This window comes from Pseudophryne corroboree, chromosome 6, assembly GCF_028390025.1.
Source record: "Pseudophryne corroboree isolate aPseCor3 chromosome 6, aPseCor3.hap2, whole genome shotgun sequence".
Taxonomy (NCBI): domain Eukaryota; kingdom Metazoa; phylum Chordata; class Amphibia; order Anura; family Myobatrachidae; genus Pseudophryne; species Pseudophryne corroboree.
The window spans coordinates 683,927,643-684,216,000 of NC_086449.1; the positions used below are offsets into that span (position 1 = coordinate 683,927,643).

The 288,358-nt window shown below is 45.8% G+C and overlaps 1 protein-coding gene and 1 long non-coding RNA gene across 2 annotated transcripts; both read right to left on the reverse strand.

Moving 5' to 3' along the window:
* Positions 1-29,320: 29,320 nt before the first annotated feature.
* Positions 29,321-228,408, reverse strand: LOC134935575 (uncharacterized). Its single transcript, XR_010180262.1, has 3 exons — positions 228,307-228,408; positions 36,908-37,630; positions 29,321-29,481 (listed from the first exon to the last, which is right to left on the reverse strand). It is a non-coding gene; the product is annotated as an uncharacterized LOC134935575 (long non-coding RNA).
* Positions 37,694-40,405, reverse strand: LOC134933903 (putative nuclease HARBI1). Its single transcript, XM_063929459.1, has 3 exons — positions 39,628-40,405; positions 39,173-39,545; positions 37,694-37,703 (listed from the first exon to the last, which is right to left on the reverse strand). The coding sequence occupies exons 1-3, from the start codon at positions 40,370-40,372 to the stop codon at positions 37,694-37,696; spliced, it is 1,128 nt and encodes a 375-aa protein (XP_063785529.1). The 5' UTR covers positions 40,373-40,405.
* Positions 228,409-288,358: the final 59,950 nt, after the last annotated feature.

Here is a 288,358-nt window from a genome sequence, read left to right on the forward strand (position 1 = left end):
CGTGCTGAAGCTGCTGCCACTAGTCATGGCCGAGACGATGAAATGCCATCAACGTCGTCTGCCAAGGCCGATGCCCAATGTCATAGTAGAGAGCATGTAAAATCCAAAACACAAAAGTTCAGTAAAATGACCCAAAAATCAAAATTAAAAGCGTCTGAGGAGAAGCGTAAACTTGCCAATATGCCATTTACGACACGGAGTGGCAAGGAACGGCTGAGGCCCTGGCCTATGTTCATGGCTAGTGGTTCAGCTTCACATGAGGATGGAAGCACTCCTCCTCTCGCTAGAAAAAAGAAAAGACTTAAGCTGGCAAAAGCACAGCAAAGAACTGTGCGTTCTTCGAAATCACAAATCCCCAAGGAGAGTCCAATTGTGTCGGTTGCGATGCCTGACCTTCCCAACACTGGACGGGAAGAGCTTGCGCCTTCCACCATTTGCATGCCCCCTGCAAGTGCTGGAAGGAGCACCCGCAGTCCAGTTCCTGATAGTCAAATTGAAGATGTCAGTGTTGAAGTACACCAGGATGAGGATAGGGGTGTTGCTGGCGCTGGGGAGGAAAGTGACAAGGAGGATTCTGATGGTGAGGTGGTTTGTTTAAGTCAGGCACCCGGGAAGACACCTGTTGTCTGTGGGAGGAATATGGCCATTGACATGCCTGGTCAAAATACAAAAAAAAATCAGCTCTTCGGTGTGGAATTATTTCAACACAAATGCGGACAACAGGTGTCAAGCCGTGTGTTGCCTTTGCAGAGCTGTAATAAGTAGGGGTAAGGACGTTAACCACCTCGGAACATCCTCCCTTATACGTCACCTGCAGCGCATTCATCATAAGTCAGTGACAAGTTCAAAAACTTTGGGTGACAGCGGAAGCAGTCCACTGACCACTAAATCCCTTCCTCTTGTAACCAAGCTCCTGCAAACCACACCACCAACTCCCTCAGTGTCAATTTCCTCCTTACCCAGGAAAGCCAATAGTCCTGCAGGCCATGTCACTGGCAAGTCTGACGAGTCCTCTACTGCCTGGGATTCCTCCGATGCATCCTTGAGTGTAACGCCTACTGCTGCTGGCGCTGCTGTTGTTGCTGCTGGGAGTTGATCGTCATCCCAGAGGGGAAGTCGGAAGACCACTTGTACTACTTCCAGTAAGCAATTGACTGTACAACAGTCCTTTGCGAGGAAGATGAAATATCACAGCAGTCATCCTGCTGCAAAGCAGATAACTCAGGCCTTGGCAGCCTGGGCGGTGAGAAACGTGGTTCCGGTATCCATCGTTAATTCAGAGCCAACTATAGACTTGATTGAGGTACTGTGTCCCCGGTACCTAATACCATCTAGGTTCCATTTCTCTAGGCAGGCGTTACCGAAAATGTACACAGACCTCAGAAAAAGACTCACCAGTGTCCTAAAAAATGCAGTTGTACCCAATGTCCACTTAACCACGGACATGTGGACAAGTGGAGCAGGGCAGACTCAGGACTATATGACTGTGACAGCCCACTGGGTAGATGTATTGCCTCCCGCTGCAAGAACAGCAGCGGCGGCACCAGTAGCAGCATCTCGCAAACGCCAACTCGTTCCTAGGCAGGCTACGCTTTGTATCACCGCTTTCCAGAATAGGCACACAGCTGAAAACCCTCTTACGGCAACTGAGGAAGATCATCGCAGAATGGCTTACCCCAATTGGACTCTCCTGGGGATTTGTGACATCGGACAACGCCAGCAATATTGTGCGTGCATTACATCTGGGCAAATTCCAGCACGTCCCATGTTTTGCACATACCTTGAATTTGGTGGTGCAGAATTATTTAAAAAACGACAGGGGCGTGCAAGAGATGCTGTCGGTGGCCCGAAGAATTGCGGCCCACTTTCGGCGTTCAGGCACTGCGTACAGAAGACTGGAGCACCACCAAAAATACCTGAACCTGCCCTGCCATCATCTGAAGCAAGAGGTGGTAACGAGGTGGAATTCAACCCTCTATATGCTTCAGAGGATGGAGGAGCAGCAAAAGGCCATTCAAGCCTATACATCTGGCCACGATATAGGCAAAGGAGGTGGAATGCACCTGTCTCAAGCGCAGTGGAGAATGATTTCAACGTTGTGCAAGGTTCTGCAACCCTTTGAACTTGCCACACGTGAAGTCAGTTCAGACACTGCCAGCCTGAGTCAGGTCATTCCCCTCATCAGGCTTTTGCAGAAGAAGCTGGAGAAATTGAAGGAGGAGCTAAAACAGAGCGATTCCGCTAGGCATGTGGGACTTGTGGATGGAGCCCTTAATTCGCTTAACCAGGATTCCCGGGTGGTCAATCTGTTGAAATCAGAGCACTACATTTTTCCGGCAGACACAAGTCTGCAGAGGTTCAAAGACCTGCTAGTGAGAAAATTGTCAAGTCAAGTGGAACGTGACCCGTCAACAGCTCCTCCTTCACATTCTCCAGCAACTGGGGGTGCGAGGAAAAGGCTAAGAATTCCGAGCCCACCCGCTGGCGGTGATGCAGGGCAGTCTGGAGCGAGTGCTGACATCTGGTCCGGACTGAAGGACCTGCCAACGATTACTGACATGTCGTCTACTGTCACTGCATATGATTCTGTCACCATTGAAAGAATGGTGGAGGATTATATGAGTGACTGCATCCAAGTAGGCACGTCAGACAGTCCGTACGTATACTGGCAGGAAAAAGAGGCAATTTGGAGGCCCTTGCACAAACTGGCTTTATTCTATCTAAGTTGCCCTCCCTGTGTGTACTCCGAAAGAGTGTTTAGTGCAGCCGCTCACCTTGTCAGCAATCGGCGTACAAGGTTACTTCCAGAAAATGTGGAGAAGATGATGTTCATTAAAATGAATTAATCAATTCCTCCGTGGAGACATTCACCAGCAGCAATTGCCTCCAGAAAGTACACGGGGACCTGAGATGGTGGATTCCAGTGGGGACGAATTAAAAATCTGTGAGGAGGGGGATGTACACAGTGAAAGGGGTGATGAATCGGACGATGAGGAGGAGGTGGACATCTTGCCTATGTAGAGCCAGTTTGTGCTAGGAGAGATTGATTGCTTCTTTTTTGGTGGGGGCCCAAACCAACCAGTCATTTCAGTCACAGTCGTGTGGCAGACCCTGTCACTGAAATGATGGGTTCGTTAAAGTGTGCATGTCCTGTTTATACAACATAAGGGTGGGTGGGAGGACCCAAGGACAATTCCATCTTGCACCTCTTTTTTCTTTCATTTTTCTTTGCATCATGTGCTGTTTGGGGACTATTTTTTTGAAGTGCCATCCTGCCTGACACTGCAGTGCCACTCCTAGATGGGCCAGGTGTTTGTGTCGGCCACTTGGGTCGCTTAGCTTAGTCACACAGCTACCTCATTGCGCCTCTTTTTTTCTTTGCATCATGTGCTGTTTGGGGACTATTTTTTTGAAGTGCCATCCTGCCTGACACTGCAGTGCCACTCCTAGATGGGCCAGGTGTTTGTGTCGGCCACTTGGGTCGCTTAGCTTAGTCACACAGCTACCTCATTGCGCCTCTTTTTTTCTTTGCATCATGTGCTGTTTGGGGACTATTTTTTTGAAGTGCCATCCTGCCTGACACTGCAGTGCCACTCCTAGATGGGCCAGGTGTTTGTGTCGGCCACTTGTGTCGCTTAGCTTAGTCACACAGCGACCTTGGTGCGCCTCTTTTTTTCTTTGCATCATGTGCTGTTTGGGGACTATTTTTTTGAAGTGCCATCCTGTCTGACACTGCAGTGCCACTCCTAGATAGGCCAGGTGTTTGTGTCGGCCACTTGTGTCGCTTAGCTTAGCCATCCAGCGACCTCGGTGCAAATTTTAGGACTAAAAATAATATTGTGAGGTGTGAGGTGTTCAGAATAGACTGGAAATGAGTGGAAATTATGGTTATTGAGGTTAATAATACTATGGGATCAAAATGACCCCCAGATTCTATGATTTAAGCTGTTTTTGAGGGTTTTTTGTAAAAAAAACACCCGAATCCAAAACACACCCGAATCCGACAAAACATTTTCAGGGAGGTTTTGCCAAAACGCGCCCGAATCCAAAACACGGCCGCGGAACCGAACCCAAAACCAAAACACAAAACCCGAAAAATATCCGGTGCACATCACTATATAAGCACACTGAATGAGCTGAAATTCACATTATAGCACACTGAATGAGCCGAAATTCACGTTGTAACACTGAATGAGCCGAAATTCACCTTGTAACACACTAAATGAGCCGAAATTCACCTTGTAGCACACTGAATGAGCCGAAATTCACCTTGTAGCACACTGAATGAGCCGAAATTCACCTTGTAGCACACTGAATGAGCCGAAATTCACCTTGTAGCACACTGAATGAACCGAAATTCACCTTGTAGCACAATGAATGAGCCGAAATTCACCTTGTAGCACAATGAATGAGCCGAAATTCACCTTGTAGCACACTGAATGAGCCGAAATTCACCTTGTAACACACTGAATGAGCCGAAATTCACCTTGTAGCCTACTGAATTAGCCGAAATTCACCTTGTAGCACACTGAATGAGCCGAAATTCACCTTGTAGCACACTGAATAATCCGAAATTCACCTTGTAGCACACTGAATGAGCCAAAATTCACATTGTAGCACACTGAATGAGCTAAAATTCACCTTGTAGCACACTGAATGAGCCAAAACTCATATTGTAGCACACTGAATGAGCTGAAATTGTGACAGCAGGGACAGCCAGAGTGACGACAGGGAGAGAGAGACAGTGACGACAGGCAGAGAGAGACAGTGACGACAGGGAGAGAGAAACAGTGACGACAGGGAGAGAGACAGGGAGAGAGAGCGACGACAGGGAGAGAGTGACGACAGGGAGAGAGTGACGACAGGGACGACAGGGAGAGTGACGACAGGGGGGAGAGAGTGACGACAGTGAGAGTGACGACAGTGAGTGACGAGAGGGAGAGTGACGACAGGGAGAGAGTGACGACAGAGAGAGACAGTGATGACAAAGAGAGAGAGACGGGGGGAGAGAGAGAGAGAGAGACGGGGAGAGAGAGAGAGAGACGGGGAGAGAGAGACGACAGTGACGACAGGGAGAGAGTGACGACAGGGAGAGAGTGACGACAGGGAGAGAGAGACGACAGGGAGAGAGAGACGACAGGGAGAGAGAGACGACAGTAACGTCAGGGAGAGAGAGATGACAGTGATGACAGGGAGAGAGAGACGACAGGGAGAGAGACGACAGGGAGAGACGACAGGGAGAGAGTGGCGACAGTGACGACAGGGAGAGAGAGACGATAGTGACGACAGGGAGAGAGAGACGACAATGACGACAGGGAGAGAGTGACGACAGGGATAGAGTGACGACAGGGATAGAGTGACGACAGAGAGTGACAACAGAGAGAGACAGTGACGACAGGGAGAGACAGTGATGACAGGGAGAGACAGTGACAACAGGGAGAGAGACAGGGGGAGAGAGAGTGACAACAGGGAGAGTGACGACAGAGGGAGAGTGACGACAGGCAGAGTGACAACAGTGACGACAGGGAGAGTGACGAGAGTGACGACAGGGAGAGTGACGACAGGGAGAGAGTGATGACATTGACGACAGGGAGAGAGTGACGACAGTGACGACAGGGAGAGTGACGACAGGGAGAGTGACGACAGGGATAGACAGTGACGACAGAGAGACAGTGACGACAGAGAGAGAGAGATGGGGGAGAGAGTGACGACAGGGAGAGTGACGACAGGGAGAGAGTGACGACAGAGAGAGAGTGACGACAGAGGGAGAGTGATGACAGGGAGAGTGACGACAGAGAGAGAGTGACGACAGTGACGATGGAAAGAGTGATGACATTGACGACAGGGAGAGAGTCACGACAGGGAGAGAGTGACGACAGTGAGAGTGACGACAGAGAGAGACAGTGATGACAGAGAGAGAGAGAGACGGGAGAGAGAGTGACGACAGGGAGAGAGTGACGACGGTGACGACAGGGAGAGAGTGACGACAGAGAGAGAGTGACGACAGAGAGAGAGTGAGGACAGAGGGAGAGTGACAACAGGGAGAGTGACGACAGTGACGACAGTAACGACAGGGAGAGTGACGACAGGTAGTGACGACAGTGACGACAGGGAGAGAGTGACGACAGAGAGAGAGTGACGACAGAAAGAGAGTGACGACAGGGAGAGTGATGACAGGGAGAGAGTGACGACAGTGACGATGGAGAGAGTGATGACATTGACGACAGGGAGAGAGTGACGACAGTGAGAGTGATGACAGGGAGAGTGACGACAGGGAGAGACAGTATCGACAGAGAGAGAGATGGGGGAGAGAGTGACGACAGGGAGAGAGTGACGACAGGGAGAGAGTGACGACAGAGGGAGAGTGACGACAGAGGGAGAGTGACAACAGTGATGACAGTGACGACAGTAACGACGGAGAGTGACGACAGGGAGAGTGACGACAGTGAGAGTGACGACTGTGATGACAGGGAGAGTGACGACAGGGAGGGTGACGACAGGGACAGTGACGACAGGAACAGCAGGGAGAGAGGTGACAGCAGGGGAACATTACCTTATTTGTTGCTGGCAGCAGTGAGTTGGCGCCGGCAGGGCCGGTGCTAGGGTGTTCGACGCCCTCCTGCAAACTATCAATTTTGCGCCTTTTTACAAATACAAATGTGAACGATCTCATCCTCAGAGCTGTAACTACACATTTTAGTGCCCCCCTCAAGATCCGTAAACATACGGTCATAAAAAAATTACCTAAAATATAGGGGCGTAAAATAATTATGTTGCACAGTAGTCTCCATTATTCAAAATTACACCACACAATAGTATCACTTACATACATTACGCCAGGTAGTGCCCCTTATATTCATTACGCCAGATGCAGCCCCCTTTTACATATTGCACCAGGTAGAGCCAGTCACACATTATTCCAGATAGAGCACCCTTTTACACACTGAGCCAGGTAGAGTTCCCTCTTACACTTTGCGCCAGGTAGAGCACCCTTTTACACATGCCACTTCCCCCAAAAGGAGGAAGAGCCAAAAATATAGGGGCTGCAGAATAGTACCAATTCACATTACACTGCACAGTAGTGTTCGCTAGTCACATTACACCGCACAGAAGTGTCCGTTAGTCACATTACACCGCACAGTAGTGTCCGTTAGTCACATTACACTGCACAGTAGTGTCCGTTAGTCACATTACACTGCACGGTAGTGTACGTTAGTCACATTACAACGCACAGTAGTGTCCGTTAGTCACATTACACTGCACAGTAGTGTCCGTTAGTCACATTACACTGCACAGTAGTGTCCGTTAGTCACATTACACTGCACAGTAGTGTCCGTTAGTCACATTACACCGCACAGTAGTGTCCGTTAGTCACATTACACTGCACAGTAGTGTCCGTTAGTCACATTACACCGCACAGTAGTGTCCGTTAGTCACATTACACTGCACAGTAGTGTCCGTTAGTCACATTACACCGCACAGTAGTGTCTGTTAGTCACATTACACAGCACAGTAGCGTCCGTTAGTCACATGACACCGCACAGTAGCGTCCGTTAGTCACATGACACCGCATAGTAGCGTCCGTTAGTCACATTACACTGCACAGTAGTGTCCGTTAGTTACATTAGAAAGCACAGTAGTGTCCGTTAGTCACATTACACTGCACAGTAGTGTCCGTTAGTTACATTAGACTGCACAGTAGTGTCCGGCTGGTCGTCCTTGAGCATGTGCAGAGGTGAACGCAGATCCGGCTGCGCATGCAGTGATCTGCTTTCATCTCTGGATTACCCCCTATGCCAGGTACAGCCTTCATTCCCTCCACAGTGTGGCCCCGGTACCTGCAGGAGGTCCCGACTCGGGCGCTGCTCATCCGCTCCCTTCTTCTCCGGTTTCTCACAGGCTCCGTTACTCCAGTGGCTCTGTAGGATGTTGTCAGTAACCCCGAGAGGGGGCGGAAGCGGGAACTAATTACCCGGGCCTGGGACTGATGGAGGGGCCCTGTTCCCCTGCACTCCCAACCCCCTCCCACCTTACTGGGCAGCAGCAGCTCTCAACTTGGCAGCACTGCACATGCTGCAGTGTGCTGTTCTGCAGTGGGGCAGAGAGGCTGCTGCTATTGTAATAGTTCATGTATGGGTGGGTGGGGGGAGTGTGATCACAGTGATCACACTCCCCCCTCGAATTGACCCTGGCTGAGGGGCTCAGGGGCTGAGTGCTGGGGGCTCAGGGATCAGGGACTACACCTACCCTGCTCTGTACAGCCTAGACTTTTTTTTTACAACAATTTTCCCCATAAAGGGGCGTGGCCACGGCTCCCGCGATTAGGCCACCCCCCAACCCTCTAGGTCTCTCGTGAATGGCAGCGGCAGCGGCGCTGTGTGTAGGCTGAGGCCACACAGGCACACACTGTGTGCACACTTTCTGGGGAGGAGGGGGAGCCGCCGCGCTGCAATCTGCTAGGGCCGCTACCTGTCATCCAGGGTGACAGGCGCAGCGGCAGCTGGCAGCAGCAGGGATGCAGAGCAGGGAGAGGCTGAGCGCCTCTTCAGTTTGGCGCCTCCCTGCACTGCATCCCTTTGCTGAGCGGCTAGCGCCGGCTCTGGGCGCCGGGCGGCTGGAGAGCGGGGCCGGCGGCCGGCTGGTGAGCGGGAGCAGCGGGCGTATGGTGAGCGGCGTGTACGGGTGGCTGGCAGCGGTGAGCGGCTGTGAGCTAATTCAGTGCTCTACATAGCCGCCGGCCGTCGCGCAGGGACGGGGAGCACCATGTGCAGCAGGATGGCCACTTCCCTTGCCTCCTGCTGCACTTTCTGGGCTCATTTTCGGGTCAGTGGAAGTGGCGGTATACCATACCGCCGTATACCGCCCAACTTCGACCACTGCCTCCAGCAGTTTGTATGGGTTCACTACGATATGCCGGCGGTCGGGCTCCCGGCGACCAGCATACCGGCGCCGGGAGCCCGACCGCCGGCTTACTGACAGTGTGGCGAGCGCAAATGAGCCCCTTGCGGGCTCGCTGCGCTCGCCGCGCTACGCGCGCCACACTATTTTGTTCTCCCTCCAGGGGGGTCGTGGAACTCCACGAGGGAGAATAAGTGTCGGTATGCCGGCTGTCGGGATCCCGGCGCCAGTATACTGTGCGCCGGGATCCCGTCAGTCGGCATACGGAAGACCACCCGTTTGTATGTTCAGGGACATACTGTATACCTGCACTACATATAAACTTCCTGCTTTTGTAGTACTTGCCCTGATTCATTGTAGATAACATTTCTAGACTTAACTAGCTTTTGGATATTTGGATTTCATTATCTGTAGCCTTTTCTCACGTTACAACAGCCAGGCATGTTGCACTTTACAGATTTTTAATCCAGATTTTATATTTTCTCATTTGGTATATGCACATAGGCAGTACTTCCAGAAGTTCTGAGATGTCTTACACTTGTTTTTTTTTGTCCTTTAGGGCATCTGTAGGAGGACGGTTCTTGAGATAGATTGCTGTGGCCATGGCTAAGTTCTGCCCAAAACTGTGTATCTGCATCTTGCTCTCTCCACTAGTGTGCAGGTCTTTCATTTACTGACACCATTTTGCTCAGGAGTATAGGCAATGGTCAATTGATGCGCTGTGGGTGGGATTCAAATGATATTTCACGCCCAAACTCCTTTCTAAAGTGATCCCCGTTATCGTGCACATTTCATCCATAGTAATCAGGTTTAGCTGGGGAAAGGGTTGGGCCCCCTTGCTACCCTGGTGGTAGCGAGCTGAAATGATTATACCATACCCATCAGCAGAAACAGAATGAGTGTGGAAGGGGTGAAAGGAATTGAATTCCGCACTATGAGTCTATTCCATATTTTCTTACGAATTGTTCCACCTCTTTGTTGAGATATTCTCGACCATTATAAGATCTTATGGCCTTGAGTCTGTGAACTGTTTGATTTTCTACAAGTCTCTTAAAATCTGCAATCTTTTTCACCACTTCAGATTTCTCTCTCATTAACTATATGTGTCATCCTTGTGAAGTCATCTATGGATGTCCTAAATTATGTGTATCCACTTACTGACTTTTATTGGGCCACACACATCTGAATGTACTAACTCAAGTGCAGGGACGTGCGGTAAGGTAAATGGCTCAGGAGGAACTGGCTAGTACACACAATGTATGATCCAAAGGGTTCTTGTGGGCATTATACACAGGTGCAGTAGTATATACTCTTGGAAATTTGCTGAGTTTTGGTCAGAGATGTGTGCAAAAGATAGGCGCTCACCTGCCATAGACTTTTTTTACTCTAGAGTTTTGACTATAAAAATGATTAGAATAATACAAAGAAGGTATTTTTAATCTGTTCTTTGTATTTTTCATATACTTTATATAGTCATACTCTGGCTTTATACGTTAGTATAACAGGAAAAGCTCTGCCTCACCTGCAATACCACTGCTCAAGTGGTTCAGTAGCTCTACTTGCTGATCTGGGAAATGGCTGATGACTTTGTTTCCATAATATGCAACTCTTACGTACAGGTTTCTCTGTGTTAGTTATGACATTTCTGTATTAAAAATATAGTGAACCTCTCCTGGGTAACTGGCACCAGCCGTGGATGACTTCCTAATAAGGGTTGTTTCCTAACCTCACACCAAACATATAAAACATATGCTAGATGCATCATCGCTTGGCGAGTGATAAAATGGAAAGTGATAAATTACCAGACAACCAGCTCCTAACTGTCACTTTTCAAACAGGGCCTGTGACATGTCAGTTAGGAGCTGATTGGCTGGTACTTTCTCTCTCTCCATTTTACCAATTTCCAAGCGATGATGCATCTAGCCCACTACTGTATGAAGAAAAAAATGAAAATAATCCACTGGCGCTATCCTGTGTATGTATGCACAGTATGTACATACAAAGGATAATTCATTTAAGTCTAATGCTAGCCATACATCAGACCAACTTTAGACCAACTTTTCTCTAACTCTCCAAACTTCCAAACATCCAACTTTTCTGTTCAACTAAAACAGTGCTCCACACATCTAACCAACTTTTCATCAGACCAACCAACCTGCCAACTTCTGTCCAACTTGTGATATCACAGAAGTAGGTGGACAGTGTCTGCCTGTTTTGAATATATTTTACACATTACAGCATGCAGAGTCCCCTTTTGTCATATTACAGCAGCAGAGTCCCCCTTCTTACACATTACAGCAGGCAGAGTCCCCTTTTAACACATTACGACAGGCAGAGTCCCCCCTTTTGACACATGACTGTCATATAATATATCAAACGCAAATGATAGAGAAATTATGGTGATCGCAGGGAGGGGGGTGCCTGTGAGTGGTTGCTGTTGGAGTGTGTGCGGATAGGGGACCCTGCGGCAGCCGGGTACTGACTGCAGGGAGGGGGGTGGTGGGTGATCGGGAGTGGAGTGTAGGCAATGGACTGGTCTTTTCCTCCTGCTCAGACCTGTGTAATGCCACTGGGGACCCTGGTGACACCGGGGCAGCAGTAAAGTACTGCTGCCGCTGCCCCTGGTTCTCCTCCTGCTCTGCCGCCGCTGCCAGGGATCCCGGTGTCACAGGTGCAGCCGGGCAGCAGTGAAGGGGGTTAGGGACTATAGGGGGCTTGCGTTCTCTGGTGGGGCAGTGGCTTGCATTCTCTGGTGGCGCAGTGACTTGCGTTCTCTGGCGGCGCAGTGACTTGCATTCTCTGGCGGTGCAGTGGTTTGCGTTCTCTGGTGGCGCAGACACTTTGATGTTGTTTGCAGTTCCCTAATATCTGTTTTTTTAAATGTACATATCCATTATGTGACATTTTCCAGGTATACATAGGGGATGCGGTCAAGATCCTGCCGGACGGAATCCCGGCGGTCGGAATACCGACACGGGAATCCCGACCGGCACAATCCCAACATATTCTCCCTCCATGGGTGTCCACGACACCCATAGAGGGAGAATAAATTAGTGTGCCGAGCGTAGCAAGGCACCGTGCCCGCAGCGTGGCGAGCGCAGCGAGCCCTCAAGGGGCTGCGTTGCGCTCGCCCCCCTGTCGGATTGTGGCGGTCGGGATTCCGGTGTCGGTATACCGACCGCCGAGATCCCGTCCAGCGGGATTTCGTACTGATCCCATACATAGACCTAATTAATGACTGTATTACAGGCCGTAACAGTGAGTCAGTCAGTAAATAAATGGCGTGACGCTGGATGGAGCAACCAGACTTGTAATAAATCATGTAAGTTTGGTCGATCCTCCTGCTCTGCCACCACTGCCAGGGGTCCCGGTGTCACAGGGGTAGCCGGGCAGCAGTGAAGTACTGCCGCCACTGCCCCTAGTTCTCCTCCTGCTCTGCCGCCGCTGCCAGAAGTCCCGATGTCACAGGGGCAGCCGGCCAGCAGTGGAATACTGCCGCCACCGCCCCTGCTTCTCCTTCTGCCGCCGCTGCCAGGGGTCCCGATGTCACAGGGGCAGCCGGGCAGCAGTGGAGTACTGCCGCCACTGCCCCTGCTTCTCCTTCTGCCGCCGCTGCCAGGGGTCCCGATGTCACAGGGGCAGCCGGGCAGCAGTGGAGTACTGCCGCCACTGCCCCTGCTTCTCCTTCTGCCGCCGCTGCCAGGGGTCCCAATGTCACAGGGGCAGCCGGGCAGCAGTGGACTACTGCCGCCGCTGCCCCTGCTTCTCCTTCTGCCGCCACTGGTCCTGATGCTGGACATATTATACTATATACCAGCGAAACGTGTTGAGATCGATTGAAATCCACAATTTACATTCATCCTGAGAACCAGGACCTGATATCAGACCCACTTTTCACCATTTTAGCAATCGGGGTAATTTATTCAGCATATAAAGGACATGAATTCACCAGGAGAGTGCTATCTCCCAAAGATGTAGATATCTCCAGGAGTTGGATATTTTCTCAGCAATAAAAGGACATCCCAACTGATTGCAGTTTTGTTAATCCATTCAGCATATAAAGGAAAACCCAGCTGAGTTCATCAGGAGAGTGTTATCTCCCAAAGCTTTTGACATCTCCAGGAGTTGGACGCATTCTCAGCAATATAAGGACATCCCAGCTGATGAAAACAAGGGACTACTGTTTCCCACCAACTATCCTGGTAAAAAGAATCTGTATGTATTTCTGCTAGATTGTGGGTCTCATTTCAAATCAAAGTGGACATATTAATATCACTGGCATTTATATACAATATATGGGATGTTACTGTTTTTAATGTTTTATATTAAATGTTATGTAATATTTATACAAGCCTAATTGTCATTATTAGCAAACAGTCAGCGCTGGTAAATCCTTTTTTATTATATTTGCATATTTCTATCTGGGAATTTTCTGACCACCCCAATACCAGCAGCTGTTGATAGCGCACCTGTACACATATTTTTTTTTTTTTGTCCCGATGCTAATGCTAGCCATACAGTGGAGTACTGCCACTGTCACTGCCGGGACTACAGGGGCAGCCCAGCAGCAGTGATGGATTGCCGCAGCTGCCCCTGAACCTCTTCCCATCTCCGCCGCTACCAGGGTAACAGGGGCAGCCCAGCCGGCAGTGATGGGGAAGAAGTAGGTGGACACTGCTGGCCAGTGTCCGCCTACTTATCGTTCAGTTGAGGGAAAAGTTTCCCCTACACCTGAACGATTAGTTGGGAAAATCAAACAGGTTTGATCTTCCCAACTAGTTGGACAGACCGTTTCTGGACGTTTTTTAGCGTGAGGAAGCAAACGGCGGATAATGGTTTGCTCCCACACACTGCCAGATTATCTTTCCAACCAGCCAACTAGTTGGCTGGTTGGAAAGAAATCGTTCTGATGTATGGCTAGCATAAGTATAATCACATTCCTCAAACTAATAGAGTCCAGTTTTCCCACAATGACAATGCAGCAAGTCTCTACAAATACAATCCTCCTCAAAGTCCTGCAACACATAATCCAGTAAACTCGCTCCCTTCTGTTATGTTGACAGCAATGCTTCTCAGTATAGGATTCTAGCAACACAGACAATATCTCAGCATAAGTATGTGCATATACTAGAAATGAGCGGGTTCAGTTCCCTGAAAACCGAAACCCCCCGAATTTCTCGCTCTGAGTCGGGATCCGAGTTCGGCTTGGGTTTTCCCACCAGACTCGGAAACCAAAATGAGGTAAAACATCATTATCCCGCTGTTCGATTCTCGCAGGTTTTGGATCCCATATAAACAGCCGCGCATTGCCGCCGTCTTCACTCCAGTCCTGGAGAGTGTAGCGAGAGGACGTGTCTCCTCAGTGTCTGTGCGGGAAAGTGGCGTGGCGCGTGGGGTGGCGACCAGCTCTTTTGTATCATTCCAGTGGTTCTGTCTTGTGCTGAATCAGTCCAGTGGTGGTTTCTTGTGCTGAATCAGTCCAGTCACTCCAGTGGTGGTCTCCTGTGCTGCCATAAATCCAGTAGTGGTGTCCTGTGCTACATAAGTCCAGTGCTGACATATAAGTCCAGTCCAGTGGTGCTGTCTTGTGCTGCATCAGTCCAGTGGTAGTGTTCTGTGTTGCCATAAGTCCAGTGTTGGTGTCCTGTGCTGCCATAAGTCCTGTGGTGATGCTGTATAAGTCCAGTCCAGTGGTGCTGCCATATAAGTCCAGTTCAGTGGTGCTGCCGTGTAAGTCCAGTCCAGTGGTGCTGCCATATAAGTCCAGCGGTACTGCCATATAAGTCCAGCGGTACAGCCATATAAGTCCAGGGGTACTGCCGTATAAGTCCTGCGGTATTGCCATATGAGCCATATAAGTCCAGGGGTACTGCCGTACAGGTCCAGTGGTACTGCCGTATAAGTCCAGTGGTGCTGTCCTGTGCTGTATTTTATTTACTCCAAATAAAGGGGTTATTAATATTTAATCCAAATTATTTATACAGGGTTTGCCCTGTGTGATGTAGGGGTACGCTCTCCTGTGCTGCATATTATTATAATAACTCCAAATAAAAGGGTTATTATCCAAATAATTTTTACAGGCTTTGCCGTGTGTGTGGTTTAGGGGTACATGTTCCTGTGCTGCATATTATTATAATAACTCCAAATAAAAGGGTTATTATTATCCAAATAATTTTTACAGGCTTTGCCGTGTGTGTGTGCGGTTTAGGGGTACACTCTCCTGTGCTGCATATTATTATAATCACTCCAAATAAAAGTATTATTATTATACAAATCATTTTTACAGGGTTTGCCCTGGTGGTGTATGGGTACGCTCTCCTGTGCTGCATATTATTATAATAACTCCAAATAAAAATGTTATTATTATCCAAATAATTTTTACAGGGTTTGCCCTGTGTGGTGTAGGGGTACGCTCTCCTGTGCTTCATATTATTATAACTCCAAATAAAAGGGTTATTATTATCCAAATAATTTTTACAGGGTGTGCCCTGTGTGGTGTAGGGGTACGCTCTCCTGTGCCGCATATTGTGTTATATAACTCCAGAAAAATAATGGAGAATAAAATAGGGAAAGATCAAGAACCACTTCCTCCTAGTGCTGAAGCTGCTGCCACTAGTCATGATATAGACGATGAAATGCCATCAACGTCGTCTGCCAAAGCCGATGCCCAATGTCATAGTAGTGGGCATGTCAAATCCAAAAAGCAAAAGTTCAGTAAAATGACCCCAAAAAATAAATTTAAATGGTCTGAGGAGAAATGTAAACCTGCCAATATAGCATTTACGACATGGAATGGCAATGAACGGCTAAGGCCCTGGCCTATGTTCATGACTAGTGGTTCAGCTTCACATGATGATGGAAGCCCTCATCCTCCCGCTAGAAAAATGAAAAGAGTTAAGCTGACAAAAGCACAGTAAAGAACTGTGCGTTCTAAGATGGTATCACAAATCCCCATGGAGAGTTCAAGTGTGTTGGCGGTTGCGATGCCTGACCTTCCCAACACTGGACAAGAAGAGGTGGCTCCTTCCACAATTTGCATGACCTCTGCAAGTGCTGGAAGGAGAACCCACAGTCCAGTTTCTGATATTCAAATTGAAGATGTCACTGTTGAAGTACACCAGGATGAGGAAATGGGTGTTGCTGGTGCTGAGCAGGAAGTTGACAATGAGGATTCTGATGGTGATGTGGTTTGTTTAAATCAGGCACCGGGGGAGACAGTTGTTGTCTATGGGATGAATAAGCCCATTGTCATGCCTGGGCAAAATACCAAAAAAGCCACCTCTTCGGTGTGGAATTATTTCTCCACAAATCCGCACAACAGGTGTCAAGCCGTGTGTTGCCTGTGTCAAACTGTAATAAGTAGGGGTAAGGATGTTAACCACCTAGGAACATCCTCCCTTATACATCACCTGCAGTGCATTCATCATAAGTAATTGTCAAGTTCAGAAACTTTGGGTAAGGGCATAAGAAGTCCACTGACACCTAAATCCCTTCTTCCTCTTGTACAAGCTCCTTCAAGCCACACCACCAACTCCCTCAATATCAATTTCCTCCTCAGTCAGGAACATCAGTAGTCCTGCAAGCCATGTCACTGGCATGACTGACGAGTCTTCTCCTAACCGGGATTCCTCCATAGGATCCTTGAGTGGTACGCCTACTGCTGCTGCTGCCACTGCTGTTGTTGCTGCTGGGAGTCGATCGTCATCCCAGAGGGGAAGTCGAAAGACCACTGGTACTACTTCAACTAAGCAATTGACTGTCCAACAGTCCTTTGCAAGTAAGATAAAATATGAAAGCAGTCATCCTGTTGCAAAGCGGATAACTGAGGCCTTGACAGCTATGTTGGTGTTAGACGTGCATCTGGTATCCGCCATTGGTGCAGTGGGATTTCAGCAATTGATGGAGGTAGTGTGTCCCCGGTACAAAATCCCATCTAGATTGCACTTCACTAGGAAAGCAATTCCCGGACTGTACAGGGACATTAAGAAAAATGTTTTCAGTGTCCTGAAAAATGCAGTTGTACCCAATGTCCACTTAACCACGGACATGTGGACACGTGAAGAAGGGCAAACTAAGGACTACGTGACTGTGACAGCCCACTGGGTAGATGTATTGCCGCCCCCAGCAACAACAGCAGCGGCACCAGTAGCAGCAACATCTCACAAAAGTCAGCTTGTTCCTAGGCAGGCTACACTGTGTATCACCGATTTCCATAAGAGGCACACCGCTGACAACCTCTTACGGAAACTGAGGGACATCATCGCAGAATGGCTTACTCCACTTAGACTCTCCTGGGGGTTTGTGATATCGGACAATGCCACCAATTTTGTGCGTGCATTACATCTGGGCAAATTCCAGCACGTCCCATGTTTTGCACATACAATTAATTTGGTGGCGCAGATGTTTTTGAAAACTGACAGGGGTGTGCAGGAGATGCTGTCGATGGCCCGAAAAATTGTGGGCCACTTTCGACATTCAGCCACTGCCTGCCGAAGACTGGGGCGCCAGCAAACACTCCTGAACCTGCCCTGCCATCACCTGAAGCAAGAGGTGGTAACGAGGTAGAATTCATCCCTCTATATGCTTCAGAGGATGGAGGGCCAGCAAAAGGCCATTCAAGCCTATACATTGACCTACGATATAGGCAAAGGAGGGGGAATGCACCTGACTCAAGCGCAGTGGAGAATGATTGCCATGTTGTGCAAGGTTCTCCAACCCTTTGAACTTGCCACATGTGAAGTCAGTTCAGACACTGCCAGCTTGAGTGAGGTCATTCCCCTCATCAGGCTTTTGCAGAAGCAGCTAGAGAAATTGAAGGAGGAGCTAAGACAGAGCGATTCCGCTATGTGAGACTTGTGGATGGAGCACTTCATTTGATTTGCCAGGATCCAATGGTGGTCAATCTGTTGAAATCAGAGCACTACATTTTGGCCACCGTGCTCAATCCTAGGTTTAAAGCCTATGTTGTATCTCTCTTTCCAGTAAACACAAGTCTCCAGAGGTGCAAAGACCTGCTGGTGAGAAAATTGTCAACTCAAGCGGAACGTGACCCATCAACAGCTCCGGAGTCGGACTGGCCCACAGGGGTACAGGGGAAACCACTGGTGGGCCCCACTGCCTGGTGGCCCACTCCTTCCTCTAGGGATCAAATTCTAGACTGTGCACTTGTATTATACATAGTAGATATGTTGCATTACACTGCACAAGTCTATTGTGTATTTTAAGCCTCTGTGGAGGCTGGTCACACCCCCTTTGTAGATTGGCCACACCCCTAAGTATGGGCCCCTATCACTGCATTCCCCCGGTGGGCCCTTCATGCCCCAGTCCGACACTGAACAGCTCCTCCTTCATTTTCTCCCCCAACTGGGGCTGCAAGGAAAAGGATAAAATTTCCTAGGCCACCTGCAAGGCAGTCAGGAGCAAGTGTTGACATCTGGTCCGGACTGAAGGACCTACCAACGATTACTGACATGTCTACTGTCATTGCATATGATGCTGTCACCATTGAAAGAATGGTGGAGGATTATATTCGTGATAGCATCCAAGTAGGCATGTCAGACAGTCCGTATGTATACTGGCAGGAAAAAGAAGCAATTTGGAGGACCTTGCACAAACTGGCTTTATTTTACCTAAGTTGCGCACCCTCTAGTGTGTCCTCCGAAAGAGTGTTTAGTGCAGCCGGTAATCTTGTCAGCGATCAGTGTAGGAGGTTAATGCCAGAAAATGTGAGAAGATGATGTTCATCAAAATTAATTATAAATTCCTCCAGGAAGACATTTACCAGCAATTGCCTCCAGAAAGTACACAGGGACCTGTGATGGTGGATTCCAATGGGGACGAAATAATACTCTGTGAGGAGGAGGATGTACACACTGAAAGGGGTGAGGAATTGGAGGATGAGGATGAGGATGACATCTTGCCTCTGTAGAGCCAGTTTGTACAAGATTAATTACTTCTTTTTTGGTGGAGGGATAAATTGCTTCTTTTTTGTGGGGGCCCAAACAAACCAATCATTTCAGCCACAGTCGTGTGGCAGACCCTTTCGCTGAAATAATTGGTTTGTTAAAGTGTGCATGTCCTGTTTATATAAAATAAGGGTGGGTGGGAGGGCCCAAGGACAACTCAATCTTGCACCTCTTATTTTTTTCTTTTCATTATGTGCTCTTTGGGGCCTACTTTTTAAAAGTGCCATCCTGTCTGACACTGCAGTACCACTCCAAGATGGGCCAGGTGTTTGTGCCGCCCACTTGTGTCGCTTAGCTTAGTCATCCAGCGACCTCATTGCACCTCTTTTTTTTCTTTGCATTATGTGCTCTTTGGGGGGGCCTAGTTTTTAAAAGTGCCATCCTGTCTGCCACTGCAGTGCCACTCCTAGATGGGCCAGGTGTTTGTGCCGCCCACTTAGGTCGCTTAGCTTAGTCATCCAGTGACCTCAGTGCAACCTTTTGGCCTAAAAACAATATTGTGAGGTGTGAGGTGTTCAGAATAGACTGGAAATAAGAGTGGAAATGAATGATATTGAGGTTAATAATACCGTAGGATCAAAATTACCCCCAAATTCTGTGATTTTACCTGTTTTTGTGTTTTTTTTCTCCAAAAATCATCCAGATCCAAAACCAAAAAAAACCCCAAAAAAACCAAGTGGCGCTTAACAATCATATAGTATAAATTATTAATAAGAATGCACATAAAATACAATGCAACAACCTCCCGGGGGTGTAATACAATTATTAAAACATCACAATAATGTTGTATAACCGTATGATAAATACGAGCACCTGGTGTTTAATTAAAGTGCAGGTTGGAAACGTAAAATTAGCCACTGTTAACACAAAAGTCTCAGGATTATACAAGAAACAATATGTACACACTTAAATGTGCGGCTATGGAATAATTTCCAGATATGTAGCTCACAGTGGCATGCCCACAGGATAATACCCGTGACCCGGGTTGAAGTGTGTTTGTTCAACAAATATGAGCAGTGTAAACGGATGTTGAAAAAAGTACAAATAAAAATAAAAATAAGGTAAATGAACCTGTTACCGCTGGGCAGGAGCTTTCAATTCCTGCTCCCTGGTGCTGTCCCGTTAGCCAGGGAAATGATGTACACCAGAGCCTCAGCGGGGTGGAGCGGTATAGAAATGCACAGGAGACTTGCCCCTGGCGTCTTCACCGAGACGTTACTGCATGCGGGAGCTCCGTATCCCCTTTCACATAGGTCGTTTGCCGATGGAGCCGAGGTGGCAGGTGTCCGGCCAGAAGCACCAAGCACCAAGAAGTCCAACGCTCGTGCCACTGGTTAGTGTGTCGGCGGCTAGAGCTGAAAGCCGTGCGAGATGGAAGCTGCGGGCTGGGGTGCTTATGCTGCAGCCGTCGATCTGGTTTCCCGTACACGACTCAGATGGAAGATAGAAGTACACAGCGGTACCGGTCCTCATGAGATGTCCTGTAATCCTTAACGCGTTTCAACGCCAGCAGGGCGTCTTCCTCAAAAGGCAGGTAGATCCAAAACCAAAACCTGAAAGGGTGGTTTTGGCAAAACCAATCCAGATCCAAAACACGAGTGAAGATCCAGATCCAAAACCAAAACATGAAAAGTGCCCGCCGCACATCTCTAGCATATACCCAGGGAAACAAAGAGGAAGATGGAGGAGAATATATAGTGTAGTAGGTTTAATAACAAACACAGAAATAAAATAACATTTGCAAAATAACATTGACGCAGGGAGGAGATGATGGTGTGCTGAGGGACAACGCAATGTGGAGATGATAGTGTGCTGAGAGACGACGCAGTCGGGAGATGATGGTGTGGCTGAGAGATGACAAGGGGGGGTGGAGGTGATTGTTTGCTGAGAGATGATGCAGAGGGGAGATGATGGTGTGCTGAGAGATGATGTAGAGGGAAAGGTGATGGTGTGCTGAGAGATGATGCTGTGGGGAGGTGATGGTTTGCTGAGAGATGCAGGGGGGAGATGATGGTGTGGCTGACAGACACAGGGGGGGAGATGGTGTGGCTGAGAGATGTAGGGTTCAGGAAGTGACACGGGGTGCACATGCCTGTATTTGTGTTTTTTTTTGGGGGGGCGACACTCTTCATCTTGCCCTGAACATTGAAGACCCTAGTTATGCCTCTGGCTTCAAGACAAATCTGTGCTTCCCAGCCCAGTGGAGAAGTTTTCCCTATCAACCAATCCGATTTGAAGCAGTGTTTATTAATTAGTTGTTCTGGGTAACTTCTCCGCTGCTTGGTACAGTACCCCCTTAGACTTCAGCTGAACTGTTAATATGCACTGTCTGTCAGATAGCAGGAACTATTATATCAGTCATACTGTAGTTCATAGTCATAGATGAACACATCTTATTTCATATGATAGTTTACAATATTGGTTCATTAATTCTATTTCCAGCTACTCATAGGTACTGTATATTAGTTGAGTCATACTGCAAACTCTTCTTACTTTGACTAATACTTTGGACATCCCAAAAACAGATCTAATTTCAAATAAAAAAATAAATATATTAGGGTAAAGACTATTTTTGTTGTTGTTCTATATTCTTTATAAGAAAGAAAGAAAAAAAAAACTGTTTTGTCCACTATCCATCCTTTGGAACCAGGATGTACATCTAGGTGAGAGATGGGGTCGAAAATATCAATCTCTTACCACTTTAGTACCATTTCATTAAATTAAATAAACTTTTTAATCTTTAACTCAAATACTTCTTGTTTTGACCTTATTTCTTGCTTATATAATCATGAGATCAGGGCCGGCTCCAGGCATGTTCGAATAGAGCGGCCGCGCAGGGCGCCACCCTTAATGGGCGCTGCACGCTGGCGCCACCATATTCGTACCTGGAGCCGACCCACAGCACACCGACCACCGCCTGCAGACAGCCACACTCCCCCTCCCCGCAGATCACACCACCATTGGAAGAGTCCTCCGGTCCCGGCCCGCGCCCTCTGACAGCAGCAGTGCCTCCCTCCCGCGCCGCAGGTATTGTGGGGGGCATTTATTTATCTGGCACTGTGGGGGGCATTTATTTATCTGGCACTGTGGGGGGCATTTATTTATCTGGCACTGTGGGGGGCATTTATTTATCTGGCACTGTGGGGGCATATCTGGCACTGGGGGCATTTAATGTATCTGGCACTGTGGTGGAATATCTGGCACTGGGGGCATTAATGTATCTGGCACTGTGGAGGCATATCTGGCACTGGGGGCATTTAATGTATCTGGCACTGTGGAGGCATATCTGGCACTGGGGGCATTAATGTATCTGGCACTGTTGGAGCATATCTGGCACTGTGGGGGCATTTATGGATCTGTAACTGTGGGGGCATTTACGGATCTGTCACTGTGGGGGCATATCTGGCACTGTCGGGTCAGCTGCACTGTGGGGGGCATTTATGTATCTGGCACTGTGGGGGCATATCTGGCACTGTGGGGGCATATCTGCGCTGTGGGGGCATTTATGTATCTGGCACTGTGGGGGCATTTCTGTATCTGGCACTGTGGGGGCATATCGGCACTGTGGGGGCATTTATGTATCTGGCACTGTGGGGGTATATCTGCACTGTGGGGGCACTTATTTATCTGGCACTGTGGGGGGCATTTATTTATCTGGCACTGTGGGGGCATATCTGGCACTGGGGGCATTTAATGTATCTGGCACTGTGGGGGCATATCTGGCACTGGGGGCATTAAGGTATCTCTCACTGTGGGGGCATATCTGGCACTGGGGGCATTAATGTATCTATCACTGTGGGGGCATATCTGGCACTGGGGGCATTAATGTATCTGGCACTGTGGGGGAATATCTGGCACTGGGGGCATTAATGTATCTGGCACTGTGGGGGAATATCTGGCACTGGAGGCATTAATGTATCTGGCACTGTGGGGGCATATCTGGCACTGGGGGCATTAATGTATCTGGCACTGTGGGGGCATATCTGGCACTGGGGGCATTAATGTATCTATCACTGTGGAGGCATATCTGGCACTGGGGGCATTAATGTATCTGGCACTGTGGGGGCATATCTGGCACTGGGGGCATTAATGTATCTGACACTGGGGGGGGGGCAATAATGTATCTGGCACTGTGTGGGCACTTATGCATCTGGCACTGGGGGCATTTATGCATCTGGCACTGGGGGCATTTATGTATCTGAACTGTGGGTGCATATCTGGCACTGTGTGGCCATTTATGTAGCTGGCACTGCTGGGGGGCATGTCACGTGTAGCTGGCACTGCTGGGGGGGCATGTCACGTGTAGCTGGCACTGCTGGGGGGCATGTCACGTGTAGCTGGCACTGCTGGGGGGCATGTCACGTGTAGCTGGCACTGCTGGGGGGCATGTCACGTGTAGCTGGCACTGCTGGGGGGCATGTCACGTGTAGCTGGCACTGCTGGGGAGCATGTCACATGCACTGCTGGGGGGCATGTCACGTGTAGCTGGCACTGCTGGGGGGCATGTCACGTGTAGCTGGCACTGCTGGGGAGGATGTCACGTGTAGCTGGCACTGCTGGGGGGCACTGTCCATGCTTTGGCATATAGGTATGGAAACAACAAGCAGTATGTACATCATTTTGCCCTCCTAACTTAAAAATGTGCCCTCCCTGTGATCAGCACCATGCCCTAAAAAGTGAACACTATCATGTGTAGCTGGCACTGCTGGGGGGCATGTCATGTGTAGCTGGCACTGCTGCGGGACATGTCATGTGTAGCTGGCACTGCTGAGGGGCATGTCATGTGTAGCTGGCTCTGCTGCAGGGCATGTCATGTGTAGCTGGCACTGCTGCGGGGCATGTCATGTGTAGCTGGCACTGCTGCGGGCATGTCATGTGTAGCTGGCACTGCTGGGGGGCATGTCATGTCTATCTGGCACTGCCCATTATGTGTATCTGGCACTATACTGGAGACATTGTGTGTAAGGAACACTACTGTGGCTATGTGTAAGGCTGCTAATTGTGTGAAAATATATTTATAGTTTGATATGAAGTTACGAAGCCACGCCCACTTTTCCAGAGGCCACGCCCACTTTTTCGGCGTGCGCATGGGGGGGGGGGCGCTTTTACATTTTCTCGCTCAGGGTGCTAGTAGGCCTGGAGCCGGCCCTGCATGAGATGTTATAGCCACAGTTAGAGGATCCTTCTGATCCTGGAGATTGACCTATTATTGTTTCTAGCCTATCAAGAAGTGGGTTGTAAATCATCCATCTGGAAAGATACATCTGTAGTCTGCTTGGGTTCCAGTAAACTTCCTATAGACTTTTTTTTTGGAGTCACTATAGTTGCTCTGAAGAAAAGCTTTTTATCCCATGCGCTAAATTGAGCAAATCTTACCTTTTTGAATACTTATATATACAATATATATATAGAACAATGGAGGGTTCCTTCAGCTATAACAGCATGTCCCCTAGCTGCATGAAAGGAACCAGGCGGCACTCCAGGAGTTTGATTAAAGCCAAAAAAACTGTATTAGATAAAGGTGCAAAATATTTCAAACAGACATAGTGCAAGCCACCAACGTTTCAACGCCCGACCGGCGTTTTTGTCAAGGTGCTATGCTATAAAGTGCAACGTGGGAAAAAGCATAAACAAACATATATATATATATATATATATATAGTCATGTCCTTTTTATCCATTCAAAGTTCACCACTCGTGAAGATAAGTTAATTTCATTGCACATATCATCTACACCTGAAGAAGTCCTTTTGGACAAAACGTGTAGGGACATTGGTATGCAGTACCTATACAGCCAGTAGAATGTCATCCACCTAGTGAGCTCATACCCTATGGGTATAGGCGTGATTCATAACATCTATTTCTCTAACAGTTGTGGAATATTTGCTACCAACCACATTGCTTGAAGCTATTTTAATATTTATATATGGTATTATTTTTTATGGAACATAAAACATTTTCTATGGTTCAGTTAGGCCATTAAGCCATTTGTGTTGGGTGAATTCTCTTGTGAGAGGGTAAGTGTTGTTCTAAAAACATACCAGTGCACAGCAAGCACACATTATGACTTTACAATGTAACGTTGGTGTTGTGCTTGTAATAAAAGGAGGACAAGTACTTACTTCTGAATATTTTCTTAATGCTGACAAGTTTAAACTTGTCCTTTCTTTTGAGGTCTAACCATATTTTTTGGGATTTGGACCTTCTGGCATCTGTTGTCCATATTTTGATTGTAGTAGATGCGGCATGATTTTACTTTTATGTAGAATCAGTTTTTTGTAGTATGTTTGGACGCAATCTTAGTAACAGCTATCAAAGAATCGGACCAGGGTTTCTATTTCTGATGCTGTCATTATTTTGGCCCTGGTTCCAGCATTTTCTCTGGAATCTTCTTTGGCATCTTGCCCAAACCTGTCCTGCTCTGCTATGATGAGTGCAGCTGTGAATCTCTTTTGGCCATAATCATCTTTTTTGGCACCTTGCCCAGTCATGTGTCTTTCCTCTGCCATGATGAGGTGCTGCTGCAGAGCTGTTTTGGCACCAGTTATCGGGGGTGTAGTGTGGTGGACCTTCTCTCTTAAAACATTGTAACTAATGAACAATCATTTGTGGAGGATGGTGAGAGAGAGACACCAACCACTGTGGGGTACGCTCGTGTCAACATTCTGGTGTATCTTCAACCGACTGCCTCAGAGTTCTGATGACTATGTGTGTCAACATTCTGATGTATCTTCAGCTGACTGCCTCTGAGGATTCTGACGACTGCTTGTGTCGACAATCTTGAAATAATGCATCCCCTCCCACAGGTTCTTACACTTATGACGTGACATGACTTTCAAAACAAAGTTGCTGAAAACTCGCAGATACTTGCTGAAAGTTGGAACATACAAGAAATGTGCAGTCTATTACATTGCCCCCATAGTGTTACTTTACAGCAAGATAAAATTGTTTGACAATGTCGTTCTGTTAAAGCTTCCCAGGTTTTCACACAGCATTGTTCTATAAGTCTGTAACCTTGCTATTCTGCAGACAAAGATACATGACTCTTTAATTGTAATTATTGATCTTTCTTTTAAGGCAGAACCCTCCACAGAATGGTAGACCTCCAGCTGTATATGGAATTAAATATCACTGACAGATGCTCAATGACTTTTAGAAATGCAGTGAGCTCTAAATAAGGGAGCTGTCATTAAGCAGGAGAGACTGTCCAAACACGAGACCAAGATATACAAACATGATAACTGTGAACATACACTTATATACAAATGTAGAATATTAACCAACATTTGTGATTTCCCATTATTTTGTACATTAGTAAATGTGCAAAGGACTAAACAACAGCTATTTCATTACATATTTTGAGTTGCTTTACAGGGTAGAATATTTTGTACAATCACTGAGGCATTCATACTCTGTGCAGATTAATATTTTCAGCTAAATTACTTGCTACTTGCCAACAGCAGAAGTGACATTACAATGGCAGCTTTACATCATAATACACTGGTAAATGTAAATATAAGGGCCAGTATAATATATCAACTGCTCAATATAGTAACCGTCACTGCCATACAGTACATCTTACCATTGTCTATAAACTCCCCATCAACTGATAAATGCCCCCTCCTGACAGTACCAGGGCGAAACAATACAACCTTACCCAATAATAAATAAAGAAACAGAGACCTGTATAAGGGGAAAGTAAGGTACGCTTTATTTATTTAAAACTAAACTATTTAAGGATGTATCTGATTAGCATATCTATATAACTATAATACTAAAATGAAAGAGGAAGAAAGGAAAACAAGGAAAAGTATGGTGGCACAGAAAGAATGGCACCACGGTGTAAAAATCGGCAACTACATACACACGTCAATTTTCCACATGGGGGCGACAAGCCAGAACCATAACCCTGCCCGAGGTATCAACCTCCCACCCCAATGACACAACAACATGAGGCCCACCTAAACTGGTGGTGGCGCTGACCCCAGTAGGGTATAATCAGCCAAAGACATGTATTGGAGGAGAGAGCACCTCAAGCTCAAAAAACAGATGGCAACTGCAACCGCTCTTTACCGCCAACTACGGGGCCTCCAGCCAAGGGCCTCGCTGCCACCATACACTAAATCCTCAATAAACAGGAAACAACCCTCGTCATTCAAATGCACTCCATCTGGCCTAAACAGGTGTGCGTCCCAAAACCTGATCAAAGGAAGCTGGATTACGCGTCCTCCAAATTCTCGCACCCAGCGACCAACCACTGCATTAATCTGCCTCCTCACCACATCCAAAGCCGCTGGAAACATCCCACCATGCCAGACCCTTTGTGGAATGATCTCCAACCACAAAATCACACAGAAAGGCCACATATCTTTAATCCTTTCCAAATCAGCTGAAATGGTGCACCACAAATCTAGTGATGTACGAGATGTCAAATCGTTACCTCTGAAATGCACAACGAGGACTATTGGGAAACCAAACAATCTCACTGAACTGAATAACAAGTCAAAAAAGGGCTTTTCAATGCAACCTGCGAACTCCCAGCCATCTAACTTGCCCCAACACAGAAAACAATTGCTGACTCCTCGCAAAAGGGGACTGGCCAGCCCAAAAAACAAACGAGTGCCCCACAATCCAGATAGGATACACATCAACTCAAGCACCTGTAAAAGGAATAAAAAACACAGAAGGCGTGACCCCAAAAGAATAAAAAGAAAATCTGAGAAGTGAAAGATTGCCTAGGATGGCAAATACCCTAGCAAAGGAGGGGGTGGAATCCCAACAAAAAACTTCCAGCAGACGGCAGAAGCTGTAATTAAAACTGGTGAAAAAAAATCCTCTAAGGAGGTGGCGAGATGGACCTCCAACGGCCCAATGCCTTGAAGTCCAGCACTGGACTTCCAACAGCCCAATGCCTTGATCTGCTCTACTGGGGAACCCATTGCCACGGCCGACGTGGTAGCACCTATTCGGAGAGAATGAGTCCCAAACTTCCTCAAGGGCAACCCGACCGCCTCTATGCACCGCTTGAATACTCCCGGCCAAATTGAAAAAGGGTCATGGGGATCTGTCGGCATGCATTAACCATGCCGCTGTTCCCGAGGTGTGATGGTTCAAGGATCGACTGGCTCATACCACTGGACACATTTCCGCCCTCGCGCAGGCTGGCATGGATACCCAACAACTGCTCCCAACTGGTCCGATTTGGACCAACGAATGTGGACTGCCGAGTCCTCAACGAAAATGTGCAAAGAAATGATAATGCCGATTGATTACCTTATAACATTCACTATAAATGGGTAAGAGACTCATTACGCAATTGGCGTATGGGGTACCGTAAGGGTACGCACTTAGCGTAGCAGACGCTTATCCGTGGTTGAGACGCACATGCGACACGCTCGCTCACAGCTTAACGCTTGGTGACGAGCATGCTATAGGCGGTCGACTACTGTAATGCTACGCTACCAGGGTAGCGGACGCTCGTGACCACGAGGGGAACACGAGCGGCGCAGACGCTCACGGGATGACACTCAGTAAACCTTGTATGCAACACACTGAATGATTGAGTTTGTACTGTAAACCTTACTACTGAAATACTGTAGCGATATAACGCTGCTTAACCTTGTTAATACTAAAGCTGCTTGAGCGATTGAGACGCTCCGATTACCCTCTGCAATGTAATAAACACACAATACCTTGCTAAGGTTCCAACACCTTTACTAACAATGGGGGTCATTCCGAGTTGGTCGCTAAGTTTTTCGTTCGCACAACATATTCGCAAAGTTGCGATAATGTTGTAAAATTGCGAACATCCGCCCCCAACGTATTTTTGCAATTTCGTACGCAGTATTACACAAGGTAGGCGTATGCCATATTCCAACGCAGTAATGCGAATCCAACGTATACGCACAAACTTCATAGCAAAAATACGATGTCATCTTAGATTTACACATTTCTCTTAAATGTGCTAAGGCTTTAGCAAACAAACGCATAGCAATGGTATTTATCTACTAATTTACATGATAGCTTGCAATTCTAACTCAGCAAGCGTCCCTCAATTACAATTACAATTAGTGTAATTGATTGTGTGCATGACCCATTAAGTCTGCAAAGAATACCTCAAGAACACTTTGTATGCATAATTGTACATTACCATGTTTATTTTTAAAGAAGTGCAAGAGATGTGTAAGCCGTGCCTTGCCGAAATGAAAAGAGTTTAATTTGTTGTGGATGTTTAGTGTGTGAATGTATGTGCTTACATGTTTTTATAATAAATTAGCTACTAACTAACCTAATTTGTATGTTTTAAATATGGCTTTTTTTGTGTTTTTTATTTTTATTTTATTTGTTTGTTAACCAATTTCTGTTTTGTAATATCCTTTAATTTTTGGGCAATCAAAACATCACAAGCGCATAACGGTTTAAAATGTGTATTTATTTGTTACACAATTTTTTTTTTTTTAAACAAAAATCTTTTAAGAATAATTTTTAACAAAAAAACAGTTTTATTTCTTGAGAACAAATTCTTTTAAATTATTCAGTTCAGCCAACATGGCCTCCAAATTCGACTGCATTCTTGCAATTATGCCTGCCAGGCTTGAGGGATCTCTAATGGCAACATCTGAAATGCAGAGTAAAATTTTTTTATAATAAAAAAAAATATTACCTATTACATTACAATTCCACAAAGCACACTTTAAGATAAAATGAGATACATCATGGAAGTATAAATTTCCAAACAGTAGCATAGCACCACACAAGCATACTCAGCAATGTTTTTTCAAAAAAATTGCCTATGTGTAAAAGTTTAACACACCATGATGTACATTTCCTAAGATGGGAGTTATATTTAAGATGTGATGTTGCCCATAGCAACCAATCTCATTAAACTTATCTTGTAGAAGGTGGTAAATTTCAGAGAAGTTGTTATTGTTTGTTTGCTATGGTAAATCTCCAAGCTACTGTCACGAACCGGTCTCTTACCTTTGCGGGTTCTGGGGTTCATCCGTTGCCAGTGCGGTTGCTCGCGGTGCTGTGCGCCCGTGTGGGGACGCGGCGTGATCGGTGGCACAGGTAATGCAGAATCTGGGAACTGTGAGTGCGGGGACCAAATGGCCTAAGGCACTGCGGCGTGTCTGCTGTATAGGAGGTGGCCATGTTGGAGACCAAATAGGTAATACAGAGCACTTGTGAAAACACCTGTGGGCAGGTGTAAGCCAATCCCGTGCTTGTGCTGCCTTTAAGTAGGCTGGGATTATGTTACTCTGTGCCAGTGCTTTGTTGTATCAACGCTGTGCTCTAGCTCTGAGCTCTCTCCGTGCATTCCTGTGTGATTCCCGTGGTCCAGATATCGCTTCCGTTCCCAGAGGTCTGTCTGCAGCCTTCACTGCTAAAAGATCCACCAGCTCCCCGCTGTGCTGTCAGTTAATTGCACACCTACTGGAAGCAGTTGGATTCCCAGAGTCTTGCATGAGGTTACCTTGTCTGCCTACCATACAAAGTTTGGAGGATTCCATTACCCTCAGCTGTTCGTTTGTTCTACTCTGCATTTAACCCATTCTTCACCTTGTCATCTGCTACAGTTTCACAGTGATCTCCGGAATCTGCAAGTAACCCAATTCAGTACTTTATATTTGCTATGTTGCCATAACAAGGATAATTCTTCACAGTCTCTCAGTTAACTCTCAAAACTCCATTGCAAATCCTTACAGTTATTTCTTCATGTCTGCATTATCCAGTTAATCACATTCTACAGTTCAGCATCAAAGCTTGTTTATATTTGGACAATTCAACATTTATTCATCAGCTTGTTTTGCATACGTTTCCATGAACATTTCTTTTATTTGTCTTTGAGTTTTATCCTGCATATTATTTCTGCCATTCCTGCAATACTTCAGTATAAATATGATGATTAACAACTTGTCATTCAACTCTCTACTGAATTGTTATTTTTAATAAACATATGAAACGGAACTTTCTTCGTCCTCCCTGCTTCCATTTCCCACCAGCACCTACACCTGTGGTTGGTCCCGGGTTAACGGATTCACAAAAACACCCGGACCTGACAGTAAGCACTGGCCACATGGATCCGTCAAGTGACCAATTCGCAGGAGGCGGTGCTACGTCAGATATCCTTTCCAGTCTGGAAAACCAGGAGTCTATACAGACACAAATAGTGCAGTTTATGCAAACTATGGCAGACCGTTTAGAGACTCTTCATACGGCTATTAAAACGTCTCAAGTCCAGATTCCAACTCCGGTTGTCCCAGTAACCACTACAGCTTCTCCTGTGACGCTGCCTACGTCCCGCTTGCAGTTACCCTCTCCGAGTAAGTTTGACGGAACTCCAAAACTTTGCAGAGGATTCCTGAATCAATGCGAGATCCAGTTCGAACTGTTGTCCGCCAGTTTTCCATCAGCTCGTTCTAAGGTTGCATATATTATTGCCCTCCTCTCCGGTCAGGCTCTGGAGTGGGCATCACCATTATGGGAAAGAGGTGATCCTATCCTCCCTAATTACAAAGAGTTCGTATCATCCTTCCGGAGAATCTTTGACGAACCAGGCAGGACCACCTCAGCATCTTTGGAGATTCTCCGTCTACGTCAAGGTTTACGTCCTGTCAGTCAATATATTATTCAGTTTCGCACGTTGTCTTCAGAGTTAAACTGGAATGAGGAGGCCCTGATCGCCGCGTTTTGGAATGGACTTTCAGAGAGAATCAAGGATGATTTAACTATCCGGGATGTGCCAACTAAAACTGGATGAATTGATTTCTCTCTGTAACAAACTTGACCTACGCTACAGAGAGCGATGTTTAGAGAAATCCAGGACAGAGCGATCCAGTCCACGTTATCATCCTAGGCCTCGACAAGATTCTTCATCACAGTCGCCGGTAACAACAGAAGAACCTATGCAGATTGGGCGCTCTCGCCTCTCAGAGGAAGAACGACTTCGTCGTCGACAGGGTAACCTCTGCATGTACTGTGGGTCCTCCGAACATTTGGTTAAATCCTGCAAACTCCGGCCTGGAAAACTCTCGCTCCTAGCTTATTCAAGGGAGGTTAAGCTAGGAGTTACTTTAGAATCACGTTCTGGGGAAGAGCCGACCTTGTCTATTCAATTAGAAGTTCCAAGTTCTACAGTGAAAGTTTCAGCCCTCCTAGATTCCGGGGCAGCCGAGAACTTCATCTCCTCAGCCTTTGTCATACGGTCTAAAGTTCAAACCATGCCTCTGGAAGCAGCAGTTGCTGTTACAGCAGTGGATGGAAGTCGAATTCCAGATGGTATAATTACTCATCGAACCGTATGTCTCAAGATGAAAGTTGGTGTGCTCCATTCCGAATACATCTCCTTCTACGTGATTCCCAAAGCCTCTCAAGATGTGATACTTGGTTTACCTTGGCTGCAGAAACATAATCCTCAACTTAATTGGCATACCATGGAAGTCCTTTCGTGGAGTAAATCTTGTACCAAGGACTGTTTAGCCTCAATTGTACCTCTCCGGTCAATTAGCCTTCCCGACCTACCTCCGGTGTATCAATCCTTTGCGGATGTTTTCAGTAAACAAGCAGCAGACTCTCTACCTCCTCATCGCGAATGGGACTGCCCAATCGTCCTGGTTCCAGGCAAAACCCCTCCTAGGGGACGAATTTATCCGCTATCCATCCCTGAGACGCAAGCTATGTCTGATTATATACAGGAAAATCTAACCAAAGGATTTATCAGACCATCTTCTTCACCTGCAGGAGCCGGATTCTTCTTCGTTAAGAAGAAGGACGGTGGGTTACGACCATGCATAGATTACCGTGGACTCAATGAGATCACTGTGAAAAACAAGTACCCATTACCCTTAATTCCAGAATTATTTGACCGGGTAAAGGGAGCTACTGTGTTTACAAAATTGGATCTCCGAGGGGCCTACAATTTAATCCGCATCCGGGCAGGGGACGAGTGGAAGACTGCTTTTAATACCCGGGATGGGCATTACGAATACCTTGTAATGCCTTTTGGTCTTTGTAATGCACCTGCAGTTTTTCAAAGCTATGTGAATTAACTTTTTCGTGATCTTCTCTACAAGTGTCTAGTAGTGTACTTGGATGATATCCTAATATTCTCTAAGGATCTAAAGGCTCACCGTCACCAAGTTAAAGAGGTACTGACACGTCTGAGGAAAAATCAACTTTATTGTAAGCTAGAGAAGTGCACTTTTGAAGTATCTTCCATACCGTTCCTTGGTTACATCATTTCTGGATCAGAGCTATGTATGGATCCCGGTAAGGTACAAGCTATCCGAGATTGGTCCACTCCTACAACTCTCAAGGGGATTCAGCGATTTCTTGGTTTTGCTAATTTCTATAGGAGATTCATTAAGAATTATTCTTCGTTAGCTGCTCCCATCACAGCCCTAACTCGCAAGGGAGCAAATCCTACGAACTGGTCTTCTGAAGCAATCAAAGCCTTCTCTGATTTAAAGCAAGCCTTTGGGTCAGCTCCCATTCTTCGACAGCCTGATTTGAATCGTCCCTTTCTACTAGAGGTGGATGCATCTACAGAAGCAGTAGGAGCTGTGTTATCACAAGTCTTTGAAGATAAAAAAGTCCATCCCTGCGGATATTTCTCCCGTAAGTTCCTCCCGGCAGAACGTAATTATGCAATCGGTGAGCAAGAATTACTTGCCATCAAGTTGGCATTTGAGGAGTGGAGATACCTTCTAGAAGGAGCACAACATCGCATTACAGTTTATACTGATCATAAGAATCTTCTGTATCTGCAGTCAGCTCAGTGTTTGAATCCACGACAAGCTCGATGGGCGCTTTTCTTCACACGATTTGATTTCAAGCTCACCTATCGTCCAGGGTCTCAGAACAAAAAGGCAGATGCCCTTTCCCGGTCCTTTGCTTCTTCTGAATTAAATGATGCTACCACGAATCAAGCCATTGTGAATCCTACGTCCTTTTTAATGACTCGAACCTCTCCAGTTCCTCCGCCTGGCAAGACCTTTGTCGCCACAAGTCTTCGAAAACGGCTGCTTAACTGGGCTCATTCCTCTTCCTTCATGGGTCATCCTGGGGTTCTAAAGACTCTCAAATTTATTCAACAGTCTTATTGGTGGCCACGTCTCAAAGCCGATGTCCAAGAGTTTATAGCAGCATGTCCTAAATGTGCCCAACATAAGAGTCCAAGAAGTTCTCCACCAGGTTTATTACATCCATTATCCATACCCAAACAACCATGGACTCATATCTCAATGGATTTCGTGACCGATCTACCTCCATCAAAAGGGCGAAATACCATTTGGGTGATAGTGGATCGATTTTCGAAAATGGCACATTTCATTCCATTAACTGGGTTACCATCAGCCCCTTTACTAGCCAGATTGTTCATCTCTGAAATCTTCAAGTTGCATGGCCTTCCTCGAGAGATTATCTCTGATCGGGGAACACAGTTTGTGGCCAAGTTTTGGAGGTCGCTTTGTTCATCTTTAAATGTCAAGTTGAATTTTTCTTCTGCATATCATCCTCAGACAGATGGACAAACTAAGAGAGTCAACCAAGACCTTGAAACATTTCTCCGGCTATATATATCGTCCTCACAGGATGACTGGGTTGACTACCTTCCATTGGCAGAATTTGCTCATAATAATCTCTTCCATTCATCTTCAGAATCTACGCCCTTTTATATTAACTTCGACTTTCATCCTCGTGTGCCAGAGTTCCATCCATTGCCAGCCCTAGAGGTTCCAGCGGCAGATCAAGAGCTTCAACGTCTATCTAGAATCTGGAGTTGTGTACGTAAGTCCTTGGTCAAAACTTCCGCTCGTTATAAATCTTTTGCAGATAGAAAACGTAAAGCTGTACCGAATTACAAAGTGGGAGACCAAGTTTGGATTTCTACGCGCAATCTCAGGTTCAAAGTTCCTTCTAAGAAATTTGCTCCCAAGTTTATTGGTCCATTTCCCATTGTAAAGGTACTCAACCCTGTGTCATACAAAGTCAAGTTGCCACCGTCTTTGAGAATTCCTAACGCCTTTCATACATCTTTACTGAAGCCTTTGATTCTCAATAAGTTCCGTACTACCCAGTCCAAATCTCCTAAAGTTCACTCTTTGCAGAATGAGGAATTTGAAGTTAAAGAGATTGTGGACTCACGTTCCCGATATGGACGTTTACAGTTTTTGGTCGACTGGAAGGGTTACGGTCCAGAGGAGAGATCCTGGGTTTTCTCTGAAGATGTTCATGCTCCAAGACTGGTACAGAAATACTTCTCCAAAAATCCTGACAAGGTTCAAAGGTGTTCGGAGACCACCCATAGAAGAGGGGGTACTGTCACGAACTGGTCTCTTACCTTTGCGGGTTCTGGGGTTCATCCGTTGCCAGTGCGGTTGCTCGCGGTGCTGTGCGCCCGTGTGGGGACGTGGCGTGATCGGTGGCACAGGTAATGCAGAATCTGGGAACTGTGAGTGCGGGGACCAAATGGCCTAAGGCACTGCGGTGTGTCTGCTGTATAGGAGGTGGCCATGTTGGAGACCAAATAGGTAATACAGAGTACTTGTGAAAACACCTGTGGGCAGGTGTAAGCCAATCCCGTGCTTGTGCTGCCTTTAAGTAGGCTGGGATTATGTTACTCTGTGCCAGTGCTTTGTTGTATCAACGCTGTGCTCTAGCTCTGAGCTCTCTCCGTGCATTCCTGTGTGATTCCCGTGGTCCAGATATCGCCTCCGTTCCCAGAGGTCTGTCTGCAGCCTTCACTGCTAAAAGATCCACCAGCTCCCCGCTGTGCTGTCAGTTAATTGCACACCTACTGGAAGCAGTTGGATTCCCAGAGTCTTGCATGAGGTTACCTTGTCTGCCTACCATACAAAGTTTGGAGGATTCCATTACCCTCAGCTGTTCTCGTTTGTTCTACTCTGCATTTAACCCATTCTTCACCTTGTCATCTGCTACAGTTTCACAGTGATCTCCGGAATCTGCAAGTAACCCAATTCAGTACTTTATATTTGCTATGTTGCCATAACAAGGATAATTCTTCACAGTCTCTCAGTTAACTCTCAAAACTCCATTGCAAATCCTTACAGTTATTTCTTCATGTCTGCATTATCCAGTTAATCACATTCTACAGTTCAGCATCAAAGCTTGTTTATATTTGGACAATTCAACATTTATTCATCAGCTTGTTTTGCATACGTTTCCATGAACATTTCTTTTATTTGTCTTTGAGTTTTATCCTGCATATTATTTCTGCCATTCCTGCAATACTTCAGTATAATATGATGATTAACAACTTGTCATTCAACTCTCTACTGAATTGTTATTTTTAATAAACATATGAAACGGAACTTTCTTCGTCCTCCCTGCTTCCATTTCCCACCAGCACCTACACCTGTGGTTGGTCCCGGGTTAACGGATTCACAAAAACACCCGGACCTGACAGCTACAATCACACCCCAAAATTAGTACATGTAACCCCATACTGGTCAGCAGTCACATCTGTAGTGAAGCAGACATTTTTTGTGTGATGTTTTCACCTGCATCATCATACTGCATATTATCATCTTCAGAAGGACAACATATCCTAGCATCCCCACACTCCCTGTAAGGTTGCCTTACATCAAATATCACGTCAAACATGTGTTTCAAAAGCAATTTTTTTTTTTGGCGTGTAACTTTCATAACACATATCATTGTGTCGTTAGTCTGGCTAACAAAGTGACTCCTGCGACTTTTGTTTGTAAATTTTGCAATAGCCAAGCTCAATTGTAAAAGTAAAAAAACACCCAAAAAATAACTGGGGTCTAAATGTGTATCATAAAATGTTTCACATACAAACCTTGTTGTGCAGGCAAACCTGTCAACATAGTGATTAACAACCAGATGTACACACTGTACATATAATGTCACGCACACAAATGTGAATGCATCATCCATACCATGATGAAGAAGACAAGCATTTAACCTAGACAAAAGATTGGCCACAGTACAAAACTGCATTTTTTAGAATGTTTATATTTTTACATTTAAAAAAAAATAATTAATGTGTGGGAACTTACTCTCCTCTGCCACTTGGACACTTCCCTGTAGTGGCTCCGGGGCCTCTGCTGCCCATTCTGTCTGCGACGTCGGCTGGCTGGGTGATGGAGGCTGGATGGGTGGTGGTTGCTGGCTGGGTGATGGAGGCTGGATGGGTGGTGGTTGCTGGCTGGGGGATTGAGGCTGGAGGGGTGAGGTTGGCTGGATGGGGGATGGGTGCTGGATGGGGGAAGGAGGCAGGATGGGGGAAGGAGGGTCAAATTGTGTGAGTGGATGGAAGGGGGATGTAGTTAGAGAGTGGGATTTTGAATTATAGGGTGAGGGTGTGGGTGAGTTATTTAGGGACACAGCGGATGAGGGGGGCAGAGAGGGGAATTTGTCCAAACTGTGGGCTTGGGCTGGAGAGGGGGTGTGGTCTGCAGAGGGGGTTTGTGCAGGTGAGGCATAGGTGGCAGGAGAGGGAGAGGTGGCAGGAGAGGGGGATTGGGCTGGAGAGGGTGATTGGGCCGGAGAGGGGGATTGGGCAGGAGAGGGTGATTGGGCCGGAGAGGGGGATTGGGCAGGAGAGGGTGATTGGGCCGGAGAGGGGGATTGGGCAGGAGAGGGGGATTGGGCAGGAGAGGGTGATTGGGCAGGAGAGGGTGATTGGGCCGGAGAGGGGGAGGGTGATGGTGAAGGGGATGGGGATGGTGAAAGTTGCTGGTGTTGCCTTCCAGCACCAGCCCCTTGCCGTTGTGCTCGCCCTATAATGACATATGTTAAATTTGTATTAAAACATAATTATTTTGTCCCACAGCATATTCCTATTACTCGGTTCTGTACCATGTTAAAGAGACAGGGTTAACATTACTAAGTTAGTGAAATATATATTAGGCTGATGTTGGCCTTAGCAAACAAACCTATTATCTGTAAAAAAAAAAAAAATACCTTCTATCCAAAAAAAAAAAATATTCACATTTTAAAATCTAAACAACATCCCCAGTGTAATAAAACGCACACATTTTTAACATTTGGTGAACCACTGAGCAGGTTATTTTGTTCAGTTTTCTTCCTGTGTAGTAATTATGCACAACATACAGTCAGTACCATACCTCCCAACAGGAGTCTCTCCAGGAGGGACATAATGTTCTGCTCCGTCACTTCCCTCTTAATGTATGATTGCCATCACTTGTGCTGAGAAAACTTGAGACTAACAATTAAGTGACAAATCCCTAAGCAGAGTATTCTGTTCCTCTTGCAAAAGGTCATATTGGGAGGTATGCATCACTGCATAACCTACCTACACACACTCATGCTAATTTTTTTATAAAACATTTTAGCACTCACACTTAACTAAAGTTTGCAAAGGTTATGCGTAAAACCCGTCACAGCACGAAATGTTACTAACTGCGGACACGTAGGGTCCTGATCTGTTGGCGGAGCTCCGCCAGGAGGTCTGGCGTGCGCCTCCGCAGGTCGCTCCAGCGCCTCTCTAATTGGATTATGCTCCTGCGGCAGCGGAGGCGGCTCCGTAGCAGGCGGCGGACCTCCGCGTAGGCCTCGCGTTTAACCTTATTTGGGATAAAACGCCCTACGCGGCCTACGCATCGGTCCATCACCGCCACTAGCAAGCGGAGTTCCCGCCGTGTGAATGGTGCTGCACGCATCATGGCAATGGCGTTTTCCTTTTTTGGGCATATATTTATAGTGTGTGTTAGCATGTGATTGGTCTAAAATCTATGCTGTCATTAAAATAAACTTTATTGATGTCTGCAATGCTGTGAAGAGCAGAGTGGTAAGTTCTCTAGAGCGGAAATACGCAGTAGCGGAAGCGAAAAAAAAAAAAAAATATATATTTTCACACAACCCCCAACACAAACACACACACACACACACACACACACACACACACACACACACACACACACACACACACACTTAGAATTAAATTAACACAAAACTCTGTGTACTCACCACATTTTGTGTGATAAATCAGCTGCACAGTCACAAAGTGGCCAACATTTAGTTTCATTTGTTGGTGTTTATTTTTGTAAAAAATAGGATTAGATGAAAAAAATCAAATAAGGACACTATTTAGGCACGTCACATTATTAGATTCAATGAAAAAACATTGTAAGCTTAACATGTTTAATGTTATTTTTAAAAAACATAATCAGATATTCCCACACACCCTAACAATTACACAATGACCTTACAATAGCTACCGAAATGACATCTGACCAAAATGAGCATAAGCATACAGTGTTTTTTATTAATTTCTAAAAGTAAAACCAAAAACACTATACCTGAAATATTCTTCCACAATGCTTGCCCTTACTTGTCTTCCCCTCCGTGAAACACTCCCCCCACCGAATCTACGGACAACCCCTGGCTCCTCATCTGGCAATTCCTCTGTGTGAGGAAGCTCTACGCGACTCCTTACCGCGATGTTATGTAGTATAGCGCACAGGACCACTATTTTACTTGCCATCTCCGGCGAATACATGATGTCGCCACCAGTGCGGTGGAGCACACGAAAACGTCCTTTAAGGACCCCAATTGTGCGCTCCACCAGCTGTCTAGTGGCAGTAAGCGCGGAGTTAAATGCCGTCTGTGGTCCTGGCCTGGGATTACGGTAAGGAGTCATGAGCCAGGGGGTGCAAGGATATCCACGGTCTCCTGTTTGATGAGAAGATAAAATTAGAATGAGAATATTCTTTATTTTTTAAAAATTTGCAGGAAATTATGTTGGCCAACTCACCCAATAACCACATGTCTGCTCGTTGACTTGATCTTAATCTCTGCCATATCCCTGATTGTCTAATGACATAAGCATCATGTGAGTTTCCGGGAAACATGGCATTCAGGGAAAGGATCTGGAGGGATGGGCCACAAACAACCATTACATTCAGAGAATGAAACAGTTTCCTGTTTCTATAAATTTCTTCATTATGTCTTGGTGGCACAATAGCTACATGTGTACCATCCACAACCCCAATAACATGTGGGAAGCGACTACCACCTTCCTCAAATTGCCGCTTCACCACATCTAGGGCACCATCATCCAAAGGCATAGCAATAAATTGCTTCACACGCTTTATGAAAGCCTGGCTGACACGCCGCAGGACCTTACTGAACTGGCCCTGCGACATGCCAACCAGGTCTCCCACAACATGTTGGAATGACCCTGTGGCCACAAAATGTAACACAGCAAGGAATTGTGTCAATGGTGGTATTGCTGTAGGATACCGAATTGAAGACTCCAGATCACTCTCTTTTATGGAGAGAGTGTCTAGGATTAGATGTGGTGGCAGCCTGTATCTTCGCACAACCACATCATCTGGCATCCCAAAAAGGAGGACACGGGTGGGGAAAATTGGTGGCCTAGCACGCCTCCGTTGCCTTGGTTGATGAGGAGCCGGTTGTGGTTGGCGGGCTGGCGGTTGGGGTGGGAGTGCTTCCGTGGGTTGGGGTGGGAGGGCTTCAGCAGCCACAAATACAGACATCACCAACTTAAAATAAAGGTAATAATATTGAGAATAAGACAATTTCAAATTTCAAATTTACAACCTTAATCAAAGTAACATTGTCTGGGTGTAAACTTACTGCAGGAGCATACGACATTTATTCTGGATTCAATTACGGACCAAGTATAAATTGTGTAAAAAAAGGGAAAGCACAAATTAAATTGTAAGAGCAAACATAGGTTAACCAAACAAAAACTCAATGTGTAAACAAACCAAACATGCACATATAATAAGAGCATCACAAATATTTCAAACAGCTAAATATAACTAATGAAAAATATGTAAAAAAGTAAAACTACATTCTAAACAAAATGGGGCCCTTTAGTAGCTATTACAGGCAAGAACAGCACTACTTTGCGGATCAATCCGGTAAAATAAAATAAAAATCAAAAAAATTAGTGATGACAAACATAAGCTAAACACTTTGAACACACACAGACTCCACAACACACAGGCCTAGGGGACTTACCTGCTCCAGAAAACAAAAGAGATGAGTTTGTGCTTAAACTGGGCCAAAGAAAAAAGGCTAACTTGCCAACAAAATAAATGTGGATTAATTCTCCAGCCAAAAATACCTACAAGAGACACAAAATGAGGGTAAGAGCACATATAGACCATTAGCACAAACAGACACACACACACACAGGCCTAGGGGACTTACCTGCTCCAGAAAACAACAGAGATGATTTTGTGCTTAAACTGGGCCAAAGAAAAAAGGCTAACTTGCCAACAAAATAAATGCGGATTAATTCTCCAGCCAAAAATACCTACAAGAGACACAAAATGAGGGTAAGAGCACATATAGACCATTAGCACAAACAGACACACACACACAGGCCTAGGGGACTTACCTGCTCCAGAAAACAACAGAGATGATTTTGTGCTTAAACTGGGCCAAAGAAAAAAGGCTAACTTGCCAACAAAATAAATGCGGATTAATTCTCCAGCCAAAAATACCTACAAGAGACACAAAATGAGGGTAAGAGCAACATTTAAAAATTTTAAAACAAAACAGAAACACTAAAGTACAGGTTAGGCCAAAAATTAAAAAAAAAACCCGAAAAACATCTAAAAACAGATATTCTTACAAATTCAGAAAAACACCTGCATTGCACCAACAAACATACTTGCATTTAACAAAAAGACGATTGCAGGAATACTCACAAACGGAAAATCGCAAAAAAAAATGCAATACGGTGTATATGCTATAAGCTAATCAACGGAAAACTGTATGCTTGACAATGCTAAAATTACTCACTCTGCAAAGTACAAAAGAGCACCTTATCGCACGACACAGAAACTCCATTCATCACCAACACACTCACAGCGTGCAAACCAGGCACTTAAATAAGCAGTACAATCAGTAGCACTATTAGCATACTGTACACCTGTGTGAATGAACGCGCCGCACGTAGGTATAAATAGCCACACACCTGGCCATACAGACATCTCCAACATGGCTACTCGTGAGGATTTAGCAGCAGAGATGGACCGCATTATGCAGCAGCAGATGGCATTGGCAAAAAAATGCATAGATTGCCAGAGACGAATGATGGAATCCGCCTCTACGGATGTGGAAGACGCAGGACCCAGTACTCTGGAAATTTAAGCTTCTGAGCCCCAACAATTAAGTGGGGATACCCTGCCAGACACACATACTGGCCAAACTGAGGGAGAATCATCATTAGCCACACAAGCACAACAGACAGAAGCTGCTAGTGACGAGGAAGATGGTGAGGAGCAACAGGAGCAAAGCTCACAGGCTACCTCCAGACAAAAAAAAAGACAGCCAGCATTCACTAAGAGGGAGTTGCGTGTTTTGGTCACGCAGGCCATGTCCAAAATACATAGAGGACCAAAAAACATGGGTGCTGCTACGAAAGATCGCATCTGGAGGGACATCACACATTCTGTGAATGAAGTCGGCTCTATCGTCAGAACATCACAGGAAGTTAGACGACGGTAAGTGCATCTTGCCAGTCCATTCTCTGTGCTAAGTAGTCTTAAAAATGTAGTTACATGTGATGTTGTGTATAGCAAACAAAAGCAGAACATGTGTCCTATATATTTATGTCCAAAATTAATAATACTCTACCTTGCCCCTATTTCCCCAAACATATGTAGTTGGGCCGACTTCAAATCCCGCCTGAAGGCAAAGAGGTCTGCGGAGTGGAATGCCTCAAGGGCTACAGGTGGAGGATCAGCTGTCGCTGTGGAGTTTACAGACTTGGAGGAGATGGCGATGGCCTGTGTCAGTAATGAGGAGGCCCAAGGGGTGTCTAATATGGACACGGACCTGCCTGAGATCCTGACGGAACATGACTTGCCAGGTAAGTTTACACACTTATTTGTGTGGTCTTTAAACTGTATTTCTAAAACAATACCTAATTCTTTTTTGTACTCTTTTCCAACACATTCTTCTATTTGCTTGCAACATAACACAGCACAGGGGGGTGAGCAGTTGGAGTCACAGGAGGGTTATGTGGCTGAGGCTGAGGTGGAGGGACCTAGTGGGTCTGGCAGTGTGGGACGACAAATCTCACCTCTCCAGGTTCCAACTGGCCCCCCCACCCAACCCTCTGCTATCCCGGAGATCCTGCTTGAAATAGCTAGGTATGGTGAGAGCCTAAATGCTTTTCAAGACGGGGTCATCCGGGAGGTAAGCCAGATAGCTGTCCGGCTCAGTGAGCACCGAACCAGTGTTGAGCAAGGTGTTGCTCAACTCTGCCAAGGTCTGGCAGAGATCAGGCAGGGACAAGAACAACTTGCCTCCTCATTCCAAAGCCTTGCAACTAACATCTTGCAAGGCCTCCAGGCCATCGCTGTCTCCCTTGCCCACAGTGGCAGAGAGCCACCCACATCGGCTCCCTCCCCTGCCCCTGCCCAGGAAGAACAGCCCACTGGGCAGGGCCAACGAAGGTCGCTCCGCAGACCAAGCCAAGAAGATCAGCCTCAGGCGGGGAGAAAAAAAAGAAAGTGATGTCTCTCCAGATGTGCAGCACCCATGTTTTTCATGTTGTCTCTATGCTATTTTGGAGTTGGCTTGTGTGGCCAGAATGGCTCACTCCCTCTTAGTGAAATGTATTCATAATATTTGGAGGTATTGTAGCCTGTGAGCTTTTTTTCAGAAACACCAGAGCCATCTTCTTCTTACTAGTGTGCTATGTATTGCTGTGTTTGTGTGGTGGATCCTAATTCTTTCTCAGTTGGCCCAATATTGTTGTCTGGCAGGGTTTTTTTTTAAATTTACTTTACTTCAAATTTTCATTTGGTCAGAAGCTGGAGTTTTCCGAGTACTGAGTTCTGCTATATCATTTTTGTCAGTGCCATCTGCTTGCTGCTTGGTCCATCTCTGCCTGTGAGACTCACCTGTAGCCATGTTGTTTTGATGTAAAAATATATTACTACAGTAATAAAAAAACAAAAAAACAAAACAAACAAACTGTGTACTTTATTCAAGGTAATGCATTAGGTAAATCTTAGTGCCAGGAAGATTAGGTAAGCATATAGACACTTGGGAAACAAGGGAACAATCTGCAAATTCCTAAAACTATTGCATCTTTTAAATTCCTACAGGTATGCCTTGCACCACACTTTAAGGTCCATATTAATAAAAATGACACAACTCGTTTTATTATTTACTATGGGCAACAGGACATCATTTAAAACATTGACAGATATTAAAAACAAAGATTAAAGTATCATTTATGCAGACATGTAAGCGTATGCTGCATTATGGTGGTGTCTGTTTATTTATGTAAAATGTTGCAGCTTTTAAATTACATTTTGGATAATTTTACTTGTTTGGATTTGGTAGTCTTACACACATTAAAACCTGCCCTTTAAAAAAATGTTTACACACCAACTTGAGCACAAATTACAACCTTATTAGGCAGTGTGACAGATTTATATGTGATTAGAATAAACATGTAATGTGGGTTCAGACAATTGCTGTTTGCTGACTTTCATCTGAGCAGTATTTAACAAGTAATTGGCCAACAGATGAATGTGCTCTCCAATTAACTGCTAATTAGTGCATACACACTTGTAACAGTACTTCGCAAATGCAGAGTAACTTCAGACCTACTCGGCTGCTGCTTGAAGATTGCAACGGATTCCTATGTTAGTTTTAACAGCGACAATGTTTTTATGCGAAAAACACGCCTATTGCCAGTTGCATACTCCCACACTGTACGCCCACTTTCACGCCCATGTCGGACCATTGCGAAGTCTCGCCTCCGCCACGCCTCCGCCACTCCCCGTTTTCGTTTGTGAGTAACGTGTGTTTTTTTAAAAAAGTATTTTTGCACATTTGTCGTATCGTTGTGCTCGCGCATGCGTATTTACGCTTTTGCGCATGCGCGGTTAGTTAGGTTTTGTACATTTGCGATGCGATGAATCTCTGCGAACAACTCGGAATGAGGGCCAATATCTAGCTATGTAAAAAAGGGAAAACAGTTAACAGTTCATACACTACAGGCTAACATCAATATCTAAGCAGAATAACTAAACATAAATATACAATAGCGGCACAATCGCAAACAATAACATACAATGAGAGAGAGAGAGAGAGAACGTGGCAAAATCCAGTCAGAGTTTTAGAATGGTCACAGAGAATAACTTACACACACTGGGGAATGATTCGCTGCGCAGTCCTGGTACCAGCTCCGAGTTAGTCAAGATGAAAACCGTTTGTGGAGAGAAGACTGAGCTGGCCAGGCTGGCTGTCCTTATATACACTGCGTACAGTACGCTACAAAGGGACCTATAATCTCATTGTTCATTGGACACAGGAATGTCTCCTCGCATCATAACAAAAGGTCATAGGTTAGTTTGAACAGGTGGGCTGTGACTATATCAAACTGCTCAGGTGGGAGGGAATCTCAGAATTCCCGCCGCATGGATAATGAACCGCAAATATAGTAAATGTCCAGAAACTACTAATAGACATAACTATACGCAGGAGCGATTAATCTTTACCTAACCAGCACCGGATTGTTTCTAATAAAATGTTCTTTAGTTAGGTACCAAACACCACTGCTCAAACCCTGTCTGACCCTTCGTATCATACAAAGAGGAATTCCTCTGTCCAGCGACCAGTTACACTAAACAGACACAGTTATTATTAAGGGGAACATTACCTATAAAACATACTATTTGGTTTTACTATGTAACGATTGAGTCGCCGACTAGACGCACACAAACTCTACCGTAAATGCACATACCACGCGCTCGAGCGCATGGCCGAGGAAGTGCCATCACGCAGCTGCGAGTATCTGCACGCACGGGAGAGAATGTGCAGGTGCAGCGGGCAAGCGCATGGGGTGAATATATGGCAACGTGCAGCGTGATATTTTTCGACTTTGACAGTCCACCCTTTGGCAGTCATCAATAACTGCCACTTCCTTTAACAGTTCAAAAAAAGAAAAATATATGTCATCATGTAAATACCATTTTATGATTGGGTAAAGGGAGGAGAGGAGAAGGTGGGAAAAGTATGACCTAGTGAAATAGTAGAAGCATGTGTGTATGAATCCATGTTTGAGGGGTCATGTATCATCGTGCCGTACATGTTTTAAATCAAGCTTCGAGGTATTGCGAAGTATACATTTGAATCCTTCTTATCCCGTATTAAGGGTCTGTGGATGGGCTGTCAAACTTTACCGAGCTCTTTTCGGCATTTGGTTGCAACAAATGGGGGAGCACATTTAGTTGATGATACATGAATGGGGGGAACATGTGAATGCTGATATATGTGTCTATATTCCCTGTCGACTATGTGTGTAATTACCTGAAGGTTGTAGAGGTGAAGATAAGGAACAATCGTTATAAATGCAGTCGTAAACTATGTGAGTTTAAATAAACAGTCGCCGATTGAGGTCTTGTCTGATGTCTTGTCTTGATGTACATGTTGTCTGATGTCTCTCGGTGCTTTTGCTATAAATAGCGAGCAAAAGTTGTTCCATTGTCCATAAAATTACAGTCTCTAAAGTATTGGGTTATCGTAAAAGTTAAAGTCACTAGGGATATTGGGGGTCTGTGGCATAGTCCATCAATGGTCTGTATAAAAGAGGTTGTCAAATTCTTCTTCCAAGCGGATGTCTTTGTACCTTGGAGGAAAACAAAGGAGAAACGGGTGAAAGAAACGGACCGTGGAATCACATTTTCATCACAACATTGTCTCTATCGTTGGGTCATAAATCAAATTAATTGTTGTTATTACAGTGTCTTCGCTCCTCAGACTCATCACTCTAGTACTACCTTTACACTTCGTTAAAGCCCGAACGCATCTAAATATCAGTCCAACCAATATGACGACTCCCAGAATACACAAAAGAAATTTCCCTACATCCATAATAATACCTTGGGCCCATTCTCCTTAGCCCGAGAACCAATTTCGTGGGTTCAACCATGACACCCAACTGGTCAGCTCATTGCCCACAGCGGCGAGAGTGAGATTATGTCTCCTTCGGAACTCCCACTTTAATTGTAAAATGTCATCCATCTTTTGATCTATGACCTCGGCCGGGTCCTCAGTGCTGTTTGTGATAATACGTGCAGCATTTTATTCTATATTGAGTTGCTAGGGTAACACAATACCCGCCTGTCACAGCTGTGAGGTAATTGAGGATCATCCTATGCTGAACCAGTTCTGTTTTGTAGGCTTGTAACTCTTTCCCAGTGTACCTGAATGTGTCGTCATACATTTCGGTGATATTGTCTAATAAATTTGCAAGCGCAGATATATATCTATAATTTATCACTCCTCTGGCGGTACGAGTGATATCTAACGCGAGTAGGAATTGAATCCCGGTGGATTCATGGATCAGATCAGAGGCCGAATGCTCTGTCCTCTCTATCAGGTGCCGTTTAACAATGTGCTCGTAATGAGTGTGAGTATAAGGAGCTTGGGCACCGCGGTGAATGTCTTTCATTTTGATATGAGATACAGTCATTACTTCAGGCAGAACTTTCCCAATATAACACAATCCCTCTGAGTTTGGGGCAAGCCACTCATACGCCTTTCTCCTGCATATGAAACATGCATCATCGGGGAGAACATATGGGACGGAGTATGACATTACCATGTTACAAATTTTCCATGTGAAATCTCCTAACCCTAATTCTCCCATCTGTTTAGTACACGTATCTGTTTGTACGATATGTGCACAGTATCCTGGTGATACTTCTCCAACTCGCATGGTCCTACTTCCTAAAGTGTACCTATACCGGAAAAATCTTCCATGGTCGGCTATCTGGCGTATAAGTTCTGTGTCTATGGGCATTCTGTCGGCTCTGTATGAAAAGGTCATGGTTTGATTACTCCATGACACTTCCCAATTTCCCGGCTTTCGGGGATTGGAAATGTTAAAGCATACTAAAGACCTATCCACATGATATTGTTGGAGCTTCAAACTAGGAGGACTAGAGATATTAAACCTCTTGTCCACCGGCCTCCCACCACTTAACTCAAGTACCTCTCCTACAGTTAAAGGGAGTGGTACTAGTCCTGATTTGCTATGACCTTGAGGTACTTGAGAGCATACCCAACAGTCTGTCTGATTTAACACTTTACCCACTAAGGAGTGATAGTCACTCAATGGATGCCAGTCCATGTGGATATTAAAACTGGACTGACATTTCTTGATGCACCCATCCTCAACTATATTGTCACAGTGCCTACAGATGCAGTTTTCTTCAGCTAACAATCCTTTACAATGTCTATAAATAACATGGCTGCTAGATCGTTTTCCGGTACTCGCCTTTGCTCGGTGATTGTGTTGCTATTGGAAATTTACGCCTCCATCCTGGTCATCAGAACCCATTCCAGATCCTTCCTCGACCTCCATGGTACTCTCACCGAAACAGACTGCTCTGGTCAACAACAGGGTCAACAGGAAAATCCGGATCACAGTCTCTTGGGGCAAGTCCATCTTACAGGAGGAAAAGAGAAATTTGTAATGGGGATACAAAAAAATACTTTGAGGGGAAAGAAAAATGTTACGATGTCTTATGTCCTCTAGTCTTGTTGTTCCTTTTGCTCTGCTGTCATCTCAAAGGTGCTGTCTCTCAGTCTTCCAAACGAACACTCTGGTGATACAAATATTCCTTCCAAATCTGCGATCTTTCTGTAAGGAGCAAAAATCTTGCATTACCATTGTCTAACTGATGTGTGACATACCATCTTTAAAGCATGAGAACATGAGAGAGAAGAGAAAAAAAAACAAAAGAGAGAGAGAACAATTCATATATATGTTACATAAAACAACAAACAAAAAAAACATTGTCAGATCTTCCGTTCACCATCAGGCTGTCACACCAACACACCCACTGGTATCTCTGCGCAGTCCCCTCCCCACCAGTATTTCCACACTCCACCCTTTTGTGCCTGGCCAGGACACACCGATGTCGGTAGGTCACACTGGGGTTAGGTAGACTTCTGCAAAGATCAAGTAGCTATGTGATGTTTGAGTTCTGCCGATGAACGTCAGAGATGGAGAAAAATAAACATTTACAGATAAATTACAACGTTTTACCCGGCCGTTCCTGTGTCTACAAGGAACTGACCTCCTAATATCATTAACTGTAACCTCAGATTTACTATCAGTCCTAATGATCACCTTTCCTGATTGCATATTACAGGTGCGGCCCAAACTTCTTCCTATAAGATCCCTGATTACAATTTCGTGTGTCATAACTCTGCTCGTGTTCTTGTCTAGGGGGTTTATATAACCTTTGTCTATTTCTTGATCTACAATCTCTTGCATAATGACCTTCCTTCTGGCAATTATAACACCTTATCACCTTTGACTTACCCACAGGGATCTGAGGCTTCTTACTTCTCTGTGTTTCCCTGTGCTTGCTGATGTTTTGCTCATGCCCAACAGCGGACTTTCTTAATGCAGCCACCGAGATATTTCTCCAGTTTGGATTGGTGGTCTGTACCCTTGCTCTCAACACTTCCTTTAAACCATCCATTAACACAAATACTGCTACTTCTCTATGCAGTGCACTTGTTTCGATGTTTTCTATACCTGTATACCTAGTCATGTCCTGCAATGCCCGATGGAAATAATTAGAAGTACTTTCCCCTTCGTTTTGTCTTATGGAGAAGATTTTGTTCCACTCGACAATGGCTGGGAAATATACTCCTAACTGTCGGTTGATCTGCTTAATATATTCCTGATTGTTTTCCTCCGTTTGAGGTACTTCTGGGTCTAATTTACAATCAGTAATAAATTTCGCAGGGTCAACACTGGAGGGCAAACATGCCCTCAGCACTGTCCGCCAATCTTTGTTGGTGGGTTCGGCAGAGTTTCCTAGTTCTTTAATAAATCTCTGACATGCAACTAGATCTTTCCTAGGATCAGGGAATTCAGACATAATTGCTCTCAATTCCATCCGGGACCAGGGACGGCGCATTGCACTGTTCCTGACGGGAATGGTTCCCTGAGCGTCAGTCTTCCCATTGGGGACTGTGATCACCCTGACAGGATTAAATTCAATTACATCATCATGTGTTGGTTCTACAATATGAGGTACATTTGTTTGTGCGTGATATATAACACCGTACGTACCTGTGGACACGACCTCACCTGACCCTCCGTTAGGGGGTTTGATTACTGCCTTTACCGATTTGGTCGCGTCCACCTGGATGTCTTGTGTGATGGCTGCTGGAAAAGGTGCCGACATCGTGCTGGGCTCACTTTCTTGCTTGTAATCCTGAGGGAAGTTTAACATGGAGTGCAACTTGCACGGGTTAACAGTTGTACATTTAACAGTTTTACTTTTATCATTGTTACATTTGTTACTTTTATTCTTATCATTAATACAGTTGCTAAGTGCATTTTTATCATACTCCAGTGTGCCACACTCTGTAACCACCTTCTCTCTTGTTGCCATATTTTTCTTACCAGTGAGAGTCAGCTGTGTAAGCTAATCCTCCTTGTCTCTCACCTTCCCGTTGCCATAACTGTAAACAATCATAATGTTTGATCCGTCTCTTTGCAGATTTAATGAGACATATCATTCTCCTTAGATTTTGTAACACCTCGGGGCTAAAACTGCCTACCCGTGGGAACTTTTCCCCATCATGCACAGTCATTCTTTCCCATTCATTGAATATTTCCTTTGCGTGTGATCCATTTCGGACTTCCCGGTCTGTATCACACGTTATCCTTGCCGACTCTATTGGCGGGCTTACTAAGTCAACCCGAACCGAGGTTGATCGCCCCCTACCTGAACAACTGGCCCCCATCTTTGCAGGTGTTGCTTTCACTACCTCTGACCTTCAAATCAGGGTCTTCAGCGAACCCTTACAAAAACCAAGATGTCCGGGGTAGGCCGGCGGCGGAAGTTTACCGAGTACCTCCACTCACTCGCCCACGTCGACCAATACGCCCACACACTGCCTTAGCGCTGGCGTACTCAACCTAGGGCCCCTGCGACCTGAACCTCTATTTACTGGAACATGTGGGTGTGATCCGAAGAGCACTTAACCCTTCCCAGTAACTATTGGTTGTTAGAGAATTCCCGAGTGACCAGTGAACCTCCCTTAAAATAAAAAATTACACAAATCACGTTAGAATGTACAAATAGCGTTTATGACCCCTCTAGCGTACACAAATGGTACTGGGTCAAGTTACTAACTAATGCACACAATTACATGCGGTACAATCGTTCTGCACATAAGCAACTAATCTTATGTGCGGAGCGACCAGTGGAATCGAAAATTGTGGCTGCGAATTCCTTCAGCCGGAGCTTAATGGCCTATATGGGTTCCGCACCAACCGTTCCTGGTGTTGTGCTTCTTGACTCTTATATAGCGGACTTCCTAGTCTGCTGTACCTGGACCTCCTGGTCCGTGACCTCCTGGTCTGTACTACAGTAGACCTCTTGGTCTGCTATACTCTAATGCTCTTCTTTTAATATGTTTAACAAGGGATGCCTCCCAAGCCACCGTGCCGTCACTTACACGTATGTACCTCACGAGAACTCGATGATTTCCTGTGGTTCCACCCAAAAATTAGAAACATATATATGTATACACACACTTTCACCTCATATACTCTTTACTTTAGTTTCTGCGCAGAAATCCCTTTCATTCAGTATCGCAGGCTAATCCCGAGGAGTTGCAACTAGAGAAGGATCTATTAGCTTAAAATTTATGACACTGAGATTTGACTTGCGCTATTATCGCGTTGCCTCCTTATCGCCTAACTAAAACAATACTATTGTGTGATTTGTATCACGTGGGCGTACCCAGACGCTCCGTTGCGTAATATACGCTTCGTGCGTCGGCCCTTGCGTCGCGTACGCTAGTCCCACCCTTTGTTAGAGACACGTGTACGCAAGCCAGATATATCCACAGAAATACAACTAACACGTTTATATCAATGTAGATGATCTTTAATGTATTATTTTTTTTAACTACCAATAGCAACAAATCATTCTCAGCACGTTATCAATTATAAATGGCAAACAGGAAGGTGAGATGTGAAATTACACAGATGGAAAAAGAAATACAGGTGTGTGCGTGCGTGCGTGTGTGCGTGCGTGCGTGTGTGCGTACGCAAAACAGAAATAAACAGTTTTAAAAGACAATAGCGTACTGTTCTTACCTTCCGGTTCCGGATTCCACCAGCACTCCTACAGCGTAGCGAAACAGACGCTTATCTAGCCAGCACTACTGTATCCCTCACCACTAATACGGATACGAAGGGATACTACTTTCCCGCCCTTTGCTGATAGATAAAGTCTGTGTTCGCTAGTGCGGATATGTGGAGGACGGACGAGCCGCCAATTGATAATGCCGATTGATTACCTTATAACATTCACTATAAATGGGTAAGAGACTCAGTACGCAATTGGCGTATGGGGTACCGTAAGGGTACGCACTTAGCGTAGCAGACGCTTATCCGTGGTCAAGACGCACATGCGACACGCTCGCTCACAGCTTAACGCTTGGTGACGAGCACGCTATAGGCGGTCGACTACTGTAATGCTACGCTACCAGCGTAGCGGACGCTCGTGACCACGAGGGGAACACGAGCGGTGCAGACGCTCACGGGATGACACTCAGTAAACCTTGTATGCAACACACTGAATGATTGAGTTTGTACTGTAAACCTTACTACTGAAATACTGTAGCGATATAACGCTGCTTAACCTTGTTAATACTAAAGCTGCTTGAGCGATTGAGACGCTCCGATTACCCTCTGCAATGTAATAAACACACAATACCTTGCTAAGGTTCCAACACCTTTACTAACAATATCTAACTATGTAAAAAGGGGAAAACAGTTAACAGTTCATACACTACAGGCTAACATCAATATCTAAGCAGAATAACTACACATAAATATACAATAGCGGCACAATTGCAAACAATAACATACAATGAGAGAGAGAGAGAGAGAACGTGGCAAAATACAGTCAGAGTTTTAGAATGGTCACAGAGAATAACTTACACACACTGGGGAATGATTCGCTGCGCAGTCCTGGTACCAGCTCCGAGTTAGTCAAGATGAAAACCATTTGTGGAGAGAAGACTGAGCTGGCCAGGCTGGCTGTCCCTATATACACTGCGTACAGTACGCTACAAAGGGACCTATAATCTCATTGTTCATTGGACACAGGAATGTCTCCTCGCATCATAACAAAAGGTCATAGGTTAGTTTGAACAGGTGGGCTGTGACTATATCAAACTGTTCAGGTGGGAGGGAATCTCTGAATTCCCGCCGCATGGATAATGAACCGCAAATATAGTAAATGTCCAGAAACTACTAATAGACATAACTATACGCAGGAGCGATTAATCTTTACCTAACCAGCACCGGATTGTTTCTAATAAAATGTTCTTTAGTTAGGTACCAAACACCACTGCTCAAACCCTGTCTGACCCTTCGTATCATACAAAGAGGAATTCCTCTGTCCAGCGACCAGTTACACTAAACAGACTTACAGTTATTATTAAAGGGAACATTACCTATAAAACATACTATTTGGTTTTACTATGTAACAGTTGAGTCACCGACTAGACGCACACAAACTCTACCGTAAACGCACATACCACACGCTCGAGCACATGGCCGAGGAAGTGCCATCACGCAGCTGCGAGTATCTGCACGCACGGGAGAGAATGTGCACGTGCAGCGGGCAAGCGCATGGGGTGAATATATGGCAACGTGTAGCGTGATATTTTTCGACTTTGACAGAAAGCAGCTACGTGGGGCCCTACTTAGAAGGTGCTCCTAACTCAGACACCTGAAAAGCCATCACGAATGCCACACTAAACAGTAGAACCTCAAACTCAGAGGAATAAACCCCCAGTAAAGCAATCGGGTCTGGGACTCAGGGTCGACAACAAAAAGGTCGACACACCTTAGGTCGATGCTAATTGGTCAACACACATTAGGTCGACATGGACAAAAGGTCGACATGGACAAAAGGTCGACGGGAACAAGGTCGACATGGAAAACGGTCGACATGAGTTTTTATGTTTTTTTGGTGTCGTTTTCTTCGTAGAGTGACCGGGAACCACAATTAGTGCACCGCGTCCCCTCGCATGGCTCGCTTCGCTCGCCATGCTTCGGGCATGGTGCCTTTGCTCCGCTACCGCTTCGCTCGGCACAGATTACCGTTCCAATCGTAGTCCACGTGGATCGTTAAGTATGAAAAGGTTCCTAAAAAGAAAAAAATCGTGAAAAACTCATGTAGACCCTTTTCCATGTCGACCTTGTTCCTGTCGACCTTTTGTCCCTGTCGATCTTTTGTCCATGCCGACCCAATGTGTGTCGACCAATTGGCGTCAACCTAAGGTGTGTCGACCTTTCTGCTGTCGACCTGGAGTCCGGATACCAAAGCAATCAGCAACCGTGCCAGCAATGTCAAATCAATAGGCCGCAGAGGATCCAGAGGCACAGGGGCCAGCCGGCCCAACTCTTTAAAGCCTTCTGCACCAGAAAGCTCTTGGAAAGGGCCTCCTCACTCTTCACCCTGAAAAAATGGGACAGCGTTTTCACTACCATTGTCCTGGTCCTACACGATGCATACAAACCCCAAACAAACTCAAGACTAAATTTTCTGCAGGCCTTACCTTGGTTCTCGCTGTGAGCAGCGAATCAACGCCATTCAGCCCAGGCAGCCTGACAACTGTGCAAGGTCCCCAGGGCTATAGACTGAGCTAACCCCTCCAAGCCGACTCACCGATCTGGCAAGCAGATGGGGAAAGCATGCGTAAACGCGGCCAATCAAAACACGATAACGCATCTGCGATGTCATTTTTATCCCCCGGAACATGCAGCGCTTTGAACAGTATATTAAACTGCAGACAATGAAGCACAAACTGGGACAGCAAACGAATCACCAGCAGAGACGCCGCGTGCTGATGGTTGACCATGTGAACCACGCCCAGGTTATCACACCAAAAAACAATTCTGCGAGTTTGAGGGAAACCATAATGGGGAAGAGCTTGAGAAGGAGGAGATCCCTCGTCAAGCCCATGACAACCCACTCATCGGGCCAGGGAGCAGCGCACCACCGACCCTCAATGTACGCTCCAAAGCCTGAAGATCCCGCAGCATCCGTGAACAGCTGGAGAACACAGTTGGGCTGTACTGATGACACCCAAGTGCGTGTTCCATTAAACACAGACACAAATTCCAACCAAACCCAGAGGTCCCTTTTCAATTCCGCAGACAGCCAAATAAAATGGTGCAGCTTCCGAGCCCATTCCAATTTGCAAGTAAATCGGAAGCCATCGGAATTACCTGACATGCGAAGTTAAGAAGTCCCAATATTGATTGAGCCTGACGTAAGTAACTTTTTCAACCGCCAAAGCCCTTGCCAGCGCGTCATGCAGCTTGCTCACCTTCTCCTGTGAAAGATGGCTAACCCCTTTCAAGGTATCAATTTTGATCCCCAGAAAAGAGATAACCAGCAAGTACCTTTCAGTTTTCTCATGGGCGACAGGCACGCCAAACTCTGCAACAACTAATAGATCAGCACAACCAGTGCCGTAACTAGACATTTTAGCGCTGTGTGCAAGAAACAGCATCGGCGCCCCCCCCTACATATATAAAACAGGGCCAGTGCGCCAAAAATATAGGGGTGTGGCTTCATGGGGAAGGGGCATGGCCACAAAATAATACCAATTCATATTACGCTGTAAAAAAGTCTCCATTATTCAAATTACGCCGCACAGTAGCACAACTTACACACATTACGCCAGGTAGAGACCCTTTTACACAGTACAGCAGGTAGAGTCCCTATCACACATTATGGCAGGCAATGTCCCCTTTTTTTACATATTACAGCAGGAAAGTCCCCCTTTTTTACACATTACAGCAGGAGAGTCCCCCTTTTTTATATATTACGGCATGCAGAGTCCCCCTTTTTTGCACATTACAGCAGGAGAGTCCCCATTTTTTACACATTACAGCAGGAGAGTCACCCTTTTTACACATTACAGCAGGAAAGTCCCCCTTTTTACACATTAGATAGGCAAAGTCCCCCTTTCTACACATTAGGCAGCAGAGACCCCTTTTTATGCAGTGACCCCACTGACTGGAATGCAGCAGCTGCAGCCGTCCTTTACACGGACGGACTAGGCTGCTCTCCACTGACTGCACTGGGTTAGTGTCCCACATGCGGAGTGGGGGCTGTTTTGCAGATCATGCAGAGTGCATATTTATTATTTAATAACATGCTAACCAGGTCACCACTTGCTGTCTTCCCCAGGCAGCCTAGTTACGGCCCTGGGGAAATCAGCGAGTGGTGACCTGGCCAGCATGTTATTAAATATGCACTCTGCATGATCTGCAAAACACCCCCCACCCCGTATGTGGGACACTAACCCAGTGCAGTCAGTGGAGAGCAGCCTATCCCCTCCATGTAAAAAAACCCCCAAAAACTGTCATCTGGGGGTTTTATGTGCGTGCACGTATGTAGCCAGCCCGCTCCTCACCTGCCGGCTCCTGTCTTTGCTACTCCGCTCATCTCCTCCCCATCCCCGCTTGTCTCCTCACCTGTCCCCACTCCTGGCCACCTTCCACCGAATCCTCCTGTCAGCTCCTCCGTCTTCAGGCTCCTCCGCTGCCCGCTGCCAGCATGAGAGAGGGCTGAGGCCGAGAACACTGTGGGAGTCAGCTGGGGCTGGCCGAGTCCCTGGAGTCGCTACATAGGGGGCGGAGCATCTGATCCAGGGACTGGGAGAAGGTAAAGCTGGCGGCGGCCTAGCTGCGGTATATGTATAGTGGGTGCGCTCAGCAGCAGGAGCTGAGCGAACACTACATACAGGGCAGCGCTGCAGTGGCAGTCTCCGGGGACCGATCATGAGTGGTTAGAGAGAGAGCGGACGTTCGGGTGCCGGGTGGTGCTGCCAGATGGTGCGCTCACAGTGCAGTTGCGCTGTGGGCAATGCACCACTGGCACACAGGTAGTTACGGCACTGAGCACAACATGAGGAACTTAGGGGGCCCACCTAAAGGATATCATCCAAGTAATGGACCACACCTCAACCTCCCGAGAGGCGCAGGATGCACCAGTGAAGGAATGTGCTGAACTTCTCAAAATATGAGCAAGAAATAGAGCACCCTATAGGCAGGCATCTATCCAAATAAAAACTGTCATCCAGTCGAAAACCCATGAACCGGAAAAAATCCGTATGCAAAGGCAACAACCAAAAGGTGGACTCCACATCTATCTTGGCCATAAGGGCCCGATCCCAAATGACCTGATCAAAGCCAATACCTCATTGAAGGACTGATAAGTCATCAAACACTGATCCGCAGGGATTGCAACATTGACAAACGACCCCCCCAGATCAAGACAGATGCTGGATCAAACGAAACTTACTCGGGACCCTCTTTGAAACCACCCCCACCAGGGACAAAACCAAATCTGGCAGGGGGACTCCAAAAAGGGGCCGATCATCCTTCCCAGCCTAACTTACTTCATGACTTTCTCCCATAATACCAATGGATACTACCTAGCAGAACGTAAATTCCGAGGCAAACCCGTGCGCACTATGCCCCTAATGGGGCATAGCACTTTTTCCTGACAACTGCCTTTGCTTAACGCCAGACAGTTCAGCGCCATCCAACTGAGCATTCATCGCATCTAGCCAAACATCTACATCCTTGCTGCTGAACCGCATAACTGACCGTCCATGCTGCTTATGGCGAAACTGCTCGTCATACGTGTGCCAAACATGACCCTTCTTTGACCGATACAGGCCGTATATCAGGTGCAAGTAGAGAACCATGTTCATATGCTCGTCCGGGTGCGAACGCAGGTAACACACCATGAATACGCAGAATACGCTCAAACAATTCATATAAGATTTTTACGAATCAACCAATTTGTCCTTCTTCACAGCCTCTAACACCTTGATAGCGTCCGATGTCAGTGAAAACATGTCGACGTAGTGACCGACCCGAATCCACTCCCTAACCCTAGGACGGGTCCGTCACATGACCGCCGTGCCCTGCCTCATCCGGGTTCTCCAACCCAGTAGAGCTAAAGCTGCTGGACCGATGCGAATGCCGTTGTCGTTTGGTAGCCCACCTCTCATCACTGGATGACTCAGACACAGTCGATTCAGTAGACGAAGTGGCGGACTCCCCCTGACGCTTCTTTCTGTAGCGTTGTTGGCGCTTGCCTTACCCTTTAGCGGACCGCCGCTGGGAATCACCCGACTCTGATAACATCCACAAGGAATACTTTCCTAAAATGGATGCCTACAGCAATTTGAAATGGACCTTAAACCCCACCCCCTAACCTCAACTCCATGGGCTAACCAACCTCATCCCACCTCCCACAAAGCCTCATACAAAAACATTAACCCTTCCCTGCCCAGAGATAGGTTTCCCCAGGCTCGGTTATTTAATCATCTACATGTATATAAAATGCATTCCCTCCTAAGTCTTCTAGAACCTATTAAATAAAAGTCAAAAATAAAAGTGAAGAAAGTTTCTCAATTACAAAATGAAATAAACTGGCCTAGAATTTCACCTGTGGGGTCCTTGTGCAGGAACTGAAAAGTTTGTCCTAAGGCCTGCGAGTTGCAGGCAGTGGCATGACTTTGGTCATTTAGCCTTGTGATTTAAACTGTCAAAGATGAAAAGCAAAAACAACCTGGTTTATCTTTTAAATTATTGCTGCTTTAAATTTGAAAGTTAAATTGACAAAATTGCTCAAGTGTCTGCAATTCCCAGCCTAATGCATTTAGGCCTCTGTGTTCCAACACATGGCTTGGTTAGTGGTCGCTAATGCAATCACAACCAGTAGCGGTTCTTGCCACGGGCAAGCAGGCTTTTTGCCCAGGGCGCCGCCGCAGCCGTGGCAAGAGCCGCTACCGATCCCCGCTCCCCTCTCCCCGACTGCAGCAGGCGCCATGGGCTGTGTGGGCGCCCGCTGCAGCCAGCTCCACTGACAGACACTAGAGGTCATAATTGACCTCTAGTGTCAGTGCAGCGCTGCTATGGGAGAGACATCATGACGTCTCTCCCATAGAGAGGAGCCGGCGGCCGGAGACGGAGGGCAGCGCAGCTGCGCTCCGGAACCAGGAGCGGGGCTGGTAAGTATTGTGTAGTTGTTGTTTTTTTATTGTGTGTGTTTGTAAGCGGCGCTACTGGGCCACAGCTATTGGGGGCAGAGCTACAGGGGGCACAGCTACAGGGGGGCACAGCTACAGGGGGGCAGAACTACCGGGGGCACTACTATTGCGGGCACAACTACAGGGGGCACAGCTACAGGGGGCACAACTACTGGGGGCAAAACTACAGGGGGCACAACTAGTGGGGGTACAGCTAGGGGGCACTGCTACAGGGGGCACTTCTACAGAGGGCACAGCTACTGGGGGCACAGCTACAAAGGGCAAATCTACTGGGGGCACAGCTACAGGGGCCACAGCTACAGGGGGGCACAACTACTGGGGGCACAGCTACAGGGGTCACAACTACAGGGGTCACAGCTACAGGGGTCACAGCTACTGGGGGCACAGCTACTGGGGGCACAGCTACAGTGGGGCACGAGTACAGGGGATAAATGTGGCCAAACCCCTATTTTTGTGCGCGCGCCTTCGGGGGAAAGGGGGCGCACAGGAAACTTTTGCCCTGGGCGCCACAAGGTCTAGAACTGGCACTGCTCATAACTGTCATTTTTTACCCAGCTGGTATACAATGGTGGTCATAGATTCTTCAATAATTGACCATTTGAGTAACCCTATGCTCATGCAGAAGGCCACAAGAATTGTAATGCTTGCGCCATGTTTTCTGCGTATGGGATCACTGATTGTGTTTTGGTTATAAAATTATTATCATGTTTTTGTTTTGGCAAAACCACCCTCAATTTTATGGTTTTGCATTTAATTAAAAACTGATAAAAAAGCTAAAATCATTTGGACCTTTTTTGTTCTTACAGTATTATTATCATCAATAATAATAATTTCCTGTCAGTTTCAGTAAATGCTGACCACCTCACCAGGGCCGGTTCCGGGGCTTCTGCCACCCCAGGAGGCATTAGAGGGCATGGCTTCGTCCAGGGGGCGTGGTCTAGTTCCCTTCGCGTAGCGTCTAGTTCCCTTCGTGGAGAGGACCTTTGCTGTGCGGTGCGCGATGACGCCATCGCACACCGCACAGTAAAGGACCTCTCCACGAAGGGAAACTAGACGTGTATGCGTCTAGTTTCCCTTCCCAGCAGCATCGGGGGGGCAGCGGCCAGCGGCAGCAGGGGGGCAGCGGGGGGCACACAGCAGCAGCGGATCTTGTCCTGGTGCGGAGCCCTCTGGATGGCGCCCTGCGCCCTCCTGAAGGCGGCGCCCCGGGCAAAAGTCCTGCTTGCCCGTGGCAAGATCCGCTACTGCACCTCACAGCTCACAGTATTGCTTTCACCAATATTCACCAAAGGTTGCAGCATGCTGTCTGGCTAAACTAAGCAAAAGAGCAAAGGCACAAATATATGCAGTTTAAAATAATATAGCACATGAAACATAGTGGCACAGTACAAAAAGGATATCCTGGAGCTTGAAAAGGTACAGAGGAGGGCGACCAAACTAATTAAGGGCATGGAGACGATGGAATACAAGGAAAGGCTTAAAAGACTAGGCATGTTTACATTGGAAAAGCGGAGACTAAGAGGGGATATGATCAACATCTACAAATATATAAGGGGACAATACACAGAGCTTGCGCGGGACCTGTTTTTGGTTAGATCAACACAGAGGACTCGTGGACACTCGCTCATGTTAGAGGAGAGGAGATTCCGCACAATACGGCGTAAAGGCTTTTTCACGGTAAGGACAATACGTGTTTGGAATTCCCTGCCCGAGGGAGTTGTAATGGCGGAATCTGTCAACACCTTTAAGAATGGGTTAGATAAATTCCTAATGGATAAGGATATCCAGGGGTATGGTGCATAGTCATGCATTATAGTTACTATAAATAGGGATAAAATGCAACGGCTGACAGCAGCATCAGTCAGAAATTTTAGTCAAATCATCATGCATAGGAGACCACAAATAGGTTGAACTCGATGGACAATTGTCTTTTTTCAACCTCAGATACTATGTTACTATGTATGTTACTATGTAGTAGTAGCAGCCAGGATGGCATTAAGCTACATAAACCTATAGAATGTTTTCATTAATCAATAACTAATAGCCTAAAATTAAAAGCCTAGTAGAAAATATAATATATTACCAAACACTTATAAAGCTGCATATTACAGGCCTAAAGCCAGAACAGGATTGGAGGTGTAGTATTTAGTGTAAAAAAAGCCTTTATTACTATAGGGAAAAGTAAATCTGAAACATTGAATAAATTACAGGTTGAGTATCCCATATCCAAATATTCCAAAATACGGAATATTCCGAAATACAGACTTTTTTTGAGTGAGACTGAGATAGTGAAACCTTGGTTTTCTGATGGCTCAATGTACACAAACTTTGTTTAATACACAAAGTTATTAAAAATATTGTATTAAATGACCTTCAGGCTGTGTGTATAAGGTGTATATGAAACATAAATGTTTTGTGTGAATGTACACACACTTTGTTTAATGCACAAAGGAGGTAATTCCGAGTTGATCGCAGCAGGAAATCTTTTAGCAGTTGGGCAAAACCATGTGCACTGCAGGGGAGGCAGATATAACATGTGCAGAGAGAGTTAGATTTGGGTGGGTTATTTTGTTTCTGTGCAGGGTAAATACTGGCTGCTTTATTTTTACACTGCAATTTAGATTGCAGATTGAACACACCCCACCCAAATCTAACTCTCTCTGCACATGTTATATCTGCCTCCCCTGCAGTGCACATGGTTTTGCCCAACTGCTAAAAAATTTCCTGCTGCGATCAACTTGGAATTGCCCCCAAAGTTATTAAAAATATTGGCTAAAATGACCTTCAGGCTGTGTGTATAAGGTGTATATGAAACATAAATGCCTTCTGTGCTTATATTTAGGTCCCATCGCCATGATATGTGATTATGGTATGCAATTATTCCAAAATACGGAAAAATCCGATATCCAAAATACCTCCGGTCCCAAGCATTTTGGATAAGGGAGACTCAACCTGTATTACAAACCAAGCTTCCAAATTATACCCCTTGCAGACATACAACAAAATTCCTGGTTTTTGCCCGTGAATGTGCAGTGACCCAGGTTTTTGCTATGTGTGAGAAGAATGACCTGGGTCGGAGTCCACTACCCTGCTCTGTACCTGGGTGCGACCTGGGTGCTTGTTTATCTGGGTGCAACCCGCATCGGCACTAGTGTGTATGAATCCAACCTGTGATTTTAGACCCAGGTTGGAAGAAAAGTGTCTGATTGGCTGTTCAGCTAATGGCTATAAACACTAATGGCTATAAACATAACCCATCTATGTTTAGACTATTAAACAGGAGTAGACTATGCGAATGCTGTATACTTACAGAACATTCACACAAGAGAAAAGCAGATCTGAAACTTAGCAGTGGTAATACTGGCTGTTAGCCGGGTGTGGGAGGGGGAATGTGAATGGGAGCACCCTAGTAAGAAGAAAAAATACCTAGTAATTAGCACTGTTGTAAAGCAAAATGTATTTAAATAGGAACTAAAACCACTAATTTGCCATTAACAAATATCAAAGGCTAAAATTCCAGGGCAGACCTGGGTTCAGTGTGAATGCATCCGACACAATCATTTCCTGAGTTTTGGTTTAGTGTGAATGGGGGTCTTAGACTTATACCCCTTTTCCACTACCTTGAAAAACACGGGTAAATGCATGGGGGCGCGCATTTACACGTGTTTTTTTGTAGTGGAAACGGCCCACCCGGCAAATTCCCGGATTAAGTGATCCAGGAATCCTACCCGGGTATCTTGCCGGGTTGAACACGTGTTCAACCTGTAAGCTGTGTAGTGTGAACGGAAGCCGTGTCGATCCCGTTCACAGTGAATGGAAGTGCGGCGCTGGGAGATCATGTGATCTCCAAGCGCTGCCCCGGCCGCGTCAGCAGAAGCGTCACCAACCCGGCAATATGCCGGAATGGTGAGCACTGTGGGAAAGGGGGCTGTAGCACGGGTCGCAGCCATGTCAGCCTCCCGGCTGCAACCCGTGCTACAGATAGAAAAGGGGTATGAGGGGTCTATTTACTAAACCTTGGATGGAGATAAAGCACACGGAGATAAAGGGGTAAATGTATGAAGCAGTGATAAGAGTAGAGAAGTGAGCCAGTGGAGAAGTTGCCCATGGCAACCAATCAGCTGCCCTGTATAATTTTATAGTATGCAAATTATAAATGTTACTTCAATGCTGATTGGTTACCATACGCAACTTCTCCACTGGCTCACTTCTCCACTCTTATCAGTGCTTCATACATTTATCCCAAAGTCCCAACCAACCAGCTCCTGTCATTTTTCAAATGCAGTCTGTGACATGCCAGGTTGCTGTTGCTGATTGGCTGGTACTTTTTCAACGTGCACTTTAGCTCCATCCAAGCTTAGTAAATAGACCCCTTGGACCCAAGATATTCCCGGGTTGATGGACCTGGGTCGTACCTGTGTATTTCCTGGGTTTTATATCTGAAAGTTGTATACAGCAAGTATTCAAATACAAACTAAATCCAAACAGCAAATCTCAGGTCTCAAGCCAGTACAGATGATTACTGCCAATGGAAGTCTTGTAGAAAACTACAGATGTGTCCTCTTACATCTTTGCACCGTGAGTTATTAGTCGCGGTATATATAACACGTGAGTGCCATGTGACTCGGTAGTGCTGAGAACCTTTTTTTTCCGTTTTTTCCTCAAATGATGCAAAGTAATGTAATAGGACACTTCTTTCTATGCAGGGTTAACACTGCACAACTTTATTGTTCCACAAGCAATATGGTGGCTGTGAAAGCACATGGCTGCTAAAGTGTTTGTTAAACAGACACTTATCTAGAAAAAGATGCCGCAGTGCATCAAAACGCATAGAAAAAGTGTCCTAATTGTATTGGGGTATGACAGGCCGCAAACTATATATATATACTGAAGCATATACCTGGGTTCCATTTTCTTCAGTCTCTGTAATTATTTAATCTATATGGTACGGCCATCCTACCCTTTGTTTTTAATTTCAAATAAATTCTGTCTCATTTGATTGTATATTACTACAATTTGGTCCTTTTCTCATTATTTACATATGACATGGACATGATACATTATCACCATTTATGTGGATAAAAAGAAGCTACAAAGAAACCTCTGTATGCTTTACACCGATATTATTAAAGTAAGCATACATGTAAGAGATTGCATAGCTCTCATAATTTCATCACACGGGTGGTGTTCTACCGATATCAGGGAATTTGGATCTATTTTTACACCTTTTTTCTTCCAATACTCAACTGTTGGAGGCTAATTTTTTATAGTGAAATATCACAACAGTATTGTTTTATCGCTTTTTATTATATATACAGATAATCTCTTCAAAATTGAGAGAAGCCTATTTGTGTCATCATTTTTACGATTTATTTGTATTGCAGTTACTTATTACTAGTGTTACTAGTTGCTGGTTAATACACTCCTATGTTTAGAGCAGTGATCCTGAAATCCTGATCTGTTATTAACCTCTAAACATCCGGAATGTTCTCTGTAGCCATATTGATTCATTCAGCCAACCTCTGTGCTGCAGTTGTCATCCGACTTCACCCGGTGCCTATTTAAAACTGAGACATGCAACTGTTTCTGGTCAGAGCAACACCTTCCCTCTGGGATAGTTTCTGATCACAGGTTTTTGATCCCTGAATGCTGCTAGGTCTATATCGCTGTCTATCTCCTGTGTCAGTGTGTTCCTGCCTTCAGCTCATCTGTGTGTCCTGTCCAGCACTTCCATGTGTCCTGATCAGTGCTGCCATAAGCTAACCCTGGTATCCTGCTCAGCACTGTGTGAGGCTTTGGTATGATATCCCACAGGTCGGGATGCTGGAGGTCACATGACGAACAGTGGCATCCGGACATTTAAGATCCCAACCTCGGAGAGGGTATTTTTACTCTCCCCCTGTCCCCTACCCTATTCCTCCGGGGGTGGCAGCTATGGTTAACCCTCCGGGGCTCACAGCTAGGGCTAGCCCTCAGAGGATGGCTGCTAGGGCTGTTAGTGCCTAACCTTTACTACCCTCCGGGACCCTAACCGAAACCCCAACACTTACCTTCGGGTATTCCGGTGGCAGATTCTGGCATCAGTCATATAACCGCAGGCAACCCTTCCGCCAGGATGCTAAATGCATTCCTCACCAACTACTGTATATTCTGAAAAATGCTGCTAAATTTTCAGCATATCTGGATTCCCTGCATCTACCTACATCTCCAGGCTATCTGTTTAAGCATCTCTGCATATCTCTTCTTGTCTCTTTGTATATCTGAATCCCTTGCATCTGCTACATGTACAATTATCCTGATTTCCTGTACCTGCAAGCATCTCCATTATATCTGGATATCCTGCATCTGCTACAGCTTCAGTATATCTGGATATAATGCACCTGCCAGCTTTCAGTGAACTTCATTACCTCCATGTAACATCTATCAGTGTTGCGGCTAGGGCTGCCATAAGATATTGTGGAGCCCGGGACTGACAAAATAGACAGGGCCCCTCCCCCCAAAAAAAGATTCTGCCACACTGCTCCACCCCTATGTGATGTCATACATTGTGATGTTACATATAAGTGGAGTGTTGCAGACTTACAGGAATGGTTTACAGAGAGCTGATGCGCAGGGAAGGTTTGTTTAAAGAAATTCTTTCTGCGCATCAGCCTGCTGTTGATTCACAGACTGCTGCAGCTCTCCAGGTATTGGTGATAGGAGTCAGGGTTGGACCTCCCTCTCTGTAAGGGTCCGGGACACCAGTGCCCACAGTCCCCCCTGATGGCTGCCCTGGCTGCAGCTTCCACACTGCACACATACTTGCCCCCAACACTCCATCTCCAGTCCGGCTTGTGTAGCTGCACAAATGCTCTCATATGGTGCTGTACTAACTGCTAACCATTCTTGTGGATTCTGCTCTGCTTTGTGTTGAATACCTATATTCTATGGTTCACTCAGGTTACACCATTCTCTAGCTGACTATTATTGGTTTTCCACGACTGTATGCTGTTGTTTTGGGCTGGCATTTTAGTGTGCAGGTTGCAGGGCTGGAGTACATGATTGGGTTACAGTCTATGGATTCTGGTGTCCAGTACTGTTTTACCTGGATTGCTCCTCTGTTTTGAGTTCATCATCTGGATTCCGGGACCAAGTCTTGCATCAGAGCAGTATCAGGGATATAGTTTCCTCAAGCTCTTTTCTGGTTACATAAGACTCCGATTTCTGATTTTGATTCTGGTTTCATTCTAGTAGGTACTTTATTCTGCAGCATAACAATTACCCCAAACATACAGCCAATGGGGGTAATTCTGAGTTGATCGCAGCAGCAAGTTTGTTAGCAATTGGGCAAAACCATCTGCACTGCAGGGGAGGCAGATATAACATGTGCAGAGAGAGTTAGATTTGGGTGGGTCATTTTGTTTCTGTGCAGGGTAAATACTGGCTGCTTTATTTTTACACTGCAATTTAGACCGCAGATTGAACACACCCCACCCAAATCAAACTCTCTCTGCACATGTTACATCTGCCTCCCCTGCAATGCACATGGTTTTGCCCAACTGCTAAAAAATGTCCTGCTGCGATCAATTTGGAATTACCCCCAATGTCATTAAGAACTAGGGATGAGCGGGTTCGGTTCTCTGAGAACCAAACTTCCACGAACTTTGAGATCCGAGCCCGGATCCGAGTCAGGCTCAGTTTTGCGTGCCTAAATTTGATCCAAAAATGAGGTAAAACTTCATCATTCCTCTGTCGGATCTCGCGGGTTTTGGATTCTATATATAGTCCCAGTGATCGTCGCCATCTTCACTCAGGACTTGGAGTTTGCACAATAAGGAAGTGGTCCTTCTGTGTTGTATTCTGTTCTGTAATTGGATAGGCAGGTTTAGGGAAGGGGGGGGGGGAGAGCAGAGGGGTTGCAGCAGGAGAGTTGAGTTAACCTGAGGTGCTGCTTGTGTAGGTGTGCTGTGACTGTCACTGTGTTAGGGCTCTGTATAGTAGACAGTGCACTGCATATAAATACTGTGGCTGTGTATAGGACCAGGACCAATCTATATATGGGTCACTTCGAAGACAGACATATTTGAGGGGAACAGTTTGGGGTTAATCTGGTGCTCTGTGTACGCTATATTGATGACATTTTTTTTGTTTGGAATGGGGATTTGCATCAGCCACATCCATTGTTTCTTCACTAAACAATAACACAAATAGTATAAAATTCACTAGCACTATTCACCCCACTAATATTATGTTTCTTGATATCGTGTAAGTGGAGGTAACTATCCTATCATTGATGGTAACATCAATGATAGTATAGTTACCTCAACTTACACAAAAGATGTGGACTGCCACAGTTTTTTTTAAATAACTCCAGCTGTCATCATAGGCCATGGATGAATAACATCCCGAAAAAGCCAATTCCTGAGAATTCGTCGTAATTGTTCTGACCAAGAGACCTTTTTAAAACAGGCTTCTGATCTTGCAATGGCTTTCTCTGAACAAGGCTACCTTGAGTCAGTAATATCACAAGCTTTTAGAGAAACCCTTGATACTTTCCTAAATATAGATAAATAAACAAACTTTGTGGAAGATACATCTAAATTCACCCCCATGTTCATCTCTAAATGTAATAATTACTCTAGGGAATTTAGTCAAATTATTAAGAAAAATTTTCAGGGGGAATAACATTCTATCTAGCTGTCTGAATGATCAGCCTACGATTGTGTTTAAAAAGACTAGAAGTTTACAAAACCATCTATCACCTAGTCAATTTTCGATTGGTGGTCCCACGTATGCTAAGAGACTAGACTGGTTGAACGAACTTAAACTCACCAAAAAAGGCTGTTTTAAATGTGGTAAACTAAAATGCATAACCTGTAACTTCATTACTAACAGAAACAAGTTCACTTCCACTACGTTTGGAAATTCTTTTGAGATCTTATCACATATTAATTGTCAGTCAACTTATATTATTTTTCTAATAATTTGCAGCTGTGTTCTTCAATATGTAGGACGCACCACTCAGAGCCTTAATGTGCAGTTTTTGGAACTCATGAGAAACATTTTAAAGAAATAATGTTTTCATAGTCTCTCTAAACATGTTGCTAGTAAACATAAAGGTGATATACATACTCTAAAGAAAGGGTTGAAACTAGGATTTTCGGCACCCGGGGCAAGGCAGTAATTTAGCCCCCCCCCCCCAAATAAAAATAATACTATATATTTCAAACTACACCGCACAGTAGTGCAACCTTATTCTCATTACACTGCACAGTAGTACCCCCATTAACATTATATATATATATATATATATATATATATATACATACAGTGAAGAGTATTAAGTCAATGTGCAACTTCTTGTTCCTTCCACATAATTTCTCAATAGGTAGTTCTATAAATAAGGATAGTTCGTATCTGTCATGATCACACTTCACTCCACAGGTCTTTTTATGGATGGCTGCTCAGTTTCTCGGAACGCCGCTGGGTTAGAGGCAACAAAAATCTAGAATCAATAAAGATGAAACAAGCGCCTGCGTAGTGTGGCAACTTCTAGTAATTTTTTGGTGACACATACAACACTCATATGTATTCTGCGTACCAGATAGTAGAGTTAATCAAGCATATCACAATTTTGCAGTCTTGAAGTTACCCGAACCATCTACAATCAATACAAATAACATAGGCTCCTCGTGGTGCAGTAATTTCCCAATAGGACAAGCACACAAACAATACTTATATAGATTTTCTGCGTACCAGATCAGTTAATTATTCAAGCATATCACCATTATGGACCTCGTCCTTTCATGGGCATCCACCAAATATAAATAAGATCTGGGCAGGAAACAATCCACTATTTGCTGTGTATTTTTTAAGATGTAAGCCACATTTATTTCAACATACACAATTTGCTGAGGGCACTGCACTACATCTCCTCCTGACTTATGACAAAAAAGCTAAGCTATTTTTTATCCTCATTTGTTTACTTTTTATCTTTTTCTTACTTCATGTTTTTTATTCAGCAAATGTATGTATGTATGTTGAAATAAATGTGGCTTACATTTTAAAAATATAATGTGTGAGAATGGGTCTTTGGCTCTGCCCACCCATCCACAATACCATTTAAGCTGTACTACAGACTGGGAAAGTGATAGCGTGAAGCAATGGCATCTAATTGGCCTGGAGTGGTCACACACCTACTAAGTTATACTTCCAGTTCCAAGTAGTCGAGAGTTCAAGGGGTCCCATGAAATAATGATGGCGGCTGCAGGAGGTGATCGCGGCGGGCAGGGATGGAGGAGCAGCTGGCCGAGGGAGCCAGCTGCTGCAGGTAGGCAGCCGGGTGGGAAGGTTTGCAGGAGGCGCTGCTGCGTGGAAGGGCAAAGGGAGATTTGCTGCAGCGGCAGGATGGATGGTGCACTTACCATGACGGCGGCTGCGGGAGATGATCGCGGCAAGCAGGGATGGAGGAGCAGCTGTCCGAGGGAGCCAGCTGCTGCAGGCAGGCAGCCAGGCGGGCGGGAAGATTTGCAGGAGGCGTTGCTGGGCGGGAAGGCAGACTTGCTGCAGTGGCAGGACGGACGGTGCACTTACCATGACGGCTGCGGGAGGTGATCGCTGCGGGCAGGGATGGAGGAGCAGCTGATTGAGGGAGCCTGCCAGAGATCTCGGCGCCAACTCAAATTCAGCGCACGGGGCACATGACCCCTTAGCCCCCCCTAGTTTTGTCCGTGCTAAAGATTCAGACTATAGAATGTATACATGCCACTCCCTGAGGGGTGACAGATTTAACATGTTATGTAGACGGGAAGCCTTTTGGATATTTTCCTTGGGAACATTATATCCACACGGTTTAAATGAGAATATCGAAATCAACAACATATAAAATACTTCTCCCTTATGCATCTTTGGGTTTTCATCTGATGGTATCGTAGCTGGTTTAATCTATATCCAGTTATTGACCACCTTTGGACATTGATCTATAGCTGATATATACACCTCCTGCTAAGGAGTAATGACATCCCTCTCCACAATAGACAGGCTATCTGTTTCCAGAATAGATAGTCTTGTTATGGCTATTGAAGTCCAATATATTGTATATGGTTTGGATCAAAAAGCAGAAATACCTCTGTAAAGTGTACAGACATCTGAGTGCTGCTCTATATTCTTATGGGTCTCTATGCCAAATGCTGGAACTACAGAACAGAATATTAACTATTTTGATTAGGTACCTGAGTCAAATCTTGTGACCACCTGGGCTCCTGCAATATGAACATTTGGTTCTCTAAATACATCTTTCCAATCCCTTCTCCTTGGTAGACTCAGATATTTATATTCTAGTTTATAACCAAGTTATCATATACAGTATGTTATAGAAAACTGGTAATGAATTTATAAAGAAATCTGTGTGGCTGACTGTTGGTGTAGGGTGGCGGTGGCTTGAGTTGAAATTATTTCATGCACTGCGGTTGCCTGTGCATGTCATTGGCCCCCTGAGCTATACGAGACCACTTATTTTATGGATACACGTTTTATCCTGTTAGAAAATCGTCTGTGAAACCTACTCAATATATAACTTGTTTATCAAATAAACCTCTTTAAAGTTTAAGATACTATACTCACTAAAACACTTACAAAGGGTATTATCTGCAGGGCCAGATTAACAATGGGGCGGATGGAGCTACAGCTCCAGGCCTCCACATAGAAATAGGCCCATCATCATAACTATTAAGATTGTTTTTCTATTTTTTCACAAAATTATGCAATTTTTTATATTTTTACATATTTAGGGAGACATTGGAGCTGATAGTGTAGTGGGTGAACACGCCCATATGGCTCTGGCCACAGCCACACAGCACTGATCACACCTCCCATTTCTCACAATAGTCCCTTGAATGTTTTCAGCTCCAGGCCCATGTGGCCCTTAATCCGGCCCTGATTATCTGTATTATCTATCTACTTTAAAACACATCTATACCATACTTGCCTACTTTTAAAAATGAGTTTCAAGGAGATTCCATGCGGCAGCAGAATACGCCACACAAAGCGGTGTCATACTCCGTCCAAAGGGCGTGTCTAGGACTACCTATGGGGGTATTTATTTCCACTCAGGGTTGTGTCCTGCAATGGCAGATGAAAACTAGTACTAAAAGCAGCAAAAAAGAAATAAAATAGGGTAATACTATAGGTACACTAGAGTAATAATACAGGTGCACTAAATTAAGATACCGTGTACAGTTGTGAGAAGAAACTGACAGTATATTACACATTACACCCAGCATCATAATACATTATAGTATACACAGTCCCCCCATATTGTACCCAGTACCATATTACATTACATTATACACAGTCCCCACATTAAACCCAGCATACACGGCACCATAGCCAGAGCTGTAACTAGACATTTTGATGCCCTGTGCCAGAAAAATAATTGGTCCCCCCACCAACCCATATGCAAAATAGGGACAGTGTGCGCCAAAAATATAGTGGTGTGGCCACAGAATTCACATTATATTACCCAGCATAGAAGTGTACATCAGTCACATTACACCGCACAGTAATACCCCATAAACATGTCATGCCACAATAGAGTCCCTTATACACATTATGCTATGGTAGAGCCACTTATACACATAACGCCAGGTAGCTCCTTATACACATTTTGCCAGTTAGCCCTTTATACACATAACGCCAGGTAGAGCCACTTAGGCCCAAGAGAGAGAAAGTGTGTGTGCGTGTGCGTGTGTATTTATGTGTAGACATAAGCACTTTAGCACGACCCACAGCTCCACGTCTCACCCTCCTCTGCGAGCAGCTCTGGGACCCACCATTCCTCGACTCCAGCTGCACTGTGTACCACACTGGGGTTGAAATTCGGGGTGCCCAGCACTGCCTGCTGTAATATACACAGCAGGCAGCACTGCAACTGTCGACAGCAATGCAGACAGAGCCGGCCAACAAGTGCAAGAGTAGATGGTGCGCCAGCATGAAAAGTGCACAGTGAGCAAGGTACTGTCTGCCCTACCCTAGTTATGGCCTGAACACAGCATCATAATACATTACATTATACACAGCCCACCTACCCAATATTACAGACAGTATACCCAGTACCACATTACATTACATTATACACAGCCCCCCTCCCCCATATTACAGACAGTATACCCAGTACCACATTACATTACATTATACATAGCCCCACTCCCCCATATTACAGACAGTATACCCAGTACCACATTACATTACATTATACATAGCCCCACTCCCCCATATTACAGACAGTATACCCAGTACCACATTACATTACATTATACACAGCCCCCCTCCCCCATATTAAAGACAGTATACCCAGTACCACATTACATTACATTATACACAGCCCCCCTCCCCCATATTACAGACAGTATACCTGTTATGAACCACAGGTAGTGGTTCATTCCTGTTTTCCGTTTATGTATTTTATGTGTTAGTTCTCTTGCAAGCCAGGATTTCCCTTTGCTCTGGTTTAGAAGACTCTTGTTTGCTGCCGGTGGTGAGTCTGTGTAATTGCAGCCTGTTCCCATGTGTTCAGCCTCACCTGTTGTTAGGGTCTCCTGCCCTGTGCTGCCACGTCGTCATGGCAACCGGGAGACAAGTGCTAGCGGAGTACCCTGAGCGCAGCTGATACTCCGGTTCGGGTCTTTTGCTGTGCAGTGGTTACAGGCATGGGATCCGGTGCTGGTTTTTGTGCTCACAGTCTGTGAGGTCTGAGGGGGGCGTGGACAGCACCTGCTTTATAAGGCCTCTTCTCAGGTTAAGCAGATGCTGCTGAATCTTTGTTGGTTAGTCAGTTCCTGAAAGTTAGCCAGTACTGTGTAGCTTTGTATTTTGTTATTGCTTACTGCAGATAGGCCTGGGCATTTGGTACTACACTCTGCCAATCCAGACCTAGCAGTAAGACTGGAGTCAGTCGTTTAGCCTGCTGAGGTTCTTTTGCTATTCTGTGAACCCAGCAGGTTTGTGGCTGTACTTTCAGACCTGCCTGCATAATCCTCTCTCACTGTGCAGGGCGTCCATGTGTCAGTTTAGTGGCAGTAAGCTGAACCTGGGCCCTGCAAGTGAGAATTAGGATTGTGGAGACTCTCCTTGTGTCTATTATTCCATCTCTGACCAAGGAGTTTACTGCCACACCCGTTGGTAACCCTTTAGGGTTTTGCTGTTGCCCTTAACAACAGCATTTCGGGTTCTCTACGTATTAAAACACAACATCTTGCTTTTTCCATCTGAGCATTTCTAATACTAGGGAGACACCCAGTTTCTTAGCCTCCAGGCTTCTCTGTTCACTCTGTGTTGGTTTTGTTACCCTATCACCTTCTGTGTACGTTATGTCATATTTCCCAGTCTGTCTGTGAGTTCATTTGTTTTGCATCCCTCTCTGTTCAGACACCAGTACATTCCTGCAGGCACTGGTGTGTATAACAGTTCAAACACCAGTACATTCCTGCAGGCACTGGTGTGCATAACATATTCAGCAGCCCAATACTCCTGTTGAAATTTTGTGGGAATATGGAGCATACCCCTCAAAATACGTTGCAACAGGTGGTCGATCAGGTGCAGGTCCTGACTCGTCAATTTAATGATTTGTCCATTAAAATGCACACCTCCCAGGCCGCTGGCGGAGCTCCCGCAGCAGCAGCACCTTCAGGGGTTAAGGAGCCGAAAGTAAATCTTCCGGATCGTTTTTCTGGAGATCGCTCGCAGTTCTTTTGTTTCAAGGAGAGCTGCAAGTTATATTTCCAGCTTAGGCCTCAGTCTTCTGGGTCAGAGATTCAGCGGGTGGGCATAGTGATTTCCTTGCTACAAGGAGACCCACAGGTCTGGGCATATGGGTTGCAGCCTGACTGTCCGTCGCTTAAAAGTGTTGATGCTTTTTTTACGGCACTGGGCATGTTGTATGATGACCCTGACAAGACGGCCTCAGCCGAGGCTCAGATTTCGATCCTTAAGCAAGGGCGAAGGCCAGTTGAGGTTTACTGTACGGAGTTTCGGAGGTTGGCCCATGATACCCAGTGGAATGACCCAGCCCTGAGACACCAGTACCGAAGAGGTCTTTCTAACCAGATAAAAGACCAACTGGTACAATATCCCTTGCCTGATAGCTTGGATCAGCTCATGCAGTTATCCATCCGGGTGGATAGACGGCTGAGAGAGCGTAGGCTTGAAAGGGAGACCGAGGTTTCCTTCTTTCCCAAGGGAACCTCAGACTCTGAGGAATTTTCCGAGGAGCCTATGCAGATTGGGGCTACCCGCCTCTCCTCGCGTGAGAAGACGCGGAGGAGACAGCAGGGGTTGTGTTTGTACTGTGGGAATAAGGGTCATGTGGTAGTATCATGCCCAGAAAAGCCGGAAAACTTCAGGGCCTGAGGGTGATGGGAAATATCCGGTCAGGCCAGAAGTCAGAATTTCCCATGAAGACTTTTATCATTCCGGTGACCTTGAAGATCCTCGGTCAAACTGTCAAGACTGAGGCCTTTGTGGACAGTGGGGCCGACGGGGTTTTTATGGACCGCCAATTCGCCCTGAAACACTCTGTTTCCTTAGTACCCTTGGCGTCGGAAATTGAGATTTGTGGGTTAAACGGGGAACCATTATCCCAGGGTAAAATTACCTCTTGCACTAGCCAGATTTCTTTGTTTATTGGAGCCACACACTCTGAAAAATTGTCCTTTTATGCGACTGTCTGTACTTTTGCCCCATTGGTGTTGGGGTTACCCTGGTTAAGGGCCCACAATCCTCAATTTGACTGGGTCTCTGGGGAGATTCTTAGTTGGGGTACTGATTGTTTCAGGAGTTGCTTGAGCCTTCCAGTCAGGCTCTCGCAGCTAAGTTTGCCAGGATTGCCAGGGGGTTATGCAGATTTTGCGGACGTGTTCTCCAAAAAAGTTGCAGAGGTACTACCTCCCCATCGCCCCTATGACTGTGCCATTGATTTGTTGCCGAATGCTAAGCTTCCCAAGAGCAGGTTGTACTCCCTGTCACGTCCTGAGACTCAGGCTATGGCAGAGTACATTCAGGAGAACTTGGCTAAAGGATTTATCAGACCTTCACAGTCTCCAGTTGGGTCGGGGTTCTTCTTCGTGGGTAAAAAGGACGGTTCATTGCGACCCTGCATCGACTTCAGGGAATTAAACCGTATCACGATTAAAAACTCATACACACTGCCTCTCATTTCGGTCTTGTTTGACCAGCTTCGTACTGCCACCATTTTTTCTAAGATTGACCTACGCGGTGCGTACAATCTAATCCGAATAAGAGAGGGGGATGAATGGAAGACTGCCTTTAATACCCACTCAGGGCATTATGAATATTTGGTGATGCCTTTTGGGCTCTGTAATGCCCCGGCAGTCTTCCAGGATTTCATGAACGATGTGCTCAGGGAATATTTGGATAGATTCTTAGTTGTATACTTAGATGACATCCTAATCTTCTCCCATTCCCTGGAGGAACATCGGAAGCATGTACGCTTAGTCCTCCAGAAACTCAGAGACCACCGGCTTGGGGCGAAGCTGGAGAAGTGCGAATTTGAAGTTCAGCAAATCGCATTTCTAGGATATATTATCTCCCCAGAAGGTTTCCAAATGGAGGGTTCCAAGGTACAGGCAGTCCTGGATTGGGTGCAGCCCACTAGTTTGAAGGCGCTTCAGCGTTTCCTGGGCTTTGCAAATTTTTATAGACGATTTATCGCTGGATTTTCGTCTATAGTGGCGCCCTTGGTGGCACTCACTAAGAAAGGGGCGGATGTTGCTCACTGGTCTCGTGAGGCCAAAGCGGCTTTTGCCCGTCTCAAAAGGGCATTTGTCTCGGCCAAGGTGCTGCGACACCCAGATCCAGAGCGTCCTTTTGTGGTGGAGGTGGATGCCTCTGAGATGGGTATTGGGGCAGTGCTCTCTCAGATGGGAGTGTCTGATAATCGCCTTCATCCCTGTGCTTACTTTTCCCGTAAATTTTCGCCTGCCGAGATGAATTATGACGTGGGTAACCGGGAATTGTTGGCTATTAAGGATGCACTCGAGGAGTGGAGACACTGGCTTGAGGGGGCTAAGTTTGTGGTCTCAATTCTCACCGACCATAAGAATTTGGCATATTTAGAGTCAGCGAAGCGTCTCAATGCCAGGCAGGCACGATGGGCTTTGTTTTTTGCTCGCTTTAATTTTTTGATAACATATCGCCCTGGGTCAAAAAACATCAAGGCTGATGCGCTCTCGCAGAGTTTTGCTCCAATCCAGGAGACCACCGAGGAGCCGTTGCCCATTGTGTCCCCATCATGTATTAAAGTGGGCATTACCCAGGACCTCTTGTCATTAGTCCTTAGAGCACAGGAGCAGGCTCCTCCAGACCTTCCGGTAGGTCTTTTGTTTGTGCCTCCTAGGTTAAGACAGCGAGTGTTCCTGGAATTCCATGCCAAGAAGTCGGCAGGTCACCCGGGTATTGCCAGAACTCGGGAGTTGCTATCTAGGGCGGTGTGGTGGCCCTCGGTGGCTAAGGATGTGGATCAGTGGGCTCGGGCATGTGACATCTGTGCCCGAAATAAGACTCCTAGAGGGGTTCCTGTTGGCCCATTACATCCACTCTCTATTCCATCTAAGCCATGGACCCACATTTCAATGGATTTTGTTGTGGACTTGCCCAAATCCTCTGGGATGACAGCCATCTGGGTTGTCGTTGACAGGTTTTCGAAGATGGCACACTTCGTTCCACTGGTTGGGCTGCCATCGGCCAGACGCCTGTCTGAATTATTTATGCTGCATGTTGTGCGCCTCCACGGGTTGCCACTTGATGTGGTCTCTGACCGCGGATCCCAGTTTGTGGCCAAATTCTGGAGGGCATTTTGTTCCGATCTCCAGATTTCTGTCAGCTTGTCGTCAGGCTACCATCCGCAGTCTAATGGGCAGACTGAAAGGGTGAACCAGACCTTGGAGCAGTTCCTCAGGTGTTATGTCTCCAAGTGTCAGACTGACTGGGTTGCTCATCTGTCCATGGCGGAGTTTGCCTATAACAACGCGGCTCACTCTGCTACAGGGATCTCTCCCTTCCTTTGTGTGTATGGGCATCATCCTAAGGCCAATTCTTTTGACCCCCTGGACTCCACGCCTGGTGGTTCCTCTGTCGTTTCGGTCCTTAGAGGTATTTGGAGGAAAGTGAAGAAAGCCCTTGTGTCTGCGTCATTAGTGACCAAAAGGGTTTTTGATAAGCGGAAAAGACCCTGCAGCTTCAAATTAGGAGACTTCGTCTGGTTGTCTACCAAGAATTTGAAGTTGAAACAGCCATCTCATAAGTTAGGCCCCCGGTTCATCGGCCCTTATAAGATCACCAGGGTTATCAATCCGGTGGCATTTCAGTTATATCTGCCCCGTTCTTTGGGTATCAATAAAACATTTCATTGTTCCCTTTTAAAACGGGCGATTAGTAATCCTTCTTCCAGAGGAAGACCTTCCCCTCTTCTGATACGTGGCCAGAGGGAGTTTGTTGTTGAAAGGATTCTTGACTCCAAGATGGTTCGGGGTCGGCTGTCATTTTTGGTGCACTGGAAGGGGTATGGCCCGGAGGAGCGGTCGTGGGTGCGCAGTTGTGATCTTCATGCCCCCAGACTGATACGCTCTTCTCGCAGTTCCCCGATAAACCCGGTGGTAGGGGTTCTTTGACCCCTCGTCAGAGGGGGGGTACTGTTAGGGTCTCCTGCCCTGTGCTGCCACGTCGTCATGGCAACCGGGAGACAAGTGCTAGCGGAGTAACCTGAGCGCAGCTGATACTCCGGTTCGGGTCTTTTGCTGTGCAGTGGTTACAGGCATGGGATCCGGTGCTGGTTTTTGTGCTCACAGTCTGTGAGGTCTGAGGGGGGCGTGGACAGCACCTGCTTTATAAGGCCTCTTCTCAGATTAAGCAGATGCTGCTGAATCTTTGTTGGTTAGTCAGTTCCTGAAAGTTAGCCAGTACTGTGTAGCTTTGTATTTTGTTATTGCTTACTGCAAATAGGCCTGGGCATTTGGTACTACACTCTGCCAATCCAGACCAAGCAGTAAGACTGGAGTCAGTCGTTTAGCCTGCTGAGGTTCTTTTGCTATTCTGTGAACCCAGCAGGTTTGTGGCTGTACTTTCAGACCTGCCTGCATAATCCTCTCTCACTGTGCAGGGCGTCCATGTGTCAGTTTAGTGGCAGTAAGCTGAACCTGGGCCCTGCAAGTGAGAATTAGGATTGTGGAGACTCTCCTTGTGTCTATTATTCCATCTCTGACCAAGGAGTTTACTGCCACACCCGTTGGTAACCCTTTAGGGTTTTGCTGTTGCCCTTAGCAACAGCATTTCGGGTTCTCTACGTATTAAAACACAACATCTTGCTTTTTCCATCTGAGCATTTCTAATACTAGGGAGACACCCAGTTTCTTAGCCTCTGGGCTTCTCTGTTCACTCTGTGTTGGTTTTGTTACCCTATCACCTTCTGTGTACGTTATGTCATATTTCCCAGTCTGTCTGTGAGTTCATTTGTTTTGCATCCCTCTCTGTTCAGACACCAGTACATTCCTGCAGGCACTGGTGTGTATAACAGTTCAAACACCAGTACATTCCTGCAGGCACTGGTGTGCATAACACCTGTCTGTTAATTGCACCTGTCAGTTGGGCAGCTGCACAACATAATTAATTAGGTTCTCTGCAGCTATTGAAGGGCTGCCTGTTATATTCTGTCTCAGTGCATTTCACAGACGCCGGTGATAGTTTCTGAGTTTCTGAGCTTCTGTGCTTCTGTCTAGCAGCTTCTGTCTAGCTGCTTCCAGCCTTGATCCAGTGTCTGATCCAGTGTCTGATCCAGTATCCTGCCTAGAAGCATTCCTGTCCAGAATTCCTGTGGCTTTGTCTGTGCCTGATCGAGTATCTGGCTTCTTGGTGTCCACCGGTCTGTCGTTTGGGATTCTGCCTGTCCTCCGGTCCTGAGAGCCTGTGTCCGCTACATTGGGGGTTCCTCTCCGTTTGCCAGTATTTGTACCGGTTCCGTGAGTAGCGGCTTTGCCGCGTCCGTCGGCCAAGGCCGCTGTATTCTTTAGTTTCTAGTTACTGGTATTTTGCAGAGGGTTCTGCATATGCTGTCACCGCCGGTACACAACGGTATTGTGTCGGCGTGTGGACAGCATTTCCTTTGTTGTTGTTTATCCTGGCGGCTGTGCCACACATACTTTATTTAAGTTCTATAGCGCCCCTAACTCTGTATTTCTGTCTTTAGTTAGAGGTTCCCCTTGTCATCACCCCGTCTCAGTTTACGCCTTGTCTCCAACTAAGACCGGGGGGCATCGGAGTTGGGCAGACATAATCCGCCCTTCAAACGCGGCTGCCGTGGGCCCAAGAAACCATAGTCACGCAGGCGTAGGCTGACAACGAGGGTGAGACAACGGAGTCAGGTTTCCGTAGGGGTTGCTGCTGAGCTCCGTATCTATTGCAGCTTTGCGTTCCTGTACTTGGGGCTCATCCGCCCAGTTCCAGGAGTGCCAAGTACAGTGAACGTAACATTATCACCGGCCATACAAACAAAAAAGAAACAAAGCTAAATAGTAGTTTTTTCTTTTTTGGCCCAGTCCAGTCCTGTCTAGAATCCAGTCCTCTCTAGAATCCAGTCCTGTCTAGAATCCAGTGTACAGAACCCAGTCCAGTGTGCAGAACCCAGTCCAGTGTGCAGAACCCAGTCCGGTCTTGTCTGGTCAAGTTCAAAATCCAGTCCTGTCTAGAATCCAGTCCAGAATCCTGTCCTGTCTAGAATCCAGTCCTGTCTAGAATCTTGTCTAGTCTAGTCTTTTCTAGTTTGAAATCCTCCTATGCCTACTATGCAAGCCCTGCAGGCGTCTCTCTCAGCCCTGAACTCTGCTTTCAGTGCTTTGAAGCCTGAGCGGCTGGAAGTTTTGCAGCAATCCTTAAAGCAACTGCAAAACCTTCTGACCAAGATTTTGCTTATTTTGCCAGAAGTTGTTGAGAGTTCATCCTCTAAATAGACTCTTGTTCACAATATGGTGACAAGAGAATCCTCAGGTTTAATTGTAGAGAAAAGGTTTAAAAGTTTTCCGCGGCCTAGGCTCTCAGAAGAGGAGCGTCTGCGTCGCAGAAACTTAAACTTATGCCTACATTGTGGGGGTTTAGGCAACTATCTGCAGACCTGTGAGTTGTGCAAGCCAAAGTGTGGCGACAAGTCCTACCCTCTGGCCAAGTTGAGTCAGGATTTAAAACCTACTCCTGTCTCCACTGTGGCAGAGGTACTTGTCACAAAACCCACACTAAAAAGCACTCTGTCCTATAATTGGGGTCCTTGGGCTAGGGAGCCCCATTATAGATTCAGGAACCAAAGGAGAAGGTTTCTCTCCTCTCTTGATTTTCCTGTTGAATCAGAGTTGCAAACCCGGGTGTGGAAGCCCAGAGTCCTGGAGCGGTGCCCGATGCCCGGGCTCCTGGATCGGTGCCCGATGCCCGGGGTCCTGGAGCGGTGCCCGATGCCCAGAGTCCTGGAGCGGTGCCCAATGCCCAGGGTCCTGGAGCGGTGCCCGATGCCCAGAGTCCTGGAGCGGTGCCCGATGCCCAGAGTCCTGGAGCGGTGCCCGATGCCCAGAGTCCTGGAGCGGTGCCCGATGCCCAGAGTCCTGGAGTGGTGCCCGATGCCCAGAGTCCTGGAGCGGTACCCGATGCCCAGAGTCCTGGAGTGGTACCCGATGCCCAGAGGCATAGAGGGACATCGGATATAATAGCTCAGGTGTCAATACCAGAAGGGGTCTCAGAAGCTGTTACCCCAGGTAGGGACTTGAAAAGCGCAACCCCAGAAAAGGTGTCTAAAACCATAGTTCTAGAAGGGAACTCGAGAAGCTAAACCCCAGAAGGGATCTTTGAAGTAATATCCCCAAGTGGGGTCTCGAGAGACACAGTCCTAGTGAAGGGTCTAGAGGTCGCTTCCCCAGGAAAGGACTCAAGAGGCATAGCGTTAGTGGAGGTTCTGAAGGTTATAGCTTCAGCAAAAGTCCCGGAAGAAGTTTCGATAATTATCAACTCAGAGAGGGAGGCTGACGGCCCGGTCCCAGAGAGGGAGGCTGACGGCCCGGTCCCAGATAGGGAGGCTGACGGCCTGGTCCCAGAGAGAGAGGCTGACGGCCCGGTCCCAGAGAGGGAGGCTGACGGCCCGGTCCCAGAGAAGGAGGCTGACGGCCCGGTCCCAGAGAGGAGGGCTGACGGCTCGGTCCCAGAGAGGGAGGCCGACGGCCCGGTCCCAGTAGAAGAATCCGAGGTGCTGACCCCAGCGGGGTTCCCGAAGGCCACTGCCCCAGCGGGGTTCCCGAAGGCCACTGCCCCGGGTGGGGTTCCGAAAGCCTCAGCCTCGAGTAAGGTCAGTAGTGACCAGGTCCTAGCAAAGCACTCTAGTCAGTCAGATGGGAAGGAAGCAGATCCTGACTCTGTTGATATCTCAACATCTATAATCTTTGATGGGGACTTAGTCCAATTTCTGGCGCTTTACAAACACTATTACATCATTATGTTGTCTAGACCATTTCTGGGCATCACTCCAGAGAACCTTGTGCTCTATCTGATATATTCCTTTAGAGGGGAGCGCTTTGAGTGGGCGTCCAATTTAATGAAAACTGAAGATCCCATTCTTCAGGATCCCCCGGCATTCAGTGATGCAGTTATTAAGAGATATGGTTCCAAAGAAATTGGTTCAGGTTCCTCTAGGTCACCCGTCTTATCTGCTGAGAGTCCACCGTATACTGTAAACTCGGCACAAAAGTCTCAGCCCGTTGTTTTGACTGCAGGATGTGCTTTTCTGTCTTCTTCTAGTAGTAGTACTTTGCCTGAAAGTTCAGTTCCCAAGGTTAAGAAACCAATCTCTGATTTGAACCCAGCCTTGCTGGAAGGTACCATCAGTTCAGACAATGTTTGGGGAATTCCCTTGGTCAGACCTCAAGAACTTTGTTAAAAAAAGAAGAAGAAAAAGAAATAATTATTGACTCTTGCCTTGTGTAAAAAAGAATAAGATTTTTTTTTCCTTGTCTTGTGTCCAGTGGCCACCACCAAAGGGGGGGGGGGGGGGGAGACACACACACACACTGTTACAAGCTGCTGCCGCAGCTTGTTTCTGTTTCTTGTCTTTGTCTGTTTGTTCCAGTGTCAGGTTTATTAATTTATAACTTGTTTTGGAAAACCTGAATTTTGGGGTCCGTTGACTTCTCCTCAAGGGGGGGGGGGGTACTGTTATGAGCCATGGCAGTGGCTCATTCCTGTTTTGCATTTTGGTTATGTATTTTATGTTATACTTCTGTTTCTGTTCCCCGTGGGTGTCATGGGGTGTCCGGAGCCCACCCTTAAGGAAAGGGTACTGTTATGAACCACAGGTAGTGGTTCATTCCTGTTTTCCGTTTATGTATTTTATGTGTTAGTCTCTTGCAGGTCAGGATTTCCCTTTGCTCTGGTTTAGAAGACTCTTGTTTGCTGCCGGTGGTGAGTCTGTGTAATTGCAGCCTGTTCCCATGTGTTCAGCCTCACCTGTCTGTTAATTGCACCTGTCAGTTGGGCAGCTGCACAACATAATTAATTAGGTTCTCTGCAGCTATTGGAGGGCTGCCTGTTATATTCTGTCTCAGTGCATTTCACAGACGCCGGTGATAGTTTCTGAGCTTCTGTCTAGCTGCTTCCAGCCTTGATCCAGTGTCTGATCCAGTGTCTGATCCAGTATCCTGCCTAGAAGCGTTCCTGTCCAGAAGTCCTGTGGCTTTGTCTGTGCCTGATCGAGTATCTGGCTTCTTGGTGTCCACCGCTCTGTCGTTTGGGATTCTGCCTGTCCTCCGGTCCTGAGAGCCTGTGTCCGCTACATTGGGGGTTCCTCTCCGTTTGCCAGTATTTGTACTGGTTCCGTGAGTAGCGGCTTTGCCGCGTCCGTCGGCCAAGGCCGCTGTATTCTTTAGTTTCTAGTTACTGGTGTTTTGCAGAGGGTTCTGCATATGCTGTCATCGCCGGTACACAACAGCATTTCCTTTGTTGTTGTTTATCCTGGCGGCTGTGCCGCACATACTTTATTTAAGTTCTGTAGCGCCCCTAACTCTGTATTTCTGTCTTTAGTTAGAGGTTCCCCTTGTCATCACCCCGTCTCAGTTTACGCCTTGTCTCCAACTAAGACCGGGGGGCATCGGAGTTGGGCAGACATAAGCCGCCCTTCAAATGCGGCTGCCGTGGGCCCAAGAAACCATAGTCACGCAGGCGTAGGCTGACAACGAGGGTGAGACAACGGAGTCAGGTTTCCGTAGGGGTTGCTCCTGAGCTCCGTATCTATTGCAGCTTTGCGTTCCTGTACTTGGGGCTCATCCGCCCAGTTCCAGGAGTGCCAAGTACAGTGAACGTAACAATACCCAGTACCACATTACATTACATTATACATAGCCCCACTCCCCCATATTACAGACAGTATACCCAGTGCCGCATTACATTACATTATACACAGCCCCACTCGCCCATATTACAGACAGTATACCCAGTACCACATTACATTATACATAGCCCCACTCCCCCATATTACAGACAGTATACCCAGTACCACATTACATTACATTATACACAGCCCCCCTCCCCCATATTACAGCCAGTACACACAGCACCATATTACATTACATTATACGCAGCCCCACTCCCCCATATTATAGCCAGTACACACAGCGCCATATTACATTACATTATACATAGCCCCACTCCCCCATATTATAGCCAGTATACCCAGTACCACATTACATTATACACAGCCCCACTCCCCCATATTATAGCCAGTTCACACAGCGCCATATTACATTACATTATACATAGCCCCACTCCCCCATATTATAGCCAGTACACACAGCGCCATATTATGTTACATTATACATAGCCCCACTCCCCCATATTATAGCCAGTACACACAGAACCATATTACATTACATTATACATAGCCCCACTCCCCCATATTACAGCCAGTACACACAGCACCATATTATGTTACATTATACACAGCCCCACTCCCCCATATTATAGCCAGTACACACAGAACCATATTACATTACATTATACATAGCCACACTCCACATATTACAGCCAGTACACACAGCAACATATTACATTACATTATACACAGCACCACTCCCTCATATTACAGTCAGTACACACAGACCCATATTACATTACATTATACACAGCCTACACTGCCCCCCCCCCCCATTTTACCCGCAGAACCAAATTAAAATTCACACTGCCCCCCATTTTACCCCCAGTACCACATTACATTTCACACAGCCCCCTCCCCATATTAGATAGTACATCACCATATTACATTATATTATACACAGAACACCCCCTCTCCCAATATTATACCCCGTAGCACATTATATTTCACACAGCCCCCTCCCCATATTAGATAGTACAGCACAATATTGCATTATATTGTACACGGAACACTCACCCTCCCAATATTACATTAAAAAAAAATAAGAAGAAATTAAAATGTACTGGGGAATTGAACCTGTGACGCCTAGTGCTCTTACCTGCTCTGCTGCACAAGATTAGCCCTCGAGGTCACAGGAGTACTGTTGCTCTTTGCTTATACTTAGTCTTATGACAACGATACAATGTTTCAAATTGATGCTTATTTAACATGTATTTATTTAAATGTACAATGTTTTGGATTGATGCTTATTTAACACGGATTGATTTAAACTTATTTTCTTGCCGTTTAATATAGTTTGGTGCATCTAATAAGTGTAATATATATTTATTTTTACTGCCTATTAAATAGGCTAATGTATACCTGGATAAAGGAATACATTTAGTGATTGTCTGTGCTCTGTTGAACTACACTTGTGATCTAATTAGTAGCCTTACCCAATTGGTTATCCCTCGTTTAAATATTGGATACTGTAGACACCAAAGATGACCTTCTGAGGAGGTCAAGCCAAAGATGACCTTCTGAGGAGGTCAAGCCAAGCTACTACCATCGTGAGCTCCCGGTCAGTGCTGAGGACACCACTCAATAAGTGAGCCGCCTATTACATCTGGAAACACAAGCCATCGTGCATGCCAGTTCCCCCTATTAAGGGTTATCAATACTCCAGCAGACGGTGAGCATACATCTCAGTATGGGAGGTCGAGTACATTATAGGACAGGCTTAATAGTGAGCGGCACACTCAAAATACACCAAGGAATTCCACTATTGTTATTATACTTATCAAGCTGGCCAGCTGGAAACAAATGACGTTTAACATACTATTTGCCTTAGAGAATTAGCGAAACTGCTTATACTCAAGTAATTATGTACCTAATGTTTTTAATTAATAACAAGATTTTTTAACGTGTTATTATGCAGAAAATAAATATTTAACCAATTAATGCTATTTAGCGTTCCCTTTTATGTTGTTTTTTGTCCATTGTGAATAATTGCAGGTTATTTGTTGGGAACTGCTTATGTATTACAAAGAGTTAATTGCTTTATCCAGGGTAGTATAACTATACCTATATATAATTGGAATCGCTTGCGCCTTATTGTTTCTAAAAATACTTTTAGATATTTTTTTTTATATCTTACTTAAGTTTTCCGCCCTCCAATGTGTACTCAGAAATAGTTTTTAGCACAGCCGGGAACCTTGTCAGCGATCGACGTAGAGGTTACTTCCTCAAAATGTGGAAAAGATGATGTTCATCAAAATGAATTATAAATTCCATGAAGAAGACCTTTACCAGCAATTACCTTCAGAAAGTACAGAGGGACCTGTGATGGTGGATTCCAGCAGGGTCGAATTAATAGTCTATGAAGACGAGAATGTACACATTGATGGGGGTGAGGAATCGGAGGATGATGACGACATCTTGCTTCTGTCAAGTCAGTGTGTGCACGGAGAGATTGATTGCTTCTGTTTTTTGTGGGGGCCCAAACAAACCAATTATTTCAGCTACAGGTGTGGCAGTCCATGTTGCTGAAATGATTGGTTTGCTAAAGTGTGCATGTCCTGTGTATACAACATAAGGGTGGGTGGGATTCCATCTTGTACCTCTTTTCTTTGCATTATGTGTCCCTTGGAGCATTTTTTTGGTCATAGTTTTGTAAAAGTGCCATCCTGTCTGCCACTGCAGTGTCACTCCTAGATGTGCTACATGTTTGTGCCGCCCACTTGTGTCGCTTAGCTTAGTCATTCAGCTACCTCGGTGCAACCTTTTGGCCTAAAAACAATATTGTGGGCTGTTCAGAATAGACTGAAAATGAGTGGAAATAAATGTTATTGAGGTTAATAATACTGTAGGAACAAAAACACCCCCAAATTCTGTTATTTTAGCTGTTTTGATGATTGTTTTGAAACAATACAGATACAAAACCAAAACCCACAAGGGTGGTTCTGGCAAAACCAATCCAGATCCAAAACACAAAGGAGATCCAGATCCAAAACACAAAACCCGAAAAATGGCTCGGTGCACACCCCTATTATAGGTGTCATTCCGAGTGGATCGCTCGCTAGCAGTATTTAGCAGCCGTGCAAACGCATTGTCGCCGCCCACCGGGGAGTGTATTTTCGCTTTGCAGAAGTGTGAACGCTTGTGCAGCAGAGCGCCTGCAAAAATTTTTTATGCAAAACAAGACCAGCCCTGGACTTACTCTTCGTGTGCGTTGCTTCTAACGACAGAAGAACGGCTTTTGATGTCACACACCCGCCCAGTGAACGCCCATGCCTGCGTTTTTCTAAGCACTCCCTGAAAACGGTCAGTTCACACCCAGAAACGCTCCCTTCATGTCAATCTTTCTGCGTTCGGCTGTGCGACAGGAATGTTCGTTAGACTCTGTGCAAACCCACAATGCTCATTGTACCCGTACGATGTGCCTGCGCATTGCGCTGCCAGCAACGGCATCTAGCAATGAACTCTGAATGACCCCCTATGTTCAGTGTAAAGAACAACAGTGATTGATCGATTGATAGATATTAATTTGATTTAGATTTCTCTACTGTTCATTCATTTTGCTAAATTATAAAAATAAAGTATTAACACTACTATTTTAGAAAGCATTCCTACTTTGCAGCTGTTTTTCTACACCTGCCTAAAACTTTAGAAAAGTACTATATATATATACATGTGTATATATATATATATAGAACATATGTACACTACGTCTCACTACTGTAGCCACACACACACCTGTCCCCGCACTCACTACAGATTACATACACACACACACACACCTGTCCCTGCACTCACTACAGATTACACACACACACCTGTCCCCGCACTCACTACAGATTACATACGCACACACACACACCTGTCCCTGCACTCACTACAGATTACACACACACACCTGTCCCCGCACTCACTACAGATTACATACACACACACACACACCTGTCCCCGCACTCACTACAGATTACACACACACACCTGTCCCCGCACTCACTACAGATTACACACACACCTGTCCCCGCACTCACTACAGATGCCACACACACACACACACACACACACACACACACACACTCCTGTCCTTGCGCTCACTACAGATGTCACACAAACTCTCACACAGAGTCTTTTCCCCACTCACTACAGATGCCAGACACACACACACACACACACACACACACACACACACACACACACACACACACACACACACACACACACTTCTGCCCCAGCACCCACTACAGATGTTACAGATGACACACACACACACACACACACACACACACACACACACACACACAGAGTCCTGTCCCTACCGCTGCCTCATCTCTATCTATCCCTGCAAGTTCCAGGAGTTTTATCTATAAAGATGATTGTGCTAATACAAAGAAGATGCTTATAAGTTATAATAGGATTTTAATTACCTACCGGTAAATCCTTTTCTCGTAGTCTGTAGAGGATGCTGGGGTCCATTTTAGTTCCAATGGGTTATAGATGGTTCTGCAGGAGCCTTCGGCACTTTAAGACTTTTCAACAGTGTGAACTGGCTCCTCCATCTATGCCCTTCCTCCAGACCTCAGTATAGGAACTGTGCCCGAGGAGATGGACAACTTCGAGAGAAGAATTTACATTAAACTAGTGGCGAGATTCACACCAGCTCACACCATACCAAAAACATGTCGCCTAACATGGCCTTTAACATAACCCATGCTAACGTGCATGCATAACGCAACAGCAACAGCTATGAACATCTTAACACATGAGAACCTGTGTAAAAAGACAAAACGTAATTTGCAGGAAAAATGTGCACTGGGCGGGCACCCAGCATCCTCTACGGACTACGAGAAAAGGATTTACCGGTAGGTAATTAAAATCCTATTTTCTCTTACGTCCTAGAGGATGCTGGGGTCCATTTTAGTACCATGGGGATGTACCAAAGCTCCCAGTATGGACAGGAAAGTGCTAATGTTCCTGCAGAACTGACTGACCAAACTGAAGGTCGTCAGCAGCCAAGGTGTCAAACCTGTAAAACTTAGCAAACGTGTTTGCCCCTGACCAAGTAGCTGCTCTGCAAATTTGCAGCGCCGAGACCCCCGGGTAACCGCCCAGGAAGAACCCACTTTCCTTGTAGAGTGGTCCTTTACCAAACTAGGTAACGACAATCCTGCCGTGGAATAAGCATGCTGAATGGTACCTCTGATCCAGCGCGCAATTGTCTGCTTAGAAGCAGGACCCCCAATGTTGTTGGGGTCATAGAGGACAAACAAAGATTCTGTTTTCCTTATCCGAGCCGTTCTTGCAGCATAAGTCCTCAATGCTCTGACGACATCCAAGGACTTTGAAACGGCTGAGGTGTCAGAAGCCACTGGCACCACCACAGGTTGGTTGATATGGAAATAAGACACAACCTTTGGAAGAAAATGCTGACGCATCCGCAGTTCAGCTCTATCTTCATGAAAAATCAAATAAGGACTCTTGTGTGACAGAGCCCCTAATTCAGACACTCGTCTGCCTGAGGCCAAGGCCAACAGCATGACCACTTTCCAAGTGAGAAACTTCAACTCTACCTCTTGTAGAGGCTCAAACCAGTCCGATTTAAGGAACTGCAACACCACATGAAGATCCCATGGCACCACAGGGGGCACAAAGGGAGGTTGGATGCGCAGAACCACCTTCACGAACGTCTGGACCTCAGGAAGGGAAGCCAACTGTTTCTGAAAGAAAATGGACAAGGCCGAAATTTGGACCTAGATAGACCCTAATCTCAATCCAGCATCCACACCCGCCTGTAGAAATAGGAGAAGACGTCCTTATTTAAACTCCAACGCAGGAGACCAACGGAATATGCTGCGCTATATAAGAAACTGTTAATAATAATAATATAATAATAATAATAATAATAATACTTCTTGGATTCACATCAAGATACATATTTTCTCCAAATACGATGGTAATGTTTGGATGTTACCCCTTTACTGTCCAGAATAAGTTTGGGAATGACTTCATTGGGAATACCCTTACGGGCTAGGATCTGGCGCTCAACAGCCATGCCATCAACCGCAGCCGCGGTAAGTCTTGATAAACAAACGGCCCCTGCTGCAGCAGGTCCTCGCGAAGAGGAAGAGGCTGAGGATCTTCCAGTAATAACTCCTGAAGTTCTGAATACCAAGCCCTCCTTGGCCAGTCTGGTGCAATGAGAATTGCTCAAACCCTTATTCTTCTGATGATCTTGAGAACTTTTGGTATTAGTGGAAGTGGAGGGACCGGATACACCGACTGAAACATCCACTGGGTCACCAGTGCATCCATTGCTATTGCTTGTGGGTCTCTCGACCTGGAACAATATTTCTGAAGCTTCTTGTTGAGACGAGATGCCATCATATCTACTTGAGGAACGCCCCAACGATCTGTCACCTCTGCAAAGACTTCTGGATGGAGGCCCCATTCTCCTGGATGGACATTGAGTCTGCTGAGGAAGTCTGTTTCCCAGTTGTCCACTCCCGGAATGAAAATTGCTGACAGAGCTTTTGCATGTCTTTCTGCCCAGAGGAGTATCTTTGTCATCTCTGCCATTGCTGCTCTGCTTTTTGTTCCGCCCTGGCGGTTTATGTAAGCTACTGCCGTTACATTGGATCTATATGGGACGACCTTGAAGAAGGTGTGCCGCTTGATGAAGGCTGTTGTACACAGCTCTCAATTCCAGAATGTTTATGTGAAGGATTACCTCTTGACTTGACCATCGTCCTTGGAAGCTTTCCCCTTGCGTGACTGCTCCTCAACCCTGGAGGCTTGCATCTGTGATCACCAGGATCCAAGTCTGAATCCCGAACCTGCATCCCTCCAGGAGGTGAGAACTTTGAAGCCACCACAAGAGTGAAATACTGGTTTTTGTTGACAGGATTATCCTCCGGTGCATGTGTAGGTGCGAGCCAGACTACTTGTCCAGTAGGTCCCATTGGAAACCCTGGAATGGAATCGGCCAAATTGTACAGCCTTGTAGGCCACTACCATCTTCCCCAGCAGGCGGATACACTGATGAATCGATACTCGTGCTGGTTTTAAAACTTGTTTGACCATCCTCTGGATCTCCAGAGCCTTTTCCACCATTAGGAATACTTTCTGTGCGTCCGTGTCCAATATCATTCCCAGAAATGATGACCTCAATGTGGGTTCCAATTGTGATTTTGGAAGGTTTATGATCCAACCGTGCTGTTGAAGCACCGTCAGGGAAAGTGCAATGTTCTGCACTAGTTTCTCCCTGGATTTCGCTTTTATGAGGAGATCATCCAAGTATGGGATGACTTTGACTCCTTTCTTGCGAAGAAGAACCATCATCTCTGCCATCACCTTGGTGAATATTCTCGGAGCCGTGGAGAGCCCGAAAGGCAATGTTTGGAACTGGTAATGGCAGTCCTGCACCGCAAACCTCAGGTATGCCTGATGCGGCGGGTAGATGCCTGGGAACATGTAAATAAGCATCTTTGATGTCCATTGATACCAGAAAATTCCTTTTCCTCCAAGCTGGAGATCACCGCTCTCAGTGATTCCATCTTGAATTTGAACCTTTTCAAATAAACGTTCAGAGTCGTTAGGTTTAAAATCGGTCTGACCGAGCCATCCGGTTTCGGCACTACAAACAATTTTAATTTAAAATAATCCTTTTTCTCTGGGACCAGTGTTGTTTCAGGAAACTCCAACACTTCCTTTATAGCAACTATCATACATTGTATGCTTTTGGCTAATTTGGGGTCTACCCCTCTCAAATCCCCAGTGTCGACTTCAGAGTCGGAATCTGTGTCTGTGTCCCCATGCATTATCTGGGCCAGAGACCTTTTCTGGGAACTGGATGGGACCCGAGTGGATGATATGGAGGGGTCAGTAAACAGTGCATCCTCCACAGACAGCCTCCAATATTTAGTCTGTTGTTCAGACTCAGAGAATTTCTTTGTAAGCATTGACATATTCTTTTGCAACATTCTCACCCACTCCGGCTCCTTCTGAGAGGGAAGGGCCACCACATTACCCTCTTGTGCTTCTAAAATGGGTTCTTCCTGGGAAGAACCCTCCCCAATGTCTGACATGTCACACACACACACACACACACACACACCTATCACACACACACCTATCACACAGGGGAGCTATTGGGGACAGACCCACACTATAGTCTGTCAGAGAGACACAGAGGGATTTGCCAGTCCACACACTGCGCCTTATTGTGAATTGTGGAAATATTACCCACTTACAGCGCATATACCAATAATAGGCCCACAGACCTAATTATAATGAACACTCTCTGCCCCTTCTATATCACCCTGTACTTGTATCAGCATTGTCATGAGGAGAAACAGCGTTCAGGAGCTTCACACTGGAGGAGAAAATGGCACCCAGTGAGTGTTCTGGCAAGTCTGAGGAGAAGCCCCGCCCTTCAGCCTCAGAAATGTAATATTTATACTGGCTGGGGATGGCAAATCAGCAGCTGTACATGCATGTACCCTTTTTGCCAGTGAGAGTAAGGTTTTAAAACATGCCCTCAGAGCGCGCCCACCCGCGTTCTGCACCCTTGTGCTGAGAGACATGGCGCGTGCTGTGCGTGTACCTGTATGCCGCCAACGATGACTGGAGGATCCCCTCTCTGCAGGACTCCGGTAATATACTCACCAGCCTTCTGACTTCTGGCTCTGTTAGGGGGTGGTGGCAGTGCTGTGGGAGTGAACGCTGGCCAGGCTTGGGCTGTGTTCAGTACCCTTCAGGAGCTAATGGTGTCCTGTCAGCGGAAGCAGAACCATTAACTAATTGAGAAGTTGGTTCCTACTTCCCCCCCTAAGTCCCACGAAGCAGGGAAGCTGTTGCCAGCAGCTTCCCTGTAAAATAAAAAACCTAAGATAGTCTTTTTCCAGCAAAGCTCTGTAGAGCTCCACTAGTGTGCATCCAGTTTCCTGGGCAAAGGCAGAACTCTGGGTGGCAGCGGAGTTGGCTGCCGCCGGGCTCCTGCTTTAAAGGGGGCACATCGCCTCCGTTGTCTTCAGTTAAGTGATGGCAGCAATGAGTCAAACTGACTCATTCCTGTACAGTAAGCCCGCTGGCCGCAGACTGTGATGCGGTCCCTCCAGCACTCACCTCCAGAAAGGCCTTGCACTTGTGCGCGACTGCAGTGGTTGTGAAAGTTGGGAGAGGAGCTTCTGCTGCAGGAGAGACGGGGGGACAGACGTATGAGGCGCTGTTATGCTAAGAACAGCCGGTACAGCTACAGCGCTCACCTCGGATTCTCTATTGTGGCTGGCGCTCTGCGGGGAGAGCAGAGCCTTCTTTTACTAGTGCAGAGGAGGAGGAGTAGACGGGGCACCAGGAGAAGATTAGGAACGAGGTGTCTGTGTTCTGTACGTGCCTATATAAAAACGTACGCTCCCTCTCTCCCTCTCTGAGTGCACTGCCATATTCTAGTAAATATATTTTGTGATATACTGTTATACATATACATACAGTAGATGTTTTATATATATATATATATATATATGTATAAATAGATATAGCTATATATATTAGAGATGTGCACTTGAAATTTTTCGGGTTTTGTGTTTTGGTTTTGGGTTCGGTTCCGCGGCCGTGTTTTGGGTTCGACCGCGTTTTGGCAAAACCTCACCGAATTTTTTTTGTCGGATTCGGGTGTGTTTTGGATTCGGGTGTTTTTTTCAAAAAACACTAAAAAACAGCTTAAATCATAGAATTTGGGGGTCATTTTGATCCCAAAGTATTATTAACCTCAAAAACCATAATTTCCACTCATTTTCAGTCTATTCTGAATACCTCACACCTCACAATATTATTTTTAGTCCTAAAATTTGCACCGAGGTCGCTGGATGACTAAGCTAAGCAACCCTAGTGGCCGACACAAACACCTGGCCCATCTAGGAGTGGCACTGCAGTGTCAGGCAGGATGTCCCTTCCAAAAAACCCTCCCCAAACAGCACATGACGCAAAGAAAAAAAGAGGCGCAATGAGGTAGCTGTGTGAGTAAGATAAGCGACCCTAGTGGCCGACACAAACACCTGGCCCATCTAGGAGTGGCACTGCAGTGTCACGCAGGATGTCCTTTCCAAAAAACCCTCCCCAAACAGCACATGACGCAAAGAAAAAAAGAGGCGCAATGAGGTAGCTGTGTGAGTAAGATAAGCGACCCTAGTGGCCGACACAAACACCGGGCCCATCTAGGAGTGGCACTGCAGTGTCACGCAGGATGTCCCTTCCAAAAAACCCTCCCCAAACAGCACATGACGCAAAGAAAAAAAGAGGCGCAATGAGGTAGCTGTGTGAGTAAGATAAGCGACCCTAGTGGCCGACACAAACACCGGGCCCATCTAGGAGTGGCACTGCAGTGTCACGCAGGATGGCCCTTCCAAATAATACTCCCCAAACAGCACATGACGCAAAGAAAAATTAAAGAAAAAAGAGGTGCAAGATGGAATTGTCCTTGGACCCTCCCACCCACCCTTATGTTGTATAAACAGGACATGCACACTTTAACCAACCCATCATTTCAGTGACAGGGTCTGCCACACGACTGTGACTGAAATGACGGGTTGGTTTGGACCCCCACCAAAAAAGAAGCAATTAATCTCTCCTTGCACAAACTGGCTCTACAGAGGCAAGATGTCCACCTCATCATCATCCTCCGATATATCACCGTGTACATCCCCCTCCTCACAGATTATCAATTCGTCCCCACTGGAATCCACCATCTCAGCTCCCTGTGTACTTTGTGGAGGCAATTGCTGCTGGTCAATGTCTCCACGGAGGAATTGATTATAATTCATTTTAATGAACATCATCTTCTCCACATTTTCTGGATGTAACCTCGTACGCCGATTGCTGACAAGGTGAGCGGCGGCACTAAACACTCTTTCGGAGTACACACTTGTGGGAGGGCAACTTAGGTAGAATAAAGCCAGTTTGTGCAAGGGCCTCCAAATTGCCTCTTTTTCCTGCCAGTATAAGTACGGACTGTGTGACGTGCCTACTTGGATGCGGTCACTCATATAATCCTCCACCATTCTTTCAATGGTGAGAGAATCATATGCAGTGACAGTAGACGACATGTCCGTAATCGTTGTCAGGTCCTTCAGTCCGGACCAGATGTCAGCATCAGCAGTCGCTCCAGACTGCCCTGCATCACCGCCAGCGGGTGGGCTCGGAATTCTGAGCCTTTTCCTCGCACCCCCAGTTGCGGGAGAATGTGAAGGAGGAGATGTTGACAGGTCGCGTTCCGCTTGACTTGACAATTTTATCACCAGCAGGTCTTTGAACCCCAGCAGACTTGTGTCTGCCGGAAAGAGAGATCCAAGGTAGGCTTTAAATCTAGGATCGAGCATGGTGGCCAAAATGTAGTGCTCTGATTTCAACAGATTGACCACCCGTGAATCCTTGTTAAGCGAATTAAGGGCTCCATCCACAAGTCCCACATGCCTAGCAGAATCGCTCTGTGTTAGCTCCTCCTTCAATGTCTCCAGCTTCTTCTGCAAAAGCCTGATGAGGGGAATGACCTGACTCAGGCTGGCAGTGTCTGAACTGACTTCACGTGTGGCAAGTTCAAAGGGCATCAGAACCTTGCACAATGTTGAAATCATTCTCCACTGCGCTTGAGACAGGTGCATTCCACCTCCTATATCGTGCTGAATTGTATAGGCTTGAATGGCCTTTTGCTGCTCCTCCAACCTCTGAAGCATATAGAGGGTTGAATTCCACCTCGTTACCACTTCTTGCTTCAGATGATGGCAGGGCAGGTTCAGTTGTTTTTGGTGGTGCTCCAGTCTTCTGTACGTGGTGCCTGTACGCCGAAAGTGTCCCGCAATTCTTCTGGCCACCGACAGCATCTCTTGCACACCCCTGTCGTTTTTTAAAAAATTATGCACCACCAAATTCAAGGTATGTGCAAAACATGGGACGTGCTGGAATTTGCCCATATTTAATGCACACACAATATTGCTGGCGTTGTCCGATGCCACAAATCCACAGGAGAGTCCAATTGGGGTAAGCCATTCCGCGATGATCTTCCTCAGTTGCCGTAAGAGGTTTTCAGCTGTGTGCGTATTCTGGAAAGCGGTGATACAAAGCGTAGCCTGCCTAGGAAAGAGTTGGCGTTTGCGAGATGCTGCTACTGGTGCCGCCGCTGCTGTTCTTGCGGCGGGAGTCCATACATCTACCCAGTGGGCTGTCACAGTCATATAGTCCTGACCCTGCCCTGCTCCACTTGTCCACATGTCCGTGGTTAAGTGGACATTGGGTACAACTGCATTTTTTAGGACACTGGTGAGTCTTTTTCTGACGTCCGTGTACATTCTCGGTATCACCTGCCTAGAGAAGTGGAACCTAGATGGTATTTGGTAACGGGGGCACACTACCTCAAGAAATTGTCTAGTTCCCTGTGAACTAACGGCGGATACCGGACGCACGTCTAACATCAACATAGTTGTCAAGGCCTCAGTTATCCGCTTTGCAGCAGAATGACTGCTGTGATATTTCATCTTCCTCGCAAAGGACTGTTGGACAGTCAATTGCTTACTGGAAGTAGTACAAGTGGGCTTACGACTTCCCCTCTGGGATGACGATCGACTCCCAGCAGCAACAACAGCAGTGCCAGCAGCAGTAGGCATTACACTCAAGGATGCATCGGAGGAATCCCAGGCAGGAGAGGACTCGTCAGAATTGCCAGTGACATGGCCTGCAGGACTATTGGCATTCCTGGGTAAGGAGGAAATTGACACTGAGGGAGTTGGTGGGGTGGTTTGCGTGAGCTTGGTTACAAGAGGAAGGGATTTACTGGTCAGTGGACTGCTTCCGCTGTCACCCAAAGTTTTTGAACTTGTCACTGACTTATTATGAATGCGCTGCAGGTGACGTATAAGGGAGGATGTTCCGAGGTGGTTAACGTCCTTACCCCTACTTATTACAGCTTGACAAAGGCAACACACGGCTTGACACCTGTTGTCCGCATTTCTGTTGAAATACTTCCACACCGAAGAGCTGATTTTTTTGGTATTTTCACCAGGCATGTCAATGGCCATATTCCTCCCACGGACAACAGGTGTCTTCCCGGGTGCCTGACTTAAACAAACCACCTCACCATCAGAATCCTCCTGGTCAATTTCCTCCCCAGCGCCAGCAACACCCATATCCTCCTCATCCTGGTGTACTTCAACACTGACATCTTCAATCTGACTATCAGGAACTGGACTGCGGGTGCTCCTTCCAGCACTTGCAGGGGGCGTGCAAATGGTGGAAGGCGCATGCTCTTCACGTCCAGTGTTGGGAAGGTCAGACATCGCAACCGACACAATTGGACTCTCCTTGTGGATTTGGGATTTCGAAGAACGCACAGTTCTTTGCGGTGCTTTTGCCAGCTTGAGTCTTTTCAGTTTTCTAGCGAGAGGCTGAGTGCTTCCATCCTCATGTGAAGCTGAACCACTAGCCATGAACATAGGCCAGGGCCTCAGCCGTTCCTTGCCACTCCGTGTGGTAAATGGCATATTGGCAAGTTTACGCTTCTCCTCCGACAATTTTATTTTAGGTTTTGGAGTCCTTTTTTTACTGATATTTGGTGTTTTGGATTTTACATGCTCTGTACTATGACATTGGGCATCGGCCTTGGCAGACGACGTTGCTGGCATTTCATCGTCTCGGCCATGACTAGTGGCAGCAGCTTCAGCACGAGGTGGAAATGGATCTTGATCTTTCCCTAATTTTGGAACCTCAACATTTTTGTTCTCCATATTTTAATAGGCACAACTAAAAGGCACCTCAGGTAAACAATGGAGATGGATGGATACTAGTATACTTATGGATGGACTGCCGAGTGCCGACACAGAGGTAGCTACAGCCGTGGACTACCGTACTGTGTCTGCTGCTAATATAGACTGGATGATAATGAGATGAAATCAATATATATGTATATATAATATCACTAGTACTGCAGCCGGACAGGTATATATTATATATTTATTATGTAATGACTGATGACGGACCTGCTGGACACTGTCAGCTCAGCAGCACCGCAGACTGCTACAGTAAGCTACTACAGTAGTATGTATAAAGAAGAAAGAAAAAAAAAAACAACCACGGGTAGGTGGTATACAATTATGGATGGACTGCCGAGTGCCGACACAGAGGTAGCTACAGCCGTGGACTAACGTACTGTGTCTGCTGATAATATAGACTGGATGATAATGAGATGAAATCAATATATATGTATATATAATATCACTAGTACTGCAGCCGGACAGGTATATATTATATATTTATTATGTAATGACTGATGACGGACCTGCTGGACACTGTCAGCTCAGCAGCACCGCAGACTGCTACAGTAAGCTACTATAGTAGTATGTATAAAGAAGAAAGAAAAAAAAAACAACCACGGGTAGGTGGTATACAATTATGGATGGACTGCCGAGTGCCGACACAGAGGTAGCTACAGCCGTGGACTACCGTACTGTGTCTGCTGATAATATAGACTGGATGATAATGAGATGAAATCAATATATATGTATATATAATATCACTAGTACTGCAGCCGGACAGGTATATATTATATATTTATTATGTAATGACTGATGACGGACCTGCTGGACACTGTCAGTTCAGCAGCACCGCAGACTGCTACAGTAAGCTACTATAGTAGTATGTATAAAGAAGAAAGAAAAAAAAACAACCACGGGTAGGTGGTATACAATTATGGATGGACTGCCGAGTGCCGACACAGAGGTAGCTACAGCCGTGGACTACCGTACTGTGTCTGCTGCTAATATAGACTGGATGATAATGAGATGAAATCAATATATATGTATATATAATATCACTAGTACTGCAGCCGGACAGGTATATATTATATATTTATTATGTAATGACTGATGACGGACCTGCTGGACACTGTCAGCTCAGCAGCACCGCAGACTGCTACAGTAAGCTACTACAGTAGTATGTATAAAGAAGAAAGAAAAAACAAAACAACCACGGGTAGGTGGTATACAATTATGGATGGACTGCCGAGTGCCGACACAGAGGTAGCTACAGCCGTGGACTAACGTAGTGTGTCTGCTGATAATATAGACTGGATGATAATGAGATGAAATCAATATATATGTATATATAATATCACTAGTACTGCAGCCGGACAGGTATATATTATATATTTATTATGTAATGACTGATGACGGACCTGCTGGACACTGTCAGCTCAGCAGCACCGCAGACTGCTACAGTAAGCTACTATAGTAGTATGTATAAAGAAGAAAGAAAAAAAAAAACAACCACGGGTAGGTGGTATACAATTATGGATGGACTGCCGAGTGCCGACACAGAGGTAGCTACAGCCGTGGACTACCGTACTGTGTCTGCTGCTAATATAGACTGGATGATAATGAGATGAAATCAATATATATGTATATATAATATCACTAGTACTGCAGCCGGACAGGTATATATTATATATTTATTATGTAATGACTGATGACGGACCTGCTGGACACTGTCAGCTCAGCAGCACCGCAGACTGCTACAGTAAGCTACTATAGTAGTATGTATAAAGAAGAAAGAAAAAAAAAACAACCACGGGTAGGTGGTATACAATTATGGATGGACTGCCGAGTGCCGACACAGAGGTAGCTACAGCCGTGGACTAACGTACTGTGTCTGCTGATAATATAGACTGGATGATAATGAGATGAAATCAATATATATGTATATATAATATCACTAGTACTGCAGCCGGACAGGTATATATTATATATTTATTATGTAATGACTGATGACGGACCTGCTGGACACTGTCAGCTCAGCAGCACCGCAGACTGCTACAGTAAGCTACTATAGTAGTATGTATAAAGAAGAAAGAAAAAAAAAAACACGGGTAGGTGCTAGGTGGTATACAATATTATATATATATATTATATACAATTATATATATATATATATATATATATATATATATATATATATATTAAACCCATAAACTGGTGGTGATTATTAAACTGGTGGTCAGGTCACTGGTCACACTATCAGCAACTTGCAAGTAGTACTCCTGAGTCCTAAGCAGACAATCACAATATATATTATACTGGTGGTCAGTGTGGTCACAAACAATGGCAGTGTGGCTGGCACTCTGGCAGCAAAAGTGTGCACTGTACGTTATATGTACTCCTGAGTCCTGAGTCCTGCTCTCAGGCTCTAACTGCTCCCCACTGTCAGTGTCTCCCCCACAAGTCAGATAATACAGTCACACTATCTCTCTCTATCACTTCAGCAGCAAGTACTAGTAGTAGTAGTACTCCTCCTAATGCTCCCCAAATTACTACGGTGTCTCTCTCTGTCTCACTCTCTTCTCGAATCTCTATAAACGGAGAGGACGCCAGCCACGTCCTCTCCCTATGAATCTCAATGCACGTGTGAAAAATGGCGGCGACGCGCGGCTCCTTATATAGAATCCGAGTCTCGCGATAGAATCCGAGCCTCGCGAGAATCCGACAGCGTGATGATGACGTTCGGGCGCGCTCGGGTTAACCGAGCAAGGCGGGAAGATCCGAGTCGCTCGGACCCGTGTAAAAAAAACTGAAGTTCGGGCGGGTTCGGATTCCGAGGAACCGAACCCGCTCATCTCTAAAATATATATATATATATATATATATATATATATACTAGTCACCAATGAACCCCATTCTGCCTCATCCTGTCCTCCACTCTGACATCCATTGCCACCGCCAATAACCCCCCCCCCCCCTGTTGTCTAAGATGGTGAGTATGGGCTTCTCCCGCATTTCAAATAGATCCCTCCCAGTGGCACGTGTCTGCCCATGCATGACTCCAGGAATTCCTATCATAGCAAAGATCAGCTCTTACCGCAAGAGCTGTCATTTGGAATTTTCTTCAAGCATACGCCGTTATGCCTGCGAAGAATGGTGGGATATATATAAATTGATATATTCGTCAAGATAAATATTGTTGCCCCTCCACCTCTATATATTCATTTATTTGTCTTTATATAGGTGGGGGGCTCCGATATTTATCTTGCCTCCGGGCGTCTGGGACAAACTTACGCCACTGCTCCTGGGCACATTTTCTAAACTGAGGTCTGGAGGAGGGGCATAGAGGGAGGAGCCAGTTCACACTGTTGAAAAGTCTTAAAGTGCCGAAGGCTCCTGCGGAACCATCTATACCCCATGGTACCAAAATGGACCCCAGCATCCTCTAGGACGTAAGCAAAATCTTCTTTGTGTTCTACCAATCATTTTTATAGTGAGAACTGTGAGTATGATAGGGAGCATGACATGGGAGGCTTGGACTCCCCTGTCTCCCCTGACTACATGTCCCTGGAGCAGATGTATTAAGCCTGGAGAAGGGATAAAGAAGTGATAAAGCAGTGATAAGTGCGAGGTGATAATGCATCAGCCAGTCAGCTCCTAACTGTAATATTTCAAATCTGTAATGATTGGCTAGTGCGTTATTACTTATAACTGCTTTATCACTTGTTTATCTCTTCTCCAGGCTTAATACATCTGCCCCATAGACTGTTTATGCTGCTCCTGATAAAAAAAAAAAAATTCTGCTTGTACCTGTTCAGAAAAACAAAAGAAAACAGATTTAGATTTATAAATGTTAACTTGCCGTTGCTTGGAAGGTGCCTGTTATAATGTTATGATCGTGGCTCTGGACTCTGAGGGGAACTTGTTTTTCTGTAACAAACTAGATAAACGTTAATGCATACCTCCCAACTTTCCAGTGTCTTGAGGTGGGACCTGCCACGCCAGAGCCGTGTCCACAAAGGGGATGGAGCATCTGCTGGAGGGGTGGAGCCTCCAGCGGAGGGGGGGGGGCAAGTGCAGCGACCCCAGTTTTCATCATTTTGGGGCGTGCCCAGTGCTCCCTGAGTGTTTGGGCAGCCCCCGAATCCCCTCCCTGCACTGATAGATGCAGTGTGCATGCGCACTGCATCTATTCAGTGGTCAGCGGCTGCTTTGCAGAGCAGAGCAGCGGTGATCACTGGCTCTCCCAATTGTCTCCCCTCACACTGCGGCCCGCGGGCGGGACAGCGAGACAGTATCCATTTAGTGGGACAGGTCCTCTGTATACGGGACTGTTGAGAGGTATAGCTAATGCCTTGCCAGTGGCAAATAGCTTTGGTTTTATCAAACAGGCATGAATGGAGGCTGGATGTGCAGAACCCCTTTCACGAAGGTCTGAACCTCTGGAAGAGAGGCCAATTGTTTTTGGAAGAACACTGACAAGGCCAAAATCTGGACCTTGATTGATCCCAATCGTAGTCCCGTCTCCACACCATCCTGCAAAAAATTGAAAAAACGTCCTAAGTGAAACTCTTCCATATGAGATTTCTTGGATTCACACCAAGACGCATATTTTCTCCAAATACGGTGGTAATGTTTTGACATTACTCCCTTTCTGGCCTGAATAAGGGTGGGGATGACCTCCTTAGGAATACCCTTCCTGGCTAGGATACGGCGCTCAACAGCCATGCCGTCAAACGTAGCCGCGGTAAGTCTTGGTACACAAACGGCCCCTGCTGCAGCAGGTCCTCCTGAGGAGGAAGAGGCAGAGGATCTTCTATGAGTAACTGCTGAAGATCTGGGTACCAATCCCTTCTTGGCCAGTCTGGGACAATGAAGATTGCTTGAACCCTTGTCTTTCTTATTATCCTGAGTACTTTTGGTATCAGCGGAAGTGGAGGGAAAACATACACTGACGGAAACACCCACTGGGTCACCAGCGCATCCACTGCTACTGCTTGAGGGTCTCTCGACCTGGAACAGTATCTCTGAAGCTTCTTGTTGAGATGAGATGCCATCATGTCTATTTGAGGAACTCCCCAAATACTTGTCACCTCTGTGAAGACTTCTTGGTGGAGGCCCCACTCCTGGATCAAGATCGTGTCTGCTGAGGAAGTCTGCTTCCCAGTTGTCTACTCCCTGAATGAATATTGCCGACAGAGCTTGTAGATGTTTTTCTGCCCAGCGGAGGATTTTTGTCGCCTTTGCCATTGCCGCTCTGCTTTTTGTTCCGCCCTGCCTGTTTATGTATGCGACTGCTGTTACATTGTCCGCCTGGATTTGCACGGGACGGTCTTGAAGAAGATGTACCGCTTGTTGAAGGCCGTTGTAAATGGCTCTTAGCTCCAGAACGTTTATGTGAAGGCAGGCTTCCTGTTGTGACCAACGTCCCTGGAAGTTTTCTCCTTGAGAGACTGCTACCCAGCCTTGGAGACATGCATCCGTGGTTACTAGGACTCAGTCCTGAATCCCGAACCTGCGTCCCTCTAGCAGGTGAGAGCTGTGCAACCACTACAGGAGCGAAATACTGGTTGTTGACGACAGGATTATCATTCTGTGCATGTGTAGGTGTGACCCCGACCACTTGTCCAAAAGGTCCCACTGGAATACTCTGGCATGGAACCTGCCAAACTGTATGGCCTCGTAGGCCGCCACCATCTTCCCCAACAACCGAATGCACTGATGGATCGACACACTTGATGATTTCAATATCTGTTTTACCATTTTCTGGATTTCCAGAGCCTTTTCCAGCAGAAGAAATACTCTCTGAACTTCTGTGTCCAGAATCATCCTGAGGAAAGACAACCTTGTCATCAGTTCCAACTGTGACTTTGGGTAATTTATGATCCACCCGTGTTGTTGGCGTATTGACAGGGAGAGGGATATGTTTTTTGTAATAACGGCTCCCTGGATCTCGCCTTTATCAGGAGGTCGTCCACATAAGGGATTATATTGACTCCTTTCAGACGAAGGAGGACCATCATCTCCACCATCACCTTGGTGAATACCCTCGGCGCCATGGAGAGACCTAAAGGTAACATCTGGAATTGGTAATAGCAATCCTGAATCGCAAATCTCAGATAATCCTGGTGAGGAGGATAAATGGGAACTTGCAGGTAAGCATCCCTTATGTCCACCGACACCAAGTAATCCCCCTCGTCCAGACTGGCAATCACCGCCCGAAGTGATTCCATCTTGAACTTGAACCCTTTCAGGAGGAAATTCAGATCTTTTAGACTTAGGATTGGTCTGACCGAGCCGTCCGGCTTTGGAACAACAAAGAGGCTTGAATAAAAACCCAGCCCTTGTTGTGACAATGGTACCAGGACTATGACCTGGTCTTGACATAATTTTTGGATTGCCGCTGTTACCTCTTCTCTCTCTGGCAAAGAAGTTGGCAAGGTCGATTTGAAAAATCGGCATGGGGGACGTCTTGAAACTCTAGTTTGTATCCCTGGGATACTATTTGCAACAACCAGGGGTCCAGGCCAGACAGAATCCAATCTTGGCTGAAGAGTTTAAGATGTGCCCCCACCCGAGCGGCCTCCCGCAAGGGATTTCCAGCGTCAAGCTGGGGATTTGGCAGAATTAGGGGTAGACTTTTGCTCTTGGGAACCTGGAGCCGGTGTGGGCTTCTTTCCCCTTCCCCTACCTGCAAAGAAGGGGGAACCTCTCGTCTTTTTGTATTTATTGGGCCAAAAAGACTGCATTTTCGGGTGATAGGTCTTTTTTGCTGGTGCAGGCGCAGAGGGCAAAAATGTTGACTTACCTGCGGTAGTCGCCGAAACTAACGCATCCAGGCCATCGCCAAATAAGGCCTCACCTTTATATGGGAGAGCCTCCATGTTTCTTTTGGAATCTGCATCCGCGTTCCACTGGCGAATCCATAACGCCCGCCTAGCCGATACTGCCATGGTAGCGGCTTGTGAACTCAAGAGTCCAATATCCTTCATTGCTTCCAGCATGTAGGCGGCAGCGTCCTTGATATTCCCTAAGTTAAGGAGTATCTCATTTTTATCAATCGCGTCAATTTCTGATGACACGCTTTCTGACCATTTTTCAATAGCGCGACTCACCCATGCGCAGGCAATAGTGGGCCTGAGCAGTGTACCATTGGTAACATAAATGGATTTCAATGTCGTTTGCATTTTGCGGTCTGCCGGCTCTTTAAGAGAAGCCGTGCCAGGAGCAGGGAGAATTACCTTCTTTGTCAACCTGGAAAGTGCACTGTCTAACACAGGGGGTGACTCTCATTTTTTTCTGTCTTCAACCGGGAAAGGATAAGCTATGTGAATCCTTTTGGGAATACATTTTTTTTTATCAGGATTCACCCATATCCCTTCAAACAGAGCATTTAGTTTGTGTGAAGGAGGGAACGTGACTTTGAATTTCTTTTCCTTGCATAAATAAGCTTTATCCTGAGGTACAGGAGTGCTTTCTGCAACCTCCAACATGTCCCTTATAGCCACAATCATATATTGTATACTTTTTGTTAATTTATGATCTATCTCTCGGGATTCACTATTGTCGACACAAGAATCAGAATCCGTGTTGGTATCAGTGTTTACAACATTTGCAAATGGTCTCTTATGTGACCCAGAGGGGCCGCCCGCATAAGGAATAACAGCATCCTGAAAAATCACATCTTCCACAGATTTTCTCCAGCATGCAGCTTTAGATTCAGACTTATCCAATCTACGGTTAATCAGATGCATACTGTCATGTAGCTCTTTTACACATGCAGGCTCTTGGTGTGCCGGTAGCGCCACCACATAACAACTCTGTGTCCCTAAAATGGCTTCCTCCGGGGAGGAACTCCCTGCCTCAGACATGCCTCACACGTGTACACCACACTCACAGACACACTGGGACTTATTTTGGGGACAGACCCACAGTAAAATCTGTCAGAGGGACACAGGATAGGAGCAGCCAGTTCACAAACCCAGCGTCAGTATTGCCTGTGAACACAGTATGTCCACAGCCCAAAAGCGCTTTTAAATAGTAATATACACTATCAAATGCACCACAATCACTTTGTGGCCCCCCCCCCTTTATAGTACCCTGTACTTGTCAGAAGTGGAGGAGAGGACCAGCGTGTTCTCTGCACCCTGAGGAGAGAGAGAAAATGGCGCTGAGTAGTGTGCTGGCTGCCTGAGGAAGAAGCGCCGCCCCCACAATGGCGCGTCCTTACACTCAGTATATTGACTTGTTATTTATACTGTCGGGGGTAGTGCTGTGCCAGCGGCATCTTATGCCCCCTTTTAGCCAGTTTGAGGTATTTATCTTGCTGCCCAGGGCGCCCCCCCCCCCCGCGCCCTCACCCTGCAGTGCCTGTGTGTGTGGGCAGCAATGGCGCGCTGCGCTCCCACCAGCCGCGCCGCACCTCAGCTGTCACTTACTTGATTGAAGATCATTCTTCTCATACTCACCTGTCTTCTGACATCTGGCTCTGTGAGGGGGGTGACGGCGTGCTGTGGGAGTGAGCATCTAGACACGGCTAGCGTTCAGTTCCCTTCAGGAGCTAATGGTGTCCTGTCAGCCAGAAGCACAGCCATGAAACTCTGAGGAAGTTGGTTCTGCTTCTGCCCCCTCAGTCCCACGAAGCAGGGAGTCTAATGCCAGCAGATCTCCCTGAAAATAAAAAACCTGACATAAGTCTTTCAGAGAAACTCAGTAGAGCTCCTCAGAGTGCATCCAGTCGACCTGGGCACATTTCTAAAACTAAGGTCTGGAGGAGGGGCATAGAGGGAGGAGCCAGTTCACACCCAATGAAAAGTCTTTAGAGTGCCCATGTCTCCTGCGGATCCCGTCTATACCTCATGGTATTGATGTCATCCCCAGCATCCTCTAGGACGTATGAGAAAAGTATCTTATATACTCAGAACCAACTTTCCATATTGTATAAAGAAACTTATGTATCCAATATCATCACAGACACCATTCATATTAATCCCTATAGCGGAGATTTTTATATCTTCCTGTTCTATTGACATTTTTTTCTAGAGAAAGAAATTGCAATAATTTAAGAATACTTATTATTAGTTTATATTTAAAATTTTTCTTAAACTACAAGGAGGTTTTAGTGCTGTAAAATAACAGTGTGTCAATCATGGCCCCCCTCCGAGATCCATTCGCCGGGACTTAGCCGCTGCCACTCACAGATCCCCAAAAACGGGCCCGATCTCCACACGAACAATGTAAAAAGGGTACTATATCATAACTCTCGTTAAGACCAAATGGAGGAAATGTGTTTAAGGCGTAGATCCAGTATGTTTCTCTTTGGGAGAGTTTTTTCAACAAGTTCCCCCCCCCCCCCCCCCCCTCTCTCATCCAGACATACTTTTTCTATTGCCTTAAAGGAGAATCCCTTCAAGCTGGATTTTGTGCATTCCGCAAAGTGTCGGGGGACACTGTGATTTTCAACCTTATGCAATATGTTTTGTGTATGTTCTAATATACGTAATTTTAAAGTGCCTTTAGTTTTTTCCACGTAACGTTTCCCGCAGTTACATTCCAACATATAAACAACATGAGTGCTTAAGCAACTCAGTTTGCCTTTAATTTTCCAGTACTTTTCATTACGTGAATCAAAAAATTGTTTGTTGTCTCTATGTACAAACTGGCACACTTTGCATTTATTACAAGCAAAAAATCCTTCTAGTTTATTTTCACTTAAACCTCCTAATGGCTGATGTGTGCCTCCATTCTAACAGTAAAACATCCTATACCCTTATAATAAGAATAAAGACATGGAGGGGTATATGCAATTTCTGTCGAATTGCCGCAAATGTCGAAAAACGGGGCATTTTCGACACAAAAAATATATTCGACAATGCAATACAGTACTTTTCGACAAAAAAACGGACTTTTGAAATTCGACAGTTGACAAATTCGACATGTCTGCAATGGTAAAAATGCGGCTTTTCGACAAAAGTATATTCAATTGAAAAATGTCGATTCGACAAAAGTGCTTTTCGACCGTAAATTCGTCAATTTCATTCCGCCTCACTTTGCTGGCGGAATCTATTAAAAAATTTTTAAAACATGTATTTTTGTGTGTGTTTTTTTTTTATTGCTAATAGCATATCTATTTATGGGGGTAATTACAAGTTGATCGCAGCAGGAAATTTTTTAGCAGTTGGGCAAAACCATGGGGGTAATTCTAAGTTGATCGCAGCAGGATTTTTGATAGCAATTGGGCAAAACCATGTGCACTGCAGGGGAGGCAGATATAACATGTGCAGAGAGAGTTAAGGCCCGTACACACTGGTCGATATATATCGGCCGTTCTCCTGAACGGCCGATATATCGCGGGACCGTCGGCCAGTGTGTATGGCCGATACATCTGTGAACTCCGTCGTTCACAGACGTATCGCGTCGGCCGCGCAGCACAGCCGACAGCCAATATATCTACCGATATATTGGCGCGTCGCTGTGTGTGTACGGGGCGGTCGGCCGACCGCCCGTACACATGCTGCGGCGGCCGGCGGTGATTGACAGGTGAACTGGGCGGGCGTGTGTACACGCCTGCCCAGTTCGTGACGTCAGTCCCCGACGGATCGAGCAGTGTGTATGCTGAACACACTGCTCGATCCTTCCATAGATATATCTGCAGATCAATTGATCTGCAGATATATCTGTTAGTGTGTACCCACCTTTAGATTTGGGTGGGGTGTGTTCAATCTGCAATCTAATTTGTAGTGTAAAAATAAAGCAGCCAGTATTTACCCTGCACAGAAATAAAATAACCCACCCAAATCTAACTCTTTCTGTACATGTTATATCTGCCTCCCCTGCAGTGCACGTGGTTTTGCCCAATTGCTATCAAAAATCCTGCTGCGATCAACTTGGAATTACCCCCTATATTAGAAGGGATTAGGTACTTGGTTTGTCTATTAGGATTTACAACTATTATTTATATATTTTTTTAAATAATGTTGTTTTTTTTAACTGACTAAAATTGAGAGAACATGGTTTTCAGTGGGAAGGGGTGGGAATGGGTTAAAATTCGGAAAAAAAATGAGTGGGGTCCCCCCTCCTAAGCATAACCAGCCTCGGGCTCTTTGAGCCGGTCCTGGTTGTAAAAATATGGGAGAAAAATTGACTGGGGATCCCCCGTATTTTTTGAACCAGCACCGGGTTCCACTAGCTGGAGAGATAATGCCACAGCCGGGGGACACTTTTATACCAGTCCCTGCAGCCGTGGCATTAAATACCCAACTAGTCACCCCTGGCCGGGGTACCCTGGAGGAGTGGGTACCCCTTAAATCAAGGGGACCCCCCTCCAGCCACCCAAGGGCCAGGGGTGAAGCCCGAGGCTGTCCCCCCCATCCATGGGCTGCGGATGGGGGGCTGATAGCCTTGTGTAAAATCAAAGAATATTGTTTTCTGCAGAAGAACTACAAGTCCCAGCAAGCCTCCCCCGCAAGCTGGTACTTGGAGAACCACAAGTACCAGCATGCGGGGGTAAAACGGGCCCGCTGGTACCTGTAGTTCTTCTGCAAAAAAAAATACCCAAATAAAAACAGGACACACACACCTTGAAAGTAAAACTTTATTACATACATGCCGACACACACATACTTACCTATGTTGACACGCCGACTCTGGCCACGTCTCCATCTGTCGACATCTCCAAGTAGAATCCGGGGTACCTGAAAATAAAATTATACTCATCTAAATCCAGTGTGTCCTGTTCTTTTTTTTTGTAATCCACGTACTTGGCAAAAAAACAAACCGCATACCCGATCCACGAACTGAAAGGGGTCCCATGTTTACACATGGGACCCCTTTCCCCGAATGCTGAGACCCCCCGTGACTCCTGTCACAGAGGGTCCCTTCATGCAATCAGGGAGCGCCACGTCGTGGCACTCTCCTGATTGCCTATGCGCATCTGAGCTGTCAGACAGCACATCCCACAGCCCCTCCATTATCTTCAATGGTGGGAACTTTGCGGTCAGTGGTGAGGTTACTCGCGGTCAGCGGGGGTTGTCAACATTCGGGAAACGGGGTCCCATGTGTACCAGAGTCGGCATGTCAACATAGGTAAGTATGTGTGTGTCGGCATGTATGTAATAAAGTTTTACTTTCAAGGTGTGCGTGACCTGTTTTTATTTGGGTATTGTTTTGCAGAAGAACTACAGGTACCAGCGGGCCCATTTTACCTCTGCATGCTGGTACTTGTGGTTCTCCAAGTACCAGCTTGCGGGGGAGGCTTGCTGGGACTTGCAGTTCTTCTGCAAAAAACAATATTCTTTGATTTTACACAAGGCTATCAGCCCCCCATCCGCAGCCCATGGATGGGGGGGGGGGCAGCCTCGGGCTTCACCCCTGGCCCTTGGGTGGCTGAAGGGGGGACCCCTTGATCAAAGGGGTACCCACTCCTCCAGGGTACCCCGGCCAGGGGTGACTAGTTGGGTATTTAATGCCACGGCCGCAGGGACTGGTATAAAAGTGTCCCCCAGCTGTGGCATTATCTCCCCAGCTAGTGGAGCCCGGTGCTGGTTTAAAAAATACGGGGAACCCCTACACTTTTTGTCCCCCGTATTTTTTGCACCAGTACCAGATGCAGAGCCCGGTGCTGGTTCTAAAAATACGGGGGATCCCCTGTCCATTTCCCCCCCGTATTTTTACAACCAGGACCGGCTCAATGAGCCCGAGGCTGGTTATGCTTAGGAGGGGGGACCCCACGCAATTTTTTTCTGTGTTTTTTAACCATTTTTGCTCCGTCGGAAAAGTCGAATCCAGGACGCACTTATCCGTCAATTGGTCCGTTTTTCGACAGCGGGACTGTCGAATCCATTTTTTATTGAATATGTCGAATTCCGGCACCCGCCGGCCGGAATTTGACGGTCGAATTGTGTCGAATTTAAAAACGGGCGGAAAAAAGCCGCAATTCGCCCGGAATTGCATATACCCCGGAGACTTGAATTTGGTAGAACCGCTGGGTCTCCACCTTGCAGACACCGGTTCTTGGAGAGAGGAGAGCTCAGCACGTGCCTCTCCTCTCCTGCCTGCGAGTCCCGAGCGGCGGCGGCGGTGTGCATTGAGCCTGTCCGTGAGCCAATCAGAGCTCGTGGACCAGCAGCCAATCAGGGCCGCTGCTGCCGGACCGCGAGCCCTGATTGGCTCGCGACCGGCGCCAGTTCAGCAGACCGGACTGAGGGCAGGAGAGGGACAGCAGGAGCACGTGCTGCGCTCTCCTCTCCCCAGCAGAAGATAGTGCCAGCCCCAGGCAGCAGCAACAATGGTAAGTTGCACTGCTGGGGCATATCTGGCACTCTGGGGGCATGGGTATCTGGCACTGTGGGGGCATATCTGGCACTGTCGGGGCATATCTGGCACTCTGGGGGCATGTGTATCTGTCACTGTGGGTGCATATCTGGCCAGAGGCCCGGGGGTCAGGGTGCCATGTGCACCCCGGGCCACGCTACTGCAAAGGGTCACGGGCCGGCCGCCACCTTTTACTACACCAGTGGTGGCCAACCCACGTCTCACGAGCTGCATGCAGCTTTTTCTATCTCCACATGCGGCTCGTAAGCTCCCGCAGCGCCTCCTGCTGCCCTAGTGTGCAGTGCCCAGCTCCGGCCCGTGAGCCAATCAGAGCTCGTGGACCGGCAGCCAATCAGGAGTCTTAGTTGTCGGTCTGCAAACTCTGATTGGCTAATTAGAGAGAAGCAACACCGCCGGAGAGTGGAGACTGAGGGGCAGGAGAGGTGCACGCTGCGCTCTCCTCCCTTCACAAGCAGCAGACTGAGCAGAGCAACACGGCAGTGAGCAGCACTTGGGGGGTTGCAGTGTGGGGACATATGTATCTTACACTAGGGGCATATCTGGCACTAGGGGGACGTGTATCTGGCACTGGGGGACATGTGTTTCTGGCACTGGGGGCATATCTGGCACAGGGGGGACGTATATCTGGCACTGGAGACATATCTGGCACTGGGGGGACTTGTGTTTCTGGCACTGGTGGCATATCTGGCACTGGAGGGGATGTGTATCTGGAACTGGGGGCATATCTGGCACTAGGGGGACGTGTATCTGGCACTGGGGGACATGTGTTTCTGGCACTGGGGGCATATCTGGCACAGGGGGGACGTATATCTGGCACTGGAGACATATCTGGCACTGGGGGGACTTGTGTTTCTGGCACTGGTGGCATATCTGGCACTGGAGGGGATGTGTATCTGGAACTGGGGGCATATCTGGCACTGGGGAGATGTGTAGCTGGCAGTGGGGGCATATCTGGTAGAGATGTGCACTTGAAATTTTTCGGGTTTTGTGTTTTGGTTTTGGGTTCGGTTCCGCGGCCGTGTTTTGGGTTCGACCGCGTTTTGGCAAAACCTCACCGAATTTTTTTTGTCGGATTCGGGTGTGTTTTGGATTCGGGTGTTTTTTTCAAAAAACCCTAAAAAACAGCTTAAATCATAGAATTTGGGGGTCATTTTGATCACAAAGTATTATTAACCTCAAAAACCATAATTTCCACTCATTTTCAGTCTATTCTGAATACCTCACACCTCACAATATTATTTTTAGTCCTAAAATTTGCACCGAGGTCGCTGGATGACTAAGCTAAGCGACCCTAGTGGCCGACACAAACACCTGGCCCATCTTGGAGTGGCACTGCAGTGTCACGCAGGATGGCCCTTCCAAAAAACACTCCCCAAACAGCACATGACGCAAAGAAAAAAAGAGGCGCAATGAGGTAGCTGTGTGAGTAAGATAAGCGACCCTAGTGGCCGACACAAACACCGGGCCCATCTAGGAGTGGCACTGCAGTGTCACGCAGGATGGCCCTTCCAAAAAACACTCCCCAAACAGCACATGACGCAAAGAAAAAAAGAGGCGCAATGAGGTAGCTGTGTGAGTAAGCTAAGCGACCCTAGTGGCCGACACAAACACCTGGCCCATCTTGGAGTGGCACTGCAGTGTCACGCAGGATGGCCCTTCCAAAAAACACTCCCCAAACAGCACATGATGCAAAGAAAAAAAGAGGCGCAATGAGGTAGCTGTGTGAGTAAGCTAAGCAACCCTAGTGGCCGACACAAACACCTGGCCCATCTAGGAGTGTCACTGCAGTGTCACGCAGGATGGCCCTTCCAAAAAACACTCCCCAAACAGCACATGACGCAAAGAAGAAAAAAAGAGGCGCAATGAGGTAGCTGTGTGAGTAAGCTAAGCGACCCTAGTGGCCGACACAAACACCTGGCCCATCTAGGAGTGGCACTGCAGTGTCATGCAGGATGGCCCTTCCAAAAAACACTCCCCAAACAGCACATGACGCAAAGAAGAAAAAAAAAGGCGCAATGAGGTAGCTGTGTGAGTAAGCTAAGCGACCCTAGTGGCCGACACAAACACCTGGCCCATCTAGGAGTGGCACTGCAGTGTCACGCAGGATGGCCCTTCCAAAAAACACTCCCCAAACAGCACATGACGCAAAGAAGAAAAAAAGAGGCGCAATGAGGTAGCTGTGTGAGTAAGCTAAGCGACCCTAGTGGCCGACACAACCACCTGGCCCATCTAGGAGTGGCACTGCAGTGTCACGCAGGATGGCCCTTCCAAAAAACACTCCCCAAACAGCACATGACGCATATAAAAATGAAAGAAAAAAGAGGTGCAAGATGGAATTGTCCTTGGGCCCTCCCACCCACCCTTATGTTGTATAAACAGGACATGCACACTTTAACCAACCCATCATTTCAGTGACAGGGTCTGCCACACGACTGTGACTGAAATGACGGGTTGGTTTGGACCCCCACCGAAAAAGAAGCAATTAATCTCTCCTTGCACAAACTGGCTCTACAGAGGCAAGATGTCCACCTCATCATCATCCTCCGATATATCACCGTGTACATCCCGGTCCTCACAGATTATCAATTCGTCCCCACTGGAATCCACCATCTCAGCTCCCTGTGTACTTTGTGGAGGCAATTCCTGCTGGTCAATGTCTCCACGGAGGAATTGATTATAATTCATTTTAATGAACATCATCTTCTCCACATTTTCTGGAAGTAACCTCGTACGCCGATTGCTGACAAGGTGAGCGGCGGCACTAAACACTCTTTCGGAGTACACACTTGTGGGAGGGCAACTTAGGTAGAATAAAGCCAGTTTGTGCAAGGGCCTCCAAATTGCCTCTTTTTCCTGCCAGTATAAGTACGGACTGTCTGACGTGCCTACTTGGATGCGGTCACTCATATAATCCTCCACCATTCTTTCAATGGTGAGAGAATCATATGCAGTGACAGTAGACGACATGTCCGTAATCGTTGTCAGGTCCTTCAGTCCGGACCAGATGTCAGCATCAGCAGTCGCTCCAGACTGCCCTGCATCACCGCCAGCGGGTGGGCTCGGAATTCTGAGCCTTTTCCTCGCACCCCCAGTTGCGGGAGAATGTGAAGGAGGAGATGTTGACAGGTCGCGTTCCGCTTGACTTGACAATTTTGTCACCAGCAGGTCTTTGAACCCCAGCAGACTTGTGTCTGCCGGAAAGAGAGATCCAAGGTAGGTTTTAAATCTAGGATCGAGCACGGTGGCCAAAATGTAGTGCTCTGATTTCAACAGATTGACCACCCGTGAATCCTTGTTAAGCGAATTAAGGGCTCCATCCACAAGTCCCACATGCCTAGCGGAATCGCTCCCTTTTAGCTCCTCCTTCAATGCCTCCAGCTTCTTCTGCAAAAGCCTGATGAGGGGAATGACCTGACTCAGGCTGGCAGTGTCTGAACTGACTTCACGTGTGGCAAGTTCAAAAGGTTGCAGAACCTTGCACAACGTTGAAATCATTCTCCACTGCGCTTGAGACAGGTACATTCCACCTCCTATATCGTGCTCAATTGTATAGGCTTGAATGGCCTTTTGCTGCTCCTCCAACCTCTGAAGCATATATAGGGTTGAATTCCACCTCGTTACCACTTCTTGCATCAGATGATGGCAGGGCAGGTTCAGGCGTTTTTGGTGGTGCTCCAGTCTTCTGTACGTGGTGCCTGTACGCCGAAAGTGTCCCACAATTCTTCTGGCCACCGACAGCATCTCTTGCACGCCCCTGTCGTTTTTTAAAAAATTCTGCACCACCAAATTCAAGGTATGTGCAAAACATGGGACGTGCTGGAATTTGCCCAGATTTAATGCACACACAATATTGCTGGCGTTGTCCGATGCCACAAATCCACAGGAGAGTCCAATTGTGGTAAGCCATTCCGCGATGATCTTCCTCAGTTGCCGTAAGAGGTTTTCAGCTGTGTACGTATTCTGGAAACCGGTGATACAAAGCGTAGCCTGCCTAGGAAAGAGTTGGCGTTTGCGAGATGCTGCTACTGGTGCCGCCGCTGCTGTTCTTGCGGCGGGAGTCCATACATCTACCCAGTGGGCTGTCACAGTCATATAGTCCTGACCCTGCCCTGCTCCACTTGTCCACATGTCCGTGGTTAAGTGGACATTGGGTACAACTGCATTTTTTAGGACACTGGTGAGTCTTTTTCTGACGTCCGTGTACATTCTCGGTATCGCCTGCCTAGAGAAGTGGAACCTAGATGGTATTTGGTAACGGGGGCACACTACCTCAAGAAATTGTCTAGTTCCCTGTGAACTAACGGCGGATACCGGACGCACGTCTAACACCAACATAGTTGTCAAGGCCTCAGTTATCCGCTTTGCAACAGGATGACTGCTGTGATATTTCATCTTCCTCGCAAAGGACTGTTGGACAGTCAATTGCTTGGTGGAAGTAGTAAAAGTGGGCTTACGACTTCCCCTCTGGGATGACCATCGACTCCCAGCAGCAACAACAGCAGCGCCAGCAGCAGTAGGCGTTACACGCAAGGATGCATCGGAGGAATCCCAGGCAGGAGAGGACTCGTCAGAATTGCCAGTGACATGGCCTGCAGGACTATTGGCATTCCTGGGGAAGGAGGAAATTGACACTGAGGGAGTTGGTGGGGTGGTTTGCGTGAGCTTGGTTACAAGAGGAAGGGATTTACTGGTCAGTGGACTGCTTCCGCTGTCGCCCAAAGTTTTTGAACTTGTCACTGACTTATTATGAATGCGCTGCAGGTGACGTATAAGGGAGGATGTTCCGAGGTGGTTAACGTCCTTACCCCTACTTATTACAGCTTGACAAAGGCAACACACGGCTTGACAAATGTTGTCCGCATTTCTGTTGAAATACTTCCACACCAAAGAGCTGATTTTTTTGGTATTTTCACCAGGCATGTCAACGGCCATATTCCTCCCACGGACAACAGGTGTCTCCCCGGGTGCCTGACTTAAACAAACCACCTCACCATCAGAATCCTCCTTGTCAATTTCCTCCCCAGAGCCAGCAACACCCATATCCTCCTCATTCTGGTGTACTTCAACACTGACATCTTCAATCTGACTATCAGGAACTGGACTGCGGGTGCTCCTTCCAGCACTTGCAGGGGGCGTGCAAATGGTGGAAGGCGCATGCTCTTCACGTCCAGTGTTGGGAAGGTCAGGCATCGCAGCCGACACAATTGGACTCTCCTTGTGGATTTGGGATTTCGAAGAACGCACAGTTCTTTGCGGTGCTTTTGCCAGCTTGAGTCTTTTCATTTTTCTAGCGAGAGGCTGAGTGCTTCCATCCTCATGTGAAGCTGAACCACTAGCCATGAACATAGGCCAGGGCCTCAGCCGTTCCTTGTAACTCCGTGTGGTAAATGGCATATTGGCAAGTTTACGCTTCTCCTCCGACAATTTTATTTTAGATTTTGGAGTCCTTTTTTTTACTGATATTTGGTGTTTTGGATTTTACATGCTCTGTACTAAGACATTGGGCATCGGCCTTGGCAGACGACGTTGATGGCATTTCATCGTCTCGGCCATGACTAGTGGCAGCAGCTTCAGCACGAGGTGGAAGTGGATCTTGATCTTTCCCTATTTTTGGAACCTCAACATTTTTGTTCTCCATATTTAAATAGGCACAACTAAAAGGCACCTCAGGTAAACAATGGAGATGGATGGATACTAGTATACAATTATGGATGGACGAGCGACTGCCGACACAGAGGTAGCTACAGCCGTGGACTACCGTACTGTGTCTGCTGCTAATATAGACTGGATGATAATGAGATGAAATTAATATATATATATATATATATATATATATAATATCACTAGTACTGCAGCCTGACAGGTATATATATTTATTATGTAATGACTGATGACGGACCTGCTGGACACTGTCAGCTCAGCACCGCAGACTGCTACAGTAAGCTACTATAGTAGTATGTATCAAGAAGAAAGAAAAAATAAAAACCACGGGTAGGTGGTATACAATTATGGATGGACGAGCGACTGCCGACACAGAGGTAGCTACAGCCGTGGACTACCATACTGTGTCTGCTGCTAATATAGACTGGATGATAATGAGATGAAATTAATATATATATATATATATATATATATAATATCACTAGTACTGCAGCCGGACAGGTATATATATTTATTATGTAATGACTGATGACGGACCTGCTGGACACTGTCAGCTCAGCACCGCAGACTGCTACAGTAAGCTACTATAGTAGTATGTATCAAGAAGAAAGAAGAAAAAAAAACCACGGGTAGGTGGTATACAATTATGGATGGACGAGCGACTGCCGACACAGAGGTAGCTACAGCTGTGGACTACCGTACTGTGTCTGCTGCTAATATAGACTGGAAGATAATGAGATGAAATTAATATATATATATATAATATCACTAGTACTGCAGCCGGACAGGTATATATATATTTATTATGTAATGACGGACCTGCTGGACACTGTCAGCTCAGCACCGCAGACTGCTACAGTAAGCTACTATAGTAGTATGTATCAAGAAGAAAGAAAAAAAAAAACCACGGGTAGGTGGTATACAATTATGGATGGACGAGCGACTGCCGACACAGAGGTAGCTACAGCCGTGGACTACCGTACTGTGTCTGCTGCTAATATAGACTGGATGATAATGAGATGAAATTAATATATATATATATATATATATAATATCACTAGTACTGCAGCCGGACAGGTATATATATTTATTATGTAATGACTGATGACGGACCTGCTGGACACTGTCAGCTCAGCACCGCAGACTGCTACAGTAAGCTACTATAGTAGTATGTATCAAGAAGAAAGAAAAAAAAAAAACCACGGGTAGGTGGTATACAATTATGGATGGACGAGCGACTGCCGACACAGAGGTAGCTACAGCCGTGGACTACCATACTGTGTCTGCTGCTAATATAGACTGGATGATAATGAGATGAAATTAATATATATATATATATATATAATATCACTAGTACTGCAGCCGGACAGGTATATATATTTATTATGTAATGACTGATGACGGACCTGCTGGACACTGTCAGCTCAGCACCGCAGACTGCTACAGTAAGCTACTATAGTAGTATGTATCAAGAAGAAAGAAAAAAAAAAAAACCACGGGTAGGTGGTATACAATTATGGATGGACGAGCGACTGCCGACACAGAGGTAGCTACAGCCGTGGACTACCGTACTGTGTCTGCTGCTAATATAGACTGGAAGATAATGAGATGAAATTAATATATATATATATATATATATATATAATATCACTAGTACTGCAGCCGGACAGGTATATATATTTATTATGTAATGACGGACCTGCTGGACACTGTCAGCTCAGCACCGCAGACTGCTACAGTAAGCTACTATAGTAGTATGTATCAAGAAGAAAGAAAAAAAAAAACCACGGGTAGGTGGTATACAATTATGGATGGACGAGCGACTGCCGACACAGAGGTAGCTACAGCCGTGGACTACCGTACTGTGTCTGCTGCTAATATAGACTGGATGATAATGAGATGAAATTAATATATATATATATATATATAATATCACTAGTACTGCAGCCGGACAGGTATATATATTTATTATGTAATGACTGATGACGGACCTGCTGGACACTGTCAGCTCAGCACCGCAGACTGCTACAGTAAGCTACTATAGTAGTATGTATCAAGAAGAAAAAAAAAAAAAAACACGGGTAGGTGGTATACAATTATGGATGGACGAGCGACTGCCGACACAGAGGTAGCTACAGCCGTGGACTACCGTACTGTGTCTGCTGCTAATATAGACTGGATGATAATGAGATGAAATTAATATATATATATATATATAATATCACTAGTACTGCAGCCGGACAGGTATATATATTTATTATGTAATGACGGACCTGCTGGACACTGTCAGCTCAGCACCGCAGACTGCTACAGTAAGCTACTATAGTAGTATGTATCAAGAAGAAAGAAAAAAAAAACCACAGGTAGGTGGTATACAATTATGGATGGACGAGCGACTGCCGACACAGAGGTAGCTACAGCCGTGGACTACCGTACTGTGTCTGCTGCTAATATAGACTGGATGATAATGAGATTAAATTAATATATATATATATATATATATAATATCACTAGTACTGCAGCCGGACAGGTATATATATTTATTATGTAATGACTGATGACGGACCTGCTGGACACTGTCAGCTCAGCACCGCAGACTGCTACAGTAAGCTACTATAGTAGTATGTATCAAGAAGAAAAAAAAAAAAAAAAAACACGGGTAGGTGGTATACAATTATGGATGGACGAGCGACTGCCGACACAGAGGTAGCTACAGCCGTGGACTACCGTACTGTGTCTGCTGCTAATATAGACTGGATGATAATGAGATGAAATTAATATATATATATATATAATATCACTAGTACTGCAGCCGGACAGGTATATATATTTATTTTGTAATGACTGATGACGGACCTGCTGGACACTGTCAGCTCAGCACCGCAGACTGCTACAGTAAGCTACTATAGTATGTATCAAGAAGAAAGAAAAAAAAAAAAAACACGGGTAGGTGGTATACAATTATATATATATATATATACAATTATATATATATATTAAACTGGTGGTGATTAATTAAACTGGTGGTCAGGTCACTGGTCACACTATCAGCAACTTGCAAGTAGTACTCCTAAGCAGACAATCACAATATACTGGTGGTCAGTGTGGTCACAATGGCAGTGTGGCTGGCACTCTGGCAGCAAAAGTGTGCACTGTACGTTAAAATATGTACTCCTGCTCTCAGACTCTAACTGCTCCCCACTGTCTCCCCCACAAGTCAGATATACATATACAGTCACACTACACTTCAGCAAGTAGTAGTACTCCTAAAAATGCTCCCCAAAATTACTAAATACTGTGTCTCTCTCTACTCTAGTCTCTTCTCTATAAACGGAGAGGACGCCAGCCACGTCCTCTCCCTATCAATCTCAATGCATGTGTGAAAATGGCGGCGACGCGCGGCTCCTTATATAGAATCCGAGTCTCGCGATAGAATACGAGCCTCGCGAGAATCCGACAGCGGGATGATGACGTTCGGGCGCGCTCGGGTTAACCGAGCAAGGCGGGAGGATCCGAGTCGCTCGGACCCGTGAGAAAAAAGCTGAAGTTCGGGCGGGTTCGGATTCTGAGGAACCGAACCCGCTCATCTCTAATATCTGGCACTGGGGAGATGTGTATCTGACAGTGGGGGACGTGTACTTGGCAGTGGGGGCATATTTGGCAGTGGGGGCATATCTGGCACAGGGGAGACGTGTAGCTAGCAGTGGGGGCATATCTGGCACTGGGGGCATATATGGCACTGGGAGGACATGTGTATCCGGCACTGTTGGCTTATCTGGCACTGTGGGCATATCTGGCACTGGGGGGACATGTGTATCTTACACTGGGGGCATATCTGGCACTGGGGAGATGTGTATCTGGCAGTGGGGCATATCTGGCACTATGGGGAAATATATGTATCTGGCACTGTGGGGGCATATATGTATCTGGCATTGTGGAGGAATATATGTATTTGGCACTGTGGGCACACATATGTACAGTATCTGGCACTGTGGGGACATATATGTATCCGGCACTGTAAGGACATATATGTATCTGGCACTATAAGGACATATATGTATCTGGCACTGTGGGGGCATATATGTATTTGGCACTGTGGAGGCACCCATTTTTTGGTGTTTTTATATGTATGTGGCACTGTACAGGGGCTTTATTTGTATGTGGCACTGTACAACATGACTAAAAATGGGGTTATGACACAAGGTCATACTCCTACAAACATCAAACTGAAAGGTGTGCACAAAAAATGGGGTGTGGCTTTGTGCCAACTATGCCACGCCCTCATTTTTGCTTGCGCGCCTCGGGCGCGCGCATGATATAGCTCTTACCCTTGGCTACAGATCTTTTCTGGCTCTTTGCCACTGACTGGTTGGCCACCCCTGCACTACACAGCTCTGCTGAAGCTGCGGCTGCACTGACAAATTTATAATAAAGTATCTTTGGGATAATTTACACCAGGCCTAATTTTTTTTATTAATAAATATTTTTTAAACAAAAAAACCTCCATTTAAGATGGCGCCATTACTTATGGGCCAGTGCTCTGGACTTGCCCCCCAGGCTAAAACTTGCCAGCCAGCTTCTGGCACTCTGGGGGCATGTGTATCTGGCACTGTGCGGGCATATCTGGCACTGAGGGGGCATATTTGGCACTCTGGGGGCATGTGTATCTGGCACTGTGGGGGCATGTGTATCTGGCACTGGTGGCATGTGTATCTGGCACTGTAGGTTCATATCTGGCACTGTGGAGGCATGTGTATCTGGCACTGTGGGGGCATATGTATCTGACACTGTGGGTGCATGTGTATCTGGCACTGTGGGGGCATATCTGGCACTGTGGTGGTCATATCTGGCACTGAAGGGTCATCTCTAGCACTCTGGGGGCATATGTGTATCCGGCACTGCGGGGGCATGTGTATCTGGCACTGTGGGGGCATATGTGTATCTTGCAAAGTGAGGGCATATCTGACACTGTGGGGGCATATGTGTATCTGACACTCTGGGGCAATGTGTATCTGACACTCTGGGACAATGGGGGTCATTCCTAGTTGATCGCTAGCTGCATTTGTTCGCAGCGCAGCGATCAGGCTAAAAAAACGGCAGTTCTGCGCATGCATATGCAGCGCAATGCGCATGTGGGTCGATTTGCACAGGGTCTAGCAAAGCATTTCAGTCGCACTGGTGGCCGCAGAGTGATTGACATGAAGTGGGCGTTTCTGGGTGTCAACTGACCGTTTTCAGGGAGTGTTCAGAAAAAATAAGATTTTACTCACCGGTAAATCTATTTCTCGTAGTCCGTAGTGGATGCTGGGAACTCCGTAAGGACCATGGGGAATAGACGGGCTCCGCAGGAGACTTGGCACTCTAAAATAAAGATTAGGTACTATCTGGTGTGCACTGGCTCCTCCCTCTATGCCCCTCCTCCAGACCTCAGTTAGGATACTGTGCCCGGAAGAGCTGACACAATAAGGAAGGATTTTGAATCCCGGGTAAGACTCATACCAGCCACACCAATCACACCGTATAACTCGTGATACTATACCCAGTTAACAGTATGAAATATAACTGAGCCTCTCAACAGATGGCTCAACAATAACCCTTTAGTTAGGCAATAACTATATACAAGTATTGCAGACAATCCGCACTTGGGATGGGCGCCCAGCATCCACTACGGACTACGAGAAATAGATTTACCGGTGAGTAAAATCTTATTTTCTCTGACGTCCTAGTGGATGCTGGGAACTCCGTAAGGACCATGGGGATTATACCAAAGCTCGCAAACGGGCGGGAGAGTGCGGATGACTCTGCAGCACCGAATGAGAGAACTCAAGGTCCTCCTCAGCCAGGGTATCAAATTTGTAGAATGTAGCAAACGTGTTTGCCCCTGACCAAGTTGCAGCTCGGCAAAGTTGTAAAGCCGAGACCCCTCGGGCAGCCGCCCAAGATGAGCCCACCTTCCTTGTGGAATGGGCTTTTACTGATTTAGGATGCGGCAATCCAGCCGCAGAATGTGCCAGCTGAATTGTGCTACAAATCCAGCGAGCAATAGTCTGCTTAGAAGCAGGAGCACCTATTTTGTTGGGTGCATACAGGATAAAAAGCGAGTCAGTTTTCCGACTCCAGCCGTCCTGGAAACATAAATTTTCAAGGCCCTGACTACGTCCAGTAACTTGGAATCTTCCAAGTCCCTAGTAGCCACAGGCACTACAATAGGTTGGTTCAAGTGAAAAGCTGATACCACCTTAGGGAGAAACTGGGGACAAGTCCTCAATTCTGCCCTATCCATATGGAAAATCAGATAAGGGCTTTTACATGACAAAGCCGCCAATTCTGACACCCGCCTGGCCGAAGCCAAGGCCAATAACATGACCACTTTCCACGTGAGATATTTCAGATCCACAGTTTTAAGTGGCTCAAACCAATGTGATTTCAGGAAACTTAACACCACATTGAGATTCCAAGGTGCCACAGGAGGCACAAAAGGGGCTGAATATGAAGCACTCCCTTTACAAAAGTCTGAACTTCAGGCAGTGAAGCCAGTTCTTTCTGGAAGAAAATCGACAGAGCCGAAATCTGGACCTTAATGGAACCCAATTTTAGGCCCATAGTCACTCCCGACTGTAGGAAGTGCAGAAAATGACTCAGCTGAAATTCCTCTGTAGGGGCCTTCCTGGCCTCACACCACGCAACATATTTTCGCCAAATACGGTGATACTGGTTTGCGGTTACTTCTTTCCTGGCTTTTATCAGCGTAGGAATGACTTCCTCCGGAATGCCCTTTTCCTTTAGGATCCGGAATTCAACCGCCATGCCGGCAAACGCAGCCGCGGTAAGTCTTGTGACAGACAGGGCCCCTGCTGTAGCAGATCCTGTCTGAGCGGTAGAGGCCATGGATCCTCTGATATCATTTCTTGAAGTTCTGGGTACCAAGCTCTTCTTGGCCAATCCGGAACCACGAGTATTGTTCTTACTCCTCGCCTTCTTATTATTCTCAGTACCTTTGGTATGAGAGGCAGAGGAGGGAACACATAAACCGACTGGTACACCCACGGTGTCACTAGAGCGTCCACAGCTATCGCCTGAGGGTCCCTTGACCTGGCTTAATATCTAGTTTTTTGTTTTGGCGGGACGCCATCATGTCCACCTGTGGCCTTTCCCAACGGTTTACCAACAGTTGGAAGACTTCTGGATGAAGTCCCCACTCTCCCGGGTGTAGGTCGTGTCTGCTGAGGAAGTCTGCTTCCCAGTTGTCCACTCCCGGAATGAACACTGCTGACAGTGCTAAGACGTGATTTTCCGCCCATCGGAGAAACCTTGTGGCTTCTGCCATCGCCATCCTGCTTCTTGTGCCGCCCTGTCGGTTTACATGGGCGACTGCCGTGATGTCTGATTGGATCAGTACCGGCTGGTTTTGAAGCAGAGGCCTTGCCAGACTTAGGGCACTGTAAATGGCCCTCAGTTCCAGAATATTTATGTGTAGGGATGACTCATGACTTGACCAAAGTCCTTGGAAATTTCTTCCCTGTGTGACTGCCCCCCAGCCTCAAAGGCTGGCATCCGTGGTTACCAGGACCCAGTCCTGTATGCCGAATCTGCGGCCCTCTTGAAGATGAGCACTCTGCAGCCACCACAGTAGAGATACCCTGGTCCTTGGAGACAGGGTTATCAGCCGATGCATCTGAAGATGCGATCCCGACCACTTGTCCAAGAGGTCCCACTGAAAGGTTCTTGCATGGAACCTTCCGAATGGAATTTTGCTTCGTAAGAAGCTACCATTTTTCCCAGGACTCGTGTGCAGTGATGCACCGATACCTGTTTTGGTTTCAGGAGGTCTCTGACTAGAGATGACAGCTCCTTGGCTTTCTCCTGCGGGAGAAACACTTTTTTCTGTTCTGTGTCCAGAACCATCCCCAGGAACAGTAGGCGTGTGGTAGGAACCAGCTGTGACTTTGGACTGTATAGAATCCATCCGTGCTGTTGTAGCACTTCCCGAGATAGTGCTACTCCGACCAACAACATTTCTGCCATTACCTTGGTAAAGACCCTTGGTGCCGTGGACAGTCCAAACGGCAGTGTTTGGAATTGGTAATGGCAATCCTGTACCACAAATCTGAGGTACTCCTGGTGAGGATGGTAAATGGGGACATGTAGGTAAGCATCCTTGATGTCCAGGGATACCATGTAATCCCCCTCCTCCAGGCTTGCAATAACCGCCCTGAGCGATTCCATCTTGAACTAGAATTTTTTTATGTATGTGTTCAAGGATTTCAATTTTAAAATGGGTCTCACCGAACCGTCCGGTTTCGGTACCACAAACAGTGTGGAATAGTAACTAGTGATGAGCGGGTTCGGTTTCTCGGAAACCGAACCCCCCCGAACTTCACGCTTTTTACACGGGTCCGAGGCAGACTCGGATCTTCCCGCCTTGCTCGGCTAACCCGAGCGCGCCCGAACGTCATCATCCCGCTGTCGGATTCTCGCGAGGCTCGTATTCTATCGCGAGACTCGGATTCTATATAAGGAGCCGCGCGTCGCCGCCATTTTCACACGTGCATTGAGATTGATAGGGAGAGGACGTGGCTGGCGTCCTCTCCGTTTAGATAGAGAGTGAGACACTTGATTTACTGGAGCATTAGGAGTACTCAAAGAGTGCAGAGTTTTGCTGATAGTTATACTAGTGACCACCAGTTTTATTTATTATTTAATATAATCCGTTCTCTGCCTGAAAAAAAACGATACACAGTCACATACCATATCTGTGCTCAGCCTCAGTGTGCTGCATGATAATATCATCTATGTATATCTGACTGTGCTGAGTAGTGCTCACTGCTCACACAGCTTAATTGTGGGGGAGACTGGGGAGCAGTTATAGCAGGAGTACATATTTAACAGTGCACACTTTTGCTGCCAGAGTGCCAGTGTGACTGACCAGCAGTGACCACCAGTATATTGTCTGCCTGAAAAAGTTAAACACTCGTGTAGTGTTTTTTTTTTTTATTCTATAAACGCATTCTGCTGACAGTGTCCAGCAGGTCCGTCATTCATTATATTTCTATCTTCTTCATACTAGTAGTTTAAGAGTCTGCAGTGCTGACAGTGTCCAGCAGGTCCGTCATTATACAATATATACCTGTCCTACAGTAGTGATATATATATATTTTTTATATCATTATCATCCAGTCTATACTAGCAGACGCAGTACGGTAGTTCACGGCTGTAGCTACCTCTGTGTCGGCAGTCGCTCGTCCATAATTGTATACCTACCTGTGGTGGGTTTTTTTTTTCTATCTTCTTCATACTAGTAGTTTAGGAGTCTGCAGTGCTGACAGTGTCCAGCAGGTCCGTCATTATACAATATATACCTGTCCTGCAGTAGTGATATATATATATTTTTTATATCATTATCATCCAGTCTATACTAGCAGATGCAGTACGGTAGTCCACGGCTGTAGCTACCTCTGTGTCGGCACTGGCAGTCGCTCATCCATAATTGTATACCTACCTGTGGTGGTTTTTTTTTTTTCTATCTTCTTCATATTAGTAGTTTAGGAGTCTGCAGTGCTGACAGTGTCCAGCAGGTCCGTCATTATACAATATATACCTGTCCTGCAGTAGTGATATATATATATATTTTTTATATCATTATCATCCAGTCTATACTAGCAGACGCAGTACGGTAGTCCACGGCTGTAGCTACCTCTGTGTCGGCAGTCGCTCGTCCATAATTGTATACCTACCTGTGGTGGTTTTTTTTTTTTCTATCTTCTTCATACTAGTAGTTTAGGAGTCTGCAGTGCTGACAGTGTCCAGCAGGTCCGTCATTATACAATATATACCTGTCCTGCAGTAGTGATATATATATATATTTTTTATATCATTATCATCCAGTCTATACTAGCAGACGCAGTACGGTAGTCCACGGCTGTAGCTACCTCTGTGTCGGCACTGGCAGTCGCTCGTCCATAATTGTATACCTACCTGTGGTGGTTTTTTTTTTTCTATCTTCTTCATACTAGTAGTTTAGGAGTCTGCAGTGCTGACAGTGTCCAGCAGGTCCGTCATTATACAATATATACCTGTCCTGCAGTAGTGATATATATATATTTTTTATATCATTATCATCCAGTCTATACTAGCAGACGCAGTACGGTAGTCCACGGCTGTAGCTACCTCTGTGTCGGCAGCCGCTCGTCATCCATAAGTATACTAGTATCCATCCATCTCCATTGTTTACCTGAGGTGCCTTTTAGTTGTGCCTATTTAAATATGGAGAACAAAAATGTTGAGGTTCAAAAAATAGGGAAAGATCAAGATCCACTTCCACCTCGTGCTGAAGCTGCTGCCACTAGTCATGGCCGAGACGATGAAATGCCATCAACGTCGTCTGCCAAGGCCGATGCCTAATGTCATAGTACAGAGCATGTAAAATCCAAAACACCAAATATCAGTAAAAAAAGGACTCAAAAATCTAAAATAAAATCGTCGGAGGAGAAGCGTAAACTTGCCAATATGCCATTTACCACACGGAGTGGCAAGGAACGGCTGAGGCCCTGGCCTATGTTCATGGCTAGTGGTTCAGCTTCACATGAGGATGGAAGCACTCAGCCTCTCGCTAGAAAAATGAAAAGACTTAAGCTGGCAAAAGCACAGCAAAGAACTGTGCGTTCTTCGAAATCACAAATCCACAAGGAGAGTCCAATTGTGTCGGTTGCGATGCCTGACCTTCCCAACACTGGACGTGAAGAGCATGCGCCTTCCACCATTTGCACGCCCCCTGCAAGTGCTGGAAGGAGCACCCGCAGTCCAGTTCCTGATAGTCAGATTGAAGATGTCAGTGTTGAAGTACACCAGGATGAGGAGGATATGGGTGTTGCTGGCGCTGGGGAGGAAATTGACCAGGAGGATTCTGATGGTGAGGTGGTTTGTTTAAGTCAGGCACCCGGGGAGACACCTGTTGTCCGTGGGAGGAATATGGCCATTGACATGCCTGGTGAAAATACCAAAAAAATCAGCTCTTCAGTGTGGAAGTATTTCAACAGTAATGCGGACAACATTTGTCAAGCCGTGTGTTGCCTTTGTCAAGCTGTAATAAGTAGGGGTAAGGACGTTAACCACCTCGGAACATCCTCCCTTATACGTCACCTGCAGCGCATTCATCATAAGTCAGTGACAAGTTCAAAAACTTTGGGCGACAGCGGAAGCAGTCCACTGACCAGTAAATCCCTTCCTCTTGTAACCAAGCTCACGCAAACCACCCCACCAACTCCCTCAGTGTCAATTTCCTCCTTCCCCAGGAATGCCAATAGTCCTGCAGGCCATGTCACTGGCAATTCTGACGAGTCCTCTCCTGCCTGGGATTCCTCCGATGCATTCTTGCGTGTAACGCCTACTGCTGCTGGCGCTGCTGTTGTTGCTGCTGGGAGTCGATGGTCATCCCAGAGGGGAAGTCGTAAGACCACTTTTACTACTTCCACCAAACAATTGACTGTCCAACAGTCCTTTGCGAGGAAGATGAAAATATCACAGCAGTCATCCTGCTACAAAGCGGATAACTGAGGCCTTGGCATCCTGGGCGGTGAGAAACGTGGTTCCGGTATCCATCATTACTGCAGAGCCAACTAGAGACTTGTTGGAGGTACTGTGTCCCCGGTACCAAATACCATCTAGGTTCCATTTCTCTAGGCAGGCGATACCGAAAATGTACACAGACCTCAGAAAAAGACTCACCAGTGTCCTAAAAAATGCAGTTGTACCCAATGTCCACTTAACCACGGACATGTGGACAAGTGGAGCAGGGCAGACTCAGGACTATATGACTGTGACAGCCCACTAGGTAGATGTATTGACTCCCGCCGCAAGAACAGCAGCGGCGGCACCAGTAGCAGCATCTCGCAAACGCCAACTCTTTCCTAGGCAGGCTACGCTTTGTATCACCGCTTTCCAGAATATGCACACAGCTGAAAACCTCTTACGGCAACTGAGGAAGATCATCGCGGAATGGCTTACCCCAATTGGACTCTCCTGTGGATTTGTGGCATCGGACAACGCCAGCAATATTGTGTGTGCATTAAATCTGGGCAAATTCCAGCACGTCCCATGTTTTGCACATACCTTGAATTTGGTGGTGCAGAATTATTTAAAAAACGAGAGGGGCGTGCAAGAGATGCTGTCGGTGGCCAGAAGAATAGCGGCACACTTTCGGCGTACAGGCACCACGTACAGAAGACTGGAGCACCACCAAAAACGCCCGCCCCTTGGAGGAGCAGCAAAAGGCCATTCAAGCCTATACAACTAAGCACGATATAGGAGGTGGAATGCACCTGTCTCAAGCGCAGTGGAGAATGATTTCAACGTTGTGCAAGGTTCTGCAACCTTTTGAACTTGCCACACGTGAAGTCAGTTCAGACACTGCCAGCCTGAGTCAGGTCATTCCCCTCATCAGGCTTTTGCAGAAGAAGCTGGAGACATTGAAGGAGGAGCTAAAACAGAGCGATTCCGCTAGGCATGTGGATGGAGCCCTTAATTCGCTTAACAAGGATTCACGGGTGGTCAATCTGTTGAAATCAGAGCACTACATTTTGGCCACCGTGCTCGATCCTAGATTTAAAACCTACCTTGGATCTCTCTTTCTGGCAGACACAAGTCTGCAGGGGTTCAAAGAACTGCTGGTGAGAAAATTGTCAAGTCAAGCGGAACGCGACCTGTCAACATCTCCTCCTTCACATTCTCCCGCAACTGGGGGTGCGAGGAAAAGGCTCAGAATTCTGAGCCCACCCGCTGGCGGTGATGCAGGGCAGTCTGGAGCGACTGCTGATGCTGACATCTGGTCCGGACTGAAGGACCTGACAACGATTACGGACATGTCGTCTACTGTCACTGCATATGATTCTCTCCCCATTGAAAGAATGGTGGAGGATTATATGAGTGACCGCATCCAAGTAGGCACGTCAGACAGTCCGTACTTATACTGGCAAGAAAAAGAGGCAATTTGGAGGCCCTTGCACAAACTGGCTTTATTCTACCTAAGTTGCCCTCCCACAAGTGTGTACTCCGAAAGAGTGTTTAGTGCCGCCGCTCACCTTGTCAGCAATCGGCGTACGAGGTTACATCCAGAAAATGTGGAGAAGATGATGTTCATTAAAATGAATTATAATCAATTCCTCCGTGGAGACATTCACCAGCAGCAATTGCCTCCACAAAGTACACAGGGAACTGAGATGGTGGATTCCAGTGGGGACGAATTGATAATCTGTGAGGAGGGGGATGTACACGGTGATATATCGGATATATCGGAGGATGATGATGAGGTGGACATCTTGCCTCTGTAGAGCCAGTTTGTGCAAGGAGAGATTAATTGCTTCTTTTTTGGTGGGGGTCCAAACCAACCCGTCATTTCAGTCACAGTCGTGTGGCAGACCCTGTCACTGAAATGATGGGTTGGTTAAAGTGTGCATGTCCTGTTTATACAACATAAGGGTGTGTGGGAGGGCCCAAGGACAATTCCATCTTGCACCTCTTTTTTCTTTCATTTTTCTTTGCGTCATGTGCTGTTTGGGGAGTAGTTTTTGGAAGGGCCATCCTGCGTGACACTGCAGTGCCACTCCTAGATGGGCCAGGTGTTTGTGTCGGCCACTTGGGTCGCTTATCTTAGTCACACAGCTACCTCATTGCGCCTCTTTTTTTCTTTGCGTCATGTGCTGTTTGGGGGGTATTTTTTGAAAGGGCCATCCTGCGTGACACTGCAGTGCCACTCCAAGATGGGCCAGGTGTTTGTGTCGGCCACTAGGGTCGCTTAGCTTACTCACACAGCTACCTCATTGCGCCTCTTTTTTTTCTTCTTTGCGTCATGTGCTGTTTGGGGGGTGTTTTTTGGAAGGGCCATCCTGCGTGACACTGCAGTGCCACTCCTAGATGGGCCAGGTGTTTGTGTCGGCCACTTGGGTCGCTGAGCTTAGTCATCCAGCGACCTCGGTGCAAATTTTAGGACTAAAAATAATAGTGAGGTGTGAGGTGTTCAGAATAGACTGAAAATGAGTGGAAATTATGGTTATTGAGGTTAATAATACTTTGGGATCAAAATGACCCCCAAATTCTATGATTTAAGCTGTTTTTTAGGGTTTTTTGAAAAAAACACCCGAATCCAAAACACACCCGAATCCGACAAAAAAAATTCGGTGAGGTTTTGCCAAAACGCGTTCGAACCCAAAGCACGGCCGCGGAACCGAACCCAAAACCAAAACACAAAACCCGAAAAATTTCCGGTGCTCATCACTAATAGTAACCCCGTCCTTGTTGAAGTAGGGGCACCTTGACTGTCACCTGCTGGGAATACAGCTTGTGAATTGCCTCTAGCACAGCCTCCCTGCCTGAGGGAGTTGTCGGCAAGGCAGATTTGAGGAAACGGCGGGGGGGAGACGCCTCGAATTCCAGCCTGTACCCCTGAGATACTACTTGAAGGATCCAGAGAACCACCTGTGAGCGAGCCCACTGATCGCTGAAATTTTTGAGGCGGCCCCCCACCGTACCTGGCTACGCCTGTGGAGCCCCCGCGTCATGCGGTGGACTCAGAGGAAGCGGGGGAAGAATTTTGATTCTGGGAACTGGCTGACTGGTGCAGCTTTTTCCCTCTTCCCTCGTCTCTGTGCTGAATGGAAGCGCCTTTGACCCGCTTGCTTTTCTGAAGCCGAAAGGACTGTACCTGATAATACAGTGCTTTCTTAGGCTGTGAGGAAACCTGAGGTAAAAATTTTTCTTCCCAGCTGTTGCTGTGGATACGAGGTCCCAGAGACCATCCCCAAACAATTCCTCACCCTTATAAGGCTCTATGTGCCTTTTAAAGTCAACATCACCTGTCCACTGCCGGGTCTCTAATACCCTCCTGGCAGAATGGACCTTGCATTAATTCTGGACGCCAGCCGGCAAATATCCCTCTGTGCATCCCTCATATATAAGACTACGTCTTTAATATGCTCTATGTTAGCACCATATTCTCCCTGTCTAGGGTATTAATATTATCTGACAGGGTATCAGACCCTGCTGCAGCAGCACTATGCATGCTGAGGCAATTGCAGGTCTCAGTATAATACCTGAGTGTGTATATACAGACTTCAGGATAGCCTCCTGCTTTTTATCAGCAGGCTCCTTCAAAGTGGCCGTATCCTAAGACGGCAGTGCCACCTTTTATGACAACGTGTGAGCGCCTTATCCACCCTAGGGGATATCTCCCAACGTGACCTATCCTCTGGCGGGAAAGGGTACGCCAGCAGTAATTTTTTTGAAATTACCAGTTTCTTATCGGGGGAACCCACGCTTCTTCACACACTTCATTCACTCATCTGATGGGGGAACAAAACACCGGCTGCTTTTTCTCCCCAAACATAAACCCCCTTTTATGTGGTACTTGGGTTAATGTCAGAAATGTGTAACACAATTTTTATTGCCGAGATCATGCAACGGATGTTCCTAGTGGATTGTGTATATGTCTCAACCTCGTCGACACTGGAGTCAGACTCCGTGTCGACATCTGTGTCTGCCATCTGAGGTAACGGGCGTTTTTTGAGCCCCTGATGGCCTTTAAGACGCCTGGGCAGGCGCGGGCTGAGAAGCCGGCTGTCCCACAGCTGTTACGTCATCCAGCCTTTTATGTAAGGAGTTGACACTGTCGGTTAATACCTTCCACCTATCCATCCACTCTGGTGTCGGCCCCACAGGGGGCGACATCCCATTTATCGGCATCTGCTCCGCCTCCACATAAGCCTCCTCATCAAACATGTCGACACAGCCGTACCGACACATCGCACACACACAGGGAATGCTCTGACTGAGGACAGGACCCCACACAGCCCTTTGGGGAGACAGAGAGAGAGTATGCCAGAACACACCAGAGCGCTATATAATGTAGGGATAAACACTATCACTGAGTGAATTTTCCCCAATAGCTGCTTGTATAAACAATATTGCGCCTAAATTTAGTGCCCCCCCCTCTCTTTTTAACCCTTGGAGCCTGAAAACTACAGGGGAGAGCCTGGGGAGCTGTCTTCCAGCTACACTGTGAAGAGAAAATGGCGCCAGTGTGCTGAGGGTGATGGCTCCGCCCCTTTTTCGGCGGACTTTTCTCCCGCTTTTTTATGGATTCTGGCAGGGGTAATTACCACATATATAGCCTCTGGGGCTATATATTGTGATTATTTTGCCAGCCAAGGTGTTTTTATTGCTGCTCAGGGCGCCCCCCCTCCCAGCGCCCTGCACCCTCAGTGACCGGAGTGTGAAGTGTGTATGAGGAGCAATGGCGCACAGCTGCAGTGCTGTGCGCTACCTTGGTGAAGACTGAAGTCTTCTGCCGCCTTAGTCCCTCGTTGCAGTGAGCCTGTTGCCAGCAGGTCTCACTGTAAAATAAAAAAACCTAACATATACTTTCTTTCTAGGAGCTCAGGAGAGCCCCTAGTGTGCATCCAGCTCGGCCGGGCACAGAAATCTAACTGAGGTCTGGAGGAGGGGCATAGAGGGAGGAGCCAGTGCACACCAGATAGTACCTAATCTTTCTTTTAGAGTGCCCAGTCTCCTGCGGAGCCCGTCTATTCCCCATGGTCCTTACAGAGTTCCCAGCATCCACTAGGACGTCAGAGAAATGTAGATTTGCACAGGGTCTAGCAAAGCATTTCAGTCGCACTGGTGGCCGCAGAGTGATTGACATGAAGTGGGCATTTCTGGGTGTCAACTGACCGTTTTCAGGGAGTGTTCAGAAAAATGCAGTCATGCCAGGTTTGTGACGTCAAAACAGGAACTGAACAGTCTGAAGTGATCGCAAGTGCTGAGTAGGTTTTGAGCTACTCTGAAACTGCACAAAAAAACTTTGTAGCCGCTCTGTGATACATTCGTTTGTACTTCTGCTAAGCTAAAATACACTCCCAGTGGGCGGCGGCATAGCATTTGCACGGCTGCTAAAAACTGCTAGCGAGCGAACAACTCGGAATGACCACCAATGTGTATCTGGCAATGTGAGGGCATATATGGCACTATTGGGGGTATTTGTGTATCTAGCACCGTGGGGCATTTGTGCATCTGGCACCATGGGGCATTTGTGCATCTGGCACTATTGGTGTCATAAGTGTATCTGGCCCCCCCATATGTGTATCACACCCCCATTGTCATTGGCCACGCCCCACATGGCATTTGACCACACCCATTTTTTTGACACGCACACACAGTACCTATGAGACGTTTTTCTCCTTGCACCACTGGTAGTATATGACAGACTGCCACAAATGCAATCTGTAGTAAAGGCTGTCACTAATGCTGCCAATATATGGTAGTCACTGATGCAGTCTGCAGTATATGGTAGTCACTAATTCTGTCTGTAATATATGGCTATCACTAATGCTGTTTGTATAATATGACAGTCACTATTGCTGTATAGTACAGATGCAGCTGCACTCATCAAATCCAGAATTCACACCCACAACTCTTTCACTTTACATTGTGTGATCACATTGTGTGATAAGTCGTAGCCTGATGCACTGCCTGATGCACTGAGTTGTACCCGCGAATACTGCTACATCTGTATATGGTGGTCACTGGAATATACTGTCTTTAGTATATTCCAGTCACTAATGCTGTCTGTAGTATATAGGGGTCACTAAAATTGTCTGTTGTATATGAAGGTCACTAATGATGTCTATAGTATATGGTGGTCACTAAGACTGTCTGTAGTATATGTTGGTCACTAATGCTATCTATTAAATATGAAGGTCACTCACATTCACCTGATTCACAGCAATATATACATCTAGCTAACCTCATAAACATCACATGTCTCCCATCACCCTCCAAATCACTAAAAATCCTCTACTCATCACGAGGGCCAGTTCCTTAATATTGTATTCACCAGAATATGGTCAGTTTCTCAATTTACTAACACTTCTTTCTGTCACAACCTTATCACCTGCATTATCTCCTCCATTATTTCAAACTCAATGTCACTGAAGTCCTCCAATCCTCTTCAAACCCGCAGAAAAATAAATGCTATTAATTTTCAAGAATTTTCCACCTCTTTGCAACAACTGCTCTCACCTATTTCTGCACTCACTTCTCCTGAACCAGAGTCTAGAAATAGAAATAGCCCTTGATGAAGTGGCTCCAGCTACCCATCACACTCCACGTAGGCCTAGATGTCAACCAGAGCACTCTAAATTAACAAGACACCTGCAAAAACTCACATAAAGTGACTTCCCCACGTAGACTATTTACCACTCCTATCATAATGACTGGACACTGCCAAATAAACATATTTCCAAACTCTATCCCTGCTCAAGCCTCAACCCCAAGTCACTTTTTAATACAGTTAAATCACTTTTAAACCTTCCCTCACCCAACCCACCATCCACTATCAATGCTTCCTACTTCGAGCACAAGATAAGTTCCGAGATGAAATGGTATGCTCTTCCTCAGTCAGAGACCTGCTTAATTACTTATCTGAACCCTCTGGCACCTTCTCTTCATTTGATCCCAGAATTTAAGATGAAGTATCAGGGTGTAGGGTAATTAATTCGGAAATAGATGTGGAGTCTCTGCAGAATTACTTATCTAAACTTGAAATCTGGGCGTCTAAATGGAAAATGAGGTTCAATATAGAAAAAATAAGATTTTACTCACCGATAAATCTATTTCTCGTAGTCCGTAGTGGATGCTGGGGACTCCGTCAGGACCATGGGGAATAGCGGCTCCGCAGGAGACAGGGCACAAAAAGTAAAAGCTTTTGGACCTAGGTGGTGTGCACTGGCTCCTCCCCCTATGACCCTCCTCCAAGCCTCAGGATACTGTGCCCGGACGAGCGTACACAATAAGGAAGGATTTTGAATCCCGGGTAAGACTCATACCAGCCACACCAATCACACCGTACAACCTGTGATCTGAACCCAGTTAACAGTATGATAACAGAGGAGCCTCTGAAAAGATGGCTCACTACATCAAAAACCCGATTTTGTTAACAATAACTATGTACAAGCATTGCAGACAATCCGCACTTGGGATGGGCGCCCAGCATCCACTACGGACTACGAGAAATAGATTTATCGGTGAGTAAAATCTTATTTTCTCTAACGTCCTAAGTGGATGCTGGGGACTCCGTCAGGACCATGGGGATTATACCAAAGCTCCCAAACGGGCGGGAGAGTGCGGATGACTCTGCAGCACCGAATGAGAGAACTCCAGGTCCTCCTCAGCCAGGGTATCAAATTTGTAGAATTTAGCAAACGTGTTTGCCCCTGACCAAGTAGCTGCTCGGCAAAGTTGTAAAGCCGAGACCCCTCGGGCAGCCGCCCAAGATGAGCCCACTTTCCTTGTGGAATGGGCTTTTACAGATTTTGGCTGTGGCAGGCCTGCCACAGAATGTGCAAGCTGAATTGTACTACAAATCCAACGCGCAATAGTCTGCTTAGAAGCAGGAGCACCCAGCTTGTTGGGTGCATACAGGATAAACAGCGAGTCAGATTTCCTGACTCCAGCCGTCCTGGAAACATATATTTTCAGGGCCCTGACTACGTCCAGCAACTTGGAGTCCTCCAAGTCCCTAGTAGCCGCAGGCACCACAATAGGTTGGTTTAGGTGAAACGCTGAAACCACCTTAGGAAGAAATTGAGGACGAGTCCTCAATTCCGCCCTATCCGAATGAAATATCAGGTAAGGGCTTTTATAGGATAAAGCCGCCAATTCAGATACTCGCCTGGCAGAAGCCAGGGCCAACAACATTACCACTTTCCATGTGAGATATTTTAATTCCACCGTGGCAAGTGGCTCAAACCAATGTGATTTTAGGAATCCCAAAACTACATTGAGATCCCAAGGTGCCACTGGGGGCACAAAGGGAGGCTGAATATGCAGTACCCCTTTTACAAAAGTCTGAACTTCAGGAAATGAAGCCAATTCTCTCTGAAAGAAAATCGACAAGGCCGAAATTTGAACCTTAATGGACCCTAACTTTAGGCCCATGGACAGTCCTGTTTGCAGGAAATGTAGGAAACGACCTAGTTGAAATTCCTCTGTCGGGGCCTTCTTGGTCTCGCACCACGCAACATATTTTCGCCAAATACGGTGATAATGCTGTGCGGTTACATCCTTCCTAGCTTTAATCAGGGTAGGAATAACTTCATCTGGAATGCCTTTTTCCTTCAGAATCCGGCGTTCAACCGCCATGCCGTCAAACGCAGCCGCGGTAAGTCTTGGAACAGACAGGGTCCCTGCTGAAGCAGGTCCCTTCTTAGCGGCAGAGGCCACGGGTCCTCTGTGAGCATCTCTTGAAGTTCCGGGTACCAAGTCCTTCTTGGCCAATCCGGAGCCACTAGTATAGTTCTTACTCCTCTCCGTCTTATAATTCTCAGTACCTTGGGTAAGAGAGGCAGAGGAGGGAACACATACACCGACTGGAACACCCAAGGTGTTACCAGAGCGTCCACAGCTATTGCCTGCGGGTCTCTTGACCTGGCGCAATACCTATCTAGTTTTTTGTTGAGGCGTGACGCCATCATGTCCACCTTTGGTTTTTCCCAACGGTTCACAATCATGAGGAAGACTTCCGGATGAAGTCCCCACTCCCCCGGGTGTAGGTCGTGTCTGCTGAGGAAGTCTGCTTCCCAGTTGTCCACTCCCGGAATGAACACTGCTGACAGTGCTATCACATGATTTTCCGCCCATTGCAGAATCCTTGCAGCTTCTGTCATTGCCCTCCTGCTTCTTGTGCCGCCCTGCCTGTTTATGTGGGCGACTGCTGTGATGTTGTCCGACTGGATCAACACCGGCTGACCCTGAAGCAGAGGCTTTGCTAGGCTTAGAGCATTGTAAATTGCCCTTAGTTCCAGTATATTTATGTGAAGTGAAGTCTCCAGGCTTGACCACACTCCCTGGAAGTTTCTTCCTTGTGTGACTGCTCCCCAGCCTCTCAGGCTGGCATCCGTGGTCACCAGGATCCAGTCCTGAATGCCGAATCTGCGGCCCTCTAGGAGATGAGCACTTTGCAGCCACCACAGAAGAGATACCCTTGTCCTTGGAGACAGGGTTATTTTCTGATGCATCTGAAGATGCGATCCGGACCATTTGTCCAGCAGATCCCACTGAAAAATTCTTGCGTGGAATCTGCCGAATGGAATCGCTTCGTAAGAAGCCACCATTTTTCCCAGGACCCTTGTGCATTGATGCACTGACACCTTTCCTGGTTTTAGGAGGTTCCTGACTAGCTCGGATAACTCCCTGGCTTTCTCCTCCGGGAGAAACACCTTTTTCTGGACTGTGTCCAGAATCATCCCTAGGAACAGCAGACGTGTCGTCGGAATCAGCTGCGATTTTGGAATATTTAAAATCCACCCGTGCTGTTGTAGTACTTCTTGAGATAGTGCTACTCCGACTTCTAACTGTTCTCTGGACCTTGCCCTTATTAGGAGATCGTCCAAGTAAGGGATAATTAATACGCCTTTTCTTCGAAGAAGAATCATCATTTCGGCCATTACCTTGGTAAAGACCCGGGGTGCCGTGGACAATCCAAACGGCAGCGTCTGAAACTGATAATGACAGTTCTGTATTACGAACCTGAGATACCCTTGGTGAGAAGGGCAAATCGGGACATGGTGATAGGCATCCTTGATGTCCAGAGACACCATATAGTCCCCTTCTTCCAGGTTCGCTATCACTGCTCTGAGTGATTCCATCTTGAATTTGAACCTTTTGATATAAGTGTTCAAAGATTTTAGATTTAAAATCGGTCTCACCGAACCGTCTGGTTTCGGTACCACAAACAGTGTGGAGTAATATCCCTTCCCTTGTTGTAGGAGGGGTACTTTTATTATCACCTGTTGGGAGTACAGCTTGTGAATGGCTCCCAATACCGCCTCCCTGTCGGAGGGAGCTATTGGTAAAGCAGACTTCAGGAACCGGCGAGGGGGAGACGTCTCGAATTCCAATTTGTACCCCTGAGATACTACTTGCAGGATCCAGGGGTTCACTTGCGAGTGAGCCCACTGCGCGCTGAAATTTCTGAGACGACCTCCCACCGTACCTGAGTCTGCTTGTAAGGACCCAGCGTCATGCTGAGGACTTGGCAGAAGCGGAAGAGGGCTTCTGTTCTTGGGAAGAAGCTGTCTGCTGCAGTCTTTTTCCCCTTCCTCTACCCCGGGGCAGATATGACTGTCCTTTTGTCCGCTTGCCTTTATGGGAACGAAAGGACTGATGCTGAAAAGACGGTGTCTTTTTCTGTTGAGAGGTGACTTGAGGTAAAAATGTGGATTTCCCAGCCGTTGCCGTGGTTACCAGGTCTGATAGACCGACCCCAAATAACTCCTCCCCTTTATACGGCAATACCTCCATGTGCCGTTTTGAATCCGCATCACCTGACCACTGTCGCGTCCATAACCCTCTTCTGGCAGAAATGGACAGCGCACTTACTCTCGATGCCAGAGTGCAAATATCTCTCTGTGCATCTCGCATATATAAAAATACATCTTTTAATTGCTCAATAGTCAATAAAATACTGTCCCTATCCAGGGTATCAATATTCTCAGTCAGGGAGTCCGACCACGCCACCCCAGCACTGCACATCCAGGCTGAGGCGATTGCTGGTCGCAGTATAACACCAGTATGTGTGTATATACTTTTAAGGATATTTTCCAGCCTCCTATCTGCTGGCTCCTTAAGGGCGGCCGTTTCTGGAGACGGTAACGCCACTTGTTTTGATAAGCGTGTGAGCGCCTTATCTACCCTAGGGGGTGTTTCCCAACGAGCCCTAACCTCTCGTGGGAAGGGATATAGTGCCAATAATTTTTTAGAAATTAGCAGTTTTTTGTCGGGGGTAACCCACGCTTCATCACACACTTCATTCAATTCCTCTGATTCAGGAAAAACTACGGGTAGTTTTTTCACACCCCACATAATACCCCTTTTCGTGGTACTTGCAGTATCAGAGATGTGCAAAACCTCCTTCATTGCCGTGATCATGTAACGTGTGGCCCTACTGGAAAATACGTTTGTTTCTTCACCGTCGACACTGGAGTCAGTGTCTGTGTCTGGGTCCGTGTCGACCCACTGAGGTAACGGGCGTTTTATAGCCCCTGACGGTGTTTGAGACGCCTGGACAGGCACTAACTGAGCTGCCGGCTGTCTCATGTCGTCAACAGTTTTTTGTAACGTGCCGACACTGTCACGTAATTCCTTAATTACGGCCATCCATTCAGGTGTCGACTCCCTAGGGGGTGACATCACCATTATAGGCAATTGCTCCGCCTCCACATCATTTTCCTCCTCATACATGTCGACACACACGTACCGACACCCAGCACACACACAGGGAATGCTCTGATAGAGGACAGGACCCCACTTAGCCCCTTGGGGAGACAGAGGGAGAGTTTGCCAGCACACACCAGAGCGCTATATATGTATAGGGACAACCTTACAATAAGTGTCTATCCCTTATAGCTGCTTATATCTGTTATTTTGCCAAATAAGTGCCCCCCTCTCTTTTTTACCCTGTTTCTGTAGTGCAGGATGCAGGGGAGATTCTGGGAGCCTTCCTACCAGCGGAGCTGTGTGGGAAAAATGGCGCTGTGTGCTGAGGAGATAGGCCCCGCCCCCTTCTCGGCGGGCTCTTCTCCCGCTTTTTTCTGGAAAACTGGCAGGGGTTAAATACATCCATATAGCCCAGGAGCTATATGTGATGTATTTTTTGCCAAATAAGGTAAATTCATTGCTTCCCAGGGCGCCCCCCCCCCAGCGCCCTGCACCCTCAGTGACCGAAGTGTGAAGTGTGCTGAGAGCAATGGCGCACAGCTGCAGTGCTGTGCGCTACCTTATGAAGACAGGAAAGTCTTCTGCCGCCGATTTATGGACCTCTTCTTGCTTCAGCATCTGTAAGGGGGCCGGCGGCGCGGCTCCGGGACCCATCCATGGCTGGGCCTGTGATCGTCCCTCTGGAGCTAATGTCCAGTAGCCAAGAAGCCCAATCCACTCTGCACGCAGGTGAGTTCGCTTCTTCTCCCCTTAGTCCCACGCTGCAGTGAGCCTGTTGCCAGCAGGACTCACTGAAAATAAAAAAACCTAAGTATACTTTTACTTCTAAGCAGCTCAGGAGAGCCACCTAGATTGCACCCTTCTCGGCCGGGCACAAAGATCTAACTGAGGCTTGGAGGAGGGTCATAGGGGGAGGAGCCAGTGCACACCACCTAGGTCCAAAAGCTTTTACTTTTTGTGCCCTGTCTCCTGCGGAGCCGCTATTCCCCATGGTCCTGACGGAGTCCCCAGCATCCACTTAGGACGTTAGAGAAATACAAGGTTATGCATTTCAGGACTAAAAACAAACTTGCATCCTACATATTAAACGGGAAAAGTCTAGGGGTAGCAGTTTTGGAAAAGGAATTGGGGGTACTCATTGATAATAAACTTAATAACCGCATACAATGTCAAAGCGCAGTAAAGAAGGCAAGTAAGGTGTTAGCGTGCATAAAACGGGGAATTGAGACTAGGGACTCGGATGGAATCATGCCGCTGTACAAATCATTGGTACGTCCGCACCTGGAATATTGTGTTCAGTTTTGGGCACCACTGTATGAAAAAGATATCGGTGAACTCGAGAGGGTTCAAAGGTGAGCTACTAAATTGATTAAAGGGCTAGAGAGACTGGATTACGAGGAAAGGCTTACTAGGTTGAACATGAATACACTGAAAAAGAGGCATCTAAGAGGAGACATTATTAATGTCTTCAAATATGTAAGGGGTCATTAGAAAGAGTTATCAGAGAAATTATTTATTAAAAGAACTCTGTTTAGGACACGCGGGCACTCGCTGCGACTGGAGGAGAGAAAATTCAGTACGCAACAGAGGAAAGGGTTCTTCACTGTTAGGGCAATAAGGATTTGGAATTCCTTGCCAGGGAAGGTGGTAATGGTGGACACTGTAAATGCATTTAAAAGGGGAATGATTCCGCCCCCGTGCCGCCCAGTGGCTGACATCAGAGAGGAAATCCCGGTCAGCTGCCCCGGTGCTGCGATCTTTCCTCAGCGGTGCCGCGTCTTGGAGCTGCTGTAGCGCAATGACAAGCAGCTGAGCCGGTCGGGTCGCTTGTCATTGTGCACTGGGGGGGCGCAGCGGGCCAGGCAGGATCGGTTCGCGGGCCGCATCCGGCCCGCGGGCCACCTGTTGCCCATCCCGAAGTTAGAGGCTTACTCTTAGGTCTTCTGCTTTTCTAAATCTGTACCACATCTCTTAGCAAACTAATCAGCTCCTTTAGATTTCAGTAACAAACATGGATGATACTGCACTTACACACTAACATGCAGAAACAGGTTGGCAAAAAGTACACTACGACAAGGTGGCTGGCCACCATGTGATCCCATTAGCCACAAAAAATACAATAGTACATCCAAATGTTCTCAGGTCATCACAGGACGGTGCAAGACTATGCTAACCCTACTGCATTTTGTGATTAATAAGCATAGAAAATTGTAAAGTCTCTTACTGCATATTCTTTACGTGTGTGTCAATCTATGTCTATTAGTTTAATAGCATAAGCTAAACCTTTCTTCTAGATTGGTGCTGATATACACAATTTTTTTGGCCTCAAACCAATCCCTTCATCTCAGCTTTGAGAAAACCTCTATTTGCCACTAAAATCTACAATATGTACAATAAATTCTGATACCATTATGCTGAAATCAGGCTGAATATTATTAAAGTTGTAATGCTCATACAGTAGTATGCCCTCTGTGGCATGAGAAAAGGTATTCTGTCACATGCTGTGTGACTCATGCTCTGCCCTGTGATAATGGCTGTACTTGTCTCGGCAGGTGATAACTCATTTCATAATTCAAAGTGTTTGGAGTCATGTTGGAAGTTTATCTTTAGAGCTATAGCGGTTCATTATTTTTAAATCAGAAATTATTCTCTGTTCAAGTATTCTACAGCCTTGGCAGAATAAGCACTGCAGAATATGCGTTTCCTATATAATGCTCAACAAGCAATAAATAGTGTAGGTTCACAGCTAGCACACACTACTAGCCAATTTCAGTACAGAGGGGGTAATTCAGAGTTGATCGCAACAAAAAATTTGTTAACTGCTAATGGGCAAAACCATGTGCACTGCGGGGGGGGGGGGGGGGGCAGATGTAACATGTGCAGAGAGAGTTAGATTTGGGTGGGGTGTGTTCAAACTGAAATCTAAATTGCAGTGTAAAAATAAAGCAGCCAGTATTTACCCTGCACAGAAACAATATAACCCACCTGCAGTGTACATGGGGCCTAATTCAGACCTGATCGCTGCTGTGTGTTTTCGCACAGAAGCCGATCAGGTCTGAATTGTGCATGCGCCGGCGCATGCCACACAGCCGAAGGCTGTCTCAGCCCTGCGATTGCCTCTGCCTGATTGACAGGCAGATGCGATCGCTGGGGGCGGGCTAGCGGCGTTTGGCCGCCATTTAGGGGGCGCAGTACGAGCAACACAGGCGTGTCTGGAATGTTGGGGGGGGGGGCTGCGGTGGCTGCGTGACCTCATACGCAGCCGCTGCGACCCTCACAGTGGTGAGTAGCTCCTGGGCGCTGGCAGGGAGCTGTGCGATGCTTTTGTACTTGTGCATGGGGGTCAGGCCTGACATGTGGGGCGGACTAGCCCTGTGCTGGGCGTCCCCCCACATGTCTGTGTGACTCATCGTAGATGTGCTAAATTTAGGGACTATGGCTGTGTGCTGGGATGGGGGCTATGGCTATGTGCTGGGAGGGGTATGGGGACTATGCTATGTGCTGGGAGGGGGTGGGGACTATGACTATGTGCTTGGAGAGAGTGGGGACTACGGCTATGTGCTGGGAGGGGGATGGGGACTACTTCTATGTTATGGGAGGGTGATAGGGACTATGGCTATGTGCTGGGATGGGGGCTATGGCTATGTGCTGGGAGGGGTATGGGGACTATGCTATGTGCTGGGCGGGGGTGGGGACTATGACTATGTGCTTGGAGAGAGTGGGGACTACGGCTATGTGCTGGGAGCGGGATGGGGACTACTTCTATGTGATGGGAGGGTGATAGGGACTATGGCTATGTGTTGGGAGGGGGACTGTGCTATGTGCTGGGAGGGGGTGGGGACTATGACTATGTGCTTGGAGAGAGTGGGGACTACGGATATGTGCTGGGAGGGGGATGGGGACTACTTCTATGTGATGGGAGGGTGATAGAGACTATGGCTATGTGCTGGGATGGGGGCTATGGCTATGTGCTTGGGGGAGTCTATGGCTATGTCCTGGGAGGGGGGTGGAGACTATGGCTATGTGTGGAGGGGAGACTATGATTATGTCCTGGGAGGGGGATGGAGACTAAGGCTATGTGCTGGGAGGAGGTGTGGACTACAGCTATGTGCTGGGGACAGGAGGTTATCTACCCATTGGCCAGGATAGCACTCACCAGGTGCATTGGCTGAAGGTCGGGGGGGGGGGGGGGCGCTGCAAGAGAGTCTGACCCTGATTCAGAATTGAACTCTGATGTTGAGGAAGCCCCCCACTCCTAGCACCCACAGAGAACGCCGCACTGGAGAATGCCGGGCCTGAGATCCCATCAAGCGAAGATGGCAACGCACTAGAGAATAACGATTCAGACAATCAAAATAAAACTGTAGAAGGTGGATACGAACAGTGTCGGACTGGGGCATGTAGGGCTACCGGGAGAATGCAGTGGTAGGGGCCCATGTTTATGGGTGTGACCAGTCCGCAGAGGGGGTGTGGCCTGCCACCTCATTGGTTTGACCAACTATTAGAGAGTGCAACGTCTGGGCCCATTCATAAAAATATATATGTAACCCTACCCTCAATACCTTGAACGAGAGCTGTCTATGTATTCTATTAAGGCATAGGTTCTCAAACTCAGTCCTCAGGACCCCACACAGTGCATGTTTTGCAGGTAACCCAGCAGGTGCACAGATGTATTAATTACTCACTGACACATTTTAAAAGGTCTACAGGTGGAGCTAATTATTTCACTTGTGATTTTGTGAGGAGACCTGCAAAACATGCACTGTGTGGGGTCCTGAGGACCGAGTTTGAGAACCTGTGTATTAAGGGATGGTTACCTAATAGTTGTGCCTCCACTCAAGCTATGTGTAGTATTTAACTACCGTTAAGGCTTGCTTGAGTAAGCCTGATCTCTATCCTTAGGGGATGATTCCCTTATATCATAGATATATTATCTAATATACCTGTCTCTTTCTTCCAGGATCTTCAGATCAACTTCCAGACGGACCAGACACACATGGCAAGTATAACACTTTAATGACCAGTACCAAATGGATTAAGTATACATTAACATTTCATCAATTACTCATTCCCCTTTAAGTCATTAATCCATGCTAACCCCCTGTCAATTAGGCCTATACACAGTACCTGCATGCAATACAACAAATCCTTTTTCTTTTCAAGACACCCTTAGGTGTTAGAGTGACCCGTGTACTCTTAATATGATAGTGCACTATAAGGGCCCATAAACTTCCTAAAAATAGCAGCAGTTAATACAGAATGTCTGATACTATGTTTTAGTATCAACTATCAGTTCTCCCTTCAGTTAAAGAGAAAGATGTTTGGCTCAGTCTACTTATGGTAGCGATGACTTTCTCCTATAAGGTTACTTATAGTTCCTCCTTGGCAGATAACAGAAAGTATCTATTTAGCTCATAGATAGTAACATCAACAGTTGATTACCAAGGAATCTGTATCCTTTCCTCAGTAAAAATGTTACCGTAGTTGTCCAGTATTAAACTAAACTCCTAAGAAGCTGGTATGATAAACCTTTGTTATGCTGCGTCCTTGTGTCCATTTGAAGTAGCTGATGCTTTCTATATTTCAGAGCATATATAGCTTTTCGATTCCTGTATGCCTCAAATTATTGTTGTCTCTTAGGATGAGTCTATATTAAATATATCTGCAAGAGATGGTTTCTCTTATCATAGTCACAGCGAGCTCAAATCCTTTAACTTTAAAACTAATAGGGGTATATGCAATTGCGGTCGAATTCCCGAAATTGTCGAATTTCGGGTCATTTTCGACCAAAAAAAAAAATCGCCTATGCAATTCAGTGCTTTCCGACCAAAAAACGGACTTTCAAAATTCGACTTTTTGAAATTCGACTTTTTGCAAATTCGACTTTTCTGCAATGATACAAGTGCTGCAATTCGACCAAAGCATATTCAATTCAAGTTTGGAAATTCGACAGCAGTGCTTTTAGACAGCAAATTCGTCATTTTCAATCTGCCACACTTTGGAGGGTGAAAACAAATAAAAAATTTTTAAACATGTTTTTTTTTGTGGTTTTTTTTGGGGGAATAGCAGATCTATTTATATTAGAAGGGATTAGGTACTTTTTTTTTTTTTTTGGAGGCACAAATATTATTTATATATTTTTTAAAATATTATTATTATTTTATTTTTTTTCATGCTGGAACGGTGAAATCATAAAAAAAAATGGCGTGGGGTCCCCCCTCCAAAGCATAACCAGCCTCGGGCTCTTCGAGCTGGTCCTGGTTCTAAAAATGCGGGGGAAAAATTGACAGGGGATCCCCCGTATTTTTAAAACCAGCACCGGGCTCTGCGCCTGGTGCTGGTGCCAAAAATACGGGGGACAAAAAGAGTAGGGGTCCCCCGTATTTTTAACACCAGCATCGGGCTCCACTAGCTGGACAGATAATGCCACAGCCGGGGGTCACTTTTATGCCGTGCCCTGCGGCCGTGGCATTAAATATCCAACTAGTCACCCCTGGCCGGGGTACCCTGGGGGAGTGGGGACCCCTTCAATCAAGGGGTCCCCCCCCCCCCAGCCACCCAAGGGCCAGGGGTGAAGCCCGAGGCTGTCCCCCCCCATCCAATGGGCTGCGGATGGGGGGGCTGATAGCCTTTTGTGATAATAAAAAGATATTGTTTTTTCCAGTAGTACTACAAGTCCCAGCAAGCCTCCCCCGCAAGCTGGTACTTGGAGAACCACAAGTACCAGCATGCGGGAGAAAAACGGGCCCGCTGGTACCTGTAGTACTACTGGGAAAAAAATACCCAAATAAAAACAGGACACACACACCGTCGACAGTAAAACTTTATTTCATACGTCGACACACACATACTTACCTATGTTCACACGCCGACATCGGTCCTCTTCTCCATGTAGAATCCACGGATACCTGAAAAGAAAAGATCAATATACTCACCTCAGCCATGGTCCAGAGATAAATCCACGTACTTGGCAAAAAAACAAACCGAACACCCGCTCCATGCCGGACTGAAAGGGGTCCCATGCTGACACATGGGACACCTTTCCACGAATGAGACCTGTCAGTGACAGCTGTCACAGAAAGGTCTCTAAGCCAATCAGGAAGCGCAACTTCGTTGCGCTCACCTGATAGACGGTTCGCTGTCTGTACTGTGACAGCACATCGCAAAGCCGCTCCATTACTTTCAATGGTGGGAACTTAGCGGCTAGCGGTAAGGTCACCCGCCGGTCAGCGGCTGACCGGCGGGTGACCCCACCGCTACCCGCAAAGTTCCCACCATTGAAAGTAATGGAGCGGCTTTGCGATGTGCTGTCACAGTACAGACAGCGCACAGCCAATCAGGTGAGCGCCACGGAAGTAGCGCTTCCTGATTGGCTGAAGGGACGTCAGTGACAGGAGTCACGTGATGTCCCGGCATTCGGGAGAAAGGGGTCTGATGTGAAAACATTGGACCCCTTTCTAGTCCGGTGTGGAGCGGGTTTTTGCGTGTTTTTTTTTTTAAACAAGTACGTGGATTTTACTCTCTGGACGTGGATTTATCTCTGGACGCTGGAAGGTGAGTATAATTTTTTCACAGGTACCCTCGGATCGTCGGAGACCGTGGCAGTCGGCGTGTCAACATAGGTAAGTATGTGTGTGTCGGTAGTGTGTAATAAAGTTTTACTATCAAGGTGTGTGTGTCCTGTTTTTATTTGGGTATTTTTTTCCCAGTAGTACTACAGGTACCAGCGGACCCGTTTTTCTCCCGCATGCTGGTACTTGTGGTTCTCCAAGTACCAGCTTGCGGGGGAGGCTTGCTGGGACTTGTAGTACTACTGGAAAAAACAATATCTTTTTATTATCACAAAAGGCTATCAGCCCCCCCATCCGCAGCCCATTGGATGGGGGGGGGACAGCCTCGGGCTTCACCCCTGGCCCTTGGGTGGCTGGGGGGGGGGACCCCTTGATTGAAGGGGTCCCCACTCCCCCAGGGTACCCCGGCCAGGGGTGACTAGTTGGATATTTAATGCCACGGCCGCAGGGCACGGCATAAAAGTGACCCCCGGCTGTGGCATTATCTGTCCAGCTAGTGGAGCCCGATGCTGGTGTTAAAAATACGGGGGACCCCTACTCTTTTTGTCCCCCGTATTTTTGGCACCAGCACCAGGCGCAGAGCCCGGTGCTGGTTTTAAAAATACGGGGGATCCCTGGCCAATTTTTCCCCTGCATTTTTAGAACCAGGACCAGCTCGATGAGCCCGAGGCTGGTTATGCTTTGGAGGGGGGACCCCACGCCATTTTTTTTCCGGGTTTTTCACGTTTTTTTACCGTTTTTTTAAATCGCGGCAAAATCCGCCAAATCGGCCGATTTTCGCCCGCGACTCTGGCGAATCCGTTTTTCATTGAATATGGTGAATTCCGGAAGCCACCTTCCGGGATTCACCTGTCGAATTGAGTCGAATTAAAAAACGGCGAAAATTGCCGCGAATTCGACCGCAATTGCATATACCCCATAGTCTCTTACGTGTCAGTCCTTCTTACGGGTTCACGAATATACATATAACACAGTTGTATTAAAGTGCCACAAGCTAGTCCTTGAATCGGGATGATATTCTAATCCTTTGTGGCTAAGAGGCTTTAACATTCATCCAATGTCACTGTAGTATGGCTACCTTTAATGTCCTTGACTCTAATTCTGCTAATTCAGGGGCATAAATACACACATTAAGTGGCAGCTTTTGGGTGTTACTTTCTATTTAGTGCTGCGGAACAATGTCTCTGGCTCTCCTTTGACTGATGTGATGCTGATATATGGGGGAGCTTTAAAACTATTTATGAAGCGTTAAACAGTTCAAGTTTCACTCCACTCCTCCTGTTACATATATATACCCAGTGCTTTCTACCTTCTCCTTAGCACTATGATTAAGCCATATATGGAACTGTAATTATATGTCACTCTGACTACTGTGACCCATTACTATCCTCCTGCTTAATAGCCATTATTGCGGCCTAGCCCTGGAGTCCTTAGTCCCAATATGAAATTGACTATGTACCATAGTCACCTATGGCTTGCTGTGCTTAGTGTAGGGGTAATATAAATGGCTGGATTATGCACTCACACTTCTACCATCTAGTGATGCTGCTGCAGGATGCTCCCCCGACTCCTCCCTTACACTTACAGCCACACAAAATGGAGCCTCTGCTGCTGGTCCTGGCTTCTTTGTTGTGGCTGTCAGAGTCTGTGCCGGTAATAGGTAGGAAGGAACCCTCTCTGTCTCCCTGTCATAGGTGCGCCCTTCCAATACTGCTGGGTGAGTTGACTAGCGCTGATGCCGGGTTCTATGAACAGTGCTGAGTCTCAATGCTGCTGTCACCACCTTTACAGTAAGGAAGCCCTGTTCTGGCTACACACACTAAGCCCCCTCCGGCCGCCGCAATGTATACCGCTCAGCTCTAATGCGGGCGACGGCCGGAGCAGCAAAAACTATGTCCTTTCACCAAGGGATATGCAGTCTCTCCCCCAGCTACCCTCACAGCACCTCTCCATCCCGCTCTAGTAGTCACATGACCCACTCTGAGGTGATGCCCCGCCCACTGGCAATCACCCCACTAGGTGATTGACAGTTAGGAGCACAAGGACATTAACCCTTTAGATACACTGTGAAACCATACAATAAGCCTTAATTGTATTCACCACTACATTTACATCAATGTACATACAATTACATATATGTGAACTGTATTATTTACCTCAAAACATGTATACAGTATTACAACATCCATTAACTTTTATATGAATAATATATATGCTTATACTCCATTTTAGTCACCATATTATAACTACCTCAGTATAAGTGTTGTTTAAACCCTAAATCAGGGTTACATATAGTTAATTCTGCTGCTGCTGCTGCATGCATGATAATGTACCAGATTAATAACAGCAATGCACTGTAGAAAATACACCATAGTCCAGTATAAGGTAACATATGTATAATGTATAATTCAAGTGCACACTCTGGAACCTGATCCCATACCTCCCAATTGTCCCGGTTTTTGCGGGACAGTCCCTTTTTTGGAGGCCTGTCTCGCTGTTCCACCCGCGGGCCGCAGTGTCCCGCGGGGGGGGGGCAGTCGGGAGGCTCCTGTCATCGCCGCCCTGCTTAGCAGAGCAGCGGTGAATAGACGCTGTGAAGACAGAAAGAGTGCTGGGCATTCCCCCTCAGTGACGAAAAGGGGGCGTGACTCGTGATCCCGGCATCCACTAAACCATGCCCCCTTTTTACAGGCCACACCCCTTTTTAAAAGGGCCCGCTGCTTTGCCGCGCTGATGTCACTCTTCCTCAGGATTTAATGTTGGGAGGTTTGCCTGATCCTTAGAGCAGGAGGTGGGGCCCCAGGCAGTGGGGCCCACCGGTGGTTTCCCCTGTACCCCTGTGGGTCAGTCCAAGCCTGGATATGAAAAAACAATTGACTGCTATAAAGCGCCTCAGAAATAACATAAAATAATAATATTATGAATAAAAAATTCTCCTGAGATGCTGCGCAGCCGTAACACACTATGGGGTATATTTACTAAGGTCCCGATTTTGACCGAGATGCCGTTTTTTCTTCAAAGTGTCATCTCGGTCATTTACTAAACTCAAATCTCGGCAGTGATGAGGGCATTCGTATTTTTTTTGAAGTCCAACAAAAAAAATACGAATGAATACACCATCGGTCAAAACGCGGCTGTTTAAGTATGAATCTCGGTCATTTACTAAGAAGTGCAAAGCAAAAAAAAAAAAACCACTGCCGTGAAAAAATACAACTCGTAAAAAAGTGCTAAAAAAAAACAGACCTGCTTTTTTGAGCCGTGATTGGATAGGCATGCACGGATCCATGAGATCCGTGCATGTATATCAGTGGGAAGGGGTTGGAAAGTGTTAATTTTTGAAAAAAAATTGCGTGGGGTCCCCCCTCCTAAGCATAACCAGCCTCGGGCTCTTTGAGCCGATCCTGGTTGCAGAAATATGGGAAAGAAAATGACAGGGGTTTCCCCATATTTAAGCAACCAGAATCGGGCTCTGCGCCTGGTCCTGGTTCCAAAAATACGGGGGACAAAAAGAGTAGGGGTCCCCCGTATTTTTAAAACCAGCACCGGGCTCCACTAGCTGGACAGATAATGCCACAGCCGGGGGTCACTTTTATATAGTGCCCTGCGGCCGTGGCATCAAATATCCAACTAGTCACCCCTGGCCGGGGTACCCTGGGGGAGTGGGGACCCCTTCAATCAAGGGGTCCCCCCCCCAGCCACCCAAGGGCCAGGGGTGAAGCCCGAGGCTGTCCCCCCCATCCAATGGGCTGCGGATGGGGGGCTGATAGCCTTTTTGTAAAAGTGTAAGATATTGTTTTTAGTAGCAGTACTACAAGGCCCAGCAAGCCTCCCCCACATGCTGGTACTTGGAGAACCACAAGTACCAGCATGCGGCGGAAAAACGGGCCCGCTGGTACCTGTAGTACTACTACTAAAAAAATACCCAAAAAAAGACAATACACACACCCCTTGAAAGTAAAGTTTTATTACATCCATCCACACAAACATACATACATACATACATACTTACCTTATGTTCACACGCAGGTCGGTCCTCTTGTCCAGTAGAATCCATGGGGTACCTGTTGAATAAATTATACTCACCAGATCCAGGGTACCAGGCTCCTCGGATAATCCTTTTGTAATCCACGTACTTGATTAAAAAAATAAAACGGAGACCCGAGCCACGCACTGAAAGGGGACCCATGTTTTCACATGGGTCCCCTTTCCCCGAATGCCAGAAACCCACTCTGACTTCTGTCTAAGTGGGTTTCTTCAGCCAATCAGGGAGCGCCACGTTGTGGCACCCTCCTGATCGGCTGTGTGCTCCTGTACTGACTGACAGGCGGCACACGGCAGTGTTACAATGTAGCGCCTATGCGCTCCATTGTAACCAATGGTGGGAACTTTCAGGTCAGCGGTGAGGTCACTTTCGGTCAACCGCTGACCTGAAAGTTCCCACCATTGGTTACAATGGAGCGCATAGGCGCTACATTGTAACCAATGCCGTGTGCCGCCTGTCAGACAGTACAGGAGCACACAGCCGATCAGGAGGGTGCCACAACGTGGCGCTCCCTGATTGGCTGAAGAAACCCACTTAGACAGAAGTCAGAGTGGGTTTCTGGCATTCGGGGAAAGGGGACCCATGTGAAAACATGGGTCCCCTTTCAGTGCGTGTCTCGGGTCTCCGTTTTATTTTTTTAATCAAGTACGTGGATTACAAAAGGATTATCCGAGGAGCCTGGTACCCTGGATCTGGTGAGTATAATTTATTCAACAGGTACCCCATGGATTCTACTGGACAAGAGGACCGACCTGCGTGTGAACATAAGGTAAGTATGTATGTATGTTTGTGTGGATGGATGTAATAAAACTTTACTTTCAAGGTGTGTGTGTATTGTCTTTTTTTGGGTATTTTTTTAGTAGTAGTACTACAGGTACCAGCGGGCCCGTTTTTCCGTTGCATGCTGGTACTTGTGGTTCTCCAAGTACCAGCATGTGGGGGAGGCTTGCTGGGCCTTGTAGTACTGCTACTAAAAACAATATCTTACACTTTTACAAAAAGGCTATCAGCCCCCCATCCGCAGCCCATTGGATGGGGGGGACAGCCTCGGGCTTCACCCCTGGCCCTTGGGTGGCTGGGGGGGGGACCCCTTGATTGAAGGGGTCCCCACTCCCCCAGGGTACCCCGGCCAGGGGTGACTAGTTGGATATTTGATGCCACGGCCGCAGGGCACTGTATAAAAGTGACCCCCGGCTGTGGCATTATCTGTCCAGCTAGTGGAGCCCGGTGCTGGTTTTAAAAATACGGGGAACCCCTACGCTTTTTGTCCCCCGTATTTTTGGAACCAGGACCAGGCGCAGAGCCCGATGCTGGTTGCTTAAATATGGGGGAACCCCTGTCATTTTTTCCCCCATATTTCTGCAACCAGGATCGGATCAAAGAGCCCGAGGCTGGTTATGCTTAGGAGGGGGGACCCCACGCCATTTTTTTTACAGTTTTACAGTGCTTATTTAAAAAAAAAAAAAAAAAAATGAACCCCAGCACGGATCACACAGATCCGGCCGAGATTCATTTAGAAAAAGTCGGCAGTGTTTTGCTAATCACTGCCGTAAAAAACTAAAAAAAAAAACACGAATGACATCGACATCGGAACAAAAGAAAATGCAGAATACGACAGCTTAGTAAATTAGTCGTAATAAATTCAAAAAGTTGCAGTTTTACACTTTCGATGTCATTCGTGATTATTCTCCCACCAAATCGGGAGAATTACGAATGTTAGTAAATATACCCCTATGTGAGTGTTGTATAGAAGACAATTTAAACAAAGAGCGGCTGCGCTGTATATCAGGAGACAAGTGAAAGATGAGAGCCGACGTGTAAAATGTATATAAAAAATATTTTATTTCACAATACATAGAGAATTAAAAAGATTATAGGAATGTCATAAATGATATTAATGAGCACACCTTAGTTATCTCATATATAGTTAGGTATCTCATTCAGCATATGCTGGCAGTAGCTAATGTCAGTTCTCTGAACAAATGTCCACAATCACAGAATGCCAGTGATATCTCAAGCAGCAGCTGATGATCAAAAAGCAATAGGTGCAGTCCCGGAGTATCAAATGCTTGGCAACACCATGCTCGGTGAATGTAATGGTATTTACCTCTCTTGGCTGGTCATGAACCGAGCGTCCTCGATCAAGTGTCCTGCAATGCCCACAAACGCTTAAGCAGCGGAGGAGAGATGAAGGAGCCTCCGGGCTGGTGTGTCGGGCCGGAGCGGGATGATGAGCGGCAACAGCCTGCAGCGGTAAGCGGATCAGGTAGAAATCACCCTGAATCAATGCGGATGGCTACTGGGCCAGATACCTGAACCGAGGTGTGCTGGAGGGCGGTATCCTAAAGCGTTTCGTCACGCTCCACGTGACTTTATCAAAGCCTGGATATGAATGTAAATATTGCTAATTTCAAACGCCAGACTTAAATCTGTTTACCTTCCATGTGGATTCCGAGCACCCCAATGTTGTATTAAATTCTTCTTATTTCTGTGTGGAGTGTATCTGAGCCAGCCCCGAGCCCCCTTCTCAGAGACGAGTCACAAACACACAAACACACTTACCTTTCCAAATCCGTCCTGAGAGTCCTCTCTACTCTCTCCCACGCTGTCTGCTCCTGTCCTCCTGTCCCTAGCTCTTCGCGGCTCCTCTTCACTAACGCGGCGTGATGTCATGACATCATGCCTCGCCTCATTTGGATCAAAAAAACTTTATTAAACAGCAAGCTGCTGCTTGCTGTATTATAAAGGGCGGGCGGCAGCGGGCGGGCGGCGGAGGGGAGCAGCCCGCGATCAAGTGATGATAGCATCAGCAGAAGGGGAGCGGCGGTGGCATAGACAGTCTGAACGGCCGCGGGCGCCGGGATATGAGGGCTGTTAACTGGTAGCAGCCATGGTTAGTCTCTCTGGCAGCGCCCGCCGCTGGGAATAGCCATGGCTGGCTGTTTGAGCAGCCCGGGCCCTCCACTCTGTCAGATTGGCCGGGCCCGGGACAACTGACACAGGGCACCCCCTTGATGGCGGCCCTGGACACAAACAGCCATAAAACCCAGAGTGAAGACAGCACAGAGTGTTTTTAGCACAGTATAGCAGCACAGCAGCAGATTAGAGCACGTATGTCTCACAATTATGTCTGTAAGTGAGATCCTTACAGGAGCTGCACCCATAATGGACTTTATCAAGCTAAATGGTGCAATGAATTATACAACCTGGAAGTTTGCTATAGAACTGCAATTGAAGATATAGATATTGTGGGAAAAGTCAGTAGATCTTAGTGACAGTTCAAACCCAGATGACAGAGAGGGCCATGGGTACCACTTGCTTAAGAGTAGAGCAACATGTGTATTCTTTAATACTAGTGATGAGCGGGTTCGGTTCCTCGGAACCCCCCGAACTTCACCCATTTTACACGGTTCCGAGGCAGACTCGAATCTTCCCGCCTTGCTCGGTTAACCCGAGCGCTCCCGAACGTCATCATCCCGCTGTCGGATTATCGCAAGATTAGTATTCTATATAAGGAGCCGCACGTCGCCGCCATTTTATCTTGTGCTTTGGAGATGATAGCGAGAGGACGTGCAGCGTTCTCTCAGTTTCTGTGTTCAGTGTGCTGCAAATATCTGTGCTCAGTGTTCTGCAAATATCTGTGCTCAGTGTGCTTGCAAATATCTGTGCTCAGTGTGCTGAAAATATCTACGTTCTCTGCCTGAAAAATGCTCCATATCTGTGCTGCTTTGTAGTATAGGAGGACAGTGCAGAATTTTACTGATCAGTGACCACCAGTATTATATAGCAGTATGGTACAGTAGTCCACTGCTCTACCTACCTCTGTGTCGTCAAGTATACTATCCATCCATACCTGTGGTGCATTTTAGTTGTGCGCAGTATATATAGTAGGAGGACAGTGCAGAATTTTTCTGACCACCAGTATATAATATATAGCAGTACGGTACAGTAGGCCACTGCTCTACCTACCTCTGTGTCGTCAAGTATACTATCCATCCATACCTGTGGTGCATTTTAGTTGTTGTGCGCAGTATTATATAGTAGGAGGACAGTGCAGAATTTTGCTGACCACCTGTATATAATATATAGCAGTACGGTACAGTAGTCCACTGCTCTACCTACCTCTGTGTCGTCAAGTATACTATTCATCCATACCTGTAGTGCATTTTAGTTGTGCGCAGTATTATATAGTAGGAGGACAGTGCAGAATTTTGCTGACAACCAGTATATAATATATAGCAGTACGGTACAATAGGCCACTGCTCTACCTACCTCTGTGTCGTCAAGTATACTATCCATCCATACCTGTAGTGCATTTTAGTTGTGCGCAGTATTATATAGTAGGAGGACAGTGCTGAATTTTGCTGACCACCAGTATATAATATATAGCAGTACGGTACAGCAGGCCACTGTTCTACCTCTGTGTCGTCAAGTATACTACAAAAGTTCAATAAAATTACCCAAAAATCAAAATTAAAAGCGTCTGATGAGAAGCGTAAACTTGCCAATATGCCATTTACGACACGGAGTGGCAAGGAATGGCTGAGGCCCTGGCCTATGTTCATGGCTAGCGGTTCAGATTCACATGAGGATGGAAGCACTCATCCTCTTGCTAGAAAACTGCAGTGCCACTCCTAGATGGGCCAGGTGTTTGTGTCGGCCACTTGGGTCGCTTAGCTTAGTCACACAGCTACCTCATTGCACCTCTTTTTTTCTTTGCATCATGTGCTGTTTGGGGACTATATTTTTAAATCTGCCATCCTGTCTGACACTGCAGTGCCACTCCTAGATGGGCCAGGTGTTTGTGTCGGCCACTTGGGTCGCTTAGCTTAGCCACACAGCTACCTCATTGCACCCCTTTTTTTCTTTGCATCATGTGCTGTTTGGGGACTATTTTTTAAAACGGCCATCCTGACTGACACTGCAGTGCCACTCCTAGATGGGCCAGGTGTTTGTGTCGGCCACTTGGGTCGCTTAGCTTTGCCATCCAGCGACCTTGGTGCACCTCTTTTTTTCTTTGCATCATGTGCTGTTTGGGGACTATTTTTTTTAAATCTGCCATCCTGTCTGACACTGCAGTGCCACTCCTAGTAGGGCCAGGTGTTTGTGTCGGCCACTTGGGTCGCTTAACTTAGCCATCCAGCGACCTTGGTGCACCTCTTTTTTTCTTTGCATCATGTGCTGTTTGGGGACTATTTTTTAAATCTGCCATCCTGTCTGACACTGCAGTGCCACTCTTAGATGGGCCAGGTATTTGTGTAGGCCACTTGGGTCGCCTAGCTTAGCCACACAGCTACCTCATTGCACCTCTTTTTTTCTTTGCATCATGTAGTGTTTGGGGACTATTTTTAAATCTGCCATCCTGTCTGACACTGCAGTGCCACTCCTAGATGGGCCAGGTGTTTGTGTCGGCTACTTGGGTCGCTTAGCTTAGCCATCCAGCGACCTTGGTGCACCTCTTTTTTTCTTTGCATCATGTGCTGTTTGGGGACTATTTTTTTTAAATCTGCCATCCTGTCTGACACTGCAGTGCCACTCCTAGTAGGGCCAGGTGTTTGTGTCGGCCACTTGGGTCGCTTAACTTAGCCATCCAGCGACCTTGGTGCACCTCTTTTTTTCTTTGCATCATGTGCTGTTTGGGGACTATATTTTAAATCGGCCATCCTGTCTGACACGGCAGTGCCACTCCTAGATGGGCCAGGTGTTTGTGTCGGCCACTTGGGTCGCTTAGCTTAGTTATCCAGAGACCTTGGTGTAAATTTTAGGACTAAGAATAATATTGTGAGGTGTGAGGTGTTCAGAATAGACTGGAAATTAGTGGAAATTATGGTTATTGAGGTTAATAATACTATGGGATCAAAATGACCCCCAAATTCTATGATTTAAGCTGTTTTTGAGGTTTTTTTTGTAAAAAGCACCCGAATCCAAAACACACCCGAATCCGACAAAAATTTTCAGGGAGGTTTTGCCAAAACTCGTCCGAATCCAAAACACGGCCGCGGAACCAAATCCAAAACCAAGACACAAAACCCGAAAAATTTCCGGTGCACATCACTATTTAATACATGGTCAGCTGTCAGCTAAAAGACATGTGGACAGCACATTTAAGATGTGTGAATGCTATGAGAATACAGCAATATAAGCATGGCTGCAACTAGGGGGGTGGGCTAGGGGGTATGGGACCTGGGCGCCGGATTGGAGAGGGTGCAGAGACCGACACTGAGACAATCCCCCATAACGTGCCCCTACCTATGTGGCCTCGGTCGCGTAGAGCTGGCTGAGCTCAAGCTCCAGACTCTACTACAGTGATGGGAAACCTTTGGCCCTCCAGCTGTTGTTGTACTACACATCCCAGCATGCCCTGCTGTAGTTTTAGCATTGCCAAATAGCAAAACTGTAGCAAGGCATGCTGGTATGTGTAGTTCAACAACAGCTGGAGGGCCGAAGGTTCCCCATCTATGCTCTACTAGCTGCTGCCTATTGCTGAGATGAAACTGAAAATACACTACATCTCCCAGCAGCCCTTGCTGCCGGGAGCTATAGTTTACTTTCAGTTTCATCCTTGCAGCGTGCTGTGATCGGCAGAGCAAGATTAAGAGGGGTCACAGGCAAGGAAACAAGTTACCCCTGCCTGTCCCCACCCCTCACAGCACTGTACTGTAGACGGGGCTCAATTCAGACCTGGTCGCACACAGGCTATTTTTTGCACTGCTGCGACCAGGTAATCACCGCCCATAGAGGAGGGGGTTAGGGCTTTGCAGGACTGCGTTCGGCTGTGCAGTGATCTGCACAAATAAAAGTTTGTGCAGTTTCTGCACAGCCTAGGACTTACCCGCTGCGATGATCCCTGAAGAAGCGGATGTCAGGAACCCTCCCAGGAAACGGCCGGACACGCCTGCGTTTCTTCCGGCACTCCCAGAAAATGGTAAGTTGCCGCCTAGGAACACCTCCTGCCTGTCAATCTTAATGTGATCGCCCCTGCGATCGCTTTCATCGTTGAAGCCATCGCTCTCCCATGACCACCATTGCCGGGCAGTGATGTGCCTGCGCATTACGGGTCACACTCATGTGCAGTTCAGACCTGTTCACACGGCTGCAAGGAAATGCAGCATACAAAAGGGTCTGAATGAGGCCCACAGTGCCTTGCCAGCAGCATGGGAGAATGGAGGGGAGGAGAGCAGCAGCACAGCCTATATATTGAGTATGACTCAGGGAAGGGCACTGTATGTGTGTGTGATTACTATATATTTGTAGAAATGTGTGCTTGTGTGTGACTGTATGAATAGGTGTGTGACTACATATCTGTATGAGTGCTTGTGTGTCAATGTATGTATATGTGTCACTAGCATTGGGTATGTGTGACCGGTTCACAATACCGACAGCAGGTTCCCGGCTGCTTGATGGCCGGCGGGGTGGGCTGCTGCGCTCGCCACGCAGCAGGCTTGGTGGCTCACAGGTTCTAATCCCACTCTATGGGTGTCGCGGATACCCATGAGTGGGAATAGTACCTGGTGGTCGGCATATGGTAACAAATCTTATAGCCATAAGCAATACTATTTTTCTATAAAAATAAGTTCAGGAAATATGGGCCTGGTGGTGGCGCTATTGAAAAATGTTATAGATCGATGATAGTTTTTAGAAAAGAAGGCACTAAAAATGGACTCTAAAATGAAACTGATCTTATGGAAAGTACATTTTGGTTCAGGAACCCAGATCCTAATTAAGTCATATTTAATGAGAGGTTCTGGAATTGAGTTCCTGTTGGTTTCTGCTGTAAAATAGCACTGACCATAAGTGTCCTGGAACAGAGAGGCCACTGAGTTTGCTTTGTTAAAGGAAAGGGTATTGCGCAAACCAGAAAAAGGGCAGTCATAACTACAGGCAGTGGCAAACGCAGGATGTGCATGGGGGGGTTTCCAGAACTGGGTGGAGCCAAGCACGGGGGTGGGGACTGAGGTGACCCAGTATATGCTGGGTCCGTAAAACTAGTGTGTCTGTATAAATATATATATATATATATATATATATATATGTTGGGTAGTGGGGGTACGGCGCCACAGGTGTGTGTGAACAGATATTTATTAAAAGATAATACAGTAATTAAAGACACTCCTTTAAAAATGTAAGGTGTCAGCTAACCCCTAAGTATTCGGCAGTGATAAGCTGCCTTTAGAGTTAAGGTGTGGAAGGGAGGAATAGGGGTACCAGCGACTTACAGTGTCTAATAAAAAATAACTATGAAGAATATAGCGGGATACGGTTTCCAAAAAAAGTAACAAAATATTTATTTATACAGTTTGAAATATAATAATGGGATAAAAAAGTAGGTAAAAAGCTGGATAATAAAAACAATAAAAAATACTAAAAAATATAGATAAAATAATACAGTTAAGCTAGAACCCTAAATCACGTAAAATCAGTAAAAACAGTTTTCTACTGATAAAAGTATTTTAGGATAAGAAAATGATGCTTATCTTTAAGAATGGAGGGTCAGTGGAGGTATACCCAACGCGTTTCGTCCTCAGACTTCATCAAAGGGACCCCTTGATGAAGTCTGAGGACGAAACGCGTTGGGTATACCTCCACTGACCTTCCATTCTTAAAGATAAGCATAATTTTCTTATCCTAAAATACTTTTATCAGTAGAAAACTGTTTTTACTGATTTTACGTGATTTAGGGTTCTAGCTTAACTGTATTATTTTATCTATATTTTTTAGTATTTTTTATTGTTTTTATTATCCAGCTTTTTACCTACTTTTTTATCCCATTATTATATTTCAAACTGTATAAATAAATATTTTGTTACTTTTTTTGGAAACCGTATCCCGCTATATTCTTCATAGTTATTTTTTATTAGACACTGTAAGTCGCTGGTACCCCTATTCCCCTCTTCCACATATATATATATATATATGTATATACAAATATCTACACATATATACCGTATATACACCTATATATATATATATATATATATATATACATACATACATATATATACACATATTAGAGATGTGTACCGTAAATTTTTCGGGTTCTGTGTTTTGGTTTTGGATTCGGTTCCGCGGCCGTGTTTTGGAATTGGACACGTTTTGACAAAACCTCCCTGAAATTTTTTTGTCGGATTCGGGTGTGTTTTGGTTTCGGGTGTTTTTTTTCAAAAACCCCTCAAAAACAGCTTAAATCATAGAATTTGGGGGTAATATTGATCCTATAGTATTATTAACCTCAATAACCATTTTCCACTTATTTCCAGTCTATTCTGAACACCTCACACCTCACAAATATTATTTTTAGTCCTAAAATTTGCACCAAGGTCGCTGGATGACTAAGCTAAGCGACCCAAGTGGGCGGCACAAACACCTGGCCCATCTAGGAGTGGCATTGCAGTGTCAGACAGGATGGCACTTAAAAAAATTGGCCCCAAACAGCACATGATGCAAAGAAAAGAGAAAAAGAGGTGCACTGTGGTCACTGGATGGCTAAGCTAAGCGACACAAACACCTCAATATCACAGGAATTATTTGTTCTAATCAATGGTATTATTGGTCCAAATGACTGGAAGAAAATGACAAAATCACAGGAATTATCCGTTCTAGTCAATGGTATTATTGGTTCAAATCACTGGAAGAAAAGGACAAAATCACTGGAATTAAATGGCAGTAATGTCGGGAATTATATCAAATGGCAGTACCACTGGACATATACGGAAGGGTCAGACATGATGGCACTTACAAAATAGTCCCCAAACAGCACATGATGCAAAGAAAAGAGAAAAAGAGGTGCACTGTGGTCGCTGGATGGCTAAGCTAAGCGACACAAAAACCTCAATATCACAGGAATTATTCGTTCTAATCAATGGTCCAATTGGTCCAAATCACTGGAAGAAAATGACAAAATCACTGTAATTATTTGGCAAGATCACTGTAATTAATAATTATAAATCACTGATATTAATTGGTAAAATTTCGCTATCGCCTGCCTAGTGAAGTGGAATCTAGATGGGATTTTGTACCGGGGACACAATAACTTCATCAATTGTCTAAATCCCAATGCACTAATGGCGGAAAACGGGCGCACGTCTAACAGCGCACTGATTAGTTTGAGAACTGATTATACTGATCACTGATTATACTGAGCACTGATTTTACTGAGCACTGATTTTACTGAGCACTGATTATACTGATCACTGATGATACTACGGAGAAATGAGCAGCGAGAACAGCACTGGACTATTGTACTGTAGTATACTGGTCACCACAATGCAGCACTGACACTGAGCACAGATATTAAGCACTGATCAGGATACTAGAAGTGACACGGTGCAGCAAGATAACGCTATGGCCTACTGTACTGTACTACTATATACTGGTGGTCAACACAATGCTGCACTGTACTACTATATATACTGCTCACAAAAATGCAGCACAGATATGGAATGGATACTTGCAGTGACACAGAGCTGCAAGATACAGCAATGGCCTACTGTACTGTACAACTATATACTAGAGATGTGCACTTGAAATTTTTCGGGTTTTGTGTTTTGGTTTTGGGTTGGGTTCGGTTCCGCGGCCGTGTTTTGGGTTCGACCGCGTTTTGGCAAAACCTCACCGAATTTTTTTTGTCGGATTCGGGTGTGTTTTGGATTCGGGTGTTTTTTTGAAAAAAACACTAAAAAACAGCTTAAATCATAGAATTTGGGGGTCATTTTGATCCCAAAGTATTATTAACCTCAAAAAACATAATTTCCACTCATTTTCAGTCTATTCTGAATACCTCACACCTCACAATATTATTTTTAGTCCTAAAATTTGCACCGAGGTCGCTGGATGACTAAGCTAAGCGACCCTAGTGGCCGACACAAACACCTGGCCCATCTAGGAGTGGCACTGCAGTGTCACGCAGGATGGCCCTTCCAAAAAACACTCCCCAAACAGCACATGACGCAAAGAAAAAAAGAGGCGCAATGAGGTAGCTGTGTGAGTAAGATAAGCGACCCTAGTGGCCGACACAAACACCTGGCCCATCTAGGAGTGGCACTGCAGTGTCACGCAGGATGGCCCTTCCAAAAAACACTCCCCAAACAGCACATGACGCAAAGAAAAAAAGAGGCGCAATGAGGTAGCTGTGTGAGTAAGCTAAGCGACCCTAGTGGCCGACACAAACACCTGGCCCATCTAGGAGTGGCACTGCAGTGTCACGCAGGATGGCCCTTCCAAAAAACACTCCCCAAACAGCACATGACGCAAAGAAAAAAAGAGGCGCAATGAGGTAGCTGTGTGAGTAAGCTAAGCGACCCTAGTGGCCGACACAAACACCTGGCCCATCTAGGAGTGGCACTGCAGTGTCACGCAGGATGGCCCTTCCAAAAAACACTCCCCAAACAGCACATGACGCAAAGAAAAAAAGAGGCGCAATGAGGTAGCTGTGTGAGTAAGATAAGCGACCCTAGTGGCCGACACAAACACCTGGCCCATCTAGGAGTGGCACTGCAGTGTCACGCAGGATGGCCCTTCCAAAAAACACTCCCCAAACAGCACATGACGCAAAGAAAAAAAGAGGCGCAATGAGGTAGCTGTGTGAGTAAGATAAGCGACCCTAGTGGCCGACACAAACACCTGGCCCATCTAGGAGTGGCACTGCAGTGTCACGCAGGATGGCCCTTCCAAAAAATACTCCCCAAACAGCACATGACGCAAAGAAAAATTAAAGAAAAAAGAGGTGCAAGATGGAATTGTCCTTGGGCCCTCCCACCCACCCTTATGTTGTATAAACAGGACATGCACACTTTAACCAACCCATCATTTCAGTGACAGGGTTTGCCACACGACTGTGACTGAAATGACGGGTTGGTTTGGACCCCCACCAAAAAAGAAGCAATTAATCTCTCCTTGCACAAACTGGCTCTACAGAGGCAAGATGTCCACCTCATCATCATCCTCCGATATATCACCGTGTACACCCCCCTCCTCACAGATTATCAATTCGTCCCCACTGGAATCCACCATCTCAGCTCCCTGTGTACTTTGTGGAGGCAATTGCTGCTGGTCAATGTCTCCACGGAGGAATTGATTATAATTCATTTTAATGAACATCATCTTCTCCACATTTTCTGGAAGTAACCTCGTACACCGATTGCTGACAAGGTGAGCGGCGGCACTAAACACTCTTTCGGAGTACACACTTGTGGGAGGGCAACTTAGGTAGAATAAAGCCAGTTTGTGCAAGGGCCTCCAAATTGCCTCTTTTTCCTGCCAGTATAAGTACGGACTGTCTGACGTGCCTACTTGGATGCGGTCACTCATATAATCCTCCACCATTCTTTCAATGGGGAGAGAATCATATGCAGTGACAGTAGACGACATGTCCGTAATCGTTGTCAGGTCCTTCAGTCCGGACCAGATGTCAGCATCAGCAGTCGCTCCAGACTGCCCTGCATCACCGCCAGCGGGTGGGCTCGGAATTCTGAGCCTTTTCCTCGCACCCCCAGTTGCGGGAGAATGTGAAGGAGGAGATGTTGACAGGTCGCGTTCCGCTTGACTTGACAATTTTCTCACCAGCAGGTCTTTGAACCCCAGCAGACTTGTGTCTACCGGAAAGAGAGATCCAAGGTAGGTTTTAAATCTAGGATCGAGCACGGTGGCCAAAATGTAGTGATCTGATTTCAACAGATTGACCACCCGTGAATCCTTGTTAAGCGAATTAAGGGCTCCATCCACAAGTCCCACATGCCTAGCGGAATCGCTCCGTGTTAGCTCCTCCTTCAATGTCTCCAGCTTCTTCTGCAAAAGCCTGATGAGGGGAATGACCTGACTCAGGCTGGCAGTGTCTGAACTGACTTCACGTGTGGCAAGTTCAAAGGGCAGCAGAACCTTGCACAACGTTGAAATCATTCTCCACTGCGCTTGAGACAGGTGCATTCCACCTCCTATATCGTGCTGAATTGTATAGGCTTGAATGGCCTTTTGCTGCTCCTCCAACCTCTGAAGCATATATAGGGTTGAATTCCACCTCGTTACCACTTCTTGCTTCAGATGATGGCAGGGCAGGTTCAGGCGTTTTTGGTGTTGCTCCAGTCTTCTGTACGTGGTGCCTGTACGCCGAAAGTGTCCCGCAATTCTTCTGGCCACCGACAGCATCTCTTGCACGCCCCTGTCGTTTTTTAAAAAATTCTGCACCACCAAATTCAAGGTATGTGCAAAACATGGGACGTGCTGGAATTTGCCCATATTTAATGCACACACAATATTGCTGGCGTTGTCCGATGCCACAAATCCACAGGAGAGTCCAATTGGGGTAAGCCATTCCGCGATGATCTTCCTCAGTTGCCGTAAGAGGTTTTCAGCTGTGTGCGTATTCTGGAAAGCGGTGATACAAAGCGTAGCCTGCCTAGGAAAGAGTTGGCGTTTGCGAGATGCTGCTACTGGTGCCGCCGCTGCTGTTCTTGCGGCGGGAGTCCATACATCTACCCAGTGGGCTGTCACAGTCATATAGTCCTGACCCTGCCCTGCTCCACTTGTCCACATGTCCGTGGTTAAGTGGACATTGGGTACAACTGCATTTTTTAGGACACTGGTGAGTCTTTTTCTGACGTCCGTGTACATTCTCGGTATCGCCTGCCTAGAGAAGTGGAACCTAGATGGTATTTGGTAACGGGGGCACACTACCTCAAGAAATTGTCTAGCTCCCTGTGAACTAACGGCGGATACCGGACGCACGTCTAACACCAACATAGTTGTCAAGGCCTCAGTTATCCGCTTTGCAACAGGATGACTGCTGTGATATTTCATCTTCCTCGCAAAGGACTGTTGGACAGTCAATTGCTTGGTGGAAGTAGTAAAAGTGGGCTTACGACTTCCCCTCTGGGATGACCATCGACTCCCAGCAGCAACAACAGCAGCGCCAGCAGCAGTAGGCGTTACACGCAAGGATGCATCGGAGGAATCCCAGGCAGGAGAGGACTCGTCAGAATTGCCAGTGACATGGCCTGCAGGACTATTGGCATTCCTGGGGAAGGAGGAAATTGACACTGAGGGAGTTGGTGGGGTGGTTTGCGTGAGCTTGGTTACAAGAGGAAGGGATTTACTGGTCAGTGGACTGCTTCCGCTGTCGCCCAAAGTTTTTGAACTTGTCACTGACTTATTATGAATGCGCTGCAGGTGACGTATAAGGGAGGATGTTCCGAGGTGGTTAACGTCCTTACCCCTACTTATTACAGCTTGACAAAGGCAACACACGGCTTGACAAATGTTGTCCGCATTTCTGTTGAAATACTTCCACACCGAAGAGCTGATTTTTTTGGTATTTTCACCAGGCATGTCAACGGCCATATTCCTCCCACGGACAACAGGTGTCTCCCCGGGTGCCTGACTTAAACAAACCACCTCACCATCAGAATCCTCCTTGTCAATTTCCTCCCCAGCGCCAGCAACACCCATATCCTCCTCATCCTGGTGTACTTCAACACTGACATCTTCAATCTGACTATCAGGAACTGGACTGCGGGTGCTCCTTCCAGCACTTGCAGGGGGCGTGCAAATGGTGGAAGGCGCATGCTCTTCACGTCCAGTGTTGGGAAGGTCAGGCATCGCAACCGACACAATTGGACTCTCCTTGTGGATTTGGGATTTCGAAGAACGCACAGTTCTTTGCGGTGCTTTTTCCAGCTTGAGTCTTTTCATTTTTCTAGCGAGAGGCTGAGTGCTTCCATCCTCATGTGAAGCTGAACCACTAGCCATGAACATAGGCCAGGGCCTCAGCCGTTCCTTGCCACTCCGTGTGGTAAATGGCATATTGGCAAGTTTACGCTTCTCCTCCGACAATTTTATTTTAGATTTTTGAGTCCTTTTTTTACTGATATTTGGTGTTTTTGATTTTACATGCTCTGTACTATGACATTGGGCATCGGCCTTGGCAGACGACGTTGCTGGCATTTCATCGTCTCGGCCATGACTAGTGGCAGCAGCTTCAGCACGAGGTGGAAGTCGATCTTGATCTTTCCCTAATTTTGGAACCTCAACATTTTTGTTCTCCATATTTTAATAGGCACAACTAAAAGGCACCTCAGGTAAACAATGGAGATGGATGGATACTAGTATACTTATGGATGGACGAGCGACTGCCGACACAGAGGTAGCTACAGCCGTGGACTACCGTACTGTGTCTGCTGCTAATATAGACTGGATGATAATGAGATAAAATAAAAAATAAATAAATATATATATATATCACACTAGTACTGCAGCCGGACAGGTATATATTATGTAATGACGGACCTGCTGGACACTGTCTGTCAGCACTGCAGACTCCTAAAGTAAGCTACTAGTATCAAGAAGATAGAAAATAAAAAAAAACCACGGGTAGGTGGTATACAATTATGGATGGACGAGCGACTGCCGACACAGAGGTAGCTACAGCCGTGGACTACCGTACTGTGTCTGCTGCTAATATAGACTGGATGATAATGATATAAAATTAAAATATATATATATATATATATATCACACTAGTACTGCAGCCAGACAGGTATATATTATGTAATGACGGACCTGCTGGACACTGTCTGTCAGCACTGCAGACTCCTAAAGTAAGCTACTATTATCAAGAAGATAGAAAAAAAAATAAACCACGGGTAGGTGGTATACAATTATGGATGGACGAGCGACTGCCGACACAGAGGTAGCTACAGCCGTGGACTACCGTACTGTGTCTGCTGCTAATATAGACTGGATGATAATGAGATAAAATTAAAATATATATATATATCACACTAGTACTGCAGCCGGACAGGTATATATTATGTAATGACGGACCTGCTGGACACTGTCTGTCAGACTCAGCACTGCAGACTCCTAAAATAAGCTACTAGTATCAAGAAGATAGAAAAAAAAAATAAACCACGGGTAGGTGGTATACAATTATGGATGGACGAGCGACTGCCGACACAGAGGTAGCTACAGCCGTGGACTACCGTACTGTGTCTGCTGCTAATATAGACTGGATGATAATGAGATAAAATTAAAATATATATATATATATCACACTAGTACTGCAGCCGGACAGGTATATATTATGTAATGACGGACCTGCTGGACACTGTCTGTCAGCACTGCAGACTCCTAAAGTAAGCTACTAGTATCAAGAAGATAGAAAAAAAAATAAACCACGGGTAGGTGGTATACAATTATGGATGGACGAGCGACTGCCGACACAGAGGTAGCTACAGCCGTGGACTACCGTACTGTGTCTGCTGCTAATATAGACTGGATGATAATGAGATAAAATTAAAATATATATATATATATATATATATCACACTAGTACTGCAGCCGGACAGGTATATATTATGTAATGACGGACCTGCTGGACACTGTCTGTCAGCACTGCAGACTCCTAAAGTAAGCTACTAGTATCAAGAAGATAGAAAAAAAAAAAAAACCACGGGTAGGTGGTATACAATTATGGATGGACGAGCGACTGCCGACACAGAGGTAGCTACAGCCGTGGACTACCGTACTGTGTCTGCTGCTAATATAGACTGGATGATAATGAGATAAAATTAAAATATATATATATATATATATCACACTAGTACTGCAGCCGGACAGGTATATATTATGTAATGACGGACCTGCTGGACACTGTCTGCAGAATGCGTTTATAAAAACACCACACGACGAGTGTTTAACTTTTTCAGGCAGACAATCACAATATACTGGTGGTCAGCAGACAATCACAATACTGGTGGTCAGTGGTCACTGGTCAGTCACACTGGCAGTGGCACTCTGGCAGCAAAAGTGTGCACTGTACTTAAAATATGTACTCCTGCTATAACTGCTCCCCAGTCTCCCCCACAATTAAGCTGTGTGAGCAGTGAGCACTCAGCAGTCAGATAATGATATACAGTATATGATGCAGCACACTGGGCTGAGCACAGATATGGTATGTGTGACTGTGTCACACTGTGTATCGTTTTTTTTCAGGCAGAGAACGGATTCATTAAACTGGTGGCACTGGTCACTGCCACTGGTCACACTATCAGCAGCAAGTAGTACTCCTCCTATATTATGCTCCCCAAAATTTGTGTCTCTCTCTCTCTCTAGTACTATTAGTCACTCTAAACGGAGAGGACGCCAGCCACGTCCTCTCCCTATCAATCTCAATGCACGTGTGAAAAATGGCGGCGACGTGCGGCTCCTTATATAGAATCCGAGTCTCGCGATAGAATCCGAGCCTCGCGAGAATCCGACAGCGGGATGATGACGTTCGGGCGCGCTCGGGTTAACCGAGCAAGGCGGGAGGATCCGAGCCTGCTCGGCCCCGTGTAAAAAAAGCTGAAGTTCGGCGGGTTCGGATTCAGAGAAACCGAACCCGCTCATCTCTACTATATACTGTACTGTTGGTCACCAAAATGCAGCACACTGAGCACAGATATGGAGCTTTTCAGGCAGCGAACGTAGATATTTGCAGCACACTGAGCACAGATATTTGCAGCACACTGAGCACAGATATGGAGCTTTTCAGGCAGAGAACGTAGCCACGTCCTCTCCGTTAAATCTCCAATGCACGAGTGAAAATTGTGGCGATGCTCGGCTCTTTATATAGAATACGAATCTCGCGAGAATCCGACAGTGGGATGATAACGTTGGGCCGCGTTCGGGTTAACCGAGCAAGGTGGGAAGATCCGAGGCTGCCGGACCCGTGTAAAATAGGTGAAGTTTGGGGGGGGTTCGGATCTCGACGAACCGAACCCGCTCATCTCTAACACATATACACATATACATATACACATAGCATATTAAGCATGCATATATATATATATATATATATATATATATATATATATATACATACAGTACACGTATATATACGCATGTATATATCTCATATGTGTGTGTGTTTAAATGTATGTATATACATGTGTATATATGTATGCACATGGACAGGGGCGGATCCAGAAGAAAATTATAGGGGGGGCACCATGGAAGGGCAAGTACATTTGCGTGCGGCTTCAGTGCATGTGAGGTGGCGCTTCTTATACAATGCCCACAGTTGTAGCGCTCATTATGCAATGTCCACTGTACTGGTAGTGCCCCTTATATAGACCCCGTAGTAGTGGTGCCCCTTATGCAATGCTCGTATTGCCCCCAGTTGTAATGTTGCCTGTATTAATGCCCCCAGTCATTTGGCGCCCTAGTATCTATTCCCCCAGTGGTAATGCCCCTGCAGTTATGACCCCAGTAGTTTACCCCCCCCCCTCTTTAGTTTAGCCTCCCAGTGGTAATGCCCCCAGTAGTTTGCCTGCTTGTAGTTTAGCCACCAGTAGTAATGCCCCCCTGTAGTTTGCCCCATTGTAGTTTAGGCCCTGTAGTTATGCCCCCCTTGTAGTTTAGCCCCCAGTAGTACTGCCCCCAGTAGTTTGGCCCCTGTAGTTATCCCCCAGTAGTTGGCCCCTGTAGTTTAGCCCCCAAGTAGTAATGCCCCTGTCGTTAAGCCGCCAGTAGTAATGACCTCCTGTGGTATGCCCCCAGTAGTTAGCCCCTTTGTAGTTGGCCCCCAGTAATAATGTCCCCCAGTAGTTTGCCCCCAATAGATGCCCCCAGTAATAATGTCCCCCAGTGGTTTGCCCCCAGAAATAATGTCCTCCAGTAGTTTGCTCCCAGTAGTAATGCCCCCTAGGAGGTTGCCCCAATAGATGACTCCCCAGTAGTAATGCCCCCAGTAATAATGCCCCCAGTAGTAATGCCCCCCCCCACACAGTAGTAATGTCCCTTGTTGATGCCCCCAGTAGTAATGCCCCTTGTTGATGTCCCCCAGTAGTAATGCCCCCAGTAGATGCTCCCCCAGTAATAATGCCCCCAGTAGTAATGACCCCCCACCCAGTAGTAATGCCCTTGTTGATGCCCCCAGTAGTAATGCCCCCAGTAGATGCTCCCCCAGTAATAATGCCCCCCCAGTAGTAATGCCCCTTGTTGATGCCCCCAGTAGTAATGCCCCCAGTAGATGCTCCCCCAGTAATAATGCCCCCAGTAGTAATGCCCCCCACCCAGTAGTAATGTGCCTTGTTGATACCCCCAGTAGTAATGCCCCCAGTAGATGCTCCTCCAGTAGTAATGCCCCTTGTTGATGCCCCCAGTAGTAATCCCCCCCCCCCGTAGTTTGCCCCCAGTAGATGCCCCCGCTGCACCGAAGAAGACAAAACACAACATACTTACCAAGCCCCGTTCCCGCTTCCAGATCTCTGCAGTCCTCCTCCTCTCTTGGCGTCCTCTCCTCAGCACTATGAGAGAGACGTCATGACTGACGTCTCTCCCATAGCGCACGCCGCACAGCGACAGCGTCGGAAGCCGGAGCTCAGTACTGAGCTCCGGCCTCCAGCTACCGCTGTGCAGGGAGACGGGTGCCCACTGGTAACACAATCTCAGCGGGCGCCCGTCAATCTCCCTGTGCGGCGCCGGGAGGACGACGACGGAGGGACGGGGGACGGAGGGAGGGACGGAGGCCACAAACGACAGGGGGGGCACGGGCCTGAGTGCCCCCCTGGATCCGCCACTGCACATGGATATATATGTACTGTAATTAAAATAAAGTAAACTTTTATTAAGCACTTACAAGTGCCACCAGGAAGACAGCAGGCTGCAGAGGACACTAGACAGCCATTAATAATACTCATGCAGCAAAAATAAAATATTTTTTTTTATTTTTTTTGGTAGAGTGTGTGTGGGGGGGTTCTGGGTGCTCAGAAACCCCTCCTGGGTGCGCCACTGACTACAGGCACTTATTACGTGATTATGACAACTAAGTCACAGTCACTAGAAGTCTGGCATAGAAGATTTGCAGGCATAATTATCATACCATTTTCACATTATTTTAGTATCACCTGAATGTACTAATGGGAGGAGAATTTACAATATTCCCCTACAAGCCCTTAACTTTGCATTTCATTAGTAACCAGATATTTCCCATATTTGTAAATGCCTGAATTTACTAAAAAAAAAAAAGTAAAAATCGCTGTGCTCCTGCTGTGAACCGCAGTGCAGTAAAGTGATCCTGTGAAGCCAGCATCTCACTTTACAGCACCAGCAGAGCACAGGAGCATACAGCAGAGCACAAGACCGGCTGCCATCCCGGTTCACTGATCGCTGGTTCTGGCTGCCGGTAAGTGTAAGTTAGGAGGGGCCTTGGGAGGGGGAGAGGGGGGAGGGTAGCTGGCTGCAGTGGCAGCGCATATGAGGTCACACATTCAGGGTATTTTTCATGAAAACAAACCCTGAGAATTGTGGTAAGAGGATTTATTGGGACAGAGCTTTCTCTCAAGCTCTGTCCCTGCATGTGATAAATAATACATCCTTGCGATGTATTCAAGTATTGCAATGAAAATTTGGGTGAATTTATCACAAAACATCTATATCTGAGATACGGATTATGGTGGTCATTCCGAGTTGATCGCTCGCTGACGATTTTCGCAGTGCAGCGATCAAGGGGAAAAAACGGCAAAAATGCGCATACGCTAAGTACTTTCATGCAAAACTTTGGAGATGTACACAAGCTTGAACGACGTTTTCTCATTGCTCGAGTGATCGTAGTGTGATTGACAGGAAGTGGGTGTTTCTGGGCAGAAACTGGCCATTTTCAGGGAGTGTGCTAAAAACTAGAGATGAGCGCCTGAAATTTTTCGGGTTTTGTGTTTTGGTTTTGGGTTCGGTTCCGCGGCCGTGTTTTGGGTTCGACCGCGTTTTGGCAAAACCTCACCGAATTTTTTTTGTCGGATTCGGGTGTGTTTTGGATTCGGGTGTTTTTTTTAAAAAACACTAAAAAACAGCTTAAATCATAGAATTTGGGGGTCATTTTGATCCCATATTATTATTAACCTCAAAAACCATAATTTCCACTCATTTTCAGTCTATTCTGAATACCTCACACCTCACAATATTATTTTTAGTCCTAAAATTTGCACCAAGGTCGCTGGATGACTAAGCTAAGCGACACTAGTGGCCGACACAAACACCTGGCCCATCTAGGAGTGGCACTGCAGTGTCACGCAGGATGTCCCTTCCAAAAAACCCTCCCCAATCAGCACATGACGCAAAGAAAAAAAGAGGCGCAATGAGGTAGCTGACTGTGTGAGTAAGATAAGCGACCCTAGTGGCCGACACAAACACCGGGCCCATTTAGGAGTGGCACTGCAGTGTCACGCAGGATGTCCCTTCCAAAAAACCCTCCCCAATCAGCACATGACGCAAAGAAAAAAAGAGGCGCAATGAGGTAGCTGACTGTGTGAGTAAGATTAGCGACCCTAGTGGCCGACACAAACACCGGGCTCATTTAGGAGTGGCACTGCAGTGTCACGCAGGATGTCCCTTCCAAAAAACCCTCCCCAATCAGCACATGACGCAAAGAAAAAAAGAGGCGCAATGAGGTAGCTGACTGTGTGAGTAAGATTAGCGACCCTAGTGGCCGACACAAACACCGGGCCCATTTAGGAGTGGCACTGCAGTGTCACGCAGGATGTCCCTTCCAAAAAACCCTCCCCAATCAGCACATGACGCAAAGAAAAAAAGAGGCGCAATGAGGTAGCTGACTGTGTGAGTAAGATTAGCGACCCTAGTGGCCGACACAAACACCGGGCCCATTTAGGAGTGGCACTGCAGTGTCACGCAGGATGTCCCTTCCAAAAAACCCTCCCCAATCAGCACATGACGCAAAGAAAAAAAGAGGCGCAATGAGGTAGCTGACTGTGTGAGTAAGATTAGCGACCCTAGTGGCCGACACAAACACCGGGCCCATTTAGGAGTGGCACTGCAGTGTCACGCAGGATGTCCCTTCCAAAAAACCCTCCCCAATCAGCACATGACGCAAAGAAAAAAAGAGGCGCAATGAGGTAGCTGACTGTGTGAGTAAGATTAGCGACCCTAGTGGCCGACACAAACACCGGGCCCATGTAGGAGTGGCACTGCAGTGTCACGCAGGATGTCCCTTCCAAAAAACCCTCCCCAATCAGCACATGACGCAAAGAAAAAAAGAGGCGCAATGAGGTAGCTGACTGTGTGAGTAAGATTAGCGACCCTAGTGGCCGACACAAACACCGGGCCCATTTAGGAGTGGCACTGCAGTGTCACGCAGGATGTCCCTTCCAAAAAACCCTCCCCAAACAGCACATGACGCAAAGAAAAATAAAAGAAAAAAGAGGTGCAAGATGGAATTGTCCTTGGGCCCTCCCACCCACCCTTATGTTGTATAAACAAAACAGGACATGCACACTTTAACCAACCCATCATTTCAGTGACAGGGTCTGCCACACGACTGTGACTGATATGACGGGTTGGTTTGGACCCCCCCAAAAAAGAAGCAATTAATCTCTCCTTGCACAAACTGGCTCTACAGAGGCAAGATGTCCACCTCATCATCACCCTCCGATATATCACCGTGTACATCCCCCTCCTCACAGATTATCAATTCGTCCCCACTGGAATCCACCATCTCAGCTCCCTGTGTACTTTGTGGAGGCAATTGCTGCTGGTCAATGTCTCCGCGGAGGAATTGATTATAATTCATTTTAATGAACATCATCTTCTCCACATTTTCTGGATGTAACCTCGTACGCCGATTGCTGACAAGGTGAGCGGCGGCACTAAACACTCTTTCGGAGTACACACTTGTGGGAGGGCAACTTAGGTAGAATAAAGCCAGTTTGTGCAATGGCCTCCAAATTGCCTCTTTTTCCTGCCAGTATAAGTATGGACTGTCTGACGTGCCTACTTGGATGCGGTCACTCATATAATCCTCCACCATTCTTTCAATGGTGAGAGAATCATATGCAGTGACAGTAGACGACATGTCCGTAATCGTTGTCAGGTCCTTCAGTCCGGACCAGATGTCAGCATCAGCAGTCGCTCCAGACTGCCCTGCATCACCGCCAGCGGGTGGGCTCGGAATTCTGAGCCTTTTCCTCGCACCCCCAGTTGCGGGAGAATGTGAAGGAGGAGATGTTGACAGGTCGCGTTCCGCTTGACTTGACAATTTTCTCACCAGCAGGTCTTTGAACCCCAGCAGACTTGTGTCTGCCGGAAAGAGAGATCCAAGGTAGGCTTTAAATCTAGGATCGAGCACGGTGGCCAAAATGTAGTGCTCTGATTTCAACAGATTGACCACCCGTGAATCCTTGTTAAGCGAATTAAGGGCTCCATCCACAAGTCCCACATGCCTAGCGGAATCGCTCCGTGTTAGCTCCTCCTTCAATGTCTCCAGCTTCTTCTGCAAAAGCCTGATGAGGGGAATGACCTGACTCAGGCTGGCAGTGTCTGAACTGACTTCACGTGTGGCAAGTTCAAAGGGCATCAGAACCTTGCACAACGTTGAAATCATTCTCCACTGCGCTTGAGACAGGTGCATTCCACCTCCTATATCGTGCTCAATTGTATAGGCTTGAATGGCCTTTTGCTGCTCCTCCAACCTCTGAAGCATATAGAGGGTTGAATTCCACCTCGTTACCACTTCTTGCTTCAGATGATGGCAGGGCAGGTTCAGTAGTTTTTGGTGGTGCTCCAGTCTTCTGTACGTGGTGCCTGTACGCCGAAAGTGTCCCGCAATTTTTCTGGCCACCGACAGCATCTCTTGCACGCCCCTGTCGTTTTTTAAATAATTCTGCACCACCAAATTCAAGGTATGTGCAAAACATGGGACGTGCTGGAATTTGCCCATATTTAATGCACACACAATATTGCTGGCGTTGTCCGATGCCACAAATCCACAGGAGAGTCCAATTGGGGTAAGCCATTCCGCGATGATCTTCCTCAGTTGCCGTAAGAGGTTTTCAGCTGTGTGCGTATTCTGGAAAGCGGTGATACAAAGCGTAGCCTGCCTAGGAAAGAGTTGGCGTTTGCGAGATGCTGCTACTGGTGCTGCCGCTGCTGTTCTTGCGGCGGGAGTCCATACATCTACCCAGTGGGCTGTCACAGTCATATAGTCCTGACCCTGCCCTGCTCCACTTGTCCACATGTCCGTGGTTAAGTGGACATTGGGTACAACTGCATTTTTTAGGACACTGGTGAGTCTTTTTCTGACGTCCGTGTACAGTCTCGGTATCGCCTGCCTAGAGAAGTGGAACCTAGATGGTATTTGGTAACGGGGGCACACTGCCTCAATAAATTGTCTAGTTCCCTGTGAACTAACGGCGGATACCGGACGCACGTCTAACACCAACATAGTTGTCAAGGCCTCAGTTATCCGCTTTGCAGCAGGATGACTGCTGTGATATTTCATCTTCCTCGCAAAGGACTGTTGAACAGTCAATTGCTTACTGGAAGTAGTACAAGTGGGCTTACGACTTCCCCTCTGGGATGACCATCGACTCCCAGCAGCAACAACAGCAGCGCCAGCAGCAGTAGGCGTTACACGCAAGGATGCATCGGAGGAATCCCAGGCAGGAGAGGACTCGTCAGAATTGCCAGTGACATTGCCTGCAGGACTATTGGCATTCCTGGGGAAGGAGGAAATTGACACTGAGGGAGTTGGTGGGGTGGTTTGCGTGAGCTTGGTTACAAGAGGAAGGGATTTACTGGTCAGTGGACTGCTTCCGCTGTCACCCAAAGTTTTTGAACTTGTCACTGACTTATTATGAATGCGCTGCAGGTGACGTATAAGGGAGGATGTTCCGAGGTGGTTAACGTCCTTACCCCTACTTATTACAGCTTGACAACGGGAACACACGGCTTGACACCTGTTGTCGGCATTTCTGTTGAAATAGTTCCACACCGAAGAGCTGATTTTTTTGGTATTTTCACCAGGCATGTCAACGGCCATATTCCTCCCACGGACAACAGGTGTCTCCCCGGGTGCCTGACTTAAACAAACCACCTCACCATCAGAATCCTCCTGGTCAATTTCCTCCCCAGCGCCAGCAACACCCATATCCTCCTCATCCTGGTGTACTTCAACACTGACATCTTCAATCTGACTATCAGGAACTGGACTGCGGGTGCTCCTTCCAGCACTTGCAGGGGGCGTGCAAATGGTGGAAGGCGCATGCTCTTCACGTCCAGTGTTGGGAAGGTCAGGCATCGCAACCGACACAATTGGACTCTCCTTGTGGATTTGGGATTTCGAAGAACGCACAGTTCTTTGCGGTGCTACTGCTTTTGCCAGCTTGAGTCTTTTCATTTTTCTAGCGAGAGGCTGAGTGCCTCCATCCTCATGTGAAGCTGAACCACTAGCCATGAACATAAGCCAGGGCCTCAGCCGTTCCTTGCCACTCCGTGTGGTAAATGGCATATTGGCAAGTTTACGCTTCTCCTCCAACAATTTTATTTTAGGTTTTGGAGTCCTTTTTTTACTGATATTTGGTGTTTTGGATTTGACATGCTCTGTACTATGACATTGGGCATCGGCCTTGGCAGACGACGTTGCTGGCATTTCATCGTCTCGGCCATGACTAGTGGCAGCAGCTTCAGCACGAGGTGGAAGTGGATCTTGATCTTTCCCTAATTTTGGAACCTCAACATTTTTGTTCTCCATATTTTAATAGGCACAACTAAAAGGCACCTCAGGTAAACAATGGAGATGGATGGATACTAGTATACAATTATGGACGGACTGCCGAGTGCCGACACAGAGGTAGCTACAGCCGTGAACTACCGTACTGTGTCTGCTGCTAATATAGACTGGTTGATAAAGAGATGTAGTAGTATGTATGTATAAAGAAGAAAGAAAAAAAAAACACGGGTAGGTGGTATACAATTATGGACGGACTGCCGAGTGCCGACACAGAGGTAGCCACAGCCGTGAACTACCGTACTGTACTGTGTCTGCTGCTAATATAGACTGGTTGATAAAGAGATGTCGTAGTATGTATGTATGAAGAAGAAAAAAAAAAAAACCACGGTTAGGTGGTATACAATTATGGACGGACTGCCGAGTGCCGACACAGAGGTAGCCACAGCCGTGAACTACCGTACTGTACTGTGTCTGCTGCTAATATAGACTGGTTGATAAAGAGATGTCGTAGTATGTATGTATAAAGAAGAAAGAAAAAAAACCACGGTTAGGTGGTATACAATTATGGACGGACTGCCGAGTGCCGACACAGAGGTAGCCACAGCCGTGAACTACCGTACTGTACTGTGTCTGCTGCTAATATAGACTGGTTGATAAAGAGATGTCGTAGTATGTATGTATGAAGAAGAAAGAAAAAAAAACCACGGTTAGGTGGTATACAATTATGGACGGACTGCCGAGTGCCGACACAGAGGTAGCCACAGCCGTGAACTACCGTACTGTACTGTGTCTGCTGCTAATATAGACTGGTTGATAAAGAGATGTCGTAGTATGTATGTATAAAGAAGAAAGAAAAAAAAACCACGGTTAGGTGGTATACAATTATGGACGGACTGCCGAGTGCCGACACAGAGGTAGCCACAGCCGTGAACTACCGTACTGTACTGTGTCTGCTGCTAATATAGACTGGTTGATAAAGAGATGTAGTAGTATGTATGTATAAAGAAGAAAGAAAAAAAAACCACGGGTAGGTGGTATACAATTATGGATGGACTGCCGAGTGCCGACACAGAGGTAGCTACAGCCGTGAACTACCGTACTGTGTCTGCTGCGACTGGATGATAAATAATGATATAAAAAATATATATATATCACTACTGCAGCCGGACTACTGCAGCCGGACCTGCTGGACACTGTCTGTCAGCAGAATGAGTTTTTTATAGAATAAAAAAAAAAACACCACACAAGTGAAGTCACACGACGAGTGTTTAACTTTTTCAGGCAATCACAATATAGTATACTACTAACTATACTGGTGGTCAGGTCACTGGTCAGTCACACTGGCAGTGGCACTCCTGCAGCAAAAGTGTGCACTGTTTAATTTTAATATAATATGTACTCCTGGCTCCTGCTATAACCTATAACTGGCACTGCAGTGCTCCCCAGTCTCCCCCACAATTATAAGCTGTGTGAGCTGAGCACAGTCAGATATATAATATATACATAGATGATGCAGCACACTGGGCTGAGCAGTGCACACAGATATGGTATGTGACTGTCTTGTACTCCTGGCTCCTGCTATAACCTATAACTGGCACTGCAGTGCTCCCCAGTCTCCCCCACAATTATAAGCTGTGTGAGCTGAGCACAGTCAGATATATAATATATGATGCATATAGATGATGCAGGCATGCAGCACACTGGGCTGAGCAGTGCACACAGATATGGTATGTGACTGAGTCACTGTGTGTACCGTTTTTTTCAGGCAGAGAACGGATATATTAAATAAAACAACTGCACTGCTGGTGGTCACTGTGGTCAGTCACTAAACTCTGCACTCTCTTCTACAGTATCAGCCTCAGGTCAATCTCTCTCTCTCTCTCCTAATCTAAATGGAGAGGACGCCAGCCACGTCCTCTCCCTATCAATCTCAATGCACGTGTGAAAATGGCGGCGACGCGCGGCTCCTTATATAGAATCCGAGTCTCGCGAGAATCCGACAGCGTCATGATGACGTTCGGGCGCGCTCGGGTTAACCGAGCAAGGCGGGAAGATCCGAGTCGCTCGGACCCGTGAAAAAAAACATGAAGTTCGTGCGGGTTCGGATTCAGAGAAACCGAACCCGCTCATCTCTACTAAAAACCGCAGGCGTGCCAGGTAAAAACGCAGGAGTGGCTGGCCGAACGCAGGGCGTGTTTGTGACGTCAAACCAGGAACTAAACGGACTGAGCTGGTTGCAATCTGTGAGTAGGTCTGGAGCTACTCAGAAACTGCAAGGAATTATTTAGTAGCAGTTCTGCTAATCTTTCGTTCGCTATTCTGCTAAGCTAAGATACACTCCCAAAGGGCGGCGGCCTAGCGTTTGCACTTATTTTATTATTTTAGCCGAAAAGAAGATAGTCCAATGTGATCACTGTGGTTCCAAAGCACAAAAGCAATATATTTGCAAATATAAAGTACTGCCAATTGAATATGCATGCGCACAGACAGCACTGCCCAAGCTTCAATACAGAATGCTCGGCCGTTTAGAGTCAGAGATGCTCAATTTATACATTTCACAATGAAAAAGGCTATCACATCACAACTGTAAACCAATAAAGGTCAACATCCATAGATGAAAGGGTCAGGACCTCTATAGTCCTTGAACTGAGTCTCTCCCTGCAACCTGTATGCACTCAGGCTCCCTTATGTAGACCTGTACTGTATATTCTGGTTAGGTGATACATATGTAAAATAAAGTTTAAATGTAAGCACTTTATAGTAATTATCTCCTATATAATAGCCCAGATCTGTGACTCTGTGCCTGTGTGTATAACACTGGGCGTGGCTAGGAGCTCTCATTGGGTTAGCAGCAGGTCTATAACACCCAGTCCTCTGCTGATTGGGCGAGAAACGCTCTCCCACACAGGTTACATCCAATGGGAGTGTGTTCCCAGAGCAGGAATAACAATGGGGCTGATGGAGCTGCAGCTCCAGGTCCACACCCCAAAATAGGCCCACTGCATCTGCAGCAACATACCCTCCAACAATTTACACATAAAAATCGCTACAAATCCGAACGTTTGGAGAGCCAAAAATCGGTACAGACCATAAAAAAAGAGACTGTACCTGCTAAAAAGGTACAGCTGGAGGGTATCCCACTGCTTCTGCAGCAAGTCTCTGTGCTGTAGATGGGGAGGGGGAGATCCTTTTACTGCAGCGTCCTATGGGGGTCATTCCGACCCGTTCGCACGCTGCACTTTTTCGCAGCCGCGCCAACGGGTCTGAACTGTGCATGCGCACAGGCGGAAATGCACAGGCGTGTTGCTGCCTGACATCGCCCATCGCTGGGCAGCGATGAGAATAACAAAGAAAACGTTCGCAGCGGCGAACGCAAGAAGATTGATAGGAAGAGGCCAGCCGGCCTGAAGCGTCAAGTGCTCGTATTCAGGCAGTGTCGGTCCGAACGCAGGCATGCCCAGCCGTTTCTAAGGAGTGATCATGATGTCAGCTCCATCCTGGATGATCGTTGCGGGTGAGTAAGTCCTGAGCTGTGCAGAGACTGCAAAAACTTTTGTTTGTGCAGCTCTCTGCACAAGCGTTTGCAGCCCTGGACAGCGATTCCCCCCTCCCCTGTAGGCGGCGACTACCTGATAGCAGCAGTGCTAAAAGTAGCCTGCTAGCGATCAGGTCGGAATGACTCCCTATGTTCTGCTGCCAGTCCACCTGCCCCCTCCGGCATCAACAATCCCCACTCCCTAGCAGCGGCGAATTCCACATTCCAAAAGCTGCTGCGGCCACTGGCATAGATGTGTTTGAAAGCGGCGCAGCGGAAGGCTTTCAGAGCCCTCCCTGCGCCGCATACTCTCTGAGTCCCGGAGCCTCCTCTGTGCGTGATGTCACAAAAGTGCCTCCCAGTCACAGCCACACCCAGATCCCAAGGGGCCTTGACTCCACAACACAGCACCTGGGCTGCCGGCCTGGAGGCCCCAGAGATGGCTAATGTAACGGATAGAGTGGGTGATATCATGGAGGGTAATGTCTGGACGCTGAATCAATGACACTAGGGATGTGCACTTGAAATTTTTCGGGTTTTGTGTTTTGGTTTTGGGTTCGGTTCCGCCGCCGTGTTTTGGGTTCGACCGCGTTTTGGCAAAACCTCACCGAATTTTTTTTGTCGGATTCGGGTGTGTTTTGGATTCGGGTGTTTTTTTCAAAAAACACTAAAAAACAGCTTAAATCATAGAATTTGGGGGTCATTTTGATCCCAAAGTATTATTAACCTCAAAAACCATAATTTCCACTCATTTTCAGTCTATTCTGAACACCTCACACCTCACAATATTATTTTTAGTCCTAAAATTTGCACCGAGGTCGCTGGATGACTAAGCTAAGCGACCCTAGTGGCCGACACAAACACCTGGCCCATCTAGGAGTGGCACTGCAGTGTCACGCAGGATGGCCCTTCCAAAAAAAACACTCCCCAAACAGCACATGACGCAAAGAAAAAAAGAGGCGCAATGAGGTAGCTGTGTGAGTAAGCTAAGCGACCCTAGTGGCCGACACAAACACCTGGCCCATCTAGGAGTGGCACTGCAGTGTCACGCAGGATGGCCCTTCCAAAAAAAACAGCACATGACGCAAAGAAAAAGAAAAGAAAAAAGAGGTGCAAGATGGAATTGTCCTTGGGCCCTCCCACCCACCCTTATGTTGTATAAACAGGACATGCACACTTTAACCAACCCATCATTTCAGTGACAGGGTCTGCCACACGACTGTGACTGAAATGGTTTGGACCCCCACCAAAAAAGAAGCAATTAATCTCTCCTTGCACAAACTGGCTCTACAGAGGCAAGATGTCCACCTCATCATCATCCTCCGATATATCACCGTGTACATCCCCCTCCTCACAGATTATCAATTCGTCCCCACTGGAATCCACCATCTCAGCTCCCTGTGTACTTTGTGGAGGCAATTGCTGCTGGTCAATGTCTCCACGGAGGAATTGATTATAATTCATTTTAATGAACATCATCTTCTCCACATTTTCTGGAAGTAACCTCGTACGCCGATTGCTGACAAGGTGAGCGGCGGCACTAAACACTCTTTCGGAGTACACACTTGTGGGAGGGCAACTTAGGTAGAATAAAGCCAGTTTGTGCAAGGGCCTCCAAATTGCCTCTTTTTCCTGCCAGTATAAGTACGGACTGTCTGACGTGCCTACTTGGATGGTCACTCATATAATCCTCCACCATTCTTTCAATGGGGAGAGAATCATATGCAGTGACAATAGACGACATGTCCGTAATCGTTGGCAGGTCCTTCAGTCCGGACCAGATGTCAGCATCAGCAGTCGCTCCAGACTGCCCTGCATCACCGCCAGCGGGTGGGCTCGGAATTCTGAGCCTTTTCCTCGCACCCCCAGTTGCGGGAGAATGTGAAGGAGGAGATGTTGACAGGTCGCGTTCCGCTTGACTTGACAATTTTGTCACCAGCAGGTCTTTGAACCCCAGCAGACTTGTGTCTGCCGGAAAGAGAGATCCAAGGTAGGTTTTAAATCTAGGATCGAGCACGGTGGCCAAAATGTAGTGATCTGATTTCAACAGATTGACCACCCGTGAATCCTTGTTAAGCGAATTAAGGGCTCCATCCACAAGTCCCACATGCCTAGCGGAATCGCTCCGTGTTAGCTCCTCCTTCAATGTCTCCAGCTTCTTCTGCAAAAGCCTGATGAGGGGAATGACCTGACTCAGGCTGGCAGTGTCTGAACTGACTTCACGTGTGGCAAGTTCAAAGGGCAGCAGAACCTTGCACAACGTTGAAATCATTCTCCACTGCGCTTGAGACAGGTGCATTCCACCTCCTATATCGTGCTCAATTGTATAGGCTTGAATGGCCTTTTGCTGCTCCTCCAACCTCTGAAGCATATATAGGGTTGAATTCCACCTCGTTACCACTTCTTGCTTCAGATGATGGCAGGGCAGGTTCAGGCGTTTTTGGTGGTGCTCCAGTCTTCTGTACGTGGTGCCTGTACGCCGAAAGTGTCCCGCAATTCTTCTGGCCACCGACAGCATCTCTTGCACGCCCCTCTCGTTTTTTAAAAAATTCTGCACCACCAAATTCAAGGTATGTGCAAAACATGGGATGTGCTGGAATTTGCCCATATTCAATGCACACACAAAATTGCTGGCGTTGTCCGATGCCACAAATCCACAGGAGAGTCCAATTGGGGTAAGCCATTCCGCAATGATCTTCCTCAGTTGCCGTAAGAGGTTTTCAGCTGTGTGCGTATTCTGGAAACCGGTGATACAAAGCGTAGCCTGCCTAGGAAAGAGTTGGCGTTTGCGAGATGCTGCTACTGGTGCCGCCGCTGCTGTTCTTGCGGCGGGAGTCCATACATCTACCCAGTGGGCTGTCACAGTCATATAGTCCTGACCCTGCCCTGCTCCACTTGTCCACATGTCCGTGGTTAAGTGGACATTGGGTACAACTGCATTTTTTAGGACACTGGTGAGTCTTTTTCTGACGTCCGTGTACATTCTCGGTATCGCCTGCCTAGAGAAGTGGAACCTAGATGGTATTTGGTAACGGGGGCACACTACCTCAAGAAATTGTCTAGTTCCCTGTGAACTAACGGCGGATACCGGACGCACGTCTAACACCAACATAGTTGTCAAGGCCTCAGTTATCCGCTTTGCAACAGGATGACTGCTGTGATATTTCATCTTCCTCGCAAAGGACTGTTGGACAGTCAATTGCTTACTGGAAGTAGTACAAGTGGTCTTCCGACTTCCCCTCTGGGATGACCATCGACTCCCAGCAGCAACAACAGCAGCGCCAGCAGCAGTAGGCGTTACACGCAAGGATGCATCGGAGGAATCCCAGGCAGGAGAGGACTCGTCAGAATTGCCAGTGACATGGCCTGTAGGACTATTGGCATTCCTGGGGAAGGAGGAAATTGACACTGAGGGAGTTGGTGGGGTGGTTTGCGTGAGCTTGGTTACAAGAGGAAGGGATTTACTGGTCAGTGGACTGCTTCCGCTGTCGCCCAAAGTTTTTGAACTTGTCACTGACTTATTATGAATGCGCTGCAGGTGACGTATAAGGGAGGATGTTCCGAGGTGGTTAACGTCCTTACCCCTACTTATTACAGCTTGACAAAGGCAACACACGGCTTGACAAATGTTGTCCGCATTTCTGTTGAAATACTTCCACACCGAAGAGCAGATTTTTTTGGTATTTTGACCAGGCATGTCAACGGCCATATTCCTCCCACGGACAACAGGTGTCTCCCCGGGTGCCTGACTTAAACAAACCACCTCACCATCAGAATCCTCCTTGTCAATTTCCTCCCCAGCGCCAGCAACACCCATATCCTCCTCGTCCTGGTGTACTTCAACACTGACATCTTCAATCTGACTATCAGGAACTGGACTGCGGGTGCTCCTTCCAGCACTTGCAGGGGGCGTGCAAATGGTGGAAGGCGCATGCTCTTCACGTCCAGTGTTGGGAAGGTCAGGCATCGCAACCGACACAATTGGACTCTCCTTGTGGATTTGGGATTTCGAAGAACGCACAGTTCTTTGCTGTGCTTTTGCCAGCTTGAGTCTTTTCATTTTTCTAGCGAGAGGCTGAGTGCTTCCATCCTCATGTGAAGCTGAACCACTAGCCATGAACATAGGCCAGGGCCTCAGCCGTTCCTTGCCACTCCGTGTGGTAAATGGCATATTGGCAAGTTTACGCTTCTCCTCCGACGATTTTATTTTAGATTTTTGAGTCCTTTTTTTACTGATATTTGGTGTTTTGGATTTTACATGCTCTGTACTATGACATTGGGCATCGGCCTTGGCAGACGACGTTGCTGGCATTTCATCGTCTCGGCCATGACTAGTGGCAGCAGCTTCAGCACGAGGTGGAAGTGGATCTTGATCTTTCCCTATTTTTGGAACCTCAACATTTTTGTTCTCCATATTTTAATAGGCACAACTAAAAGGCACCTCAGGTAAACAATGGAGATGGATGGATACTAGTATACTTATGGATGACGAGCGACTGCCGACACAGAGGTAGCTACAGCCGTGGACTACCGTACTGTGTCTGCTGCTAATATAGACTGAATGATAATGAGATAAAATTAAAATATATATATATATATATATATATCACACTAGTACTGCAGCCGGACAGGTATATATATATTATGTAATGACGGACCTGCTGGACACTGTCTGTCAGCACTGCAGACTCCTAAAGTAAGCTACTAGTATCAAGAAGATAGAAAAAAAAACCACGGGTAGGTGGTATACAATTATGGATGGACCAGCGACTGCCGACACAGAGGTTGCTACAGCCGTGGACTACCGTACTGTGTCTGCTGCTAATATAGACTGGATGATAATGAGATAAAATTAAAATATATATATATATATATCACACTAGTACTGCAGCCGGACAGGTATATATATATTATGTAATGACGGACCTGCTGGACACTGTCTGTCAGCACTGCAGACTCCTAAAGTAAGCTACTAGTATCAAGAAGATAGAAAAAAAAACCACAGGTAGGTGGTATACAATTATGGATGGACCAGCGACTGCCGACACAGAGGTAGCTACAGCCGTGGACTACCGTACTGTGTCTGCTGCTAATATAGACTGGATGATAATGAGATAAAAATAATATATATATATATATCACACTAGTACTGCAGCCGGACAGGTATATATTATGTAATGACGGACCTGCTGGACACTGTCTGTCAGCACTGCAGACTCCTAAAGTAAGCTACTATTATCAAGAAGATAGAAAAAAAACCCACAGGTAGGTGGTATACAATTATGGATGGACCAGCGACTGCCGACACAGAGGTAGCTACAGCCGTGGACTACCGTACTGTGTCTGCTGCTAATATAGACTGGATGATAATGAGATAAAAATAAAATATATATATATATATATATCACACTAGTACTGCAGCCGGACAGGTATATATATATTATGTAATGACGGACCTGCTGGACACTGTCTGCAGAATGCGTTTATAAAAACACCACACGACGAGTGTTTAACTTTTTCAGGCAGACAATCACAATATACTGGTGGTCAGCAGACAATCACAATACTGGTGGTCAGTGGTCACTGGTCAGTCACACTGGCAGTGGCACTCTGGCAGCAAAAGTGTGCACTGTACTTAAATGTACTCCTGCTATAACTGCTCCCCAGTCTCCCCCACAATTAAGCTGTGTGAGCAGTGAGCACTGAGCAATCAGCAGTCAGATAATGATATACAGTATATGATGCAGCACACTGGGCTGAGCACAGATATGGTATGTGTGACTGTGTCACACTGTGTATCGTTTTTTTTCAGGCAGAGAACGGATTAATTAAACTGGTGGCACTGGTCACTGGTCACACTATCAGCAGCAAGTAGTACTCCTCCTATATGCTCCCCAAAATTTGTGTCTCTCTCTAGTACTCTAGTCACTCTAAACGGAGAGGACGCCAGCCACGTCCTCTCCCTATCAATCTCAATGCACGTGTGAAAATGGCGGCGACGCGCGGCTCCTTATATAGAATCCGAGTCTCGCGATAGAATCCGAGCCTCGCGAGAATCCGACAGCGGGATGATGACGTTCGGGCGCGCTCGGGTTAACCGAGCAAGGCGGGAAGATCCGAGTCGCTCGGACCCGTGTAAAAAAACCTGAAGTTCGGGCGGGTTCGGATTCCGAGGAACCGAACCCGCTCATCTCTAAATAACACTGCTCAACACTCTCACCTTTTACATTGATTCAGCGAGTCAGTCAGTTCTGCCAGCCAGTCACTATTGTTAGCGCCGGTGTCCCAATGCGCCGCATTACAGGGAAGTAGAAGCACTAAATAAACTACAGCTCCGGCGCTAAGGCCTGCTGGGAGCTGTAGTTTATTGAGTGCATCTTCTTCCCTGTAATGTGGCGCGTTAGGACACCGGCGCTAACAATAGTAACTGGCTGCTTGGCTGCTGTGCGAGTCTTTGGGAGAGCCACTGCCAAAGGGAGGACAGCAGCTTAGCTGCTTCCAGAAGAAGCATGAGAAGCATTACCCACCCCTCCCCCACTCGCAGTACCTCCAGGCCCCATCCGCGACACCCCCACCACACCCCCCTCCACCACCTACGGTGGCCCCAGACCCACTCCCCCACCCGCAGCACCCCCACCCCTTCCCCACCTGCGGCACCACCGCACCCACCCCTCCCCCACCATTGGTGGCTCCGGACCCCCTCCCCCACCCTCGGCACCCACCTCTCCCCCACCCACGCCACCACCGCACCAGCCCCACCCGCGGCACCATTGCAACCACCCTTCACCCACCCGCGGCACCCCCGGACCCCCTCCCCCATCTGCGCTTCCCATGCACCCGCCACTCCCCCAACCACAACACCTACTAGGTATTTCATTAGGCCCTGCATGCGCTGTTCACGCCATTGCAAGGGGCTACGACCCTTTAACCATTGCACGCCCTTTGTCCGTGCAATATTTAACCACTCACACAATTATGATTGAAGGTAATACTCCATATAATACCAATATTGCATGCCACAAGGGCGTGCAAGGGTTAAGGGGCGTAGCCCCTTATGATGGTGTGAAGAGCACCTAGTATTTAATAGTTGCAAGACAATTCAAAACAAGTCCAAACAGTACAGAGTTTGCATAATGAGTACACAGATCATTTCTATCCCAAATAGTATGCAGCTGTTATGTACATAGAAACATTTGTATTACGTTCATTTGCAAAGTATAATGATTTAATAAACTGTATCTTCTATGACATAACCTTTAGTGATTTCCAATGTTCATGTTACTTGCGACTTTTATTAAATTGCAATCTATCCTGATCACTATCGCATACAACCAAAGTGCATCCAATCAGATCGCATACAACCAGATCCCTTACAACCAATTTGCTCAACTATACTTTAAGAAATGCCTTCATCCAATCAATCTGACTTTAACATAAGCAGAGCTACAAAACCACTTGAGATAGAACATACAGATGTGTGTGGTCCAATGTAATTAAAATCAGTACATTGATACAGATACTTTGTGGCGTTCTTAGATGACTTCACAAGAATGACGTGTACTTCATCAGAGAGAGATCTGAAGTGGCGAGGAAAATCAAACTGGTCACAGAATGAAGACCCTGGGAGATTACAGTGGTGGAGAATACCTAAATGCAGAGGTGAAGTTATTAGTAAGAATAGATGGAATGGAGCATCAATTGGTGGTTTTCAAACTGTGTGCCATGGCACCCTGGGGTGCCTCAGGGTGCTTGCAGGGGTGCATGGGATTGGTGGTCCAGCAACAATTATTTATGGTCAATGTAATAGGCAAAACCAGTGCTGGTGGCGGTCATTCATAGACGCTAATATTGTCCCTCACCACACAATTGAACCTAAGGATGACATATAAACACAATTTACGTAATTTATTATTTATTTTTAAATCTTTTCAAATCTAGTAATGTCATATTCAAATAGACAGTGTAACAGGAAAGAATGTAGAGGAAGCTCTGTCCAGTCGAAAATGTGGTTAAGATGTCGGCTGTTGGGATCCCGGCAGTCAGAATACCAGTGCAGGAATCCTGACACCTGTTAGAAAGCTGACACCGGAATTCCGACAGCCAGAAACCCGACCTTAAGCATAACGGGTGGCTTAAGGTTAGGGCCGGGGGGTTAGGGCTAGGCTGCAGGGGAAGGGAGATTAAGGTTAGGCTGCATGGAGGGGGGTAGGGTTAGGCACTACGGGGGGAGGTTAGTGTTAGGCTGCGTGAAGGAAGTATTAGGGTTATAGGGTAGGGGAAAGGGAATAACATACTTCTCTCTCCCTTGTTGGGATTTCAAACATCGGGATGCTGGCGGCGGTATTGTGTCCGTCGGCATCCAATCTTTCGGTCAAACATAATGAACCACAGGAAATACAGGCACAGGAAATTTTATATCCAAATTTAATTTGATAAAATGACCAACATGTCATATTACACAGTAAATTCATGTCAGCATAATGGGGGTCATTCCGAGTTGATCGCTAGCAGTCATTGTTCGCAGCGCAGGATCAGGCTAAAAATTGGCATTTCTGTGCATGCGTATGCACCGCAATGTGCAGGCGCGTCGTACGGGTACAACATTCCAATGGCACAGCCGAATGCAGGAAGATTGACATGAAGGGGGCGTTTCTGAGTGTCAACTGACCATTTTCAGGGAGCGCTTATAAAAACGCAGGCATGGCAGAAAAAACACAGGCCTGGCTGGGCGTTCGCTGGGTGGGACTGTGACGTCAAAAGCCGTCCCTCCGTCGTTAGAATCAATGCACACGAAAAGTAACTGCAGGGCTGGTCTTGTATTGCACAAAAAGTTTTTGCAGGCGCTCTGCTGCACAAGCATTCGCACTTCTGCAAAGCGACAATACACTCCACAGTGGGCGGCGACAATGTGTTTGTAAGGCTGCTAAAAACTGCTAGCGAGCGATCAACTCGGAATGACCCCCAATATCCTATAAAATGTCAAAACCATCCACAGATTAATAGCAAATAGTTCAGACTGATTTCATCAGCTGAGCAAGCAGTCTGTTAGTACCAGTTTATTGGTATCAAGCCAGTTTATTTAAAGGTTCTGGTTAGCTCAGGATAACATGCAGTCTGTTAGTTTTGGCACTCTATAGGGGTTGGGTATGAAATGCCAGCGGTCGGGGTGCCAGCGGTCACATGACCGACCGTTGCATCCTGACAGTGAGAATCCCGACATCGGACAGGGGTTAGTATTTTACCCCTCTTCTTTCTCCTACCCTTACCCCTACCCTACCCTAACCCTCTTGGGGTGTCAGTAAGGGCTAACCCACATGGGGTGTCAGCTATGGCTAACGCCCTCCCAGTGCCTAACTCCCCTAGTGCCTAAACCTGACCCACTCCGTCAGGCCCTAACGATAACCCCCACTGTTTTTTGATGCCGGCAGTCAGTGTCCCGGCGCTTGTCTCCTGAGGGGTGTCGAGATTTCAGCTTTGGTCACATGACCACAGGCAACCCGACCGCAGGAATGTCAAACACTAATGTCCACTTGTATTATCCATTACACCAACTGAAATTTCCAATATTCATATCGAAAGTGTACCTTTATCACACTTACATTTGGTGTTTCTTTTGAGTCCAAAATAAAGCAGCCCACACTTTAAATGCTACAAATCAGTGGGGATTCTCAATACAGTGTTATGCGGCTGAGTTTTGTCAGGGGTGGCCGCCCATTATAATGTTCTCATAGATGCCACTGACAACATACATGCCCTGTTAGCTGCCATTTTTACCTCCAGGTGTGCACCCGATCTCCTCAAATAAAGATACTCTCTTTTTCTTGTATCAGGCACCCACTGGCGCACTGGGCTAGCTGGCCACTCAAGCAACCAGTACAGGTAAAGGTGCAGCAACTTGAGACACCTGGCATGGACTTCCGCAGTCATCACTGTGAGATGGCGGAGCTAAATTGATACATTTTTCAGCCTATCAGCTAAGATAGCTTCTCCTTCTGCATTAGAAATTCCATTTATTCAGCAAATATCCCAGGATACCTTAGCTGTGCGGCCCTCCCCCTCTTCTCAGCAACTACCCCATGTCTATGTCCCACCTTCCATCCCCCCACCACAATCAGTCTGATTACTGAATGATGCACTTCAGGCTATCGGGGAGGGTTTCATGCTGCATGGAGGAGAGTAGATTTCAGGCAGTTGGGGAGTGACGGTTTCATGCTGCCAGGGGAGGAGGAGGAGGAGTGCAGTGAGTCCCATGACGGTGGCAGTGTATTGTCCAGTGTACTGTTGTGCTGCCTAATGGTAGAGCCGGCCCTGATCTCCCTCCCCCTCCTCTCTGCAGTGATCAGCGTCTTCCTCCCACCTCCTCTCGGGCAGCACAGGGACAATAGCTGTAATATCTAGCCTCCGCTGCTGCTAGCAGAGCTTCTGCTGACGGCAAAAGGCTGGAGATGAGAGACAGCAGCATCAGAGCTGGGGAAAAGTAGCTCCAGCCAGGGGATCTTTAGACAGGCTCCTAATTACCCCATGGTCTCACCCCCCCCCCCCACCTATCCCCCCTTAGTCCTTCTCTGTGCATGCCCTAGAGGCAGGCTTCCAAATAATTCACGTTTCTTGGAGATGATAGGTCAGCTGGTATAGGGGGAAGGGTGATTGAGCAAATTATTCAACATGCCAATTAATGATGGAGAAGTTGCAGCTCCACAATTGCAAAACAAACTGTCAGTACAGACTATTCTTGAAATGAAAAGCATCAGACTTGGAAGGTGGAATTAATGTACCTGTGAAAAATTGAGATGAGAGATGGTTTTAAAACTTCAGTACAATCCTAGCTCCATGATTCCTATTACATGCTTACGATGCGGGCTTTAATGATGACCACCTTTCTTTCCTCTCTTCCAAACAGTTAATCTCTTCTAACTCCCACCTACAGAATTATGCCTATGCTGTTCCTGGCCACTGGCGCTCACTCTCAATATCAGAATCTCAAACTTTCTGTAAAGCTTTGAATGTTATCTCAATATATTTTTATAACAAAGATCTGGTGCTCAATTGTAATTCTGTAATCACAGGCTACAGTTTGGTGGAGATCAGTACCCAGAGAACCAACGGATCTTCTACTATTCCTGCTAAAAATTAAAATGCAAACTGTGAATATTGGAGGTAACATACAGTATAAATAAAAATAAACATTAACAAATGTCATGTGGAGGAGGCCTGATTGCATGTGTGTGTGTGTGTGTGTGTGTGTGTGTGTGTGTGTGTGTGTGGTGTCTGATAGGCATGTAAGCATGTCTAATATGCATAAGGCCCCCATCCACTAGCGAGCTGTATCTCAGCAATGAGTTGGATCCTTACTTCCTGCGATCTGGTCAGCAGCTTCCCGGAAGCCCTGGGATTGCGATTGGCTACTTGAGTGTAGTTTTTACATCTGATTTATTGCATGCGATCTAACGTATGCACTGCAATTTGCACCTATTTTTGTGCGATTGCGATAAATATAATGGTTAGCCCATATGAATTGAGACTCCGATGTAAGGCGCATGGGAACGCGCCTCACATCGCATTCGCATGAAAAGGACATGTGATGTGACACTTTTCATCCGATCCGTTGCAGCAATTCATCACAATCGCATAAAAAAAGTGTCCATATCACACTAATGGATGGGAGCCTTAAGAGGTGTTTGGGGATATATAATGACATTTTGGGACCAGGGCAGGTTCTAGACTTGGTGGCGCCCAGGGCAAAAGTTTCCTTTGACACCACCCAAATTCAAAATAGGGACAGTTCACAACAATATAGGGGCGTGGTTTCATAGGGAAGGGGCATGGCCACAGAATAGTACCAATTCACATTACACCGCACAGTAGTGTCTGTCAGTCACATTACACCACCAGTAGAACCCCTTATACACATTATGCCATGTTAGAACCCCTTACACACATAACACCACAGTACAGCAGATCCCCTCATATACATTATGTCAGGTATAGCACCTTTTATACGTGTTATGACAGGTATAGCTCCTTATACACGCTATGCCAGGTAGTGCCCCTTATGCACAATACGCCAGGTAAAGCCCCTTATACACATTATGAAAGATAGAGCTCCTTATACCCAATACACTTGGTAAAGCCCCTTATGCATGTTACACCAGGTATAGCCAGGGGTGTTTGCAGCCTCCTGTATGCAGCCTCCTCCACCCGGGCCCCCCTCCTCTTTGCCTGCACAGCATCATAGCGAGTTGAGCACTGGAATGCCCAGACCCTAATGCGCATGTGCAGAGTTCTAGGAAAATGGTGAGGTGGCCATTTTCTTGATGATTTCTATACCTCTGCTGCTTTAGGCGTGGGACTCTGGAGGGGTAAGTATTCAAAACATGGGTGCAGTGTGTGCCTGTACTGAGGGTCGCATGTACACTGCACCCATTATAAATACGCCAGTGGTAGAGCCCCTTATACACATTGCACCATGTAAAGCCCCTTATACACGTTACACCAAGATAAGCCCCTTATACACGTTAAACCCAGTAGAGCCCTTTACACACATTACACACCAGGTAGAGCCCCTTATAAATGTTACACCTGTCAGGAACCCAGCAAACACTGCAGGTCTGCAGTCAGAGGATTATAGCACTGCCACCACCCACAAATGATTCTACCATAAAACCAGGGAAGTTGGGGGCCTTCCGACACACTTTTTATACTAATTGCGCATAGGCAGCGGCTCCCAAACATCCATGTAGTCTGCTGGCAAGGCTCCTATTTCAGCAATTTATTAATAATTCCAATTGCACAGGCTCAGCAACATAGACCTTCATGCAGAAGGTCGCACCTTACTTGACAATTAATCACAATTTATAGCATCATTTAGCATTGTAACAGTCTCCTCAAAGAATGTGGGTTCTGGAAGCATTTATGACCGATTAAAATAACTGACATTTTTTTTTTTAAAACAGTACAATGCTTATTTCTCTGACGTCCTAGTGGATGCTGGGACTCCGTAAGGACCATGGGGAATAGCGGCTCCGCAGGAGACAGGGCACAAGAATAAAAGCTTTAGGATCAGGTGGTGTGCACTGGCTCCTCCCCCTATGACCCTCCTCCAAGCCTCAGTTAGATTTTTGTGCCCGAACGAGAAGGGTGCAGGCTAGGTGGCTCTCCTGAGCTGCTTAGAATAAAAGTTTATTTTAGGTTTTTTATTTTCAGTGAGTCCTGCTGGCAACAGGCTCACTGCATCGTGGGACTAAGGGGAGAAGAAGCGAACTCACCTGCGTGCAGAGTGGATTGGGCTTCTTAGGCTACTGGACATTAGCTCCAGAGGGACGATCACAGGTTCAGCCTGGATGGGTCCCGGAGCCGCGCCGCCGGCCCCCTTACAGAGCCAGAAGAGCGAAGAGGTCCGGTGAAATCGGCGGCAGAAGACGGTCCTGTCTTCAGACTAAGGTAGCGCACAGCACCGCAGCTGTGCGCCATTGCTCTCAGCACACTTCACACTCCGGTCACTGAGGGTGCAGGGCGCTGGGGGGGGAGCGCCCTGAGACGCAATATAAACAGATAATACCTTAGGTTGGCAAAAGAATACATCACATATAGCTCCTGGGCTATATGGATGTATTTTAACCCCTGCCATTTTTACAGAAAAGAGCGGGAGATAAGGACGTCGTGAAGGGGCGGAGCCTATCTCCTCAGCACACAAGCGCCATTTTCCCTCACAGCTCCGCTGGAAGGACGGCTCCCTGACTCTCCCCTGCAGACCTGCTACAGAATCAGGGTAAAAAAGAGAAGGGGGGGCACTATTGGCAGCTAATAATAATAAACAGCAGCTATAAGGGAATAACACTTATATAAGGTTATCCCTGTATATATATATATAGCGCTTGGTGTGTGCTGGCAGACTCTCCCTCTGTCTCTCCAAAGAGCTAGTGGGATCCTGTCCTCTATCAGAGCATTCCCGGTGTGTGTGCTGTGTGTCGGTACGTGTGTGTCGACATGTATGAGGAGGAAAATGATGTGGAGGCGGAGCAATTGCCTGGGTTAGTGATGTCATCCCCTAGGGAGTCGACACCTGACTGGATGATCGTATTTAAAGAATTAAGTGATAATGTCAGCACTTTGCAAAAAACTGTTGACGACATGAGACAGCCGGCAAATCAATTAGTGCCTGTCCAGGCGTCTCAGACACCGTCAGGGGCCCTAAAACGCCCGTTACCTCAGTGGGTCGACACAGACCCAGACACAGATACTGAGTCTAGTGTCGACGGTGAGGAGACAAACGTAATGTCCAGTAGGGCCACACGTTACATGATCACGGCAATGAAGGAGGCATTGAACATTTCTGACACTACAAGTACCACAAAGAAGGGTATTATGTGGGGTGTGAAAAAACTACCAATAGTTTTTCCTGAGTCAGATGAATTAAATGAGGTGTGTGATAAAGCAAGGGTTTCCCCCGACAAAAAACTGCTAATTTCTAATAAATTATTGGCACTATATCCTTTCCCGTCAGAGGTTAGGACGCGTTGGGAAACACCCCCTAGGGTAGATAAGGCGCTCACACGTTTATCTAAACAAGTAGCGTTACCGTCTCCTGATACGGCCACCCTTTAAAGAACCAGCTGATAGAAGGCTGGAAAATATCCTAAAAAGTATATACACACATACTGGTGTTATACTGCGACCAGCAATCGCTTCAGCCTGCATGTGCAGTGCTTGAGTCGCGTGGTCGGATTCCCTGACTGAAAATATTGATACCCTGGATAGGGACAATATATTGTTAACTATAGAGCATTTGAAGGATGCATTACTATATATGCGTGATGCACAGAGGGATATTTGCACCCTGGCATCAAGAGTAAGTGTTATATCCATTTCTGCCAGAAGAGCGTTATGGACGCGACAGTGGTCAGGGGATGCGGATTCCAAACGACATATGGAAGTATTGCCGTATAAAGGGGAGGAGTTATTTGGGGCTGGTCTATCGGACCTGGTGGCCACGGCAACGGCTGGAAAGTCCACCTTTTTACCCCAGGTCACTTCACATCAGCAGAAAAAGACACCGTCTTTTCAAACTCAGTCCTTTCGTTCCCATAAGTACAAGCGAGCAAAAGGCCACTCTTTTCTGCCCCGGGGCAGAGGAAGAGGAAAAAGACTGCATCATGCAGCCGCTTCCCAGGAACAGAAGCCCTCCCCTGCTTCTGCCAAGTCTTCAGCATGACGCTGGGGCTTTACAAGCAGACTCAGACATGGTGGGGGTCCGTCTCAAGAATTTCAACGCGCAGTGGGCTCACTCGCAAGTGGACCCCTGGATTCTACAGGTAGTATCGCAAGGGTACAAACTGGAATTCGAGGCGTTTCCCCCTCGCCGGTTCCTGAAGTCTGCTCTACCAAAGTCTCCCTCCGACAGGGAGGCAGTTTTGGAAGCCATTCACAAGCTGTATTCCCAGCAGGTGATAATCAAGGTACCCCTCCTACAACAGGGAAAGGGGTATTATTCCACGCTGTTTGTGGTACCGAAGCCGGACGGCTCGGTGAGACCAATTTTAAATCTGAAATCCTTGAACACTTACATAAAAAGGTTCAAATTCAAGATGGAGTCACTCAGAGCGGTGATAGCGAACCTGGAAGAAGGGGACTATATGGTGTCTCTGGACATCAAAGATGCTTATCTCCACGTCCCAATCTACCCTTCTCACCAAGGGTACCTCAGGTTTGTAGTACAAAACTGTCATTATCAGTTTCAGACGCTGCCGTTTGGGTTGTCCACGGCACCTCGGGTCTTTACCAAGGTAATGGCCGAAATGATGATTCTTCTTCGAAGAAAAGGCATCTTAATTATCCCTTACTTGGACGATCTCCTGATAAGGGCAAGGTCCAGGGAACAGTTAGAAGTCGGAGTAGCACTATCTCAGGTAGTGTTACGTCAGCACGGGTGGATCTAAATATTCCAAAATCGCAGCTGATTCCAACGACACGTCTACTGTTCCTAGGAATGATTCTGGACACAGTCCAGAAGAAGGTGTTTCTCCCGGAGGAGAAGGCCAGGGAGTTATCCGAGCTAGTCAGGAACCTCCTAAAATCAGGCCAGGTGTCAGTGCATCAGTGCACGAGGGTCCTGGGAAAAATGGTGGCTTCTTACGAAGCGATTCCATTCGGAAGATTCCATGCAAGAAATGCAAGCCTGAGAGGCTGGGGAGCAGTCACACAGGGAAGAAATTTCCAGGGCTTGTGGTCAAGCATGGAAACATCTCTTCATATAAACATTCTGGAACTAAGGGCCATTTACAATGCCCTAAGTCAAGCGAAACCCCTGCTTCAGGGTCAGGCGGTATTGATCCAATCGGACAACATCACGTCAGTCGCCCACGTAAACAGACAGGGCGGCACGAGAAGCAGGAGGGCAATGGCAGAAGCTGCAAGGATTCTTCGCTGGGCGGAAAATCATGTGATAGCACTGTCAGCAGTGTTCATTCCGGGAGTGGACAACTGGGAAGCAGACTTCCTCAGCAGACACGACCTCCACCCGGGAGAGTGGGGACTTCACCCAGAAGTCTTCCACCTGATAGTAAACCGTTGGGAAAAACCAAAGGTGGACATGATGGCGTCCCGTCTAAACAAAAAACTAGACAGATATTGCGCCAGGTCAAGGGACCCTCAGGCAATAGCGGTGGACACTCTGGTAACGCCATGGGTGTACCAGTCAGTGTATGTGTTCCCTCCTCTGCCTCTCATACCAAAAGTACTGAGAATCATAAGAAGGAGAGGAGTAAGAACTATACTCGTGGTTCCGGATTGGCCAAGAAGGACTTGGTACCCGGAACTTCAAGAGATGCTCACGGACGAACCGTGGCCTCTACCTCTAAGAAAGGACCTGCTCCAGCAGGGGCCTTGTCTGTTCCAAGACTTACCGCGGCTGCGTTTGACGGCATGGCGGTTGAACGCCGGATCCTGAAGGAAAAAGGCATTCCAGATGAAGTCATCCCTACCCTGGTCAAGGCCAGGAAGGACGTAACCGCAAAACATTATCACCGCATTTGGCGAAAATATGTTGCGTGGTGTGAGGCCAAGAAGGCCCCTACAGAGGAATTTCAACTGGGTCGTTTCCTCCATTTCCTGCAAACAGGACTATCTATGGGCCTAAAATTAGGGTCCATTAAGGTTCAAATTTCGGCCCTGTCGATTTTCTTCCAGAAAGAACTGGCTTCAGTGCCTGAAGTTCAGACATTTGTAAAAGGGGTACTGCATATACAGCCTCCTTTTGTGCCTCCAGTGGCACCTTGGGATCTCAATGTTGTGTTGAGTTTCCTAAAGTCACATTGGTTTGAACCACTCACCACTGTGGACTTAAAATATCTCACATGGAAGGTGACGATGCTGTTAGCCCTGGCTTCAGCCAGGCGTGTGTCAGAATTGGCGGCTTTATCATATAAAAGCCCTTACTTAATTTTTCATTCTGACAGGGCAGAATTGAGGACTCGTCCTCAATTTCTACCTAAGGTGGTTTCTGCATTTCACATGAACCAACCTATTGTGGTACCTGCGGCTACTAGGGACTTGGAGGACTCTAAGTTGCTTGACGTTGTCAGGGCCCTGATAATATATGTTTCCAGGACGGCTGGAGTCAGAAAATCTGACTCACTGTTTATCCTGTATGCACCCAACAAACTGGGTGCTCCTGCTTCTAAGCAGACGATTGCTCGTTGGATTTGTAGTACAATTCAGCTTGCACATTCTGTGGCAGGCCTGCCACAGCCAAAATCGGTAAAAGCCCATTACACAAGGAAAGTGGGCTAATCTTGGGCGGCTGCCCGAGGGGTCTCGGCTTTACAACTTTGCCGAGCAGCTACTTGGTCAGGGGCAAACACGTTTGCTAAATTCTACAAATTTGATACCCTGGCTGAGGAGGACCTGGAGTTCTCTCATTCGGTGCTGCAGAGTCATCCGCACTCTCCCGCCCGTTTGGGAGCTTTGGTATAATCCCCATGGTCCTTACGGAGTCCCAGCATCCACTAGGACGTCAGAGAAAATAAGATTTTACTTACCGATAAATCTATTTCTCGTAGTCCGTAGTGGATGCTGGGCGCCCATCCCAAGTGCGGATTGTCTGCAATACTTGTATATAGTTATTGTTACAAAAATTCGGGTTATTATTGTTGTGAGCCATCTTTTCAGAGGCTCCCTTTCGTTTTATCATACTGTTAACTGGGTTCAGATCACGAGTTGTACGGTGTGATTGGTGTGGCTGGTATGAGTCTTACCCGGGATTCAATATCCTTCCTTATTATGTACGCTCGTCCGGGCACAGTATCCTAACTGAGGCTTGGAGGAGGGTCATAGGGGGAGGAGCCAGTGCACACCACCTGATCCTAAAGCTTTTATTCTTGTGCCCTGTCTCCTGCGGAGCCGCTATTCCCCATGGTCCTTACGGAGTCCCAGCATCCACTACGGACTACGAGAAATAGATTTATCGGTAAGTAAAATCTTATTTTTAGAAAGTTCCAAAATGTAGTAGTCACAAGTTAAAAAAAGTCACAAAGAAGTAAGCAAAGGAGTAGATAAACAAAAACAGTACAATGCTTATTTTAGAAAGTTCCAAAAAGTAGTGGTCACAAGATAAAAAAAGTCACAAAGAAGTAATCAAAGGAGTAAATAAAACAGGATTAGCCTTAGTCACAGGCAGATGTCATAGAACCCTATAAGTGGTTTGCTGCCCAGATCATTTGCACTCTGCAGGCATCCCAACTCCCTGGCACTGACATTGATCAGCTGCAAGCTGCAGAATGGGATTCAGACAAGGAGGATGGAGATATCATTGTAACCATTGGTTCCTTCTATTCTTCATCCCAACTTTCTGCGTCCTTTATTCTCCTCCGCTCCCTGCTGCTTCCAAAGTACTTGCATGCTGTCCCTGCCAAATTGTACAGTAATTGAGTTGCGAAAGAGGCAGAAGATTCCCAAGTGTGCATCTGTTTCACTCCCTCCCCAAATCTACCTCTTCTACCCTCACTAACCGGGTGTGCCTCTACCATCACCCCTTCTCCAAGTGTGCTCACCTGCCAATCAGTAGTGTGGACAAATGGAGGCAAGATCAAATTCAACACCATACAGACTGTACTTAAAGATGGCAGGTAAACACAAATTTTCCTTTAATAACTCATTTGAACTTTTTCTCATTTCAAAGGGTTACCATAATCTATAACCGTGCTATCACCAGCAATAATACTTTTATAGGGAAGTCTTGCAAGAATCCACGGTTGATTCTTGTGTGACCATCTGGAAAAAGACAAAGCATTATTCCTTGAATAAAAAAAACCTTTGTGCAGTCCAGTGGTTCCCAAACTGTGTGCCTAGGCACCCTGGGGTGCCTCAGGACACTAGCAGGGGTGCCTTGGATTGGTGGTCTAGGACCAATTCAAACTATTTTTGGGCAAAGTAATAGAGAAAAACAGTGCTGGTGGCTGACAATCATAAAATATGAGGACAAACAGAAGCAAATATTGTACCGCAACGCACTAAAGAAACTAAGGATGACACATAAACATAATTTACTTACTGTTTTCTAAAATTCTCAAAGAAACTTTTGGCCTAGGGGTGCCGTGAAAAAATTCTGGTACTCTAGGGTACCATGATTAAGAAAAGTTTGGTAACCACTGGTGTAGTCCTTAAAGTTTTTTTTAACTATTGATAGTTAACAAATATTTATAATTTACTGTATATTGTAACTTTTTATTTAAATTTATGTATATATGATATGCGTGTGTGTATTTAAATATATTTGTGAGTGCATGCATCATGTGGAAATTTCTGAATGGGGAAAGGCATGTTAGTACTGTCAGGGGATCGCATCATACTGTAGCTGGTGATTGCTTTGGGCACCAAGGCTCCATGCATTTCCACATCCATTGGAGTCACAAGTGGTCACAGTTTCTCAATCTGGTTTGTGACCGCTGTAAGGGAACAGCTAAGCTGCCGAGGGGACTGGAGCAGAGACAATTAAATGAGGTACTCTGGTTTTAAGGTGGGGGCCTAGGTGTGTGTGTGTTGGGGGCTGATAAAGTCAAATATTACCTATGAACATAAGCTGTATACTAATACCGTGGAGCCGTAATGGCCGCTAAACCACGTGCACGTGCTGCGCACCTTATACGCTGTTTGCGTATAAAGAAACATACGTGGTACGCACGTTGCGTACACACGCTGCACTGAGTGTACGGAATACACACAGCGAGTGTACACACAGTTGATAACCTTTAAACCTTTTAAATGAACACAGTAAGGGTATGCTTATACTGTAAACCTTGGCAATGTAATACCACAATGATGTAATGCTTAAACCTTTAACGATGTGAATACGGTATGAGCGGTTAATACGCTAAGAGAGACCCTTTATAATAACTGGTGAAACACACAAGACCTGGTAAGGTTCCAACACCTTCGTAGAATATTTTTAGTATGAAAAGGGGAAAAACAGTTACAGCTTATACACTACAGACCTAACATCAATATCTAAACAGTATAACAAGAAATAAATGTGAACAATAGCGAACGATCGCAAACAGAATAAACACAAAGAGAATAAATGGCAAACACTTAAAGGATAACAAAATGAGAACGAATGGCGTACACAATGAATAACAAAATGGCTACAGAGAAACTTACACACGTGGGAATGATTCGCAAGTGCGTTCTGGAAACCAACCCTCAGCCTTCACCGTGAAAACCTTGTAGAGAGTGAGTGAGTGCTGGTCCCGCAATGGTGGCCTTTATATACACAGCATACAGTACAATACAATGGTCCCTACAATCTCATTGTTCATTGGACACAGGAATGTGTCTCTGCATTATAACAAAAGGTCATAGGTGGATTCGAACAGGTGGGCTGTGTCTATTTCCAACTGCTCAGGTGGGAGGTATCCTCAGGATTCCCGCTGCATGGATAATGAACCGCAAATATACTAAATGTCTATAAACTACTTTTATACATAACTATATGCAGGAGCGAACAATCTCTTCCTAACCAACACTGAAATGTTACTAATAAAATACTCTACAGCTGGATACTAAACACCACCGTTCAACCTTTGTCTGACCCTTCATATCATACAAAGAGGAATCCCCATGTCCACGAACCATTTACACTAAACATACTTGCTGACATTGTTAGGGGAAATACTATCTATAAAACACACTATTTACGGTAGGTTAAATGTGATATAAACGAGTCACCCGCTACAAGCTCACAAACTCTACCGTAAATACGCATATCACGCGCGTAATCGCCGGAGCGAGTTTACGCTAATTGCGGACATGTGCGCGCACGGCAGACTGAGTGCACGAGCAGCGGGCATGTGCATTGGGGTTAGTACAAGGCATTGTGAATCATGATATTTTTCGACTTTGACAGGGCGCAACTGCCCCTGCCTATAATCCAGCCCTGTGCAGAACTTAATATTTTAAGAGTGCAGTGACCAAACATCTGATGTGAGCCATATAATTAAATTGTTTGATTTTAATATTGTGTTTATTTTAATTCACTGGGCATGAGTTATTGTAATTCTTTTATATCTGTATTTTAAATGAATGATTACAGACAAACATCGATTCTTTTATATGTGTATTTTATTACTAATTACTGACTGTTTCGGCTGCTAAACTGTGGGACTTATTGCTTTGGGAAGAGGCAAAGTGACAAGGGACAGGTCACAATTCCCAGTTGTAGTCCACGTGGATGGTAAATGATGATAAAAAATTGAAACAGTTTTGAAAAAACTTGTGTTGGCCGTATGTGCCAACCACTGTCATGTCATTCTTTTGAACCTAGTGACCTTTTGAACCTGTTGACCATAAACAGTTTCTACCTTTTACCTGTTGACCTTTTGACCCAGTTGACCATTTGCATGTTGACTACTTGGGATAGACCTATTGAATGTCTTTTTACTGTAGATCTATCAACCGGATACCAACTTTTGCCAGTGGTACCCAAACTTTTGCAGACAACTATATAGCATATCATTCTGGAATGTGGAGCTTTGTAATGAAGCGCTTTGGACAAAAGTTTCAAAAAGTACATTAAGTAATTTTCTTTACTCTTTACACTTTAGATCGAATTGTGAATTGGAATTGTGGCTTTAACACCTGAAATCTATTTTTTTCCCTTTAAAACTGTTAACATTGCAGACAAATGCTTATACATGAATATTCCACTTTTAATGTTGAGTATTTGTTCTAGCACTCTGGTGAATGGTTTTCAGTGACCTGTGTTGCTATCAAAGAATCAGATGAAAATAGCAGCATCATCCTGAAAACTAACTTGAAAGACGCTGAACATGGTAGTGAAGATGAGAGCTTCCTTTAAAAGGATGTAGCAATTGAAGTTGGGGAGGTCTAGTTATGCCTTTTATCTTTCAGGATTTAGTATGTGCTCTTAAAACAACTGATTATCTCCTGTGCACTGTCCTCATGTGATTTAGCAATGATGGCATCCTGAGAGTAGAAAGAACAAACAGACTGGCAGTAAAAGCTCAGAATGTTGTAACATTTATAGCAGGGCTACTGAAAAAGGCAAAAGTACATTGAAAAGTTCAATTATCATTCTTGGGAACATGATACCTAAATAGGTGAGACCTCACAAAGATTACTTTTGGCCATTATATCCCTGCCAGGTTCAAAAGACATTTTATTCAGGCTATGTGACTGTTTTAGGGCCGGCCTGAGGCATGTGTCGGTGGAATGCCCGCCTGGGTGCTCCACTCCATAGGGGGCAATTTCAGGAACTGTGACCGATCTGGCGGGCAGGCCCACCATGCTAACAGGATCAACCTAGCCTGGCCTGGTCTGTGTTGGGCATTTTCAACCAGCTTAGACATGCATCAGGCATTACCCTATTGATGGCAATGTGGTAGCATGACATCATAGGTCGCTTAGCCACACGCCATCCCGCTAGTGCATCACTAGTATGCATCACTGCAGTGACTCAGTGTTTGTGTGTCGGGGGAAGGGTTTTTCTCTGTGTGTGTGATATTTTTCCCCTTCTACATTGTAATAAATTACATTGTAACATGTTGCTTCAATTCTTGACTCCTTGGTATTTCTTTGTTTCTCTTTTGTCAAATAATTTGCTAAATTAAAAACATGGCATTTTTTTGTTTGGTTAATAAAATTCTTGCACAGGGTGCTTGTAGACCTGGTGTCAGCTCTGATCTGACTGCTTAGATTTTACTGTCATTTATAAACAAGACAATTTGTAGAAATTACAAGTACAGCTTTAATATGATACCCCTTTTACACCGTTGCAATAATCCAGGTTATTGGTGGGACAACCAGGGTCTGGGGTAGAAGTGCAAAAGGGTTCCAGCCTGAAACGGACGCGGATAGCAGGGCAATGCAAACTGGTGACCTGAGTCATCTGACCTGGGTCCCGTTTAAAGCATAGGGGTAGCTGGATCATGAAGCTTGGAGATGATGTCCTCCTTGGTGCCGGCAGAACATTTAACACTGCACCCGTGTGCAGTGTAAATGGAGTCAAAATGGGAATAACCCAGGTGAAAGCTGTGGTGTAAACGGGGTCTGTCCTGGGATGGAATCTGGTTCGGTGCTGGGTTTTTGATTAAACATGCATTCAGCTGGAGGCTTATGGCAAATTTACAGATATGCAATTCCTATTTCAGGAGAATACAAAGTCTATCTCTCTATCTACTCTTGTCCAATGTATCCTTAATTAGAATAAACATATTTAATGGGCTCCAAAAACAGAACTGCTAAGCAGTTCTGTCGATTTATCTGCCATGCTAAACCTCTAGTTCTTCTCTTGTAATCATGGAACTATTATAGCTTTTTTCCCTAATGAATATAATTTGTAAACTCTGAAAAAGTACACATGATTAACTAATACAGCACACCTGCTGTGAAATATAAATCAATTACATTGTCCCTAGACAGTTGTTCTGACTTTACAAAGGGTAGAGCTGACTTCCTTGCTACAGAGACAGCAGCTGAAAAGAGCACAATGAAAACAGATTTTCCAGAGGTTATTTATTAGTATCTCAGCATTTATCTCAATGATATGTTCAATGAATATTTCAGGAGCTAGTTTAATGTACTGTTCTGCATACTTCTTTAACTAGATTAATACGAAAGTCTGTCTTTCACTCTCTCTTTTCTCTTTTTTCTCTCTCTCTCTCTTTCTCTGCTGCAATTTAAACCATTCTGTCTTTTTGATTGCCTTGGGAGAGATGTATCAAGCCTTGGAGAGAGATAAAGTGGGGTAGTTGCCCATAGGAACCAATTTTTTTTCCGTAATTTATCTAGCACAGTGTTTGAAATGACAATTAGTAGCTGATTTTTGCAACCACTGTATCTCTCTCCAAGGGGTCTATTTAAAAAACAAATAAAAAATAAAATAAAATAAAAAATCACTTCTTTTTGCCTTGTTTTTATCTCTAAAATAAAAATTTGATATTTATATTCCATGCACGGTCTGCACATGCGCTTATCAGCGTCTGTGATATCAGACCGACACTTATCAGAGAATCTGCTGGGGAGATCAGAGAAGTGGAAGCCAGGGGGTAGGAGCCCCTGGTGGAACAGAGACAATGGAGCCAGCCAGTTAGTGACCCTCTCTGACGGCTGTGCATGCAGCTCAATTTAGACTGTCGTCCAACAGCTGCATGCACGGGCCGGCCACAGCGTGACATCACTGAGCAATATTGTTTGCATATCACTCAGTGTGTACGCATTACCTATGACCGCCCCGGCAGGGAAGGGAACACATTAGGCGACGTTTATTGCTACATATGTGTTTAGATGGTTGAATTCTGTGACATTAACATAATTTTGCAACAAATGTAATCTTTTACAGCTATCAACCACGATAACACCAGTCTTTAATTTCTCTTGCTCTGCAAGAGTAGCATGGTTGCCAATTGTATGCTCTTCTCCTTGCTTATTTTATGGGATTATGTGACCGAATGAAAAAAAAAAGGATTACTGTATATTAATGAGGAATACATGTGGTCTTTTGCTTTATGCTTATGTCGAGTTGTTTTGAACGTCTTCCTCGAATACGAAGGGGCGCTGTGCAAAATTATAGAACATTGATTATGACATGTGTTACCGCACACTATGATTAAATCACACGGTCACATGACATTGTAGTAAATATATTTGACAGGTTCTTGTTACCACTGATTTTCAGTGGACCTTTAAATTCTTTCCGGGAAGTACAGTCGGAAATCCGAAGGTCCTTATTTTACTAATTCGGACACTATATTAATGTATATTGCATAAAAGTTATGCATTAGTTTATCCAATCATTATTTCCTTTTTGTGAGCACTATGAAAGACAGAATTTGAGTACCCACACAAAGTCTTCTTTTTCTACTGTATTTAGTGATGTTTATCTGACTCAGGGGAACACTGCTGACCCCATGGTATTGTTGGATATCCATTATAAAATGTGTGATAGTTGGCTTTGCTTTCAATTTATCCCCTCGTATATATTTCCTGTGTCTTATGTTTTTATTACACAAGTAACCAAAGGGAATTTATGACCTTGCATTTGTATAGTGATTTTTTTTACTTCTGCTGTTAATGCTCACCTCCTCCTGTATCTACCACTCTCCTACCACTCTGCCACTGTCAGCAGCCGGGGTTGGTTTGGGTCTTCACAGCCTTTTGGTTCCCATACACAAAAATCCATCACTCGCAGGGGGACCTTGATGTTGGCTGGACCAGATGCTAAGTTGACTTATGCTCCCTTGGCAGGTCCTATAACTGCCTTGTCATACTTTGAGTTGAGATGCCTAATGAGTACAATGGGGTACATACTGTCAGGTCTGTAACTGTGTCTGTTCCCGGAGGGGGCACTAGTGGGTCAGTCATGGTGCGGTGGGGGAAACGAGGAGGCTGTAGAAGATTCCTGCGCATGTGCGGAATTATATTTATTTAGCACACAGGGATATGAACAGTCCCTGAAGGACAATTCAATACTGATGGTATGAGCAAAGAAGCTGATGGAGATATAACAACAGTCACAGGTGATGATCTGTAAACCAGTTAAATTAATAAAAGTGATGACTGGCCTGGAAGCCGATGGCAACAGGATCAAATATGCAGGCAATAGTAATGCAACTGATGACAGTGAACAAAGGCAAAAGTAACTCCGGACATTGGTCTGGAAACCAACAGCATTAGATTCACACAGTCTGTATATATGCACAAGTCCACAAAGCCAAGCAAGGCCAAAGCAGGAGACAGTTTGTAATTGCAAGCTGGTTGTTTTAAGTGCCAGATGGAATAGCACAGTGCTGAATGCAGATATAAAAAAACACAGGTGAGAATGGTAAGTAGCACCTGGAGAGAGTCTCTTACTACATGCAGAGGTGGAAGCTGACTGTGGAAGGAGTTGTAGCAGAGCTGGATGGCTGGAGCCTGTAGTTCCACGGAGACACTGGAGCAAGGAAATCACTGGAGACAGAAGACTGGAGCCAGGAGACGCTGTACACTGGATGTGATGCGTTGTTCAAGGCAATGAGACTGAGCCGATGTTCTGGATTTATACCCCCTGGTCAGCAGGCATTGGATGCTTGAATTATGTGTGCAGAAACAGCGCAGGATTGGGTGTTACAGGTCAGCTGACCACAAGTGTCATGGCAGCGCCCATGCTGCACAGATGGTGGGCACACACCGGATGGACTTCAGGGGTACACAATGACAATGGGCACCATGCCTGCGGACAGAGCATTCACGAAGCCGCAAACTGGTGCCGTGACCTCCAGAGGCCTGCACACCAGCGCGCCAGTAAGTAAGATGCCACGGAACGCCGATTCCTGACACATACATTTATTGCTTGGTCATATAAAATGTTATTTTATTTTATTTACCTACAGTGGGTCATCAAACTGGCTGGACTAGGTGGCCTGTACATTGCCCTTGATATGTTCTACTTTTCCTTGCACCTTCTTCCTATGTAGCCCGGCAATGGCTGAGACAGCTCTCCACACACTGGGGTCCTGATGCGGTGATCTCTTCCAGATTGCTGCAGGAGAAGGCGGCTCTTCACTTTGGTGAGTGACTCTCAGCACCCCATCCATTCCGGCGCCTGGGGCACATGACCCCTTAGCTCTCCCTAATTGCAGCCATGCAGTAGAATGCTCTTTTCTGTCAATTATACTAGAATGGTGTCTTTATTGTAGAGAGTTCAATGTAATGCTCTTTGTATTCTAAAGAGGTCACTAGAATGATTTGGGTATTTGTTATTCGTCCCCAGAATGTTCCATGTATAGTGTATTGCTTACTAGAATGTTCTCTGTATTGTATATAGGAGCGTGCCTGATTGACAGGCAGTGGCGGTAGCTGGGTGAGAGGGGGCGGGCCGGCAGCGTTTAGCCACCATTTAGGGCCTGCCTGGACCATTGGGGTGGCGGGCCGCTACGGCTGCGTGATGTAACACACAGCTGCTCCGCTAAGTAGCTCCCTGCCAGCGCACAGAAGCTGCGCTGGCTGGGAGCTGCTCCTGAAGTACAAAAGCATCGCCACTGTGTGATGTTTTTGTACTTCTACGATGCGGCAGGGACTGACATGCAAGGAGGGCTATCCCTGTGCTGGGCGTCCCCCTGCATGTCAGTGTGCCTGATTGTAGCTGTGCTAAATTTAGCACAGCTATGATCAACTCTGAATCACCCCCATATATCACTAGAATGCTTGAGTCATCCTCTTAGACAAAACAATGCTTCAAATATTTAATTAGCTGTATAAGCCACAGCTTCATTAAATAAACTAATTGTGTATAGTTTTTATCAAGTCCATATATTCATTGCATTGGGATTGTAAATCGGCCTGTGCCAATTTCAAGTGATTGCTCCCCACCCTGAAAGTTGACAGTCAGTCTCTGTCTGAACACTGTAATGGTCTTGAGAAATTCAGTAGCTTGGAGGATCCAGAGCCTGCTGTAGTAGGAAGATAATGAAATACTGTTTCCTTCAGCTACTTACCCTACAATAGCAACAGTCCTGCAGACAGTCTGCCCAAAGAATTGGCACAATGAGAACCCATATCGAAATGGCTGATTTATGGCTCTAACACAAAGAATTGGCACAATGAGAACCCATATCGAAATGGCTGATTTATGGATTGTTGCATAGCTTCTATAAGTCACATACTCGCAACTTTTATTTTCTGGTGTGATACAACATCATTTTATACTACTAAAAGTAGCTACTGAACAATGACTATCTGGTTATTACACTTAAACTTGTGCCTTTATTATTTCTATTTCCGATTTGCAAGCCTAATTGGGATGGAGTCTCGTCAGTTTTTGAGATGAAGGGTTTCATTTGCAAACTCTGTTTGAATTCAGTTTTAAGTTATATATTACAAAGTTCTCAGTTGCCAGTTATGTATTCATTATTCACTATTTCTTATTCATATATGCTTTGTATGGATTGTAGCAACCATAGGGTGACTGGCTGCACCGCCAATTATTCTTTATTCCTTACTCATTTCTTTATTACATGGTGTTGTTGACTGCTGTGGGTAAGGGTTGAATGTCCGCACTTCAAATTATGTATTTGTTGCTCATATGCACAGCATATATATATATATATATATATATATATATTCAGCGATTCCTAGCATGCAGCGGCACTCAGGGACAAACTCATGGATGAATCAAAACAAGCAGTGTTTAATCCATGTCAAAACAAAACAGTTCCATCCAACGTTTCGGGGCGCGAACACCCCTTTATCAAGGTGATCGTGCCCCGAAACGTTGGATGGAACTGTTTTGTTTTGACATGGATTAAGCACTGCTTGTTTTGATTCATCCATGAGTTTGTCCCTGAGTGCCGCTGCATGCTAGGAATCGCTGAATGTGTTAGTGTTTCCAGAAGGCACCGGGGCTCTATTTCCAAGGAAGGGTGAGTGCCTATCCGATATTGCATATATATATATATATATATATATATACTGTTTTTATTATATAATTTGTGGTTGAGTATATGAAGTGACTTTCTGTAGTTCATTTATATATTCTTTTATTATTCTTTATTATTATATTGCAAGGTGCAACTACTGTACCTGTTACTGATACAATATGACACTTTTGTAACTCGGAGAGTTGCTTTAATTTTATTATTAACACATTTGAGCTGCCAATGGTAAATCCAGCAGCTATTTTAATTTGGAATGCCAATGTCTCTGCTACTCAGCAAACATGTCAATTTCATTACATTTAGAGTTGGATTTTGAGGTCAAATATTATATCATTATGAGCTCACAATATATTTTTTTTCATAAAATAAGGTACACTTACTTTACATATCATATATTATATTAATATAAATGGTTCCATTTTTGACAGGTGGTAAATCTGGATGATTCATTTATTTGGGTGCTGGTGTACTCTTATATTTATTGGTTGGCTCAGTTGGAGGTTACCTTAAGTTACCTTGAGTTTAGTTTGAGCAGGCCTGAACTGGCCTTCACACACCGGATTGGGCTCCATGGGATGCTACGGTAGGAGTTATGGAGAGTATTGGAGGAGTCATTGGAGAGATTTGGTTACCCCCTGTTCTTAATTATCCACTTTGGTAGGACGTGACCTCACCTCCTGGTCTTGCTTGGAGTTAAGGATGTCCATTAGGCATGACTTGCTTGCTTTGATTGAACGGTGGCCTTTCTGCAGGGTGCTTTAGTCGGACATTGGGGCTAATTCAGACTGGATCATAGCGGTAGCAGCGATCGCAGTCTGAATATGTTTGTAGAGTGTGCACGCGCAGCGGCTGCACTGCTCGCGTGCACCTCGGGAGCCCAGTGCCATGCTATGAGCATCTCTGGGCTGCGATCGCCTCTGCCTGATTGACAGGCAGAGGTGGTCGTGGGGCAGGAGGGGGCATGCCAATTGCATTAGAACACAGTTGGTGGGCCGTGGAGGCATTGTCCTCGAGGCATGTCCGGACCGTTGGTTGGGTGGGCCGCAGTGGCTGCTTGACGTCACAAGCAGCCGCTGTGACCCGGGATGAGGCCAGTAACTCTCTGCCAGTGGGCAGGAGCTGCGCTGGCGTGGAGCTGCTTGTCAGGTACAAAAATATTGCTGCCATGTGATGCTTTTATACCTGTGCAGGGGGAAGGGGGGGCGGGGACTGCATGCGGGGCGGCCTAGCGTGTACATAGTAATACATCTGGCCTGCTAGACGTACCCATCTCCAAGCTGACCTCTGGTCTGTGCCTTCTGCCTGTGTTGGTGTCCCGACGAGCCGCGGCATTGTCCTGTAAGCCACTGGCGCGGTGTGAGGTCCCGGTTCCCAGTGCAGCACAGCTCTTACCAGCAGGGAGAAATTGGAGCATTTACTTTGTATACATCATGTGGTAACCAGTCCCCGGTACGAGTCTCATTTATTTAATGTTGATTCTATGTCACAGTGATCTTATGTGTTAATGTGGATCCTCTGATAAAGGGATTTTACCTGTATTAAATAAAAGTGATTTGCACTATGTGCACCCCCTCCTTCTGTTTCTGTATCTAGAGTATCTCACTCCAGGAGTCCGGAGTTTCTACAGGAGGGGTGCAGCGTTTTTTTTGAAAGGCTGGAAAACCAGTGCTATATCCCAGAGTTTTAACGACCTTGAGGATTCTTTTCCATTGTCTAGGTGGAAACTGAACATTGACCAGCGCACCTGTACACATATGGTTAGATCAACACAGAGAACTTGTGGACACTCGCTCAGGTTAGAGGAGAGGAGATTCCGCACAATACGGCGTAAAGGCTTTTTTACGGTAAGGACGATACGTGTTTGGAATTCCCTGCCTGAGGGAGTTGTAATGGCCGACTCAGTCAACACCTTTTAGAGTGGGTTAGATAAATTCCTAATGGATAAGGATATCCAGGGTTACGGGGTATAGTCACGCACTATGGTTATTATAAAAAAGAGGGGAAAAATGTAACGGCAGTCATCAACTTCAGTCAAAATTTTATACCAAAATAATCGTGCATAGGAGACCACAAATATATATATATAATGGGGAAAGGGTATCATAGCATGGGCTTTCTCAGGGATCAATCTTGCCATGCCTCTTCCCCACAAGGCATGCACCTTATGGGGGTAATTCCAAGTTGATCGCAGCAGGATTTTTTTTAGCAATTGGGCAAAACCATGTGCACTGCAGGGGAGGCAGATATAACATGTGCAGAGAGAGATAGATTTGGGTGTGGTGTGTTCAATCTTCAATCTAAATTGCAGTGTAAAAATAAGGCAGCCAGTATTTACCCTGCACAGAAACAAAATAACCCATCCAAATCTAACTCTCTCTGCACATGTTATATTTGCCTCCCCTGCAGTGCACATGGTTTTGCCCAACTGCTAAAAAATTTCCTGCTGCGATCAACTTGGAATTACCCCCTATGTCTGAAATTGGAGGCAGAGGCGTAACTAGGGTTTTCGGAGCCCAGGGCAAGATGGAAAATGGCACCGCCCCCTTTCCCCCCGAAAAATGGGCGTGGCCACTGAAAATGGCCCACAGTGCCAGTTACATTGCCCCACAGTGCCAGATACAGTGCCAGATACAATGCCCCACAGTGCCGGATACAATGCCCCACAGTGCCAGATACAATGCCCCACAGTGCCAGATACAATGCCCCACAGTGCCAGATACAATGCCCCACAGTGCCAGATACAATGCCCCACAGTGCCAGATACAATGCCCCACAGTGCCAGATACAATGCCCCACAGTGCCAGATACAATGCCCCACAGTGCCAGATACATGCCCCACAGTGCCAGTTACACGCCCCACTGTGCCAGATACACGCCCTACTGTGCCAGATACATGCACCACTATGCCAGTTACATGCCCCACTGTGCCCCCCCCCCGGTCACTCACCGCTTGTGGCTCCGGCTCGCCTCTGATATGTGAGGGGAGGAGAGCACAGCGCCTCTCCTTCCCCTCACCGCTCCAGGTCTCCGGCGGCTGTGTGGCACCGGTTTGCTAGCCAATCAGAGCTCGCGGACCGGCAGCCAATAAGGAGCTGGTCCGCAAGATCTTATTGGCTAACGCCGCCAGAGACCGGACACAGTGCTGCTAGTGCTGGCAGCGGCGGTGAGGGGAGGGAGAGACGCTGCGCTTTCCTCCCCTCACATTTCGGCGTGACGGGGGTGAGTGGGGCATGATGCCCTGGCCGCCGGTGGCGCCCTCCTCTCCTGGGCCTGCCAAGACGCCCAGGGCACGTGCCCCACTCTCTGGCAATTCTCTCTGGCACAGGGTACCAAAAAGTCTAGTTACTGTTCTGATTGGGACTAACTATATTTATTAGTCATACTTTTTATGATTTAACATAATCACTAGAATGATTTAGAGTATATTGGTCGCTAGTGCCCTGTGTATTGTCAGACGGGTTTGATAGGTGTTGTATTTATAACTTTTTTTATTTATTTCATTGGCTGTTGAAACTGCTTTCACATTAGACAGTATATGCTTAAAGGATTTTTTTTGTCACATTCGGTTTGCCATTTTAATGCGCTGATAGAAAGTAAGGGCCACTTATATGAATCTGCCCGTCAGGCCGAAAGTTGCCAGCCAGCCAGCCTCTGAATTGATGGAATGGAAATGTTTAGTATTTTGGAAAAATAGATTAATTTCTTACCAATGGTGAAAGAACTACCCACAACTCCTCATGTGTTCAAAACCAGCATTTTGTTGAATAAGTAGAGATGAGCGCCTGAAATTTTTCGGGTTTTGTGTTTTGGTTTTGGGTTCGGTTCCGCGGCCGTGTTTTGGGTTCGAACGCGTTTTGGCAAAACCTCACCGAATTATTTTTGTCGGATTCGGGTGTGTTTTGGATTCGGGTGTTTTTTTCAAAAAACCCTAAAAAACAGCTTAAATCATAGAATTTGGGGGTAATTTTGATCCCAAAGTATTATTAACCTCAAAAAACATAATTTACACTCATTTTCAGCCTATTCTGAACACATCACACCTCACAATATTATTTTTAGTCCTAAAATTTGCACCGAGGTCGCTGTGTGAGTAAGATAAGCGACCCTAGTGGCCGACACAAACACCGGGCCCATCTAGGAGTGGCACTGCAGTGTCACGCAGGATGTCCCTTCCAAAAAACCCTCCCCAAACAGCACATGACGCAAAGAAAAAAAGAGGCGCAATGAGGTAGCTGTGTGAGTAAGATTAGCGACCCTAGTGGCCGACACAAACACCGGGCCCATCTAGGAGTGGCACTGCAGTGTCACGCAGGATGGCCCTTCCAAAAAACCCTCCCCAAACAGCACATGACGCAAAGAAAAAAAGAGGCGCAATGAGGTAGCTGACTGTGTGAGTAAGATTAGCGACCCTAGTGGCCGACACAAACACCGGGCCCATCTAGGAGTGGCACTGCAGTGTCACGCAGGATGGCCCTTCCAAAAAACCCTCCCCAAACAGCACATGACGCAAAGAAAAAAAGAGGCGCAATGAGGCGCAATAAAAAAACCACGGTTAGGTGGTATATATTATAATAATAATACAATTATGGATGGACGGACTGCCTGCCGAGTTCCGACACAGAGGTAGCCACAGCCGTGAACTACCGCACTGTACACTGGTTGATAAAGAGATAGTAGTATACTCGTAACAACTAGTATGACACTATGACGACGGTATAAAGAATGAAAAAAAAACCACGGTTAGGTGGTATATATTATAATAATAATACAATTATGGATGGACGGACTGCCTGCCGACTGCCGACACAGAGGTAGCCACAGCCGTGAACTACCGCACTGTACACTGGTTGATAAAGAGATAGTAGTATACTCGTAACAACTAGTATGACACTATGACGACGGTATAAAGAATGGAAAAAAAACCACGGTTAGGTGGTATATATTATAATAATAATACAATTATGGATGGACGGACTGCCTGCCGACTGCCGACACAGAGGTAGCCACAGCCGTGAACTACCGCACTGTACACTGGTTGATAAAGAGATAGTAGTATACTCGTAACAACTAGTATGACACTATGACGGTATAAAGAAAGAAAAAAAAATACCACGGTTAGGTGGTATATATTGTAATACAATTATGGATGGACGGACTGCCTGCCGAGTTCCGACTGCCGACACAGAGGTAGCCACAGCCGTGAACTACCGCACTGTACTGTGTCTGCTGCTAATATAGACTGGTTGATAAAGAGATAGTATACAATACATACAACAATATACTACTATACTGGTGGTCAGGCACTGGTCACCACTAGTCACACTGGCAGTGGCACTCCTGCAGCAAAAGTGTGCACTGTTTAATTTTAAATTAATATAATATTATGTACTCCTGGGGGCTCCTGCTATAACAACCTGCAGTGCTCCCCAGTCTCCCCCACAATTATTATAAGCTTTGCCTTTTATACATTGATGTGCAGCACACTGGGCTGAGCTGAGTGCACACAGACTGAGTCACACTGTGTGACTGGCTGCTGCTGTGTATCGTTTTTTTTCAGGCAGAGAACGGATATAGCAGAGAACGGATATATATTAAAATAAATAAAAGTTAACTAACAACAACTGCACTGGTCACTGTGGTAAACTCTGTCTGACTCTGCACAATCTCTCTCTCTCTTCTAATCTAATTTCTAATGGAGAGGACGCCAGCCACGTCCTCTCCCTATCAATCTCAATGCACGTGTGAAAATGGCGGCGACGCGCGGCTCCTTATATAGAATCCGAGTCTCGCGAGAATCCGACAGCGTCATGATGACGTTCGTGCGCGCTCGGGTTAACCGAGCAAGGCGGGAGGATCCGAGTCTGCTCGGACCCGTGAAAAAAACATGAAGTTCGTGCGGGTTCGGTTTCAGAGAAACCGAACCCGCTCATCTCTATGAATAAGTTGAATTGCAAGGGGAAAGCCAGTAGTACATACTGGAGTAAATGACTGGATGGGACCTTCCTACCACAACAGCCACTGTGGTCTAGAAAGACCCAGACATGCAGAATTGTAACAGTAATAACAATTTAATCAGTGGTGTTATTGCTGTGAGGATGATCATTGGCTCTAGGTCACACAAGTGTCCAGGAGGTGGCACTCCACAAAATCTTAGCATCTTTTCTATGGGGGTAATTCCAAGTTGATCGCAGCAGGAATGTTTTTAGCAATTGGGCAAAACCATGTGCACTGCAGGGGAGGCAGATTTAACATGTGCAGAGAGAGTTAGATTTGGGTGGGTTATTTTATTTCTTTGCAGGGTAAATACTGGCTGCTTTATTTTTACACTGCAAATTAGATTGCAGATTGAACACACCACACCCAAATGTAACTCTCTATGCACATGTTAAATCTGCCTCCCCTGCAGTGCACATGGTTTTGGCCAATTGCTAAAAAAATTCCTGCTGCGATCAACTTGGAATTACCCCCTATGTGCTTATCTCTGAGGCAACAATGTGGTCACACCAGACAATGAGTTCTACAGTATAACTAAAACCAAATTCTAAGAAATGACAACTATCACATAAAAAGAAATATACTGTATAGAAGATTGTTGAAACAGCATGGTGTTATTTAAAAAAGGTTTAGCTAATTACATGCATTTATCATTTATGGCTGTATTCATGAAGCAGTGAAAAGAGTGGAGAAGTGAGCCTGTGGAGAAGTTGCCCAAGGCAACCAATCAGCTGCTCCATACTATTGTATAGTATGCAAATTATAAATGTTACTTCAGTGCTAATTGGTTGCCATGAACAACTTCTCCACTGGCTCACTTCTCCAACCTTTTCACTGCTTCATGAATAAAACCCTTAATTACAAGCAAGCATCACCTGTAAAGAAACACCCAGGTTTCTAATGTATTTGGCCCATGTTTAGTAAACACTTTCATTAATATACGTCTTTTCTGATATATTGTAGGGATGCAGTGTCCCGCAGTAGACTGATCCCTATTCCCTGACAGCTTATCTCAGCTTCAGGATAATGGCACTTCTACTACTGGGGTGCATGCAAATTGCTAAGAGCAATGCAATTTATTCATTGGATTCAAGGAACAGTTAACTCTTCAATATATTGTCAGTTTATAAGATTTCTGGACACTCAGGAGGACTAGAGCTGCTTCCTTTCTAAAGTACAGTGAGATTTGTATTTGTTACAGAACCATCTCATAATACATATTGGTTAACATTTTTCCTATGATTATCACATGTTTGATTGCTATATTTTTATATTTGTTATTGTTTTAAACTCATGGATTTTAATTTTTTGATCATTATTTTATTATTATTATTATTATTACAGGTTGAGTATCCCTTATCCAAAATGCTTGGGACTAGAAGTATTTTGGATATCGGATTTTTCCGTATTTTGGAATAATTGCATATCTTAATGAGATATCATGGTGATGGGACCCAAGTCTAAGCACAGAATGCATTTATGTTTCATATACACCTTATACACACAGCCTGAAGGTCATTTTAGCCAATATTTTTAATAACTTTGTGCATTAAACAAAGTGTGTGTACATTCACATAATTCATTTATGTTTCATATACACCATATACAGTAGCGGATCTTGCCACGGGCAAGCAGGACTTTTGCCCGGGGCACCATCTGGAGGGCACCGCACCATGGCAAGATCCGCCACTGTGCCCCCCGCAGTGCCCCGCTGTGCCCCCCGCTGTGCTCCACTGTGCCCCCCGCTTTGAAGGGAACCAGACGCGTAGCGTCTAGTTTCCCTTCATAGAGAGGACCTTTGCTGTGCAGTGCGCGATGACGTCATCGCGCACCGCACAGCATAGTGGCACAGACACTAGGGGTCATAATTGACCTCTAGTGTCTAGGCTGTTCTATGGGAGAGACGTAATAACGTCTCTCCCATAGAGCGAGGAAAGGAGAGGAGAGAAGAGCAGCGCCGGCGGAGGAGGTCTGCAGCGGTCTGGATCAGGAACGGGGATAGTAAGTATACTTTTTTTTATTTAATTTTTTCTTTCAGCGGCGCTACAGGGGCCACAAATGGGGGCGTAACTGACCAGCCCCCATTTGAAGCCACGCCCCTATACTTTGCCCGGGGCGCCACAAGGGCAAGAACCGGCCCTGACCATATACACACAGCCGGAAGGTCATTTAATACAATATTTCTCTGACGTCCTAGTGGATGCTGGGAACTCCGTAAGGACCATGGGGAATAGCGGCTCCGCAGGAGACTGGGCACAACTAAAAGAAAGCTTTTAGACTACCTGGTGTGCACTGGCTCCTCCCACTACGACCCTCCTCCAAGCCTCAGTTAGATTTTTGTGCCGGCCGAGCTGGATGCACACTAGGGGCTCTCCTGAGCTCCTAGAAAGAAAGTATATTTTAGGTTTTTTATATTACAGTGAGACCTGCTGGCAACAGGCTCACTGCAACGAGGGACTCTAAGGGGAGAAGAAGCGAACCTACCTGCTTGCAGCTAGCTTGGGCTTCTTAGGCTACTGGACACCATTAGCTCCAGAGGGATCGACCGCAGGACCCGTCCTTGATGTTCGGTCTCGGAGCCGCGCCGCCGTCCCCCTTACAGAGCCAGAAGCAAGAAGAGGTCCGGAAAATCGGCGGCAGAAGACTTCAGTCTTCACCAAGGTAGCGCACAGCACTGCAGCTGTGCGCCATTGCTCCTCTGTACACCTCACACTCCGGTCACTGATGGGTGCAGGGCGCTGGGGGGGGGGGGGGGCGCCCTGAGCAGCAATATAAACACCTTGGCTGGCAAAATAATCACAATATATAGCCCCAGAGGCTATATATGTGATAATAACCCCTGCCAGAATCCATAAAAAAGCGGGAGAAAAGTCAGCCGAAAAAGGGGCGGAGCTATCTCCCTCAGCACACTGGCGCCATTTCTCCCTCACAGCTCCGCTGGAAGGAAGCTCCCTGGCTCTCCCCTGCAGTCTGCACTACAGAAAGGGTAAAAAAGAGAGGGGGGGCACTAAATTTAGGCGCAGTATAACTTATAGCAGCTATAAGGGGACATAATTCAGTTAGTCCCTGTATTATATAGCGCTCTGGTGTGTGCTGGCATACTCTCTGTCTCCCCAAAGGGCTTTTGTGGGGTCCTGTCTTCTGTTAGAGCATTCCCTGTGTGTGTGCGGTGTGTCGGTACGGCTGTGTCGACATGTTTGATGAGGAGGCTTATGTGGAGGCAGAGCAGATGCCTATAGATGTGATGTCACCCCCTGCGGGGCAGACACCTGAGTGGATGGATTTATGGAAGGAATTACGTGCAAGTGTCGACTCCTTACATAAAAAATTTGACGACATGCCAAATGCGGGACAGCCGGCTTCTCAGCTCGTGCCTGCCCAGGCGTCTCAAAGGCAATCAGGGGCTCTAAAACGCCCGCTACCTCAGATGGCAGACGCAGATGTCGACACGGATACTGATACCAGTGTCGACGACGATGAGTCTAATTTAATGTCCACTAGGGCCATTCGTGGCATGATTGAGGCAATGAAAGAGGTATTACACATTTCTGACATAAACCCAGGTACCACAAAAAAGGGTATTATGTTTGGGGAGAAAAAACTACCAATAGTTTTTCCCCCATCTGAAGAATTAAATGAAGTGTGTGAAGAAGCGTGGGCTTCTCCCGATAAAAAATTGGTAATTTCTAAAAAGTTACTAATGGCGTTCCCTTTCCCGCCAGAGGATAGGTCACGTTGGGAAACACCCCCTAGGGTGGATAAAGCGCTTACACGTTTGTCAAAGAAGGTGGCACTACCGTCCCCGGATACGGCCGCCCTAAAGGAACCTGCTGATAGAAAGCAGGAGGCGATCCTGAAGTCTGTATATACTGATAAAGCTAAATATTTATCGTATATAAAACGCTTTAATGTACGCTATCTACGTAAGAAGTACCGTAAGGGTACGCAAGTTGCGTAACGATCGCTCAACCGTAGTCGAGACGCTCAAGCGTCACGTTCGCTTACGGCCCAAAGATCACAGGCAGGCACGCTATTGCAGACGCTTATAACGTTAAACCTTTATATCTATACCTTTAACAACGAAATATACAGTAAACCTTAGTGTGGTGATAGAGTGTAAATGCAACCTGGTGTAACCTGATTAACTACAAAGCTGCTTGGGCGTCACCGACGCTCAGGGAATACTTAACACTATAAGAAATACACAGATACCTGGGCTTAGGGTCCAAAACCTATTATATGTATTATAACTATTATACTTGCAAAAGGAATCACAGTACAAATGATACACTACAATATAACATAGACTACCTAACCAGATAACTACACGGGAAATACAATACAATACAATTACGTTTAAGGGAAAATAAGAGAGGAAAAGGAGAAGAGAGAGAGAGAAAGAAATGGCTTACAATAACAAGAAGATCAATATGGTTGCAGAGAAAGCTTACACATGTGAGGAACAATCGCTGCGCAGTCAGTCAATGCTGAGAATCTTTGTTTAGAAAGTACTTGAGCTTACCCATGCTGCCTGTCCCTATATACACAACACCCAGCAACACAATTGTCCCTACAATGCCGCATGGGGCAGAAGCTTGACTCCATTTTGGGAAAACTCCACTTGATTCCAAAGACTACACCACATGGCTGAAAGGGGGAGGGGAAAATACCCGGCAGCAGCCATTTTAGATTTGCAGGCCCAAACACATGGCACTCTCTACTACACCACAATCACATAGCAGAAAACACAAGACTCCATTTATTCCAAAATGTCCAAGCCTCAAAACAACGCATATGTTCTGATTTTACAATTCCAAACAATCTAAATACTTCACAGGGCACAAACAAGTTACATTCACACAGCTGCGCAAGCCTCACCATCCCCAAGCCATTTGTTTCTCCAAACCAACCACTCTATGCTTACCCATCATTCCACAACTACCCCACCACAAAACACACATTTAAAACTACTCTATGCCAATAAGCCATGAGATATTGAGATTATGATACTTAGCCTTTTATGCCTGGCGATGATCCAGCCATGCTTCTGAGACCTCTGTTCTGAGTGCACCCACATCACATCTGCTCTCTGTGGCAACCAGCAACACTGACCCCAACCCCCCCCAGACAGGAACTATCCTCCTGTGTGTCTGTTCCTAGGGGAGGGGTCTCTCTCTCTCCTTTGTATATGCTAATCAGGTTCAGCCCTGAAAATCTTAGTAAAGGATTTGCTTGATCATCCATTGTTCCCAACAAAGTGATTTTAGCTTTTATACATTCAATCATATCTATCCGCTACAATGTCCCACAACTTAATAACAAGTATCAAATTAATCTACGCATTGAGCTGGTTGTTTTAATACCAAACATGATGTCTGGTGCTTGATATTATTATAATTATGTACTGTATGAAATAAGTGTCGAATCCATCTCCGTGCCATGTCCGAGCAAATGCGTGTGTTTCCATATATTGCTGTGCTCGCTGCGCATATTTGCAAGTATAGCGACTTAAATGTGTGTGGTTTGTATGCTCTCTCTATGTAATATTTTTTTTTTACTTTGACAATACACACGCAGGCATTATTCTTAGACCATCTATTGCTTCAGCATGGATGTGCAGTGCTGCAGCTGCGTGGTCAGATTCCCTGTCGGAAAATATTGACACCCTAGACAGGGACACTATTCTGCTAACCATAGAGCATATAAAAGACTCAGTCTTATACATGAGAGATGCACAGAGGGATATCTGCCGGCTGGCATCTAAAATAAGTGCATTGTCCATTTCTGCTAAAAGAGGCTTATGGACTCGGCAGTGGACAGGGGATGCAGATTCAAAAAGGCACATGGAAGTTTTGCCTTATAAGGGTGAGGAGTTATTCGGGGATGGTCTCTCAGACCTAGTTTCCACAGCAACAGCTGGGAAGTCAGCATTTTTGCCCCAGGTTCCCTCACAGCCTAAAAAAGCGCCGTACTATCAGGTACAGTCCTTTCGTACCCAGAAAAATAGGTGGGGAAAAGGCGGGTCTTTTCTGTCCAGAGGCAGAGGTAGGGGAAAAAGGCTGCAACAAACAGCAGGTTCCCAGGAATAAAAGTCCTCCCCCGCTTCTTCCAAGTCCGCCGCATGACGGTGGGGCTCCACAGGCGGAGCCAGGTACGGTGGGGGGCCGCCTCAAAAATTTCAGCGATCAGTGGGCTCGCTCACAGGTGGATCCCTGGATCCTTCAAGTAGTATCTCAGGGGTACAAGCTGGAATTCGAGGCGTCTCCCCCCCGCCGTTTCCTCAAATCTGCCTTGCCGATAACTCCCTCAGGCAGGGAGGCTGTGCTAGCGGCAATTCACAAGCTGTATTCCCAGCAGGTGATAGTCAAGGTGCCCCTACTTCAACAAGGACGGGGTTACTATTCCACACTGTTTGTGGTACCGAAACCGGACGGTTCGGTGAGACCCATTTTAAATTTGAAATCCTTGAACACATACATAAAAAAATTCAAGTTCAAGATGGAATCGCTCAGGGCGGTTATTGCAAGCCTGGACGAGGGGGATTACATGGTATCCCTGGACATCAAGGATGCTTACCTGCATGTCCCCATTTACCATCCTCACCAGGAGTACCTCAGATTTGTGGTACAGGATTGCCATTACCAATTCCAGACACTGCCGTTTGGACTGTCCACGGCACCGAGGGTGTTTACCAAGGTAATGACAGAAATGATGATACTCCTTCGAAAAAAGGGAGTTTTAATTATCCCGTACTTGGACGATCTCCTTATAAAGGCGAGGTCCAGGGAGCAGTTGTTGGTCGGGGTAGCACTATCTCAGGAAGTGCTACAACAGCACGGATGGATTCTAAACATTCCAAAGTCGCAGCTGGTTCCTACCACACGCCTACTGTTCCTGGGGATGGTTCTGGACACAGAACAGAAAAAAGTGTTTCTCCCGCTGGAGAAAGCCAAGGAGCTGTCATCTCTAGTCAGAGACCTCCTGAAACCAAAACAGGTATCGGTGCATCACTGCCCCTGAGTCCTGGGAAAAATGGTAGCTTCCTACGAAGCAATTCCATTCGGCAGGTTCCATGCAAGAACTTTTCAGTGGGACCTCTTGGACAAGTGGTCAGGATCGCATCTTCAGATGCATCGGCTAATAACCCTGTCTCCAAGGACCAGGGTATCTCTACTGTGGTGGCTGCAGAGTGCTCATCTTCAAGAGGGCCGCAGATTCGGCATACAGGACTTGGTCCTGGTGACAACGGATGCCAGTCTTCGAGGCTGGGGAGCAGTCACACAGGGAAGAAACTTCCAAGGACTTTGGTCAAGTCAGGAGTCGTCCCTACACATACATATTCTGGAACTGAGGGCCATTTACAATGCCCTAAGTCAGGCAAGGCCCCTGCTTCAAAACCAGCCGGTACTGATCCAATCAGACAACATCACGGCAGTCGCCCATGTAAACCGACAGGGCGGCACGTGAAGCAGGATGGCGATGGCAGAAGCCACAAGGATTCTCCGATGGGCGGAAAATCACGTCTTAGCACTGTCAGCAGTGTTCATTCCGGGAGTGGACAACTGGGAAGCAGACTTCCTCAGCAGACACGACCTACACCCGGGAGAGAGGGGACTTCATCCAGAAGTCTTCCAACTGATGGTAAACCGTTGGGAAAGGCCACAGGTGGACATGATGGCGTCCCGCCTAAACAAAAAACTAGAGAGATATTGCGCCAGGTCAAGGGACCCTCAGGCGATAGCTGTGGACGCTCTAGTGACACCGTGGGTGTACCAATCGGTTTATGTGTTCCCTCCTCTGCCTCTCATACCAAAGGTACTGAGAATAATAAGAAAACGAGGAGTAAGAACGATACTCGTGGTTCCGGATTGGCCAAGAAGAGCTTGGTACCCAGAACTTCAAGAAATGATATCAGAGGACCCATGGCCTCTACCGCTCAGACAGGATCTGCTACAGCAGGGGCCCTGTCTGTTCCAAGACTTACCGTGGCTGCGTTTGACGGCATGGCGGTTGAATACCGGATCCTAAAGGAAAAGGGCATTCCGGAGGAAGTCATTCCTACGCTGATAAAAGCCAGGAAAGAAGTAACCGCAAACCATTATCACCGTATTTGGCGAAAATATGTTGCGTGGTATGAGGCCAGGAAGGCCCCAACAGAAGAATTTCAGCTGGGTCGATTTCTGCACTTCCTACAGTCAGGAGTGACTATGGGCCTAAAATTGGGTTCCATTAAGGTCCAGATTTCGGCTCTGTCCATTTTCTTCCAGAAAGAACTGGCTTCACTACCTGAAGTTCAGACATTTGTAAAGGGAGTGCTGCATATTCAGCCCCCTTTTGTGCCTGCAGTGGCACCTTGGGATCTCAACGTGGTGTTGAGTTTTCCTAAAATCACATTGGTTTGAGCCACTAAAAACCGTGGATCTGAAATATCTCACGTGGAAAGTGGTCATGTTATTGGCCTTGGCTTCGGCCAGGCGTGTATCAGAATTGGCGGCTGTGTCATATAAAAGCCCTTATCTGATTTTCCATATGGATAGGGCAGAATTGAGGACTCGTCCTCAGTTTCTCCCTAAGGTGGTATCAGCTTTTCACTTGAACCTATTTTTATTGTAGTGCCTGCGGCTACTAGGGACTTGGAGAATTCCAAGTTACTGGACGTAGTCCGGGCCCTGAAAATATATGTTTCCAGGATGGCTGGAGTCAGGAAAACTGACTCGCTATTTATCCTGTATGCACCCAACAAACTGGGTGCTCCTGCTTCTAAGCAGACTATTGCTCGCTGGATTTGTAGCACAATTCAGCTGGCGCATTCTGCGGCTGGACTGCAGCATCCTAAATCAGTAAAAGCCCACTCCACGAGGAAGGTGGGCTCATCTTGGGCGGCTGCCCGAGGGGTCTCGGCTTTACAACTTTGCCGAGCTGCTACTTGGTCAGGATCAAACACATTTGCTAAATTCTACAAATTTGATACCCTGGCTGAGGAGGACCTTGAGTTCTCTCATTCGGTGCTGCAGAGTCATCCGCACTCTCCCGCCCGTTTGGGAGCTTTGGTATAATCCCCATGGTCCTTACGGAGTTCCCAGCATCCACTAGGACGTCAGAGAAAATAAGATTTTACTCACCGGTAAATCTATTTCTCGTAGTCCGTAGTGGATGCTGGGCGCCCATCCCAAGTGCGGATTGTCTGCAATACTTGTACATAGTTATTGTTCACTAAAGGGTTATTGTTGAGCCATCTGTTGTGAGGCTCAGTTGTATTTCATACTGTTAACTGGGTATAGTATCACGAGTTATACGGTGTGATTGGTGTGGCTGGTATGAGTCTTACCCGGGATTCAAAATCCTTCCTTTTTGTGTCAGCTCTTCCGGGCACAGTATCCTAACTGAGGCTTCGAGGAGGGTCATAGTGGGAGGAGCCAGTGCACACCAGGTAGTCTAAAAGCTTTCTTTTAGTTGCGCCCAGTCTCCTGCGGAGCCGCTATTCCCCATGGTCCTTACGGAGTTCCCAGCATCCACTACGGACTACGAGAAATAGATTTACCGGTGAGTAAAATATTATTTTTTAATAACTTTGTGTATTAAATAAAGTTTGTGTACATTGATCCATCAGAAAACAAATGTTTCACTATCTCACTCTCACTCAAAACATTCCGTATTTCGGAATATTTGGATATGGGATACTCCACCTGTATTATTATGATTATTATTATTATTATCTGCTTGGAAACTAAAACCAGCCCCAAAACCTCTAGGAGCATAGCCAGATAAAGGGGGAGACACAGGCCATACTATACCCTGGGACCACCTTTGTCAGGGGCCCCCCAGGCCAGAGCACTGACATCACTAGCTTTCTCTCTTATGCAGCAGCAGAACCAGGCAGCCAGAATGTGAGCAGGATGGTATGCAGTGCAGGCAGAAACACAGGAGTATCAGGTTTCATGAGCTACCAATGGAGCTTTCTAACCAAAGGAGAGATAGGATGGCGGGGAGAGCTATAATGGACACAGGGATCCCAGTTTCTCTTCCTCCCCACCTGGGTATCTGGGGCCTGTGTAGCCCATTATCTAATGAGGGTATAGAGAGAGACACACACACACACACACACACACACACACACACACACACACAGTCCTCCTGAGTCCCGTCCCAGTGTGTAAGTAGTATAGAAGTATAGAGGCTGCTGTTATTCTTGCATGTGACAAGATAAATTATAGATTTTATTTTTCTATGTGTATTTTAAGGATGTTTAAGTTGTCATTGTTCTGCTACAAGAAATGTTTCTAAAATAGTTGTCTTTCAATTAGGTGGAGCTATAAAGAGTACCCAGGCATGATTAAACTATTAGTTTGAATCTAATTTACACCATTGGTTTAAATTTCATATACACAATCCATACATCCCAACATGACCCATTCCAGGAGGGACAAAATGCTCTCTATAGTACCTGGATTTCCTTCTTAAGTTATGATTGCATTTACCTGTGTTGAAATACCTTTCTTATTAATTAAATAGTTCAACATAGGTGACACCAATCATATATTAAGAGGGAAGTCCAGATAGAGAGCATTTTGTACCTCCTGAAATGGGTCATGTTGGAAGGCATGCACAATCTAATATACACCCCCTCCCTTTCCACCAGAGCCCCCGTCTTAAGTGCACAGGGCATCCCCAAGGCTTAATCCAGCCATGTCTGGGAGTGAAGCAGAGGGTAGTGAGCTGTGAGGAGCTGGAGCAGCTGGGAAAAGCAGAGGCATAGACTATAAAATGCCATTCCTTGGCACCAAATGAAGTCCCCATAGCATCAGGAGAGTCTTAAATCAAGTTAAATTTGGCTATAACCATTTATCCACACGCTGTTTCTGAAAGAGACTTTAGTGTATTACAAAGAAGTATACTTCAGTTAATCTGCACACTAAGCATGAGTATACCTCCCAACTGCCCTGCTTTGCCCCCTGCCCCCCCCTTCCCAACACACACACACACACACACACACACACACACACACACACACACACACACACTTAATCCAGCTCTATCCTACAGAGGACAGGTGTACAGTGTTACTTGCAAATACTTTACTGTCATGAGCAGGGGTAGTGGTCAGTAGCAGATCTTGCCAAGGGCAAGCAGGACTTTTGCCCGGGGTGCCGCCTTCCGGAGGGCGCAGGGTGCCATCCGGAGGGCGGTGCACCAGGGCAAGGTCTGCTGCTGCTGTGTGCCCCCCGCTGCCCGCCTGCTGCCGCTGGCTGCTGCCCCCCCCCCCCCGCTGCCGCTGTGAAGGGAAACTAGACGCGTACGCGTCTAGTTTCCCTTCGTGGAGAGGTCCTTTACTGTGACGTCATCGCGCACAGCAAAGGTCCTCTCCACGAAGGGAACTAGACGCTACGCGTCTAGTTTCCCTTCGTGGAGAGGACCTTTGCTATGCGGTGTGCAATGACGTCATCGCGCACTGCACATAATTTCAGTCTGTACAGGGGGCGTAAATGACCACGCCCCCTGTACGAAGCCACGCCCCTATTGCCACCCGGTGCGCTCAGAGCGCCAGAACCGGCCCTGGTAGTGGTGCCAAGGTCAAGGAGGGGGTAGTTACTGTTTACCTGGCCCTGGACCTTTTGGAGGGGCCCACCTCTACCATCCACGTTGCACAGAGCCACAGTGTAAGGAGAGAGGGAACTGACTGCTGTTGCAGCAGTCTCTCTTTCCAGTCAAGCACATGCAGCAGCTGCTCGGGAGACAGAAAGCTGCTGCAGGCCTCTCTCTCCTTGTGTGTGAGGGCAATTGCACCAGCACAACTCGCCTCCTGCCACTGTCGCCTACCAGAATGGACACCGGTGCCCCTCCATGAGGCAAGGTCTGGCCACACCTCCGGCACATTGGTCATGCCCCTTTTCTTTACCAAGGCCCGGCAGAGCTGTCGGCAACCATGAACAGGGCCCTCTCCCCTCGTGCTTTTCCTTCTCTTACTTAGACTATCGTCTACTCCATACTCCCTATGACGGCACATTACCCTCAGTTCCTACCTCCCTGATGCTTATTTCAGTGTCATGTTTGCGGATGCAGTAATGTTTATTTAGTGCCTCACATATTATTTAGTGCCCCCCAATATTTTTATTTTTTTATTGTATACATGGCTGCCCCATAAGAGCCCTATAATCATGTTAGGGTGAACTTTAAGTGACCCCGTCAGGTTAGCTAACAGGGATTTTGGCACCACTGTAGAAAACTGTTCCTTATTCAAAAGCTCATTGATTGCATAGACTACTTAGCTTAACCTGGTGCACTACAAATGCTACAATGACCTGCTTGTGTTGAACTGTTCCTTATGTAAAAGCTCATTGCATAGACTGTTTAACTTAACCTGGTGCACTACAAGTACGACAGCAGCTTGCTTGTTATGAACTGTTCCTTATTCAAAAGGTCATTGATTGCAATGACTGCTTACTTGGGGGGGTCATTCAGAGTGGATCGCACGTAGCAACTTTTCGCTGCTCATACGATCAACTTGACGCCGCCTATGGGGGAGTGTATTTTAACATAGCAGGGCTGCGATCGCTTGTGCAGCTCTGCTATGCTAAAAAAGTTTTGTGCAGAACAAGACCAGCCCTGCAGCTACTTACCCAGTGCAACGGATCCAGCGATGAAGGTCCCTGCTGTGACGTCAGACATCCATCCTCCAAACGCCTGGACACGCCTGCGTTCGTCTTACCACGCCTGGGAAACGGTGAGTAGACGCCCCGATCCTCCTTCACGCTGTTAATCTTCTTGCGATCGGGTCTGCGATTGCTTTCTTCGGTCCTGGTGTTGTTGCCTGGTGACTGCCGTCGCTGGGCAACAACGAGCGTGCGCAATGCGGGCGCTCCGCAGCCGCAGTTCTGACCCGTTCACACAGCAGCAAAGAACCGCCTTAATCTGGTTCACTACAAGTACAACAGCTACCTGCTTATGTTGAAATGTTCCTGTTTTTGAAAGCTCAGAGAATGCAAAACGCAACTCAATGTGCCATGTTATATAAGAAACTGTAACTAACTAAATAAATAAACTAATAGACTGCTTGAGTTGAACTGTCTTCTATTTAAAGCTCATTTATTTGCATGGACTGTGTTATTCAATTGATTGCTTAAATTGTAATCACCTAAGTGTTTGAAACGGTTTCTGATTGTAACACTGTTGTGTCTTCATTGGAAATGTATTCTACAGAAAGTACTTCTTGTAGCAATTTATCTCCTTTTGTTATTTTTAACAAATAAAATAGCATTGTACCTTTACAACTGGTTATCATTGTGTCTGCAGAAAGGGGAGTTACACCTACACTTGCTTCTCTGTCACAGTGTGCTTTCGCTGCCTAAGCAGTGGTTCCCAAACTCGGTCCTGACACATTACTCACTGAGACATTTTAAAAGATCCAAAGGTGGAGCTAATTATTTCACTTGGGATTCTGTGAGGAGATCTGGAAAACGTGAACATATGCGGGTTCTTGAGGACTGAGTTTGGGATCGAGTAGTCTTTAGGACATACTTGCCTACCTGACCCTCTCCATGAGGGAGAAAATGCTCTGTTCCTGGACTTTCCTGGTAATGTATGATTGCCATCACCTGTGGTGAAACACCTTTCTTATCAATTAACTAGCTCACCACAGGTGATGGCAATCATACATTACCAGGAAAGTCCAGGAACAGAGCATTTTCTCCCTCATGGAGAGGGTCAGGTAGGCAAGCATGCTTTAGGACATACTTGCCTACCTGACCCTCTCCATGAGGGAGAAAATGCTCTGTTCCTGGACTTTCCTGGTAATGTATGACTGCCATCACCTGTGGTGAGCTAGTTAATTGATAAGAAAGGTGTTTCACCACAGGTGATGGCAATCATACATTACCAGGAAAGCCCAGGAACAGAGCATTTTCTCCCTCATGGAGAGGGTCAGGTAGGCAAGTATGCTTTAGGATCACAACTCAACCTAACATATTACTTGCTAGCCACAAGTGGATAACTATTATTATTTATTTATTTATATGGCTCCACAAGGGTTCCGCAGTGCCTAATAAAGTACAGAAATAAACCATACTTGCCTACCTGACCCTCTCCATGAGGGAGAAAATGCTCTGTTCCTGGACTTTCCTGGTAATGTATGATTGCCATCACCTATGGTGAAACACCTTTCTTATCAATTAACTGGCTCACCACAGGTGATGGCAATCATATATTACCAGGAAAGTCCAGGAACAGAGCATTTTCTCCCACATGGAGAGGGTCAGGTAGGCAAGTATGAAATAAATGAGCCAAACAGGAAAATAGTGACTTACAGTGCAAGATAATGCAGGACAAGTACAAAGTAGTTAATTTCCCATAAGGCACGTGAGGCAGGTGCCTAGGGAGGGCACTTGTTTGGGGACAGCACTTGCGTGGTTGTATTGGTACTGTAGACCACAGGTTCTCAAACTCTGTCCTCAGGACCCCACACAGTGCATGTTTTGCAGGTCTCCTCACAGAATCGCAAGTGAAATAATTAGCTCCACCTGTGGACCTTTTAAAATGTGTCGGTGAGTAATTAATACACCTGTGCACTTGCTGGGTTACCTGCAAAACATGCACTGTGTGGGGTCCTGAGGACCGAGTTTGAGAACCACTGCTGTAGACCGATATATACCGGTAACTGCAAAATATATCCACTGTATTGTACCATGGGGGTAATTCTGAGTTGATCGCAGCAGCAAGTTTGTTAGTAATTGGGCAAAACCATGTGCACTGCAGGTTGGCAGATATAACATTTGCAGAGAGAGTTAGATTTAGGTGGGTTATATTGTTTCTGTGCAGGGTAAATACTGGCTGCTTTATTTTTACACTGCAATTTAGATTTCAATTTGAATACACCCCACTCAAATCTAACTCTCTCTGCACATGTTATCTGTCCCCCCTGCAGTGCACATGGTTTTGCCCAACTGCTAACAAATTTGCTGGTGCGTTCAACGCAGAATTAGGCCTCATATGCCATCCTGAATGGCCTGTAAATGGCTGGGATATGCACATACTGCCCCTGCAAGCTGTCATACTTAGTCAATATGTATGCACAGTTTAAACTAAAAAATAAAGTCATAGTGACATTTTTATATTATTCTATTAAATTGGCTATCATCAAATAAGGGCTTATAACCAATCAATGAAAATAATAAAATTAAGTAGTGGGGAGGCTGTTACTGTTGTGCCTGGGGGCGCCATGACCGCTAAATCCGCCCTTGCATGGTATACATGATATACCATATAAACATTTCTGCAGCAGGACATGACACTGAAATAAATGGGGGCAGAAACGGAGGGTCAGTTGCTATTGTAGGGAATATAGAGTCAAAAATATTCTAAGAGAGGGAAAAGCACATGAGGGGAGAGAGCCCAGCCCATGAGAGCTAATATTCTAAAGGGGAGGGGCAGATAGACATTGGTGACACAAATAGGGTAGAAGGGAGCATGGAACAAAGGATGAGAGATTTCTAGGTTTGATGAAGAAATAGGTCTTGAGAGCCCGTTTGAAGTTTTGTAGAGAGGTGGAGAGTCTGAGGGTAGCGGCAGAGATTTCCAGAGGTAGGGATTATCACAGACAAAATCTTGGAGGCAGGAATGGGAGGAAGTAATTAGATGGCAGCGGAGGCGGCATGTATTTGTGGAGCACAAAGGGTGGGTAGGAGTGTAAAGGGAGATAATGTCAGATATGTAAGTGATTAAGGAAAGGGTGAGGGCTTTGTAAGTAAGTGTAAGAAGCTTGAATTGGATTCGGAAGGAGAAGAGGAGCCAGTGTAGGGCTTGTAAGAGAGGGGAGGTGTATGATTGGAGAGGAAGATGAACTGGGCAGCAGCATTGAGGATAAATTGGAGTAGAGCGAGGCATTTGTGAGGGAGGCCAGATAGGAGTAAATTACTGTAGTCCAATCTGGAGATGACCAGTGAGAAACATCTAGTGCAGGCATTTACAACCTCGATCCTCAAGGCACATAACCAGTGCAAGTTTTAGTGATATCCAGGTTTCAGCACAAATAGTTAAATCAAAATAACTGAGGTACTAATTAAGTCACCTATGCTCAAGCATGGATATCACTAATACCTGGACGGTTAGTGTGCCTTGAGAACAGAGGTTGAGAATGCCTGATCTAGTGTGAGAAAGGGCCTGATCTTGGAAATATTTTGTCGATGGAAACAGCATGACTGCAAGAGATACTCAATGTGCAATTTGAAGGAGTCGGAGGAATCAAGGATAACTTCAAAACAGCACTATTAGGAACTAGAGGAGAAAGTTGTGCCATCAAAAGATACTGAAGTTGCGGGAATTGAGGTTATACGGCCGGTATGGAAGATGGTCAGCTCAGTCTTAGACATGTAAGTTTAAGCTAGCACTAAGACATCCAAGAAGAGATAGCAGAGAGACAGTTGAGTATCATCAGCATAGAGATGATATTGGAAGTCGAAACAGCGAATGAGCTCACCCAAAGAGGATGTATAGAGAGAGAAAAGGAGAGGTCCAAGAACAGAACCTTGGGGGACACATACAGTTAATGGAAGTGAGAGAGAGGTGGAGTCATGGGAGTAGTCAGAGAAGGAGTGGTCAGCCAAGAGAGAGGGCAGTATCACGCAGACCAATGAAGTGAAGGATTTGCAGGAGGAGAGGGTGGTCCATAGAGAGTAGTGTCCCTTGGATTTAGCAGCATGGAGGTGATTGCAGACCTTCATGAGGGCAGTTCCAGTGGAGTGAAAAGGATAGAAGCCAGACTGAAATGATCAAGCAGGGAGTGGGAGGGAAAAAAAGGCAGTTAGGTGGTTGCAGACAATGCGCTTGAGGAGTTTGAAGGCAAAATGCAGGAGAAATGTGTCGGCAGTTGGAGAGAGTCTTAGGATTTTTTAAGAATGGGAGAGACAAGGGTATGCTTGAATGCAGAAGAGACAGTGCCTGAGGAGAGGGAGAGATTGTGGAAGTTTACAAGATGTGAACAGGCAGAAGTAGAGAGTTAGCAGAGGAGGCATGCAGGAATAGTATCTAGTGGGGAGGTGGAGAGGGGGTACTGTGAAGGGCCATTACTTCATTTCCAGATACAGGGTAAACAGAAGTCAGAGTAGTTAAAATGGGTAGGGAGGGGTGGGCACGGAAAGGAGGGGGCAGGTTGTTGAGGGTCTGTAGGGAAGTGATGTCCTGACATATGGAGTCCATTTTGGATGTGAAGTACAGATGTAGCCATGCTCATCTTACTGAGATTTGGCAGGTTGCAACAGGGCATGCTGCATGGCATTCAAAATACTAGTACTGATGTCAGGCGCTATCGGCAATTATAAATAATATATAAATAAATAAATAAATAATTCTCTTACAGCTCATACAATTTAAATAGCCGCAAACAAGGTGAAATGGCCTGTGGAAGTGGCCAACGTAATCACACCTGATTAAAACCAGGTGTAGCAAAAAAGATTCTAGTTAACCTCTTGCGCTATTAAATAAAGGTAACATGACTTGAGGACACTTGATTAATGATTGAAATAAATTTAATATCCGTAAAATAAATTATAAACAATAAACATAAAATTAAATAGTTATGTATGCGCATACACATAAAAAGATAAATACTATACTTTACTAATTGAGCATAAGAGGTGGATCATATAATTAATTGTGACCATATATGACTAATCAATATTCATACTTTGACAGTGTCCATTCTTTGGTATTTTCAGCATGGAACAGTCCCATTAATTTATGCTCATAGAAATGAGATTAGGTGTGTGTCAAGTAGGTAAATCGAACCACTATATCAATTGTAAATGGTCCTTTTATACATGGAGAAATCTCCAAACAGCACGGAGAAGCTAAATGTCACCTGGGGTTTGGTGCACAGCAAGCACCTATGTGAAACTCCCGGTTATCACTGTCCGTGAATGGTATACTCCGTCTTCTGCTGTGTTAGGTCATCACACACACCTTACTTCGCATTAGGGGATGGAGGTTGTATCCGGCTCCCGGGGCTTTGCGCACTGCAGGCGCTGGTATGATGATTCTGCTCCCGTCCTCAAGCCGCCGCATATAGCGCGTCCTCCCGTCTCCCGCTTATCGGTCTCAGGCAGTGTCTGCACATCAATAGGACCTACTGTCAAACGTCCGTTAGGTCACACAGGGCTCCTTCTCTGACGCGTTTCGCTTCTAATTGAAGCTTCCTCATAGAGTAATGATTTTTAGACAATAGAGCCCTTTTTATATATAGCAGCCTCAATTCAATTGGTGTAATCATTCACCTAAAATAGCAACACCTGTCTAAGATCCACCTCCTGATCCACCTCTTAGCTCACCTGTTCTTTAATTAAAAGACTCACATTAACCTTTCATCTGCCCGTCTGTCTATAAACACATCTTTCAGAAATAGCAGGATAATAATCGATATACAATTATATAAATATTATCTCTAAACATAATATAATATCCTATTTTTGTTCAATAATTCATCATAAACATGATAATAGTAAGATATATAAAAAAGAATATATAAACAAGAAAAAATAATAAAAAATTATAAATAATAAAAAAAAAATATATATATATAAGTCATTCGGGAATCGAACTGGGTACTCTAGCTATAGTAAACCAAGACACTACCTCCAGGCTATGTAGCTACTTGATAGAATGTTACATTTTTATGCATATATAGAGATGGTAAACAATACAACTATGTGGAGAATCTCAAGCAACTATTCCATCTGTCAATGTTTTCATCCTTCAGTCAAATACAATCTTTATTGCGTATACTATAAAAATGCATATATTATATTTGCCTGCACACCAAAAAATATAAATATAAAATATAAAATATGGGGCAATCTCATCACATCACATTAAATCTTATTTCGTCCGGACCTCGAACTAACTGAACTAGTTGGTCTAACTATAGTAAACTGATAATCTACCTCCAGACTATTTTTCTTCTAAATAAATTTCTTCGTTTTTATTAGTAAAGATGATAATGCTTCTATGACCCCAAATTTAAGGAAGCATTCTTATACCCATATTCCATAAGTTTATGATTATATGATGAAACAGAAGTGTTTTTTTTATTCTAATGCAAACTAACCACTCTACTTATTTTAAAACAAGCTCAACACATACTGTCTAATTTTTATTGTTATTATATCTTAATTTACATTTTTATTTTTATTTTTATTTTTACTTTATAGATGTCTTCCAATATAAGGATGGTCGGTCTTCTCTTCAAATGTGCACTCTGGGAATGGCCTGTAACTGCTAGACCACCACTCCCAACACATTTCTAAGAGGGTTCCAAACAGTCCTTAATTGGCAAATGATTCAAAATCTATGCACTCATTCAGCCCTGCAGGGGCCAATGTTCTTAATTGGAATATCCATAGGGCTTCTTTCTCGCACAACTTGCGGTACCTGTCACCCCCACGAATGGTGGTCTTCACATGTTGAACCCCTATCATAGTTAACCCATCGATCTTACCTTGATGAACATTAGAAAAGTGTTGAGACACACTATGGTTAGAATATTGTTTGAGAATATTTAATCTGTGTTCTCTAAACCTAGTTTTAATTGAACGAGTAGTGCGACCTACGTACTGCAGGCCACAAGGGCACTGCAGCACGTAGACGCAGTATGTGGTATCACAATTAATAAATTCACGTATCTCGAATTTCTCTTTTGTAGTGTTGGATTCAATATTCTGGACCCTATTGGATATAAACCCACATGTGATACAGCGGTTTTTTCCGCATTTATAGCAACCTAGTATAGGGGTTGTTAACCATGAATTACTAACGGAACCTACTGCTTTGATTTCCTTTTTTCTTTTCAACATACTAGGCGCTAGTAAGTTTTTTAGATTTTTATTTTTCTTAAATATAATTCTAGGGGTCTCTGTAATTGCTGATTGTAATATGGAATCCTGTTGTAAGATTTTAAAATTATTTTTTAATACTTTCTTAATTTCATGTGATTGACTGTTGTATTTCGACAGATAACATATTTTAATTACATCACCCTTATTATTAATATCAGATATATGGGGTTTCTCCTTTAAATTTATTAAATGTCCCCTATCTGTCTTCTCTATTTTTGTATGAGCTGTTTTCACTAGGGCTTTGGGATAGCCTCTATCCATGAAGTCCTTAGCCATATTATCTGCTTGAGTTCTATAATCCCTTACTGAGGAACAATTCCTACGCAATCGACTGAATTGACTGAACGGCACATTTTTTAACCAAGGCTTATAATGGTTACTGGAATAATGTAAAAAATTATTTGTATCAACAGATTTTTTATAATTTTTTGTAATAATCTGTCCGCCCTCAGAGGAGATAGTGAGATCCAAAAAATTAATAGTGTCCCTACTAAATAAATGTGTAAACTTCAAATTATATTCATTATCATTAAGGTGAGTGACAAAATTATGTGCAGAAATCTCATCCCCATCCCAAATAAAAAATAAATCATCAATATAACGGCCATAGAATACTAGGTTCGCGCCGTATGGGCCCCCCCATATATATTGTTCCTCGAACATACCCATATAAATATTAGCAAAACTAGGCGCGAACCTAGTACCCATGGCCGTCCCTAATGTTTGAAGAAAATATTCACCCTCAAATAAAAAATAATTGTGCTCTAAAATAAATGTGATAGAAGAAAGAATAAATTTTTTGAGGTTTCTCGGAAAGCCAACATCTCTACTCAGGCATTGATCCACAGATTGTACTCCTTTCTTATGTGGTATATGCGTATATAACGCCTGAACATCCAATGATATAAATGCATAGTTAGATTTCCATTCCAAATTATCAATGGAATTCAATAATCCAGTTGTATCTCGGATGTGGGATCTCAAAGAGACAACAAAACTTTGTAAAAAATAATCAATATATTGTGATAAATTAGAGGTGAGGGACCCTATACCAGAAATAATAGGTCGGCCAGGAGGTGTAGTGAGGGACTTGTGAATTTTAGGAATGTGATAAAAAATCGGTGTGACAGGGTGCTCTATAAATAAAAATTTATATTCATCTTTGGAAATCACTTCATCTCTGAGGGCCTCATCTAGCAATCTTCGAAGTTGTATTTGAAAATTCAGTGTAGGATCGCGTGGAATTTTTTCATAAAAATTAACATCAGATAATTGGTTATAAGCCTCTGACAGATAATATTCGCGTTCCAACAGGACAACCCCCCCCCCTTTATCAGCACTTCTAATCACGAGTGATTGGTCACTTTCCAGTTCTTTCAATGCCAATCGTTCCTTCCTACTTATATTGGAAAACCTAGATTTTTTAGCACAGATATTTTGAAAATCATCCATAGTTTTTTTATAAAAGTACATTATTGTACTGGATTTATGATTTACCGGGTTAAAGGATGATTTTTTCCTAAAGGGGGTTCCTTTTCTAGTGACACTTTGATTATCTCCTATATCAAACAATTTCATTGGTGTAGTGATATCTTCAACATGACTTTCTTCCCATAGACTCTCTAATTGTATTAGACATTCTACATCCATTTTATCTAGAACTATTGGTGACATTTGATCATCTTTCAATTTCTTAGAGGCAAAATACCTCTTACGACATAAATCGCGTGTAAAATGATTCAATTCGACGAACAGGTCAAATAAATTCGGGCCCTGCGTCGGAGCAAAATTCAGGCCCTTTTTTAGAAGCATGATCTGTTCATCTGATAACTCCCTGTTCGTCAAATTGAATATACCGCGTTTGTCTAATACAGTCTGGCCTTTCTTATATGACTTCCTTCCACCTCTTCTTCCTCTTGGTCTCTTTGTCTTTTGGACGTATCTCTTGTTAGAGGTGTAAACCTGTTGTGTGTCGTGAGTGGCCCCTGTCTTGGGTTTCCCCCTAAAAAATGATGGTCATTTGCATGGTCTTGATATTCTGAGCTATATTGACCTGGTCTTCTTCCACTATATGTCCTATTGGGTATTGGAGTGTCATTCCTAGGAGTGTCTTTTGCTCTAGGGTCACCCCTATAAGCTGGTGACCTATAATGTTGTCCTTTATAGCTTGATTGTTTTCCATTTCTTTCAAACTCCGACTGGGATCCATACACCCCCTGTCGGCCTCTGAAATTCGTGGATGATTGTTGTTTTCTATAGGTGCGGACTCTACCATCTTTATAATCGTTATCATCTCTCAACAGTTTTTTATTTTTAGTTTCTACTAGCTCTTTTTCAAATTGTTCTACTCGTTTATTCGTATTTTTATCTCTTTCTGTAAAAATGGGTAGATCCTTATATTTAATCAATGTACCCTTGATTTCTTCTATTTTCTTCCCAATCTCAATTACTTTTTTCTCTCTATAATTAACTAGTAGTTCAATTAGTTTAAATGAACATTCATCAAGACTACGATCCCAATTTGAAAGTAAGGTTGGATCATCTTGTATCCCTAATGTTTTAAAGATCCTTAATCCTCGTGGGATCTGTTTACTAGTCAAATACTTTTTTAATGAGACACTGTCCCACCAGTGTCTCATTTCATCCTTTAATAATTGCTCCAATTTAAAAAAACCTTTTATCACCTCTCCATCTGAATGATTAATATTTGACATAGGTTCAATTTCTTCATCTACCTGAACGTAGAGTTCTCTTCTAGACAGACGGGCATTAAAACAAGTGAATTCAGCCATGTTTACCTTAATTAAATATAAATATGCGAAAATTTTTTGTAACTACAGCAGCCGGACAAAAATAGACTACTCGGGATCAGAACAATCTCGGTTAGTCCTCCACAAACACTCAAAATACTAGTACTGATGTCAGGCGCTATCGGCAATTATAAATAATATATAAATAAATAAATAAATAATTCTCTTACAGCTCATACAATTTAAATAGCCGCAAACAAGGTGAAATGGCCTGTGGAAGTGGCCAACGTAATCACACCTGATTAAAACCAGGTGTAGCAAAAAAGATTCTAGTTAACCTCTTGCGCTATTAAATAAAGGTAACATGACTTGAGGACACTTGATTAATGATTGAAATAAATTTAATATCCGTAAAATAAATTATAAACAATAAACATAAAATTAAATAGTTATGTATGCGCATACACATAAAAAGATAAATACTATACTTTACTAATTGAGCATAAGAGGTGGATCATATAATTAATTGTGACCATATATGACTAATCAATATTCATACTTTGACAGTGTCCATTCTTTGGTATTTTCAGCATGGAACAGTCCCATTAATTTATGCTCATAGAAATGAGATTAGGTGTGTGTCAAGTAGGTAAATCGAACCACTATATCAATTGTAAATGGTCCTTTTATACATGGAGAAATCTCCAAACAGCACGGAGAAGCTAAATGTCACCTGGGGTTTGGTGCACAGCAAGCACCTATGTGAAACTCCCGGTTATCACTGTCCGTGAATGGTATACTCCGTCTTCTGCTGTGTTAGGTCATCACACACACCTTACTTCGCATTAGGGGATGGAGGTTGTATCCGGCTCCCGGGGCTTTGCGCACTGCAGGCGCTGGTATGATGATTCTGCTCCCGTCCTCAAGCCGCCGCATATAGCGCGTCCTCCCGTCTCCCGCTTATCGGTCTCAGGCAGTGTCTGCACATCAATAGGACCTACTGTCAAACGTCCGTTAGGTCACACAGGGCTCCTTCTCTGACGCGTTTCGCTTCTAATTGAAGCTTCCTCATAGAGTAATGATTTTTAGACAATAGAGCCCTTTTTATATATAGCAGCCTCAATTCAATTGGTGTAATCATTCACCTAAAATAGCAACACCTGTCTAAGATCCACCTCCTGATCCACCTCTTAGCTCACCTGTTCTTTAATTAAAAGACTCACATTAACCTTTCATCTGCCCGTCTGTCTATAAACACATCTTTCAGAAATAGCAGGATAATAATCGATATACAATTATATAAATATTATCTCTAAACATAATATAATATCCTATTTTTGTTCAATAATTCATCATAAACATGATAATAGTAAGATATATAAAAAAGAATATATAAACAAGAAAAAATAATAAAAAATTATAAATAATAAAAAAAAAAATATATATATATAAGTCATTCGGGAATCGAACTGGGTACTCTAGCTATAGTAAACCAAGACACTACCTCCAGGCTATGTAGCTACTTGATAGAATGTTACATTTTTATGCATATATAGAGATGGTAAACAATACAACTATGTGGAGAATCTCAAGCAACTATTCCATCTGTCAATGTTTTCATCCTTCAGTCAAATACAATCTTTATTGCGTATACTATAAAAATGCATATATTATATTTGCCTGCACACCAAAAAATATAAATATAAAATATAAAAAATGGGGCAATCTCATCACATCACATTAAATCTTATTTCGTCCGGACCTCGAACTAACTGAACTAGTTGGTCTAACTATAGTAAACTGATAATCTACCTCCAGACTATTTTTCTTCTAAATAAATTTCTTCGTTTTTATTAGTAAAGATGATAATGCTTCTATGACCCCAAATTTAAGGAAGCATTCTTATACCCATATTCCATAAGTTTATGATTATATGATGAAACAGAAGTGTTTTTTTTATTCTAATGCAAACTAACCACTACACCAATGAAATTGTTTGATATAGGAGATAATCAAAGTGTCACTAGAAAAGGAACCCCCTTTAGGAAAAAATCATCCTTTAACCCGGTAAATCATAAATCCAGTACAATAATGTACTTTTATAAAAAAACTATGGATGATTTTCAAAATATCTGTGCTAAAAAATCTAGGTTTTCCAATATAAGTAGGAAGGAACGATTGGCATTGAAAGAACTGGAAAGTGACCAATCACTCGTGATTAGAAGTGCTGATAAAGGGGGGGGGGTTGTCCTGTTGGAACGCGAATATTATCTGTCAGAGGCTTATAACCAATTATCTGATGTTAATTTTTATGAAAAAATTCCACGCGATCCTACACTGAATTTTCAAATACAACTTCGAAGATTGCTAGATGAGGCCCTCAGAGATGAAGTGATTTCCAAAGATGAATATAAATTTTTATTTATAGAGCACCCTGTCACACCGATTTTTTATCACATTCCTAAAATTCACAAGTCCCTCACTACACCTCCTGGCCGACCTATTATTTCTGGTATAGGGTCCCTCACCTCTAATTTATCACAATATATTGATTATTTTTTACAAAGTTTTGTTGTCTCTTTGAGATCCCACATCCGAGATACAACTGGATTATTGAATTCCATTGATAATTTGGAATGGAAATCTAACTATGCATTTATATCATTGGATGTTCAGGCGTTATATACGCATATACCACATAAGAAAGGAGTACAATCTGTGGATCAATGCCTGAGTAGAGATGTTGGCTTTCCGAGAAACCTCAAAAAATTTATTCTTTCTTCTATCACATTTATTTTAGAGCACAATTATTTTTTATTTGAGGGTGAATATTTTCTTCAAACATTAGGGACGGCCATGGGTACTAGGTTCGCGCCTAGTTTTGCTAATATTTATATGGGTATGTTCGAGGAACAATATATATGGGGGGGCCCATACGGCGCGAACCTAGTATTCTATGGCCGTTATATTGATGATTTATTTTTTATTTGGGATGGGGATGAGATTTCTGCACATAATTTTGTCACTCACCTTAATGATAATGAATATAATTTGAAGTTTACACATTTATTTAGTAGGGACACTATTAATTTTTTGGATCTCACTATCTCCTCTGAGGGCGGACAGATTATTACAAAAAATTATAAAAAATCTGTTGATACAAATAATTTTTTACATTATTCCAGTAACCATTATAAGCCTTGGTTAAAAAATGTGCCGTTCAGTCAATTCAGTCGATTGCGTAGGAATTGTTCCTCAGTAAGGGATTATAGAACTCAAGCAGATAATATGGCTAAGGACTTCATGGATAGAGGCTATCCCAAAGCCCTAGTGAAAACAGCTCATACAAAAATAGAGAAGACAGATAGGGGACATTTAATAAATTTAAAGGAGAAACCCCATATATCTGATATTAATAATAAGGGTGATGTAATTAAAATATGTTATCTGTCGAAATACAACAGTCAATCACATGAAATTAAGAAAGTATTAAAAAATAATTTTAAAATCTTACAACAGGATTCCATATTACAATCAGCAATTACAGAGACCCCTAGAATTATATTTAAGAAAAATAAAAATCTAAAAAACTTACTAGCGCCTAGTATGTTGAAAAGAAAAAAGGAAATCAAAGCAGTAGGTTCCGTTAGTAATTCATGGTTAACAACCCCTATACTAGGTTGCTATAAATGCGGAAAAAACCGCTGTATCACATGTGGGTTTATATCCAATAGGGTCCAGAATATTGAATCCAACACTACAAAAGAGAAATTCGAGATACGTGAATTTATTAATTGTGATACCACATACTGCGTCTACGTGCTGCAGTGCCCTTGTGGCCTGCAGTACGTAGGTCGCACTACTCGTTCAATTAAAACTAGGTTTAGAGAACACAGATTAAATATTCTCAAACAATATTCTAACCATAGTGTGTCTCAACACTTTTCTAATGTTCATCAAGGTAAGATCGATGGGTTAACTATGATAGGGGTTCAACATGTGAAGACCACCATTCGTGGGGGTGACAGGTACCGCAAGTTGTGCGAGAAAGAAGCCCTATGGATATTCCAATTAAGAACATTGGCCCCTGCAGGGCTGAATGAGTGCATAGATTTTGAATCATTTGCCAATTAAGGACTGTTTGGAACCCTCTTAGAAATGTGTTGGGAGTGGTGGTCTAGCAGTTACAGGCCATTCCCAGAGTGCACATTTGAAGAGAAGACCGACCATCCTTATATTGGAAGACATCTATAAAGTAAAAATAAAAATAAAAATAAAAATAAAAATGTAAATTAAGATATAATAACAATAAAAATTAGACAGTATGTGTTGAGCTTGTTTTAAAATAAGTAGAGTGGTTAGTTTGCATTAGAATAAAAAAAACACTTCTGTTTCATCATATAATCATAAACTTATGGAATATGGGTATAAGAATGCTTCCTTAAATTTGGGGTCATAGAAGCATTATCATCTTTACTAATAAAAACGAAGAAATTTATTTAGAAGAAAAATAGTCTGGAGGTAGATTATCAGTTTACTATAGTTAGACCAACTAGTTCAGTTAGTTCGAGGTCCGGACGAAATAAGATTTAATGTGATGTGATGAGATTGCCCCATATTTTATATTTTATATTTATATTTTTTGGTGTGCAGGCAAATATAATATATGCATTTTTATAGTATACGCAATAAAGATTGTATTTGACTGAAGGATGAAAACATTGACAGATGGAATAGTTGCTTGAGATTCTCCACATAGTTGTATTGTTTACCATCTCTATATATGCATAAAAATGTAACATTCTATCAAGTAGCTACATAGCCTGGAGGTAGTGTCTTGGTTTACTATAGCTAGAGTACCCAGTTCGATTCCCGAATGACTTATATATATATATATATATATATTTTATTATTTATAATTTTTTATTATTTTTTCTTGTTTATATATTCTTTTTTATATATCTTACTATTATCATGTTTATGATGAATTATTGAACAAAAATAGGATATTATATTATGTTTAGAGATAATATTTATATAATTGTATATCGATTATTATCCTGCTATTTCTGAAAGATGTGTTTATAGACAGACGGGCAGATGAAAGGTTAATGTGAGTCTTTTAATTAAAGAACAGGTGAGCTAAGAGGTGGATCAGGAGGTGGATCTTAGACAGGTGTTGCTATTTTAGGTGAATGATTACACCAATTGAATTGAGGCTGCTATATATAAAAAGGGCTCTATTGTCTAAAAATCATTACTCTATGAGGAAGCTTCAATTAGAAGCGAAACGCGTCAGAGAAGGAGCCCTGTGTGACCTAACGGACGTTTGACAGTAGGTCCTATTGATGTGCAGACACTGCCTGAGACCGATAAGCGGGAGACGGGAGGACGCGCTATATGCGGCGGCTTGAGGACGGGAGCAGAATCATCATACCAGCGCCTGCAGTGCGCAAAGCCCCGGGAGCCGGATACAACCTCCATCCCCTAATGCGAAGTAAGGTGTGTGTGATGACCTAACACAGCAGAAGACGGAGTATACCATTCACGGACAGTGATAACCGGGAGTTTCACATAGGTGCTTGCTGTGCACCAAACCCCAGGTGACATTTAGCTTCTCCGTGCTGTTTGGAGATTTCTCCATGTATAAAAGGACCATTTACAATTGATATAGTGGTTCGATTTACCTACTTGACACACACCTAATCTCATTTCTATGAGCATAAATTAATGGAACTGTTCCATGCTGAAAATACCAAAGAATGGACACTGTCAAAGTATGAATATTGATTAGTCATATATGGTCACAATTAATTATATGATCCACCTCTTATGCTCAATTAGTAAAGTATAGTATTTATCTTTTTATGTGTATGCGCATACATAACTATTTAATTTTATGTTTATTGTTTATAATTTATTTTACGGATATTAAATTTATTTCAATCATTAATCAAGTGTCCTCAAGTCATGTTACCTTTATTTAATAGCGCAAGAGGTTAACTAGAATCTTTTATGCTGCATGGCATGCCAGACTGCAACTATTCCCAACCATTGATCACTTAATTAATTCCTTTCGGAATTAATTGTGCGATCACCATCTACGAATAGTCACAGCCTGTCATGAAATGCAGCAAGCCATGTTGCAGCATGTTGCATCACAGCAAAGATGAGCATGGCTACATCCATATGTGGCAAAGTCAAGGGCAGAGAGTGAAGAAGAGAGTCATGGTGGGGGTGGGCAGAGGAGAAACATAGAATTGGATGGCAGATAAGAACCACATGGCCCATCTAGTTTGCCCCCCTTTTAAACCTTTAGGCAATCTCAAACCATTTAGAATTGTAGTTCTTTGTAAGGATATTCATATGCCTATCCCAAGCAAGTTTAAATTAATCTACTGATTTAGCCTCTACCACCTCTGATGGGAGACTATTCCACTTAATCCACCACACATTCAGTGAAGTCATTTTTCCTTAAATTTCCCTTGATCCTGTCTCCCTCCAGTTTCAGTGCTAATACTTCTATACCTTTGAAGAATGTTTCCCTGTACTTTGTTAAAACCCTTTATATACTTGGGAGTTTCTATCATGTCCCCCCTTTCCCTTCTCTGCTCCAAACTATACATGTTAATATCTTTTAGTTCTCCCAGGTAAGTTTTGTAAAGAAGGCTATGCACAATTTTAGATATCCTTTTGTGGGGTGTAGTACTGGTGACCGGCGGTCTCCTGACCGCCGGTCACCTTACCGATGCCGGGATCCCAGCAGCATACCGACGCCGGGATCCCGGCGGGGAGGGGCGAGTGCAGCAAGCCCCTTGCGGGCTCGCTGCGCTCACCACGCTGCGGGCTCGGTGGCGACCTGCGGTCACCACGGGTTCTATTCCCACTCTATGGGTGTCGTGGACACCCACGAGTGGAAATAGTCCCTGTTGGTCGGCATGCTGACCATCGGGATAGTGAGCCGTCGGGCTCACGGAGGAGGTCATGTGACTGTCGGTCAGCTGACCGGCGGTCACATGACTGCCACCTGTTACGGTCCTGATGCTCTGGACAGGGGAGATCTTATGTAGTGAGTCCTGAGCACAAAGACGGAATGCTGGGATTGGGAAATGGGAAGGAAATAGCCCCTAGCACCCTACCTCCGTTGTCTCACCCGTGTTATCAATTCACGCCTGAATGACTATGGTTTCTTGGGCCCATGGCAGCCGCGTTTGAAGGGCGGATTAGGTCTGCCCAACTCCGATGCCCCCTCAGGTCTTAAAGAGAGACAAGGCGTGAACTGAGACAGGGTGATAACAAGGGGACCTCTAACTGAAACAACCACGCTAGTGACTATAAACTACCTAAAAACTAAACGTATGTGCGGCACGCCGCCAAAGGAAAAGAACTACAAAGAAACCACTGTCCACTTCCCCATACGGCACCGCCGAGTTCCGGGGAGGACAGCGAAAGTGGAAACCTCCGCAAATGCACCAATTCACAGTGAAGTAAACAATAAGCGGCATGGGCCGCAGCACGCGGCAGAAGCCACTACTCACGAAACCGGGCGAGAACCCCAGATGACAGTAACAGGTTCGCAAGGACTAGAAGGATTCCCAGGACCGGCTTCGGACCTCCAAAGTACCAGAGGGCAGGGAGCAAGATCCACCAAACACAGCTGACAGGAACAGAGTTCTGCAAGGCAGGAACAGCATACAAGAAGCTATCACCGGCGGGGCTGCAGTGTGCTGGCTCACATAAAAAGGCCCTGCTGGCCAATAACAGGAGGGCAAGCAGAACCAGCCCTCAGACCCTAATTACTAGTTGCCGTGCAGCTGCCCTGCTGCACGAGCAACCTAATTAACTATTCTTAGCAACGGGTAACGCGGTCCACCTGTGGCGTCCCCGTTGCTATGCACCCGGCGGCCCTGCACGCACAGCGTCCTGCGTTGCCAGGGACCCGGCGGCTATCGTGCACACGGCGTCCTGACGTTGCTAGGCGCCGTGCGGGGGACAGGGAAGGAGAGAGGCGCGGTGGCCGTGACCGCTGCTCAGTCAGGGCACGGCCGAAGACCGCCGCGCCTAACAGTACCCCCCCTTGAGGAGGGGTTAAGGAACCCCTAGAGCCAGGTTTCTGAGGAAACTCTTGAAAGAATATCCTCTTAAGCTTAGGAGCATGTAAATCCTTATCCAACACCCAAGATCTTTCTTCAGGGCCATAACCTTTCCAGTGGACCAAAAAATAGAGCCGACCCCGAGAAAGCTTAGAATCTAAAACCTTCTCCACCAAAAACTCTTGTTGCCCCTGAACATCCACCGGAGATCTACCCTGGGAAGTCCTCCGAGGAAATCTCCTGGAAGAAAAATACTGTTTGAAAAGGGAACAGTGAAAAGTATTGCCAATTTTGAGAGATCTCGGCAAGCGTAGCCGAAAAGCAACTGGGTTGACCTTCTTAATGATAAGGAATGGTCCAATAAATTTGGGTCCCAATCTAGCCGAGGGTTGTCGTAGCTTGATGTTGCGAGTTGACAACGATACCTTATCTCCCACCTTAAAAGTGCAAGGACGTCGGAGCCTATCAGAAAATGTCTTTTCTCGGAAGGCAGCTTTTCTCAAGGCAAGGTGCACCTTTCTCCAAATTGTTCTGAGATGGTAGGTTAAGGTCAACGAGGAGACTGGAGAATGAGGAAAAAAAGAGTTGGCACTAGGATGAAAGCCAAAGACTGAAAAGAATGGGGACTCCTTGGTGGAAGAATGACAAGAGTTATTATAAGCAAATTCGGCTAAAGGAAGACATTCAGACCAATCATTCTGGAGTTTGGCCGAATACAACCGTAAATACTGTTTTAATGACTGGTTAACTCGTTCAGTTTGTCCGTTAGATTGTGGATGGTACCCAGATGTTAAAGAGAGTTTCATATTTAATGAGGCACAAAAACGTTTCCAGAAACGAGAAATGAATTGCGGACCCCAATCAGAGACAATATCCCTGGGCAACCCATGGAGCCTGAACACATGACGGAGAAACAAGACTGCCAACCCTTGAGCAGAGGGTAATCGGGGAAGAGCAATGAAATGAGCCATCTTACTAAAACGATCTACTACCACCCAAATGACTCGAAATCCGGCTGAAAGAGGAAGGTCCACCACGAAATCCATGGATATATGTGACCATGGCCTGAGAGGAACGGCTAAAGGTACGAGTTGCCCGATCGGCAATGAACGAGGAACCTTATGCCGTGCACAAACCTGACAGGAATGGACAAATTCCCTTACATCTTTAGAAAGACTAGGCCACCACACCGAGCGAGAGACTAACTCCAAGGTCTTAGTGATACCTGGATGACCAGAGACTTTGTTGTCATGAAACTCAGCTAAAACAGTGCCTCTTAGAAATTCAGGGACAAAGAGACGATCAGCAGGAGTAAATTTAGGAGCCTGCTGTTGAAGCTGGACTAACTGAGTAAATAAATCCTGTGTTAGGCCTGCCCGGATGACAGATGATAGAACTATGGGGGTAGTAGCAGGATGGTTTTTGTGAACCGGAAGAAAACAACGTGACAGGGCATCAGCTTTAGTATTTTTGGAACCGGGCCTGAAGGTGATAATAAATCTGAAACGAGTAAAAAACAATGCCCAACGTGCCTGCCGAGCATTAAGCCGTTTAGCTGACTCAATATACTGCAGGTTCTTATGGTCAGTAAACACTGTAATGGTATGCCTAGCTCCTTCCAGCCAATGCCTCCACTCCTCGAAAGCCCATTTAACTGCCAGCAATTCTCGATTACCAACGTCATAGTTGGATTCTGCGGAGGAGAATTTCCTGGACATGAAGGCACAAGGGTGTAATTCCTGAGACTCCGGATCTTCCTGAGATAGGATAGCCCCCACTCCAACCTCTGAGGCATCTACCTCGACTATAAAGGGGAGCTCCGGGTTAGGGTGCCTGAGAACAGGAGCCGAGACAAAGGCCTGCTTTAAGGCCCGAAAGGCAGACTCGGCTGCAGGCGACCAATTGGAAGGGTCCGCTCCTTTTTTAGTCAATGGTACTATAGGAGCGACCAAATCAGAAAAAGTATGAATGAACCGCCTATAATAGTTTGCAAACCCTAAAAAGCGCTGAATTGCTTTTAAATTTGTGGGTTGCGCCCAATTAAGGATGGCCTGGAGTTTTTTCGGTTCCATGAAAAATCCCTGGGGAGAAATAATATACCCCAAGAAGGACTCTTCCGTGATGTGAAAATCACATTTCTCTAGTTTTGCGTATAAATGATTCTCCCGTAGTTTTTGAAGAACCAGACGCACATGGGTAATATGTTGTTCCATAGACTCAGAATAAATCAAAATGTCGTCTAAATAAACGACAACGAACTTTCCAAGAAAGTCACGAAGAATATCATTGATGAGGTCTTGAAATACCGCAGGAGCATTTGACAGCCCAAAGGGCATCACCAGGTATTCATAATGACCCGACTGTGTGCTGAAAGCCGTCTTCCACTCATCCACAGATCTTATTCGGATGAGATTGTAAGCTCCTCTAAGATCGATTTTTGAGACGATAACGGCAGAGCGTAACTGATCAAAAAGTACTGAAATCAAAGGCAAAGGGTAGGTGTTTTTAACAGAAATTTTATTCAGAGCCCGAAAATCAATACATGGTCTGAGCGACCCATCTTTTTTCTCAACAAAAAAGAATCCTGCACTCAAAGGAGATTTCGAGGGCCTAATGAAGCCTTTTTTTAGGCTTTCCTGGATATAATTATCCATAGCCGTGGTTTCTGGCCCGGAGAGGGCATATAATCTCCCCTTAGGTAAAGTGGCCTCGGGAACTAAATCTATAGCGCAGTCATAGGACCGATGGGGAGGCAGAACGTCCGCATTACCCTTGGAGAACACATCACCAAAATCCTGATATTCCAAAGGAATAAGTTCTGGGGTAACTGCCGCAACCCGGACTGGATGGGAAATACACTCCTTAACACAAAAAGGACCCTTATTGGGAAATCTCCCCAGACCGCCAATCTATGGTGGGATTAGGAAAGGCAAGCCAGGGGTGACCCAAAACTACTGGAACTGCCGGACAATGTGTAAGGTAAAATTCTATTTCTTCTGAATGTAGGGTCCCCACTGTCAGCAATACTGGAGGTGTGCGGTGAGTAATTGGAAAGCGGACCCCCATCCAAGCCGTGCATGGTGATACGTCTATCTAAGGGTATCTGTGGAACGCCTAAAGCCTTAGCCCAAGCTAAATCCATAAAATTTCCTGCAGCTCCACTGTCGACGAAGGCCGACACCAACGAACTGAGGCTGCCAAAGGAAATCTTTACCGGAACTAAAAGAGAATCATTAGAGGAGATTAACTGCAGACCCAAGTGAACCCCCTCACAATTCACTTGGTCAGAGCGTTTCCCGGCTTGTTCGAGCAGTTACGTGCGATATGTCCCTTACCACCACAATACAAGCAAAGACCAGAACTTAACCTTCTGGTTCTTTCCTCTGGGGACAGCCGGGAGAGACCCATTTGCATGGGCTCCTCAACGTCCTCAGGAAAAGTATATACACATGGATTAGGCCTAAAAGTTGTTCCTCTTTCAGCCCTCCGCTCTCGGAGACGACGATCAATTTTAATAGCAAGCTCCATGAGTTTGTCTAGAGTCTCAGGAGCGGGGTACTGAAGGAGGCTGTCTTTAATAACTTCCATCAAACCGAGGCGAAACTGACTGCACAGGGCCGGGTCATTCCAGCCACAGTCGTTCGACCAACGGCGAAATTCGGTACAATACACCTCTGCTGGATTTTTGCCTTGCTTAAGGGCACGCAGGTGACTCTCAGCTGATGCTTCTCTATCTGGGTCATCATATAAGAGGCCTAAGGACTTAAAAAAGGCGTGTACTGATAACAGAGCAGCATCATCCGCTCTTAGCCCAAACGCCCAGGTCTGTGGATCACCCTGAAGTAGAGACATCACAATCCCGACCCGCTGAGACTCAGTACCAGAGGAACGGGGCCTTAAACGAAAATAAAGCTTACAAGCTTCCTTAAAATAAAAAAAAAATCCTTTCGGTTACCCGAAAAACGGTCGGGTAAATGCATCTTTGGTTCTAGAACCATACTCGGGGAGGCTCGCAAAAGATCTTCCTGCGATCTCACCCGAAGAGTAAGATCCTGAACCATCTGAGTTAATTCCTGTATTTGGTTAACCAAAAGCTGACTGGGGTTTGGCCCTAAACCTGCCGGATTCATGAGGCCGCATTTCTAGGCCCACCAATACAACAGAAAAAATTAAACCCCCTTTTTTTTTTTGTGGGCCGGTGATAATGTTACGGTCCTGATGCTCTGGACAGGGGAGATCTTATGTAGTGAGTCCTGAGCACCAAGACGGAATGCTGGGATTGGGAAATGGGAAGGAAATAGCCCCTAGCACCCTACCTCCGTTGTCTCACCCGTGTTATCAATTCACGCCTGAACGACTATGGTTTCTTGGGCCCATGGCAGCCGCGTTTGAAGGGCGGATTAGGTCTGCCCAACTCCGATGCCCCCTCAGGTCTTAAAGAGAGACAAGGCGTGAACTGAGACAGGGTGATAACAAGGGGACCTCTAACTGAAACAACCACGTTAGTAGCTATAAACTACCTAAAAACTAAACGTATGTGCGGCACGCCGCCAAAGGAAAAGAACTACAAAGAAACCACTGGCCACTTCCCCACACGGCACCGCCGAGTTCCGTGGAGGACAGTGAAAGCGGAAACCTCCGCAAATGCACCAATTCACAGTGAAGTAAACACTAAGCGGCATGGGCCGCAGCACGCGGCAGAAGCCGCTACTCACGAAATCGGGCGAGAACCCCAGATGACAGTAACAGGTTCGCAAGGACTAGAAGGATTCCCAGGACCGGCTTCGGACCTCCAAAGTACCAGAGGGCAGGGAGCAAGATCCACCAAACACAGCTGACAGGAACAGAGTTCTGCAAGGCAGGAACAGCATACAAGAAGCTATCACCGGCGGGGCTGCAGTGTGCTGGCTCACATAAAAAGGCCCTGCTGGCCAATAACAGGAAGGCCAGCAGAACCAGCCCCCAGACCCTAATTACTAGTTGCCGTGCAGCTGCCCTGCTGCACGAGCAACCTAATTAACTATTCTTAGCAATGGGAAACGCGGTACACCTGTGGCGTTCCAGTTGCTATGCACCCGGCGGCCCTGCACGCACGCCGTCCTGCTTTGCCAGGGACCCGGCGGCTATCGTGCGCACGGCGTCCTGGCGTTGCTAGGCGCCGTGCGGGGGACAGGGAAGGAGAGAGGCGCGGCGGCCGTGACCGCTGCTCAGTCAGGGCACGGCCGAAGACCGCCGCGCCTAACACCACCCCCTTTTGTGTACTTTCTATAATGTATTTACAGACTTCTGGAGAAATGGTCTCTAGAACTGGATACTTCCAGATGAGGCCATACCAATGGCATTATTACTTCTTTTTTTTCTGCTGCTGATTCCTCTCCCTATGCAACCAAGCATCTGACTTGCTTTTCTTATTGCTTTCTTGCATTGCTTTCCTGCCTTTAAGACATTTGAAATAGTGACTCCTAAATCCCTTACCTCCTCAGTAGTTTGCATTATAGTTCCCTTGATACTATATTTAGCCTTTAGGTTTTTGAGACCAAAGTGGATGATTTTGTATTTTTAGCATTAAATTGTAGTTGCCACGTTCTTAACCATTTATCAAGTCGACATAGATCATAAATCAATTGTTTTACGCCTGCCAGTTGTGTCTCCTGCGGTTAGTATCTTTGTGTCATCTGCAAACAGTCATACTTTCTCTTCAATGCCATTTGCAATATTAACAACAAGGATCCCACGTCTTTGACTTTATCTATTATTTTAGTCACGGAGTCAAAACAGTCAATAAGATTTTTTGGCATGACCTCCCACCAGTAAATCCATGCTGTTTGGGATTCTGTAAGTTGTTTGATTTAAGATATTCCACTATGCTTTCTCCTATGACTAATGTAAGGCTTACTGGTCTGCAGTTACTTGCTTCTTCCTTGCTTCCACTTTTGTGAAGTTGAACTTCATTTGCTCTTTTCCAGTCCTCTGTAATTGCACCTGTATCTAGTAACTGGTTGAATAATTCTGTTAATGGTGCTACCAGCACATCTTTTAGCTCTTTTAGTATCCTTTGATGTAGCCCATCTGGTCCCATTGCTTTATCCACTTTCAATTTTGAGAATTTTGTTAGGACCTTCTCCCCTGTAAAAGTACTTTAATCTACCTTGTTTTATGCATGTCCTTGCAACTTAACTGTGGTCCCTTACCTTCTTCTTATGTAGTGAAACAATTATTTATATGAAGCTCGCCACCAGGTTCGAAGAGTGGCGAGCGTAGCTGTAACTATACTGACAGCTGGCATCCCATCTGCCGGTATTTCATACTGGATCTCAGCGCAGATATATAATACACACTTATAATATGATTAGAATAACATTTTTATGTCAGCACTATGTGTCAGCCTTACAATGATCTTTAAATAGGCAATGATTACAAATTCCTCCTAATACATTCCCATTTAAAAGCCCAGGTAATAAATTAACTTAATGGGAGTTAACAGTGGCAAATAGACATGAAGACTGGGAACCCCATTTGAAATGGAGAAATTTGTACTGTCACTTGGCACTACATGAACATTTTTTAGATAAATGGTGAATTTGGAATGCCAGTGTTGAAGTGTTGATCTGCAAGGGTTAATGTTGGTTTCTGGAGCAACAGAGTCAAGATCAGAAGTAAGGAGGCATTGTATAGGGAAGTAGGATGTTAAGGACAGGAGAGAGAGAATAGGAGAGAAGTGAGTCAAGTTGGGAAGATAAGGAAATGGTGTTGATAGCCTAAATGTTACACTTAGTGATGATAGACTTAGGAGGTAGAGATGGAGAAGCAGAGAGGGATAAGTTAAAGGAGAGCAGGTGATTTTCAGAGAGGGGGAATAGGGAGTTGGAGAAGTCAGAAATATCACAACTGTGAGTGAAGACCAGATCAAGTCAGTGCCCACTCACATAGGAGGGTGTGGAGGTACTTATACTATTGTTAGTGTGATCGCATTTTAGCTTCTTCAGTATTTTATTAGTTCATGGAATGGTACAAGCAAGCCATAAGCCCATGGTAATAATTGCTGCTGTACCTTATTTGCCTGTTAGTGGGAGCATACTTATTGAAGGCATACCCTGTAAACTAATAATTTGCTGATTATTTTTTTATAAGAAGAGGAACTTTCTGAGATAAATTTGTATATGAACTTTTACATTTTGAGGCTCCAGTAAATCACGTATTGGGATACTTACTGACCAGACGAATTTCATGTCAAGGTGCGGAGGATTCACCCCAGCATTCAACAGTTAAGAAGAAGCTATACATATAATAAAACGGCAAGGGTTGTCTGTACATAGCATTTTTTTTTTATTTACTTCTAGCGACTGTTTATGAAGTATGGAGATTAAAAATAAAAACAATTTTGAATTCTTGTCTGTCTGTTCATTGTGGCATCACACAAAAACTACTGGATGAATTTAGATCACGTTTTTACTATTGTATAACTTAGTGACCTTCTGTAGAAAGAAACTGAGATATGTATGATTTCAATGTGACATCAGGGAGAGGAACAATAGACACTTGACATTTGGTGCTCTGAAAGTTGGTGTTTCGATCAAGCTTCTTCGGAACTTGACTCTGCCCAAGTTATGCAATGAAACCCGACATAAAGTGATTGATCTGTGGAGGAACTGATTGAGGCAGAGATACTAACGTGCAGGTGAAGCACCTGAAGTTTTCTGTAAGCATCTGATTTGCTATGACAATCAACAAATAGCAGGGGCAAACCCTCAGGGCTGCATGTGTAGATCTCAGGACCAGTTGCTTCTCCAATGGGCAGCTTTATGTGGCTTGCTCACGAGTTAGTAGCCTCAAGCATCTTTTTGTGTTAATCCCTGAAGGAAAAACTGCAAATATTGTTTACATAGGACTTTTGTGATCAATATGTACAATATAAAATATACATCACAATATTAGATGGCACTGCTGTCTCTGTAATATTGGTTCTGCTGAGCAATAACAGACATCCACGTAAGCAAAGAAAAGACTAGTTTATATATTTTCTCCGGTTTTTTTTTTTGTTACTTATCTGAAGTGCCATCTTTATTACTTCTGTATTTCTTTAGTATCCTTTTGATGGTTTTAAAGTTGTCAACTACTTTTCTATATTTACTTTAAATAAATATACCATTGTACTTTTGTCAACAAACCTTGTGTAGTTTATACTAACTGAGAGGTTTCCTGAGTCAATCTGTGGTGGATAGAAGACCCGGCCATTATCTCAGTGCAGGGCTGCCATCAGAAATGAGGAATCTTTCACCATTTAATGATTTAAATGATGTTAAGTTGCCACTATATGTCCCCATAGCTGACATACAGTACACAGTATTCAATAAATATTAATTAGCATACAGGCCCTCATTCCGAGTTGTTCGCTATGACATTGCAAGATTGCAAACAAAAGCCCACCACGCACTACTGCAAACAACCATGCACCAATGCACAAAGTAGGTGTGTATTATGTAGCATCGCATGGTAGCGATCCATTCACATGACTACCATACACATCGCTAGCAACACATACCCCGTCGCATATGTGCAATGCCTTCACAGGCGTACACATGCTTATGTGACTTTGCAAATATTTGTACAGTACTTGTTTTTTTTCACCTAAATACTTTATCGTATCCCTTCCTCAATTAAGATACCAATTGGGGTAATGATTTTAAATGTGATTGGACAATTAAGTCTTCAAAGACTTCAAACTGAAGAGTTTTTCAGCCTAATTGCTCAATAACAATCATATTTTTTTTATTTGTTAAAGTTACCAAGTGTTTGTAATGTTTTTTTTTCAAAACAACATAATTTAAATGTGTATTATCCATCACTGTCATAATGTACATTGCCTTTTTTTTTTTTTTAAATAGTTTTTTCGTGTGTGGTGTAGTATGTGTTATAATGGTGTTTGTGAAATGACATAACAATCAGCTCCTAACTGTCAGGTCAAACTCTATGGTGTTGAAGTGTCGTTTCTCAGTTAATAAACTAGCCATTTCACACTCTTCAATGTACCCCTTTTGAAACTGAAATCATCTGTACCTCTGTTTTAAAAAATAAATAAAACACAAAACAACATTTGTGAACAAATATGTTATTTCTTTTTTTTGTTTGTTGGGTTTTTCTGTTTTTTTTTTTTTTGTTTTCAATAACAATTCACTTAAAATATATTAAAAAAAAATTCTGCAGAAAAATAATTTCTGCTAATAATCCCCTACAGTGGGCCTCCATGCACTGTAGGCTTTGCCCAATCAAGGCATTGGGATCTCCAATTGCATCATCTGTAATGAATATAAAAATAACTACAGTAGTTACTCACATTACACATTATAGAAGCAAGGCATGAAACACACTTTAAGCACTCACTAGCTAGGTCAGATGATGATCCTTTGGTCGTGAAGCTGCTGAGGTCATAGGCGTGCGCAGGACATTTTATTAGGGGGTGCACGAATAGAAGGGAGTGTTTAGCACCGCCTATTGGGCATGTCTAACACCACCTAATGGGCGTGTCTAGCACCACCTATGAGGCGTGTTACCACCACATATTGGCACTCAATGCAAACTAAATAATATAGAGAATTGATGCACAGATTTTATATATATATATAGATAGATAGATAGATAGATAGATAGATAGATAGATAAAATCTGTTTAATATATGTTCAATTTGTATATTTTATTACCATAGATTATATCCTAATCTCTCGAAATATATATTGATATTGAATTTTTACTTGTCCTCCTCCAAGAGGAACGCTGTATTCTGTGGCGTTGGCACATATTGAGGAGAGAGAGAGCGTGGGGGGGAGCATAAGCGGGCATGCACGCGGCATGACATCATCACGACACATCCCACAGGTTAGAGGAACTGGGAGTAGGATTACGTCAGTGATACTGCACCATACAAATGAATGACAGCCAGACTGAGCGGAGGGGGTGGCGGGCGCAATGGGCGGGAGGACAGAAATGAGCACACTCGGCGATCGCTGATACTGCAGCAGCAGGTGTGTGTGAGGGGATTACAGACATTAGGGTGTGCCTGTGCGCACCGGGCACCCCCCCTGCGCACGCCTATGGCTGAGGCACTATACATACCAGCATGCCTTGCAATGTTTACCAAAAATATCCATGCTAAAACGTGTGCAGGCCATGCTGGTATGTGTACTTCATCCACATCTGGAGTGGCCTGGGCTCACCATTTAGTGCATAGGCCCAACACCTCATCAGCCGGCGTGTGTACATCTGCAGGTGAACTACATATCCCAGCATGTCCTGACTCAGTGCTAACATGCCTTAATACCTAAGCTGAGGCAGGGCCTGTTGCTATGTGTTTCCGATCTTCATTTGCAGGGTCACATTTGGACAACACATGTACCTGTATATAATTAAAACTACTTTCCAAATACATTTCTGTGTTACAAATGACTTACTCTCCCCCGACGGATGAGCAGCACCCTCCGCCTCCTCAGGGGCCTCAGCTGCCCACTCTGGTCAGTTGGACTGGAGGAAGGGGCTTGAAAGGGGGAAGGAGGTTGGATGGGGGAAGGGGCTTGAAAGGGGGATGGAGGATGGATGGGTGAGGATGTTTGAGAGGGGTGGTCGGATTGAGAGGGTGAGGGGGGTTGAGAGGGGAGGTAAGATAGGGAGGGGGTGGGGCTTTAGAGGGGGAGGAGGAGCAAAAGAAGGCTGGAGCTTGTTGCGGTTCGGGATGTTGTGGGGGAGGGGGGTTCAGAGGGGGAGGAGGAGGAGGAAGAGGATTGATGGGGGTGGGTTGTTGACAGGGGAGGGGGTTTGAGAGGGGGAGGAGGATAAGGAAGAGGAGGATGGTGATTGATGGGGGGTGGGTTGTTGAGATGGGTAGGGGGGTTCAGAGGAGAATGAGGATGTGCGATGGGGGTCAGGATGGTGAGGGGGGGGAGGCTCCGTCTTCCTCCTGTTCGGGTTGGCATTGTGCTCTGCCTAAAAAGAGAGAAAAACTCAATTTTACATGGTTTCATTTTTGTAAAACATTAATTTCTAATGTAAATGTTAGTGTCATATGGTTCAAATTTCATCTTTGCCAGGTTCCATTTTTATGAATAAAAAGAGCTTTGTGTGTGTGTTTATTTATTTTTTATAAATATTTTTTTTTCTTTGGCATTTCTAATATTGACAAATGTAAAATTGCACACACACTCTGGAATGTACTGGGCCACAGGAGTACACGAGAGTTGTGCGGCATCCCACTGTGCCTTGGCCTCCCACCTGGCCCTATAGGTTTAACGATCCTGCGTGTCCACTTTCATTATCCCTAACACATATCTTAACCCACACTACGCAGGACTATTTCCATTTTAATGGTACACATTGTGATGATCCTGCTTCCTGTAATTCCTGTATGTATTAATGAAGGCACACACTCATTGCACTGTAAACATCTCTGTCAAAACAAAGTGCTGTCTGTCTACAGTCTGTGTGGTGACTGGCCACACCCCTACACATGATCCCCTAACCACTCTGGTCCCCAGTGTGTCCTGCAAGGCCTACCCCCACACAGTCTCTAAGCCTACAGTATAACTTTTATGGGTAATAGTGTTAGCAAATATTTTTATTTAGTTTAATGCTAAAATGCACAGTCACGCAAACACCGGTTTTATTGCGTATTACTTATGTTGCTGGATTTGCTGCCGCAGCTGCGCCAGCGATTGAGGTTGACGGCGGCGGAGGTCGGACCACCTCCGCTCCAACTGTACAATGGTCTGCTTTGTGCGGACCCTTGCCCGCAGGACTCTGCGGACCTCTGCGTAGGCCACACGCTTCCGAGAGTTCAAAATGTAGGGTCCCGCGCGGCGGTCCATTATCTATGTCAGGAGCTGCAGCTCCCTAATAGAGAAAGCGGCAGCTCGCATGGTGCCATTGGCATTTTCTTTACACGGGCAAATATTTATACTGTGTGCTAAATGTTGATTGGGCCAAATGTGATGGTGTCATTGGTATTGATAAACCTTATTAATATCACTACATTAACAGTGGTATGTTTTCCCTTGCGTACGCATAAGCGATTGTTGGCGCCTATCACTGCTAAAGTTCTCACATCTCAACACACACACACACACACACACACACACACACACACACACACACACACACACACATATATATAGAGAGAGAGAGAGAGAGAGAGAAAACTCATGTGTTTTATAAAAAAAAAATACCAAACTATGTTAATATCAGAAAAGTTTTTTTGCTGACCAATCCAAAAAAATCAGTACTTAAAAATATATGTGGACAACATGCAACAATATGGTTGTTCAGTGGCCAATTACAGACTTATCAAGTTCACAGTCAGTTATGAGACTACTCAAAACACATACACATCACCCATTATGAAAACCATGTTTCCCAAATGTCTTGCAGACAAGATTGGTAAATTTGACTCCTCTAAGCTAGATTCACATATGTTAAACCTCACAACATATAACACAATAGTAGCAGAATGATTTGTATAATGTGTTCATAGCATAAGCATACCTGAAATATTGCCGCACTCTTCTTGCCCTAACGGCATGGACATGCTGGGCCTCCATGCCTTGCCTCAATGACCAACCAACCCCTGGCTCCTCATCCTTTCTGGGCAATAAATCAGTTTGAGGAAGCTCCACCCGACTCCTCACAGCAATATTGTGCAGGATTGCACACAGGACCACAACTTTACTTACCATTTCTGACGAATACATGAGGTCGCCACCAGTGCGGTGGAACACACGGAAGTGTCGTTTCAGGACACCAATGGTGCACTCCACCAGCTGCCTAGTGGCTGTAAGCGCGGAATTAAATGCGGCTTGTGGCCCTGGCCTGGGTGTGCTGTAAGGAGTCATGAGCCAGGAGGTGCAAGGATTTCCACGATCTCCTGTAAAAACACAATACAATAATGAGTATAACATTACAACAACATCACATAAAAAACAAACCTTTAACACATACTGCAAATAATACTCACCCAATAGCCACATGTCTTGGCCTTCCATCATTCTTAATCTTTGCCAGATCCCTGATTGCCAAATGACATGGGCATCATGGGCACTACCGGGGTACTTTGCATTCAGGGACAGGATCTGGAGGGCTGGGCCACAAATAACCATAACATTCAGAGAGTAGAACAGTTTCCTGTCCCTATAGATTTCCTCATTATGTTTTGGAGCCACAAGTGGAACACGTGTCCCATCCGCAACCCCAATAACGCGTGGGAAGCAACTACCCCCTTGCTGGAATTGCCGCTTCAACACAGCTAGGGCCCCAGCATCCAATGGCATTGATATGAACTGCTTGATTCACTTGAAGAAAGCAGCTATGATGCGACAAAGTACTTTAGAAAAGGCCCCCTGCGAGATTCCTACCAGCACCCCAACGACGTGCTGGTAGGAACCCGTGGCACAGAAATGTAACACAGCAAGTAATTGTGTCAATGCTGGTGTTGATGTAGGATACCGAATTGATGTATCTAGATCACTCTCTATTATTGAGAGAGTTTCTAGGATGACATGAGGGGGCAGCCTGTATCGGCACAACACCTCAACATCTGGCATACCAAAAAGGGTGACACAAGTACGGAAAATACTAGGCCTTGCGCGTCTCCGTTGCCTTCGAGGATGAGGGGCAGGTTGGGGTTGGACGGTTGGGGAGGCTAGATATGTGGCCAACAGCATCTGGAAAAGGTTAAAAATTACAATCAATACAACATCCAATGCATCCAATGTGTTCAAAGAAATGCAACATAAAATACAGTACTTAAACTTCCAAAAAACTTACTTCCGTCTCATAATCCATTTGCTAAATGTTCCACAGCAGGAGACAACAACAAATAAAAATGAAGCAAACTATTACACTTAAAACAACAAGAAAAACATAACAAACAAAATACACTACAAACACAGAATTAGCATGAATATACGTACCAAACATTTAAAAAAACACACAGATATATTCTTACAAGGATACTTAACACAAAAAACTAACAAACACCCCACCACCCCTAACACACCATAGTCCATGCACATATTTACCAGCAGAAAGAAATAAAGGCACCAAATGAACTCAAAAAGGCATACTTGGCCCAAATACCAAACACAAAATATGCACCCTACAAAAAAAAACAAGATTTGATTTGCAAACTAAGGATCAGACTCCCAGAACAAACACCCCACCACCCCTAACACACCACAGTCCATGCACATACTTACCAGCAGATAGAAATAAATGCAGCAAATATATTTGTAAAAAAAGGCACACTTGGACAAAAATAAACAAACACAAAACGCTCCCTAGAAAAATGTAAAATGATTGTAAACATATAATAGCCAAACTCAAACAATACACTCCAACAAAAAAAACCAAACAACATGCAGATACTCACCAACATTTGGATTCAAACAATAAAAAATTGACATGTAACCTACATAATAAATTACGTCCTAAAAATGCATACCAATTGCAAAAAAACGCAGCCAAACCGTGGCAGCAGGAGTTTGCACAAAATATACATAAACATAACTTACCTAACACACCTCTCCAAAAAATAAATATTTTTATCTGTCTCGGCTTATCTGTCTCTGGCTCTCAACTCCTGCATACACCCACAAATACAGGCCGCATGGATGATGATTAAATAGTGTATGCAATTAGAGTACGACCAACAATTGTGTATGCATCACCTCTGCAATTTCCCACAAAAAAACTATATGCTGGGATAAAACCAGCAAACACATTCTAACGCACATGCCATCACCAACATCGATTCTGATACAGAGTGCAGCAGAATGGATGCAGAGATACAGCAACTGCAGAAGAAAACGAAAGAGATAGCAGCCAGGAGAAAAAGGCTGAAACAGCAGCGTCTCCAAAAAAGAGCTGCCAGTGCAAACGATGAAGGAGCAGGACCAAGTACTCAAACACCCCCTTCTACTGGGCCCCAAACAGAAGAAGAGTCTGGTGTGAGGGCCCTGCCTGAGGAAATGTGGCCCAAAGTGAGGGTGATTCCGTGATGAGTGCCCAAACCCAGCAAAGCACATCACTACCTGAAGAGGAAGATGGTGATAATTTACAGACTGATGCATCACAGGCACCCGCCAAAAAGAGAAAGAGGCAGCCCCCATTTACAAGGAGGGAGCTGGGCATTTTGGTCCCAGAAGCCATGGATAAAATTCATTTTGGCAACAAAAACATGGGTGCTGCGGCAAAAGACCACATCTGGAGGGAAATTACAGACAAGATCAATGCAGTTGGCCCAAATTCCCGCACACCATTGGAAGTCCAAAGACGGTAAATACATGCTAAGCCACAATGCTAATCACTATAGTATGCATTATAGATGATTTTAGCTTTAAAAAAAAGTGTGGTTGCATATACCATGACATGTTGTCCGAAACTATGCTTCACATTAACTTACTATGCATTTGTTTTCCTTTACCCAAAACCAAAACACATATGTAGTTTGGCCAACTTGAAGTCCCGCCTGAAGCAGAAGTGGAATGCTTCGAGGGCAACAGGGGGAGGCCCTGCCCATGACACTGTGGAGTATACAGATCTAGAGGAGAGAGCGATGGTCTGTATGTCCTATGAGGAGGTGGCAGGTGTGTCACAAATGGACACAAACACACCTGAGATGTTCTGGCCACATGACTTGCCAGGTAAGTTCCCTAACATATTTTGGCAAGTGTTTTAGTTTACATATTTGTAATTAATACTAATTTATTTTCCTTTTATCCGCATATTCCAATTTGGCCCATAAAACAGCACTGGAGGGGCATCTCAGTGAGTCACAGGAGGGGCATCCTGGGGAGGGTGAGGTGGGGGGAGGTAGTGACACCTCCAGTGTGGGGCAAGATATATCACCAGCCCAGCCACACACTGCCCCCCCCCCCCCCCCACAACCCTCTCTCCCGGGGATTCTGGACGAAATCAGCCAACATGGAGTTATGAACAGCGAATTCCATGAAGTGATGACCCGGGAGGTAAATGAGATATTCTTTTGGCTCACTGATCTGACCACCTGTGTTTGGCAAGGTGTGGGCGATCTCTGCCAAGGTATGGGCAAACTCACCTTCTCGGTCCATCAATTAAACACCACAGTTGGACAACGACTACAGGCCATCGCTGACCTTCTTGCCCACAGTGTCAGGGAGCCTCCAACACCTGGGCCATCCCCTACCACTGCCCAAGAACAAGAACCCACTGGGCAGGGCCCTCGAAGGTTAGGTCGCAGACCAACCAGTGACCATCCACTTCGGGCGGGACGAAAAAAGAAAAAGTAAATTCTATCCAGATGCGGACACATTACCCAGCACCCATGTTTCTTCTGGATTTTCTATGGCTTGTGGGACCAGAATGGCAAACTCCCTAAGGCTGAATGGGGTTTGCAGGGTTTTTGTTTTCATTCATCTGTGATGCATTATCCTGTGAAGTTGTCCCGCCTTCCTCTTCATATTGTGGTGTGTATAGTTGTGTTTGGGTATTGTGGGCAGAATCTTCCTCATTTTGACCTACATGATCCTCAGGTAGACTCATGACACCAGTCTCTTCTTGCGTTTGCTGCCCAGTAGATGGGGAGGCCATGAGTACTGGGTTCTGTCTCCCTAATTTATGCACTGGCAGGTGCTTGTTTATTTGTAATGTATTTGTGGGTCCCAAGAAACACATCCAAAATTATAAAGTATTATTATCAAATACACTTTTTGTGGCTAATGTGTGTTTCTTATTATTGGTGTGTGTATGTTTTTTTTTTAACCTAATATTTGGCTATCTATTATGCATGTGTTAAAAACAGAAAATACAAGCACGTGTTTTATATATAAATGCTGTTCCTACAACAAACATGTCTGTGGCTGCTTACACAATATAATGGCACAAAGCTGTTTAGTTACTATGGGCAACATGCTAGATTAAATGTAATTTAGATGTGTCAGAAATCATCCATAGCAATGAATTAGGTAAAGCAGCAGGTAAGATCATTATAGTTTAGCTTGCCTTATGTTAGTAATGTTTTTTGAACAAACATAAAACTAACGTTGGCTTCTGGAAAACATGGCATGTATGTGGGCTTTTAAGTGAAGTCATTGGGGTATAGTTACTAAGATCCCGATTTTGACCGAGATGGTGTTTTTTTTCAAAGTGTCATCTCGGGAATTTACTAAACTCAAATGACGGCAGTGATGAGAGCATTCGTATTTTTTTGGAAGTTCTAGTAAAAAAATACGAATCAATACACCTTCGGTCAAACGCGGCTGTTTAGGTATGGTTCACGGTCATTTACTAACCATTCGTATTTGTAATGTGTACCGTGAAAATGCATTTGCGGTCATGAAAAAATACAAATCGTAAAAAAGTCCTAAAAAAAAAGTAGACCTGCTTTTGATAAGCGTGTTTACATGTGTATTCAATTATCCATTAGTCACATCTGAATGTTTGGCCCTATAAAAGGGTCCCAGGCACATTTTGAACAACTCTCACTCTGAAATGGCTGCTGCTGTGTGTACTACTGATTTTCTGTTTGCTGGGGGATATCTGAGACTGCTCCATGAGTCTTCATTGTCTGATGATAGGGTCATACAGATGTTTCGGCTAAATAGAAGCAACATTTTCCGTCTGTATGACCTTGTCAAACTGGACCTAGACCCTGAGACAGCACGCTCTCGCTCTGTCTCAGGCCTGCACAAACTCCTGGCTGTGTTTCACTTTAAGGCTACTGGGAGCTTCCAGGCTGTGACGTCATTGGTATCTCCCAGCCCACCTTTTCCAAATATTTAAATCAGGTAAGTTGAAACATACATACACGTCTATGTCTAAGACTGCTCCATGAGTCTTCAAGAAATCAGGGCCAGGTAACATGGTCAGCAGGTTGTACAGGTGCCGCGGAGGCTACGCAGGCCTCATTTTTTTAGGGGTCGTTTAAACTTAAACACATTGTCTGATGATAAGGTCATACAGATGTTCCGTCTAAATCGTAACAACATTTTCCGTCTGTATGACCTTGTCAAACTGGGCCTAGACCCTGAGACAGCACGCTCTCGCCCTGTCTCAGGCCTGCACAAACTCCTGGCTGTGTTGCACTTTATGGCTACTGGCAGCTTTCAGGCTGTGTCTGGGGATGTCATAGGAATCTCACAGCCCTCATTTTCTAGAATCTTAACCCAGGTGATGTATACCTAACAACCTCTTCTGTTTTGTGTTTGTTTTAATTTCTCGGTGGCCAGTTCTGTCCTAAAATCTCAAGTTTATTGTTCTTTAAAATGTTTACACAGGTTTTGGCTGTTTTGCAGCCCCACATCGAGGCCTCAATCTGCTTCCCTACCCTGGAGTCTCAGTGGCATGCTGTCAGGGTAGATTTCTATGAGCTGGCTGGCATGCCCAATGTGCTTGGAGCCATAGATTGCACACACATTCAGCTGAGACAACCTAGGGGCAGGCAGCACATATATACAAACCACCATTTTGAACACTCCACAAATGTGCAGGTGGTTTGTGATGCAAATCTCAAAATAATGAGTGTTGCTGGTTACCCTGGGGGCTGCCATGACTCCTTCATCCTCAGTCAGTCATCCCTCTTTGATAGGTTTGAGGACGGACAAATGCCAGATGGATGGCTGATGGGTATGTAATTTTATATGTGTAGGCCTGCGTATACTTTGCACAAATACAGGTGCAGATGTATTAACCTGTAGAAGGCATAAGGAAGTGAGAAACCAGTGATCTGTGCAAGGTGATAAAGGCACCAGCCAATCTGCTCCAATATGTAAATTAACATTTAGGATCACATTGTCTGCTGCCTTTATTACCTTGCACATATCACTGGTTTTTCACTTCCTTATGCCTTCTACAGGTTAATACATCTGCCCCACAGTGTGTTACTTATGCGTTGCTGTATCTTCACATGAATCACGTTACTATATCTATCTTTTAGTTGATGGAGGATATGGCTGTTTCTCTTGGCTTCTATCTCCATTGTCCCGACCTGATACCCCTGCTGAACACAATTACAATCATGCACATAAGTCCACGCGGAATGTGATAGAAAGATGTTTTGGTGTGCTGAAATCTAGGTTTCGGTGTCTGGATAAGTCTGGTGGCCTTTTGTTGTATAGTCCCTCCAAGGTGACTCAAATTGTGTTCTGCTGCTGCTTTCTTCATAACATGTGTGTCACGATCCGGGTATCTGGACGCCATTACCTGCCGTTTAGGTGTCTTCTGAGACTGGCCCAGCGTTCCAAGTCCGGATCTCATCTGTGTCAACACTCTGCACATCCCTCCTGTCATTCTGAGACACTACCACAGCGGGGCCATGTTTGAATCCAACATGGCATCTCCGTCCTCCGCATCCTCCGCCGCCGTTCCTGTGTTATTGCTGCAGGTTCTCAGTATAGTGTATCATGCCTGCCGCGGCCTCTGCTGCCCTCCAAGTGTCTCAGCATATAACAGTCATCTGGCGTCTCCTGTCCTCTGCGGCCGACGCCGCCATTATCACTATGTTTGCACATTTCATTTCAAACTAGTTTTCCCTCCAGGTTCCAGCATGGGCGCAGCCATGTTGGATTTGATCACATGCTCCAATTCCTCCAATCCACCGTCTCTGGAATCTGCATAATTGCCTAGCCAATGCCTGCATAGCAGCAGGTATAAGTATCCTGTGTCTAGGCCAGATAGATGTCAGTGCTTTGAATGTCATACCTTGTTCCAGTCTCTCTCTCCTGTGGCTTGTTTCTCCAGGTTCCAGTTCCTGTCTCCAGCATCCACAAAGAGACCCGCACCTGCTTTCCATCTTGCAGTGCAGCCTGACTCTACAGCCTTCCGTGACTGTCCAGTTTCCAGCTATCTACTATCTGCTTCCAAGCAGCCAGCTTTCAACTGATTCCAGCTTCTACCAAACACCGGTGCTGATCCAGCGGATCCTATCTTACCAGCAGTATCCACTACCACCGGTAATCATCTTTCAGCTAATCTGTTTCTACGCTCCCAAGCATCTCTCATCATCCACTCTGTGTTTCATCACCTGGCTGGTCCCATCCAGCATCCACTCCGTGACTTTAATACCTGGCTGATTCCACTCAGCATTCACTCTGTGTTTCATCACCCGGCTGATTCCACTCAGCATCCACTCCGTGTTTTACCACCTGGCTGGTTCCATCCAGCTGATACAGCAGCATACTCAAGTTACAGATTCACCTGTTACAACTACTGGCATGTTCCTCGGCTATCTCCACTACTACAACCAGGCCTGGTAAGGTGATTCCATCAAAGGACTTTTACATCTGTTCTATACCTACCAGTGCTCTGAGATACCTCCTATGGTTATGTGATCCAGGAACTGTGTTATTTGCCACTGTCTTTGATTTACTTTGAATGCTGCTTGTCATTTCACGGAGTCTGTTAAATAAACTTTTATTTTGAATTTTAAACTGGTTGTCATGGTCACACCTTCGGGTAATCAATCTGCACTTACATGTCCAGGGGTCTGATTAAACCTCCCAGGTTTAATTTCATCTCAGCCCCTACAACTGAGGCTTCCTCCCGTCAGCCTAAACCCTCAGTTGTGACAGTAAGCACTGACCATATGAATCCAGCCGTAGACCAGGATCAAGCGGCTAGACCTATGCAAGAACTGGCAGCCAGACTCGAACATCAGGAGGCTGCACAAGGTCACATCATCCGCTGTCTCCAGGATCTCTCTACTCGGCTGGATGGGATTCAGACGACCCTCCGTGGACCTGTCACGTCTGATGCGTCCACCACAGTGACTCCAGCTGTAACCCCACCCACCTTACCCATTTCCATACCACGTCTTCATCTTCCAACGCCAGCAAAATTTGACGGATCTCCAAAGTTCTGCAGGGGATTTCTCAACCAATGCGAAATCCATTTTGAGCTTCAACCTGGCAACTTTCCCAGTGACCGTACCAAAGTTGCTTATATTATTTCTCTCCTCAGTGGCTCCGCCCTTGATTGGGCATCACCGTTATGGGAGAAGTCTGATCCCCTGCTGTCCTCCTATACTGACTTTGTAGCATCATTCAGGCGCATCTTCGATGAGCCGGGCCGGGTATCCTCTGCTTCATCTGAGATTCTCCATCTACGCCAGGGAACACGTACTGTGGGATAGTATCTTATACAGTTCAAAATCCTGGCATCTGAACTGGCCTGGAACGACGAGGCCCTGTATGCTGCTTTCTGGCATGGCTAGTCAGAACGCATTAAAGATGAATTAGCTACCAGAGACTTGCCTTCTAAGTTGGATGAGCTAATTTCACTATGCACGAAGGTTGATCTACGGTTCAGAGAGAGAGCAACCGAGCGAGGAAGATCATCCGTTCCTAAATCTTCTGCTCCTCCTCCTCGTCAACCATCTCCATCCAAGGATGAGCCTATGCAAATTGGTCGTTCCCGTCTATCTCCCGCTGAGCGCCGAAGACGCCTCTCTGAGTCTCTATGTCTCTACTGTGCAGCTCCGTCGCACACTATCAATGCCTGTTCCAAACGTCCGGGAAAACTCCAGATCCTAGCTCGCCAAGGAGAGGGCCGGCTAGGAGTAATGATCTCCTCTCCATCTCCTCATGATTGTAACCTCCCAGTGTCGCTCCAAATTGCTCAACGTTACAGGAATGTCATTGCCCTCCTTGATTCCGGAGCAGCTGGGAATTTCATAACCGAAGCTTATGTTAAACGGTGGCGCCTACCCACCGAGAGACTGTCCTCGTCCATCTCTTTGACTGCCGTGGATGGCAGCAAGATTTTTGACGCAGTCATTTCCTTAAGGACTCTTCCAGTTCGTCTGAGAGTGGGAGTTCTTCATTCTGAGTATATTTCTTTTCTAGTGATTCCAAGAGCCACACATCCAGTGGTTTTAGGCCTTCCATGGCTCCGTCTCCACAACCCATCAATTGACTGGACGACTACGCAAATACTGGCATGGGGTCCCTCCTGTGCTGAGACTTGTTTAGCCAAAGTTCTTCCTGTTTGTTCTTCCTTCCCCAGGTCATCTGATGTTCCACCTCCTCCATATCAAGACTTCACGGACGTGTTCAGTAAAGCCTCTGCTGATATCCTTCCTCCTCATAGAGAATGGGACTGCCCAATCGACCTCATTCCAGGGAAGGTTCCACCGCGAGGCCGAACTTATCCGCTGTCTCTGCCTGAGACACACTCCATGGAAGAGTACATCAAAGAACCTGGCGAAGGGTTTCATCCGACCATCTTCTTCTCCAGCCGGCGCAGGGTTCTTCTTCGTTAAGAAGAAAGATGGTGGTCTGCGTCCGTGTATCGACTACAGAGGTCTGAACGACATTACCGTCAAGAACCGATACCCTTTACCCCTGATTACAGAGCTCTTTGATAGAGTTAGTGGTGCAACCATTTTTACAAAGCTGGACTTGAGGGGTGCCTACAATCTCATCCGAATCCGTGAGGGTGACGAGTGGAAGACCGCCTTTAACACCCGTGACGGACATTATGAGTACCTCGTCATGCCCTTCGGATTGAGCAACGCTCCAGCAGTCTTCCAGCACTTCGTGAATGAGATCTTCAGGGACATCTTATACCGCCATGTCGTGGTTTATCTAGATGACATCCTCATCTTTGCTAATAATCTAGAAGATCATCGTTTCTGGGTAAAGGAGGTTCTTTCCCGTCTCCGTGTCAATCACCTCTATTGGAGAAGTGTGTGTTTGAAGTTAAAACCATTCCGTTTCTAGGTTACATTGTGTCCGGTTCCGGACTAGAGATGAATCCTGAGAAACTCCAAGCAATCCAGAATTGGCCTATACCCTTAACCCTCAAAGGGGTCCAGAGGTTCTTAGGGTTCGCCAATTATTATAGAAAGTTTATACGAGACTTTTCCACCATTGTAGCACCTATCACTGCATTAACCAAGAAAGGTGCTAATCCGTCCAAGTGGTCCGAAGAAGCTACGCAGGCCTTTCACCTTCTGAAGCAACGGTTCATCTCTGCACCAGTTCTGAAACAGCCCGACACCGACTCTCCTTTTTATCTTAGAGGTAGATGCCTCCTCCGTTGGAGTAGGAGCGGTGTTATCCCAGAGGGCCAAAGATGGACATCTACATCCTTGCAGTTTCTTCTCCCGGAAGTTCTCCCCAGCTGAGCGCAACTATGCCATTGGCGATCAGGAGTTGCTAGCCATCAAGCTCGCTCTGGAGGAGTGGAGATACCTGTTGGAGGGAGCTTCTCATTCAATCACCATACTTACCGACCACAAAAATCTTTTTATATCTCAAAGGCGCACAATGTTTGAACCCTCGTCAGGCCAGATGGGAACTTTTCTTCTCTAGGTTTGACTTTAAACTCCAGTTCTGTCCGGGTTCTCAGAATCGTAAGGCCGATGCCCTTTCCCGCTCATGGGAGCAAGAAAATGAGTCAGAGTCTGCAGACAAGCATCCTATTATTTATCCGTTGCCATTCTCCACGGTAGGGATGGACTCTACGCCCCCACCAGGGAAAAGTTTTGTTAAGCCAGTTCTAAGGAAGAAGCTCATGCATTGGGCCCATGCTTCCCATTTTGCTGGACATACAGGCATTCAGAAAACCCTTGAATTTATTTCTAGGTCCTACTGGTGGCCAACTCTGAAGAAGGACGTTATGGAATTTATTGCCTCCTGCCCAAAGTGTGCCCAACACAAAGTCTCCCGCCAGTCGCCTGCGGGGCAACTGGTTCCATTATCTGTTCCCCGTCGACCATGGACCCATTTGTCGATGGACTTTGTTACCGATCTACCTATCTGCAACAAGTTTAATACCATCTGGGTGGTAGTTGACCGGTTCACCAAGATGGCACATTTCATCCCTCTCACCGGTCTTCCGTCAGCTTCCAAGTTGGCTCAAGTGTTTATACAAGAGATCTTCCGAATTCACGGTCTTCCTGAAGAGATCATCTCGGATCGTGGAGTACAATTTGTAGCCAAATTTTGGCGAAGTTTGTGTCAAGACTCCAAGTCAAGTTAAAGTTTTCCACAGCTTACCATCCTCAGACCAATGGTCAAACCGAGAGGGTGAATCAGGACTTGGAGGCCTTCCTCCGTATATATGTGTCTTCCTCTCAAGATGACTGGGTTCAACTCCTTCCTTGGGCCGAGTTCAGCCACAACAATCAATACCATTCCTCATCTTCTTCGACACCATTCTTCATCAATTATGGATTCCACCCTAAAGTCCCAGAATTCCAACCGCTTCCCGCAACTTCTGTTCCAGCAGTGGATGTCACCTTGCGTCAGTTTTCAAATAACTGGAAGAACGTCCGCGCAGCCCTGCTTAAAGCCTCATTCAGGTATAAGAAGTTTGCCGATAGGAAGCGTAAAGCGGTTCCTGCTCTCAAGGTGGGTGATCGTGTGTGGTTGTCCACGAAGAATTTTAGGTTGAGAGTTCCCAGCATGAAATTTGCACCTCGCTACATCGGTCCCTTCAAGATTGAACAAGTCATCAACCCTGTTGCCTACAGATTACAGTTACCACCCTTCTTGAAAATACCCAGGACATTTCATGTTTCCTTGCTGAAACCGCTGATCCTGAATCGGTTTCATTCCGCACTTCCTCCAGCTCCCAAAGTTCAGACTCAACGGGGAGTCGAGTACGAGGTGGCCAAGATTTTGGACTCACGTTTCCGTTACGGTCAGTTACAGTATCTCATTGACTGGAAGGGCTATGGTCCTGAAGAACGCTCTTGGACCAATGCCTCAGACGTCCATGCTCCTGCCTTGGTCCGAAATTTCCACTCAAAGTTTCCTTTAAAGCCTAAGAAGTGTCCTGGGTCCACTCCTAAAGGGGGGGTGCTGTCACGATCCGGGTATCTGGACACCATTACCTGCCGTTTAGGTGTCTTCTGAGACTGGCCCAGCGTTCCAAGTCCGGATCTCATCTGTGTCAACATTCTGCACATCCCTCCTGTCATTTTGAGACACTACCACAGCGGAGCCATGTTTGAATCCAACATGGCGTCTCCCGTCCTCCGCGGCCTCCGCCGCCGTTACTGTGTTATTGCTGCAGGTTCTCAGAATCATGTATCATGCCTGCCGCGGCCTCTGCTGCCCTCCAAGTGTCTCAGCATATAACTGTCATCTGGCGTCTCCTGTCCTCCGCGGCCGGCGCCGCCATTATCACTATGTTTGCACATTTCATTTCAAACTAGTTTTCTCTCCAGGTTCCAGCATGGGCGCAGCCATGTTAGATTTGATCACATGCTCCAATTCCTCCAATCCACCGTCTCTGGAATCTGCATAATTGCCTAGCCAATGCCTGCATAGCAGCAGGTATAAGTATCCTGTGTCTAGGCCAGATAGATGTCAGTGCTTTGAATGTCATACCTTGTTCCAGTCTCTCTCTCCTGTGGCTTGTTTCTCCAGGTTCCAGTTCCTGTCTCCAGCATCCACAAAGAGACCCGCACCTGCTTTCCATCTTGCAGTGCAGCCTGACTCTACAGTCTTCCGCGGCTGTCCAGTTTCCAGCTATCTACTATCTGCTTCCAAGCAGCCAGCTTTCAACTGATTCCAGCTTCTACCAAACACCGGTGCTGATCCAGCGGATCCTATCTTACCAGCAGTATCCACTACCACCGGTAATCATCTTTCAGCTAATCTGTTTCTACGCTCCCAAGCATCTCTCATCATCCACTCTGTGTTTCATCACCTGGCTGGTCCCATCCAGCATCCACTCCGTGACTTTAATACCTGGCTGATTCCACTCAGCATTCACTCTGTGTTTCATCACCCGGCTGATTCCACTCAGCATCCACTCTGTGTTTTACCACCTGGCTGGTTCCATCCAGCTGATACAGCAGCATACTCAAGTTACAGATTCACCTGTTACAACTACTGGCATCAGTGGCGGAACTAGCGAGCGGTGGGCCCAGGTGCGACAAAATGCTTTGCCCCCCCCCCCACATCCCCCCCCACACACATCCCATCCAAGTCCACCCCCTCACCCCTGGAGAGGATCTGGTGAGGGGGACCTGCTCAGGGCCAGAGAAATGGATACCTAGCAACAGTGCCGTAACTAGACATTTTAGCACTGTGTGCAAGAAACGGCATCGGAGCCCCACCCCTGCATGCAAAACAGGGGCAGTGCACGCCGTAGGCGCGCGCAAAAATACATAGTGGCGTGGCTTCATGGGGAAGGGGTGTGGCCACAAAATAATACCAATTCATAAAACGGTACACAGTAGTCTCCATTGTTCAAATTACGCCGCACAGTAGCACCACTACACCAGGTAGAGACCCTTTTACACCTAACAGCGGACAGATTCCTCTTTTTACACATTACAGCAGACAGCGTGCCCTTTTTACACATAACGGCAGACAGCGTGCCTTTTTTACACATAACGGCAGACCGCGTGCCCTTGTTACACATAGCGGCAGACAGCGTACACTTTTTACACATAACGGCAGACAGCGTGCCCTTGTTACACATTACGGCAGACAGCATCCCCTTTTTACACATAACGGCAGACTGCGTCCCCTTTTTACACATTACAGCAGACAGCGTGCCCTTGTTACACATTACGGCAGACAGCGTCCCCATTTTTACACATTACGGCAGGCAGATTCCCCATTTTTACACATTGCGGCAGGCATATTACCCCATTTTACACATAGCGGCAGGCAGATTACCCCTTTTTACACATAGCGGCAGGCAGTCCCCCATTTTTACACATTGCGGCAGGCAGATTACCCCATTTTACACATAGCGGCAGGCAGATTAAACCTTTTTACACATAGCGGCAGGCAGTCCCCCATTTTTACACATAGCGGCAGGCAGGCCCAAGAAAGAAAGAAAGAAAGAAAAAGAGAAAAAGAAAGAAAGAAGAATTATACTTACCCTCTCCGCCGGCTCAGGCTCCTCGGTGCAGCCGCGTCAGACGATTCCCGGGCAGTAGAGGAGGTGAAGGACGGAGGTGAGGAAGTGAGCCGCAGCAGCGCTTTGTTACTGGTGGAGGCGCTGCTGCCCCTCTGCTTCCCTATAGGCTGTTCTCGGAAGACAGCCTATAGTGAAGCAGAGGGGCAGCAGCAGCAGCGCCTCCACCAGTAACAAAGCGCTGCTGCGGCTCCCTCCTTCACCTCCCTCCTCCTCCTTCCTCCGTCAGTGCCGCTGCTCATCTCCTCTCCTCTACGGGCGGCTGTGCGCTGCGGGCAGCGGTTGCCTGCAGCGCACAGCGGCATGTAATGAGTCAGTTTGACTCATTACATGCTTGGGCCCCTGGACAGAGGCGGGCCCCAGTGCAACGCACTGCTTGCACTGCCGGTAGTTCCGCCTCTGACTGGCATGTTCCTCGGCTATCTCCATTACTACAACCAGGCCTGGTAAGGTGATTCCATCAAAGGACTTTTACATCTGTTCTATACCTACCAGTGCTCTGAGATACCTCCTATGGTTATGTGATCCAGGAACTGTGTTATTTGCCACTGTCTTTGATTTACTTTGAACGCTGCTTGTCATTTCACGGAGTCTGTTAAATAAACTTTTATTTTGAATTTTAAACTGGTTGTCATGGTCACACCTTCGGGTAATCAATCTGCACTTACATGTCCAGGGGTCTGATTAAACCTCCCAGGTTTAATTTCATCTCATCCCCTACAACTGAGGCTTCCTCCCGTCAGCCTAAACCCTCAGTTGTGACAATGTGTTTGCAACAACATCTGCCACATGTTGAGGAGAAGGAGGAAGAAAGCAGCCAGCAAGCAGAGAAATTAGAGACATCTGGTGATACTTGGAGTACTGATGTAGGGAGGCAGGTTAGGCAACAGATCATCAATCGCTATATCTAAGGTAAGCTTGGTTTGCTTATTTCATTTGTTGTGTCTTCATAAATAGATGTTTTGTTTTTTTGGTCAAAATCCATTACTCAGAATGTGTCTGTCTCCATGACACATACAAACATACCCTCGCTATATGATCAACAAATGTTGCATGTGTATTGTGTGTCTTTTTAATATCAAAACAACAGATTATGAGTGGCATGCATTAAGTCTGGATAAGTGTTCAAAATCTTGCAGTGCTAATTTCTTACAAGCCCACATCATCCATTTAGTATTTCACTTTATCATTGTGTGTAATGTCCTAATGCACAGGTTCACAAACTCGGCCCCCAGGACCACACACAGTGCATGTTTTTCTCGTAACCCAGTAGAAGCACAGGTGTATGAATTACTCACAGACATATGTAAAAAGGTTCACAGGTGGAGCTAATTATGTCACTTGTGATTCTGTGAGTAGACCTGCAAAACATGCACTGTGTAGGTTCCTGATGGCCGAGTTTGAGAACCTGTTTTCCCAAAAAAACACTCCTCAACATATAATATGTTTGCCTTGAGGAATACATGTGTCCCTATGTGTGACGCACCATCATATTTAAGACTCACAAACTTACTGTAATCAGGAATAATTTATTTCCTAATGTTTGATGCTGTAAACTTGATGATGTGTAAGTAAATACACAGTTTGCCACACATATACATTATTATAAACTTTTTTTTTGTGTAAAAGTGCATATTTGTTTGTTTCAGCATCATGTGTAAAAACATGCTTAATAATTTTTAGCACACACAAACCTGTCCCAATAATACTGACATTCATTTGGACAATGTTTTTCAAACAAAACAAAGGCAACATATTACAAGCTTTTTACGCCACTCAATTGTGTTCATCTTGTAATGTTGTATAGATAAGATAGCTAAGATATGTATCACTAACATTGTAATTTGGATTGTCTGCAGGCAAAGAGAATGATTGGAATCTAGAAAGAGTAATGATTAGAAAAGAATCAAGTGGTCAGTTTACTTCCTGCTAACATGTACGTGTGGCTCCATCAACATTTTCCTCCTCCAATACCCCCAAAAAATGATAAGGAATAAATGTGCATACTATTTTTAAAAAATAATTTGGTGCACTTATAATTAATGATGTTAAAAAAGGGGCAAGGAGCTAAGTGTGATATTTTGTAAAGCATCAAAAACACTTGCTAACTATTTTGAGTTACTTATCACAAATGTCTAACTTTTTTTTGTTACGTTTTTTTTGGTGGCTGCTTGTCCTGCCCTTTGCCTTTAGCACTGTCATGTTGGCGTGCTCTGATGGACCGTCTTGGTGGTGATGAGACTGGCGTGATATTTGGAGTAGTCGTACCAGAACTGCTGGTTGTTTGCTGTTGGTGCATGCATCTGAGTGTTTCATTCAGGTTAGTGAGGGTGGCATTGAGTTCACGTGTAGCAGCATTTTGATTGTCTACTATTCTGAATAAACTTTCATTAATCTTCTGACTGTTTTGAAAAATGCTCATATAACTGCTGTTGTCTGTGCTGTTCTTCCATTAGTCTGTGCTGTTCTTCCATTAGTCTGTGCTGTTCTTCCATTATGCGCTGTAAGTTGCCCATGACCTGTGTAATGTCTGTACGCATGAGTTCCATGGTATTGCCTATTCTGGTTGTTTGCTCATTTTGGCAACTCAGATTTCTTGAGATTCTTCTGAGGTGAGATGGTAGGTTTGCAAACATTTGTGTCTGCTTACGCAGGCAATCTTCATTAGTGGTCTGCTGTCTAGCCCAAATAGTCCAAAACACCTGATCAGGGCCTTGTGTTCCTGGTGTTGTTGGGCTGTGTTGTGGTGGGGGTGGTGTGCTTTGCTGTGGTGGTATACTCACAGGTGCTGGGGGGCTCATTCCTTGCATTAATGGCTGCATTTCTAAGATGTTTGTCTCCTCCATGTCACTGTGTTGGGGTTGTTGCGGAGGGATGCTGTTCCCAGGACTCGAAGCTGAAATGTTAAACATATCTCCATTAGCTATCCATATGGTTGTGAAATTTAAAAAAAACACTGCACATGGAACACATGTCATTCACTGTTGCTTTCAACTATTCTGCCTAGCAACATCATCACTCATAGCTTAAATACATACATATGCCTGTTTGTGGCAAATGTGTCTGGTTAATTAATTGTGAAAACAAACACTTTAGTTTTATTGTAGCTCACACACACCAGCATAAAAGTAACATTGTAATACATAATATGTTACCTTATAGCTTTGTTCAAACAAACATAGTAATGTTTTTGGAGGTATTTTGCAATGTGACCTTAAGCACACATGAGATTTTTAGAAAAACAAACTTACCTTTTACAAACAACCCAACATGCTTTTTTGTTGCAGCATCTTAGACCCAATGTCATACTGTATGACTCAAGTGGACATACATATCTTTACTGGATGTGGACAAGGCCATTTAGTTTGGATTCCATTTCAGCTTTTACTTACTGCGGTAAGTATTTTTGTTTTGGATGTGTTTGGACTTAATGCGGTTATGACTGATTATGATTATGTTCTGACATTTTACACTTTTTTTTCAGTTTGATACTCACAATCAAGATGAGGGGAGTGTGGATGACATCTTGGAGGTGTGTCCAAAATTTGGAGTGGGGGGACAGAACATACAGACGATAATCTTCGTGGAGGGGTAGCCTGCTGTGTTTGTGGCAGGACAGACGACCTTGCTTTCTTTTCGGCCACAGGTTTCTTGTGGTGATGTCTAACAGAGAGACACTTCTGCTGCTCCATACTTCTTTTGATGGACCTTTTAATGAAAGTGCAATTTTGTTATGGCCATTCCTTTACAAGCATACCCTATACTACAATGGACACTTTACCTGCTTCCGCAGCGTCATCATCATCAGATGTGTTAGGATTTACTGGCCGACGAGTAGTACTGCTTTTTTCTGACACTGTATAAAATGAGATATATTCATAAATCATGCTATTGTGTATACATCCACCCATTATGCTTATAAACATTTTTACCTTTAGAAATGCTTGGTTTTTAATGCTAAAAAACATGAGGACCAGAAATACAAAAAAAAAAAAACCCCACTATGGCAACATCAAGACAGGCAAACATGTACAGGACACTGACATAGGCCACAAGTTAAAGGAATGTGTTTTTATTTTATAAAAAAACACACAAATTAATTTTGTATTGTTTTTAAAAATAATACAGATGCAATATATAATTGGCTCTGTGATGTGGCACTCCAAATACACATTAGCACTATATGACCACAAAAAAAAAAACAGCAAATGTTATGTTTTTAAAAAATGCAGTATGGTGTCACGGTACAAATACAAGCAAAAATAATTATAATTAAAATTAATTTAAAAATACATAACATTCTCTAAAGATGACATTACACATGTAAGTGGTTTACAAAACACTTTCCAGTATTCCAGCCTCTAACATGACAACGACTTATTTTAATAAAAAAAAACATGGATCACTTATATTAAAAACATAGTCATAATTTTTTACGTAAAAAACGCACAAAAGGAAATCATTATTGCAGGACAAATCAGAGACACAACAAGTCCAAAATACACATGCTAAATATATGTCTGAAAAACACATGACATACAATAAAGTAAGATTTTACATTGGCTTTTAGCTAACACATGACCCAAAACAATGTATTTGCAAACACACACTTGACGATGGGAGTAATATGCAACGTCACATGACACAGATTACAAAAGAAAACAAAAAAAACACATGCTCACCATTCTTCCTTGGCCTATCTGAATCCCGGACATGGGTTGCAGAGACAACTTCAGGAGGTATGACACTCCGCATGGGCTCCTCATACTCCAGATATCTTGCAATATAGGGCTGCCCCCCACCGGTTTGCCGAGCCTCCTTGGCCTCCTTGGCCATTTTGGACTTGACACGTCGCTTTATGTCATAGTACCGTTTGCGGCATGTGTCCTCCGTCCGCTTGACCACCCCCTCACTATTGACAGCAGCAACAACTTTCGCCCAACTTTCTGACCACCCCCTCACTATTGACAGCAGCAACAACTTTCGCCCACAACACCGTCTTCCTCCGTGTTGGCACCTTGGTGGACTCAGGACCAAATAGCTGCCTCTGATACTTCATCAGCTCACGCACCAATGCCACATTTTCAGCAAAACTAAACTTAACATTCCGCCCAGTCTTAGTAGTGGTGCGTGGCTGCGGAGCACTCTGACTGTCACTATCACTTGAGGCTGCTGCAGCAACCTCACCCACCTCCTCCACCTCACTAACCTCACTAACACTCACCTCCTCCACCTGACCAACCTCCTTCCCCTCACTCACACCCTCCACCTCTGAGTCACACATAATTGTGTGTCTAAACACTTAACACAGGAAAAAAAATAGACAAAATAACACACTCCTCCACTACCACTACACAACTCACACACACACACACACACACACACACACACACACACACACACACACACACACACACAAACACTGACAAGGGACTATAAAGAAAAATAACTTGGACTAAAAATGAGACAAAACCACAAAATACAAGACAACAAGAATGACAAGACGACTTTCAAACACAATACCATACTCAGAAATCGCTACCAACACTCCTCTTCAAACCACAAAATCACCTACCTCCACAGCACAACCTCCCTCCTCCTCACCACTAACTAAACCCACGAGGTGCGGATGGTTTGGGGCGTATTTATATGGTTGCGCAAATACACTCCTACCATCTGAAACACAACCAATCACGAATGGGGATAAAAATCGAAACTGAAAGTGAAAATGCGGCCACGGGAAAAAAAAACCCTGCCGCGTTTAACTTAGGGAAAAAAACAGCAAATCCAACAAAAACACGTACGCAAACGACAATGACGGCCGTAAATGTGTCAAAAAAACCCGACTGGCATCGACATCGGAAAACACGAAAACCATAAAGTCGACTGCTTCGTAACTTTGCGTATATGGGGGCTAATTCCAAGTTGATCGCAGCAGGAAAATTTTTAGCAGTTGGGCAAAACCATGTGCACTGCAGGGGAGGCAGATATAACATGTGCAGAGAGAGGTAGATTTGGGTGTGGTGAGTTCAATCTGCAATCTAAATGGCAGTGTAAAAATAAAGCAGCCAGTATTTACCCTGCACAGAAACAAAATAACCCACCCAAATCTAACTCTCTCTGCAAATGTTATATCTGCCCCCCCCTGCAGTGCACATGATTTTGCCCAACTGCTAAAAAATTTCCTGCTGCGATCAACTTGGAATTACCCCCATGGATTCAAAAAGTTGCATGAAAATGCACCCGATACAAAACGAGTTTAAACACTACACAAACCGACTCAAATGCGAATATTAGTAAATATTGACCCTGGTGTAATGTGTGTACGTGGCACTACTGTGCACACTTGCCCTGTTTTAAATATGGGGGGGGGGGGGGTGGCGCCGATGCTGTTTCTTGCACACAGCGCTAAAATGTCTAGTTACGGCACTGATTTGGGTTTAAAAAAACATTTGTGAGGCTTGTCAGTGTGTCCTAATTTGATATGGGTTCACATTTTAACGATTCATGGGAGTGAAAATGTACACACTGTGTGAGTGCTTCTGCTACAATTGCAGTGTTGAAACGTTTGCTGCTCAACAGCTGCATTTTATTGCCAATTATTAGCTAGCTTTGCCCTGTCAGCAACTTGTAGCGAGACTTTGTGGCTGTGCGCAGGACTAAACCTACTCCTGTGCTGCGAATGCCTTGTTTGTATCAGCAAAGATCAGGTTTGCAGCAGTGACGTGCGGTGAGGACATTGGCTGGGGAGGCACTGGTTATGCGCGCGTCTCCAGAAAAGGGGGCATGGCCACTCAAATGGGGGCGTGTCCTTCAGTGTAGTAGGACCCCTTATACTATACTGTGCCCCTTTCACCTTATACCACACAGTATGAGCAAAAATTCACATGACAGCACACTGTATGAGCCGAAATTCACATTATAGCACATGGTATGAGCCGAAATTCACATAACAGCACACAGTATGAGCCGAAATTCACGTTACAGCACACGGTATGAGCCGAAATTCACATAACAGCACACGGTATCAGCCGAAATTCACATTACAGCACACGGTATGACCCGAAATTCACATTACAGCACACGGTATGACCCGAAATTCAGATTATAGTACACTGTATGAGCCGAAATTCACATTATAGCACATGGTATGAGCCGAAATTCACATAACAGCACACAGTATGAGCCGAAATTCACGTTACAGCACACGGTATGAGCCGAAATTCACATAACAGCACACGGTATCAGCCGAAATTCACATTACAGCACACGGTATGACCCGAAATTCACATTACAGCACACGGTATGACCCGAAATTCACATTACAGCACACGGTATGACCCGAAATTCACATTACAGCACACTGTATGAGCCGAAATTCACATTATAGCACATGGTATGAGCCGAAATTCACATAACAGCACACAGTATGAGCCGAAATTCACGTTACAGCACACGGTATCAGCCGAAATTCACATTACAGCACACGGTATCAGCCGAAATTCACATTACAGCACACGGTATGATACACATTTCAGGGACAGGGAGAGAGAGAGTGACAGCAGTGACAGAGAGAGTGACAGAAGGGAGAGGGAAAGTGACAGCAGAGGACATAGGGAAGCAGGGAAACATTACCTGATATGTGCAGCGGATGTGTGGAAGGGACTGTCGGCGGCGGTGGCGGAGGAGCCCATGGTCTGCGGGGGATGCGGCAGTACTAAGCTGTCCTTTGTTGCAGCGGTGTTGATGTCCCTCTGACCACCGCCAGTTGTGGTCTGCGGTGGTCAGCTTTCAGTGGCGGTGCAGCGTACGGCAGTGAGCGTTGGTCAGCGGTGAGCGGCTGTGATATATACATATATATATAGATGAGGAAGTCAGCGGCACTCAGCAGACGAAAAAATAAATTAAATTAAAGTGTCTTTATTAACGTCCTACGCCGTTTCGGGGACTAACCCCCGTCTTCAGGGACAAATCATACACAAGTGATAACATACGAAAAGCCATATATGTACCCTACCAAACAAGCACTCATTAATGGAATCCTACTCACCTGTCCAGGCGCCGGCGGCTACAGCATAACCAACTGTGCGGCATCCAGGTCGCGGAGTGGTGACGTCAGTCTGCTGCGTCGAGTGGGGAGTCTATCGCGGGAACAGAAGTCCCGTTACCAGGCAACCCTAAGCTCAAGACGTCATTGAAGACGCTTCCCTCTGCTTGTCCTAGCCACTCACAGGGCTCTGTCTGCCGGCGGACGTACTGGGCAGGGATTACGTCACCATTTCACGCCGTTGTTGCTGGGCAACCCCTAAACAGAGAAAAACATAATAAAATAAATATAATAAAATATACAGTGCAAAGTAAGATCAAACAATTGAGAAAATGAAAAATACCCAGCTGATCTAATCGGACAATCGTCCGCAGCTACTAATACTCATAGTGCCTATTAACTGATCTTGTAATTAATCTATCAGCCACCCCCCTGACAACAGCTGAAGTCAAAGTGTTATCAAGAGGCCTGTCCTTTGTGCCAACCACTAAACCAGATGCTTTTTTGGCACAGGTAGAAAATTATAAATTCAACTGGACTTTGCGCCTTAAGGAGCACTTTGGCAATACAAAGGAGTCTCCTCGTGATACTACGGTTCCTGCTAAATTACGTAAAGTAGCACCTCGCTCTAAATTTGACCCCAATACAAACAACCCTTCTATACGGACTTTCTCTAGGATGATGGAACATTCCTATACTCAAGCTTCACATGTCAAGAGTTACCCTAATCTCTCAATTCAGGAACAGCAAGCGTTAAAGGATTTGTCATCAAGAACTGATCTGGTAGTGCGACAAGCAGATAAGGGGGGCGCCGTCGTAATACAGGATTTAACAGATTATGTGGCGGAAAGTCATCGACAGCTTTCTGATGCCTCTACTTACAAATTGCTGACTTTTGACCCTACTGGACAGTACAAAAGGGAACTAGATGTCTTCTTAACACAGTGTGTAGTCACAGGTACTTTAACCGAGGAACAGGTTCACGCTATGACCGTAGATTCCCCCACAGTGCCTTTATTCTACACTGTCCCTAAAGTACACAAGTCCCTGTCACAACCACCTGGCCGACCTATTGTGTCGGCACGAAATTCGCTATACCATCCAGTTTCCATTCTTTTAGATGTATATCTAAATCCCTGTATTCAGGCAGTCCCGTCATATCTCAGGGATACTACCGCCTTATTGTTATTGTTACAAAAATTGACACCACTTCCTGATCAATTGCTGCTTTGCAGCGCTGACGTCACCAGCCTCTATACCTGCATCCCTCACGATGCAGGAGTGGAGGCGGTACGGACTTTGATCACAGACAACCCATTATATTTAGGGCCACCTGTGGAGGTATTTTTGCAGTTATTAACATTGGTGTTGACCCGCAATTATTTCTCATTTAATGGACGCATATACCTACAACTGGCGGGTTGTGCGATGGGGTCCCCGGTGGCCCCATCGTACGCGAACGCCTATATGCATTCAGTGGAAACACAACTCTTTGGCCCTGGAGTAGAGTCATCTATGTGCCTTTACAAGAGGTACATATATGACTTATTGATTCTTTGGTCAGGCCATGAACAGACATTGAGGGAGTTATTGGAAGCACATAATGCCACCAACAGTGTAATTAAATTTACGTTCCAGATCTCTGCACATCAGATACATTTCCTTGATGTGGCGATATCAGTACAAGAAGGTGCTATATGCACTAATCTGTACGTAAAACCCACTGATAGGAATTCGGTGTTACACAATGAAAGTTTCCATCCACTCACCACACGTAAGGGCCTACCATACTCCCAGCTCTTGCGAGCTAGGAGGATTATATCTGATCCACAACAAACAATAGATACCATGGACCAGATGGTTAATAAATTTGTGGCACGTGGATACCCGTTATCAGAACTTGAGGCCAATAAAACAAAAGCTTTAAGCCACACGAGAGAATCACTATTATCCAGTGATTCTGATGGAGGAGGTACACAACAGGCCCCTAGGATCCCGTGGGTTAACAAATACACTACGGCCACCCCTACTTTAGTTAAACAGGCTAAGAAAACTTCCTCATCTATCTACTTGGATCTTGCTATAGATCACAGAGGGCACCGCAGCAAGTATTACGTTATGTACCCACTTGAGTGCCGAACCAAACCGCTACTTACATATATATATATATATATATTTTACATTTCTTTTATTTACTCCTCATTGTCCCTGCAGTCCAAGTGATCTGGGGGTGAACTGCAGTCCAAGTGATCTGGCCGAGATCACTTGGGCTGCAGCTCACCCCCAGATCATTTGGACTGCAGCTCACCCCCAGATCACTTGGACTGCAGCTCACCCCCAGATCACTTGGACTGCAGCTCATCCCCTGATTATCTGAAGGTGAGTTGCAGTACAGGTGATCTGAGGGTGAGCTGCCCAGTCACTTCCCACCCAGTACAACTGCCCCCCCTCCCCACCCAGTACAACTGCCCCCCTTCCTCCCCACCCACCACACCCACCACCAACAACAACAACCCCACCACCTCGCCTGTGTGGTGATGGGTCCCGTTCCAGAGGGTGCAGGTGCTGCTGTGAGGAGAGCAGGGGATGATCAAGGTGAGCCGCAGTTACAGCGCTGCCCAGCGCCGCCGCACGGTCCCCAGCCCGCTGCTGTTAGGCGCCGGGGTCCGCTCGTCGGTGCGGTCCGGCGCCTAGCAACCAGGGACGCCGTGCGCGTACAGCCGCCGGCTCCCTGGCAACGCTAGACGCCGGGCGCACGGAGCCGCACGGACCCTAGCAACGGGGACGCCACTGGCGGACCGCGTTCCCCATTGCTGGGTCCATTTAAATTAATAAGGGCACCTGTTTCCTGGCCGTGCAGCAAGGCAGCTGCACGGCATTTAGTCCAATCAGCCTCTAAACAGCTGATTGGAGGACTCCCTGTTAAGTACACTTCCAGGGCTTCTCACAGACGCCGGTAATAGCTTCCTGCATGCTGTATCTGTTTGCTGAGAGTGTTTCCAGTCCTGCTGTACCCGGTCGTTCCTGTCCTCAGTTGTCCTGTACTAGGAAGTTGTCATCTGTTCCTGGAGTCCTGACTGAGCACCTTTTAACATCCAGTGGTGTTCGTGAGTCACGGCGTAGCCGTGTGTTGCGGCTTGGCCGCTTTATATCCTATTATTTATTATTTGTGTTTCGGAGCTTTTGCGGAGGATTCCGCTCCCACAGATCCACTCTGGTATCCAGCGGTGCTGGATAGGAGTAACGGACTAGTGGATTTTGGTTGTTCTTTTTATCTGGCAGTTTGTCCGCGCATACTTCTGGTTTGGTTAGTTAGCTTGTTGCCCCTGGCCTGTTGTCAGTCAGAGGTCCTCTTGTCATCATCCTGCCTCGGATTTCCCTTTGTCTCTCACTAAGACCGGGGGGCACCGGAGTTGGGCAGACATAATCCGCCTTTCAAACGTGGCTGCCAGGGGCTCAAGAAACCATAGTCTCGCAAGGGATTTCCGAAAGCACGGGTGAGACAATAGAGTTAGGGCGCCAGGGGCAACTAGTCTTTCCAGCTCCCGTAACCAGCATTCCCTTCCAGTACTCTGGCCATTGCCATGAGATCTCCTCCGGTCAGGAGTACTGGAATCATAACATTATTACCGGCCATACCAAAACTTAAAATTAAACAGGGTTTAATTTTTTACTTATTCAGTTTTGTAAGAGTTATCGGCCTCATGAATCCCACAGGTTTAGGGCCAAATCCTGGTCAGCTCCTAGTCAGCCAGATTCAAGAACTTACTCAGATGGTTCAGGATCTTTCCCTTCGGGTGAAGTCGCAGGAATATCTTTTACGAACTTCCCAGAGGGTAGTCCCTGAACCAAAAATGCACTTGCCTGACCGTTTTTCTGGTGATAGGAAGGAGTTTTTTAATTTTAAAGAATCCTGTAAACTTTATTTTCGTTTAAGACCGATCTCCTCAGGTACTGAATCTCAGCGGGTCGGAATTATTATTTCTTTGCTCCAGCGGGATCCTCAGACCTGGGCATTCGGTTTAAAAGCAGAGGATCCGGCGTTGTTGTCAGTAGACGCCTTTTTTGGGTCTTTAGGGCTTTTGTATGATGACCCTGATAGAGAGGCATCCGCTGAGAGTCAGTTACGCGCTCTCAGACAGGGTAGAAATCCTGCAGAGGTTTTTTGTACAGAGTTTCGCCGTTGGTCGAACGACTGTGGCTGGAATGACCCAGCCCTGCGCAGTCAGTTTCGCCTCGGCTTATCAGAGTCTATAAAAGACAGTCTCCTTCAGTATCCCGCTCCTGAGACTCTCGATAAACTCATGGAGCTTTCTATTAAGATTGATCGTCGTCTCAGAGAGCGGAGGGCTGAAAAAGGAGCACCTGTCAGGTCTACTCCATGTGTATTTTCCATTCCTGAGGACGTAGAGGAGCCCATGCAGATGGGTCTCTCCCGGCTGTCTCCAGAAGAAAGAGCCAGAAGGCAAAACTCTGGTCTTTGTTTGTACTGTGGGGGTAAGGGACATTTTGCCCGTAATTGTCCGAACAAATCGGGAAAACGCCTCGACCAAGTGAATTGTGAGGGGGTTCACTTTGGTCTGCAGCTTATCTCCTCGAATAACTCCCTTTTAGTCCCAGCTAAAGTTTCCTTTGGCAGCCTCAGTTCTTCGGTGTCAGCTTTTGTTGACAGTGGAGCTGCAGGGAACTTTATGGACTTAACGTGGGCCAAGGCCTTAGGTATTCCTCAGTTAGCCTTGGGTAGGTGTATCACCATGCATGGTTTAGATGGGAGTCCCTTGTCCAATGGGGTTATTTCCCTCTGTACACCCCCTGTACTACTTACGGTAGGAGCTCTTCATTCCGAGAAGATCGAGTTTTTCCTTACCCATTGCCCAGCAGTTCCAGTGGTTCTGGGTCACCCTTGGCTGGCCTTTCATAATCCCATCATTGATTGGCAGTCGGGGGAGATTTCACAATGGGGTACCATCTGTAATAAGGAATGTATTACGTTTCCCGTCAGAATAGCTGCTGCCATTCCCGAACTCATTCCCGTGGAATACCAGGACTTTGTTGATGTGTTTTCCAAGGGCAATGCGGACATTCTGCCTCCCCATCGGCCTTATGATTGTGCTATTGAGCTAATTTCTGGTGCCACATTGCCAAAGGGAAGGTTATATGCATTATCCGGGCCAGAAACTGCGGCCATGAATGAGTATGTTAAGGAGAGCCTAGGGAAAGGATTTATCAGGCCATCTAAATCCCCTTTAAGTGCAGGCTTCTTCTTTGTGGAGAAAAAAGATGGATCACTCAGACCTTGCATTGACTTTAGAGCCCTGAATAAGATCTCAGTTAAAAATACTTACCCTCTGCCGCTGATTTCTGTCCTCTTTGATCAGCTGCGTTCGGCTGTGATTTTTTCTAAGATTGACCTGAGGGGAGCGTATAACCTAATTCGAATCAAGTCGGGAGATGAGTGGAAGACGGCTTTCAGTACTCAGTAGGGTCACTACGAGTATCTGGTGATGCCGTTCGGCTTGTCTAACGCTCCGGCAGTTTTCCAGGATCTCATTAACGATGTGCTCCGTGATTTTCTAGGAAGATTCGTGGTCGTTTACTTAGACGACATCCTGATCTATTCTGATTCAATTGAACAACATGTTACCCAGGTGCGTCAGGTTCTTCAAAAATTACGTGAAAATCATCTATATGCCAAGCTGGAGAAGTGTGAGTTTCATGTCACGGAGGTATCCTTTTTAGGGTACATTATTTCCCCTCGGGGATTCTGTATGGAACCTAAGAAGCTCCAAGCCATCCTTAGTTGGGCGCAACCCACCAACTTAAAAGCAATTCAGCGCTTTTTAGGGTTTGCGAATTATTATAGAAGATTTATTCATTCTTTTTCCGACCTGGTTGCTCCCATTGTGGCACTGACTAAGAAGGGAGCGGATCCTACCAACTGGTCACGTGAAGTTGCGTTATCCTTTCAGGCCTTGAAACAAGCTTTTGTCTCAGCTCCAGTCCTCAGACATCCCAACCCAGAATTGCCCTTCATTGTTGAGGTTGATGCCTCGGAGGTTGGAGTGGGGGCTATCCTATCTCAGAAGGATCCGGACTCTCTGGAACTACATCCTTGTGCCTTTATGTCCAGGAAATTCTCATCCGCTGAATCCAACTACGATGTTGGTAACCGGGAGTTACTGGCTATTAAATGGGCTTTCGAGGAGTGGAGGCATTGGCTTGAGGGAGCAACACATACCATTTCAGTATTGACTGACCACAAAAATCTTCAGTACATCGAATCAGCTAAGCGGCTGAATGCCCGGCAGGCTCGTTGGGCTTTATTTTTTACTCGTTTCAAGTTTATTATCACTTTTAGGCCAGGTTCCAAGAATACCAAGGCGGATGCCCTGTCACGCAGTTTTCTTCCAGTTCATAATAACAGTCCTGTTACTCCCATACTTCCGTCTTCAGTCATTTGGGCAGGCCTCACACAAGATTTATTTACCCAGTTAAAGCAGCTTCAACATCAAGCTCCTGGAAATACTCCTGCTGGTCGTCTTTACGTTCCTAAGTTTTTGAGAGCTACTGTTTTGACTGAGTTTCATGATAGCAAAGTTGCCGGGCATCCGGGGATCTCTAAGACTTTGGAATTAGTCTCCCGCTCAGTATGGTGGCCTGGTCTTTCTAAAGACATTAAGGAGTTTGTTTTTTCTTGTCAGGTCTGTGCACAGCATAAGGTTCCCCGTTCCTTGCCTATCGGGCAACTTATGCCCTTAAATGTTCCTCTCAGGCCATGGTCTCATATTTCCATGGATTTTGTGGTAGACCTCCCTCTGTCAGCCGGATTCCGAGTCATATGGGTGGTAGTGGACCGTTTTAGCAAGATGGCCCATTTCATTGCTCTTCCCCGACTGCCATCTGCCCAGGGATTGGTTGTTTTGTTTCTCCGCCATGTTTTCAGACTTCATGGGTTGCCCACTGATATTGTTTCTGATCGGGGTCCACAATTCATTGCACAATTCTGGAAGTCTTTTTGTGCCTCATTAAAGATGAAATTGTCTTTAACATCCGGCTACCACCCCCAATCCAACGGGCAGACCGAGCGAGTTAATCAATCATTAAAACAGTATTTGCGTTTGTACTCAGCCAAACTCCAGAATGATTGGTCCGAGTTTCTTCCTTTGGCGGAGTTTGCTTACAACAATTCTTGTCATTCCTCCACTAATGTGTCTCCATTCTTTTCAGTTTTTGGTTTTCACCCCAGAGCTAATTCTTTTTTTCAACATTCTTCTGTTTCCTCGCTAACCTTAACCTCTCATCTCAGAGTCATTTGGAAAAAAGTGCACCTTGCTCTCAGAAGAGCGGCATTTCGAGAGAAAAAATTTTTCTGACAGGCTCCGGCGTCCTTGCACTTTTAAGGTGGGAGACAGGGTATGGTTGTCGACTCGTAACATTAGACTTCGACAAACCTCAGCTAGATTGGGCCCCAAATTTATTGGACCATTTCATATTATTAAAAAAATCAATCCAGTTGCTTTCCGGTTACGTTTACCAAGAGCTCTCCGGATCAGAAATACGTTCCATTGCTCCCTGTTGAAACCATACGTTTCTTCCAGTAGATTTCCTCGGAAGATCTCTCAGGGGAAATCACCAGTAGATGTACAGGG

What these genes read in the sequence shown, in the direction of transcription:
- LOC134933903 (XM_063929459.1), bottom strand. Translation starts at nt 40,372, where the DNA reads ATGTCTGTATTTGTGGCTGCTGAAGCCCTCCCACCCCAACCCACGGAA. An exon ending in AGCAGACATGTGGTTATTGG is followed by an intron (nt 39,546 to 39,627) that starts GTGAGTTGGCCA and finishes CTCATCAAACAG; the next exon opens with GAGACCGTGGATATCCTTGC.